Source organism: Furipterus horrens, unplaced genomic scaffold (genome assembly GCF_987537825.1).
Source record: "Furipterus horrens unplaced genomic scaffold, mFurHor1.1.pri manual_scaffold_10, whole genome shotgun sequence".
Classification (NCBI taxonomy): domain Eukaryota; kingdom Metazoa; phylum Chordata; class Mammalia; order Chiroptera; family Furipteridae; genus Furipterus; species Furipterus horrens.
The window spans coordinates 14,563,058-14,810,000 of NW_028327180.1; the positions used below are offsets into that span (position 1 = coordinate 14,563,058).

General features: G+C 41.3%; 3 protein-coding genes across 4 annotated transcripts; 2 read left to right on the forward strand and 1 right to left on the reverse strand.

Annotated features, from left to right (window-relative positions):
- Positions 1-5,086: 5,086 nt before the first annotated feature.
- Positions 5,087-17,698, forward strand: LSM6 (LSM6 homolog, U6 small nuclear RNA and mRNA degradation associated). Of its 2 annotated transcripts, XM_090288375.1 has the most exons (5): positions 5,087-5,177; positions 6,356-6,495; positions 12,062-12,177; positions 15,445-15,558; positions 17,415-17,698. In XM_090288375.1, the coding sequence occupies exons 3-5, from the start codon at positions 12,084-12,086 to the stop codon at positions 17,447-17,449; spliced, it is 243 nt and encodes an 80-aa protein (XP_090144501.1). In that variant the 5' UTR covers positions 5,087-5,177; positions 6,356-6,495; positions 12,062-12,083; the 3' UTR covers positions 17,450-17,698. The 2 variants fall into 2 exon arrangements, with proteins under 2 accessions (XP_090144501.1, XP_090144502.1); XM_090288376.1 differs by lacking the exon at positions 6,356-6,495.
- Positions 17,699-25,964: 8,266 nt separating this feature from the next.
- On the forward strand, positions 25,965-40,740 carry REELD1 (reeler domain containing 1). The gene is given in 9 exon segments (XM_090290156.1): positions 25,965-26,132; positions 27,536-27,746; positions 31,344-31,543; positions 31,545-31,573; positions 31,933-32,059; positions 35,627-35,772; positions 36,679-36,984; positions 38,218-38,246; positions 40,301-40,740. Coding segments are annotated over 9 exon segments (1,656 nt in total).
- Positions 40,741-58,284: 17,544 nt separating this feature from the next.
- On the reverse strand, positions 58,285-243,430 carry SLC10A7 (solute carrier family 10 member 7). The gene is made up of 12 exons (XM_090288902.1): positions 243,119-243,430; positions 236,064-236,146; positions 229,656-229,792; positions 224,335-224,410; positions 186,745-186,783; positions 108,459-108,494; positions 95,917-96,000; positions 90,447-90,612; positions 89,131-89,182; positions 82,796-82,869; positions 61,972-62,117; positions 58,285-59,878 (listed from the first exon to the last, which is right to left on the reverse strand). Exons 1-12 carry the CDS (start codon positions 243,216-243,218, stop codon positions 59,849-59,851), a joined length of 1,023 nt encoding a protein of 340 aa, XP_090145028.1. The 5' UTR covers positions 243,219-243,430; the 3' UTR covers positions 58,285-59,848.
- Between the last annotated feature and the right edge of the window lie 3,513 nt (positions 243,431-246,943).

The window sequence follows — 246,943 nt, forward strand, 5'->3', positions numbered from 1 at the left end:
AGTTTTAGGTAAGAACAAATGTGCTTCTTATGGCAACAACTGCAGAGACATCCATCTCTCCCCCCCGCCCCTCCCCCAATAAAAGGCCATCTACTTAAGAAAAGCAAAATTGAGATAAAAATGTTTATGTGAACACATTGGTAATTTCAGCCCCATTATGTTTACTAGTTCAGAATTGCTAAAAGTTACAGAGAAGTAGCATTTGGTCTTAAATGTTTGCATTCTCCTTAGATGAAGGCCTAAGATGCTGAAGTTGTTCTTGAACTTGACCCTGCTGGTTTAAACTATGTTTCATTTTTTACTACTCTACAGTACTTGCAAAAAGAAATCTTTACATCAAAAAAGCATATGCATTTGATATGTCCTAGAAAATCAAAGACATCTGGGTTTTTGTTTGTTTGTTTTTTCTGTAATATTTTTTTGAAATTGGCCTAATTCATTAATATTTTAGAATGAATATAGTTGTGCTATGTCATAGCAGAATGGATTGTGGGCCCTTTTTTGTAGTTTAAAAAAAGAAATTTTCACATTATTGGTTAAAACCATAGTAGAAACATTTTAAAAATTGAATGTTTTAAATAAATGTGGTAGCAGGTATTCTAGCAGAGAAAACCCTTGAAAGATATAGAAATGCATTGTTAAGAGTTAAAAGAACCACATCTTATTTGCCGATACCTAAAGTATTCCTAAATTTTTTATCTACTGTACTGTCTTTGTTTGAGCAGGCCATACAGTTTTAATGAGTTTCACGGCGGTAGAATTCTCTTCACTTAAGTGGGTGCACGTTCCATAGATTTCCAGCATAAACTATAATTCATAAAGGCCAACACCACTCTTCTCTTTGCAGCTGGGTAACCATTTATGTTTGAGGTGAAGAAGTTAATACGGAAATTTTGTGAGCTAGGAAACAGGACGAACGCTATCATTCTAATTTATGACCTTTCGTATGAGGCCAGATGTAAAGGCAACTCCAATTGTTTTATATCTCAGGGCCAGCACATAGCAGATGTATGAAATTTGGAGTGTTAGACATAAACTTTTATTACCAAATTATAAATAATTTCTCCCACTTATAATGTTCACCTTTCAAGTTCATCTTGATTAAAATACAAGGGCAGTGTCACACCGATTTCGCTGAATTTTACAGCTGAGGGAGGTTCTCTGGAGTTCCGGTGGAACATAAAGCATCCCAGCATCTGAAAGACTCTGTACAAAGGAGCTCAGATGCGGAGCCCATCACCTGTGAAATGCAGGTTACACCAAAAATGATGGCCAATGAAGTCTGAGTCTTTATTCAGACATCTCAAACATTATATCTGAAACCAAGTGCCCATGATGTATAGAATATGACCCACCTTGTGGTAAAAATAAAAGGCATGCTGACTTTCTTGAGAAATTTGTCCATCAGTCAATAAGCTTATATTACTTCTCAGAAGATATTACAGTACACATGTCAGGTAATATAGACATCTGCCCTGAGCTCACACACAGAGCACACATGAGGGAGGAAACAAACACACACACACACACACACACACACACACACACACTCAGAGTTATTTAATTGCGGTGTTCACAAGTGGTACAAAGGAGAAGTATAGTGTACTATGATCATGAACAAGAGGAGGACCATCTAGTCTGAGGGATTATCAAAGTTTCTCTCTAAGGAATCTATGTTTGAGCTAAGACCTAAAGCATAACTAGGAGCTGGCCTGGTTGTAGAGAAGGGGATTGGGCTCCAACTGATGAGACCGGTTTTTGGGTTAGCTCAGAAAGCGTCAAGGTTTGAATTGGATCAGGAGAAATAAGAATGGGAGTGACAGTGTTAATACCCATGAATACAATAGACAAGGTATTGGCTCCATTTTGGTGTAGAGAGTTGGAACTGAGACTGTGCATAGAAATGGGATGATTGAAAGGCTACGCTGTAAAAAAGAAAGAGGAGATATTCAACAACAATAGGGTATTTTTCACATCCCATGACAAAAGGTAGATAATAGTGGTCCAAAATAAGGATGTAACAAGTTAGATGTTTATATTGTCCAGTCTGATGGTACAGGAAAAATCCAAGCGCATGCCAGCACTTTACACCAGTAATGCACCATTGGACCAAGACCAACCAGTGTTCTTAGAACTATTACACTGATTTAGATATAAAAATCTGCTTTGGAGACTATTGGCTGATCCAATTCCATGTTTGTAACCATCATCTTCAGCATCAACATAGTATGATTACTGACATGTCCACAAGGCTGTAGGATGCTTTTAAAAATAAGCTAGACATAATACTTTTTCCTATGAGCATGAAACACTGAAGAACATAGTTTTTGAAAGGAATAGGACTATAGACATTTGGAACAAATAATGAAACAGCAGGAGTTCACCCTAGTATTTTTATGCTAGCATTGCCTATTTTAAGAATAATTGGTTCAAGAAAATGAGACGATAAGCCACAGACTGGAAGAAAATATTTGCTAAAGGCATATCTGATAAAAGGCTGTTATCCATAAATATACAATGAACCCTTAAAACTCAACAATAAAGACAAGCCATATTAAAAAAATGGGCAAAAGATCAGAAAAGACACCTCACCAAAGGGGACACATAGATAGCAAATAAGCATATGAAAAAAGGCTCCACAGCAGATGTCATTAGGGGGACGCAAACTGAAACTGCAGAGGTATTCCATTACACACCTGTTATAACGGCCAAGGTCCAAAACACTGGAAACAATTTCATTAATTGCCGATGGGCACGCGAAATGGTATAGCTCCTGTGGAAGACAGTTTGGCCATTTCTTAACAAAACTAAACATTCTCTCATTGTATAATTCAGCAACTTCACTCCCTGGTCGATACCCAAAGAGTTGAAAATTGATGTCCACACCAAAACTTGCACACAGATGTTTATAGCACGTTATTCGGGACTGCCAAAACTTAGGTGTTACCGAGATGTCCTTCAGTAAGTGAATTAATAAGTAAACTGTGGTGCATCCAGACAATGGACTATTATCCAGCATTAAAAAGAAATGAGTTATAAAGCCATGCAAAGTCATGGGAGAAACTTAAATGCATATTGCTAAGTGAAAGAAGCTGATCTGAAAAGACTCCATGCTGTATGATGACAACTTTATGATATTCTGGAAAAGGCGAAACCATGGATACAGTAAAAAGATCAGTGGTCACCAGGGATTAGTGGGAAGAAAGGGATGAATAGGAAGAATACAGAGGATTTTTAGGGCAGTGCAAATACTATGTATAATACTATAATAATAGATACATGTTAGCATATGTTTGTCAAAACCCATAGAATGTACAACACCAAGAGGGAACCCTAATGTAAACTATGGAGTTTGGGTGATGACGAATGTGTCAATGTGGGTTCATCAATTTTAAAAGTTAAACTAAACCATGTAAGCAAAACTAAATCTTGTCAAATTATTTTTAGGACATGATAATTATTTTTATGACCTTAATAAATTAATGTTTTTGTTCATGGGTTTGGAGGTGAATTCTTAGTGGATTAGTACTCAGAAAAATCTTGTCTATTCTTTGTAAAATTACAGATGCTAAAAAAACCTGTGAAATATGGAGAGTTGCTTTGTGAGTTGGTGAAAGCCGAGTATAAGCTGCTGAAAGGGTTCTGGATAAAAACATTTATAATACATAAACTTGTTGGCTCATGAAGTAATTCATGGTGCCCAGCCCTTTTGCCTAGTTGGGCCCTTATAGGTCCATGCTTCTCAGAAAGGGTTGCTGCTGCCTCTGCAGATGAATCATGCCCCTAAAACTCCTCATCGTCCCCTGCCCACTACACCAGTCTTAATGACTCCATTCGTCAGGGCTCTGTGGCAAAGGGAAAGAGGCCATGAATCAAAACACTCTTTTTTTTAAAAAAAATAATTGAAACAAGCAGTGGGGAATATAGTACAATCTGATGTCTCCTGTAAAGAAAGTTTTTAGGGACAGGGCTTTATATCTTATTATATATGTTCTTTGCAGCTAATTATTTTATTTAAATAATGCTTTAAGTTTTTTGTTTGCATTATATTATATACTACAAGAACTTCAAATGCAGCCTTTCAATAAATCCATACTGCTTGGTCTTTATCCCAAGTGAGCTTTTATAGAGGGGTACAATGAAGTCTCTCTTTTCTACCAAACCACGCCCAGTTGTTCTCCATCCTTCATATCAATCAAAGGTTCATCTCTTTGGCTGAGAGGCTTACAAGAGGGGGAACTCATTTTTGCCTTACAAAAAATTTCTGCATCTTAGAATCTATAAAACTTAGGGTTAAGAATCTGTTTAAAGATATTATCACTGTTTATAGTGTTACAAATTATATGGATTTAAAGTATATGTTTTAAATTGATGGGGCCATGTAAGTAGAAAAAGGAATCAAGCCTTGGTATGAGAGTTCTCGTATGTACTTCTCCTTTTCCATTAATAGCGAGAATATTGAGAACTCCTGCAAAATTCCAAACCAAGTTCCCATAGCAGCACTTAATGTCTGCACACCATTTCCAATTAGAACTAGTTTGTAATGTGAGGCAATTCATTCCATTATAATACAGAGTTACTTCAGTGATCGTAATTCTTTTTGTGCCAGTTAACGCTGCCACGGAAACAATCTCTTGCTAATAATGACTTCATCTTCACACACTTAATCAAAATACAAAGGTGGATTGAAGATTTGAGGCCGCTTCTTTTATTTATTTGTATTAAATTATTCAAGGATACTTCCGGGTATGTGTAGTCATTACTTTAGCAGTGAATTCCAGTTTCCTATGACTTCAAGATATTTCTTACAACTCTGCCTAAAAGAAATCCAGGCTAAAATTTCACTTCCTGTTTTTGTTTTTAATGGGCTTTTTTTTTTTTTTTTTTTTTTGGTGGGGGGTGGTCGGGGGTTGCTTTTTGTTAAAGGACAGCCGGCACTTCCCACTTAGCCCCACCGCAGCGCCGACTTGCTCCTGGGCGTCTGGGGTTTGCGCGCGCCGGCGAGGCGGGCTCTTTTGGTCCGGCGGGTCGCCGTAGCGTCGGAAGCAGTGATTGGCTGAGACGGAAAAGCGGTGCAGGCTCCGCGATTGCGGTTTCAGTTTCAGTTTCATCCCATTGTCGGCGGAGGCCGGGCTCGTGGGGCGCCTAGAGCGGGGAATCGGGGTCCCAGTCTCGAGGTGAGCCCGGGAACGCACGGCCATTTTTATGCCCAGAGTTCCGTCGCCCCCGCCGTGTGGGGAGCAGCAGCGGAGCCTGCGGGTGGCCGGTCCCCGCGACTACCGCGCGGGGCGCCTGGAATGGCCGGGAGTCCCGTGGTGGTCGGCGCCGGGATCGCTGAGCTGGTCCCCGAGAGGCCCTCCCGGAGGGGCGCCTAGACCGCGCGGTGTGGGATGGCACCCGCGGGGCCCCACGTATGTGGCTGCCGAGTACTCTCCTGGCTGTCGAAGTTCCGCAGGGAACCCCGACATGAGCCTGGGGATTCGGCGGGAAAGCGGACTCCGAGCTCGCCCAGGCTTCGCCGGGGTGTCAGGGCTGCAGGGTTCGGGGTGCTTGCACTTGACCCTCAGGGAATTAGAGCTGGACCCGCCCACCGTACCAGGTTGGGGCTTCTTCCCACGCTCAGCTGTACGGCTTTAAGGCCCATCGGCGGGGCTTTTGTGCGTAGGGGTGCGCGCGCGTCCTAGCAGGGCTTTTCGTTTTTGTTCGGGGTGTCTGGGATGAGCGTGGTGCAGGTCAGGGTGACCGTGATTTAGTGTGCCCCCCGTTAGTAGTACAGGGCTATTGTAGAAAAACGGAAAATACTGAAGGGCTTAGTGAAAAAAATCATTCACTGAAGCCTTCCAGTGTCTTCCCATAGTTCACTCTTGCGTGTGATGGTTTCTCCTTGAGCTAACACGCCCTGTTTTATCACTTCTCAGGACGGTCAGCATTCCAGTTTCGCTTAAAAATTCCTCCTGGCTACCTGTTCCATCATTGTGTAGGTCCCGTAAATTACTCAGCCGTCCGACTGTGGCGCAGTTAGGGTGCGGTATTTGTGAACTCTGGCTTCATTGTAGCATCCCAGATTCTACTGTGATAAACGTTGTTTTGTCTTGTGTCTTTTGGTAGCTGTACTTTACGTTATTTACTTGGACTAGATTCTGAGAAGTGACATTATTACAATAGGTGCTGGGTTGTAACAAGGTCTTTTTAGCTCTTCATACACATCGCCAAACTGTTTTAACAAAACAGTAGTTTACGTCATTCACGTAGGACTGTGCCTAGTTCACCAAAAGCATGACAGCTCATGATACATTTCTCATATACCAGCCAACGAAGTTAAGCCTTTCTTTGGATTTTTAATTTTTTTTTATAGTGCTGTCTGGCAGTTCCACTTCCTTGAATTTTGCGAAGGAATCTCAAGAGATTACGTTTGTGTGTATCACCGGAGTCACTGCACAGGCTGACCGACTGCTGGCGCTTCAGTTACTCCGGCATCGCTGCCTTATTTTGCAGGTGAGGAACCTGAGGCCTTGAAAGGTGGAATGAGTTATCCAAGGCACACAGTTAATTAAGTAGCAGAGCTGGGATTCGAGCTCAGGTGTCCTGCCTCCCACGGGAGTAGTCTTGCTGCTGCATTGGGTGGTCTCATTAAACTGCCCTACTTGGTATTAGAATTGAAAAAGATGTTTACATCACTTAGATCAATCTCTCCTTTTACAATTGCACCAAGTAACGAGATGGGGTCATCCGAGGGGATCTGTGATGCTGAAAAATGGGAATGTGACGGTTTTCATGGCCAGGACTAGAAATCCATTATTTAGAAGGGCAACCCCTTCAAGATTTTTTGACAGTTGTTTTTTCTGACCCTCTATAAATGTAAAATAGTAAGTTATCATTTATACTCTGTCGTCTGGTTGGAACTTGGCTGTTCTTATTTGTTATACCTTGAAGTTTTGTTTTGTTTTTGTTTTTAAACTCCTTGTTGCTTTAAGACTGGAGAACCGTGCTTTTTTAAAAATTTAGGCCTTATAGCAGTTTCTCACCCGCAGTTGACATTTTGGGCTGGATAATTTTTGTTGCGGAGGGCGATCTTATCCTTTGTAGAAGGATAAGCAATACCCTGGGCCTCTACCTGCTAGATAGCAGTACCACCACCTCCTCATTCAGGACAATCCAAAATGTCTCCAGACATTTTCAAGTGTCCCTGAGGATAGGGGGCAGACTCTCCTGGTCAAGAACCACTTGCTTATAGGGATTATTTGGGGCGTTTCATGTAAATCCCAATGCACCTTGCCGAGACAGGCTGAGTATGGGAAGGCTTCAGGAATCTGCTTTTTAGTGAGCATCTTTGTTGATTTGGATGTGGCTGCTTCTTGGACAACATGGAAGCATTTCCGCTGTCTCCATCTTTTATTTGATGGTCAATAATAGAGCTGTTCCTGTGTTACAGCTGCTTAGGTGCATGGATGATACTGTATTAGTCACTATGCTGTAGTTGGAGTAGGAGAGGGGCAGGGATTTCTTGACACTGCCCTTAACATGCCTCTTCCACAGGCTTGGGCAGCGTGCTTAGGGACCAGAGATACCAGATGGGGACGACCTTTTGCCTGTTCCCGAGAAGCTTAGAACCCACTGTGGGAGACGGTGAGCTGGAGAGAGATTTAGATGTTTAGAGAGTGTTCCTAGTGCCTGATGTCCTCTTGGACACTGAGGTATTCTGCTGAAGTGCGCTTACTTGGGTTGTAATTTTACGGTTCATAACAGATGTTTGCTTTTCAATTTCTTCACCCTAAACTGTAAATACTCTTAGGAGTAGGTGGAAGTTGACAGGTAAACATGGCCATGAAACAAGAATTTGCATGTTTTCTGCTCAGTGATAGAGCTCAAAATCACGTTAGAGCATATTTCTTTCCATTTGACCATCGTAATTCTTCTCAGGCTGATGGACAGTGATTGAGGGCTTTGTGCCCCAGAGCTGTGGCTTGGTCCCCTGCTGTCTCTGGCTGTCCCCAGGGATGAAATCTTAGTTCTGCCCACCGCCTCACCAGGTGACTGTGTGGATTGCTCGTGACTAAGGCCTGGCACACAGTTAGATGAATAACATTTGATTCTTTTCCCCATGTTTTTTCCTGAAGAAAATCTCTGCAGGGCCCTTGTCAGGTGTTCTCATACTTAGACCTCTCAGAAACTTCTGGCAGAACATAAACTGCCTTTGACTTAATCATCATGTGTGAAAATAGGGAATTTAAACCAAGCCTGACTTGGAGTCAGGGGAGGGAGGAGAGGCAGAGGGGGTGACTGTGGCTTTAATTGTGAAGGGAGCAGTTTTATCAAGGTGACCTGGCTGCTCTAGAGGAGAGGCCTTTATCCTCATACCTCTGTGGTTCAGGAGGCTTTTCTCTTGCTTCAGGAGTGGTGTGGACTGCTCCTTCTGCCTTATCCAATTTAAAAGATGAAAACTTAAAATTACGTGAGCCAAGTGATGGGAAAAATTGTGATGTCGGGACCAATTTACTCATACAAAATGGATTTATGGGCAAGTCATTAAGTAACAGGGAGTACCCGGGAAGCCTAATGAAGACAAATGTAATAGATACGGCCTCCTAAAGTGATGGGTAAAATGTGTTTGAAGCAACATCCTCTTTCCAAGTAACTCTTAAAATATTTTTTTCAAGAGCTTTAGCGGAATATAGATTCTCTGGAGAATAGAAGAGGCGCTTGCTATTAGTCTCTCCTTTCATGTGGCTCACAGTCTTTTGAGGAAGAATAGACTTGTGTGAAAAAACGTAAACCATGTAAGATAGTAATTGGTGACAGGTTACATCAAATACAGCCAAACGTGAAGCTCAGTGATGCCGGAGCAAAGTGGGGGGCGCATTCCCCCCTCCGTCTCAGGCGGTCAGCGGTCCTCGTGGGCGCCTCTGCTTCTAACCCGCTACGTCCCCTGCCACCGACACAGTGTCTCCCACACTCGCCAGGGCATGGGAGGCCCCCAGGCCTGTGCAAACAGATTCCTGCGTCCTGCCCTTGCTCTGCTGAATCAGAATCTCCAAGTGGCCCAGAGGGCTCCGGTTTGGGAAATAGCCTGCCTGCCACACCCTCCTGCGCCTCATCCTCCGCCTTTGGGTCTGCCACGCTGGCCGGTGCCTCTGCTCAGCTTGCCGTCCTTTCAGCTGGTGGGCCCTTTCCTTCACGCTCCGCGCAGGGGTCACTGCCAGAAATCCTTTATTTGCCCAGACTGGGCTGAGTGAGTCTCCTCTGTGTGCTGTCCTCTGCATAATTCTACCCAAGTACACACAACTTAAAACAATTGTCCCTTTACACGTTTGTTGGTGGTGTTGCGTGCCCTGCTTTGGAGTGTGACCCATAGGCCAGGTCCTATGGGTTTACGTCCTCACCCAGCCTGGGCCTGGCCCTTGGGTGCTGATGAGAGTTTAAAGTGTGCAATGCCTGCAGAAAGGATGACATGTTGATTGGGGTAAGGATGAGGTTTCATGGGAGAGGAGTCATCTTTGATGAGCTTGGAAGAAGAATGTATCTGCTTTTTTAAAAGGTGAGGGAAGATAATAATAATTTAAAGATAACTAACACCACTTAAACAACTAATAGTCTAGGTTTGTGTTCTTTTTTTTGTCATTAACTGGGTAAGGTAGTTAATAATATCCCTGTGAACTAGATTTTCACATCACGATGCATGTTAGTGGTTTTTTAACACAAAATAAACGGCTGGTTTGATCTCAGTCTTGTGTGTGAAGAAACTGGCATAATGGGATTTAGCAGCTGATCAGGGCACATCAGAGAAGGAAAACTCTGACTCCAAAAAAACCTCCGCTGCCTTGCGGCATACCTCTTCAGGGGAAAGGCTAAGGGAGTAAACCCTGACAGAAAATCCGGAGCCGGAGTCCCTAAGGCGGTTTGACGTTGTAGTCAATACCGGCAACTCCTGCGGCGCACCTGAAGCCAAGCTGTATTGACTCCGTCTTTCCCTTGGATCCTTCAGCGGCGAAGAGAGGGGGGGTCTGCTGCATGGGCAACAGCAGACCCTCCATATCACCCTGCCCAGGCTCTGTAGCTTCAGCTTCACTGGAGAGGACACTCCAGCGTCACCGCAAGATGTCGATTCAACACGGGAGGAGACAGATACCGTGTCACTCCCGAGTCGGACTGCACAGCCATTCTTGGCGGTGCAGATAGACTCTTAAGAAGCTACACCATCGTCTCTCGAGACAGACGGCTGCCGACGACTAAAGTGGCCTGAATGGAGGAAATGAACCTAAGACTCCTGAGTTGAGTCACTATCAGGCCTTCAGGGTTGTCTCTCTAGATCCATTCAGCTATAAAACAGCAGGTGTTCAGGATATAAATAAGGCAGTTTATAGATGAATGGGAAGATTTGTTTTTTACTAAACTCATTAAAAGGTACTGAACCTGTTAAAGTATTTACTTTGTATTTATTTTACCTTGTGTTCAAAACAGCATAAATAACATTGTATGGTCTGAGTCCTGAACAAAGAGTGGTTGTCCAGAATAGTGGTGATTTCAGTTATGTGTTGAGATTGTGTAGCAAAAAAAATAAAGTGGCAATTCAGTTGAAAAGTTGAATTAAAATACAAGTTTCTGTTACTTAACTTAGGATGCTGACTTTTCTTGGTTAAAGAAAATTACTTTAAATTGTGAGCACCTCTGAGCATCCATGCCCTTTAAACCAGTTTTCTTCTTCTAGATCCTGCGTTCTCTCAGGCCAGAACCTGTGTGGATGACATGCACAAATGAAAAGCCAATAACCCCACATCCTAACTTAGCCAAACAGCTGAGCCTGCAAGGGTTCTCTCTGAGAAAATCTCCAAGCAGTGTTCTTAACACCTGAATTCGGGCTATTGAGTGGATGGCCTTGGATTGAAAACAGACAAAAAATAACTTGAATTCTTAAAGAGAATTCTTGTAATACTATATCCACACTAATTTTTAAGTGTCATGCTGGATAATAATGATGCTGGAACGAAAAAATTAATTTCCAAAGTCTTCGTATTCTCATTTTTTGCTTAATAACTACAGTTGCGTTACATTTGTTTACCAAAATATTTTGAGAGAACAAGATGAGTTTTAAAAGGAGTGATGGGCAATTCTGTATGTCTTATGCAATTGATTGGGTGTGTAATGCTCTTTCTGTGTTTCAGACTCCTATTCTTAAATTTTAAAACTACTTTTCCTGGTTATATAGAGTCTATGCTATAATTATAATAGAATAAAAGTCATTAGCTGCATTAGCAACTTCCAGGAGGCTGTATAAGCTTGTGATTTTGGTCATCACTTACTAGCTGTGTGATCTTGGGCTTGATCTTTAACCCTTTCTGTGTCTACTTCCTCTGTAAAACGAGGATAAAAACAATATCTGCTTCATCGGGTAGCGTGGTTTCAGTGGACTAACACGTTAAGTGCTTAGGTAAGTGCTGGCATGGAGTATATTCAAGTAGTCACTCTCAATTATGATTATAATTATTTTCAGAGATAATATTTTGGCATCAGTACCTTGTAAATACATCTACATTATATAACATAGACTTTAAAATATGGCTAATTTGAGTTTGACTGTTGCTTCCATTGCTTTGGGGGAAAATTATTCCACCTTCCTGTGTGCCTTTATTTTCATTAGCAAAACCGGGATATTAAGACCACCTTCCCAGGGTTCTTATAAAGACTAAACTTAGTAGTATTTAAAAGGACCTTGGCAGAGTGCTCAGCGTGAACAAAATAAAATAAGCATTTAGTAAATGGGTGGGTGGAAGTGGTTGCCGTGGGTGCACAGAAGTGCGTGGGAGACGGTGACAAGGGGTTAAGCGTGGCCCTTCTGTGGTGAAGACGTGTCAGGGGGCTGGCGTGAGAGCGCGTGGGAGCGCGGGAGACGCTCGGCGTGGGGTCTGGCTCCCAGCAGGTCCTGGGAACATGTTGGCTGTTGTGCGGCGTGCCGGCCTGTTGAGGCTCCACGTGTGCTCCTCTGACACTTGGTTTTCCGGAAGAGCTTCGGGGCTTTTCAGTTGAATAGCTCGCTTTTGCCCTTACCTTTCCTGCTCCTTTTCAGCTTGGTGGCCAGGATTGCTAAAATGAGCCTGCGGAAGCAAACCCCCAGTGACTTCTTAAAGCAAATCATTGGACGGCCCGTCGTGGTGAAATTGAATTCTGGAGTGGATTATCGAGGTAATATTTTTCTGCTTCATTCTCACTGGCATAATTAAATAAGCAAATATGACTTACTGATTTTTATTAATCTCTTAAATGTCCCCGGTGGACCAAAAAAAGCCTTGGTTGTCAACAGTTATTATGCCCACTTCTTTTTCTGCCTCTGAGGCCGTTCCTTTTAAAGACACCACCCTGGCGCCACTGTGTGCTTCTGACCTCCCGGGGGGCGTGTGGCTCCTGTCTCCCGTCTCTGCTCTGAGGTCGTGTCTGCCACCTCAGGCATGCACGGCCCGGGGTCGCTGAGGAGCCCGTGGCATGGCAGCGTGTGTTCTTGCAGAAGGATTTAGGACCGGCAGCAGCTACTTAGTGTCGTTTTACAGCGTGATCTTCCCACTCACGGTGCAGGCGGGTTCTCCAAAGACACCTTTCTGTTCTCTTACAGATGGCACTTTTTAAGGCTGTGACACACTGAAGGTACCTTTGTGGGAGAAATGGTACCAAATTCCATTTTTTAAAGTTACTAGATTCCTCATCTTCCGACAGTAAGATAGGCTGAATTACCTGGAATATTTTACAGTTACAGAAAACTAATTCATTAGCAGAGTTTTATGACCTTCTTAGTTTCTTGTTTGAATAATTCTAGGTCTCTTCTGAATAATGACAGTAATCTCTTGAACTTTTTTTCTCTTTTCACACGTGCAAGCTTAGTTTTATCGAGAGCTTGTGTGGGTTCAGGGTGTGCTAATCACTGATTTTCATTTTATGTTCACCGACGTCCTTGATGATCACCTAGGAAGGAGGGAACTGGGCCTCAAACTCAAGCTTGACTCAAGTGCCTTGTTAGGAAATCACTACTGTTTATGTGGCGTTTTGGTTTCTTAATGTTAATAACATATCTCCAGTTTAGTTTGACTTTATAGTGAAATTACTGGATTTATACTGACTAGTGAGTTATTGTAAAGTCTCTGTGTACTGCTTCTCACCCTTGAACTTTTGATGCACCTCAAAGAGTGTGTAGTATTGTTTTAGAGATCTGAGTATATTCAGCAGTTGATGAGGGTGGAGACATTGTGTTCAGTGTCGTCTTAGTACCCACTTCATTGAGGACATCAACAGACACCCGACTTTTCTGTCTCTGCTCTTTAGGGAAAATTTTTCTGTTTATAAAGGTAGTATATGTTGTGTTCTTTTTCTTCTTTTCTCTTCTTTTCTTTCTCTTTCAAGGCAAATAATGGAGAATATATACTCCAGAAGAAAGCAAAATCTCCCCAAATTCTGCTATCCAGAAATAATCAGCCTTACTGGTTTGGACCTCTCTCCATATAAGCATAGTTTTACATGAATGGCCTCAGCTGTACATGCACCCTGATTTTTTTACATGAAAAAAAAAACATCTTTAGGCTCTGACGCTAAAGTGTTTAATGACCACGTGGGAGACCCTGTGTGGCCGTACCAGTTTTGCATTTGTTTTTAGCCAATTCCCTATGAGGGGACATTTAGGTGCTGCGCAGTTTTTGCTGTTGTAAACAACTCTGCTCCTTTGCAGATGTTGAGCATTTGTTCAGGTGTTTCTCTGGAATAAACTCCCTGAGCCAAAGAGCATGTCAGACGGGCCTCCACTGGGGCAGAGGGTTCATCCTTCTCTAGGTTCCCGCCCGCCCTCGTGTTAGCTTTTGTGCTCCGCTTTTCCTTCTAATCGGCAACAAGTAATAGCTCATTTTATTTCTATTTCTCTGTTTACTAGTGAGGCTAATCAGCCTTTCCCATGGGTAGTAATCATAATTTTTTTCCTTTTATGAATGTGTCTGTTCCTGGCTTTTATACTACGAATACTCTCATTTTGTGGTTAAATAAAAGCAAACCCCTCCCCCCAACAAAATCCCCAGTGCTCTATAGCCATTTTTCTTTAAGTGTGACAAAAACTTTGCATTTCCTCTTATTCATAGTAGTTTATCTCTTATAGAAAGGAAGGGGTTACAATTATAACCTTCCTGAACCTTTTTCTTACAGAAAACCTTTGCTATGAGAACAGATGTTTTTATTAGAAGTGAACATTTCATTTTGAAATGCTTCTGATACATTTTCAAACAGATTTGCATATTCTGTCTCAAAAGTTTCTTGCTCTTTTATGGTAATTGTTTAATTATAAAATTAATACATCAGGAAATAAACTATAGAGTTAAATCTTAACCTTTCTTTTGACAGGAAGTAATTATTAATGCTCACAATCCATTCTGATTCTTTGAAAGTTTACAGGTTTTAGCAGAATTCTGTGAGGTTAATGTCTTGTGCTCTCATTACACACAGTTCTGAAAAGAAAGTTTTGTTTAGAGGATAATGGGGGCAGAAGCAGAGAGTGAGGAGCATGTTAATGAAGTTGAGACTTAATGGAGCTATCGACTTGGTTAATTGAATCAAATTTATCATATTTGCTCTCACTTAAAACTTTTTCTCCAGAAAATATCACTTTTAGAGAAGTGAGAGGCTTTTATATATTTTGTCATCTTTTGAAAAAAATCACCTGGTCAGATTTGGCAAAATTAAACCATCTTAGCACAACTAGAAAATTCACCCAGTTTCCTTGAAAGCTCCCCAGAATCACTTAGCCATCTTTCTGTATTAGCCTGGATTTGAGAATATTGTAACTGGAACAAAACAGAAGAGGGTGGGCCATAATGCAGCATGTTCCTGGGGGTCTCAGCTGCCCTTCACTGTGAGTCACAGCCTTGAGATGTTCTTTCAGGAGCGCCTGCTGTCCCCTCCTCTATTATTTTAACAGATTGTGGAGACTTCCTCTTAACCCTGGAGTACATTCATTTGCGCCAGTAGATGTTGTGAAAGAATGAAATAAATCAGCCAGACCCGTGTTTCACTTAGTGGCTAAAATAAGAAATGCTGCTGGAAGTGAGGAGTCTTAGCTAATGGTCATTTGCTCCCACATAATTGACCACTCCCTCTTTTGGTTTTCAAAGAAGGGTGTTTTATTATTAGGCTACTTCTGTGAAGGCTTTAAAAGGTGCTGTTATCACAGATACCATGAAAAAAGGGACAGTTCGTTGTTTTTCCTGCTTTCACACTGTAGGCTTCTTAGCCTTTATTCAGATGGGCATAAAGTAAAGGCATTTTTCTGTGCTCCTGTCTACTGAGTTTCAGTTACACTGTGAATTTTTATACTAAGCATGTAGGAGCTAAAGAATAAAGGGTCTGTCAGCTCTAAGGTATGCCCTATAATTTTCGATTCTTATTTGCTTTGTATGTTTTCTCTTTGCCTCAAACTGCCTCCAGGGGTCCTGGCTTGCCTGGACGGCTACATGAATATAGCCTTGGAGCAGACGGAAGAGTATGTAAATGGACAGCTGAAGAACAAGTACGGGGACGCATTTATCCGGGGAAACAATGGTAATATTCCTTTCCCCTGTAGCTGTACAATGTCTGAAATACGCCTTGTGTTCATAATCAGAATCCCCAGCGGGCTTTCCAGATAACTCAGTTTTAGTTTTGCTTCATTTACTTTTAAATTCTTATATCTCAAATCTCCAGTGTGACCGTTTTTTAGTAGCTTCATGGAATTTCGGGACTGGGAATTCTCCCCTCCCTTTACCGAGGAGGAATTGAGGAGCACTGGTGTGCTGTCGCGTACAGTTGATTTTGTCCCCACAGCACCGCCTCTTGCACGGGAAGCCGGCGCTGTGAGACTTGGCAGCATTTCCCTGCTGTCTTCGCTCGGCACCATTTGGCGGTTAGCTGGTGCTCCTTGTCCTCTTCTGTCAGGTCATTCAGATGCTCTTTGGAGAGTCTGTCCTTTAGTTTAACAGAAATGACAAAGTAGGCAACATAGTTCTAAAGTTAGCTTTTTAACAGCTAATATATTGCTCTGATTATTACGTGGTTTTTTTTTTTTTAAGTACCTTGTTTAAAAACACATTATCTCTAAAGTTGTATTTGAATTTTTCAGGGGGACGGGGAAGACATCAAAACTGTGGGAATTATCCCTTGACCCTTCCCCACTTTTTGGTCCCACTCCCAGGATAGAACTTGAGTTTGGATTTTTTATGGATGGGCATTCTCTAGTTGTTGGATAACTTCTTCAGCCCCCTTAAAAGTTGGGTCTCTTCGCTGTGAACTAAACATCCTGACTTGTTATAGTTCTTACTGGACCGTATGTCTTCTGTTTGCTTTTTAGTTCTTCTAACATGTAAAATTTCTCTTCCCATTTTTCATATTGTTCCTATTTGACATTTTACATTTACTAAGAAACGTTATGATTGTTCTCCATCTCAAGACAATTGATAGCCTCAGTCAGTTGCAGGTTCTGTGAGTAGTGACGAGGTAGATCCTGTCCCATGAACGTGACATCTAGAACATGTCCAGTTTCCCAGGGATGTTTTTACTGTCACTGTGATGCTTCCCTTCATCCAGCTTTTTCCACGATGTAATAGTCAGTGGTCATTGTTTTTAGATTCTCAGATTCACATTCTTGACGTCTTAAAGAGGGCCTTGGCCTGCTTGATTGATCTGTGCTATGTTCTTTGATCGATATCTCTGAATATTCCCTTTGAACAGATCTGTCAGGATCTGAGTAGGCACTGGGGGGTCAGGGGGTACACCTCTGGTGAAAGGTGACCCGAGTGACCCAGCCAGCATCACACTCTGTCCCACTTCTCCTGAAGCGCTTGGCCTGGGTCGTCACAGGAGGACTAGCAGAGCAATACTTTGGGTAACACCGGAGGTTGATGTGAACACCAGGGAGCTCAGAATAAGGACTTGGGGTTTTTTGCTTGTTTGTTTGTTTGTTTTAATAACAAACTCTTCAGCTCTTGTTTATCCTATTGCAATTAAAAAATTAAACAGCAAATCTAGAGTTTCTTTTGGGGAGATGGATGAAAAACTGGTGTTTATTTGTAATCTGAAGTCTAGCCTGATAAGATTTATTGATTTACTTTCCTACAAGCATAATTAATTTACCCGCAATTACAAAACATTCTTAGGTTCTAGTAACTTCCACATATATTTTGTTTTATCCTCCTGGTCACAAGTCAGCCAGATGTTTAGCTAAGACTAGGACGCAGCCCTATGAGACATCAAACCCAGGTCTAACTTCATCAGACTGGTCTTGTGGCAGTTCTAGATTTTATCGTGCAGCATGAAAGTCCCCTTTAAGTTTGCAGGTGTCGGGCCAAAACCTGTTTGCCTTTAGAACTTGCTGTTGCGGTGCTGCAGGACAGTTTCTCAGTTCATTTCTTTTTCCTTTTCAGTGTTATACATAAGCACACAGAAGAGAAGGATGTGAAGACTTCAGGAGGACAGTATTTTTCATACTTGGATATATTTTTTTATGAGATCTTTTCATTTTTTTTAAATATACAATTTGTTGTATTTCAAAAGAGTTGGTGATTTTTCACTGATGTGTGAGTAAGTAAATGTATAAAATTGTGGATTTCATTGTAAAGAATTCTTTCATATTTAAGTTTCAGTCATTTTCTTTTACCTCTATGTCAGTGTGCAGAATGTGAAAAAGAATTAAAAAAATGAAAGAAAATCTTTGTTTCTCCCTACGTGACTTTAAAAAAGATTTTAGTTGTTTATTTTTAAAGAGCGGGGAAGGGAGGGAGAGAGAGAGGGAGAGAAGCGTCCATGTGACGATCCAGTTGATCGATTGGTTGCCTCTTGTATGCGCCTCCTCTAAGGGCCAAACCCACAGCCCAGGCATGTGCTACCCTGATGGGAGTCAAACCAGGGACTCTCGCTTTGCAGGACAACACCCAGCCCACCGAGCCATAACAATGAGGGCCCTGCATGACTTTTAACTTAAGTTCCCAGCAATGTCATTTGGTTTGATTGCTTTAGTTACTTAGCTGAGTAAAATGATGCACGTGATGGTGATTCAGACATAGAGAGATCCTCCTTTATTCCATCCTCTTCTACTTCCCATACACAGTCCTTCAGTGAAAATGTTCTGCAAAGGCATCCAGTGGCAGCCCGAGGGTTAGAGGGGTCTGTGCGGTCAGAAGTTCAGCCTCCGATGCGGTCACCTATGTAGACAGTAGAATCAGGGATCCGTCAGCGGCACTGCCACAGGAGTGGGAATCCGAATGGACTCGGGGGAGCAATTTGAAAGGTCCCCACTACGCCAGTTAGGTGAAAGTGTTCCAGGTAAGCCAAGCCTGTCCTCTGTCCTCCAGTATCTGCTCGGGTGCAGCCAGACCCGTTAGGTTTTCTTGCTCCCTTTGGGGAGCCCTGGTATCCATGGCACTCGCTCGTTTTAGGAACACAGCAGGGGGGGAGCGATTCCTGCTCACCTGCCTGGCAGACCTGTAGAATTAAGGCAAAGCTTAGAGTTTGTAAACTTGTTCAGGTTTCCGTTGCTAAGCTGATAGGGGAGGACTTTCTCCTCACTGTTGCCTAAGGAGGGGCACTGGGGGAACTTCCTCTCGGAGGGCAGCTGTGTGTGAGCGTGACGCTGTCCAGGAGCTGAGCCGGGGACTTCGCCACGCTTGGCACAAGGTGGGCCCCTCTGTGTTACGGGACTCTTGTTGAGAGGATTTTCACAATTTATTAATGAGATTTCCACAACCCGGCTTTATTCCCCGAACAGTTCATTCTGTCTCCAGGGACAGCAAATGTATCTGGGCACTGATTGAATGAACACCAGACAATTGTGTGAACGTTGTATTGGCCTTCCTCCTCCCGCCCTCCCCGATCTAAACAATTGCCTGGTTGAAGGATGTGGGGGCAGGATCGGAAAGGAGAGGGAGGGGGTGGTGCTGGTTCTGGAGCGGAATGTGTGGTACTCTGTCTTGTTATGTTTGAAAGATCACAGAGTAAGTGGAAACAATTATTTTTTAATTAATAACTCGGGGAAGGTGAACAGAATCATTTTGCAGGGTTTGACTGTGTGTACACCAAAAATAAAACACTATGCTATGCTTCAATAATTTATCATTTCTTGACAGGGGCTTGAAAAGGGTCCAGTCTGTAAGTACAAATCACCAATTTGCTCTTTTATAAATGACTTCTTTTAGGGAGAAAATGGATGTCCCTCCGAGTGCAACATACATGTTCTCATTTGTTTTCTAGAATCGGTGGGGCTGCCAGCTTACCTTGTCCCTTGATTCACTTACACCAGCTGCTTCTAAAAGCCATTCCGTTCTTCTCTCCCGCCGATCGGTAGCATCCTATTTGTGCTCCCTTCTCCCCTGACCTCCTTTTCGGTATAGGTCTTTATTTTCCCCTTGCCGTCTCTCCTTTTCTTAATAGCTCTACGGTGGGTAGTGTTTCCAACTGTGGAACTACTTTTAATCAAGATCGAAAATGCTACTGTTTTTATGGTAATAGGGACCGTATTATGCACTGTACCCAACGCAAGTTGTCCCCACATATACCTTCCCATAGTAGAACTGAAACAGAGCGTAAATACTAAAAGTACTTTTAACTGTAGTTTCCTAAAGGTCAGTGAATAATTTCCAGTTACATTGTAGCAAAGACATCTGTTCTAAGTTGAAGCATTTTCCGCTTGAGTAAGTACATATTCCCTGTCTCTCTGCCCCCAAACCCTGGCTGCCGCGCGCTTCCTCCTGGGCTGACAAAACAGTGTTTAGTGAGAGACGGAAATGGTGCTTGATTCTTCAGACTATTTGACTTCATGTTCTGTTTTGGTCTTCCCAGATATTCCTTGGCTAATCTTCCAACAAGTTGAGTTGATTCTGACTTCAAAACTGTTTATCCCAAAACAGAGCTGTTGACAAGTACAAATACAGATGGCAGACATGTGGTATGATTTCCCTGTTCTTCTCTCAGCATCCAGTGAGGGAATGTTGTTGAGAGACGGACTGCATCTCCCCCTTTTTTATTCAGGGCACTGTGGGGGGCTTCATTATGTGGCAGACAGTAACAGCGTTAAAGGGATTTCCTTAGGGTCGAAAATCTCAGTTGCATGGGTTTGCTGTGTGTGGTTTACCGCCTTGGAGAATAGCAACAACCTCTGGGGGCTAAAATCGTCTGATAATCACACTGACTCACGAGGGACCCCGGTACAGCACTGCAGGCAGAAGGGCTCGTCTGTTCCCTTAGTGTGGACGACACTGACCTTTGTCCTCAGAGCAAACGATCCTCAGAGTCCTGGCTAGCTCTTCTATTCAGAGGCAAATTCCAGCCCATTCTGTGGCCAAGGCTATTCTTTACAGCCAAACTGCATTAACCGTTCTCCTCACAAAAAGAAATTGTTGGGGAGAGGAAGTAACAGTTTTTTATCCGCGGTGACCCTGTTTCTGGAGGCCCTGGGCACGACAGCATGGCTAAGACTGGCCTGATCGTTGCTGCGCTAGCCTCCGCTCTGGGCTCTGAATATCCAGCAACCACCTTGGTTCCAATGGCGGCTGCTTGTTGGACCAGTACACGGCAGCGCAGCCCCGAGGGCCCGCACGCCTAACGGACCAGCTTCGACTCGCCAGGTGGAGTCCAGTTGGCCAACGTGGGGGCGAGCCTGCAGAAGTGGACAGGCAGGAGCGGCACTTGCCCAGTGACAGGACAGCGGAGGCAACACTAACTGGCGTCTACTCCGCTCCCCTCGCAGCCTGCTCCCCTCGCCTGGGAGATGGAGGAGGTGGCCACGCAGTGGGGATTTGACAAAGTGGCAACAGAAGTCAATTTAGCATTTATTGAATGACAGCTGTGGGCAGGGTGCTGCGCTAGACCTTGTGGGACATTGAAGTAAACACAGCCCTGTTCGTTCTCTCCGTACTGAGCTTGTGAGTCTGGGTGTTGTGGGAGAAAGTGGTGCTGCCCATGCTTTTTCTTCTAATTGGACGAAAATTTTGAGAATTCTTTTAAAAATCTGAATGCTTTAGATGGATTTGATAATCTCAACCATATGTTCATGTCTTGAAATTCCAGATAACCTCAGGACTAGATAATGCTGAAGTATGATTATCTCCATCTGTTTATCTTGGTTCCCCGCAGGCCCATGTGGCTCAGCCTCCCATCGTCATACTTGTTTTTTCCCATCTAGCAAAAGCCAGATTTTCTCTTTTGATTCATCTGTCTTATGAAAGATTTTCTTTTCTTAGGAGTATTTTGAGAGTAACAGTAACAGAAGGTGGACGTAATGTCCAGAAAGCATCCATCCATGAAATATGACAAAGAGACATTTATTGAAGAAGATGTAAGAAACATTGTATACAGGACAGTGACGCCTCAGTCCCCTTCAAAGTAGGCACCTTGAGACCTCACACAGTTCTCCCAATCACCATCAGCTGCCTCCTCATACTTTCCTGAATCTCATTGACAGTCTTAAATCTTCCCTGTCAAAGGTGATTAGTTTTGGGAAAAGCCAGAAGTTGCAGGGCACCAAATATGGGCTGTAAGGGGGCTGCATCACCTGGGTGATTTGATATTTCACCAAAAAACTCTGCATGAGACGTGATGCATGAGCAGGTGCATTGTAATGAAGCTGCCAGTCACCAGTTGCCCATAGCTGCAGCCTTCTGAATCATCCAAATACTTTCCACAAGGGATGTTCAAGGTTAACACAAAGTGTAATGCAGGCACTTGTCAGTCATTTTGAATGTGACAGCCACACAGTACACATGCTCACTCAATGGCGTCTACTGCCCCATTGACTAGTACAGTGAAGTCGTCATTGTTCACACATGCGCATTCCAGTCCACTCCTTGGCAGCCAGTTTACATAGATGTCACACAAATCATTCTCGTTATATTGATGGCTGGAATTTTTCCGGACAGACCTCATATTCTAGGATTTTCATGAAAGTATAAAACACTTGAGGAGTTGGGATAGACTAGTTTTTGAGGTATTGCTTACAAAATGTTCAAATCCACATGGACTATTTATTCCAAGTTTTATAATGAAATGGATGCTGGTGGGTTTGGCAAAATACTGTGGATTAAAGGAGAGCCGGTTCATAAGTTTACATAAAATCATTTTTGATGACTTTCTACTATCATGTGCACATGGTATTCATAATCACTTTTTAGTGTTTTTATCAAATAGAACTTCTGAAATTGCAATAATGAACCAAAAAAGGTGTTTTAGGAAGTCATTTGAGTTCATTTGAAGAAGGCGTGTAGAGACCACATAACATTTAATTCGTACAGTTTCTGGATTACGAAACTAGAAGAATACAATTGTAACCTCATTGTTGTCACCATCACTGCCATTCTGGCTTACGGTATTGAGCAGTTTCCATGGCACTGCCTAAAGCACTAGCGTCTGTCTTCTCATTTCGTCCTCAGAACCAACCAGTCATGGTCTCCCTTGGTCTTAATGCACTGAACAAAATTTCTTAACTTTGTGGACAAAAAGAAAACAGGCTAATTTTTAATATGATTGCAGGATGCATAACCGTCTTGAAGAAAAAAAGATTTAAGTGTGTATATACACATAGCTTGGTGAACAACTATACTTAAAATGTGTTAACAATTTTCCTTGTATGCAATTTAATGTTTTCATCACTCAGGTAAAGGAATAAAAGCTTTTTTAGATAATATAGTAGGCACAAATAAGACCAAGAATAAAAAAGCTCAATAAACTAGGATGAGAGAATAAAGCAATAAACTGGAAACAGAAAGCACTTCAATTTAGGGGTTGTGTTTTTTTTTTTTAAGCTATGTAACAGTTTGGGGAGACCTAGAATTATTGAATCTCATTGTTGCAAGCAATTTTCGATCCCTCTGTGCTCTAACCTCTGGGGGCCTGGCTTTCATTTCCCTTCTGATGATAGTTCTCATTTACTGCTGCGCGTCCCTCTGCTGGTACATCCAGTCCTTGCAACAAGCTTGTGAGAAATCTAAGTCTCCCATTTCACAGGTGGGAAAAGTGAGGCTCACCAACATTAAGTCAGTTGCTCAAGGTCACACATCTAACTTTCTGTCTTCTGAGCTCTTCCTTCATATCTTGCTTGTCACCCCAAGTAAAATGTCAACTCCTAGAGAGAAGAGATCCCACTGATACTTCTTGCATCAACCAATTGTCTTAAGTATTGCTTTGCAAATAATAAGCATTCAAACACCAATGAGTTTTAACATCCTGTTGTCTGTATCATTCTTTAGCAGGGAGAATGGAGAAGAGGATAATTGGATGGAGAAAGAGCACTAAACCATTTTTTTAAATGGAAGAAAGTGCACAGTAGCATAAAGAATGAAGCAAAAGTTAACTTGCCTCCTGCATGTACAATACATAAATGTCCATTGATTTCCCATTTTTTAAGAACACTAAAGTTGAGTTTGAGAATTTTTCTGTTTTCGACACAGAGGCTCCCCCCAGTGCTCGAGAAATCTGTAGGTTTTAAAATTTTTTATCTAGGTAAATTTTAAGATGCTCACCACAATAACAATACCAGGGTGGCTGGTGTCGGTGTCAAGCAGAGGGGGAGGGGAGTGCAGGGAGGTAGAAGAGGGTAAAGGGGGTCCAACATATGGTGATGGAAGGAGACTTGACTGGGTGGTGAGCACACAGTGCAAGATGATGTGTTACGCAATGTACACTTGAAACTTACATAATCTTATTAACCAACGTCATCCCAATAAATTTAATTAAATTTAAAAACCACTGGTCAATTTCGACAGTGAGAAATGGTTGTTAATGAGTTGCCAAAGGGATCTCTGGTTCCTTTCTTCCCCCCTGAATGTGGTTCGACCTCCTCACTGATACATTCCAATGCAAATCTCTTCAGAGTTTGGTTTCTGCAACCGTTTTCGGTCTTGCTTTCCTCCTCCCTCAAAGCCTTCTTTCCAGGTGGGTCTCACACATGCCAGGCCCTTTTCAGGACTCCACGGTCAAGTTTCATAGGTGGGGAAACAGAAACAAGCGCGTGCGCGCACACACACACACTCACACACACACACACTCCAATCAAGGAGAAGGAATGATGAGAGAGCTCTTGGAAATGAAATTCGGTTTCAGCTTGCTGTGTCACCCAGTTCCCTCTAGGTTTCCTTCACCTTTTAGCTCAAACGATCTGTGTTTCTTGGGAAGTCCAGAGACTCTAGTCTGCCTGATTGGTTGCTACCCCATCAATGAATGGGTTGAGGTGTTGGGGAAACTGGCTGCCTTTATAACCAACCAGTCTTGGCGAGAGGGGGGGGTCGTCACAGGTAGGCAGGGACTGTTCCCGGGGCTGAGATGTGGGGAGATGCTCTAGAGAGGTCAGCCAGGCCTTCATGTGCATAGGAACCCCCTGGGAAGCTTGTTCAAATGCAGGAAACAACTCCATGGGTCGGCAGCGGGGCCTGAGAGTCTGCACTTCTAATGAGCTCCCGGTGGTGTGGGTGCTGCTCGCCCGTGGCCCACATTTTGAACAGTGAGACCAAAGTCGTGGTCAGGGCATGGACTACAGAATATTCAGTACCTTCTTATTCTAGGACGTTCCCAGTTTTTTTTATTGACAGGAAAGACTCGGCTCACTGTTTAAGATGCAGTTCAAATGTAACCTCTGTGAACTTTTTGGGGTTTTCATCGAGTTCACCTCATATAACTCCTTTTAAAAAAATCCCACTTACCATTTGCCCAATAGTCACTTATGTCTCTGTCAGCTCCAAGTTTTTTGTTGGTTTGTTTATTCTACTTTTTTACACAAGGTTTTTATTTACGTGAAGTTCTGGTGCATAGTTGTGAATTTTACCAAGCTCATACAGTTGTGTGAGGACCACCATCGATTCAGAACGGTTCCATCATCCCCCAAATGCTGCCTCTCTGCGCCCCCAGCCCCTGGCCCCTGCTGACCTGTTTCTGTTCCTGTAACTTTGCCTTTTCCAGAATGTTCCATAAATAGAATCACACGCCATGTAGCCTTTTGAATCTCCTCCATTTTCTTGTGTATCGTTACGAATCTGGATAATGTCATTTACCTTTGTTTTCTGTCCAAATAAATGCCTGGCACACATTTGGTGCTCAGACACTCATTTCAATAACTTTTATTGTAATCGGTCAAATGTCCTTTGTGAAGCCCAGCATCTTTATCAATAAATCCCAGACGGGATGGGGCCTCCAGAGCCTTGGAGGTTTTACAAACTGACTTTGTGCTGATTCTTCAACTCCGTGTTTTCCTAACTTGCTTGGTCAAAAGCATCTCCTGGACTGTGTAATAAAAAGACAGATTTCCAGTACCTTCTCTGGCAGATTTTGATTTCTCGGGTCTGGAAAGAAGCCTGGGAAATCTATACCAGTGCTACTCAAATCTCGCATGTGCCAGAAGCAAGATTTAACCCCGAAGGCTTGCTAAGCCACAGGTTGCTGCTAGATCCCGCCCCTACCGTTGCTGACTCAGTAGGTCTGGAGTAGGGTCCAGACCCTGCTGTGAGAACCACTGCCCTGCAGGCTCTGTGTGCGGATCAAGAGCCTCAGGTGATTGGTATCTGTCCAAATTTGTGAAACCTGACTTGGGTGCAATCGAGAGGGGAAGGAGTGTGCTGTGGAGTTTCCTGTATGAAACTTGGCTGTCTGGCATCAATCCCACCCGTCCAGGGATGAAGTCCTCAGCTCATATTGCCTCGGGAGTAGAGAGCGCTGAGTTTGGTCGATTTCTTCCTTCTCCCCTGGGCCGGGGGACCAAGATGAAGTCATCTGGCTCCTGCTGAGGATGCCAGTGCCAGTCATGGAAAAAGCCCGTTCCCCTTCTGTTGGGTTCTTCACATGGGCCTGAATGGTGTTGGTGTGGAAACTCTGTATGCGTATGTGGTCTTAGAGCAAAGTAATGCAATTAAGGCTGGATTTGGGGGCGGAGGTGCAATTCCTACGGATGCCGGGATTAAGGTAACAGCTGTGTTCCTGTCCATTAGAGGAGAAACCAAATGGAGAAGAAAAGACTTGTTCAAGCAGGTGCCTTTGCAATTCCATCAACCCTGAAGGAGCGTGTACTCTTTGGTAAGCGCGTGCTGGAGGAGAACAGAAATCGCAAGATCTCAGAAGGGAAGGGTGGGATCGCGGCTGCAGACGTGGGCACTCACCCACCTTTCTCTGTAGGCAGCTTGGCTCGATCGGCCTTTGGGAGAGGAGACCACCTTCTGCCATCAACAGGGGCGAAGGGGCATTTTCTCTGGCATTTCTGAAATCAGGCAGGGCCCTAGGTCCCCTCCACTGAGAATACTCTTCTATGACTCATTGTTCATTATTTCTCAATGTGGTGGGAAGCCGTAGGAGCGGTGCCTTGTGGTCTAGAGGTTTCTGCCTCCTGGACAGCAAACCTAGCAGAGAAAGGGGCTGTCTGAAGGACTCCTAAGACAAGTCTAAGCGATTGGATCTATAGATCACGCTCCAGCTCTCGGGTCTGGTCGAGCAGAGGCTGGTGGTGCTGATGGCAGGTGAAGGGAAGATGGGACTAGATGATGTTTGATCATTTGGTTGAATGGATGACCTCTTTAATCTTCTGCTTTTATAACTAGTTTCACTAAATTTTTACATTTTATTTTTTCCTTTTAAAACCAACTTATTCGGGAGGAGGGCAGTCGTTGCTTTGCATTGCTCCTTAAATCAAAGTATTAGCAGAACTTTTAAAATACCTGTGCATAGGACTATAGAAACAAATACCTAATTAAAAAAATGCCTGTCAGTGTTGCTTTTTACCTGTCTTAGTTGCTACCTCTCACTTTATTTTCACCCGTGAACTTCTTTTACACAGTCGACTTTTAATTCTTTCTGTTGATGGTCATTCAAGGTGGCAAACAAAAATGAAATTTACTCTGTAAATGTTCTTTTATCCAATCACTTTATTCCATTCCTGAGCCAGTTCTTTTTTGTCACTATTTAACAAGGTAGAGAATGGATTGGTTTGGTTGTAACTTTCCTTGCTCATTTATTCTGCAAAAAAAGTAGTGAAATAGCTAAAAGCAGTCAACAGGAGGAAGGACAAGGAACTAGCAAAGCTTTGTGAATGTAGCAATCACTTCTAAATAATAGTTGGCAGAATTTTGTAGCATTTAACTCTGTAATTTCATTAAGATGTTAATCCAGGCCACCATATGCCCTGCTGCCTGACCATATTGGAATACTGGGAGTCTCATTTTAGCAATAATGTATTATAGCTCACACTGACCTTGGCTATCAGACAGCTTGTAAGGAGTTTATATTAAGATACAATTATTTTATTGTCTTATTTGTCTCATTTAAATATTAAAGCCTCTCTTTAAAATGAAGCAGTCTTGTATTTTGAGAAAATTAAAAGAAAGGTTTTTTTAAACATGTATAGAAATGAAATACTCCCTATAGCTTGGCATGTCTTTTTGATCTTGACCTTGAGCATTTGCCATCTGGGAGGCAGCATTAAAGGCATCTTGGGTTTAAAAGCAGTGTGGGATTCAGGTCGGTCACATTGTCATAGACTCAAATAGCATCTGGACGGAAGCTGTTGTTTCTGGTGACACAGGAAAGGGCAGGACGTGGGGCCCCGTGGCCCTTGCCGGCCGGGTTTGTGCTGCCCTCTGCCTGCTTGTCCGCCTTTTCCCACGATGCCAGCTTGGTAGCCTCTGAGGACATGTATCCCAAGCACATCCAAGCGCAGCCTCAGAGCCCCAAGACCCACCACATCCCCATTCACATCAGAAGGTCTTCCTACTCGCCAGGTGACACAGTGCCAAGTGCCTATGGGAGAGGCTTTGAGACACTGGGAGCCCCAGTGCCCTAGTGACAAACTCCAAATTGTGTTTGTCCCACCAGGACTTTCCTGGGCTGAAGTATGACTTAATCCTAAGAAGCAATTATGTAGCCAAAGATAGGCATGACATATTTGTTATCCTGAAAACCACATAGCTAATCTCTATATTGATATTCTTCTTTATAAGAGAAAGGGCACAAATAGCATTATCCTAAAACATTAGTCTGTCCTTATGAGATATAAATGGAGTTACCCTGAACAAACTTTTTGTATCCTCTGTATCTGTATGTGTAAAATAGGCATTTTTTTCTCATTATTTAAAACTAAAATTATTTGGGGAGTGAAAAGAACATTTCCTGCTATTTTAGTTCAGGAGCCTGCAAGAGCAGAGAAGGGACTTAAGTGCAGGTGGTTTATTTGGGAAGAGATCTCAGGAAGCACACGTGAGGAAGAGAGGAAAGGAAGGCAGGGAAGAGAGGGTCACCAACTGGGCAGCTGGGGCTTGGTCCCAAGGGGACCGCTGAGACCCCACATGAAACTCCCCAGGCGTTTCCATCAGCCCCTAGCCCCCACCCCTGGCCACACACTCTTCAGAGTCACACCTGCCTCCTTGGACCATGCTCCCAAGATGCCAGGTAGAAAAAGAGAAGAACGCTGCAGGTCCTGAAGGTGGCAGCTAAGCGGAGACAGAAAAGGGTCAACGCAGCAACAGGTGAACTCAAACCCATCAGCAGCGTTTGCTCTACTCCTCTGATTTTTGCTAATTGTTCAATGGGGGTTAGAAATGATAAGTGAAAATGCAATGTACTCGCCACGTATTGTTTTATCTCATCATTTTGTTCTATTCGTAAAGGTGGAGGTGGGGAAAGGTATGCAGGTAAGATAATAGGCACCCCCCGGCAACATACACCTATAACCGAAATTCGGGCTATTCTCTGTTTCGCAAATGTCACATCATGGCACAGCTAGAACATGGTAACATGTGGGCAACATGCTAGGGTAGATGCAGGAGGCTGCCCAAGGACGGTGGCTTCTCCGAGCCCAGACGTCCCCACATTGCGGGATCCACATGTTGGCACCCAGTGTTCTGTGGCTAGGGGAATGAAAATGGGAAGAATCAATGCACTGTATTGGGGGGAAGATTGTCAACACCAAATTCTTCTAAGAGGTGAGCTCGAGGAAGCATAACTGGGTGGTGGTCGGAACAAAGACAATGTGTGTGATAAAGGGCCGACAGGAGGGCCCAGTGGATTCAGTGAGAGTCAGTTTTTACTTGTCATGTCTCAATCGCTGTTTCTTTGCTGGGATCCCACCCTAATCGTGAGCTCCTTGAAGGTGAGGACTGTGTGATCCTGCTCAAAGGTGTGCACTCCAGGCCAGCACAGTGCCTGCTGTTAAATAATAACTAAATATTGTTCAAAGGTTTATCATTAAAAGTTCAAATGCATGGAAAATAAAATGACCACAGACACAAAGCTGAGTTTAGTAAGCCCTAGAAGTTATTACCCTGATTTTAGTCACTATTTAATTAAAAATGAGTGGCTAATTTTTAAAAAATTTATAAATAGCTTAAAGGTATTATTATATGTTTTTAAAAATACAAAAACAATATAAATGGTGGAAAATAAAAGGCAAAAGTTCCCTTTTCCTTATTCTGGACAATTAGGTTGATTCCTTAGCAGTTAACCATTGTTGTTTCTTGTACATTTTTCCAGAAAACTTCCATGCATGTAAGCATATGTAAGTGTGATAGCTCAAATGAATGTAACCTATGAAGACACAAATTAAAGCATTCTGTTCAATGTCTATATTTTTCGTCTAGCAATCATGTTGGCATCTTTTATTGTATACATAAGCTCATTTTCAATGATTTCATGACAGTTGTCTAGACATCATGTGATGGATTTAACTAGTTTGCTATTGCTGGATATTTACTTTTTCTTATTTTTGGCATTATAAACACTATTTTTGGACATCCTTATACTTTCACTGAATGTATGAGCCAGGATTCTTTTAGTTGCAAGTGCCAGAAAAGCCGATTAACAGAAAGTTGACAAATAAAAACAGACATTTGATTTTCTCATGGAGTCTGTCCATGGAATTTCTGTGTTTGGGGAAGCCACTCACTGATGTCACGACTCGAAGGTGTTTCTGTTTTCCTGCTTGGCCACCCTCAGCGAGCTGGGTGTCATCCTCTGTCATTGCCCAGGCTCAGGAGGGCTGCCGGAGTTGTAGGTCTTGCACTGGTACTGAAACTGGAATAAAGTTTCTGGGCGGAAAAGTTTATTTTCAGGAGTGACCAGCCCTCTCAGATGACATGCTGTCCTTGGCCAAACCTGGTCACAGGTGAAGATGGACTTGTAGCACCAGTTTTAGTCTGAGGACAGGGAGAAGCCTAACTGTTTTGAAGACGGGAGGTCTCCACATGCCATGTGAACATGACATCTGGGTTCTGTTGGCAGAAAATAAGTGAAGCAAGGCTATTGGATAGTGAACCTCAGGGTCTGCCACATTGATTTACGCAGGTACGTCAACTGCTAGATCAGAGGGTAACTAAGGGTAACTGCATGGTGTGTGTGTGTGTGTGTGGTTTTTATACATAACAAAAACTTCACCATTTTTAAGTATACAATTCAGTGGCATTCAGTCCATTCACAATGGTGTACAACCATCACCACTATCCACCACCGGAACTCCTTCATTATCCTAAACAGAAGCTCTATCCCCATTAAACAATCACTCTCCATCTGTCTGCCCTTCCAGCTCCTGGTAATCTCAACTCCTTCTGTCTATGAATTTGCCTGTGCTAGGTACCACATGTAAGTGGAATCATACAGTATTTACCATTTTGGGCCTGGCTTATTTCACTTACTATGTTTTCTAGGCCCATCCATGTAGTAGCATGTAACAGAGGTAACTGCATTTTAAGTATGGAAAATATTATCAGGTTCCCCCCTTGAAGAGCTGCCTGATTTAGAGTTACAGCATTAGTGAGTAAGCGCTCTCCTCTTCCTATAGACCAATCAAAACCGGTTACAACTGCACATTTTAAAATTTGTTTATATGACAGGCATAAAATAGTACCTCATTTATAATTATTTTAAAAATTATGCTTGAGTTTGTTTTATTTTCTGTAGTGTCCTTTCACAATTTTGGGTTATCTCTTTAGGGATTCACTATAACTCTTTGTATATTTGTCTGTTTTGTATCTTACAAATACTTTCTCAGTTTATCATGTTTTTTAAAAATTTCTTCCATGTTCAGAATTAAAAAAAAAATCTTTACCTTTATGGCTACTGGGTTTTGCTTAGAAGGACGTTCCTAACCCCAATATTTAAGGAAAAACAAAACAAAACGTTGTTTTGAATTCTTTTGCATTCCGTTTTCAGGTATCTCTGATCCAAATGGAAATGATCCGTGGCGTAAAACAGCACACTGACCTCTTTCTTTCCCTAACGAATCGTTCATTTGCTGGGAGCTGGTCTCGAGCCTCAGGCTTTCGGTTTTACAGATGCCACCGAAGCTCAGCTTGGGGCCCTACACCGTGGGCGTCCCTTCGCGTGGGCATTCTCTGCTGCAGCGACTGTGAGGAGCAGCCCTGACTTCTCAGAGTTTCCACTTCAGGCTCGAAGATCATCTGATCATCAAACAGCCAGCACTTCCTTTCTTCTTCCTCCTCCTTCCACACTGAGGGCTTGTTTGGAAGAGGCCAACAGAGTCACCCACCCAGACAAGTCCCGGAAGAGAAATCTGTCCTTTGTGTGGAAGCCCCCCCCCCAAACCCCCGCCCGTGGGGAACCACAGATTCCTGTAAGAGAGCGAAGTTCTGCTTCTTAGTAACCAGCTTCCACTTTGAAAAGAGGGGGGCTTCCCCTCTGCCCCCTACCTCTCTGGCGGCCTTATAACAGGGACAGGGTCCTCCGGGCTGCCCCCCCCCCCCCACAGGGCCTCTGCGGAGGGTCCCTAAGGAACATTCGCCCCCATCTCCCCTCCTTGCCATCATCCGTGGTCCAGAGTGTGTGATTTACCCTCCGTCCTGGGCGCAGATGGTCAGCCTCTCCACGGAACTCCCACTGAAGCACCAGAGAGCTGCTGCCGGGAGGGTAGAGGGAGAGCCCAGAAGGACAGAGGGAGGCAGACAGACAGGTGGACACCTTCCTGGGCCCCAGGAAGCCACTGAGGTCTCTGCCCTCGGCTAGTCGGCTGTCCAGTGGGTATAACAATGGCAGCGCCACCTTCTCGGTGTGGGCGAGCGTGGCCCGGGGCTCCGAACAGTGCCCGGTCACAGAGCGCACGGTGCGGGCATTCCCATTACTCAGAGCGAGACGCTCACATTTGCCAAGAAGGAGAACTTTACCGTTGTGTTTAGGGAAAGTGTGTTTCTCTTCTTCCTCAGTGGCTTTTCCCCACTCGTTCATAGATACAAGAGGGAGGCCGAACCTAAGGGTGGCGGCATCCAGACCCCAGGCTTCATTTTCAAGCTTCCCCTCCCGGCGCCCCTTCCTGGGAACAGGAGGGGTTTCTTCGCCATCCTGGAGCCCTAACGCAGCAGGCAGGGCAGCGCGGAGGAGAACCCCGTGCCATGACGATGCCCCCCGGGCTGCGGGTGTGACCCAGCTGCTGCCACGCCTTTGGCTCTGGTCCAGTGCAGGCGTGCGCGGTTCGTGAAGTCCTGAAGGCTGTGGAGTTACTTTTATTTCTCAAAGCGCTTTATTTCTTTTCTGAGCTTTACCATCATAGCAGCCACGTGGCGCTACACAAGAAGTAGTTTGACGCCATGCTCTCCATTTGGCAGAAAAAGGGGCTAAGTCACTCGATCAGAAGCCTCTCCCAAAGTCACCCACGCGCCCTCACCTGGGACCCTTTCCCACGATAACGTTCACGTGTGGAGGCCTGAACTGGGACGTTTTGCCGGAACCTTAACTCTCTGGATGGCCTCAGGTAATGAGTCATGTCTCTTTAACTGCTTTCTGAATACTTACAGTGAGAAAAATAATATTTTCCAATAATCTCCACCTTGATGAAATTTTGGAGAAATGAGATAATGTTGATGAAAGTGATTTTTTACCGAAGAAAGGCATTCTGTATTAAAAATATTACTTATAGAGTATTTAGTAACGATTTACCTCTAATTTTCAGTAGAATCTGCGATTACAATAGAATTGTACAATTGTACAAAAGAATGATAAAGTTTCAGCTGATGGTATGATTCAATTAACAATATACTGGTAGTAGCTAATAATAAAGTCAAAGATAAAACCCAAAGTCTAAATAGTTAAAGAAGCTACCCTTTAGGCAAAATTAGATTTTAAAAATTTTTCATTTATTTATTTTTAGAGAGGGGGGAAGGAAGGGAGAAAGAGAGGGAGAGAAACATCAACGTGTGGTTGCCACTTGCACGCCCCCAACTGGGGACCTGGCCTGCAACCCAGGCATGTGCCCTGACTGGGAATTGAACCAGCAACCTTTTGGTTCACAGGCCAGTGCTCAATCCACTGAGCCACACCAGCCAGGGCCAAAATGAGATTTTTATTGACTATATTTCTTGATTTGTGCTTGACCTCTCCTATTTACATTATTTGCTGCTATTGAGTTTTTGTTTTTAAAAAGAGTGAAGTCACTGAAGGGGTAATGTAATCATTTCTCTCTGGTTCTTCAATTAATTTAGACTTTTGTTCTGCTTTATCTTTTTGTTCATTCTCTTTTCTAGTAGGATGACCCGTGGTATTATTTAAGGAAAACTGAACCCTCAACCACTTTGCTTTCTTCTTCCACAGTCTATCAGCCGCCCAGTCATATTTCACTTTTTGGGCAAGGACTGAATCACACACACAGCACAGCCCAGTCTGACGGCTGCGTGGAACCTGGCTCACTGATGCCAACTTGACATGTGGAGCCGAGCTTCCTGATGCCTACCCCTGGACAGAGGCCGGAGGGTATTGAAGGACCTGCCCCGGTACAGCTTGCCGCTGTGTGCGGTCGCCGGTGTGCCATCATTATTTTTAGAGTTATCCACTTTCACTTCAGTTACTAGTTTCCAGTTTCCGCAACACAAGGAATCAGCACCCTCCTTGGCAGACTGTGAAGCGGCTCTTGGGGATGTGGTGGCACAGCCGTGAGCAGGCGGGCACACGTGCAGGGGCTGTGCTTGCTGCAACAAGCACTCCTGGTCCGCTCCGCCCCGCAAATCGAGCTGAGCTCTGGAGTGGAGAGTTAGAAGAGTGCTCCGAAACCGAAAACTAGCACCCACCTTCCCCCACCCCCACCTTCACCAGTCATCACAAACCCTGAAGCTACACAGGGAGCTCAAGAAGGAAATGACTTCTTCTACTTTTAACTAAAAACTCCTCCAGGTTTCGCTGTGACTTTCCACGGTAGGTAGATGACTCTCTGCAGCCTGGGTCGGCAAAGAGCGTCAGGAGTGAGAGACTGTTTTGATAACAACGGATTTTTTTTTTTCCCCTCTGGTTCACCATGGGACTTTAGACCCCATTGGCTTCTGAACTTCTGAAACTAATAAACAAAACCAAAAAACTAAAACATTAACCAGCTAGAGAACGCTTGACCTACCTGAGAATTGCTGGTGCTATGGATTCATTTTCATTAGTTATTTCTAGTTAAGTGCTCTGAACAGATACACTCATAAAGGCATCCAATCACTTGCACAGAAAATCTAGTCTTTATTCCACTCAGTGCCACTCTCTTTTATTCTTCCCTCCATTCTTGGCTAACATGGTACACCCAGGATCCATTTGAATCGCTGACTCTGCTCAGTCTGGCAAACCCAAGCCCAGGGCGACCCCTTTGCCCCAGACCCCATCTTCTCCCCAGCGGCCAGCACTCCTCCTCCTGCCTCTCCACTGGGATATCCCTAAAAGCAGAGAAGACATCTCAGAGTGGCCTGAAGACGACCCTGCAAGCCCACCACGTGTCTGAAGTCTCATGGTTTATTTTATGTCATGCAAATGTTGCTTTCTAATCCCAAGCGTGCTGCTTTTAATATGAATATGAATAAAAGTGAGGTTTCAGGAAGGGGCTGCTGAGGGTCCTGCCCCCTCTCTGATGGTTGACCCTGCTGGGAACCTTGTCCTCCAGGGGGTTGAAAACTCCAGGCTGAGCAGCTACAGGGGAAACTCCTTATTATGCTGCTGACATTCCTCCCCTTCTGGCCCCAGCCTGCTTTCCTGCGTCTTCCTCTTCACAAAGCCTAATGGCTCCCTAAGGAGAAAGGACTGAGTGTGTGTGTGTGTGTGTGTGTGTGTGTGTGTGTGTGTGTGTGTTTCCGTGTGTCTTTGTGTCAGGGGAGGCATCATTCATCTAACAAAGTGCAATAGATTAGTTAACTGTAAAGACCTCAGTAGGCCAATGGGAATTAGGAATTTTCACAATGGTGAGACAGCATATTGTATTTCTCAAACATTTCCCAAGAGACCCTTGTGACACTTTGGAACCCCACCTGACCTCATCAGACATGACCTACTTTTATGTGTCCATGTTTTGCCTTCTGACATTTCCTCAGACTAGACATCTATACATCTTCCAAGGTGCAGCTCAGATATCTCTTTTGTGAAACTTTCCCCCATACTTCTTGGTAGGCAGATACAATTGCCTCCTTATTTTCGGTATTAAAGGTATTGGCACACTGTAATTGATGAGGCTGGGCATCTAAGAGTCTCTCCTAGATTTCAGTTCAGACATGAATCACTAACCTCACCTGCAGCGATGCCCAGCACACAGTGGGTCTGCTGATGTCCGAACGCATTTAGAGTTCAGGCGGAACCGTTGGAATTTTTGCCACATTCTGTGCGTCTGTGTTAGGCTTCTTCATTTTTCACTTGTTCTCGGTGTTTTTGAGTGATGAAGGCATTGGGACAAAGTAGCACCCCCCGTCCCCCCAAAAGATTCAACCCAACCCAGTTGGAGTCCTGGGCAGAGAAACTTCTGCCAACACTGTTTGTGAACACCATCCCCGTCACCCTAATCATCGACGCGGTGGACCCTCAGCACGGGTCTGTGCCAGGAAGGCTTCGTGTTTCTCCTTCAGCGACTCCGTTTCACCCCCTCAACAACTGTGTGCTGCAGGTGCTGCCGCTGGTCTCATTTTGCAGATAAGGAAAGTGACGCTCCGGGAGAACTTGCCTAAAGCCTCCAGGAATTAGCAGAGTGGAGAACAGAACCCAGACAGTAGTTTGGCTGCAAAACCTGCACTCCTCGCTGCACTGTGTGTGGCTGTTTCTAAAGCTGGGCTGTCATGTCAGCCGGTCACAAAGGGGAAATGAGGTGTGGGAGGCAGTACAGGGCAGCTCTCCACGTAGAGGCTCAAGACATCACCACCTGGGAAACTTCTTTTATTGTTGTTATTTTTTAAATCCTCACTTGAGGATATGGAGAGAGAGAGAAACATCAATCAGTTGACTCCCACATGCGCCCTGACCTGGGATCGAACCCACAACCTTTTGGAGTTTGGGACAATGCTCCAACCAACTGAGCCACTCGGCCGGAGCATCTGGGAAACTTTTAGTGTTACTAATATGACAAGAAAGACCAGGGACTTTTAAAAAGTTTTGATTTGTGAGATTCCATTTTTTCTTTTTTCTGGCTAGGAGCAGTTTGTAGCAGAGGTGAGAAAAAAATGCAGTGGTCTCTGTATTCCCTGGTTGGTGCCTGTTAGGAATGCACAAGCCCAGAAGTCTAGGGACTTACTCTAAGAAGACCTAAGAAATGGAGAGCTTTGCTGCTTGGTCAAGGCTGTGTTACTGGCCAGATCATTTTTATGTTGACACTTTTGAGTGGCTCGCACTTAATGGTCTGTCCTCAAGGCACATAAAACTCTCTAGTATAGTTGGTGCTAATCAATACCAAGAAAATGCTCTCAGTCTCTCTGTGGTGTCTCTGGGCCCCTGTTCTGCTCCTAGTCTCCCCACCAATCTTCTGCAGCAGTGCACAGATAACCCTGCTGTTACCCTCGCCAGGGCTGTAGTGGAGGACAGCGTAGATCCTCTTCCTGCCAGTACTGGGGAGTCAGAGCTTCCTGGGGATGCAGAGACTGTGTTCCAACCATCACCACACATAGCTACCACCAGCAGCAATGACAAACCACCCAGCAGGGACAGCAACCCAATTCTAGAACCCTCCCTAGATGTCTGTGGGCTGGAGAGGCTCATGGTCCTCAGGAGCTTGTTCACTGAGGGCTTTGCTTCTGGCCCCAGCATGCACCGCAGGTAATGGGCCAGGAGGTGGGCCAGTCTGTCAGGTGATGGGATGAAGCCAAGCACAAGGGTGCTGAGGAACTATAAACTTCTTGGAGTCTGATAGAAAGAGATCTCAACCATATATTTTTTTAACGTATATTTTATTGATTATGTTGTTACAGTAGTTCCAGTTTTTTCCCCTTTGCTCCCCTCTGCCCAGTACCCTCTTTCCTCCAGCAACCCCTCCCCCCTTAATTCATGTCCATGGGTCACCCTTTCCTATATTATTCTTAACATCCCCCTGTCTATTTCGTACCAACTGATTATGCTTCTTAATCCCTGTGCCATTTCCCCATTTCTCCCCCTCCCCACTGATAACCCTCCAAATGATCCCCATACCTATGATTCTGTTCCTATTCTGGTTTGCTTAGTTTGTTTTCGTTTTTATTTTTTAGATTCAGCTGTTGATAGTTGTGAGTTTGTTGTCATTTCAGTGTTCATAGTTTTGATCTTCTTTTTCTTAAATAAGTCCCTTTGACATTTCATATAATAATGGCTTGGTGATGATGAACTCATTTATCTTGTCTGGGAAGCACTTCATCCGCCCTTCCATTCCAAATGGTAGCTTTGCTGGATAGAGTAATTTTGGTTGCAGGTTGCCTTTTATCACATTGAATACTGCTTGCCAGTCCCTGCCTGCCTGCAAAGTGTCCTCTGAGAAATCAGCTGGTTGTCCTATAGGGAACCCCCTGTAGGCAACTCTCTGCCTCTCGCTTGCTGCCCCCAGGAGTCTCTCTTTATCTTTCACCTTTGGCATCTCAGTCATGATGCGTCCTGGTGTGGTTCCCTCTGGGTCCAGCTCGCCCGGGGCCCTCTGTGCTTCCTGGACCTGTATGTCCATCTCCTTCGCAAAATTTGGGAAGTTTTCCCCATTTTTCTCAATTCTTGCTTCCTCATTCTGCACTGGTTGACTGTTTTTTTCTTCTTTATGTTCCAAATCATTGATTTGAACCCCGGTTTCCTTCCCTTCACCACTGGTTTTGTGTGGATTTTCCTTCATTTTACTTAGCATAGCCTTCACTTCTTCTCTTATGCATTTGTCGTACTCAAGCATATCTGTCAAGCCTGAGAGCATCTTTGTCACCAGTGTTTTGAATTCTGTGTCTGTTAGGTTGTCTATCTCCTCGTTGCTTAGTTCTCCAACTGGAACCTTGATCTGTTCCCCCTTTTGGGCCATACTTCTCTTTATCCTCATCTTGACAGGCTCTCGTGTTTGTTCGCCTGTGTCTCAGGTAGAGCTGTCGCTCCTGTTACGTTGTAAGAGGCGGAGCCTTAGGGATTCATCAGTACAGGGCAACCTGTTTCACCAGGTTGTGGCACTGTATGTGGCCCTTTTCCAGGCACCTCTCCCACTTCCGCACCAGACTGGCGCCCCTCTAGCTGCTGCCCTGGCCGTTGTTCCCAGAGTGGGTGGGCCTGTGGATGTTCTAAGGCCGTGGGGGCCCTTTAAACAAGTGGATTCTGCTGAGAGACCAGCAGTTTCTATTTCCACCCCAACCCCCACTGGTCTACTCAGTCAGAAGCAATGAGGTTTGATTTTCCCTGGTGCTGGGACAGTGAGCTGCGAGGTCTGGTGAGGAGCTGGGAATGCTCTCCAGGTGTTCCTCTTGACTTTTTAAAATGTGTGACTGTGCTTTCCACCGGCCTGCTGCTGCCGCCACCACACTGTGTCCACTCTGCCCCGGGTCTGCCCCTCCTACCTGTCTGCATGAGCATTTCTTCTTTATATCTTTGTTTGTTGGACTTCCATGCAGTTTGATTTTCTAGAACTTCTGGTTGTTTCTAGTTTTGAAGTAGTTGTATTCCTTCTTAGTTGTGGAGGAAGATGCAGCGTATCTGTCTACGCCTCCATCTTGGCCGGAAGTTCAACAAGTACTTTAACCATATTTATTCTCAAGTGTATGAGTAACCCTGGTTGTAGAAGGGCTACTGGTCAAAAGGGCTGGGTATGATAATCACCTGGGGAAGTGTACTCTCTTGGACAGGGTGAGGTCTCCAACATGTTGCTATAAGTAAAACAATATATATTTATATTTTAGATATAGTTATTTATAATACATAAATGTACATTTATATAAAATAATACATAAAAGCATTCTGTGAGTTCTTTGCTGCCATCCTCACACGCCTCTCCCCCATACCCCACCTCCAGCCTCAAACTCCAAACCTGGGCATCTTTCAAGGAAATATGATTTTATCAACATACACAGCAGTGACAGAAAAAGTTGCTTTTTGATCCAAATATTTAGTGACCTCCACTCAACGCTTCTATTCTTTTCTTTAGGACTCGGGGTGATCCAAGCTTTGCTCCATTGAAAACTTGTCTGCTGTCAGATAGGAATGAACAGGTAACAGCCTAAGTTATGCAAGGGGGGCGGGGTGAGGTTGGTATTTTGAACTCATAGTGGGAAGTTCCAAACTGGGAAATCAGAGCTATTAGACAAGTAACAAAGCAAGAGAGAAGGAAGCAATTGTTCTACTAATCAATACCAGCCTTTGTCTCTGAAGTTATTGGCAATTGTAGAAATTGATGGTTTTAGTGATTTGTTTTCCCACTCAGCCTTGGTGAATAATTCCTCTCTTCTCCCTGCCCCCAAACCCTTCTTCATAGCATTGACCTCATCAGATCATGTGTGGTCCCAGAGGTTAGATCAATGGCAATATAAAATATACATACCCACTGATTTACTATTCCTTTGAAGTCTTAAAAGGGACACAGAATAAAACACGCTATAATGTTCTTACTCAAATTTATCAGAACCATCATCAAGATTAAATAGTCCCTCTTGCATGGACGTTAGCATGAAAAAGACACACAAAGCTTCCAGCCATTGGAAATGACAATCACCCGTATGGTCTGGAAGCCCTAAGTTTGTTCTTGCAACTGGCCTTCAAGTGTCCTGTGGGGTTTCCATTAGCCACCCTCTCCCCATCAATAACAAATGCATATTTATCTACTCAGGCTTTTCATTCTGAGCTCTTTTAGGAGCAGGTGCAAGGCTGGGTTTTCAGCTGCTGCCTGGAATTCTTTAAAGAACACAGCATGGCTGCAAAGTTCAGTGGCACCTTGGGTGAAGACCAGCCCCTTTGACGTTTTCCCCTTTGCTTTTCTAGGACAAGGTAGAGGCTTCTAACAGGGCCGTGGTGAAGCCTTGTCTGGACAGTCTCCCTCTGCCTCTCCTCAGCACCTCTGGCCTTCTGAATCACTGAATGGGGCTGGGGCTGGGGCTGGCATGGCCCCCAACACCCGTGTTCCACACCTCGGCCTCTCCGGGGCCACCCACAGCTGCTGGCTGGTCAGAAGCACCCGGGCCCTCTGCCGGCTTCTTGCCTCAGTCAAAGCACAAGCTGCCCAGAGTGAAGGAGGGAAATGGAGAGGGAAGAGTGGGCTACCCCAGGAAGGCCCACCCAAGGCCTGAGGCAGGGCAAGAGGGAGCCAGTGCCCCTTTGGGGATCCAGCTCAGGACTTCCCAACTGGGAATCCTGCTTTGCCTTTTGGCCACCGTGGGCATGGTTTTGGCTGCTGGCCTTTGCTACCCACACACCCAGTGTTGCCACAGGCAGGCGAAGGTGTCCTTCAGGGAGCCTGCCCGAGATGCTGTTGCCAGGAGCGATGGCGGTGAGACTAGGCATGCCAGGCAGATCCGGGAGAACACCTGTGGTTCGGTCGAAGTGGAATACAACTGGTTCCCTCCCTCTGTGGGTAGCAGGAAAACAGTCCTCTGAGAAGCCTGTCGTCCCAGGCCTCTCTGTGGCCTCCTTAGACCCTGTAGAGTGTCTCAACCAGAGCAGAGCTAATGAGAAGAGCTGACAAGCTCCGGGTTGCTGTCAGCGCGCGGTTAATGCAGGAAGCGGCGCAAGGACGCTTTCATCCAGGGTCCTTCCCGAGCTTTGTTGTCTTCGCATCTGCATTTAGCCGCTTTTTTTTCTTTTCGCAATTAGATGTTCTGTTTGAAGAGTTAAACTCAACACAATGAATATTGTATAACCTGCTCATTAACTAGACTCCTGTGGCCTCTTGAGCTTCCTCTGTTGCCTTAAGGAACCCGCAGAAATAAACACGGTGTCCCGCTCCCGCGTGTCAGCCTCATCTCCGCGAACTCTTTGAAAAAAAAAGGGATGTTGGGGATGTGTCTCTTGCAAGAGAAAGAACTGTCTCCCTTGCTCCGCCTCTCCAAACCACCCCAAAGAAGTTTTGTTTTTTAAGCCTGGAGTTCGGAACTGGCTCTGATTACTGCACGGGTATTCAGTCTTCCTTGGAATTCAGACTCTGGCAAATCTGCCAAGGACAGGGATCGAAGTAAAGAGAATTTGAGAGAGCTGGATCAAAGACATTGGTGGAAAAACATACATACGCATCCTAGGCCGTGAATGAAAGTGGGGCAAGTAAGCCTCTTCTTCAGGTGTAAATGGATCTGAGATCTCCCTTCCGTGTGCACTTGATGAGAGGTTCACGTAGTGTGCAGACATGTGACCTTTTTGGGCCAAAGGTCATGCTGGAAAGCAACGCCAGCCCCGTTCAGAGAACGGCATCTGCTTGTCTTTCCAGAGTATGTCAGGCAGACCAGAACGGAGACGACCCACCTGCGCCGTGACTTGATGAAGATCATTTGGTTTAGCGACAGTCCCACAGATATTATGGAGGGTCAAAATGACAGGTTTGAATATAAATCTTGAATATGCTCATCTCGTATGACACGTAATTAGCTGCTTCTTCAGAAGTAGGCTTATGAGAGTCATGGTCCGTTTGAATGCGGAAACAAAACCGCTATGAGTTCAGAAAGGGTATTTATTTATTGAGCACCTAAATCCTACAGGTACAGCACTGAGAACTTTATGTATATTTTCACTTTTAAGCCTCACAATAACTTAATGAGGATTAGGGTCAGTAACTTGCCCAAGAGAGGTATTCATGACATGGCAATTCAACAAGAAAGGTACTCCTTTTAAACTGGGAGTGTAGGAAAGAGAGGCCCCTGTGGTTTCCCAGCCCCGTTAGCTCACTGGCATCGATTCCAACACACTCTCCTCAGAATTCTTGGCCAGGCACCTCCTCAAGCAAGGGCCTCATTGGGCACGTGGAGACCTAGCTGTGCACAAATGATGGTGTTCTAGAAAGACTCCATGGGGCCGCAGGCATTGCTACTACACACCCAACCCTCCTCAGAGCTCACAAGGTGCAAACGAGGGGCCTTCTAGAGGACGGTTCTCACTTGACCACATCGCATCAGAGCCAGGTGTGTCACACACGAATGCAACACCGTCCAGATCTTTCCTGTCCTTGAGAATAGACTGTTTCGTTTATCCATTGTTGTGAAGCAAACTACCCCACAGCTCAGTGGTTTAAAACAATCAGTCCCACCCCCATTTAATATCTTTCATGCTGCTGGGGTTGCCCGGGATCCACTGGACAGTTCTTCCGCTTCACGTGTTGCTGAATGGGCCAGCATATCCCAGATGACTCACATCGCTGGTCGCTGGCGCTGGGTGTTGGTTCTCCTCCTCATGGCGTCTTACAGCACAGACTGGGTGCACAGGCAGCGCTCTGAGCAGGCACTGGGCATCTTTCAGGGCCCAACCTTGGGGGTTCCAGAGTTTCACTTCTGCCACTTCCCAGTGATCACGGCAAGAAGCAGGGCCAGTCCTCATCCTCCAAAGGGCAGGGCAATCGATTCCACTTTGTGATGGGAGAAGTGGCAAAGGAGGTGGCGCTATTCCCATTTGCTGCCTCTCTGGTTGGATGGCTGACCTGCCACGGGGCTTACCGGAGAGCAGGAGAGGATGTTCATCCCAGGAGACACCCTGGGTCGCCCTCCCTGCAAATCATCAAAGTGGGTGAGAGAAAGCTCGGGGCTTCAGGATTAGGTAGGTATTTCCCCTCCTCCAGCTGGGAATTCCAGCTCTGGCAAAAGAGTGAAATGATGCAGCAGAGTGGGCCGGACCTCAGAGCCTCAGCATCCTCATCAGAGGAAACCGGACCACAAAACTACTTACCTCTTTCAGCTGCTGTGAAGGAGAAACACCTGTTCCACACTTAGCCGGTCTACACTAAGTAGTCAGCTGACACACTATTGTTAATGACGTCATCCCGCAGCTGTGACGCTATCTCTATGTCTAGTCCATTTAGAGAAATTCTGTGACCACCAAAGACACACTATTCCTTTTCCATGACAACCTCAATCCCTGTGGTCCCTCCCTTCTTCCCTAGCCCAGCAAATGAAGGCTGAGTCACCATGGTAGCCACTGGCAACAGTTCCCGCTGGGGTCAGACATTTCTGCTGAGACTTTCTGAGCCAACTCTTTTTTGGCAAGGGCAGCTGGAGTCCGGAGACATAAAACCCCTCTGTTACTGTGATCCTGAAGGTCCTCTCAGCTTGACCTCAGAGAGGCCCCAGAAGGGAGCCAGTAGGAAGCGTTAACTTAACCTGAAGGCGCTTACTAAAGCACAAAGCCATTAAAAGTTTTTAAAAGGCAAAGGACTCCTGATGCAACATCTTAAAATAGCTTTTTTGTTTTGTAGGAACAGCTACAGAATTGTTCAGCTAACCACTTCTTTGCAGCAGAAAGAGGTTTGGGGCTAAACATACATTTAAGGGAAAATAACAGAAAAACAATTGTTGAAACTCTTTATATTCTAAACAAATGTTTTTGCATCTGTCATGTTCATTTAATAGCCACAAATTGGGAGAAGGGGTGGGCCTTAACCTTTTACATTCAGAGCCTATTCCTGATATTTCTAATTAATTTCTCCCCTTGGATACTATAATCTTGCTAAATCATGACTTAATGCCTAACCGGAGCCTGGCTGAGCTAGCTCACTGTCGAAGCTGTCTGGATTAATTTCCTGTTACAATGTTTGTTTTCTTTTGAAAAAAATTCTAATTAACAACAACAAAAAAAATGGGTCAACAAGCCAGTAAATATTTAAACAAGTGTCGCTTTTTATTTGCAGAGTTGTGTGGGAAGGGCTGGCAACTGAGGAACAAATTACAGAGAGGTACCCTCTCCCAGTCTTGAACTTGCCGTATTAATTTGTGATCCCAGCCTTTCTGAGATGTAGGCTCTGTGATTTGGTTCCCTTTCACCCCAGCCTATCCCTGTTTTCTGAAAGTGGTGTGTGGCAAGGAGTTTCTTTTATTCAAGAGAAATGAATTTGCATTAATTTGTTTGATTAAACTTGAGAATGTCTTCCTAGTCTTAGGATATTCTGAACTCCGCTCCATCCGGCCACAGGAGGTTCCAACACCAGCCCTAGTGATCTCTGGTTTAGAATATCAGGAGGGCCTTTATGGGACAAAGAAAGAGGATATTTTGTCTGTTTATTCTCTTCTTCAAGTGCAAAAAAAAAAAAAAAAAAGAGAGACCAGAACAGTTTGAAACTTTGCTCCACTCAAGCAGCCAGGACAACCAAAACCTGCCAGATGTATTTTGGTGTTTTTTGTTTGTTTGTTTGTTTGTTTCTGTCTTTTTGCTTTTGAACCATAATCCATTCATGCCACACAGTCTCTGAACTCTCTAATGGCTTTCTATTTCTCAGAATAAAATATGAACAACTCATGTGGCTGACCTGGTCCTGTGAGACCCAGCCCTTGGACCACCTCCGTGACTCTCCAACGTCCCCAGCACCGCATGGGCACTGAGCAGCTCCATTTGGCTCACTTGCTCCAGCTGTTTTTGTCTGGAACCCCAACCCCTCAGAGATCCACAGACCTTCCTGACTTCATTCCAGTGTCGCCTCCTCCGAGAAGCTTCTCCTGGCCATCGCAACCTCTTCCCTTCTCATGCCCCTGCCCACTTTGTAATATTCAGAGCACTCCTTACCTCCCGAATTTTAAGCATTAACTTGTATTTTTGATTCTGTTCTGCCTCCCCCTGACTAGGATGCTGCATAAAGGCAGAGACTTTGTTCATTGCTGTATCCCCAGCAGCTAGAGCTGTTCCTGCTGTTCCAGGTACATAGTCAGTGATCAGTAACTATTTGCTCACCGAATGAATGGAAAGTCAACATCTGCGTTACTAGTACCAGCTCTTGATCTAGATTGAAGCAGACTGTAACATCTTGGGCAGCTCCAGGGCACCTGGGTATCAGGCAATGCGAGTTCCTCTCCCTTCTCAAAGGTGAACTGAAGAGTCCTGCTGGGGCCACTGTCCCCAGGGCTGGAATGTTCTGTCTCAGATCCAAGGCCCAGGGGAGTTCTGCAGAGAGGAGCTGAGAAGAGATTTAACCTCTCAGGTTGAGCTGGGCAGAAGGAAAGCTGAATGAGCCCTTCTCTATTCAGACGCTCACCTGTGAGCCCACTGTCTTTCCCGGCACAGGGTTTCTCAGCCTGTACACTGTCAACATCGGGGACTAGACCATTCTTTGTTGTGGGGGTCTGTCCTGTAACTGTAGGATGTTTAGCTGTGTCTCCAGTCTCTACTCACTAGAAGCCAGTAGCTCCCTCCTCCCCTGTTGTAACAACAACCAACAAGGTCTCCAGACAGTGCTACTTCTGTTTGGGAACCACAGTCTGGTAACTAAGAGATGCAATTACAGGCCCCGAGACGAAGCAGCATTTTCCAAATCATTCCAGATTCAGCCATGGAATGGGCGGTACTGAGACAGAGAACTATAGGATTTACAAATTCGAAATGGCTTTACAGATCCTCTGACTCAGTGGGTGTTGAGTTTCTGATTTTGCCTCTTAGGTACAATAGTAAAAGCTGACCGCTCTGGTTGACCTTTGAGGCTTTCTTCCTGTCCCCCTTCTCTACCCCACTCACCCTCCCACCTCACCTGGAGGCACTGCCTCAAGAATCGGGCTCCAACAAACACAGATGGGAAACCATCAACACCTGCTCTGCGCAGCTGAGGAGAAGGAGGCCACCAAGAGGTCACACTCAAACAAGAAGGAAGTCTAGGGCAGTCCTCAGATTCCTTCCTCCCATCTGGACTTCCAGCCCGCTTTTTTTCCCACCACATTTGGCAGATCACTTAGTTTCTCAGAGTATTTTGGGTGCTGTAAATACCTCAATGGATCCACAGAGAGCTGGGAATCAAGCAGAAAAATGGCCTGAGAAGATCCATCTACAGCTGCCATTAGAACAAAGGCGAGGATGGGACTTTGGGGACTGGCCACTCAGGGTGGGCCAGGCCAAGGCATGACCTAGCTGTGACAGGGCCCTGGGTCATGGGCTGCGGGGACACCGTATAACAAGGTGGAAGGAACCAATAGGTCCAGATGGGGAAGGTGCTGGCTGTCATTGTCCATGACCCAGAGCCACCACCACCAGAAGAGGTTGTTTTGTTTCATTTTGTTTTTGCTTTCTTGTTTACAGCCACCAACTTGAACTTGCTGTCTCCCTTCCTCTGGGCCCTGCCTTTCCCTTCCTTAAAATAGCACCTTGGGAGAATCTTCTCCCATCAGCAGATGATAGACGGTTTCTGCAAAGTGTTAATAGAGCCAAGAGGCTGTCTGGAAATCCATTCCATTGGATATTAAGAAATGTATTTTCCTGATTTATTGTCAGGCTAGGCAGGGTTGTCTGAGAGGCGAGGAACCAATGGGGATATCCATTTTGACTAATGATTAATTATTACATCTAAAGTGATGTTTTCCTATCAACTGATAGGCTGGAAGAATAGACTCCAGTTTGCTAGGTTAGCACCATGGGTCACAGATGTCGCCTCTGCATTTTCAGATTGTATTATCCATTACAGACAGCACCTTCTCATTGAAAAAACATAATTTGTTGTTCTCGGAGACAAAAAAGAAACAAAAACCCTGACATTTCCCATGCAAGCCAAAGATCAACATCACTGCCCACGGCCGCATATGGAAGTACATTAGGAACCAGTGCCCTGAACCAAGGCCACCAGCCGGCTGGTGCCCAGAGAGATGTAGGAGGCAGTGACTTCTGATCTTTATTATGCAAATGTACAGCCCCAGGAGCCAGGCTGTTTAACCTCATCAGAGGAAATGTCACTGATCATTTCAAGCTCCAATTGTAGCACAAGCATTAGTACTATTATGTTATTATTATTATTATTTGTAGGGCATATGTAAGCCGGGGCCCTCTGATTAAGCAGTCCCTACTTGCTCAGACCCTTTGGGATGGAAAATTGGTTCCTTTTGATAATAAAAAAGAAACAAACAAGCAAAAGGTCTCTTGTCTCTTTCTAGTGTTGATGAGTGGGGCACTTTCCAGCCTGGTATCCAGCAGGCCTGGCTGAAAACCACCAGTGGGGGTGCCACAGCTGTTCACCTCCAGACACACAAGGACAGGCTGCCTTCTCTCTCCTCCAGGTCTTGTGCCCCAGCGGCTGCTAATGGAAGCCCAGTGTGGAAATCAACCAGAGCACAGCTCCTCCAGCTCGCTTCGCTCTCTTTTCCTGGGGCCTCTGGCCCCACTTCCCTGAAGTCCTGGGCAGCTGGGAATGCAGGTTGAACACCACTGCTCCCAGTAACCTGTTTTTCTCTAGATCTGGGTTGTTTAGTTGGCGCCAGATCAATAATCCCACCAAGGTGACCCCGGTGTCTTCCTTTGTTTGCCTGGGAAAGCTGGGGGACCCCAGGCCTTTCAGGGGAGGGGAGGCTCACACCCTCAGGCTGCCCTCTATAGGCAGCCCATGGGGGCGGAGGTGGGGGTTGTTATCTCTCTCCACCAGCCCTGGAGGAATAGTCAAGGGTCACTGCTGGACTTCTGGTGGCCTTTTCTTCCTTCCTGCTCTGCTCAGGGTCAGTGATGAGTTTTGCATACGTGGAGGGTGACCTTTTCCCACAGTCAGGAGACCTGTCTCTTTGGCTGCTGGATGAGAGGTACCTCACGAAGGGAAACTGAGGAGGAACACTGGGTGCGGGCTTAGATCTGAGTTGGTTTGGTGCAGAAGCAGCTGGTCAGCATCACTTCCGGCCAAGGGATTCTGAAATTGACCGCCCTCTCTGTGGACCCCTGCCAAGAGCGGGTGAAGCAACACACTTGATCGTGAGTGTAACCAGCGTGCTGGGTTGGTCCCTCCTGTACTCTGAGACAGAGGAGCAGCAGTGAGTGTACTGTTAACCCGCTTGAGACAGAGCAGCGTGCCTCTGAGAAACCTCCAAGCTGAGAGAGATTTCAAAGAAAAAAAATTATTTAGGAGTACATTTAGTTTAATTCAAACCTTGACAGTGCTACCAATGAACTCGGACATAATTTACTTGACAGATGTGTTGTGAGCAGTAAATCTCAGGGCTCTATTTGAAATCCTGAGCTCTTCGGAGGCACAGACCGCATTTTCTTCATCTTTGCATTCTCAAGTCCCAATGCAGTATAGGTGCTTAGGTGTAACGTTCTCGGAGGGGTCTTCCCCAACACTTCATCTAGGCAGGCATCCCCTTGTTATTCAGTATACTCTGCTAGTTTCCGCCATAGCCTCAAAATCATACCTTTGCTTGTACATTGTCTATCTCCATGCTAGAATGCAATTTCCACGAGATCAGAGCCTTGTCTGTCCAGACAAGTGGTCAGTCCAGAACAGTGCCTGGTACCAATCAGGTAATCCAAAGACATTTGTTGAAGGCCGAAATAAATGAATGACAGCTGTTTTATGACTACTCATTAACGTAGTGGCAGTGTTTACAAGATGATTTGGAATCCAACTCGTGTCAGATGATCTTTGATCATTTTGGGGAAGCTCACCTAAAAGAGGGAGGGTGGTCAGAAGTCCCCTGACTTGCCTGGTCCCAGAATTCTGCCCGGGGGGCCTTTACTCAGACCTGATGATTTCCTCCCGCCTCCTCCGCTAGGGGGCCCTTCATGCTGAGCTGAGCAGAGTGGACGGGGTTTTACGACGTGGACGAGGGTGGCCTTGGAGTCTGAACTGGGATCCTTTAGCGGGGAGCATGGTGGGGCCACACCCTCCCCCCTGGGCTCTGCGCCTCTGAAAGGCTCCAGACGGGTCAGGCTCTGCGCCAAGCCGCTCGGTTCCAGTGGGAAAGCTGACCTTGGCCAGGAAGAACCAGGAAGAGGCACAAATGACTCATTGTCCCACATCCTCCAAGGTAAAAACCCTGCAGTGTGTGTGGCCTTTGGGGCTGGACATTGTTGCAGCCTTGGCTCCCTCTGCAGCCAAAATAAAAGCCCTGGGCCAGAAGCACAGTCTCGGCTGAGCTATACAATCAATGAATCTCTTCCATCGTCCCATTCCGCACGCTTCCCTGCGTTTGGTTTCAAAATACCGTACATGTAACATTATGATGTCCAGTTCCAAAAGTAGAGCGCGATTTCCTTTTAAAGACTCAAGGCAGCCTTCATCGCCAATCAAGGCAATGTGACATTTTATGGACTTGTGGAAGAAATCTGATATGTGTTCAGATCACGTGGGAAGGAGGTCTCCCTGGAACGTGCTTTCTTTTTACTCAGAAGTTTGGGATCCAAGTCACTATCTGTGAGCCGTGCTACTTCCTTCGGATATCCACTAGAGGGCACTCTTGGAAAATATTTATAAATACATATTTTATTGCTCTGTCTAGGAAATGCTGCTTTTAAAATGAACGTGGAAAAAAAAAGAAAAGAAAAGAAAACCAGTCCGTCCAAATTTCAGGGCAAGCCCTTTGCTTTCACTTGGAACTATTCCGAATTGTTCCAGAAGAGCAGCTAGAGAGGAAGCTGGAGCGCACACAGGCAGCTGCTTCCCTCATCCCCTGTCCTTTTGTCCACATGGGATGCAGCTGGCCAAGCTGTGACACTGGCCCACTGGCCACAGCCCAAGGCCCCTCTGCTCCTCGGGGCGCCAGCCCTGCACACAGGAGGACCACCTGGGAAAGGGGCTGCAAGATGCTGAATTTGGAGGCCTCTGGTTTGAGTTCAGCCTTTGCTGAGATCCCCTCAAAAAATTCTCGTCTTCTGCCCTTTCCTCCCAAGCGACCAGTGGCCGGAAATCCTCAGAAAAGTGCCAGGAAGGGTCAGAGGGGCAGCTGGGGCGGCGAACAATTAAAAATAGGGCTTCCGGGCAGGCAGCCATGGAGATCTCGCTCGATATGTAAATAAGTGTAAATAAGACCCAGTCCTGGAGCTGGGAGGATTCCGTGAGCAGCATTTTTGTGTAGCCAGGGCTGTCCAGGGCGGTGAGCGGCCTCACAGCCCAATTTAGAAAAACCACCTTTTTTTCCACCCAAGAAGAAAATAGTTCTATTGAGTTCCATTGGTGGCGGCGGCGGCGGTGGTGGTGTGTGCGGGGCAGGGTGGGGGGAAGGGGGGTGTCGTCTTACGACTTAGATTTCTTGTTCAATGAATAGAAGACTGCCCATGGATAAATCAGAACTGCTCTTTAACCACTAAAACCTTAATTCTAAGGCATATTTGACACAAAGTACTCAATTCTTCCATCCCTGATGTTTGTAGCACCATGTAGAGTTGACATCATCCACTCTTCGTCACTGACCTCATTTCATCCTGGAAGCAGCTCCGTAAGGTGGGTGTCCCCCTCGTCGTCATCCCATTTCAGAGGGGCACGCCTGCTGCAGTGGCGGGGCCAGGGTAGGTCATTTTCTTCCTTAATGTTTCATGGAACACCTGCCAGGTACCAGGCTGAGCGCCAGGTGCGTATGGGAGGCTGCTTTTTGCCCTTCCTCACAAACAGCCTCTCTACACGTCAAGACAAGCAAGCCCTTTCCTTCACTCGGGCCCGTTCTCCCAGAAACACGTCAGAGAGGCAGCCCCTTCCTCTTGTTCACACTCTGCTTGGGCTGGGCCAGCAGGGGGCGCCCTTTCCCCGGGCGCCCCACTTGCTGGAAGATCAGGGCTAGTCCCGACGCCCTGGGCCACAGGTTGCTTCATTCAGATTCCTCCTGACATCTGGGTGCCATTCCCCTCTGCTGACCTTGACCCTTCTGTGCACTCCCCCATGTGGGCAGCCGGGCTGGCCTCGGAGGGCGTCTGTGTCCAGGGGGTGTGCACTACAGGCCTCTTGTTCTCTATTTCATAACCATACACACAGGTGCACATGTGCATCTGTGCACAGGGACATGGCTTTGAACCCAGCTCCTGTGTGTCAGCGAGGGTGACACTGTATGCCATCACAGCGACTGTGCCTGTGGACAGAGCCCCTCCTCCATCCCCAAATCCAGATGCAGTGCGGACTCTGCATTAAACAGCAGCAGATACAGTCTGGGTTGTCTCTATTAAACACCAGCGTGCCTAACAGAGTGGGAGCAGGAAGAAAAATGCAAATTGGGAATTTGGGGGCTTCTTTCTGCTTCAGGAAATTCTGAGGCGGGGAGGTGAGAGGATTGGGGAAGCAAGAAAGTCAGGAGCAAAGGCTTTGGCTTGATGCAAGCAGCCCTGAGTGCTGGGCCTCTCCTGTCGCTCCAGTCTCTTCTCTCCAATTCTACCAAACAAAGAGCGAGACTGAGCTCAGGGTTGGGGGTCCTGCTCCCGTCTGAGCTGTGCTGGAGGGACACAGAGAAAGGAGGAGGAGGCAGGTTTACCGGGGATGGAAATGTTGTGGCAGAGGGCTCTCTGGTTTTTGCTCCTAGACATGGCTCAGAAGGTCCCTCCATACCCCTTGGCCAGGTTCCCAGAAGCCAGGTGAACTCTGGCGTCATGGGACTTGTTTCTGATATCCTAGAGGGCCGGCCATCTAGACTAATTGTAATTTGACTGATTCCAGGAACAGAAGGGACTATGCTGTCTGCCCCCTGCTGGCCTAGGGAATCCGCAGACAGCAAACTCTCTGGGATGGACCCACACAGACAAGTGGGCTGGTTCTGTCCATCCAGAGCCGTTGAGTCTTGGGAGAACTGGGTGCTTCTTAAATGACTCAGAAGGGAGGACTCTGCAGCCATCCCCAGCAGGAGTCAAAAAGAGGGCACTTCTTTTTTTTAAATTTTAATTTTTAGATTTTATTAATTTATTTTTAGAGGTGGGGAAGGGAGGGAGAGAAACATCAATGTGTGGTTGCCTCTCACACACCCCCAACTGGGGACCCTGCCCACAACCCAGGCGTGTGTCCTGACTGGGAATTGAACTGGTGAGTACAGGCTGGCACTCAGTTCCCGGAGCTACGCCAGCCAGAGCAAGAAGGGCGCCTTTGCCGATGAAGCTCTCCAATCTCCATGGGGCCAGGCTGCAGGTGCACAGTGCTGTCAGGTTTTGTGGCCCCTCTGCATTTGCCAGAACAATCCTGGGTGGGGTGGATGAGGAAAACCCGGTTTGTGGGTGTTCGGTAGACACTTTCTGAGGGCTTGCGTAGACACTTCCTTTCTGTGCACAGGAAGGAATGACAGATCTTTCTAAGCTTCGAATGGTTCTAAGAGGGAAGAAGTGCGATAGTAATAAAACACTCCAGAGGGAATTGTCCCCCAGCGCCCATCACCCAGAGAGCTTGGGAAAGTTGCTGTGCCTGCCTGCCCTGCCCAGAGGTCCCACACCTCCCACTGGACAGACGCAGCAGCCAGGCCCTGCCCTACCCAACCCAGCTCTGCCTATGGAAAAAAAACAACACATGTTTTTCTGTTGTGATTTTCGCCACTCTTCTTTTGGTAAAATCAGATTTTACTTTCCCTTCCAGTGTTCCGTCATTTCAAACTCCTGGTTAAACGATGTCTTCAGAGAAAAAAACCAAACCACCATACTGATAAAGTTCTCTGAAAGGGGTGAGAGGAGGGAGCTGTCAGGCCTCGTGCAGTGATGCTGAATGCAGGCTGGGCCTGACCTCTGGGACTTGGGCCACTGTCGCCTGACTTCTCCTCGGTTTCTGCGGAGTCGAAAGCTGCTTAGTGCCAAGTATGATGTGGACACTGCCTGCTGGATGGAGACAGAAACTCATTTTCCATCTCTCAGGCAGCCTGACACAGACCTCATAATGATTTTCTGTCAGGCAAGGCCTGGCTGGACTTGAACCAGTGACCTAGAGGTAAAAGGCCCTGATGGAGGGCTCTCTTTACAATAACTGGCCTGCTTGGGCCTCATGACGCCTGGCCCAGCCTTCTCTCCCTTGGATCTGCCCATGTGTTTTCCTCAGCCAGGTGAGTTTTGGTTGGATCCTAACTTAGCATTTGGAACTGAGCGGTTTATGTTCTAGAACTTGTGTCCTGGGGGAACGGAAACAAGAAGACAGGTAAAAGGCCTGTTTGACTAGTCTGGGTCTGAAAGGCATGTGCTCCTCCCAGGCTGGGTGCCTGATCCTGACCTCAGGACCTTTGCATATACATATAGGCCAAAGAGATGGCTCCCAAGGTGAAGGCCACAACAGAGATGTGCATCTGGAGGGGCACTGAGGTCTAGGGCTTTGGGTCTCAACTACTCTGGCATCAAAATTGTCATCATTATTTTTACTGATTGTTTCCATGAAAAAAAAGTCCCTTCAGGAGCATCCATAGATTAATATGATGATTCCCATTCATTGAATGATATTTAAGAGTCACATGCCACTTTCTAGAAGTAGTGTTTCAGAATCTGAAGACATCTGTCCTCCAAAATCAGAAAAAGCAACCTGGAGGCCCTTAAGGATGAAGCCATTGTTCAATAAACATTTATGAAGGTTCCTACTTGGAGGCAAGCATTCTGCCAGTTATCAGGGTTACAGAGATTAAACAAAATGGGTCCCCACTGAAGAAACTGATCACTTGCAGGGGAGGGGCATGTGGATAGTGATAATTTGGTACAATCTGTTAAGTGATAAGTTAGCAAGAGAAGGCATCCATTATACAATTGAAAACCAAGGACTGTGTCTCATAAGCTGGGGGCGGGGGGTGGGGAGGGAAGAGGGCAATGCGGCAAGAGTCCGCAGTGCCGAGGAGGAGGGAAGCCCAGGTGCTAGCAGAGTCATCATTGAGGTGGAAATCCAGACTTTGCCACTTAGAAGCTCTGGCACCTGGAACTTGGTCTCTTGGAGCCTCCATTTTCTCATCTGTAAAATGGGAATAATTACAGCCATGTCCAAAATGGTCATAAGTATTAAATGGGATAATTTATGTAAAGCATTTAGGAGAGTGTCCAGCCCGTGGCAGGTGAATGATAGATGTCAGCTAAGGGCTTCCTGGATTGAAGAAAAGCGTTTCTGGAGGGAAAGAAACACTAAGGAAGTGGAATACCTCTTAAGACAGTGGCAGTGGGATGAAGAAGGTAGGAATTAAGGAGAAGTTCTGCAGATAGAATTTGCTGACTAACTGAACATCCAAAGTGAACTGTGATGGCTGAGGGGTGGGGGGAACACTAGGCCTGGTTGCTATGCCAACATAGGAAGCAGGTTGGGGAGGTTGCTATGCCAACAGAAGAAGCTGATTTGGGGAGAACTTAGGGTAGGGAAAGAAAGAGGTTATTGACTTTTCCTCTAGGACATGTCAGTTATGGGGACCTTGAGGAGCCTCAGGCAGGAATGTCCAAATGAAATTGCAAATGTGAGCTGGAGCCACAGCTCTGGGAGTCCTTGCTGGTTTACAGAAGGTGGCTGACACCATGGGAGTGGCTCCCAAGTTCCCACCACTGGTGAGAAGGAAGACAGAAGACCAGAATTCCTGGAAATGTGAACATTAAAGGGGTGATGGGAAGGAGGGTGTCTGTAAAGGGGAGAGCCAGCTACTCCAGGGCCATGGTCACACTCAAAGTGGAAAGGGAGCATTTCAGCCTGGACACGGTCAGGACTCAAGGAACGGCCCTCCCCGAGGGCCAGAATGTCCACTCCAGGAGCAGCCCCAGAGCCCGACTCATCTCTGACAGACGTTGGTAAATCAGAATCGATATGGGGGCAGCTCAGCCCGTCAGCTGCATTCTCAGTTCTCAGCCGGGCTCAGGGCTTTGGGGAAAGTTGGGCAAAATTGCTGCATGGAGTCCTTTGGAGTAAGCAGAAAAGTGCAGACCCAGGCAGCAGGGGTGGGCCAGGAAAACCTTTCAATCCATAGTGGAAGTCAGGGCATGCTGCAACCATCTTAAAATTCAAAATCAGGTGTCTTCATTAACTGATGAAGTAGACTCCTGCCCTGGTCGCTTCCTGACCTGATTAGTGACATGTAACAAACTTCATAATAGGTCTTTCGCATAGATTAGAAAGCGTGCAGAACAGACCCTGACACCTGACTCCTCGTGTCTGACACCCACGTGCGTGCGCCATGGTTTACCCAGGTCCCATCCGTGCTGAACAGTAATAGTGGCTGCCACTTCCTGAGTTATTACCAGGTGCCAGGCACTGTGACAAATTGTTTGCGGGATTCTTCCATTCGATCCTAATAACAAACCTATGATGCTACGCAATTCTCACTTTGGCTTTGTGAGCAGAGAAGCGAAGTGGACACATGATATTTTGCTCCGTCTTCAATGTACGCAGGAATTCTTAGGGTATGGAGCTGGGGTACCGCTGAGGGGGAGGGGCATTGTCAGACTGTACCGCACAGGAGACGATAATGGCAGTGGGTCCCAGGGCAGGAGGTCATCGTAAACGTTTAGTGGTGGGAAAGATGCGGGATGCGTTCTAGCCATGTTGGCGAAGCCGGCCCAGGACACACCACGCCGCTGACACACAGAACCAGACTCCAGAACTTCCGGCACACATGGACGGGGCTGCAGGGATTTCAAGTCTGCAATAGCGAGTACCGGGGACACGACCACACCCCAGGGCTGAGGCCGGGACCTGTTTGCTCGGCCTGTTGTCTTGCTCTCCAGTGGGTTCCGAGGCCGGGTGTGTGTCTAGGTTCCTTCCTTCCTTTTGTCTGGAATTTCTGAGATGGGGGGGCTTTTGATTCGTTCCACATAAAGAGAAAAAACGTCCTTGATCAAAACCTCGGTTGCAGAAACCAGAGTTCAGAATCATTGCTCATGTCCATAATTTTAGAATACGACAACACGCGGCTCTAGGGTTATGGAGGAGTCTACTTACGGGCTAGTCATGTGGGCTCCGGCATCAAGAAAATCTCAGCTCAAATCCCAACGGCACCACTTCGAAGTAGTGAGGCTTGTACTCACTGTTAGCCTTTCTAGCCTTAGCTTCCTTACCTACACAATGGGGATAATAACGGTACATCTCCTCCGAAGGTTTTGAAAGAGTCAAATGAAAATCTGGGTAAAGAACCTAGTACGACCTCTAGCATAGAGAGACTCGCTGGGTTTGGCAGGTGTCATCTCGCGAGAGCCTGTCTGGGTCGGGTTGGTGTCATCTCGCGAGAGCCTGTCTGGGAATCCGGCTGGTATCATCTCGCGAGAGCTGGTCCTGAGCTTCCCTGCCCACCACCACCCTTAGGAACAGCTTGTTTACACCACCGAGCACTGAATATCAGCTACTGGGGCTGCAGGCCGCCAGTCCGTCTGCGTACGTGTTAATTTAGATTTGGATGTAATGGTGTAAGAATGAATCCTACGTTCCGTGGGAAGCAGCCTCCCACCCCGGTTTCTGGGAGCTTCCATTCTTCTGATCATCTCCTGCACAGAATTCCCACTTACAACTTGGTGTCTTCATTACTAGAATGTTTCATTTTCTCTCCCCTGTGTCACCTATTGGTGGAGGTTGAACCTTTTATTTCACTCCCCCACCCCACCCCGCCTTAGGAAGCTCTGGTGTCAAGCAGATTTTTACTAAAGGCTTTTGGGCGGGCGTGTTGTAGAAAGAACCACAATGGAAAACAGTATGGGGGTTCCTCAAGAAATTAAAAATAGAACAACCATATAATCCAGCAATCTCACTTTTGGTATCTTTATAATAAGAGCTCTCAAAAGCTTGAAGGTTCATGTCCTACCTATTAAGATAATTCGGAAAATAAATTGCATTTTGGGGGCACTGCCCTTTGCCAGGCACTGTGTTAGGCACAGTAGGAAAGCAGAGATGAGGACGGCGCTGGAGGAGAGACACGTAAAGGGACAACCAGACAATGCAAAGGTCTCAGGAGACTGAAGACACCTCCTAAGGGCACAACACAGGGGGCCGGCCGGGCCCTGGCTGGAAGCAGGAAGCCACTTCCAGGGAGACCAGGGCTGCTGAGCCCCGACAGCCAAACGAGCACACGAAGCTGGAGTTCCAACGAAGCAACTTGCTCATCAACGCTGGGTTTGGAAAAGGCTTTCTAAGGTTTCCTCTTTTCTATCCCTCAAGAGACTGACAAAGGCAACTAAAACTCAGATCACCTAAAATCTGCCTCTTCTCTTAGCTTTGTTTCTCTTTTGGTCTTCAACTCTGATGCTGAGAGCACATATTTCTAACAAAGAAAGCAAGGGCTGTTTTTTGGATTTTAAAATTATGATGTGGTGAAGGTATCAAGATGGATGCTTGGGAAGACCATGTATCTGTTTAACAACAAATGATATAATAGTATTTGGGTGGATCCAGATAAACCTATAGATACTTGGAAGGCACTGTGAGTGTATCTGGAATCAGGTTAAAAATAAGACACAGGTTCTCTTGTGATTTCTGAAACATCTCCTTGTTTAATCATAGAATTCTTTTCATCTTCCATTCAGTATAAATAATCCACTTCATTACTTTACCAATCCTTTTGAAAATATTTGGTATTTAGCATAAACAAACACTTAACATTAGCCAGAGGTGTGTTAGTTTTAAACAGAATAGGAAAGAATTTTTAAAAAACTCCCCACAAAATTTTAAAACTCAGAAAAGAACATATGAATAGATTAACATTATCACCCTCTAAAAAAAAAAAAATCAAATTTAATAACAGCCATTAAAAAATCTGGTGGAAAAATGGGTAAACATAAATATAATTCTAATGTACTTCTTTCATAAATACATTTAGACAAAAAATGCATAAAACAGCTTGACAGTGCATAAACATAAGAAAGTATTTTAAGACACAAATAATTACGTCCTGATAAACATGAATTAAAAATAAATTTTGATTTTGTTTTTTGTTCTTTATGGAAAAATATGCCACAGCATTTGTGTAAAATAAAAAATTGACATAAAATGTCACTTGAGTCAATAAAATTCACCATGTAAAAATTATCTGAAAACAAAACACATTTTTTTAAAAGCAAAGATTTTATAGTATTTTCAGTTGAATTTTATACCATAATCACACACCTACTATAGGTGTTTGATAGTAGAGGTAGATAAGTCGGGGAGGATCAGCATTCTAATGATAGCTTTTATGGAAACTCAGACAGACAGACTTTCACTCTGAAATTTGAAAGGAATTTATAGGAACAAAACATGAAAACCTTTCTATGCTCCATATGTAAGCATCCAAAGTATCAAGCAAAATTATTGTAGTTTCAGACACAAGTGAAAGTCTCGACAACAGAAATTCTCGACAAACGGCCTGTTTAGCATAGTTGTTTTTTGCAGAGTCTGGCACTAGCTTTGAAATGGACACTAAGGATAATTCTTCTGAAATTTATGAAATTCAATGATATTGAAATGATTCAGAAGAACCACAAGATGCGACCTGGTGTAAATTTATACTATTGACAAATTCGGTAGGTTTCTAAGGAATGATTTTTATTCTGTTGACAAAACCACACTCTGCTGGGGACAGTGTGGCCTCAGTGAGACCCTGGATGCCAATGTCGTCTGTCAAATCAAGAAGGGAGGTGTGGAGAAGATGTGACAGAACGGTGTGCAGGAAACGGAGGAAGAGTGTTCCTTTAATTCTACATGTTGCTTTATTCTCTATTTAGGTCCCATGAAAGCTCCTCCAGCCAGAGCAGAAGCAAATATTGGATACTCTTGAAAGCTGAAGCCCAACTGGGAACTAAATTCACTTGCTGTTTCGGTTAGTGAATGGTTTTGCATTTTCTGTGCCCATTTTTCTTTCCATTTGGCTAGAAAACACGTGTATCTGTAACATTCGTTTGCATCTATGACCTTTATATTTCCATTTATTCATGAGAGCGATGTGACTTAATTTTTTAAAAAATGTTGCAAACATTTTTCAAATCTGCCAAAGAAATTCTCATTAATAACTTGTCTCAAATGCCTTAAGTGGGCTTAATTCAAGGATGTAACAGGCCACTTCTGGCTAAAAGGGGCAATTTGTGCTCGGCACATCTGTGTAACAGGAAAAAATTTTATTCTCAGTTGTGGAATGTGACAATAATCCCTCATTAAGTTGCTGCTCTCAAACCGATTACAACACTTTCGTGTCTCATATTTGGCTGTTTATGAGTCTGCGCATGTGTTGGAAAACAGGAAAGAAATTATGGAAGAAAAAGAAAAGAACATATGAAGGGTGATTTTAAAAATCCTGAAAACCAAGTCCTGTAGTTTACCTCAACACCTCACTTAATTTACTCCTAACTCAAACATCAGGCCTTTTCTTTGAAGCAGCTTATAATAAATTTAAGACATAAAATATCACCATCTCTTATCATGGAACAGAGGGATTTCTGTGTGGAAACTATTTGAAGGAATGTCTACAAAAATGATGTCAAGAAATGCAGATAACTTAGGCTTTTCAGCATCTATTCAGTCTATGACCCCTGCTGAGTTGATAAGGGACATGTCACAGTTGTAGAAAAAAATGTCGCAGTAAATCAAAGTATTTGTGACTCTCAGACTTTGGAAATTTTCACTCTCATCAGAAGAGCATTTTTCTGATGGCATGACCTCATTTCGAGCAGTACAGTAACTATTTTAGAGTTGTATTGCACAGAGGTGGGGCTTTTGTCACTTACGATGACTGTTCCCTGTTTTAGGAAGAAAAGATTAAACAACTCCAAAATACTGTACCACTCCTGGCAGGAACCAAAGAAGTAGGTTTTGGAAAGAACGCTCTTGTCAAAATACATTTTTAAGGCACTTCAACAGTTATATCTTTTTTTGTGTGTAAAAAAATAAAATATGCATTGAAGCAACATTCACAAGTACAAGTCTTCAGATCTGTTTGTACATCCTGTACATATGTACATCGCTGCAGAACGAGCACTTCCTTCATTACACTGTTGGCCTCGTCAACATGACTCCCTACAAGAGGAAAACACACAGCTTAGAGTTGGACAATATCCATCAGCCCGTGAAAGCGTCAGGTAACACCGGATCATTTATGCTACTGGAAGGAGAAGAGGTCCACCCAGATGGTATTACATAACCACTGATCCAAACCTCTGGGGACAAACAGATCAGCTGCCCACCTGGCCGGCCAGCAGACTGTCATCTCCCCCAGCCTGGCCTGGCTGGGCACTAGATGGTCGCCGTGGGTCTCCATTAGTATTGTTTGCAAAGGGATAGCGGAGACCCTTATGATGGATACTTTGTGTTTATTTTTGTGCTCAAATGGGAAGGATAACATTCGAAGCCTTCTGGATTATTTTAAATTAGACAGTGGCCTCCTGGTTTGGAGTGGTTTCCGTGCAAAGGGAAAATGAACAGCATCGTCCAATCTAGTTTCCCCTTTGGAAATGCTTCTGTTACTCTGTAGAATAAATCACAGCATTTAAAAATATTTAGAAGAAAGTTTCACTCTGATTAATTTGCTGTTCACTATGACTGCATATTATTGCTAGGGTATTGGGATTTTCAAATAACTTTCTTCATTTTTTGTCAAAATTTACATGTACAAATTCTGGTCGATAATGCACACACACATTGATCCATATAAGCAAACATAGAAATGAAAGTTTTCAAAATGGATAAATAGTAAAGAAAAAGGCACTGAAGTGCTCCTCTACCAGCTCTGAGTGGAGGACCAGAGCCCGGAGTCATACCCTGCACTGAATAATAATCACTAACATTTTGTTAAATAACTGAACGAGTGACAGTGTTGGATGCGTTACCCTTTCCAGGTAGGACCCTGGGGCCCTAGGATGCTCCTTTGAAAAGTAATGTCGCATTTCCTTCCGGATGTCCTCAGGGCGTAGGGGAGGGATGTGGGGCCAAAGAACCCAGGGTCAGCCCTAACCCCAGCACTGACTGAAGCGCCCACACCCCGTGGGCAGACTGCTCGGCTCTGAGCCCGTTCCCCAGCCTGTACAACGGGGGTAGCAGAGCTGGCTACAAACAGCATTGCAGCTACTAACGAACAAGAGTGACAGTAACGACAATCTCAGCAGCTAGTGTTCATCAAACACCGGCCACATGCCCTTCCACAACTCCAAACAGTAGATATTATCATTAGTCTTTGAGGGGCAGCAACGGGGGGGACAGAGAAGTGATGTGCCCAAGGCCACCAGTGAGAGGGAGGCGGAGCCAGTCCACACTCTCGACCAGGGAAAGGCTGGGACGTGCTTTGCACCCAGACTCAACAGGGGGTAGCATGGCTGTCCTGTTTGCAGGACACTGAGGACACAGCACGGGGCATCCTGTCATTGGTGTCTCTCCTTCCTACTCATGTCCCGATAACGGTCACAACAGTGTCCAAAAAAAACGGGGTCTTGTGAAGTCCGAGCCCTGGGAAGGAGCCAGCTCTGTGGGTGCGTTTGTGGTACACGCAGCGTCGCAACTTCTCGTGAATCAACCAGCTTGTTTTACTTGGACATCGGATCCACAAATACCAAATCGGTTAACGGACTCGGAGCTAAGCGTGGTGGAACTCATACTGTGTGGGCTCCTCTGCTTTGGACATTATTCCTTTTTAAAATGCCAAACAAAGTTTTGCTGTGTGAAGACGTTATTATGTGTACAGAAAATTAAAAATAAAGTGGGCATCCTAATTAAAGCCAGGAGCTAACCTATGTAGAACGGCAGCAGGTCACAAGTGAGAGGTCAAGCGAGACAAGGGCGCGGTGCGCCGAAGGGGAGGGGAACGTGTGTTTTGAGTGAATTTCCTGAGCCTTTACCCCACTGCAGTCTGCCCTTCAATATGAGCAAATAAAAAAGATCTTTATAAACTGCATTTTAAGTGTAATTGTACCTTTTTAGCAATACAAAATATTTAACCGTCAACCTTCCTGTTCAAATTGAAATGGATCAAAGCATTATCCTTATTAGATTTAGTTACAAAAATATGTACTTTGAGAATGAGAATATGCTAGCAAAGATGAAAGGGTATGAACACCTAAGATGCAGAAACAGCATTTCAATCTGATTTGGATTCAAATAAGACCTTCCTAGAGTCTCACCTTCTGCCTTGACACCATCCAAGACTTTATGGTTGGCACCAGCACACTCCCCAGAAGGATCTGGACTGGGTGGTAGATGAGCAGAGGTACAGATATTAAGGAGAGGTGCTCATGGCCTGCAAACACTATCTTCAGCATTGGAATTCCTGATGAACAAAGAAGACAGGAAATTGAGAGGCACAGACAGTCTGTCATCAAATTCAACACATTCTCCATCAAAACGGGAACTTCGGAATAGGTCCTGGCCGCGTTCCCCTACAGGTATGCACAGAACTGAAAAGGGAAGGTCTCAAAGGAGTCACCAAATTTGCCAGTCTTTTTTTTCACTACATAAAGCTCTAAGCCCTACCTAGACCTGATGAAAGCTAAAAAGGTGGCCCGTATACGAGGGCACCAGTAACTCTCGCTGCCCATTAGCAGCCTGTCTAACAAGCAGAGAAGAGAAGACAGTGTGGAACAGAGTGGCTTCGAGGAGGCTGAAAAATACCAGAGGGGATGAAGTTCAAAGTGAATCTTTTCTTGCTTAGTCACAAAACAGTGTTGGTCTTGAGGGAGGCCTGCCTGGCACCATTTCAAAGTCCCGAAGTTCACTGTTGAGAGTCGGAAGGATATGGTCAGATACTGTATGGTACATACTGCCGTAAGTAGGAGTGCACTTTAGCCAAGTGGATGTTTATAAAGGCTTTGCCTGTTCTCACCTGGCCAAGGGTCTCAAAGAGCTATAAGCAACATTGCAAACGGCAGGTGACCTGTACGATTAGTGCTCAGCGTTTAAACCCCACGTTGAAGTTCACTGGAAGGCGGACAAGGGACTACTACTTCCTGAGGGGACCGCTCTGTCACGCCAAGGGCATGGCGCGCGCGTTCTGTAAGCACCTGACGACAGTGGGTGCCTATTAAGCTTCCATAACACAACTCAGACACTGGCAGCTTAACTGTTATTACCAATTGTTTTTATGTGGCCCAGTTGGCAGAACTGCTGTGCACGGGTGTCAGCTTTTTTCAACTAAAAAGCTCTAATAGCTGAGCTTTCTTCTTGTTTCTTTGAGAACAGCCCCTGAAAAGGACCCAAGCTGCTAAATGTGCCCGACGATGGCACATATAACTTTTTTATTATAACCCAGTGAGGGGAAGCTCTGCTTTTTCAATTATTTTTGCCTTCTAATAAATTTCAAACCTTTATGCAAAAATGTATTTCGTGGCCCGCTTCCTCTCTCATAGCCTCACACTTCACTGCTGTAAACTGAAAACACCTCACTCTTCCCAAACTATGTGTCTCTCAGAGCTTCAAAAGTACACCCTTAGATTTCTACACAGTTTCTGTCTTCTCACTGATATAAAAAAACAAAGGCTTTACTTAAAAAAATAAAACAACCAAAACAGTATGCTTAATCTGTTTATCATTGAGAAGCAGCACCTGATACTCTAGTCCTGGAAAGTTGTTATGATGAGAAAATAAGAAGACATGAATGAACTCCTGTTTCCAGGGAAGATTACTTGGTCCAAAGGGATGATGCTGAGGGACTGGGAGGTGGGCGTGGGGGTAGGGGGAAGGAGGTGAAATAAAAGTGGGGCTACAGGGAACAAATGATAGAAATATGGGAATATTTGTCTCTAAAAATGATCAGAGCAGGGGTTTCTGACCAAAAATTCGAGGACCATGGCTGCCTGGCTAAAACACCTGTGGTATCCTTTCTTGGCTAAGACTCGGGCTCTTTCACTCAGTTGATGCGGGCACAGAGGGGAAGTCGGGGGACAGTCACAGGGCTGCTGCTACCCATAAGTAAACAAGAAACTGACCGCAAGATATACAAGGTGTCTTACTGTGAGCGACAGCAGAAATCCACCTGAACGTGGTCAGACAGCAATAATAATGGTAATAACGGTTAGGGTGTCGTGAGTGCTTACCTGACGTCACGTGTTGTCTGTCACGTGCCTTCCCACATTAACTAAAGTAAGCCCCACAATAACCCCGGGAGGGGATGAACACTACTGTGTGCACCACTTCCTCATGAGGAAATGGAGACTCCCAGGCGGCGAAGTCAGTACTACAACGCAGACAGCTTAGGTCTCCAGCTCTCTGCATGCGGTTAGACGTCCAAGGCCTTCAGCTCAAGACGCGATGGGGCCTGCCGCTCCGGGAGGCAGAGCAGGGCCTGGTGTGCAAGATGCTTTCTAGGCCAGAAGTCCTTGTGGGACTGACTCACTGTCCTCGGAGGTGATCCAGTGACTTCACATGGGTGAGGAGCCAGGAACTGCGAGGATAACCGCAGCGGTGGCCAGGAAAGAGACTGAAAGACGAGCCAAGGCTGTACCCTCGAGAAGCTCCCAGTGTCCGAGTGACCCTCTACCTGCTTTGCACCCTAATACTATAATCGGGAGGAGGGCCTCTCCTGGCCCGGGCTGGCTCTTCAGCTCTGGGTTCTCATCTTCAAACACAGCCTTCTGCACACGGCTCAACAAAGGGCTGGGATTGCAGACATCCTTCCTCCGCGTCAGCCAGCTCCCTCGAAGGCTCTGCCGATGGCGGCCCCAGAGGAGGGCTACAGAAGGGCCGGGCCTGGGTGCCTGCCACCCCCAGCACCTTCAAGGGAGTGGCAGGAGTCAGCTCCAGCAAGACCCGCTCGAGCTCGGGGCCTCCATTGCCTCCTCCAAGCTTCTAGGTTTGGAGAACCCCAACTTCTTCCTTCTGCCCCTTCCCACCCCCAGCTCTGGCTACTTCCCACAGCTATTACTCCTTCATTTCCTGACTGACCCCAGTCCCCCGCTTCAGTGTTCCGCACCGTCTGCTCCTCCCTCTGTGGAAGGGTGGATTCTGTTTTCTGCCGGTCCCTGGTGACACAGCCCTCTCCTCGCTGGGCCGTGCCCTCCGGCCATGCTTGAGGAAGAGGAGGGCTCTGTGGCTGCTGTGGACATCTGCTGAATTGCACAGAGATTTCTCCTTACCCCTTCCCGCACCTCCTCGTTAGCTGTCAATCTAATTCTCTTACCACCACCCCTCCGAGTGACTAATGGTAAAAATGCGATGGAAATAGTAAGAGGAAAAAAACACACTTTAGCTCTCCAGAGCCTGGGACCCACTTCCCTTTGATGTGTCCTTGCTCGTCACTGTTATAAGGTGGATTCACAAGTCAATCACTTGGCTGGGGCGGGGGGAGTCTGGTGATTCAAGTCCCATGTTATTTGTTTGGGGGACCTTTATTTTCCCAGTCTTAAAATCCACCTTACTTTTCAATCATTCGATTAGCTACTTTTCTTTTCAAATATTGGAGTTCCGTCTCAATCTCCTATTTACTTCAACCTTTGCTTCCCTTCAGACCCCCCTACCCCCCGCCCCAACGCCCCCTCCCTGCCCCCACGCTCCTTGGCGATCCTATGGAAGCAGCAGGCTTAACCTGTCCATTCTAGGGCATCTTAGCCGTGGGTCCAGCACTATCAGGATGACAGTTGCAGAGGTCAGGCCCCTGCACTCACCACTGCACTCACCACACCATGATTTCTGACACGTGGTCACAACTGTGGCAAAATCTGATCTTCAAGTCAAATCAGAAAAAATCTGCTGTAGTTCTTGTTCCGGAAATCTGTCATGCACCGCCCTTCCATCCTCTTCACTCACACGTTGAACAGCTCACTCAATCGCTCCTTTATTCATTCGTTCATTCATTCATTCAGATGAACCTCTCTGCATTTCCCACACTACCTCCAAACAGGCTCCTCCTGGCCACGCCATTTCCTACTCTGCAACCAGAGTGACAGGTCTTGAGCACAGGTCTGATTAGGTCAAATCACACAGGAGTTAACCATGCAGCACAAGGACCTTCATGCCCTGGCCCCCATCCCTCTGTGTCTCACCATCCCCCCTCGCTTCTGCCTCTGGGCTCCAGCCAGGAAGAGAATCTGTGCTTCCTTCCTCTCCCAGCCTGGCCCGTGTGCCACACCCTCACTCCATCCCGCCTCTAGGCCTTTGCACTGGGGCTCCTTTTGCCTAGAAGACCCATCACCCACTTCTTGGCCAGCTCAATCTTTTAGTCCTTAGTTCTTAGGCAGTCTCCTCTGGGAAGTCATCCTCAAAGTCCCCAGGCTGGCCTATCCTCAAAGTCCCCAGGCTGGCCTTGAGATCTTCCTACTCTCTGTTCACCTAACCTGGGGCGATCCCAGCCCACTGTCCCGGCACTGGGTGTCAATGTCGGAGGCCTGTGTGTTTTCTGCACTAAGCGTGAAGTTTCTCAGAGTCAGAGACTATTTCTTCTTCATCTCTGAGCATTCAGTAGGTGCTCAAAGGTGAGTGTTGAATGAATGGGTTTGTATTTTTCCAGCCATCATAAAGTTACTATGCTATGACTTCAATTTTATTACATTTATTAATTAGAAAAAAAAAAGCAATGATTTAAAGAAGAAACCAAACAAACTTGCTAGGAAGAGTTTTCTTTTAAAAGTAAAATTTAGATATAGAACTCTTTTCATCTTGCTATCACTGCAGTAATATAAATGAAGGAAATTAATTTTAATGCTCCTAGGTACTGATTCTGTGTCACCGTGGTTGACAGGATCCAACTAGGCTTTATGAGATGGCATTTGACTTTATGGAAGTGAACACTAGGCATGCATTTACAATTTTACAGGGACTTTAAGCTGTCATGCTGAAAAATGTTTATAAAACATTAATCAAAAAAATGCCTCTTTAATACAATGCATTGTCTGAAAGATGTTAGAAGGCGCATATTGTAAATGGATTCCTTTTCTGACTAAAGTAATTTCCACCAGAAGCATTTCCCTACTGCTCCACCAGTACACTGTGTGGGTAGATAAAGAGCACTTGCCCAGCACATTACCGCCGGGTCCAAACACTTGGGAAATCACTAATGTACGGCGTGCCATATTTCCATGTCACACGCGACACATTCGTCTCAAATCATCCAACAGAGTTTGACACCGTGGCGGCTTCCGTAAGCACGGCTTTCAACTGACATCTGCCCGGTAGGAACTTCAAGCGCCAGCTTTCCTCTTCTAACAAGCAAGTAAGCGATTTCTTTTATCCTTGGCTTTTATTCTTTTTTCCCAGGATGGAAAGGATAAAACAATATGTACCAGAACAGTCTTACACCCCCCCATCCCGCCCTGTTTTAAATATGTTTATTTTATGTTCTCTGAATTAGAATATTCCCTTTGAGTTGCAAGTTACTACTTTCTAATGGAGGAACTGTTTTGTTTTGTTTTTTCCTTGAGAAACAGACATTCTTCTTCCTAGATTAAATATGGACCTTTATATAATTCCTACTGAAGGTTGATGTATTGTTCACAATGTAAAAATTATTGACTTTATATGATTTCAGAGTTTAATTTGCTTGTAGGTGCACAATGCTCTATCATCTATCTGTCTATCCACCTATCCATTCATTCATTTATTCATCCATCCAAAGAATACTTTTTGGGGCCTCTCCTGTGAGTTGTCGTTCTCGTGCTCTAGACATAAGGAGAAGAACATAGACAAGGTCCCTGCCTTCTTGGGGCCCTGACTACCTCAACTTTCCTCCAACTAAGGGATGAGAGTAACCCCTCCTGTCACTGGCTTACCAGTTTCTACAGTTTAAGTTTGGGGGATCATCTTTGAGCAATCCCATTAATCTTCCCACCTCTCTAGGAAATCACCAGGTTCTGTAGATTCTTTCCTCTGCCTACCATTCCCCTTCCCTCTCAGTTCTCACTGCCACCTTCCTGATTCAGTCCCTCATAAAACCAAGCCAAGATGACTCTTACAGCCTACTGACATAGCCCGTATTCGGGCTCTTCCCTTCCTCAATCTACAAATCACGGTCAGATTAATCTTCCTAAAACCTACATTAATTAAAGTCAATTCCCTGCTTAAGAATTACAATGACTTTCCAGGGCCCATTCATCAAATCCTCTACCTATTCGACTTCAGTGGAAAATGACTGTTACTCCCATTTTGTAAGTGCTGACTGTGTGCGAGGGCTTTGTCTGCATCACCTTGTTTAAGCCTTCACCAGCCCTGTGGTGGGAATTTTCCCATTTAAAGAGGAGGCACCTGAGGGCTGGAGCAGTTAAGTGACTTGTCTCCTATCATACATCCGGCAGGTGGTAGAGGCAGAATTAGACCCCAGTCTATTTACTTTTCATCACTAAGCCATGTTAACGCCATGAAACCAAACTTTCAGCTGCCAATTGCTGCCACTGGGTCAGGCCTAGCCCTTTCCTGTCTTTGTAGAAGTGCAACCCCACCTGGATCTTGTCCTTGCTCTCTAAGTGCCTACATTCTATGGGTTCGTTTGGGCTAAGCTTTATATTTTCCACCACCATGAAGGTGACCTCCCTACAGATTCCTTTTGAAAGATGAAGGCTCTCTTCCTAGTTGCATTACATAATTTAGGATTTGCTTATGTTGCCATTATTTTCTTTTGTGAGGCTTTTGTTTTCCCCTGAACATAGGCAAAGTATTATATTTTTTTCTTTTCATCTCCTGCAGTATTTAAGCACAGGACTGGTATTCAATACATAAATAATTGATTATTTAAGAATAGGTGCTAAAGTAATGTTTCCTATTGAAAAAGACAGGATATGGAACAAATACTAGTTGCTTTACTAGACTGTAAAGAGAATTGTTCACATACCCCTCGGGGAGAGGCCTGTATTTTATAGGATAAAAACAAATTTGATACGACAGGAAGGTACTGAGCTGACCTTGGAACACAAAATTTGAAATGATGATGGAACTGTGGAGTAGGAGAGGAAATATATTGAAAAACACCCTTTGTGTCTTTTGAAGTTTAATATTACACTTACTTTCTCACTTAGCTAAGAGATAGTACCCTCCAATCACCTGGACCGTTTCCCGTCTTTCAAAGATTCATGCACCTGAATTCACAGGACTTGGTTCCCATTTAACCATCTCAGACTTTTCACCGAGTTCTAGAGACAGCTGCTGGTGAATCTGTAATCTAGTTGCTTCTCTCTTTCGTTGTCATGGTGATTTCCCACTTTTGTTTAGTTTGTTCTTAGTTAGAAACGTCCATAACTTGACTACCCAAATGTCCTACACAGTGTTATTTGAACTCTCTCTCTTCGTCATTAGTGAATCTCTCAGACAAGCCCATGTTTGCCTTTAAAAGTCATTGGGATAAGCCCTGGCTGGTCTGACTCACTGGATTGAGTGCCTGCCTGTGAACCAAAAGTCATGGGGATGGATGGTCTCCCCAATCAAAATGTAACCTAGGAAGGCAGCCCGTGTCTGAGAAACATGGACACTCTTTTCTGGTGTGACTAAATGCCAATCTGTGTGTCCTCCTCTTTCCCAAAACACATACACACACACACACACACACACACACACACACACACACACACATACACACGCACACAGTTTCTCTCAGGGATAAACAGCTGCAGAAAGTCAAATTCACTGGCCAGTAGCCGGCACGGGGCTGCCCAGTGCAGCGGAAAAGCAGCCAGTACACGAGCCAGAAAGCCCTGGGCTGGAATCCCATGTCCATCATTCACCTCCTGGGTGACCTTCACGGGCAAGTCACTTAGCCTCAGTTTTCATATCTGTAAAATATATCTACTTTGCAGGTTTTTTAAAAAAGGGATAAGGGAAATAATACACAATGTCTGGAAAGCAGTTAGTCTTTATCCCCGTGAGCCAGACACTGTTGCAGGTGCAGTGAACAAATGGGCAGACGCCCCCGTCGCCATGGAGCGCGTGGTCTTACTCGTTTAACAGGGAGGGAAGACAGAGAGCACAGAGCCAGCGCCAGGCAAAGAGCCACGTCCCCCAACCACAAAATCGTGGCACAGGGCAGTGGGTGAGAAGACGCAGTGCTGCTGCCTGGAAAGAAGTCCTTAGGCAAAATGAATCCAGCAAACCCTTGTGTTATCCTAATTCTTAAGAGTGGCTAAAAGGAAAGGCCACCTGCTTCCAGGCTAACGGCATGGCTTGGCTTGCTGTCCATCAGAGAGGCCTGCTGATCAGTCCGGAGCTGCCCACGCTGTGGCCTTTTGGGGCAGGTGGTGTTCAGTCTGCACGGCCCTCAGAAGTGCATTCTGCTCGTCATCCTGGGTATTCCGGGACTTCCCCAAACCCATTCTGGAGCGGTCTGAAGACTGACAGACAAGTCAACTTCCTGCCGATTCCCTTATGAAGGGGGACAGGATGTCATAGACCAGGTGACTTGCTCTCATTCAGGCCCATCTAAATAACTGGTCTTTTGCTCCAATTCTGCACACTGCCTTACCCTTGCCACCGATCTGCATTCCACGCACTCCCGTTTCTATTGTATCTTTTCATCTTTAACTAAAAACTGCTGCTGTATTATCTTTAGCAGGACTCCGCCACAGCATCAGAACCTGATTTACTTCATGAGACACAGAAACCATTTTTGCCCTTTTTAAAAAAAGAATCATCCCAAATGAGATCCAACTAAATCATATATGCAAAGCAGAGCTCTCCTGTAGCTTTTCTCAGTGACCTAGTGATGGGTTCTGGGAACCGGAGCATTTCCAAATGGTGAACACAGAGGCCTCAGCAGCCCCTCCCAATGTCGAACAACCCCCTAGGCTAGACCTCTGGCGGAGGAACAGGATTATCTGTTATTTATCCTTAACAGATCCCTACAAATGGAATTTTAATTTCCAGCCTCTGGAGCCTGAAATATGTCCTATTCTCGTCTCCGTTAACAGCGCAGGAGAGCGAAAGCTTCCAAAGCCACACGGGTGATGTCAGCTACTGTGCTGCACAAACTGGACATTCTCTCTGCTTTCCCTGGGGGGCGCGCACACACTCCCGCCAGCCTCCCCCCACCCCAGTAGGTGGGAAGGTTTTAAAGCTTAATTTCCTCTCCGGGGTAGTCAGAGGCTTTTTAGTTATATGAAATAGATGTTTATGTAAAACTTCCTTGAGAGATGTACCCTTCCTTCATAATTGCAGAACCAGAACTCAAAAATACCCCTTTATCCAAAAGGGAGAATTAGGCCCGGAAGAGCAGGAAAATGAACAAATATAAGGGTCTAAGGCCATAATTAAGAGAAAACAATAATCTTTCCTGTAATCGTGAGCTTTAGACAACAGAAAGCAGCATTCAGGCTGCAGCCTCTGGGCCCTCACACCCACCCAAGGCTTCCGAAGCCTCGGCTACCTGTGTGTAGGGAAGGCAGAACGAGCACAGAGAATAATTACGCAGGGCTTGCTGGGCGCCAGGCACCGTTGTGAGAGCGTGCAAACATCGACTCGTTCGCTCAGATCTACAATGTGAGTAAAGCTGCCATGATTATCTCCATTTTCCAGATAAGGAAACTGAGGCAGTGCATGATAACAAACTTCCCCAAGGCCCACGCAGCTCGGGACAGGCTGTGAATGGAGACACTGGCTCTGTGCCTGCAATGCCTGAGTGACGCTTTGCCAGAGTCCTTAGGAACCCTAGAGAGAAGAGATGCTTGATAACACTAGCGTAGAATAATAGAAGGTGAAAACCTAAGAATAATATTTATGCGAGAAACGTCTGAAAGGAAGAGAGGCACTCCTTTCTACAAAGGTACCTACGTGGCTGACTTTTGACTCGCTGGGAATAGAAGTTGGTTGATGGCCATTTTGGGCCCATTAGGAAAATTAAGGACCGTGTTTTTGTCTTCAGTTACCTGGGCTATAATCGCACCACTTTGCTGAAAGTTTTCTGTAAATAAAGATGCAAAATAGACCCAAATGAGCAGCTGGTGTTACTTCTGTTTTGAAACATCCAAGGTCTGATTGGAAAGGATGTTTAATGAATGGCCTGCGCTGGCTCACCAGATGCTGAAATGAAACATTTAACTCTACCAATTGAAGGTTTCTGCCTCGGAAGATTAGGTACACCCTCACCTGTCGGAAAGCATTGTAGGAGTAATTAGCAAACGGGGAATTCGAGAATGGATTAAAGATGAGCCAGGAGCCTTCATTCACATGCTTCTGTGTCTTCCAGGAGGACTGGCCACATTTAGGGAGACAAAAGCTGGGCAGGAAGTACAGAGATTACTGTCTTCGCTTCTCTCGCCTGTGAATGAAGAGCTGTTTGTCTTCTTAAAGAGAAAATCTGGCTTCTATTCACACCCGAGGATGTGAGAACATGAAAAATAGGAATGAGAATTTCATATGACAAAAATAAAGCAAAGTCACCAGAAGATATGTGGCGTGGCCATCAGCACAGACCTGGCCTCTCTGCTCAGCTCTGTGAAGCCTTGCTTAATGTTACAGAATTTCTTATGTGTTTTTACACAAATGAAGGAAAGCACTTGAACATGTTGAGTCCGTCAAAGAGCAGCTGATGGGCATGAGAGGCACGTTCACTGATTCTACCACCACCCTGAACTTAGTTTTCCTGAAAATTCTGCATTCATAATCCTCCTAACAGTGGACAGGGAAACTTCCAGAAGGTTTCAAAAATCTTAGTTAAGTGGTAAACGTGAGTCAGCTGTGACCCAAATGAACATTAATTACTTTTAATACACTTTTTTTTTTTTTTTTCTTTTTTAGCAACATGGCCAGTAATCACTCTATCAGGAGTTCTCTTCTTGATGGTACCATGTTTATGATGAACATGAACCTCAGAAAAGATGCCTTCTGAACTAAAAAAATAAGGCAGGTCTGATTTGGGGATTAGAAATCAGTTCTTTGTCCTTAAACCCATTTCTCTTAAGAAGGCTGACTCAGGTTTCCATGGTGTAAGCTGACTCAATGATATCCTGCTAACTAACCTGCTCCTGCCCTTTTTTATTTCTCAATGGTACAAAAATCAGGGAGTTGAGACCTCACGTAGAAGACTTTTAGGCAGAGGAAGACATTAAGAAAACCCTGGGAGCCATTTCTGGAAATAATAGTGTTTTCCTAATTTCCTCAGTTCTCCTTTCCCTCCGAATACTTAACGTATCTAATCATAACACAGAGAATTGTCGATTTCTCAAATTAGTACAAACAGATGGCCAACGGTATTAACAAACAAGTAGGTATCATCTTACCTTGTGTTTTTGCTGGGACACAGTAGGAGGTAAATGTGTGCACAGAACGTAGTCTAACCCAGTGGCCATCAGCCCCAGCTGCACGTTAGAGTCACCTGGGTGGCTTTTTAAAACCAGGACATCTGGACCTATCCTGAGAGACCCCGAGTTCATGAGGGGTCCTGGTGTCTCTGTTATTGGACAGCTCCCAGGAGATGCCAATGTGGGCCAGGTTGAGAAGCTGGGTTTGGTAATGAGGGGAGCAAGAGGACACCGGAAGCTTCTGGAAGCAGACAGATGAGCCACTGTGTGCTAGCTCTGCCATTTACTCACCATGCGAACGGGGGTGGGGGGGTGGGGGGGTGGGCAGAGTGCTTGGGTCTCTCTGAGGCTCTGTTTTTTAGTTTGGGCTGTAACAGCCGTTGTGCAGGGTTGCGGTGAGGACTAAGTAAGATGACAAGGCGGGTTATGTGCCTTACACAGTGCCTTTGGATGTCTCTGTGCATGGTTGATTTAGAATTTCATATCATTTTATTATCAAAATAACTTCACATCCTCTCTCACCTCTGGAACACCTCAGGGTTCAGTCTCGGAGCTCTTTGCCCCCTACTACCCACTTTTTAATGATGTCATCCAGTCTGATACACTGAAACACTGATACACTGAAACACTGATACACTGATACACTGAAAACTCCAGCCTGGACCAGATTCTGAACTTATAAAGCCAACTCTCCACGAGATGTTGGAAAGACATCTCCAACCTAACCTGTCTAAAACAGACCTCTTGATCTGCCCCCACATCCCCAGCCTGCTCCTCTGCAATCTTCCCCAGTCCAGGAAAGGGCAACTCTTGTCTCCTAGCCCCTCAGGCCAAATACCTAGGAATGTCTTTAGTTCTTTTTTCTCTTACACACACATCCAATTGGTTAGCAAATCCTATTAGCTCTGCAATCAAAATATATCCAGAATCCCAAGTATCTCACCATTCCACCAAAACTACTTTTGTCTGGATTAAAGACTCTTATTGGTCTTCCTGTTTCTCCCTGCAGCACCCCTTCACCCATCCAAACCACCTTTATTTAACACAGCGACCATAGAGGTCCTTTCAAAGTGAGAGCTGCATCTCGTTACCTCTCTACTTAAAAGTGTCCAATGGCCTCCCCGCTCCATGGCCAACAAGGTCTTACACAATGTTACTCGCTTCCTCTTCCGTTACTTTTTACTGCGTATCCTAAACTCTCTTCCTCCCTCATCCGGCCCCCTTGTTCTCCCTCCAGCTTGCCAAGCACATGGCTGCCTCAGGCCCCTTGCCCTCGCTGTTCCCTTTGGGTGGAATCTCCTTCCCATAAATACCCACATGGCTTGCTCCCTCTTTGCTTCAGGTCTTGGACCCAATGTCGCCTTGAAGCCTGAAACCTTCTCACCTCCACCCTGGCACTCCTGATTCTCCTTTCTGCTTTTATTTTTTTCCACAGCACTTACCACTCTCAGCCATGCCATATGCGTACGAGTTTGTCTGTTTAACTCCACTGGAAAGGAAGCGAGATAAGTTGGGAATGTTTTTGTGTTTTGTTCATTGCTGTGCCCTGTAGGGTCAAAACAGGGCCGGGCACATAGTAGGCACTAAATGAACACGTGTTGAATGAATGAATGAATCAAGTAAGTTATTTTTTTAAAGCATCTTTCATTGACACTATTGCTTCCTGCGCATTTCTACACTTGCTCTCAGTTGCAGAGCGGTTTTGTTTTTTATTAATTAATTTGTAGAAAGTTGGCTTTAGCAGTACTCAAGTACTAGTACCAGAGTAGAGTAGTACAGTAGTACTAGTACTCAAGTACTAGTGCAGAGAGCAAACCTGCAGCAAAGGCAGCTCTGGAAAGCGCCACTACTACAGCATCATCAGTGTGCTCAGCTTCAGGACAGGTGACATTCCAAAGGAGCTGGCTTCCTGGTACCCAGGAAGTCTTTTGAGTTGTGCCCAATTTTACATCTCCTGTCTCCAGGGTAACTTTTCAAAACCTAATGAGCACTTGTTGGCTTTACAAATCGGGCAGCTCACTTTATTTTCTGGTTGGAGTTATTCGGATGGGGCTCTTGATGGGGACAAGGAAGTGGTGTCACCCTCGTTCTGCAGCCACAGGTCCATCTATTCACTTAATCGCCATGAGATACATGCAAACTGGCTGATAGTGTCTGCTTCCATTACGGGAACTTCTGGGAAGAGACAGGAGCAAATAAAGAATTGGCGTGCTCCAATTCTGAAATGACAGTTGTCATTTGTCCCTCTCTGCGGCGATCTCCCAATCACAGTAAACACATGTTGTTCCAGGATGCACATTTTAGTGCCACTGGAGGCCAATGGTCTAATATGAATCATGAGCACGAAAAACAAAGTCCCCTGTGGCTGACAGCCAGGGCAGAGATGAACAGCAAGCGCTGGGAAAGGGCTGCTGTCGTCTCCTGAATGTGGCAGCGGCCTCTTCAGAAAGGACAAGCCCCAGAATGACAGAATGTGTTCCCCTCGCTTCCGGTGGCATTGCCCTTTCAGAAGTATGATCATTAATCTCTTTAGAACCACTTCTAACTAAGACAAGGTGGTTTTTACTTTGAAGCATACATGAAACCATGGAATTAAAAGTTTGCAGTGGGAGGTGCCACTGAACACCATGTGGGACGTTCCTGTCTCATTGCCCGTGAGCTGCAGGAGAACCCCCACAAGTGGGGTTCAGAGGCCATGGAACTGATGCATGTGGTGGCCCCCTCTCGCTCCTGCTCAGTCTCTGAGACCGAGCGGGCAGCACGTGGATGATGCGCCTCTTCTAGGAATTTCTAGAGGACTGCGTGCGTGATGCAAAGGACTTGAATTTGACACCAGCGACTTGGGTTTAAATCCTGACTATGCCACCTGCTGCTATGGGATCAGGTGATCTGACCCTAATGAGCTCAGTTTCCAACCTCTGTTGAAAACGAGGCTGCAATAAATATTTCAGACAGTGGTTGGAGGTTTCAGTGAGACCGTGCACACGAAGTCCCTAGTACAGTGCCATGCCTAGAGTCAGCACCCCCAAAATCATGGCTCTTCTTTCTTCTTCTTCCTTGTTTTTTTCTTCTTCTTCTCCTCCTCTTCCTTATTATTATTGTTATTATTATTAGAACCAGCATTATGAAACAGCGCTGTGGGGCTCAAACGTAGTAGTCTACAGGACAGGACAGAGTTCGGAGGGTCACCCTTAAAGAAACGCTGACCTTAGGAGGTCCCTCTGAATGACTCAAGATTCCAAAGTGAAATATTTAAGTCTTTCGAAATCAGAGAATCATTGAATGTGAGAGCTTGGAAGGCCCAAGAGATAGTCCAGTCCAAATGTTTTGTAGTTAGGAGACCACAGGGACTGATTGACACCGGTGGCCAGGCCACGGCACCAGACTTGGGGCACACTCTGAGCGTCGCAGCTCAGAGCGGTGCTGTGTCAGGCCTGGCTCGAGCCCCTGCTCCGCCACTGAGGATCCCGTGACTTGGGAAGCCTGGTTATCACTTGAGAACCTCACTTGCCTAATCTGGGGTATAACGGGGGAGCTTCTCAAAAACTTCCCTTCTCCTCCATAAAAGCATCCTCTCCTTTGTTTTAGTGGACTCACAGGTGGCCTGCCACAATCACACGTTCCGGATCGCAGATCTTTGTGCTTCCCGGATAAAACCATTTTGCTGAAGAACTACCTGGCTGACTTGCTCTTTGGGGTCAACCGGGGTGACTGTGGGAATGCCGTGAGCTGGTGCAGGTTAAGGACCTACAGGCTGGTCGTATGTAAGTTCTAGATTCTCTCTAGTGGAAAGTGCATGTGGCCAAAGAATTTTCAGTTAGGTGAGCGTTAGCGACGCGCCCACAACCTTCCTGGCAGGTTGTAAGCTGCCACACACACAGGTATTTTTTAACTCAACGTGCATTAGCAGCCAAGCACAAAAACAGTTTAGGCAACCTACCCCGTGAGCTCAAAGGCCCAGCTCTGGCCTCCCGTGTGCTCTCCCTGGCACCTTGCCCGAGCGGGTCTCTCCACGGAGGCGCAGCTCCGTGCTGCAGCGGGATCTGGGACCTGGCAGTGGGCCTCGGGCAGCCACTGGTCCTCCTCACAGCAGCTGGGCACAACCCCGGGCAGGAAGCTACCGCCCTGCACAGCCCGGAGGGTTCCTGGGCCGACGACGGAACTGCCTAGATTCTCTTCGCTAGAAGAAATGTCTCCCAAGTTCTCAAGCAGTCTATGTATTAATGAGTCCATTTATTCCATGTGTCATGGAAAGTAACGAGTAAGTTCATCAATAAAATCTATTTCTGAATTCATTATGTTAACCTGTGGGGTTGGTGGAGATAAAGATAAGAAGAGCATTTGTTGTAGCTGCTCTGGGATATTTCCTTACTGATAAAATAGTAGTTGGACGCCCCAGTGAGAATTTTCCATTTGAGCAGCTGTCTGTCTCTGGTGGTGAAGTCTAAACTAACTAGTACAATCACACACCACACTGTCAACACAACAGTATTTCCAAGTAAATTACATCATATAATAAGCACTTGGCACAGTGTTTGTCTATTAAGTACTCAATTAATGTTAGTTGTTACTAGTCTTACTGTTGAAAAACGTAATGAATAGAGAATTTTAAAAACAAATCAATAAAAGGTATAGAAACTCTGTGACAGAAGCTGAATTAGTAAAATCTAAATGGAGGTGATCTTTTACCACAAATCAAGAATTACCCTGAGTTAATTTCTCTCTGGTTCCTACGTGATATCAGAAATCTGGGTTAAAGTCCAGTGAAAAGGCAGTAGCAGAAGCCCAGGCCCACACAGTAGCTGTTTGAGGAAGAGGGTAAAATCTGGCCTAGGAAACGTGGATGAGAAGTGTGGGGTGCTTGGGCCACTGGGCGTCCAGGAGAACATCTCCTAACACATCGCCAAGGTGATGGGTACTAGAGGGTCAGCCTGGGGATCCCCCAGAGAGGTGTGATTCTCTTTGATTACGCACTTGCTGCCTGGAACCAGGGCACTTCCTAAAGTTTTATCACAAAGTCTAGACGTACTAGCGGTGATTTTCAGACACCAAATTCTGAATCAAAATTCAAAACAATACAGTCCAGAGACCTCAGAGGAACCAACGTGTATCACTTTGTCAAGAACTTACACCTCTCTTTATGTGGATCAGTGAACAGCACCACACGACGGCCACTCCCACCTTTCTTGAGCATGGCAGTGCAGTCTCCTGGGTCCTTTATTCCAGGGGCATCTTTAAGAATCTGTGAAATGGCAGGTGCCCCCAAACTGCCATTCCTTCCAGAACTGTAACTCTGGGGCGAACTGCAGGACAGAAACATTCACGGCCCTGCCCCAGAGACAAACGTCTGTCTTCTGTCCTTGCTCTGCATTTCTGTTTCCACTTTAACAGTTCGCTGTCAAACAGCTAGCTCTTAGTTTGCAGGAATGGTGCACGGAAGGTGCTGCCTCACAAAAGGTGATGGCTGGCTCATTGGGACACAGCTTTTTGTTAATAAAGACAGTGAAAGGGGTGAGTGCCCGTTTGTGCCTGGGCCACGTGGAAATCGATGTTTAGGGAAAAATTCTAGATGTTAAGTACTTTAAAATCACCTTATAACCAGCGGTGCAATCAGAAGTAATTTTCTTTCTTAAACAACTGATAAAACAATTCAAACCCACGCTGAGACTGCACAATTATGTATAATACTTGGAATCAGTGGAGCAATTTTGGGTCTTCTATGTGCTTTTGTATCCTATTATCTGATGCAGTGGTAGAAGTTCGCCAGGCCAGAAGCCAGTCTCTACATGACCTGGGATAAGTGCTTAATTTTTTCCTATGCTTTCATTTCTCTGTATGCAAAATAAGATAATTACTGACTTGATAGTATTCTACCTGGTTCAGGTAACATGACTTAATGGGTTAAGTGCTGTTAAAAAGTGCTTCCCAACTGTAGGAAGGGTAGTTTTATTAAGATAATAGTCTTTAGGCGCCAAGTGGAATTACAGATAAGCCTTAGGAAAAAAGAAAAACAGAAAGGCAAACTTCCGGTTTTTCATTCCATTTGCTCTTGAGAAAATAACCTAAATGGTATTAAATGATGCTTTCAGCCCAAGTTGCAGGTAATTGTTTAGCACTCTTGAAAAGCTTCCAAGTAAAACTGAACACAAGAACCTTTTCAGATTTTGTTTCTCCTATGAAAACCTTTGGAGAGTGTGATGATAATTTTTAATCTCTTTAGAAAGACGCAACAGCCCTATTTCCTTTTGTGCAATATTGCAACATTATTTACAGAACTGTTCCTTTTAAGAACGTGTTTCCTTTCCGGGTATGGCAGGGAGGCTGTTGTTGTCTTACAGAGGAAGTGTCAGCCACTGGGCACATTACAGCTGAGGAAAGGAAGGCCAATGGCAGTGAAGTGATGTGCTCCAACTTTTGGGAAGAGAACTGAAACTTGACTCCTGACGAGAATCAGGTCTGTGTTCTCTCTACTCTTTCCAGAATCTGATGTCTATGAAAAAGCTATATTCTTTTTGCATAATGCATAGTTTCTTGTCAGAGTTCAGCCACAGACTCGAAATGAAGTATAAATGTCGTGAGGAATAGCCGCTTGGTTCGCCTTTGCACAGAAGAGTCTTATGAGTGGAGAGGCACATAGTGGGCTTCTAATAAACGCCGATCATGACACTCTATTTAAAATTTAAATAGCTGGCTTTCAACTGAGAAATGGTTTTGGAAATGAGAAACAAGCGGGAGTCTCACAAGTGACTTCCCAACAGTCAGCTGACATGTTCTTAGGGCACATGCTTTCATTTTGCGATTTGAAAACACTAAAAACTAATATAAAGATACACTTAAGGATATAAAACATCCTGAAACATTCTCTTTCCAGGTAGAGTAAGACAGTTTTCTACTTCTATTAGAACTCTAGATAAGCAAAATGATTCGAATACTCAAGAGAAAAAGATGAATAAAATAAAAACGAAGCACTAATTCCACAGGGTGTCTTGGGTCGAATTTCTTTCTTGATGAGATCTATTGACCGACTGTGCACTGAGCCATTGTTAACTGAGGTACAAGCTGTTCTGCATTCAATCTCTGCTATGTACACTGTCTTCTCATTACCATACAAATATCAGCATCAAGCTAGAGATGGCTGTGGGAGAGTGCATGGCTTTTGCGGCACCCCACAGCAAGGGATGCTGTTCTGACAAAATGTGAAATTATGTCCAGCCCTGAGCTGAAACTGTAGGAGCATGGCCACCAAGCCCAACAGTGTTGTTTTAGATGCAGCGCGGTGATAGCGCTGTCCTTCCTCAGGCCTCCTCTTTCTTCCTGAATGAACTCCAGGGAATGGCATCATGTCAGGCTTTCCAGATGGATTATGTGAAGCCATAGCTCAATGTCATTTTCAATAGGAAGCCTCATAATTAAAGGTCAAATAGTCACTTCATCTGCAATCAATCAATAGAAAAAGTACTAATACAAAGAACTAATCAATCAATGGCAAAGGCACTAATAAAAGCAATGAATCAAATCCAGCATGTGTGTAGGTGCAAGTACATGGAAGAGATCGAGACGGGGCAAAAGCAAGAACAATAAAATAAACTGAAAGTGTATTAACAAGAGAATATTCAGAAGGCTTCTCAAGCAAGAGTTTTCGCCTTTGGTTCTGTGGTTACATGGGTATCAGTTGACCTGCAATGGTTATTCTTAAAATACAAAGAATGGATGTAATAGTGAATGGAGTTTCTTAAGTATTCTATTTGAGATGTGTGTGTGTGTGTGTGTGTGTGTGTGTGTGTAAAACCTATAGAAGAATACTATGATACTGATTGCAAAAGAGATAGATATATTTTCTAAATACCAAGTAGGTATAATATAGTTCATCTATGTCTGACAGGTGAGAGAAAGTACAACTCCAGATAAAATTACTTGAAATTTCCTCCTTTCTGAAATATGTATTCATCACACTTAGTGTGATGTTCTTTCATTGCCATGCATATTTGAAGTTGCATTAGGATATTCTTACCCATGCAGATAAGAATTTGCATTAGGTCAGTGCAGGATGCATCCTCTGTACCAGTAATGTCAGGTCACCACGAGACAGAAACATGGACTGGATCTCGTGAAAACTGATACAGTAAACTTGCAGGGATGAACACGGCCATTCCAGCAGTAGGATCCAAACCCCCCTTGTTCTATGTGAAACTAAGGGCGCTCCTGGGACAGGGGTGATCATGTCACCTCTCCGAGACAGGCGAAGCAGCAAAGAGGCCCTAATTATAAATGCTATGGCCAGGAGACTGCAGGAGGGAAGCCAGGTATGTTCAAAGCATGATAAAGTAGTCAAGTTGTAACTAAAAGTCCCTAGTCTAAGAGCTAAGGAAATGAGACCTGGGGAGGTATCAGAGGAAGAGTCAGGATGGCTATTTAAATTTTATAGTTTCAAGAGAGATTAAATCTGTCATATTATAGAAGTAACTAAGGATTTATACTACATGGTTACTTACATAATTACCCTAGTATCATATGAGTAAACACTACAAAGGCAAACAAGATCCAAGTCGACCCAACCCTTTTAAACAAAACAGCTACATCTGATTGGCTTTTGAGCACCTGTTAGTCTGAAACTTAGTCTTCAGAAGCATCAGGTACAGAAGAGTATGGCTTTGGGATTAAGAAAAAAGAAGAGACAAAAAGAAAGAGTGAGTATGTGTTTGGCTTACAGAAAAGAAGACCACTAATAGTGCAGGAGTACGCTTTTGGGTAGAGCTCTTTGTTTGGCACAGCTAGCTCCAGCACAGGACATCAAGAAGAAACCAGAGTCAATTTTGATGTTCCTGACAAAAGCAACCCCTTAGTGGTGGGTTGGGTTCAAAGCCTAAGGCCCAAATGCTCAAGTGCACGAGCTGCGGCCATGGCTCAGCCACCTGCCCGAGGACCAGGCTCATTTGATCCCTGAGTTGGGATGTCTGAGGAATCTGGTGGCACCTGCCTCTGGACTTGCTACCTTCATAACAGCCCCTTACTTTTTAGGAGACCTGGAAGGACATCCAGACATCACATCACAATAACCACATGGGGGAAAACGTGTAAGATGATTTCTTTGAGGTCAACGATGAAAACTGCACCTGTTACATGAAAATCTACAAAACAGGAGACTGGAACCCTGGACCTGGTAACAGAGTCATAAATACTACCGTCAGAAAATAACTAATACCAAGAGCTACCACTCAAAGAGTCTCTGCTGTGTGCCAGCAGCGCGCCTCACTCTCTCAGGGGGTCATCTCATTTAATTCACAGCAACTTACATGCATTCTGGCATGGACCGATCACCAATTATGCATAAGTACTGTGCTAGGTACTTAACATATTTTATTTTCAATCTTCATAAATGCCTCACATAGTGAGGATTATACTTCCCCATTTTACAGATGAGAAAGCTAAGGTTCAGGGAAGTTAGATAATTTGTCCAGGGTCACAAAATCAGGACTGGAATGTGGCTTTCAAAGCTCCTTCAACTTCAATTTGATGATGATTATAAAGAAAACCTACCAAACATACTGCAATGTGTGAACATTCTACATCGAAAACCTTTTATGAGAAATGAAAAGGTTTTTTAGGCCCCCGAAAATTGGTTCAATCATAGAAGGGTTTTTCAAAGCAATGAATGACCCGTTCTCACTTTGCTGGTGTTCTTTAACAGAGTGGACAATACCCCCTTCCATTTAATTTGAAGAGTTGCTTTAATTTCACCATCGTAAGATGTAACTGTCTGAGGGTCATATGAAATTAGTTTGTAAGTCTGTGGATCACTTACCCAGCGTGAGAGATTTGTGTGTCGAACAGAACATGATGGCCACAGTGTCTGCTGGTGTGAAGCCCGAATTATTCCTAGGGGCAAAAAAGAAAGAAAGAAGGAAAAAAAGTGCTTTATGGATACTTTTATGAAAAGCCTATTTAACGTACCCTAAATCAAAGGTAGTACCTACCTTCATATGAACATCCCTGTAATCAGTCCTGGTGACTGAAGGGATTCTATGCCCAAAATGTACAGAAGTGTCTGAATTTCTTTTTCTTTTTTCTTTTTTTGGGGGGAATCATTTCTGAGTCATTTGTCCTTAAAAAGGAGACAGTTTTAAAATTGTGTGGTAGAAGCCTCGTAAGATCACACCTGTAATCAGCCCACGGTGCAGGACTTGATGAAAATCATGCAGCAAGGTCTCTGTGTGCTAAGACTCCAGGCTGCCACTGGACATCAGCCTCGTGGCTGGAAAGAGTCAATGTATCTCCAAAACTCCTCATGCAGGAGCAACATATCCTTTTGGTAGCAAACACACCCTTTTGAGAAGTACATCGTGTGTTTTAGTAGAAAGAAAAGTATCCTTTTCAGCATTTACCATAGATCAAGTGCTCTGCATGTAAAAATAGCAATTCCATAAGATAAGCATCTCAAGGAACAGACATCCCTACTTAGAGCTGAGAAAACTGAGGCATGTAGAGGCCATGTAAGTTACCCAGGGCCCCAGAGCTAGTAGCGACAGAGCCAGGATTTCAGTCAAGTCTGGCTACCATGCCTACGCTCTTAACTGCTATTTTCTACTCTTATTATATAATATGTTCAGCATAAAAAAAAACTCACTTAGTGAAAAGTCATTAAATGTTATGGGGGTCACGGTGCATATCATATTCAGATTTCCTGGTTTAGATTACAAAGATTTAGAGCACCAGGACAAAGGTTAGAAATGTAGTTACAGTTATTGTGTCCTTGGTGGGTTAGAAATGATTCCTGCCTCAGCATCAGGGGTTGAGGACACAGCGGATCTATTCATTCCCTGCCCTGAATGCAGACAGAAGTCAGCAAACGGAACGATGCCCCAGAACCTGGCTGCGTGTATATACCTGCAGACATAACAATCCATCCAGCTTTTGAGATCCCAGCATTTCCCTTAGTATCCTCCTTCTCATATATAACTTTCACTGGGAAAAAGTTTTTCCCTACACGGGTCCTCACATCCTGTTTTCTTCGTTATATACTCACTGCAGGGGAGAAGGGCCCCCTCCTCACCCCTGTACATATGTTAACAGAAGAGTTAACTGGTCTTCGGTCTCCTCCCCCCTGAAAAGTCACACACACTCATGCTTCCTAAACAGTCTCGCCTCCGGCTCAATTGTTATCAAATCTGATGACAATTTCCAAACTGCGTTTCTGGTGTCTCACCTCAGTGGAGAATCCTCCATGGATATACGTCACTTGGGTATAACAAGGTTGCCTTACTGCCCCCTATTTCATTCTCATCTTTATGTTGTGATACCACTCTTATTTTTTAAACTTTGTATGATATGGCCAATATATTCCCTGACCCCTTTATTCATCACGTGATGTAGGCCTGATATGGAAGGAACTATGTGTGGTTCTGTAAACGCATGGAGCAGAGGAAGCCAGATACCATGCTTAACTGTCCTCTGTTTCAGGTAAGGAGACCGAAGCCAGGCCCACACTGGGAGGTTGTTGGTCCTATAGTTCTATTGAGACAGTCTGTCAGTCAAGAGGAGGGATCAGTAAATAAAAATGAAATATTTAAGGTTAAAAAGAGTCTTCCCCTGAAACAGGGCCGATTTATGCTCTATTTATAAAGTAACAGACCACTTCAGGTCATGGATCTTGGAGAAACCCACAGAGTAGCAGACGCGCACTCAGCCCTCCCTTCATGAAGAGGATGATGCCGATGGGGCTGAAAAACCGCAGCAGGGGCATCAATTGTTTTCTAAGCACTTTGCTGCCCATCCGGCTTCCTTCTCTGCAGTCCTATTGCGTTGCTTTTTCCACAAAGGGAACTGGAAGCATAAGAGGGTTAAACAATTCCCTTCAAGTCACGGAACTAGTAAGGAGGCTGCCCCAAATCTTAGAGATAAGCTGCCTTTGAGAAGGAAATTATTAAAAAACAAACAAACACACACCCCAAACAAAAACCACCACAAAACCTGGTGGATGAGAGCAGCTGTCTTGTTCAGTGACCTTCCCTCGGCCGTACTCTGGAGGGATGGCTTCACAGTAAAGTCAAGACAAGACGCAGAGAACTGAGAGTGCTGGCCGTTGTAATGGAATAGTAATGACTATGATCACTTTCAGTGATTAGCATCTCTATTGTGTCTGCGCACATTTTCGAAAAGAATCACATTACTATTTATTTTCCAATTCTATTTTATCTCTTTTTAATCCTGATTTTCTTTTTACCCTGGTTTTATAACTCTTTTGATCACATTGGCTTCCCCTGAGATGTTTATTTCCTTTCCTTTCCAACCGGTCTTTTTATTCTCTCTTACAAAGCTTTCCATCAGTGTTTCCCACATGGAATTTATTTTGCCTTCCTTTGCGGGACCCGCCAAGGGAGACTTGTCAGAAGGGTTTACTGGTAGACCCTCAGAATGCGGAGCAAGCAAGCTCCTCTGAGGTCTAAGCGCGCTGCGTTTAGAGGAAGAGACTTCCTTTATTCACCTCTGGACCTGCCTTTCGTCTTCGCTCATTTCAGGAGATGACCTCCTGTGTCATTAGCTGAATGGCACTAAAAAAAAATTGCCCTTACCATTAATAGCAATGTCTCTTCCTCCTCTCCTTCCCTTCCTTCCTCCCTTACCCTCCTCCCTCCCAAGGCTAAGGTAAGAGGCCCAGTGAGACTTGGGATTGAGAATGTACTGATACGGATTAAAAGGCCTACACAAATATTTGAATATTTGTTTTCTTCCTCTTCCCTTGTTAATGGTTTCTGTTGTCACTCTAGTGACATTCTAGATTTCTATGACTCTGTTATCTGCTTATCAAACTGTCTTTTATATATTTTTAAAAGGCTCTCAATGACTGCCTTCTTTTTCTAAGCTTTTTCAACTTTATTATTTTTTTTAACTTTGACAGCTTCTCAAAGTTGTAGAAAGCTTAGGTCACTGCGGATGGCTGGCTCTTGGTTTGATGAATCAACTCTCATTTCCTAGCAACTGTGACACAGAAACGTCAAAAAGGTTTCACAAAGCTAGAAATGCTAATAGGTACGACGACTGTCTCCATTTTAGAAATGAGGAAAGTGACAAAAGTTACAAAGTTATTAAACAGGATGGAAACTCAAGTCCGTGGGGCTTCAGAGTTGGAATGTATACTGTGAACATGCTCCGGAGCTAGAGTAATGAGAACACAGAATGAGAACTCTCAAATGTATTTTAAACACTTAGAGTAGAAGAGGTTCACATGCCAGACACCAGAATGACAACATGTCAGTCAGTCAATCTAAGAACTGTTAACCAGGTTAAGTAGAGTGCTGTAGGAAAGTTGAATTTTCTAGGTTGGGTCTCTCCTCGTTTATACTAACTTCCATCATCGGAGGTCAGTGGGCACGCTCTACAAAAAAGGCTGAGTTCCATGCTGAGATTTTTGTGTCTTGATATTTGGATTGGTTTTAAATGCACTGAGTTGGTAACAAAAAAGTGAAAGAAACCCACAGGCCAATGTCACCAATTTTAAGCAGGAAGGAACAAAAAGTAGGAAGAGAAAATTAAATTCAACTATTGGTATATCTGATTAATTTGTTTGTATTTCTGTGTGAACTTGAAGAATCCGGTTAAACATTCTCTGTAAATCCCCTAAGTAAAACAAGTATTATGAATGTTAAAGGTAATTGAGGTAGTTTAGTGCAGTAGGAAAAGCATGGGTGAATGCTTTCGGAAATATCAAATGGAAGTGGATTTCAATTCTAGATATACCATTTGCCATCTGACTTCGGGTAAGTTACCAAACTACTGAAATCTGATTTCAGGCAAGTTCCTGAATGCAACTGCTCTAAGCGTGGGTCCTCATCTGCAAAAGAGCAACATGCATAGTATCACAGTCTTTGCTGTCAGACTCACAACAGATAGCATGTGCATGATCCCTGGCATGATCCCTGGCACAGAGCAGGTTCAATAAATGTTGGCAATTTCACGCCTGCAATAAAATCCCCTGGTGCTATAAGGTCTCTCAGTATGAAAAAAAAAAAAAAAAGTGAAAACCATCTTCCAAATTTTGTTCATTTGAAAAATCCCCAAATTTTAACGGACTATTTTGTGGCTCCACACTCATTAAAGGAGCATGATTACAGCCACTCCATCTTCTGGTGTTTATCAAAGAACATGCATGTCTGACATTGAGCCAGGCAAGTGCAAAACACAACAGGACTTCAGTGAAGGCTGAATGAGGCGGAACGAAAGGGTCTCGAAAACCAAAGTCCAGTCTTCTTTGGGCTAGAAAGTCTCAATTTTAATTCAGCTACTTGTGATCCCGCTTTCCTCCGTCAGTGGCTGGGCTGTGTTTGTCAAGAATTTTTCAGTCACGGACAGGAATTGTATCTGACTAATCTGACCAGGATAGGACGAGTGGTCAGGTTATCACTCGGCCACGAGAACCAGCAAACAAACAGCCAGTGAAAGGCAAATGTCTTTTTCTAAGGTGACCTAAGAAGCCATCTACAAAAAAACAAACAAAACCAAAAAACTTTTAAAATAGCTCCTACTCTCAGACTTACCCAAATAAGTCACATTTTCTCTGTAACTCAGTGGCTCTAGGCTTTACTCTTACTCAAAAATCATAATCATGGTAAGAATGCTTCAAATTACACCAATCAACGAGTTTTTATTGATCAGGCTCCTGCTACGCCAACTGCCATATGGGCCAACTGCCTAATGTGAGGCCCTGGCCCTCGCTGTCCTGACAATACGGCCTCATAAACGACCCAGGCCCTCTCCCTTGTGGCACCTCGTTGCCATCACCTGGCATTCAAGGGCCTCGCAGCCTGTCCGAAGCTTACCTTTCCAGGTACTATTATTATTTTTAATCTTCCTCTGCTCTTACTGTCCCAGCATCCGTGTGTGTGTGTGTGTGTGTGTGTGTGTGCGTGCGCACGCATGCCCACATTGGCAGTTGTTTCTTCTCCCACCAAGAACCCCTTCTTTGTTTGTCTGTTTGCAGAATCATTAGCCATTCTTTATGACTCATGTGAAACCCCATCTCTTCCATGAAACCTTGCTCTACCACTTTCTTTGGGAAGTGCTTCCTTCTTTGAATCAGTGACAGGTTGGCTTCCTGTACCACTACGAGGACACTTAGTTATCAATGAGTATATCTTGTCTATAAACTCATGCAGGATTGAAATTACCTCTCGTTTCTGGCACTCGCTATGGTAACTTTCTTATACCAAAGGCTCAAGTAATATCTGTTGAGTATATAATACCGGTGGAAGAAGCTGCATTAGAGGTGAGCTTTTAAGACTGGGAAAGATGAACTAGGATAGTGGAGACCAGTTTTGACATGGGGATAGCCTTAGCAAAGGACAGAAATGAGAACGCAGGTTCTTTCAGGGGACGGCAAAGATTTTACCTCAACCTAAAGCTTAGACAGCACGATGGCTAGTAGTGGTTCACGAGGGTGGCCTTGTCCTCAGCCACCAAAGTGAACTTCATTCTGCAGACACTGGATAGCCAACCAAGGTCTCTCTACAGGAGCGCTATCCTCAAACTCTGAGTCATTGGAAGCAGCATGACTTGCATTAAAAAGTTAGGCCTCGAAGTGAAAATACCAGTGAGATATCTGTTGCAATAGTCTCAAGCAAGATGAGGCTTTGAAGCACAAAAAATATTACAGAGGTAGGACCAAGAGATTTTTAAAAAATAGCGATGTGAAGGGTTCCAGTCTGAGTAACTCTATGGAGGGTGGTTCCACTAACAGTAAGTAAACAAATGAGAGAAAGAGAAAGTGTTAGAGAAAAAGATTAACTCCTTTCTGAATATCGTGAGTGTGGGGTCTGATGAAGACAGTCAGAAACCTAAATGGTGAGTGATAACGTGGCATGTCACGCAGGAACTCAGGGCTGGGCTTGCCAATCATCCGCTGACAGCGGCAGCTCATGCCAGCAGAATGCAGGAGCTGCCTAAGCACATGATGTGCCCAGCTGAGCCCAGGGCCAAGGGCAGACCCCCTGCAGAATGGCTCCAGCTTGAGGGTGTCAGGAGCGAGGTGGAACAGCCAGGCAGGCAGGAGAAAGACGAGAACAGGGTGGTGCCGTAGAGGGCAAGTCAAGGGCATGTGTCCTCACTTAGAAAGCCAAGTGCAACAAGAAATACCAAATCACTTACCTTGTTGAAAAGATGAAGGTTAAAAGCATAAAACTCAGCTGAATAGAAAATACTGGAAAAGAAAAAGATGGAATCTAAATTAGCACTATAAAAGCAGTATCTGTAGCATACTTATGGGTATGCTTCATTTGATCTGAAACTTATGAGAACTCAAATAAAAAAAAACAAACAAATGAATAAATAAGCATAAATTGCTGAAGTGATACAATCATTTAAATTAGTGGGACTCAACCTGTTCCTATCGATGAATCCCCAGATAAAAGCTATGAGTTCTACTACTCAGAACAAATCTAAAGCTCTTCTTAAGCTTTAGTATCTAATTTGCTCAATTTAGATAGAGCTGGTTTATACTGAGTATTTAAAGCAAATAGCATAAATGTAGTAGGCTATAATAAATATTTTAGAATAACTCATCTTGATTTTAATAACATAAGATTATTTAGTACTGCAATAACCAAAAGTTGTCTTCGATATCACAGGATAAATAGAACAAAAGATTTCTTTTCTTTTCTTCTTTTTTCCTTTTTTTCTTTTTTTGTTAACAACCAGTGTTTTAATTACTTATTACATTTTAAAATATTATTCTGAGCTTTGCCTGTAGCTTGACAGAGACTGAGAAGCCGGAAGTGAATGACTTATAGATCCAGAATGACCTCTTCTGGGGTTGCTGCTGTCTACCAGGAACACCCACTCTCTTCCTGCCATCTCTATTCTGGAGTGGAAGTCAGCAAAGTTTCCTTAAAGGGCCACATAAAAAAAATTTTAGGCTGGAGGGCCATATGGTCTCTATGGCAACTATTCAGTTCTACCTTCTAATTGAAAGCAGCCATGGATAATGCATTAACAAATTTTTGAGCTGGTACTTGCATTTCATAGTCTCCTACGTCTTACAATAAAATTATATTACTTTGAGCATATTTTAATAGAAAGATGATGTAAATATTCACATTTTAACCAACTGTTATAAAATAATAGTATCATATAGTAGAAATCCTACTTTTCACTCATGATAAAGAATAAGATAAGCTTAAGTTATAATAATATAAATTGGCAAAAAAAGCTCCATTTAACATTTGAATTGGACAGATATTATGGCGTCTTTCGGCTGGCCTCAACTATTGTAAATCAGGTATAAAAAGACAAAGGACATTAGTCATGTCTTTTTGAGAAACAGGTGCACATGATAAAGTCACTGAGTACATCTAAGAGTATGAAACGCTGTATTCTTCTCTAACCAAATCAACATTCGAAATGAATGTAGGAAACACAAGTTGCTAGGCTTTGCTGTTGAGGAGGCGGAGGGCACAGCAACTTACTTATGAATAGTATGACAACCAGACTGAACTTGTCCAGGTCGATATTGGGGTTCGAGAATGTGCCACAGAATGTTGTGTAGATGATCATGAGGAGCACGCTGCTGCTGACAGCACCAAACGGAGGCTTCGTTCTCTCGAGCCAGTCCTTGATGTACCTTCGGACAATCTGGAATACACAGATCAACAGGTTGCCTCTTTTCAGAGACGCCAGGATGGGATCGGGCATCTCAAAGCCATTCTGACAGCAGGAAGACATAAAGGGAAGAGAATGACTGGGGCGATGGCCACAGTGGATTTCAAAGCCTCGCTGCCACGCCACTCTTCTTCTGGGGAATTTCACATTTGTAATGCAACTTCCACTGGTGTCCGTAATGAGAGTATATTTTCAAGTGCATTCAAATCCATCCTTAATCATCCCAAATGCTCTTTGCTAGCTGTCACTGAGACATGCCCATTAAGCCTCCCCAAAGTTTATCTCCTCTGCTCATCCTAATGGATGTGTGTAATTATCACAGTCCCCTTGGCCTCAACAGACAATTCCAAGTGCAACTGTGGGAATCTTAAAAATCTGACATCTTCAAGAATTTCAAGACAGTAGATAATCGGAAGTGATCCATGGAAGATATTAATATTTAAAATGCAAGCAATGCACCAGAAGTTTTTAATTAAATTATAACTCATGCTTGAAAAGCAAAAGTGCATGTGTTGTGGGAGCTTAAATAATTCAAACTCCGAATATCGAGAGTTTTTTTGTGAATCCAAAGACAAATGCCATTTGCATGCTTTTAGAATTCCAGAATTAACACTTAAAAACCAATCAACCTGTCCTAGATTTTCTACACAAGGACTGGCAAAATATATAGTTACACTGCAATCTTCTTGTATTTTAAAACCAAACCAGATATTTAAAATCAGGACAGTCTTACCAATATTAGTGGTAACTTTTATTTGGATGTAAGAGTGAACCACTTTATTTAAAGCCCTGTGATGGGGACCACAGTGGAGACACATGAAGTTTTGAGCCACTCATTCTCCTGCATAATTGAACATGAGATTTCACAACAGGCGGAATTACCATGATCCATTAGCAATAATGAGGTCAGGGAACTTCAGACAAGGCTGATGGGGTTCTGTCACCTTCTCCTCTGTCACTAAAAAGGCTTAATTTGCAATGGAGCATACCTTCACAGAAACTCAGGAACAAAATAAACTACTCTCATGAGAACCCTTGACCAAACGGCTGTTGAATCAACTTTGTCCATTCTTAAAGAGTAAGTAAAATGCCTGTTAGTAAAAGGGGTTCCTGGCAGAAAGCTGACCAGTTGGTCCAAGAAAGGTAAGGGACAACGCTTTGCAGCTCAGGTGGGGTAGAATGAAGGGGAAAGAGTATCATATAGGTACAGATAAATAGTGGTTAAGTTATTCTTTTTTAAAGTCGATCTTGTAATTACAGTTGAATTTATTTTAAAAAAATGAGGGCTTTTTCGGGATAAGTGATCCCAAACCATAGTAATTTATCTAGGGTTCATTTCTCTCTTTAAAGTTAAAGTGTAGTGAAGTACAGAGAAATAAGAGCTCCTGTCACATGGTGTTACACACGGATGCATTAGGACGTTATAAACGTTGGATAATAGCACTCAAAGTACCCAGACGGCCCCCTGTTTTCATACGTCACAGTGGGGGGAGCTGCTTATTCGAAGGCTACCTAGCGACTTCATTTAAAAGGTCATTTCATAGTCTATTGTGTTTGGTGGCATAAACCTGGCAGTTGCCCAAATTTAATACAACTCAACTCATTTAGGAAGTATGATAAACTCAATGGAAATTACATGCAGTTATTGAAATTGGTGTGGTCTTCCAATCTTGTTTTAATGCAAAATGGTTAAAAACACAAGATCTTCTCTCCGTAATAGGTTATAGAATGCATGGCTCTAATTCCAAAGTAAAAGGGTCTTTCTCTCCTCTGACAATCGCCCCCTCTGACAAAATGAACGAGTACATGTAAATGAGGTGTAACTTGAAATTCAACGCCATGTTCAAAACCAAGGCAAATCTCTAATCATCAACTTTATAAGCAGCCCCTGACGTCTTTAATATAATCATCTCTCTCTTCTTTATAAACACACAGAGGATCATAGTATGGGGCTCTTTTAACATGGCAAGTGAAGGGGGCTCCCGAGTCCTGCATCCTCTTTGCTACAATGCTTTTCTTCTAAACATATCCATGCCTTAATCTGGACAATTAATCTTGATAAAGAACACAACTAGAAAGCTGGGAATTGGATAGACTGACAAGTGAAACAATAACCCTAGAGGAAAACAAATCGTCTTTCACTGGTTTTAGTCTTATAGTGGTATTTATCTGTGTTTTCTAAGTAAATCATTTTATACCTTGCCAGGCTCTATAGAGCTTTTCCATCTTCCTTTAAAATTAAATTCGCAAAGCAGCGGGGTTTGCTCTGCATAGCAAGAAAACTGTTCAAGTGTTTCATAAATGACTGGCTGAAGTAGAGCTGAGCTGCAGATATCAACTCCAGGAAACCGCATCTTCTCTTAGCTCAGCGACTGACACTTCCCCTACAATCATTCTCCATTTGTCAAGAGTCCATGTCATCGTTTAACGGTCTAAACTTCTTTGTCTTATAGAAAAGCTGAAAATCTTACAGAAAACAAGACTCTGCTCCAGATAGATCAACACAACTGAACTGATGCCTCAGAATTCCCTCTCGAGGGAAAAATAAACGGTTAAGACGAGGGGGAAAGGATGTAACTGGGGAGGTGGCCAGTGTCTCCGCCTTCAGAATCTATACCCATTCATTCACTCAGAGAAGTGGAGGCATTCAAAATTAAGCGGCAAATTCTCATTAACTTGTTAGCTTTTTCCTAGGGAGATAGAAGGAAAAAAAAAAATCTTCTACAGCTTTTTATTTTATTGTCTCACCGTCTACATGCTGATTTTCTTTATTTTAAATTAAGCACCAGTAAAGGTTAAAGGGAGACTTCAATCCTTGTGCTTCTAACAAGCTGAGACACATATCAATTACTTCATAGCCCGCAAGATGGAAATTTGGGAAACTAACACATCGTAGGTGACGGATGTCCACATACCAAGATGACTGAGAAATGCAATGTCTATCATTCTCATTTCTGTTTTTTTTTTTTTTTTCAGGGCACTTTCTTGCCTTCCCCCCTACTCTGTCTTTATATTTATAAACTGATTTTTTGAGTGGGTATATATGGTAAGTAATTTTTCATGTTAAGTCTGAATTTTAAAATTTATTTTTCTTCAAGTTGGCTTCAGATTGTTTCTTCAGTTTTTATCCTCAATTCCACTGAATCCATAAGTTCACATAAAGTGTTTTGTTTCTTCATTAATATTCTGTTGAAATGTAGAGTCAGGGATATAAAATCAAATCCAATTTATAAAACATTTTTCTTTGAAAATATTTTGTATTAAATATTGACTAGACTCAAAATAATAGTCTACTTTGTAAAAAAGTATAAACAGTCACCATAACTGGGTACGGTAAGCACCCACCATCTACTTCACACTTTGAACATCCTTTCCCACTACAACTCTGTCTTGTGCTCATGAGAAATGTCACACACGTTATTCCCCTGCTCAGTTTACAGCGGAAAACACACAAGTTACGTAAAAGGTTAAAATGCTGGTTAGCTGGACGAGCAAGAATAGGACTCTCCTTTCCTGAGGTGTCCCTGCTCTCACGGAGCTGCCCTAGTTAGAGGAGGACCTAAGTAAAACACAAAACAACAAACAAACACAAAGCAGATAATGATCCTATTTAGTAGAAGTTTAACTGGAGGGAGTGACAGTGTGTGTCCCGGAGGAGGGGTGAGCAGGGGGAGGGGAGGAGGTGTTCGGAGCACAGGAACCCACCGGTGCAGTCTCTCAGGTGGGGTCAAGGCCGGCAGGTTTGAGGGCAGAGCAGAGGCAGGGAGCCCCGAAGGTGACGGCCAGCTGGCGAGAGTCGGGGAGGTAAAAGGGACCCGACAACACGGGACAGGGTGGAGCAGCCTTATAAGGAAGTAGAGTGAGGTTTCTAGGAAGCGTTGTAGACCATTTTAAGTTTGGGCTCATGGATGAAAAACAAGGGGAGACCCATTGTGCATTTCTTTCTCTCTTGCAAAGCTGCAGCTCTCGGGGAAATGGCTGCTCTCACAGGGAGTGGGAGGGAGGGCAGGAGCAGAAAGGCAGGCACCCTGGCCTTGGGCAGGACAAGCCTGAGGGGTGTCCCCAGAGTCAGGCCCTGCTCTGGGGTGCGCTGAGGCCATCTCAGGACTGCATCATAGTCACCTCCTCCCTCATCCCTGGCCTGTCTTCAATCTCCCAAAAGTGTGGGGCCCAAGCACACTCCCCAGTGAACCTCCCGCGGGAAACCTTGGTCTCGGAGTCTACTTCCCAGGCACCCCAACCTAAGACAGCATGTAAATATTGTACATCGTTTTTATAGTTAATATGTCAGAGAGTTGCCTTCTGTTCAGTATGTGTAGGGCATTTGATAACGATGGGGATGATCACCTGCGTCAGGCTCTCTAATGACAAAACCTTCCTCTGCATCCATATCTTATCAATCCTCACAACAAGCTTTTCGGATGGGCATTATTATTATACAACTTAATACATTAAGGAGATCCAATGATTTTCCAAAGGTCACATGAGAAATTAAAGGTAGAACTAAGTCTAGAATCGAGTTGCTCTAAAACCCATGTCTATGTCCTTAATCATCCAAATATTCTGTGTCCTGAGACTCACTCATTTAGTGGTACGTTAAAGTCTTTACTTCTTTACTGTGGCTACCTATGAGTAAAAACAAACAAACAAACAAACAAACAAAACTCATCTTGCTTTAAAATTTGTATGCTGATAATTAAATTACATGCTTATGATTACCTTGTGATAAGAAATTGAAATATAAGAATTTATTCTATTATCCAATTCAACAAGAATGATAAAGGAAACTAAAGTTTCCAAGATCCAGTTTAAGAGCTAATAGGATTAAGTGTTCATTTTATCAATTACGTGACTACAAATGTGATAACTGAGGCCGGAGGAGCCTATGAAGCAGCCAGCCGAGGACAGATGCTCAGCCCCAGCAATGGCGGTGAACGCTGAGACCGCACTAGGAGTTGCAGAGGCAGGTAACGGTTGGCTAAATGCTTTCAAGCTAGCTGCACAGCTCTAAAGAAGGGATAATAAATGCAAAAAAATCAAGATTCTGTGCAGGTGTCTCTCTCTAGAGCTATGTGTGAAGCACGTTGTTATTAACTAAAAAAATGAAAATAAAATAAAGAGATGAGACTGTCGTGATTAATAAAACTTGCGTTTCGGAATCATATATTTTCATTTAACTGTCTCTTTCTTCATCTCTTTCCTTAACGGTCCCGACATTTCATAGGAATTTACAATGTGACCTGTAAAGAAAGGAGCGGATAGAGCTGGAGACCTTACCTGTCCGATAATGAGAGGAACCACAACAGTCATAAAGAGCTGAGAGAAAATAGATGTAAAAGGCACAGAAGAGGATGAGCCAAGCTGTAAAACAAGAACATAAGGAGTTAGAGTTGCCTGGAATTAATTAGCAAACATTGCTGTTAATTAAATCATGCACTAAAGGAATTCTCTCACATGCACCCAAAATTTGGTAGCTGGATACAAAAAGCAAATGAAGTTATTTTTAATTTTCTAAATTTAACGCAAAATAGCTTGTGAAGCAGTTTAATATATACTTTTTATTGGGACAATCAGATGGAAGAAAATGATAACTATATTGTTTTATAATTAACTTAAAGTGCTTATTATTAAATGCATAATAGTTCACTTATCATCACGGTTTATGTGATTGCTGTTTCACTTATCACCTACCTAAAATGGACAAGTACATTTTACTATTCTCTCATCAAGAGGAAAATGAAATATTTTCTAACTTTCCTACTCCTTCAAAACATAGGCAATGAATTTCATATTCTTTAAATTTTTTCTTTTCTTAATTTATTGTTTATTGTTGTTCTATTACAGCTATCCCAATTTTTCCCCTGATAAGTTTTTTTTCTTACACAAAGTCTCGCATATGGGAAATCCTGAAACACGACACATGCAACTTAAAATCTCAGTATACCTCTCCTAAATGTGCGTGTCCTAACACTGTTCATAATTCCCATTTTTCGTTCTTTCTTTGCTAATCCCTGCAATCTCAGCTTCAGAAAGGTCTGAGTGGCAGCGGCGGCAAGCACAGTTGCACACCCACATCAGCCTCGACCACCGAAAACGGCTGTCTTCCGAAGAGCTCCTTTTGGTTTTCAGCCCTGACAAACACTGGCCTGTCCCATGGGTGTTTATGTTTTTTATGGGCTCCCTTTGGCAACCACGTTCTCTCCAACCACCACTAAGGAGCTCCCTGGCCCCTGGTACTTCCTTCCGCCCTTCAGACCTCCATGTTCCTATTTACCTAAGTTTCATTAAACTTGCAAATGCCTTTTGGACAATAATTTTTGGACAAAGCGTTGAGGCAGTGATGATTGCGAGCATACAATGTAAAATCCAACAAATCAAATTTTAGATAAATGAAGTCAATAGCTCAGGATGAAATGATGTGGGATCATTGGTGGTTTCACTGATTTCCGCATGAAATGGCTTTTACCAAAATCTCTTCTACACCCCGGAACATTTTTATAGCCTCAGTCCAATCTAGGCGCACTCAGAATGCCAGAGTCCATGCCCTGCCCTTCAGGGACCGGAGTGCATTGAATGCCGCCTTCAACACTGACCACTGGTTGTCAGTTTAACCCACAACCGTAGCCTTTTCCTCCATGACCGAGACACACTGGAGAAATGAGGAGAGTGAAGCAGGAAACGTGGAACCGGTGAGGAACAGAGAGATCCCTGGTGTATCGAATGCTACATGGCTGTTAGGTTTTTTATTTTTTATTTTTTATGCAAAGCTGAAGTAGTAAAAACTAATAATTTCAGCCTCTTTTGGAGCAACTATGTCCTTGAGGCACAAGGTACTTAACAAATATGTCCTCTTCACAAATATTAATTCCAAGGATGTCCCTGGGGCAAGGGCTGAAATAAAGAAAAATATATTTTACAGGAAATTGAAGCACTGGATGAAAATACGGTTTAAAGAACAAAGGTTTTAAGTCCAGAAACATCCAGCTCAATGCTCTATCCATAAGGTTTACAATGTGTGGAGAGAGGCAGTAGGATTCTGGGTAAAGACCTTCTGTTAAAAAGAGACAATTCTTTTTCATTTAAAAAAACATTTTATTTATTTATTTTTAGAGCGAGGGGAAAGGAGGGAGAAAGGGAGAGAGAGAAACATCAATGTGTGGTTGCCTCTCATGCGCCCCCAACTGGGGACTTGGCCCACAACCCAGGCATGGGCTCTGACTGGGAATCAAACCAATGACCCTTGGGTTCACAGGCTAGCACTCAATCTACTGAGCCACACCAGCCAGGGCAGAATACCATGTATTTCAATTACCATCCATCATTTGCATGTTCAGTGTTTGGAAGCCTCATGTTCCTAGAAGGCAGTGGACAGGGCTGTGGGGTGAAGAGGAAGTTGCCCACTGTCCCCCCAGTCCCTTTTCCTCTGAAATGCCCATGATCTTTGCTCCACTAGGTGAGGAACACTGGTTGGAGCATCCCTCCTCGGAGACTTTATCAGATCAGAGGCGAGAGCAAGCCAGCCAGGGATGTAATTAACCAGGTCATACAAAGCCAGACTAGGTATGGTGGCGGTGCTGGGAGGGAGTCCCGCAAGACGCCTCCCTTAGAAGTGGCTCAGGAAGGAAGGAAACCCCAGCCCTGGGGTCTCATTTGGCATAAGTCCTTTCTTTTGAATTGGCCCCCAGGCCCATCGCCTGGGTCAGTGTGAAGATGCAGAGGTGCCCTGGGGGGAGCTTCTGACACTGTGAAGCCTGCCCTGGCATCCAGAAGAAAGAAGAGCAAGCATCTGGCACAGGGCAGCTTCTGGAACATAACGAGGGAAGTCTGAGACCCAGTCATTCTGAACACAGAGTAGATCTTAACTGAAGCAGAAGGAAACACACTGTCACATTTTAATGAGGAACCCATCATAGTTTCTGCTGTAAAGACCAATGTGGTTATGAAGCAACCATAGTTTGCCCATTTCGACAACCCTGCAGGTTCAGGAAAACGTTGTACCAAGCAAGTGCCCTGGGCCTCGCTGAGCGGCGCAGGTAGATTCAGCAGTAACGTGTCTCCCACTGCCAACCGATGCCTTAAGACACAGCACGTTCAATAGGCCAGCCATTGGCTAATTTCCTTTGGGAGTATGGTGCTCAGAGCAGAAAACTCACTACTAGGCTTGTTTGGTTTATTATCTTATGCTGAAAAGAAGTGATTCAGAGAAAATTAAATATGGGGAGATTTAGGGCCTTGTGTTCAATCACTCACACAGTTACTGGAGTCTCCTGTGAACCGGGGAAGCTTAGACGCTGGGGACCCAACAGTGAACTAAACACAACCCTCCCGGCCCCAGAATTGATTGGTGAGAGTTGAGTTCTGTGTGCCGGTCTGCCTGGCACCAGTGCACACACGCTCCTTCCCGTGAGTGTCTTCTCCCTCCCCACTTGGAGCTAGAAAAGTTCCAGTCTTTTTCTACGACTTAGCTCAACCATGGCTTCTTCAGGGAGTCCTGGCAACCCCCCTCCCAGAATGCAGACCTGGTCCCACCTCCCTAGTGTCTGTGTCTCCACGCCACGGCACCTCTCAGAACTCTTTGTTGCTCATGTTTACAGATCTGTCTCTCCCAGTACTCTGCATGCTCCTGAAGGTCAGGGGCAGGGTCTCATTCATGTGTGTATCCCCTGGTGGCCAGCACTGACCACGCTTTCCATCTGGGGCAGTGGCTCTTACACTTTAGTGCATCAGAAGTCCCCATAGGGTTTGTTAAAACACAGATTGCTGCCCCCTTCAGAGTTTCTTATTCAGAACGTCTGGGGGTGGAGGGCAGTGAGAACCTGCATTCCTAATAAGGCCCCGGCTGAGATGGTGCTACAGAGCTGCGGTTCACACTTTGAGAACCACCAACCAGGTATGTAGTAGGTGCTCAATAAATGTGTGTTCAGTTAATGAATGACCACAACACACATAGGTAGGAAAAGAGGCCTGCTGATGTTTTCTTTCTATCCTTCCAACTTGAGGGGAGTTACAACTCACAGACTCGATTCACAGACCCAAGAAAGGATCAGTAGCCTGGCTTCCGACATAATTGTCTCATAATTATATTAATGGCGACTTGATTGTGCACTTTCTTTGTGCCAGACACTACTCTAAATACTTAATGCGTGTTGAAAAATTAAATACAGACCCCCTTGAGGGAGGTCTTCCCAGTATCCCGATTTTCTTATGAGGTAAAAGTGGCATAGGCCAGTTAAACCACATGGTCAAGGTCACTGCAGCTACAAGGTGACAGAGCCAGGATCTAAGCCCCGAAAGGCCACTCCACAGTCCTTACACTTCGTCCGCACACTCTACTGCATATTAGCTACAGAAGGGAGAGAGCAGTGAAATGGGGAAGGGGGCAGGGGTGGGCTCCCTCTTCTTGTCCACCTGAGAGAAGGAGGGGAAGTGCGTTTGCATGTGGGGGATGGGGAAGGGGCTGCGTGGAGAGGGGGAACCAAGGAGGACAGGCAGAACCAAGGAGAGGAGGAAGAGAAAGGAAGACAAAACGCTGTGTGTGGCGGCTCGATTGGCAGTGGTAGACGGGGCAGCCTTTGGCAACTGGGGTTCTGCAGGTCAACCCCAGCACCCAGAAAATTTTTTAAGTGACCATTTTCTCAACTCTGTCACGGATGGTACAAAATTAGTTCCAGGGTGGATTCATCAGCAGTTAATCCATTACGTACAATGGATGCTTTAGGGCACTGGGACTCAATTCTCTAACTTGACAAAGGCTGAGTGGAAGCAGGGTTGGCTGCTATCAATCCATTCCAATCAGAAACAATCTGATTTGGAAAGAATCTGGGGGTCCGGTCAGTGAAAATATTATGGGGCCAAATGAACAAGACTCAGAAAGACATAAAGCAGCAGGTCCTGAGGAAGGGGTGTTGACTGTCTGCAAAATCACGGTTACCAACCCCCTGTTAGAAACAGATGGTGCGTTTTAAATCCCTCCCGAAAGTGAGCTGACCTGTAAATTGTCATTAATGCACCAGGTCTTCCCTTGCTCTGCTGTGTAATCGGCCTTTCATCTCCTACCAGGGAAATCCATTAACCACAGGCATCTTCCCTATTTGTGTCTCCTCTCAGCTATTAAAACATTATTGTATTAAATAATTCACCCTTGGCGATTGGTCTTTGCTTTCATTAGCACCCCGTTCAGGGAAAAATAAGATGGGATATTTACAGCCTGTTCTGCGGAAGGATGGACGGCAGATCTCTGGTGCCAGACACGAGGCAGAGGACAGGGTTTGCTCACTTCCTGCCCAAGCTGTGGCCCAGAGCCCAGCCCTGGGGGAAGCGAGAGAAGGAAGGGACTGCTTGCTTCCTCCTGCCTCCCCCCTCTGGTGCCCACACACAGACACTCTCTTTCACACCCGTCCCCTGCCCTTCACACAGAAGAGCCCTTGGAAGGAGAGTGTCCCCCTTCTAGATGTCCCTCTCTCCCCAGAACCTCCAGGTGAGCCTTCACCCCTCCTGCTCCTTCTCGCACAGAGACGTGCAACGACACTGGTTCCTCACACAACGTGGGTCAGGTACGTGCACCCCAGGGACAGGTTCCACGCAAAAATGACTAGAATTCTTATCAAAGTTAAGAATAGGATTGTTTAGGTGCATATATCAAACTAAAATTGGGTTACGCATGGAAAGTACATATTTGGCAGAGGAAGGGATCCTTTTTGCATCTAGATGCGCGGTGTGTTTCTTTCTCTCAGAAGTACAGAGCAAAGCAGGCTTCAAGTGATTTTTGAAGATTAAAAAATATGGAAAACATTTCTTTTGTTATATGCTAATTTAACGCCTAAGATGAAAAGATCACCTTGCAATAACGGACGGAACCTATGTTCCCCTGTAGGCTCTGGTTACTCAAACCACACAGAAAGTTTAGTGAAATGTGCCCACGTGAACGGTAGGTACACTGGCTTGTCATAGCCCACAGAAGAAAGCGGTGAGGAGGCGGGCTCTCAGGACAGGGAGGGCTGAAGGCAGAGGTACTCAGAAGCATCTAGAAACAAACGGGACTTCTAATCCCCTGACCACAGGATTTGGTTTTGTCATTATGAGTTTGGATCAGGAACCAAAGCGCCTGCTGTTGCTAACTGAATAGTGCCTTAAGCAGAGTAAACTAAGTTTAAGCTCCTCCAAAAGAGAGCTCTAAGCTCGGGGCCAAGCGGCCAGGGTGGCACAAGGGAGCAGCGCCCTTCTCACCCTGCCCAGCCCCCACCTGCTCAGGAGCACCAGCAGCAGCTGGTGTTGGCAGGGAGCCCAGGGGCGAGGGTGAAGCCGGGAAGACAGAGCTGTGCCCGCCTCACCCAGTGCCGCTGCCTCCCGTCGGTAACATCTGAGCGGTCCAAGACCAGCAGCGGAGTTGGCCTCCCTGGACTCCGGTCCTCACAGTGGAAGGGAGTTTATCAAGGTCACCTTGAGAGCATTTGGAGATGGCGTGCCTGCTGCTCCCCCTAGCCCTTTATGGTCCAAATGGGCTGGGGGGAGCCCGACATGGGCATTTACCAAAGATGCCAGACTTTCTTGCTTCACCAAGTGCTCTCCGTGTAAGAAGTATCTCTGTGCAATTTACATTCACAGGCGGAAGAGAGGCTACTCTCAGGTTCAAGAGAAGACTGATTTTCACTTGCTTTACAAACAAATACTCCTTGGCACAAGGGGGAGAGACTGGCTCAGTGTGAAACAGTTGGGGCAATCAAATGGATAGCTTCTCTTTAAGTGTTTCGTTTTATACATGGCACATGGGATCATCAACTATGCAATCATCATTGGGAACACTACAGAAATAGAGAGTTGTATATGACAGTAATGGCTGTTTCACTGTTCCTCTTCATACAGGTGGGATCAAACATTGATGCACTTTATCACAGGTAGCCAATTACTAGGAAAACTAATAACAACCGTAGCCTCAAAGGCCGCCAGGGATCTCCCTCCCTGACCCAGACCTCTCTTGTCTATGAGCGCCTATGAAACTCACTCTGAATAACGTAGGTGAGCAGTTAATTCTCCCTCGAAATTTCTTCATTATTCTTTATTTTTGTTTACCTAAGTAAGCTTTAAGTTTCTTCAAGGCACTAATTATGCCTTATTCTTTTCTGTCTTTCCTATGCTACCTAGAATATAAATATCAAGAAGTAGTAACTGAGTGCTGATAATGTCTTAAAACCGCCTGTCTCCCAGGCGGCATGCTTTGTAATCATAATCTGGAAGGAATCTTCAAGGGAAGGCAGACTCCAGCTAAATATGCCCTGTGCTCTTTACTGGATCTGCTGTCTCCAATGAGTTATGAAAACTCTTTGAACCTAAATTTTCTCATATAACGCGAGGATAATACCTACCACTAAAGGTAGTCATGCTCATCACGTGGGATTATCTAATAAGTACCCATTGCATCTGCTCAATAAAAATTATTCTACCTCTCCCCTCCCATTACTATGAATCAACTCTGTGCTTAGGAAGCCATACCATCCCTTTATGAACTAGAACTCACCCCCTTTCTCCTACTCAAGGACACAGATCCATGAATTTCTGTATGAATTTCTCCTTCTCTAACTGGATTAATTTATCAATACAAATAAGCTAATAATTTTCACAACTTGGTTGCTGCCTCATTTTCTGCACTCTTTAGAGCAAATGCCCTCAAAAGAGTTATCGATTCCCACTGTCTTTATCTCTTCTTCCTTCATTCATTCTTGAACCGACTTCTATCAAGCTTTCACCTCCACAACTCAGTTGAAATAGCTCTTGTGAAGGTCCTTACTGACCTCCATCTTGTTAAAACCAGTGGTCAATTTTCAGACTTCGTTGCATCTGAACTATGACCAGCATTTAAAGTGGCTGACCACTCTCCCCTTTTTGAAATACATTCTCTGCTAGGTTTCTAGGACATCCAAATCTCTGGGTGTTCCTCCTAAAAATAGTGCACATTCCTTGGTCTTCTTTGATGACTACTGATATCTTTCCTTCTGTATTCTCACTCTCTTGGTGAACTCATCCAGTCTAACTTAAAATCCCTTTCTATGCTGCCCAATTATGAACTTCTACTCCAGACATCCCCCCTGAATTGCAGACTCATAGAGTCAATTGTTTCCTTGATGTCTTTACTTGGATGTCTAACAGGCATCTTAACCCAAACATGTCCCGTACTGAACTCTTTATGAGTTCCTTCAACCTGCTCCACCCTACACTCTTCTGTATCTTAGTAAATGCCAATACCATCCTTCCAGTTGTACAGGGTTGAGTCATCCTTGACTCGGATCTTTCCCTCATCTCCTTCATTTAGTCTCTCGGTTCTTGCAAAGTCTACACCCAGCTACTTCCCACCACTTACTCAACCACCTCATCAAGGTAACAGCATCTCTTGGCATGACATTGCACCAGCTTTCTAACTGGACCTCCTGTCTCCACCACGATCCCCTTACAACCTTCTCTCAACCCAGCATCCAGAGTCATCCCTTTAAAAAATGTGTCAGAACATGCCATTCCCTTGATCAAAACTCTTTTCATGGTTTCCTGTCTCTCTCAAATTCAAGTTCGAAGTCCTTACAAAGGGACTTTAAGGTCCTACGTCATTTTCTCCGACCTCCTCTCCATCTGCTTTCCCTCTTGCTCACTCCATTCCAGGCACGCCTGCTGGTCCTGAACAACCCCAGGTGCACTCTCAGGACCTCTGTACTTGCCGATCCTTCCACCCAGAACACTCTGCCTCCAGAAGGTTCACTCCTTTATCTCCTCCAGGCATTTGATCCAACATAATTTTCTCCCGTAAGCCCCACCTTGGCCACCTTATTTACAATAGCAATCTCTGAATCTGGCTTTTCTTGTTCCCTTTCCTTAATTTAGTTTTCCCTTTAGCATGTATCACCCATCTTATACACTATATATTTTAATTATTTGTTGGTTGTAATTTTTTGCCCACTAATATATAACCTCCATTAGAGCAAAGATGTTTCTGCGTTGCTATAACCTTGGCATCCAGGACAGTGCCTGGAAGAAAGAAGTCAATACATACTACTATATGAAGGATGAACAAGTTTCAAATAACTTTTTGAAAAATTTTGCTATAAAAGAGAGAGCAGAAATGGAGAATGGGTAGGATAAGGTGAGATTTAATGTTTAAGATATGTAATATTACAGAATACTTATATGCTAATAGAAATGGTCCAGCAGAGATAGGAAATTTGATAATATAGGAGAAAGAGGGAAATCTGTGTGACTCATACTGTTAAGTAAGCAGTAAGAGTAGCACCACTGGAGGGACTGGCCTTAGGTGTGAGTAAGGATGGGTTATCTATAGAAACAGGGGAGGAGATGAAGAATGTAGATGCAGGTGGGTGGGATCTTGTAAAATTTCTCTGATTGCCCCTAATTTCCTCATTAGCTAAATTCCTTTCTGCATCAGTTGAGATGAAAGGAGAAGCACTGGAGATTTGAGAGGCAAGGAGAAAGTGGGAAATAATTTTGTGGAAAGTGGGAATGTGAACTAACTAGGGGAAGGTACTAGGATTTGTGTGGCCCACTTACAGTTAGGTGTCATGAGTTTCATATGAGACCAATCAGCATGACAGGATATGCTCCAGCATATTCAGGTACATACATGGAAAGTTGTGGAGTTGAACTTAAGCAGGCTTGGAATTTTGCAGGCCAATATGAAGCAGTAAGAGATGAGGCGGTTGCTTGGTGATGGTGCTTGCAATAAAATAATTATAATGATAGACCATGAGATCTAGGCTAGGTAAGATGGGGTGTGAGGGTAAGGGGGTGAAGGCAGGGTGGGTTACTTAGAGGCATTGTTAAGGTGATAAGGTAAATACATTGGTCATTCTAGCAAGTTCGAAGAACTTTTAATTTGGGAAATAAGTCACAAAGATAGAAGGTACTGGTAAGAGAAGACATTTGAAAATAGGACTATGGAAGGATGCAGTTACTAGCAGTAATAAGGTCAAGGGTCTGAGCATAGTGGTGGGTGGCGGAAATGAATTGGAGGGCAATCTCATCGGAGAAGTCAAGAATCTAGAGGCCAGGTTACTAGGAGGATCAGCTGTGTGAATATTGAAAACACTAAGAGTTAGGGTACTGTTGAAAAGAAGACAATGGATGCTAACATTTTCTGAACTCAGAGAGAGTGACCTAGGGTTCTACTGATAGTTACAACAAGGAACAGAGGCAGGGGACTGAGGTGTATTGGCAATAACCTTCAAATGAATTGGGGGATTTTATGGGGAAGTCATGGAAAATGATCTGGAATTGGTAATGAGGTGCAAGACAGACACCTCTCTCCATTTGAAGGCTCAGTGATAGGAAAGACGCCTGCAGTAGAAACATGAATCAGAAGATGGGCTTCAGTTGGAGCAAGGCAGTGAAGGGGACCAAGAGTCCATCAACAAAATGGCCTTTACTAGCTACTGCCACTAAATGTCCAGAAATTTCCCTTTTCATGATATGATTTAAAAAAAGACAATTCAATTTTCAGGTGCTGTTTTCGTTTCTTTGACTTCTGTAATATTATAACACCACCAACGTGGTGGCTTAAAACAGCAGAAGTATATTGTTTCACAGGCCTGGAAGCTATTAAGTCTGAAATCAATAAGAACATGCTCCCTATGAAATCTGTAGTGGAGAATCCTTCCTCATCTCATGTAGCTTCTGAGGTTTCCCAGCAATCCTTGGAGTTCCTAGACTTGTAGACACACCACTCTCTTCTCTGATTATATCTGCAATGGGCCTATTTTCAAATAAGGTCACATTCTACAGTACTTGGGGTTAGAGCTTCAGCTTATCTTTTTGAGGGACACAACTCAACCCACAACCGGGGTGTTGATTAAAAAGAAACACATCTTTTATGGTATGTGTTTATATTTTAAGTTGTTTGCGTTTCTGTCCTGCTCAGTAAATGAGGCCTGGTAACCCAAATATTTCAGCAAAGCCCGTTGTTTGTAAAATACATGACAATATAAAAGGGCAAGAAGTGCTATACACTGTGCATGCCATTTAAAGTCGTATAACATAAAAGTATTTATTAATGTTGTGCGATGATGCCACCGAACCTATTGGGAGTACTCAGTTGGCCCAGAGGGAAGCCTTAAACTTTTAATTTGAGGGTCTTGGGGTCTCTTTCATTATTCCTGTTGCTCTATCATTTAAAAATGTTGACCCAACCAAAGCTCACAAGCCTATGGGTCCTAGAGTGGGCAAAAATTTGCCAGAATATGATGTCAAAATATTAATCAGCTGAGAAAACCTCTGTGGCACGGAGGTGGGAAGGAGAGGGGGAAAAGCACTCATCCAGTTTTTTAGTCATGAGCCAAAACGGGGTCCCAGAGAGCCAGCCTCTGGGATACTTGCAGGAGCTACCCTGGGTCTTGGCCCTTTTGTTGTGGCCCTGAGGTCTCTGATTTTCTTTTAGCCTCTACAGCCATTTACTGTATAATTTCTAGATACCTGGCTCTGTCTGGTCCTCTGACCCTCTGCAGTGGGGACCTCAGACTGGCCTGCATCCCATGCGTGTGGAGTGCTGCTCCTGGGAAACTGTGAACCCAGGTCTCAGAAACAACACCCAGGGATGATCCCAGTTCCTCACATCTAGTGAGCAGGTAGGTACAGGCCAAGTCTTGTGTTTCACATGAATGCAAATCCACATTCACTTTAGTTTCAAGTGGACTCCTTGCAAATTCTGAATTGGTGAATTCCAAATGAATGACGTTTGTTACGTTGAGGGAAATCATCTGATTGTTTGACTCTTGTTACCTTGCCAGAATGAAGCTAGCATTTCAGAAGGGAAGGGAAGGCTGAGGCTTTGTACTTAAAGGTAATGTCTTTCATGAATGATGCAGACTCCAACTGTTCAGTAGTATGTCTCTCCCTCTCCGCTTCCTACACAGCTTGTAAGAAATGAAGTCCCTCTCACTCTATTACTCTAATTGAATTCCAACTTGGGTAATTACACCATAATTAAATAAATTTTCCCCATAGTTTTAATTCACTGACAAATAGTGCTACTTAAACAGCTACATTTCACTCCCAGAAACGCATCCCCACTCCATTTCAGTGATGAGTGGAGTGATTTATATTTGGGAGATGTGTGTACGAAAAATGCACAGTTCATAAAATATTTTAGGTATCATTCATGATTACATATGCTTTTCTCAGCATGTGATAGCATTAATTTCTATTATAATTTTTCAACTATTTTCTCATATGCTTAGGACCCAAAGAAATAAGGCAGTTAATTAGCATTTCTTATTTTCTGAACAACATTTTGTTTAGTTAACCAGGAGCTTGTATTTTTATTTCTAAAGCACATTTCAATGTCCCTGGGAGGCAGATGGGGGTAGGTGGTATTGCTTCCCATTCTGCAGATGGAGAAATTGAGGCAGTTTCCATCAAGGTGAGGAAGCCAGTCATTTTCAGTCTTGGAACCTAAGCTCCCTCTGGTTCTCAGGCTCTTTCTATCAAATACTGGGTCACTAGCAATCACTTTAATTTTACTAATGAGAAAATAAAGAGCAGCACATTTGTGACCTAAGTCACAGGTCACTAATTTCTAACAGCAATGATTTAGCCAGGAGCTGGAGGCTTACTAATGGGGTCCTGATGCTGGCCTTGGCTCATGAGACTACCGAGATCCTTTTGGTCCACATGTTATCAGTAGGTACAGTTCAACTGGAAGAATAGTCAAAATGTGATGCAAAGTTATACAAAGGATTCAAATTTCAATTTTACTTTAATGGCCCTTTCTTCGAGAGTTGTAGATGGCTTTTAATAAAAGATATGAAAGACAACAAGAAAATACTCACAAACAGCAGCAGAAGGAGCGGTGTTACAATGATGCCCTGAAAGAAATAAAGGGGATGATGGTTATTTATCAGCATGGAAATTAGGACACTTTCTTTGCTATTTTAAACTCTGATGCATGGAAATGCTTATCCTTTTCACTTCTGTTTAAATACAACCTGGGAGATAAAGGAGAGGGAGCCCCAATCTTGGCTCTCCCCGCCATAATGCCTTAGCATCTCTATTACAATTATTCGTATGTGGCGTCTGTCTTTAAAACTACAACCACCAATCTTCCTTAAACTCTTCTTTCCATTGTGAAACTTCAGTAGCCTTCTGCATTGCATATGTGTCACTGGGGTGGAAGCTGGCAAGCTTTCTGACTGTAAGGCTTTCCACCCTAACTTGGATAAAGTGCCTCTTTTCAAGGGAAGACAGGTGGTTTAGTCCCAGTTGGGGTCCTCTCCTGAGCAAAGACCACGTCAGTTGTGATGAATGAGATGTCGTGATTTTTTAATGTGAACTGATCTCCCCTAGGAAATGAGCTGGGATCTCAAAACTCATTTCACTTGATTAGACTCCATGTCTCCATGGTGGAAGGCAAGTCTTTCATCTAATTCAGCCACATAGGACCACCTCAGTCCCTCTGCCTCCCCTAGGCAGGAAGGAGCAAAAGATTTGTTTTCTGAGATGACAAGGAACAGTTTGAGGCTGTTGTTGATGAGGCAGGATACAAACTTTTAGGTTTCTGGAAGGTAAATCTTTTAAACTTGGTGCTTGAGTTGGGAGTTGACAGGTTTCAGTGGAGAGCAGGACACGATGATGTGCCTCTTAGTTCTTCCTTTCTCTCTACACACTTTATTATGATTTACACAAGAACAAACATTTCCTATTTTTATTAATGAATTCTACTAGGGACTTTAAAATTCCAATGAGTCTCTGTGTGTGTGTGTGTGTGTGTGTGAGAGAGAGAGAGAGAGACAGCGAAAGGTAGACAGACAGACAGAGAGTAGACTCTGCCCAGGATCTATGTATGGTACCATTTCATTACTTTTGGGGAAAATAGTCCTTTAGGAAGTCCTTTGTCATTGCAGTTACTAAATTCTTTTGGATGTGGCCCAAGAGGGACTGGCTTACCTTATATATAAGCATTACTCTTATGACTGTCTTAGGAATATACTTGTTTGGATATTCATACACAGGCCTGTTTTATTGTTAAATAATCGAATAAATGCTTCTCTGTTGTGCAAACTTATGCAATGGACAACAGGAATTCCACATTTTAATTTGTGCTATATATTTAATATATTTATTAAAACATGTATTGTGGCTTATCAACTCCACTGGTGTCTATGGCACAGGTTCTCATCAGCACATTTAGGACAGCCAGAATAACTTAGAAGGGGTTACTGTCTTTTAATGACATGGAATATATTCAGACTTTAGCAGGAATTCCAAATTTACAAGGCCACGTGGGAACAAAGCTATCTGGCTGTTTCAGTCTATGTGGGAGCCAACTGGTTTCAGGCACTGGTCCATTAATTACACAAACTAATGGAAACTGACCCAGAAGAAAGGGGGTAGAGCTATTCCAGGAAGAGGGAAGGGCAGCCACAAAACTAGAAAAAGTTGAGCAGGGTGGGAAGTCAAGAAAAAAATGGAGGATTCAGAGACCAGATCACTAAAGGCCTTGCAGGCCAGGAGAGGGAGGTTGGGGTTGATCTTGTCAACAATGGCAAACTACGGAAGAACATACAGCGAGGGCGTAATGAGTTGGTAAATAACTTAGTATTTGGAAGATGGATTTGACTTAGTTTATAACCTAACTAGTTATACCTTTGTTATCTATCAACTCACCTAAATTCAGATTAAAAAACAGAAACTTACTTTAATGTTAATTTTGGAATATCAATAACATTAATAACACATAATATCTGTGATAGGATCAGGATTTTCACCCAGGAAGAAGGCTGAGTCTTATCACCACTCTGGGGACATTTATCTTGTATTTGAGGAGTCAAAGCCACACTGGTTTCACATATAGTACATAGGAACCCATGTTCTTCCTGGTCCCCATTTATTTTCCTTTGTAAGAGCGGCACAGTGATAGCAACAATACCAGTACTGTCAACGGTATTTTGTTTCAGCACTTTTATGTGCATTCTGAAATTTGACCCTCTCCCCCTTTAAGGAGTTAGGTGATAACATAGCCACATTTTACAGATGAGGAAATTGGGGTTCAGAAAAGCCAGGCAATCAGCCCAAAGTTACACCGAAAATAAATAGCAAAGCCTGGGCTCAAGCCTGCTTTGCCCGACTGCAAATCCAGAACTGACTCCGCCAAACCCCTGGTCCTGGAGAGCAGATCTCAGCAGCCGGTGCAGTTTTCTACAGAGTTCTACTTAGGCACATACGTAGTGATTAGTTGCTGCATGACCTTGGTCTCAAGTTGACAACCAATTCTTAGAGAGAACCTTATGCTGGAAGGTTCATTGTGAGCCGTAGGTTTTCCTGTCTGAATATTTCAAGTGTATAGTCACCAACACACAGCAGTTTCTTTGCAGTTCTCCCAAGGACTTAGCATAGTTTCCCCCAAATACTAAAAACTTCCTAGCCAATAGGATGCATTTTCTAATTCCGGATTCCAGATTCTTCATTATTTTCTCAAAAATGGCTGTTCAAGTTCATTAACTAAGAATGAATTGTTACATAATGCTGAAACCTGCTTTTCAGTTGTGTTAGGAAATGAGTCAGCCACCGTGCCATTAATCCAGACAAGAGCTCCATAATTAAGTTTTGGTGAAGTCATTAGACTTAATACTAAAATAATAACAGCTAATATTTATGGAGTGCTTATGTCAGATGATGTGCTGAGGACTTATCACATGTTATTACCGTATATAATCGTCACAACGACCCTACGAGCTAGGTACTATTATTTCTCCAGCTGCCAGAGAAGGAAACAGACTCAGAGATGCTCAGTAAAATAAAAAGAGACAATCCTGGAAATCCCACTTCTAGCTTCCTGACTCCAGAGCCTGGGGTCCTGATGGTATAAATAAACTCTTTTCAATCTTACCCTGTTTCCTCAGGGTTGTATTTTAAGAGTAAACCTGAAAGGAGCTTTAAACTCAGTATATCTTTTTGACAACATGAAACAAGTTGAGAAATAACCCTTTGCATGACATGGCTGATACATTTTTTTTTAATCCAGGTTTTTGCAAATATCAATAATAAAAAGGGTGACCTAAAAATTTAAGCTGTAACAGCAACAATCATTGGAAGATGGAAAGTCAAATAAACATGTTATTTCCCCCCAGGTGCTAAAGGTTCCATTTGATTCCTTCTTTTCTTTCCGAAGCACATTCTATACAAATGGCTAAAGCCAAGAGGTGGTGGATGAGCACTTCTAGCAAAACATATTATCCCCCTCCTTGCAGATTCAAGGTCAAGACACAGTTTTAGCATCCTTGCAACTGGGACAGTGTGGTGAGCTTTCTGATTGCAACACCTGAGAAAGTCAAGTCACAAAGTGATGGGCTTTGATCGTCTCTTAAAAAAAACCTTCAGAAAATCCATTTACACCTCTGATGTGAATGACTGGGTGAATATATTTCAATGACTTTAGTGGAGAGGGGGGAAAATGTGTCAAACCGGAGACACTGAGATTTAGTCACATTAAAATACGCTCCCCCCCATAACAACAAAAACAACAAAACTGTGAATGCACTTCTCTCAACAGCAGGACTTGTACAAAAAAGGCAAAACTGAAGTGAATTCTAACTTTCTTTTAAGTAGAAAAATGTTACCAAAAGGCTTTGCTGCAGCAACTATTGGGATGACTCAGATACTGAAACTGACTTCTTAGGCTTCCGTTTCTAGGATATTGAATGTTAAGCCTTGGCAAAGGTGCTTTTGAGTTTTTAATGTACTCCGATTTTCCAGAACAACAGCATCTCAGTTTTGCAAGGCATCTCTGACCACCCTGGTCCAGACCTCACGTGACGTGCGGCACCTTCTGCCCGCCTCCCTCCTGTGCTCTGTGTGGGTGTGATGGCTGTGCCTTTGCAGAGGTTCCCCGAGGAGACAAGGTTCTTGCTTGCTCTGCCTGCGCACACTGTCACCCCCAACCCCTCCCACCCCCGCTGAAGCCCTCTGACGAGGAGGAAGCCCTTTCTTACACAGATGCCAAATCCTTTCCACGGCTGCCCTGTCTTACCCCCTCCTTCCTTGTGATGGCTTTTCTTATAAAATTTTATTTTTCAATTGCAGTTGACTTTCGATATCATTCTGTATTTGTTTCAGGTGCACCGCATAGTGCGGGGACAAAGTGATCTTCCTGCTAACTCAAGTGCTCGCCTGGTGCCACACATGGTTATACAGAGTAGGACTCTCAGTTTGTACTTGTCGATCGATCCCCTCACGTGTTTCCCCCAGCCCCACCCCAGCCCCCTTTCTGGCAACCATCCGTCTGATCTCTGTATCTGCGAGTCTGCTTTTCTGTTTTGTTTTTTTCGTTTATTCTGTTCTTTAGGTGGCCTTTTAACTGCTGCTTTTGAATGGTGTAAATAAAATCTCTGCACTCTAAAACTGTAATATATCTTTCAGGGCTATATTTAAGAATAATGGTGAAGTGAGCCCTGGGGTCCCCACACTAAGTCTTCCCCAAGCTAAAAGTCCCAGCCACCCCCACCCCAAATTGCTCCTTAGACATTATTATGCTGTCCAGCACTCACTTCATAAAAACCGACCGCAATTTGGAAATAAGGCCAAAACGGGACTGCATGTCCTTTCAATGCCACCCTGGAGTATGGGCTAAGAGGCCAGCCCAAGGATTATTTAATTACCTAGAGGGAGATACATGTGTTTGACTTCTATTTACTATTGATTGGGACCCAGTCTGTGAAATCCATGTTAACTTAAGGGCTGCCCATGGTTCCCAACCAGTTTTTCAAGGATAGTTGTATAGTGAACAGCCTTGAAAGACAGAAATAGCATCTCCCTCTAGAGCCAAGGGCAGGCCTGCTTTCTGCCCATTATAAACGATTTGGGTTCCCTAACCTCCCTATTTCCTTCCTGTGGAGCAGCCCACCATACATGCAGCATCTGGGCCTAACATACAGGAATATTTCTATCCCTACTGGGATAGAAATAATTTCTGTTTAGTAGAAAAAGCAACCACAGAAGCCACAGTTTTGTTATTCTGTAGGTCAGACTTATTTGGTATGTTTTTGTGGTGGACTAGATAACCCCATTTCTATCATGCCCTTGAAACCAGCTTTACTTTACCCTCTTGCTGGTTCCATGATTATTCAGTTAAACAAATGATTGACATGTGTTCATTCTATATTTGTAAGAAAGTCATGTTTTCAACTTTCAAAAACTATAATTTGACAATTTCTTTCCTGTGAACCTTGTATTTATATTCAATGCTAAGGTCTCTTTGAAAAAAGAAGAAAAAGAAGATTCATGCTAACTAAAATTCCTAGGTTGTCTTCACATTTTGTCCTGTGGTCTGTATATAGTGATATCTTAAGTTAGAGAAAAGTTTACTCCTCCAGAATGAAATTATGTCCAACTAATATGCAATGAGTGAGGTTGTCTGCACAGCCTGAACAGTAAATTGTAAATGGTGGTATGATATTTTGGAGACACCTAAAATGAAACAAAATGATCAGGGTATGTGGTCCTCAGAGAATATGACCTGTAAACATGGATGTCCAAAAATACAGTTGAGTAAACTTTATGGAAGAAAGAAGGAGGCAGTTGGAAAGAAAGCGGAGGTTGATTGGCAGGTGAGGGCTTCTTGCCCTTCTTGTGTCTGTATGTCCCTCTTTTAAAACCAGACCTTCACAGAGTAAGTCCCCTGACAACCCCAAATGAAGCATTTGTCAGTACGATCATGGCTCTCCTAGGGGCAGAGAAACGGACATGCGCATTCTGGTTTATTTACCGGGTACAGCGCACTATAATAAAAACAGTGCATTAGACTATAGGAGCTAGGTAACACCCTCCACTGCAAACGTCCTATTCATTCTCTCTAGTCTTAGACTGTGCTTGCCAAGAAAATGCTGAATGATAATTTCATTTTCCAAGTAGGGTTTCTGATAGGAAAAGAACACCCTGACTAGCTGACACCAATTTCCCAGAACATAATCGCACTGGGGTTGCTAATGACAGTGGGTCTCTGAACGTGCAAAGCTAGCAATCTATTCCTGGATTGTGGTGGCCCCATTGCAGGAATGGAAACTGGCCTCTGTCAATCACGTACGTTGACTTAGACAAGCATTTATTGAGTGTCAACTATGTATCAGACATCATGGGTGTCAAGGGGAAAAGAATTCTAAAGTCTCCTAAACACATGAAACTTCAGAAAAGTTTCTGTGAAGTCCTGGAGTTGTCTTGGAAAACTGTACTGCTGTTTGTTGGCTTTGTTTTAAAAGGAGAACCTTGAGGACTTTAAAAGTTCATAGAAAGGAGCCAAGAGGGGGCAGGAAGATAAAGATTTTGTAAAGGGAAGAGATTGTACCTGCTACCCCCTGGGGACGCAGGAGGAAGGAGTTCCAGGGCACAGCCGAGGGTGTGAGGCCTCTTCGTTGAACAAGGACAGAAAATGATAGATTAGGCAGAGATGCGGATAGACTCATATGCTTGATGTCAGAAAGTAGAAGGAACGTTTATTTAAGAGCTTCCACTTTCCATATTAAATACAAAGTGAGGAGTTGTACTAAAACGAGGGGCTGACAGTTTCAGAGAAAGCGGAAAGCCAGTGATTGGAAACCTGTGCTGTGACTATTGGGAGAGGCTCTCTCAAATTGCGAAGGTGCTGAGGTTTTCCCATGGAAGTGGAAGAACACACGAGACTCCTGGGTCAGAGGACTTTACGACTCATAGCAGAGCACACAGCCTCAGCATGATGCCGGTCTCAGGGGGCCTTGCCCTGGGTGGGGTGGCGCAGATGGGCCCAGATGTCTGCAGTATGGTGGGCTGCACCACAGGAAGGGAATAGGGAGGTTAGGGAGCCCAAATCTTTTATAATGGGCAGAAAGCAGGCCTGCCTTTGGCTCTAGAGGGAGATGCTATTTCTGTCTTTCAAGGCTGTTCACTATACAACCATCCTTGAAATAATGATTGGGAACCATGGGCAGTCAGTGCCTGTTCACAAGATGTACAGAACTGTGAGAGACACATGGAGAATTGTCCTCTAACAGAGGAAATGTCCAGCAGATGGGCCCTGTTGTTAGCGCTCATCTAAACATTTGAGTTATCAAGTTCATTATTAGTCCCTTCAAATATCATCACTGAGCCAATGTCCTTATACAAGAAAATGATAATTAGATAATAAATTTTAAATGACCCAGAAAACCTCTTTCCAAGAGGACAATGATCCTCTAACAGTCCTTGGACACTGTAGTTCAAATAAGAGTCTAACCAATTAAACTGATTTCCAACTCATAATTCTCTTTCTCTCGCTTTTTAAATGGTGGGACCTGGTGTACACATGCCTTTTTGCAATCCAGGTCCTTGTTACGTTGCACTGTGTTTGTGCACCAGCAGCAACTGGCCTCACCTGGAAGCTTGTCAGGAATTGTTGAGTGTCACATTGCACCCAGACCTACTGTGCCATCATCTGCACTTTTAACAAGATTTCCAGGTAATTTGTAGGCTCATTAAAGTTCAAAAAGAACTGATTCAGACTCTCAAGCAGGGGCAGGCAGTCCTGCTCTGTACAGGGCTGGGCACTCATTCCAGGCTTTGCCGGCTACACAACCCACTGCAGTTACCCACTTCTGCTGTCAAGGCCAAAAGCAGCCGAAGACAAGAAGTAAACAAATGCTCTTGGTCAAATGCAGACTGCGGGCTGCTGTTTGGACCTGGCTCTAAAGTATTGTTTTGGACTGGCAATTATATTTAAATAAGAAATGTTAGCCTCACAAACTTTTATTTTTAGTGACTTGGTTTGTAGTGAATGCTTGCTGTTTTCTCAGCATCTGTCTGTTCCTTTGTAACTGCTTACAATACAACTTCTTCATTACCCATTTTTTTGTTTTTCTCTAGACCGAAAACAAATGACCGGTTAACAGTGTGTAAAGTCTACTTTCTTCCTCTTTTTGATATTTGCAGTAACATTTGCACATGCCTGGCTGCTGATTCTACTCCTTTCCTTTACGAATTATCAGAGACAGCCATTCAGCAACCTCAAAAGTTAGTTTTCTCAGGACCCTGCGAGGTAATTTGTCTGGGCCCATGGACAGAGCCTGCGAGCTTGAGCCTCTTTTCATTTTGCCAATATTTACTATTTCAAATCTGAAGATGGTTCTCTATGCCAAAGATGATGGAAGCAAAGGCACGCACCAGTGGGGAGGGAACATTACGGATGCTGAACAGCAGGCAGAATGTGGAGAACTCAGGCTCCTAATATCCAGAACGAGGTAAGAGAAAGGGACAAACTCAAGCCCATGAAAGAGGAATACCCTGCACGCTGCTAATCGGAGCTAATATGGTGACATGTTAAAGCTGGAAAACGGTGTTGAAATTCATGATTGCTCTCACTGCTTTTTAACAGAAAAAGTGAATCTTTTCAGACTATGTAAACTCATAGACCTATAGACCTGTTTTAAAATGATTAATAATTAACTTATTTTTTTTTTCTATCCAGACTCAGAGTGATAAGAACAATTTGAAATTCGATGAAAGCCCAACGCAAGACCGATAGGGGATTTTTCTGTATTTTCTAAGAATCTTTCACATAAATGTCTTCTAAGTTTGTAGATTTAACATGCAATAAGTAATTTTCCAAAGAAGCTTCTTAAGAATATTTATCCGTAGAGTACTTATGAGACCAAAGAGGCAGCAAAAGGAATTAAGGCAAAATTTCCTTTTTGGTGACATAGCTTTTATGGCTGAGGAAATATTTCCCAGGGCTCATTTTGGCCAGCAGGTCTCCACGGTGGGCACATGGCTGCAAGCCGATATGTTGCAGTTTTATTTTCCCTGGGAATATTTGTGGCAGGCTATCAAGGATTATTAGTAGCACAACAAGCATTACACACAGGAAGCACAGCTCTCTTAAAATGTCAAGAGAATGGTTCCATCCAACCCAACGGCAGCCAAGATTCCCAGGGCCTGAATCTTATACACGAAAGCTTGTAGTATATCTTGCTTCAGAACCACTGCTTCAGTGACATCAAATACTGCTGTCCTCACAATAGCCAATATTTACTAAGGTCAATTATAGGAGGCCTGTCCAGAAAGTATCAAGCCATATACTACAAAATTTAGACATTTATTGAAGAAGATACAAGAAACATCATACAGAGGACAATGATGCCTCCGTCCCCTTCAAAGTAGGCACCTTGGGACCTCACACAGTTCTCCCAGTCACAACCAGCTTCCCTGACATATTTCCCTGTATCTCATTGATGGTAGGAAATCTCTTCCCTTTCAAAGGTGATTTTAGTTTTCGGAAAAACCAGAAGTCGCAGAGTGCCAAGTCTGGGCTGTAGTGGGGCTGAGTCACTTGGGTGATTTGATGTTTCACCAAAAATTCTGCACAAGATGTGATGCATGAGCGGGTGTGTTGTCATGATGAAGCTGCCAATCACCAGTTGCCCATAGCTGCAGCCTTCTGAATCATCGGAATAGTTTCCATGGAGAAAAGTTCAATCTTAGTGCAAAATCTGATGCCGTTCATTGCTCTACTCACTCAGTAATTTTGAATGTGACAGCCAAACAGTACATATGCTCCCTCCACGGCATCTACTGCCCCCACTGACTAGTACAGTGAAGTCGTCACTGTTCATGCATGCGCATTCCAGTCCACTCCTTGGCTGCCAGGTTACACTGATGTTGCACAAACTGGTCTCCTTATATTAACAATGGCAGGACTTTTTCCGAACAGACCTTTTATACTAGGAAATGTGCTAAATGCTTTGCACACACTATCTAATTTAAAATTCCAGTGTATAACTTTGTTATGCCAGTTTTACAGTTGAAAAAAGAGAGGCTTATAGAGACTTTGGCTAAGCTACAGGAAGTGCCAGGAGGCAGAGTCCCAGCTAAAGAAACAAAAACAAAATTTGAGATGTCGAGAGATAGTCCAAAGGGCAGAAGAGTTGTTAGGAAAACAAAAGAGCAAAGGAGGAAGTAGGAGTCTTAAAAAAGTACTTCAGAAACGGATTGTAGGAGATCGATACAAAATACATAATGTAAACTTAAAACAGGGTCAAAGATCACAAGACAATCTGCCAGTGGTGAAGAAATACGTGAAAAGGAAGCACCACGTAACTCGTTCAGGCCACTCGAGTATCACTGAATATTTATTACCTGCTGGCTAAAAGATTGAATGGGTACCGGCCTTTTTTTTTTTTTTTTCCATTGATGCCTGTACCAGGTTGGTCCCTGGCACACACTGGGCACTCAATAAATGTTTTGCTGCACAAATGAATGCATGAATGTGTGCCCACAAATATTTCCCTCGGGGCACAGCCTATCGCTTTGATGAGAAACCCATTTTCTGAAATGCTTTAAACCCTCGTGTTTGTAATAATGATGAGACTAGTTGACATTTGTTGAAATGCCTTCCCTGTTACTTGCTAGGGATTATTCTGTGCTCTTCGTCCTCTCAACAGACTTGGGAGAAAGGCGCCATTATGACTCCCATTTTACAGAGGAGAAAACTGAGGTGTGCAGGCAGAAGAATTACACAAAACCTCTGAGCTCCCAGGGGCAGGATGGGAAGCAGGCCGCGCTGCCTGGCTCTGGGATCCATGGGCTCTCTGCCAGCACGTGCGTGCACCGTGGCGAAGAGCTCTGAAGATACAGAGCTATCAGGGAGTCCCAGCTGCAAGGGCTATCAGGGACAGTTTGTTATCTCACTTCACAGACGGCAACGTTGAGGCCCAGGGAGGGGGCGTCTCCCGCACACGGCCTCAGAGGTGGCGGAAACACCAGCACCAGCACAGGGTCTCAAATTCCCTGCCTGGTTCTTCATTTCTGATCCCACACTGCCTCCCATAAACCAGACGAGGAGAGCAAAACGAACATATGAAGTCCTGGAAGCTATTATTCAGCTCAGTCACTTATCATATGGATAAAGCACAAAGAAAAAATTGACATAGATAATAACATTAGAACAGACTGTAGAAAGTTGTTTTGTCTTTTTTAAAAGAAAATCAAGTCATGAAACAGGTGCTCCCTTGCCCCTAGAAAGAAAGTCTCGGGAATTGTCAATAAGGCTATGGAAGAAAAGTTTTGCAAAATTCTGCAAAAGCAAGGGAGAGCTGTGGGAGATGGAGGGGAGGGGTAGCAGGAGGGTCACTGAGGACGGAGCAGAGAGGTGATGGAAAGTGGTTTGTGGGAGACTGGGGCAAGGGGTGTTTCATGCCGGCCTCTGGATGTTACATAAACTGCTGGGAAACTGTAAAAAGGTTTTCTCTGAAATAAGGCATTCAAAATAATGCTTTAACCCAAACTAGTGTTCAGACTCCTAACAGACCTTGACCGTTAACAAACAACAAACGAAAAAATCCTTACTGTGTCTACACATGGGAAGGGAATGGCGTTGGCCCAGCCGCTCCATTGCTTGCGGACGTGTCTAAATGACAGCACATGCTGCTGTTAGGCCTCGCTGTGACGATCAATACTGAGTATAAAGATGGACAAAATGAATGGAGACAGCTGCACTCCGCTTGCCTTGTCTCATATATCAACGGTTTGATTTCCTCTGGTTTTAATAATACTCCTTAGCCAGAGCCATTCCTACGGCTTCGAAAACGGGCCTTGAACTTTGTGACTCAGAGAGGTTTCAGTGGGGTAAAGGTCAGGGATTGACCAGTGGTCCTGAGAAAGGTCTGCTTCTCAGATGCGCCTCCTGGGTCGCCGTCACCTCCCGCCACCAGCCAGGCACACCAGGCAGAGGCCTGGGGAATCTCATATTCAGGCTAACCTCTGTGAGCCTTCTTTCCTGGCCACCCCCGCGCCCCCACCAATGTCTATTTGAAATAATGTCTCCATAGTAATGGATTTATTATTTTTAAATATCAGTGGGCCTCTCTAGGGCAGTGCTACCCAAAGCCTGACAACTCCTGGAGGCAGAAGGAAAAGCATTGATGCGGTGAGGAGGAACAATGTCTTCCCAGGTTCCTAGAACTGGGAAACAGACTTTGCTATTTTATAATCACGTGATTTTTTGGTATAAAAAGTTCATTAATTAATACAAGTAAAGCACTTTCACATAATCAAATTTTACCTTAAGGCCCAGAAAAATGCAAAGGAGCTAGCTAAAACAATTTTTAGTGCTTAGACTTTTATTCTAAAATTCCCACGATGAATTTCTAAACACAGTCCTCACTCATTTTTGGTTGTATGATTATATACAGCGAATTCCCTTTAATATTTCAGCAAAGACTCTTTCCTACACAGTTACTTCAGGATCTACACTATTGGGTGTTGACACTAAGAAGTTTTTCAGAAGGAATGGCCAGTGTTTCCACTCAGAAATGGCTGTAGATATATTCACATGGGATATTTATTTTTAAATGTACTCTGTTAACCACTTCAGTATCTTTGGAACTTAAAAGTGCCAGAGAGCCAGAAGTCATCACCTGGCACATCACATCAATGAATTTTACTAAGAGCCGGTAAGGAACCTGAAAACCTATGCCAGCATAATTTTTCTAGTTCCCCAGTAGAGGGCAACTTCTACACATTTTGACAGTCAAAGAAATAAATCTATGCCTAGCACAGCAGCAAGAAGCACTGTTTGTTTAAAATAAAACAATACAGTTTATGCCTATAAATGGATTTTCGTTAACAGGTAGCTATAAAATGTCATGAAATTTTTAATATGTAATTGGGAATTGAGTATATTTAATGAGTCATTTGAATTTTATGATTAATAAAAGTGATTGCAGGAACTTTAAAGTAGCAACCACTTAGGTCACTATGACAGAATTATCAGTAACTGAAATACAGAAGGTAAATGATGAGAGTACTGATCTTTAGGAAACATGCAGATAGAGTTGCATTATAACCAAGTCCCAAATGTAGCTAACCTGAATGCCTACAGTCTTATTAAGAATAGGCAAAAAAGGAGGGGCGATGATAACACAAACACCTCAAAGTATAATTAAATGCCTTTGTTATTATAAACTTGGAAATAATAATTATCAGTGTTCATGTTTTCAATGACATCAGGTATAAGAATGTAAATGTATATGCAAATAGGATAAAATTCTACCATAATACATCTCATTATTATACAGATCTGACACAATGTGATATGTTCTTATTCATTCACTCATTCGACACTTATTTACGGAGCATTTATGATGTACCAGGTACTATTCTATAAGTCAAGAATACGGTGTGACAAATCTGACAAAAATTCTCTCCCTTCTTGTAGCTTACGTACTTCAAATAAAAAATAATGTATCATAAAGCCTTCTGAAAAGATAAGCCTATAAAATAGATGCTTACCATGTTTCATACCGCTTGCTTCTATTTTATTTAAGAAATTAAGCTTTGTTATTAATACAGAGAACTATTACAAGGAAAATGAAATAGCTCATAATCTTAATGCGCAAAGAACCCTTGTTGACTTTAAAGTAATCCATTAATTTAATTAGAAAAATTGAATTGTATAGAAAACTAAAAATGAAAAGTGAAATTTTCTAGCACCTATCTCCAGAGACATTAGTAGTTCCTGTGACTCCTTCCAGAAAAGAAAATAATTTGCCAGTATCCATCCATTCCTTTATCCACCTGCCCACCCATCTAGTCTTCTAAAATTAGTCAAATTAACAGTTTTCTTAAGACAGTTATAGTATACACAGTAATTCTGCACATGGCTTTAATTTTTCTCACTTCACTATATTTCTTGGAGCACTTTTCATTAAAAAATACATAAGTGCACCTCATTCTTTTATTTGACTCATTTTATTTTTAATGTATAAATATTTTATAACATTTCACCTCTAGATACCTTAAAATTCTAGTTTTAAAAGTGTTTATACAATTTTGTCTGAAATTAATAAGAGCTGTGGTATGTGGTGTTAATAAGTGTAGTTTAATCTATAAAAAGTGGGAATTCATGGACTTCAAAAAGAAGTCTGGACAAATGACATTTAAATTATTATAAAGCAGCAAATAAAAATGTAAAAGGAATGAGCATCTGTTTTTTTTCTTCTTTTTGCATAAAAAACCTACCAATAACTTCAATAGATTATATACAATGTAACTATTTTATAAAGAGTGTCTTTGGTCGTGAATTTAAAATATTAGAAATTTTTATTAGTAAATTTTTATAATCGCTCTGTTATGTAATTGACATTTTTTTGAGTTCCACTTAAAATTTTCAATTAAACCTGTAAGAATTACTTTATCTCATTCTATTGATATTTGTCATACTGCTTAAACCATCTATTTATTTTTGTACCATATATGATATCAAAATGTGATCAGAATTTTTTAATTTACAGAAATATTATGCAAAATAAAATACAAGTCACTAGGTGGTGCTGTGGGACCTTCCACATACACCAACGGGGAAAGCTCTGCACTTGATGAATTAGTTGTGTGGCTGATTCTGTATATTTAGATGTACATTAAATATTTTTTCTAGATAAACCACTGCCTTATTAATAATAAAAGTAACAATGCAAAAGCAAAGTGTTTATAGATGTCCTGTTTCAGGAATACCTGGTCTCATTTCATAATTACATACCCTAATTCCTATGTTAAGTTATTAAAAACATCTTTATATAATGAATGTCATTTTTGAGACATGTTTCTCAATAAAGTGTTATTTTTTACTTATCTTTAAAGTTATTTTTCATATGTCCAAGAATAAAAAGAATCAGCAATTATATCTTCTTGTTAAATAATTTTTGATTAGGCAATTTCTAATGTCACAGTATATATTATAATCATCTTGGGTTCTAGTTTTTTCTAATTATCTATTCTCCCATGATGTAGAGCCGTTAATCCAAATGCTGACAGTGGCCAAATGGACAAGGTAAATATATGAGAAGGTACATGGAAGCCACGTGTGTGGATAATAGGGAGTAGGGTTACTAAGAAGAATCAGAGTGTCTGCATTCAAATTCAGATTAAAAGCAAAATGTAAACACACACGCGCACCCACACAAAACACCACTGCAGGCCAAAGAAAACACATCTGTGGACTGCATGTGGCCCGTGGGCCACTCACTTGTGACCTCTGACCAAGCCCAACATGTCCCAAACCATTTACTATGAGTGACACTATCTTAAAAGAAACCCAATAATTTCAGTTCAAATGAAGAAATGCAAATGATCGTTCAGCTGTCTTTAAAAAAATTTTTTTTATCACATATGTGTGTCCCTCCTTAAGACAGAAATTACTAATGACTCAGGAGATAAACTGCAGTCGTCAGTAGCATTAAAGTCTCCATGATGAGTTACTGGTCTGAAGAAAAGCATAGATTTAGCAGCTTTTTACCATCTTCACGGTCTTTCTCTCCCTACAGGTACTTTTATGATGGTGAGAGGAGCGGAGATGAAGTATGTAATAGGGAATAAAGAGAAATATATGATTAATATAAATGAAAAAAAGGGCAGAATTCATTCTCACTGAGAGTTATGGTAGAACTTACATTACAGGTACAAGGTATGTGGAAAGTGAACTCCTGACAAATGCAGCAAAACTCGTCTAAAGGAATGTTGTTCTTCAAGTCTGTCATTGAGAGAAGCCAGATTTATTTTTTTATCCTCCCCCGAGGACATGCCCATTGACTTTAGAGAGAGGGGAAGGGAGGGAGAGAGAGAGAGGGAGAGAAACACCCACGTCAGAAAGAAACATCGATCGGTTGTCTTTCGTACACGCCCCAGTAGGGGACCAAACCCGCAACCCAGGTATGTGCCCTGACTGGGAATCAAACCTGTGACCTTTCGGTTCACAGGACAATGCTCCAACCAACAGAGCCACACTGGCCAGGGCAAAAAAAGCCAAACTCATTGTTAAATGAGGCATCATTCCCACATTTTTTAGCTGTCTTCAGAAAGAGCTTGTGTGCCACATAAGAAAATAATATAAAATCACGTCATTTCTGAACGGGAAGAGACCACAGAGATAACTAAACCTCTTGTTACTTCAGCTCCACCTCACAAACCAGTTCTATTGAAAGATAAACACGGGGAAGCCACAGTCTCTAGGTGAGGCTGGGTCACAGAAGCGAAGCCACCTGACGCTCACAGGATCCTGTGTGAGAATCACTGTTTTCTCTGAATGCGGAAGGAGCCTTACGCCAGTGACCAAGGCGAAAATACCACGTTTCAGGAATTTCGGACACCATCTCAACATCCCCAGACGTCTCTGCTGAAAGTCGTTTGGACTTTTTAGAGGACTTGATGGGTTCAAACATAGGGTGTATGGAAGAAGGGAGGAGAAGGAGGAGTAGATGAGAGCCACGCTACCTGAATTCTTCCCCCTTTTTAGTCAGCCTGAAATACCATTTCAGAGGGGAGTTTTATGACTTAATAAGCATCTCATTTTTTAAATTCATGTCATCTTTGAGAGCAGCAGTTCTCACAGTGTGGCCTGGGACCTGGGGGGTCCCTAAGACTCTTTGGGGGGCTGGCAAGATAAAAACTACTTTTATGATAACACTAAGACACACTCATTCTCTCAGAGAGGTACAGGGGTTTTCCAGAGGCTACACGACACGTGACCTGAAAGATCTAAACAGGAACAGACAGGGGACTCCAGCTTCCCTGCATTCATCCAGACACTGAAGGGATTTGCAAAATGTAAAATGAAGATATTCATTCGGTTTTAGAGAATGTAATTATTTTTCACAAAAACATGCATGTTTACATCTCACAGAGTTTGTGTTATTTTTAAAAGAATGATTTCCCAGCTTTCACTTCAACCATGGTCAATACAGGTAGATATAACTTACATAAATAAAAGCTTTCTGTGGCCCTCAACATATTTTAAGAACGTAAAGGGGCCCCGAAAGTTCGAGAACGCTGTTGCTGAGGTAAGCTGCTCACCTCGCAGTCGGAATCAGTTCTGTCAGTGCGCTTCACATGCATCTAAAACTTCCGTCACAACGAGACTTCGTTAGGAGCACTTTGGAGCAGGAAGCTCTTACACAGACAAGGTGGGCCGACTACCTTGATGCAGAGCGGTCTATGGTGTCCTGGGGGCTGTGGGCTGGGGTGACATGGCCCAGGTCGGACAGGAATTGAGAGGGAGCCAAGGGGGTGCAGTGGCAAATGCTCTGAGTTAAAAATGTAGCCTGGGAGCAATGTGACAATGACAAATTTTCAGCCGTGTTCACTCCTTAACTAACCCAGGTTTTATTTATATTAACCTGGTCATTTGAAATTACAAATTAGTCTCATGATTCTTTCAATGCAAAATATCACTGTAATCCAAATCTATTTTTTTCTGTTATCACGCCATTCTTAAGAATATATATCATGATAAGAAAAACAATATAAAAATTTAGGAATACTACGAATTCTAACAATTTATCATCTAAAAATCTAACAATTTGCAATCATCATGTTTCTGTTCAGTTTTGTATTCTTGGTGTCTTTGTAGTTTCATTCAGTAAATAATTACGGGATCGCTACTCGACGTCAGGAATATCCTAGAGGCTGGGAAGCCATGGGACAGGTGGTCGGGCCTCTGCCTTAACAGATATTACTGTCTAGTCGGGGCACAGTAAAATGGCAAAGGCCACACACTGGAGTGAGGAAAGGCCGCTTACCTCACCTCACCCTTCACCGAACGAGGGGATCCTAAGGGGCGTCATGTAAACTGAGGCCAGAATGATGAGGAGAAATGGGTGGAGGCGAAGAGGACCTAAAGGGTCTGTGAAGGAGGAAAACGGGATGGGCAAAGGCCTAAAGGCGAGAAAGCATGTTCGTGGTGTTCAAGGGACAACAGAGAGACAGGCGCAGTCAATGGGACGTAACAAACGCTCCCCCCATGGCAACAACCTCACAGATTCCTCCTGAAAAGATAACCAGTTGGATCTGCCAGCCTTCTCATCTTCTAGCAAAGCAAAGACATAGGAAGGGAAATCAGAGTAAGGGATAACTCAAAAAGCGCCATTTGGAATTGGACTTTCCTCAGCACTAAACTTAAAAAATATATATTATTACCAAAACGTCAGCAAAACCAAACACTGCCAGTGCTGCGAAGTTGAGAGGTGGAGGGAGTGGGGGACTGGGCCACAAGGCGAGGACCTGACGACAGTCTGCATCTTCTGTTGCTGGCAAATGCTTTGTTCTCCGAAGGATGTTTATTGCTATAGCAAACTTACTCCTTCTGGAATTTTTGTTATTTAGCAAGGAGTTATTTCTATTCAGAAATGGAGAATTCAGAGACCTAAAAGCCCCGGCTGTACGGTAATCTATATGGCTTGTGTGCTGGCGCTGTCTCCGGCCCCAACCCATCAATTATGTATAGAAATGCACAGCTCCAGCCGAGGCCAGGGCTGTGGGCCTGTCAGGGGTTTCTTAAGAAGAACAAAAACATTTGATGGTGTCTTCTTTTAGAAAACACAGATTAGAGGAAGAGCTTTAAAAGGAAAAATGAGTAATCCTCAATACATCTATTGACTTCTTATAATAAATGACAAATGAGTTTTTTTTGAAGTCCTTAAAATGATACCAGAAGTATAACTAAGGAAAAAAGCCACAGGAATAGATACAAGAAAGGCTGACCTCAGTTCATCAACACCACACACTTTAGAATACAAATTCACTCCTTATATATTTGAGGAAAAATAACTAATGGGGGTCACCAAACTCCAACCTCTCTGAACCAAATTCAGTACATTCAGTGCTTACAACAAGGAGTAATCACATTATGTGAAATAAAATGTCTTGTAATCCCCAAACCTGGCTGGCTTCTGAGGTGTGAGTTTTTCTTCTAAATGAGTGACGCATGTTCACAGACTGACCGGGGAGCGCATGCACTATGAAGATTACCACGAACAAAATGCAATCTAAGGTATCTTATGGAATTTTCCCTATTATACCAAGCACAACAAAAGCTTTCACTGGGATTTCAATAAATTTAGTTCTGCACATTGCTGCGGAAATTTAGTTATTCTCCCTTTCTCTCGTGGGTAGCTGGGGTAGCAGCTGGTGTGTTTTGTATTTAAAACGGGAAAAAGAACTCTCGTTCTCTCTCAGTGCCTACATGAATGCGCTTGAGAAAATTTGAAAAAATGATTTACTTTAAGTAAATGACTTTATTTCCTTTCCTGTAAAGTATTTGGTACATTTTTTTTTTTTTAAGAGTAAGAGTTGTTTTTGAAAAGCATACAGATTTCTTCTGGAGGAAACTAAGTGCATAAAAGCATATCATTTAAATTTATGTAAATTTCAACACAGATGCTCGAAAGTATGTCCTCATTCTTCAATACTTTCTGGGTAGAATTTTTAATGCCTGGTTTTTTATTAAATAATTTAGGTGACATGTAAATCCTGTAAAGTAGCCAGACAAAGATAGCATAATTTTATATTACTTTAAAGAGTGTGTAACAGTCTCATTCTCTCATTTCTATACAGGTTAGAGCACATATCATATCATTCAGTCAAATTCTGTAAGAATGAAAGCATAATTAAAAAGCGGAGTAAACATTAGGGAATACCTGAAACTGATGAAAATCAAATCAACTTCCTTATTTCTTAGATTTAAAATGAAAATGATTTTCTGATCATTCATAAAAACTGTAAGTTAGCAAATTAGATCCCCGTGAATGCTGAAGTATTTGATGTTCTCAGCTCCTAGTTTTTAAACAAATGATTTCTTCCAGTTAGAATGTTAAAAATTCCAACATATTTAAGCACATTGCAATTCACATGACACATGACTCAAAACACCGGACATACATCAAATTAGTTACTTGTTACAAACATAGTCTGTTAAAAAAGACAGAGCTCCAGTTCCACAACTATTACAGTGTAACTTATTGGCTTCTATATTTTGGCTTATATACACTGTTAACTGAACACTTTGCAAATTCAGTGAGAAATTGAATTGCGACTCTTTAAAATTATCTTTCATTATTAATTTTTAAATTCATATTTTATTACACACACGACATGTGAAGGGAATCTTCGGACATCTGTCTACTATGTGATAAGTGCTTTACATAAATGATCTCCCTTAATCCTGAGAAATGTATTTTTGACTATTGCTCCAAGAAGGTAAATAACTCATCCAGGGGTCACATGGCTGCTCAAAACTCCTCATGGGACTCCATCACCAATAGCACGTGATTTCCTCCTTCCTGAAACATTGTAGTCCTTTGGCTTCTGGAATATTACACGCTTCTCTTTTAGCTTCTCCTAGATCTTCCCTCCTCACTAAATTCAGGTCTCTCATAAGACCTTCCCTGACCAACCTCTCTACAACACACACACACACGCACACACACACACACACACACACACACACACACACTATCTTCCCTCCTCAACCACTTTCTATTCCTTTATCTTGCATTATTTTTGTTCGCAAAACTTCTCACCACGTGACATTGTATTTCGTTACTTGTTGACTGTCTGTCTCCCCTGCTGTTCACCCCTCCCTGCTCCAACAAAACTGCACAATGTGGGGGTCCACAAGGCTCGGTCTGGTTCATCTCTTTCCCCCTGTCGTCTCAGTACCTGCCACACAGCCTGGCACAGAGTAAGCCCTCCATAGGTGTGTTCAGTAAAAGAATTGCTGGAAGTTGTGGAGCTGGGATTTGAACTCAGGTCTTTCTAACTCTGGGCCTATGCTTATTTTACCACATCTGGTTTAATTTCAAGACTGGCACCCCTTTATTAAAAGTTTCCAAATAGTAAACCCACACTCTTTACGATGAGCCTTAGAGCCCTGCCCTCCCTTCTCTACACAAAACCTGTAACTGAAGAAGGCTGCTTCACAAAAAGAAAGGGAGTGAGAGGTAACGCAGTCCGGGAACAAGGAACAGCTAACATTTATTGTGCAGTTACTTTGTTCTGAGTAATATATGTACTACACACACACACACACACACACACACACACACACACACATGTATATTTGCATGTGTCTATTTCTGTATATGTATTATTCCTTTCTATTTTACCCTCATGGAGATAATATAGAGCAGGTGATATTTATCTCCTACTTTTAGATGTGGACACAGAGGTTCCCAGAGTTATTCTCAGTTGCCCAGGAAGTCCCAATAGTCTTTGTGCATGGGAATGTGTGTGTACATGATAAAACCTATATTTATGAATCTTGCCTTCTCTACCTGAAATAGTTTTTTTCAGAATGCTGAAAAAAAAAAATTGCACAGTATTTAACATTCCAGAATGGTTCTTTTCATTCTTAATAACTAGCAAAGGAGGTGGAGCAGATACAATGAATACCTCTCTTTTGGGCCGGAACCATTCATTTGCCCTCTAGCGTAAAACAATAATTATGTTCTCCCATAGGTTCGTCATCCATATTCAAGCTATGCAGGAAAGGCAGAAGCCAAGACTTGTAAAGCAACTTCTTTGTAGCTATCTGCTTCCCTCTTCATGATGGTTCCCACCCAAGGTCTGTGAGGGGAGCATCAGAGAACCACGTGGAGAACGTGTCCCCTGCAGCCTGGGTGATGGCAAAAGGGACACTGGTGAGCAGGGCCTGGTTCCCTCCCAGGGAAGCCTGAAGCTGAGAGGCTGAAAAGGACGAGAGGCGGCAATGGAAGCAAACTGCAGGTTCTCCGCTGGCCAGGCGAAGACGTGCCAATTTCTCTATGGGTCAAGTGATCCAAGGAAGAGAACTGAACTTGAGTTATTCTGGCAAGGAGATCACTAAAAGTCAAGAGCTGTGGCTGGAGTTGTAAGAGGATCATTGTCCCTGTCAGGCAATGTTGTATTCGAATGTTCCTAGTGAAGCAGAATCACTAAAAATCTCACAGATACAGTAACGGAAGAAGATTTGACTTCTTCTGGGTGGTGGGTACACAATGTAATGTACACATGATGTATCATAGAACTCTACACTTGGAACCTATATAATCTTATTAACCTGTCAGCTCAATAAAATTAATTTAAAAAAAATAGAAGGCCCTGGCCAGCATGGTGTGAGCATTGTCAGGTAACCGAAAGGTTGCAGTTTTGATTCTCAGTCAGGGCACATGCTTAGGTCGTGGGTTCAGTCCCCGGTCCTGGCACATACAATCCCCGGTCGGACACGTACAGGAGGCAACCAATAGATGCTTCTCTCTCACATTGATGTCTCTCTCCCTCCCTTCCTTCCTCCCCAGAAGCAATGGAAAAAAACCCACAGGAGCAGCCCCACAAGAGAAAGAGCTGGCTAGCCTTGGTAGACGTGGCACACTACAAGTCTTCAACGCCACACGACCACCCAGGACACACTAGCCCTTTCTGTTCCATTCTTCTCTGACCTTTCCTCCCCAGTGTGCCTGCTCCTAGAGGAGATAACAGAATGGCTCAAGGTGGGAGAGGAGGTGCATGTGCACCAGGGATGAGAAGAAACCTAACAAGTCGCCTTCCCTACTGCAGATTACTGAGCATGGGCTGCCAGGGAGAGTGCAAAACGGGAAAGCTTTCAACTGCATGAGGCTGAAGTTCTGACATTAGACTAGACTAAGCCTTTTCTTTGTTTCCCGAAGCACTTGAACCATTTTCCATTCCCATTGACGATGCAGGAGCATTTCAGTTACTACACACCTGCCCCAACACTTGATATTGACAATCTTTAACAATGTTAGCCACTCTGAGGCATTGTGTGGCGGCAACTCCATTTTCCTCATCAAGAATGAGGTTGGGTCTTTTTCCCTACGTTTATTGAAGATTTGTATATCATTTTTTAATGAAATCTTTCTCTTAAATCTTTGCCTTTTTTTTTTTTTTAATTCCGTCACCTATATATTTTTGATTTGTATAAGCTGGTTACATAGTTCGAATATAAGTCTTTTGCTCGATATGTAACAAACGTTTGTGTATTCTAATTATCTTCCCTGACTCTGGAGCTCATCTTTTACCCTCTTAATGTTGGATTCTGTCAAACAGATGTTTTAATTTCAATGAAGCCCAACTAATCAATAATTTCATATATAGTTATTTTTTTGTGACTTAAAAAGATGTGCTCTTGTTTTTTCTTCTAGTGGATTGAACTTTTTAATATGTTAAAGTGACTGGAAAAACTATGGGTTCCTCCTGAAATTTCACCCAAAAGGGGGAAAGAAAGATTTCACCGAGTGTGTGTAAAAGGGTGTTAATGGGTGACAGCAATATCGCTCTCTGCTTGCACCTGATAGAGCCTCGCTCACTTAATAAGTCTGTTATCCTTGGTTTGTCTGTGAAGATGCATTTGAGAAGTATATCATGTCTTTTGTTTTAATGGACCATCCTGGTGAGTGTAAGAGACACTCCTGATTTATTAGCTAAGTTTATTATAGATATGACATAGTTATACAGAACCAGAAGACTTTCCATCATTGAATATATATCAAGTGCCCCAGGGCAATCCACACAGAGATGTGCCTCTCTTATAATTTGATTTTCTTAGAAATGGTATTTGCTATTGGAGTTTGTGCGATGTACTGAAAAGATGCTGGGCAGGAATTTGAAAGGGTTCCCAGCCTACTTGGTCGCTGACTCTCTAGCGATAGCTTATCCATACCCACAGTTGATTTTCCATAACTTACAAGGTTGGATTTGGATTTTGAATCGGTCTTTCTGTACCCACCCAATGTTCCAAAGCTAGAAATCTAGGAAACATCCTTAATTCCTCTTCTCCTCAACTGCTACATCGACAGTCATTGAGGACTCTCTATTCTACTTCTCAAAAAACTTTCCGATGTCCATTTGCTTCTCAACGTCCCCACTGCCACTACTTGACTCCTCTAGGCCACCACACCAGCCCCCTAATTAGTCCCCACACCTCTAGTCTAGCCCTGCTCCAATCCATTTTCCACACGCAATGAAGGTGGCCCCTCTAAGTTAATAATAACTAAGTTTTTTACAGCACTTCCTCTGTGCTTGGTTCTTTATAATCATGATCTCATTTAATATTTACAACAACCTTAAGAGGGTGGTACTCTTTCTCTCTCTCTTTTTACATGGAGTCATTGCAGCTTAAAAAGAAAAGCAATGTGCCCAAGGTCGTTAAGGAAAGACTCTCTAAATCTGATCAGGTCACTCACCCTGCTTGCCTATAAGTGCATCATATGAACCAGGTTTTCTCTGTGCTGGGTGTCTGTGCATGCTGTTCCCTCTGCCTGGAAGCCCCCCCCCCCCGACCGACACCACCCCCTTCAGGCATCAGCACTCCCGAGGTCCCCAGAACGGGTTCACATCTCTACCATATATGCCCACAGCTCCCTGTCCTCTCCTATAACAGCCTTCATCACATTTTATTTTAATAGTTGTTTAATTGTCTTCTCCACCAGATACAAATTCTGTGTGTGGGAGGGTTCTGTCTTGATTATTGATGTTCCCATGGCACCACAAAATGCTTGACTTTTAGCAGGCACTCAGTAAACATTAGCTTAAAAAGATGTTGGCTTTCCCTGTTACTGTCCAGTGCAGCGCTGCCAACAGAACTTTCTGCAGTTATGGAAATGTCCCATAATAGGCGCTGCCCAACACGACAGCCCATAGTCTCATGGAGCTATCAGGCACCTGAAGTGTGGCTAAGGCCCTACATTTTAAATTTTATGTAATTTTCTAATCAATTTGATTTTAAATTTAATTAGCCACATGTGGTTAGTTACTCAGGTATTAGATGATGCAGGTCCACAAAACTCTAGTTTATGCGGTCCTTTTCAATGGAGACATTGAAGGCCACTTCTATGTTAACATTATTTGTGATGTTATCCGTACGATGAAATCTGGGAGCTCTTTTCTACAACATGACTTGAAAAGAATCACTGACAATCACATTTCCAGGGCCTCCGTGAATGGCACTTTCTGCTTCCCTGTGCTATGCTGTTGGTGGCTGGCTAAGGAATCCATTGCCTTCTCCCACATCTGTGCTTAGCTGTACCCTCTAGTTCATCTGACTGTTCTATCCACCCTACGTTACCCATTATGTCTCATAACTAAATATCCCCGAAGTGGCTTCAGGCAGAGAAACACTAAAAACAAAAACAAACAACCACCAAACAACACATAGTCAATAACAAATGGGCCTTCAATCAAAGAACCGTGGCGAGTGACAAAAGCCAATTAAAAATCTATCACAGTTTAAAAAAAAAACAAAAAACCCTCTAAGTTTCACCTCAGCACACTCACCTTATTGCTCAGTATTAAAAGTCTTTACCCAATTTTTGGAAGCATCCAGAAAGCTCGGTTTCAGCGCTCCTTATACTGCGGCTCACAATTAACACTGTCAGACTGCCTTTAATTAACTATTCGCTGATGCCTAGCATTTCTTTGGCGCCCCTCACCTCAGTATCACAACGCTCTAAGAGATGACACATGCCTGTGTACTTTTCCACCTAAAAGGCAGGCTTTAAGCAGGTTTTAACACCGAAGGAGAACAGGGGCAAGAGAAGAGAGATCAGCCCTTTTAGTAAAAGCCGAGCTTCCGGCCAGCTGCAGGCAGCGCGCAGCGTGAGCGGTGGCGGGTCCGGAACGCACCCGTGGTGACAGCTGACTGAGAGTCTGAAGGCTTCACGGTGCAGGTGTTCTGTTGATGGCAGGTTACAGAGCGCTTTACCTAACAGACCTGCCAGAGATCTCCAAAGCCGGTGACAACCAATGATGCGAAATTAATTTTCTCTAGGCTTTGACATCAAATTAGCAAGTGACTGTTTTTACACAGGTAGTGACCCTGCACTGACGGGATTAACTGAAAGAACGGGGATCATTTTGTCCAGCCCAAAGGAGTAACACTTAAAAGACCATAAAAGAATACAACTGGTGCCCCTTCCTCCCTCCTTGAATAATTATGCCCCCTAGATATTAAAATTGGTATTGTGTGACATTTTTACAAAATGTAAATTCAATTCATGACACAGGTTAGAGATCTACAAATAGAAAGTTTCCCCCAAGTATGAATATTTGAAATTATGTGGGAGGAAATCAGAATCAGTAAGAGAGAACACCCACCAGCATGTAGAATCAAATGTGAAAATAAAGATACTCCAGTTTGTGAAATCACTTCCAGAATTAACCTCGGTGTTTTGAAATTTTACTTTTCCTAGGAATCTCAGTTTTAAGGTACTTTGAAAGCTGCCCAGCATACAATGTCCTGGGTCTTTTCTTGAAAACCTCCAGCATCTATCAGGAGGCGCTTCCTCTGCTATTTAGTAGTCTGCCTTTTATAATACTCAATTCAATTTTTGGAAAGAAGATCGCATCAGAAAATTGAGAAAGCAAGGCCCCTTGGACAGCGCCTACATCTCTGACAGGCATAGTCCTCCAGCAGGTGTGTTCTATTAGGTAGAAGAGAGGCCCTGGGTCCAGACATCCTGGGTTCAAATCCTGCTCTTTCAGTTACTGTGTGACCTCAGTCAAGCTGTTTAACCTCTCTGGGCCTCAGTTTCCTCAACAAAAGAGATAACCACAGTACTGGTGTATGTTAGTGTTACTGTGAGGATTAAATAAATTCATACATGCTAAATGCATAGTATAGTTCCTAGCACTTAGCAGGCATTCAAAAAACAGTTGGTTAACTAAATTATTATTATTAGTTTTTTTTAACAAACAGGGTTTAAAAATAACAAAACAGCTTCACATTTAAACATCAGCTATCAAGGTAAATAGAAGAAAGCTAATAAATAAAATGAGGTCATAGTCTGTTGAATATATCTTTCCTGGTAATAATGACAAGTAAATTCTACCATCATACATGATGTTTTATGACTATTCACCTTGTGATTTGTATAACATGAGGGCTCCACAGCAGAGAAATGAGGCTTATTCCTAAGGCCTGATTACTGATAGAACACAAAATGAGTAATGTTTGAGGCATTATCTTTGTTATTACAGTGAATGATTTGTTCTATAACACAGCTCTGGAATTCTAATATTAACATATGTCACAGCAATCAATCATCCTAATTTTGACTTTCAAATCTTTTTGAAACATCAAATGATACTGCTAAGCATATAGCTTAATTGTATATACTGCTGATGCGGACAATAACACTATTAGTGGCCCAAAAAGCTAAATCAGCAGGATCAAGTCTAAAAAATAAAAGAGGCTGGAATTCTGATGAAAAATAGTTAACCCACCAATTTGAACAAGATAAAACCAGTAAAAGGAATTTGCAAAACAATTTTCCTCATGCATTTAATAAACATATGTCAGAATAAATAAAAATCACAGAAGCTGAAAGTAAAAAAAAAAAAAAATCAATTAAAATAAAGTCACAGGGCATGGTAGAGAATTATTTCTGGCAGTTATTTGATATAATATGGTTAATATTTCTAGTCAGTCAAATTAACACAATTTTGCTACTGTAGATTTACAGTCACAAAATGCATACTTTCCAGAGACTTGTTCTAAGAATCTGAGTCAAATAATTCTTTTAGGCATAGAACAACCTGACCATTTTCTTCTGAACATAATAAGGAAAGGGATGCCATCCCTTAGAAAAAAATTAATTTGCTACACATTCACATTTGGCCATCTTTTTCCCTCCTTGATTTCCCCTTCAAAGTCCTTGCATAGAAACCAGTCCATTTATCGCTCCATTTATATCAACAGATAGGCTTTTATTTCTTATCGGTCTGCCTATTCGTATCATGTGTACCCCGCCATGTTATTGATTGAAAGAAGCTCAGGCAAGGTGGTGTCAACTTATACGCCTAAAGGGAGGCCCCTGAGCAGACTGGTGAGGCACTTAAGGTCCAGTCAGAATGGTCTGTTGCTGTGTTAAAACGGCAGGGCACAAAGAGGAGAAAAGTGTAGAGTTCTCGAGCATGCAAAACAAATTTCAGCATTCACCCTTTCCCGTTTTTATCTCCCCTCCCATCCTCTCAGAGATCAGAGGTATTTTTCATGAAAAAAAAAAAAAAAAAATCTTGGCTTTGTAAAAAACAATTATTTATAACCATTTTTACTTTCCATGCTTTCTTCTTCTTTTCATTCATCTTTATGTATTTTTTCCAATGGTTACTTCAAAAATAGAGAAATCATAAGGCAAATAAAGTCACTAAATCACAGCATGGTCAGAGAAATAGGACCTAGAAACTCCCTTAGGAGATTAATTTGGCATTTTCCTGATGGCTAGTGAGGCAATCTGTATACTTCAAAGAAGGAGAAAGTAAAGTTAAGCATATTTGCCAATTTTTATGCTCAGCAACATAAAAATTCCCCAGATCTGCTTTATTGGAAGAACCTCAAAATCTATTTGTAAAATACTTTCCAGGACACATATTACGTGCACAGCACTTTTCCCGGATCCAGGGTCTCAAGATGGATCTAATATGCCTGTCCTCGGGGAATTCACAATCCATTATAGGACAGTGTGGTATGTGCTGTGCTATGACACGAACAACACGTCAAAAGACAGAACAACATGTTAAGGCACAAAGACCTCGGGAGTTAGACTGGGGTTCAAATCTGTCTTTCTCCACACATCGGTGATTTTGGGAGAAGGCACCCATGTTCTTGAACTTCATTTTAACCGCATATAACATAGACATAGTTTCCTAACACAGTGCCCTTGGGGGGCAGTTAATAAATATTAGTTTGCTTTTCTCCTTGTATACAAAGTCAAGAACAATTCACTCGGTGTAAAGGCAGCAAAGATGCCAAGAGAAGGAGCCAAAGAAAGAGCCAAGTTGAGACCTGGCTTTGTAGCGCAAGTAGGATTTCAATGGAGAAGATAGGAAATAAGGGATCCTTAGTAAAGGGAGCATCTTGATGAAAAATGGAGTTGTGAATGGTACATGGTTAAAAAAAAAAAAAAAAAAGCACATGTCCATTTAAAGACAGCAGAGCAGAGTTGTTAAGAGTGGGAATTATGGGGTCAGCTGAGATCATGTTGCTTACTTGGGGTGACCTGGGGAAAATAACTTACCTGATCAGCTCTCCACTTTCCTCATGCTTTGCCCACATAATAACAGCACATAAGTCATAGGGAGATTCAGAATTCAATGGGTCTTATGTACAAGTACATGCTATTGCTGCTTTGTCAGAGCTATTATTACTAGACCCCTATTACTGGTGATGGCTGAAGTCTGATGGTGGGGAGGGCTCAAGCCTAAGGGCAATGGAAGACGGGTAGGCTATCAGAGTGGTATTGCTCATTCTGCCTTTTGACTCTCAGCGAAATTGATTGTTTAGTACTCTTAAAGCTGTATTTTACCTCAAATAGGTGGATGGCTTACTTCTTCCCATTGTTAAATCTACTCTGGTTCAGTGGTCTGTCCTTGCTGTGCATCAGAATCCTCTTGGGATCTGATAAAAAACAGAGACTCTTGGCTGTAGACCTAAAGATTCTTCTTCAATAAATGTAAGGTGGAGCTGAGAAACCTTCGTTTCTAAAAGACTCCCATGGTGATTCTGGTGAACAGCCAAATCTGGAGACTTTCGCTATAGTCTGCCCAGAGGCCAGGTCAATATGTTTTACTTTTATTGCCCACTGAATAAAATAGCATCTAGCCTCTCTAACAGAAACACATTCCTAAAAGCACTAGCTTCCTTTTTATTTTTAATCTTACAAAGACACTTGGATTCATTTCAGGAAGGCATTAATGAGATGTTAACTTCTTCATTGTTTACTGAAGGCTTCTGCAAAGATGATGACATCAAAGAGCAAGGAATGAAAGGGAGGCAAGTTAACTTAAAAAAAAAAACATTTTCTTATATTAAATATCACGACACCACCAAAATTAGTTGTTTCACTGTTATTTACTCTATCTCTGTTACATTTAGCAACGTAAATTATGAAATGAGAAATCCAAGTAATTCATCCTGGTTTCAGCATCATTACTTGGAAGATCAAAATCCTGGAATGCCAGTCTGTTTGCTCTTTCAGTGGGTCTGCAAGAACAGGAATCAGCCACATCAGACAGCCCTCATTGCTTCACAAAAGAAGTATTTATTTTATTAAAGTCATTTAAGAGTTTCTTAGTGCCCCTAAGGATTTGTTGATCATTCTTTGACAGGAAGTCCTACAGGAAGAAAATGCTGATTAGAAATACAAATATACATCCCTAAAGTTATAATATGAAAACAAGTTTGCGTGATTTATGAATAAATTCAGGGCAGAGCAAGATACAAAGTCTGGCAAGGTAAGCCCAGGGACCAGGCCAAGAAGTGCCATACTAAAAGTTCAAATTTTATCCTGAGAGGAAGAAGGAGCTACTTACTGGGGAATTGTAACAGTAAAATTTACATTATAGAAGGGTCTAATATAGTAGCTTTCAACCCCAAATACATATTAAAATCACTCAGGAACTTAAAAAAAAAAATCAATGTCTAAACTCCCCTACACCAGGGTCCTAATTTAACCTATCTAGAGTGGGGCCCACACAACAGCAATTTTTTCAAAAACCACCTATTTGAATAAACAGCCAGGGCTGAGAACTGCTGCTCAGACTCAAAGCCAAGAGATCAGCATGGCTATCATAGATGATGCTGAACTAGGACCCTGGTGTCGGAGCTGGGGCAACATGAATACATTTACGAGATATTCAGTTATAAAATCAGCAGGATGCGTTGACTGGTTATGTGTGAGAAGTGAGGCAAATGCATGAAGCAAATATCATCACAAGGTTCGTCCTGGGAAAACAGGCAGACTGTAGTGCTATTCACTGGCCTTGAATTCACACAGACCTGGATTTGGATCTGGATTCTACATTTTCTCTTTTGAGTCTTTGGGCAAATTATATAACCTCTTGGAGCCCCACACAAAATGGAGACAATAACACTGACTTCAAAGAAGTATTGTAGAGACATACGAGACAATATATGTAAAGGGCAGTTACCCTAGTCACATAATAGGTGCTCAATACATGGTTCCCTTTCCATCTTATTATAACACAGCTACTCTGGGTGTAGCTATTATGAAAAGCAAGGTGTGCTCATTTAATTCCCTAAGAGAATGAAATTTGTCTCAATACTTAAAATTATTTTGATATAGTATTTAACAAATATGATTTCTCCTTCTCAGAAGATGCACTACATTTTTAAAAGGATGTCTTGCATGTTGGAAAATAGCGTACTATCATTTCTAGAAACAGATCAATAAGAGAAACCACCTGCTTCTAGTATTGCTATTTCAAAAATGCACAGGATAGGCAGGAGCTTGATACTGAAAGACTGATCTAAGGAAAAGAATTCTAGCTTCAGGTGGTAAGAACGGGGTTGCTGAATACGTGGAAGGAGGCTGTCACCTGTGCGCCTTTGCGTTCGCTGTTTCCTTTGCCTTCATTCCTTGGTATGTCCTCGTCCAGAAACCTCCATGACTGATCCCTTTGTGGCTCTCAAGCTTCTGTTCCTCCCAAACAAGGCCAAGTTGGTCATCTACTTTAATCGCAACCTCCCAACGCTGCCCCAGCACTTCTGGCTCTCTGTAACCTAGCTAACTCATCTTTTCTTTCTTTTTCCTTAGCATCTATCTCTTTGTAACAAATTGTGTGATTTACTTACTTATTTTATTTCTTATTGTCTGTCTCTTCCTTTTAAGGTGTAAATTCCATGAGGACAGAGGTCCACGACTTTTTATTAATTTGTTATTATTATGCAAGTTCCTAGAACAGTGCCTAGCACACAGTATGAAATGAGTAACTGTTGAATAATAAGATTTTAAAATTGCAGAAAAAATTCAAAATTCATAGATATATATTGAAGCAAATAATATATATTGTAAGTAAGCATGCTATGACTACAAAGCAAGTCATCAAAACTAATTTTTTAAAAAGGAGAGGTGAAGGGGTTGTTGAAATCAAATATACTTCTTCACTGTTATTAATCAATATTCTCTCTATTCTTAGAGCATCCGTGTAAGGACTAGAGGAACAGAAAGTGTATGTGTTTTAGGGGGAAAGGCTGGCTTTGGAAACAGTAGTTTGGGTGTGAGGCATGATCTAGTGAGGAGAATGAAGATCAGGATTTAAGAGTCTGCCATTTTGCTTTTAAGCACGTAGGGATGCTTTCTTATGCCAAAGAAGGGCATGCAAATGCTTATCAACAATATATCAGGGATACTACTTGCCTGACCATAGAGAAGATTATAATAATTTATTTCTGGCCGAAATATCATTTGTGTTCTTTTCTCTCTCCCCAACTCCTTCTGTCTGTCCGTTTTTCTCTTTGTTTCAGAAAAAATGGGAGAATGATGATCATTTACTGGCCTTTGATAAAAACAGAATTCACAATCCAACCTGGTTTCCTAATCTACGGAAACTGTGACTCACAGAGGTAAACCAATCTTTCTTTTGACTGAACCACAGCTGCCATGAGGGCACAGTCAGGAAAGATGACCAGGACTCCAAGGACAGCCTAGGCTGGAATGGCTTCATGAATTTCCAAAGAAGAAATTAAATTACATTATAATGCTATACCTACGTTATAGGGAATGTGGGGAAAAAAGGTATTTTAGTAATTCCATTTTCCATGATATGTTTTTTTCTAAAGATTTCTAGGAGATAAGACTAAAATAAATGGGTTTTAGGCAACTCTGGAGAATACAGATTAAGATCAAGAAAATGCCAAACCAAATAAGCCTGGAGTCATTGAACAAAGCAGTGCCTGTTGATTGATTTACATGTGGCTTCATGATGGGACTGCACACAGAGACCACCGTGCCTAACTTCCCCCGCTTCGCGGTTAGCCCCAGCCTTGGCAACTGAAAGCCCAATGGGAAGGCTGATGATAGAAGATCAGATAATCTGCAAAACAGATAATCTGCTTCTTACAATTGAGTATTAGAACAGTCTAGTAGGCCACCTGAGCCCCCATAATATGCCTGTTCTCGGCCCACTAACAGAGCCATTCAGGTTACTGATCCGAGCCCAGAGGCATCATGGAGGCTCACAATTAAAAGGCTCTGACCCAACTTTTGACCTCAATGTCCGCTTCCTGTGGAGAGTGTCTGAACTGGACTAACAGAGCTGCAGACTTAGGAAGCTGCCCAAATTACTTTCCTTCTACCTTATGGCTCACAATAGCATCAGGATCCTGTTTGTTCAGATATATGCTTGTCCAACAGCTCCCAACAGTTCCCACTAGTCTTTGTTACACAGATGGCGACGATGTTCTCAACAATTACTTACCCCCTACTCACATCAGAAGTGACATGTGTATTTGCAGCTTCAGCTATATGCTTTAATGGATTAATACAACATCTTTTATTGACGCAGATTTATCAGAAACTTCAGCAAGATCATCAACACAAGGCTCTGAGAAGCATGACCTCCAATTAAAAAGTTACTGGTTACCTAAATATTGTAATTGCGTTGCTGGTAGAATAAATATGTATTCAAAACTAGAACAGCTGGTCTACAATGAAACAAATATTTTATCTCATTTAATTGCCTGTGAAACTGCCTAAACAGCTGAGAAGGTCAGAAAAGTGAAAACACGCATCTTCAGAAATGAAAACCCCAATCCTGAGAAATCCTTAGTCATAAGAAAAAACTTTAAAATTTTGATACTAGCAATTAAGTACTTTGTTGTAAATCAGTGTATTCCTTTTATAGATTTTATTCTTGCCAATGAGTATGGTAGTAAGAGACTACTCTTTCACTGAGTATTTCTAGACCATCCCAGCAGTGAGTATCAATCAGATACGTTACTCCTAGCTGAGAGATGTAAAATTCCTGATTGCTTGAAGGACGGCCCTAACTCTTGATGAATTATTCAGTTCAGAGTTAATTCAGTGATTCATACTACACAGATATCTGCTTGCCAAATAGCTGTCTATGTGTATGTGTTGTGTGTGTGTGTATAAGAATATGAGTGGATAAAGAAGGGAGAGCTAACCTCCTTCTGTGTCTTAGAAAGCAGTAGGAGCAAAATTTGATATTCATTGGGAAGAAAACTATTCAAAGAATTTAAGTTTCAGATACAAATAAGCAACTGGTCAAATAAAACTTTGTCTAAACCCACTTATACTATATTAGTTGTAGTTCCTCCAGGTCACCTACAACCCTATCAAAATCAGGAAAACGAAATCTGCAACAATAATAAAAAGTAAGTAAAAAGCCCCCAGATCTTTCAAGCATATGTGAATTTTCAGGCAAGGCACATAGGAGGCCTGAGTTAACCATGTACTCATTAATCAAGTTATAATGATGTAGCAGGTTTCTGATATCATGTTAATCGTACTTGCCAAAGAATGATTGTGTAATTTCTTGGAAAGCAGAGAGTTTTGCTCCATAAAAGTTACTTGCTATCAATGTGCAAACCACTATAGCACTAAGGTTGTTTTATTTTTTTTCAAACCAGATTCTGCTAGCATTTCTTTTTAGTTTTAAAGCATTCAATTCAATTCAACAAATACATTTTGACCACCTACTATGTATGGGGCACTAAATTAGGTAGGTATTGCTAAAGGTCCAGAGTTGAATTTTATCACAATTCAGAATATAGGAAATGTGTGAGTCTTTTTAAAACTAATCCATTTAAATCTTTTTTTAATGATTATTGCACTAGTACACAGAATATATATGTATATATATATCAACTTGTATGCTGTTATATCATACACATTTTTCTATTTTCCCTTTTTAACATTAGTAACACTATATTTAGAAAATAATCACTATACTCACAAAAACATGTAATTAGTTAGTACCTTGCTCATCTCACTTTCCAGAATTTCAAAAACTAGATAGCTTAGAAGAGGCATATATAGATCTAAGTGTTTATTAAATTTGAATAGTTCCAGAATCCCCCAAGAATGAATGCTGGCCTCATTTTGGAGAACTTTTCAGTTTATGCCAGATCACTCATTTATACAAACTGGAATTTTATTGGCAGGGACAGATCCAGGTTTTGTGGGACCTGAAGCCTATATAATTTGGGGGCTCTTCTTTAAGGAAGGAATATGCAAAATTAGATCCAGGGTCTTGGAAGAGGTCCACAAAAGTGAGAGACCCACAGGCTGAAGTTTCATTAGCTTCTGAGCAAATCGGTCTCTGGTTTTCAGCCATCAATGATGAGCCTTCCTTAATGAATGATGTAAAACAGAGCAACAAGTGTCTGAAATTAAAGTTGGGGCGGAAACATATTTCTCTGCAATGTAATTATAGGAGCTATGTAGACTTTTGTGGCAATGAGGTCCTAAGACACCCCAGAATTCTACTCCCACATTACCATGCACAGCCTCAGGAGGAGGCTCAGGGGTAATCGCTCGTTTCCCTTTTCAATCTGTCTCAATTACTGCTATGGGATGCTTCAATTAGTCATTCTCATTCTCTCCAGGGAGAGGGAGAGCCTGCAGATAACTCATCCCAAATAGACTTCACCATTTGAATCCCTCCACCCCGCTAAAGACAAATCTTCACTGGAGACAAGCCTGATTTGCGATCAGCCACCCTGTACTCCATCAATGCCGCTCTTGCATCCGACAAAGAGAAGCCATAAGTCGTCCCGGATGAGAGGCCTTCTTTTCCCTTCCCCCCAAGGAGCAAGTTCTGTGTCTACACACACTCAGCCAAGACGGCCCTAGGCAATTGTTCTTAAAACTACCCGTGGACGGCCCTTTCCAGAAGCTAGCCCCTGAAACAAACGAGCGTATTATCAATCACCTAGACAGCAGGGATACCTTTCCCTCTGCCTGCTCTCCACGTGCCATAAGAAGACTGCTTAGTCCTAGAGTCTAACGTCTACAAAAGGAAACACTAATGACTCTTTTAGAAGCATGTACAGAAGACAACATAGAAAACTAACAATTTCTAAACCTAGAAAGAGGAATGCCTCCTGTCTGAGAAGGCATTCAGTCTCTCAACTCACGGGATGAGATAAAATTCTAAGCCAACGGAAGCTTTGTTAGAGAGGTTGTGTTTTTACCTCTGCCCAAAATCTAAGTAGTCTGAGTTCTGTGATCCCGATATGGAGATTACAGACTTCATCTAGTTACAGCATTAGTACAGAATGACACCTATGGGTGGATAAAGATTTCTGGTCCTCTTGGCATCTCGGTACCGCTTCTTCTCCCGAAGAAGAGTTAAATTTGCTCGAGTCCTGTGTGTAGCGGTCTTTTTCTGACCTGTTATTCCCTCCTTTGCGCCGTCCCTGGTTTGTGCGATCACAGCATTTACATCCTGTGGCAACTGCTTGTTCTCCTGACTGGTTCACGCAACAGACTGTAAACTCCCGGGGGCTGGCGGGTGGAGGGGGCAGTGGTGGGGCTATTTTCAGCTTTGTGAATTTAGTGGTGAGTAGAGAGAGGGCTGACCCCTAGTAGGCACCCAATGAGCAAACTTACTGAAGGAGGGTCACGGAACGGATAATATGAAACGGTGAGATCTATATATTTAAAAATTGACTTTCAATTGTGCTCAATTAAATGTGAACAGCAGGGAGCTCAATCGTTCAAGAATTAACGTGGCATGTTGAAAAGCAAATAACAAAGCTACTTTATAAAGAGCTGGAGAAAAGATGTTCTCAATGGAACCAAACAGTCCTAAGTATGAAGCAATTTTTAATATATAGGAATGTCTCCTTCCAGAAAAAAAACATTTTTTTCAGAACCAAGCAATGAAATATATATTCCAGATGTGTTTAAAATTATACCATTTATTTCAAAGTTCTTACGATTGTCACCTTATGTCTTCACTTTTGTTTGAATAATCTTGCTAGTTTTGTACCTGAGAAAAATACAAAACTCAGTCTTGACTGACAAAACTTTATTATGAACCCAGGCTATCTCAAGACAAAATGACATCAGTGCTGGGGAGAGGAAGAGAAGAGGATTAAATCTAATAAATATTCATGGAGGTTTCCGTGGTCCCTTCGACGTCCTTCTGGCACCCCCGCCCCCTGGCACAGCCCCCGCATTTTCTCTTTGCTCACGGCCCTCTGAAGCAACTGGCTGCTCAGTCTGGGTCCTTGTCTGCTCTGCTCTGCTCCCTCACCACACGGTACAAGTGCGCGTTTGTGACTGTTTCAGTGACCACTCGAGACTGAATTTAGGACCTTGACTCCAGATGGGGATGGGAAGCACTAGGCAAGATTAATCCGCTCAAGCCGATAGGAGTCTGAGTGATTCTATAACAAAAGTAGTAAATAGTTGCATAGTGATTATCTTCATATAGATGCTGCTCCAAGTGCTTTGCATATTTTTTTTTTTCTTTTCAAAAAAGAAAACTATTCCTCTCAACTCCTTATAAGATAGATTCCATTATCGTCCCCTGACATAGTTGAGAAACTCGAGGCTCGGAAAGGAGAAAACCTGACTGCTGACGTCACTGAGATCTGATCTCAGCCTGGCTCCAGAATCGGCGTTCTTTGTGGATAATGATGGCACTGATGTTACTGATGACAGCAGCAAAGCAGTAAAAGCTAATGTTTAGGGACCACGTGCAGGTGCCAGGCATGTTAAAAGGAGTTGACGTGTACTCTCTCCTTGTTTGAAGTTAAATTTCTCTGACTCCTAATAGACTGAACAGATTTTTGTTTATTTACTGACTATTCTGATATTCTCCTGTAGCATTTCTAGTCATATGTTTTGCCCACTTTTTAAAAACTAGGTAAGTCTGTCCTTTGTTTGTTGATTTTAAGAATTTATTACGTATTTTTATTTTTGCCCCTTGACTTAAAAAAAATTACAAACCTTCAGAAAAGTTGCCAAGAATAGCAAAATGAACACCCTTCGCCTGTATTCACTAATTACCAATTTTAACACTTTCTCACTTTCTGTCCACCCTTCACCCTCCGAGTTCTCCCCTCCTTGCAGACTTCGTGACATTTTGACACTTCTCATCTCAATACTCCAGCACACGTCTGTGCCTCTTTATTCTGTCCGCTGTCCTGGCCCTTCACAGGTTCTTTCTCTAGCATACTGACTTCGCACCGCTCTGTGTATTGTGCATTTACTGTTTCCTCTCCTTGGAATGTGCTTCTGCTGTTTTCCACGTGTACAAATCTTATGCGTACTTCAAGGCCCAACTCAAATGCCCTTTACATCAGGAAGTCTTCCCCTCTCAATTCTCCTTCTGTCGTATGCGCCTCTTTTTATGCCACCATTGCTTTTCTCCTGGCACCACCGCAGTTATTTATGTGTGAAACACATGCAAAATTAAGGGCCTTTTTTTTTTTTTTTTTAGGGGTTCTGGTGATGAGCTAGGTCATTTTAGTTCTGCTTTTATAACTGGCAATTCCACCAAAATCCCTCAGATGGGAATCTGTGAATTCCCTGTAAAACACTTGGTATTGCCTTGGGGAAAGCTCAGGCCAGGAGTACAGTGTCAGGCCCTTCATTATGAAACAAGGATCTGGCTCCCAGCTCTCACAGGTCTGAGAGTCAGTGGGTCAAGCACAGCCTTTCTGGCACCAGGACTGTGGAACCTGAAGTGAGTGAGCTATAATTTCAGTTCTCTTAAAGTCTGCTGCCTAAGTCACTGACAGGCTTTGCTCTTAAATGAAAACAGGAAAAAAAAAAAAAAAGGCTTTGCTCTTAAATGAAAACAGGAAAAAAAAAAAGTGCATAGAAAAATTTTACTCCAAGTTCACTTCCCTGAATTATATAAACATTCTCCCAGACCACTGCTGTGTTTTAGTTTTGAACATATACTTTTTAATGAGGCTATTAACTCTTTTAAAAGCAGCAGGTAGTGCCAAGGTAAGTAATAGACCAATCCCCCCAACCCCCTAAAGACCTTCAGTCTCCATGGTCCAATCCCAGTGTCTTTATGGCCAAGGCTGGGGAATCAGATGCTGATATAATGGGAGGCGGGGGTGGTTGTTGTATAGATGCAAACTCCAGATTTGAAATTAGGTTACAACGCCTGGTGGGTTGGTGGTGGGTTAGCCTCCTGGTTACAAGACCCTGAGAAATCACTCACTTAGCATCTGTGATCCTCAGTGTTCTCAGCTATGAAATGCAGATGACCATTCCTCCACAGGCAGCTGTTAGACCTTGCCAGATAATGGATGTGAAACCACTTAGCACAGTTATCTACCTTAATAAATGCAATAAATGTTAGCTGAATGCAACCTATGGGAACTGAAAACATATTCTTTAGTGAGTATGACAATAAAAGTGTAATAGTATATGACATTACTAAAGTGTGAGTGTTTGAGTTGCAATTTTTTTTTAATCCTCACCTGAGGATATTTTTTCATTGTTTTTATAGAGGGGGAGAAAAAGAAAGAGGGGGGGAGAGAGAGAGAGAGAGAGAGAGAGAGAGAGAGAGAGAGAGAGAGAGAGAGAGAGAGAGAGAAAGAGACATCAATTGGTTGCTTTCTTGTAAGCACCTCGACAGTGGATTGAACTTGCAACCTGGGTATGTGCCCTGACCGGGAATCGAACCCACAACTCTTTGGCCTATCCTTATGGGATGATGCTCCAGCCAACTGAGCCACACCAGCAAGGGCAAGTTGTAATCTTTTAGTAGTAAAATTTGTCAAAGACATCCTAGACTCTGCTATTTTGAAGGATTGTTTTTACTCATATTTTATACCTTACCCAGAAGAATCAATCTATAAATGTGTGTTTATTGACTGAATAAATGAGTACATGACTGAAAATGGGATTTTTGGTTATAAACATAACCGTTCACAAGAAACTGTATTGAAATTGGCAAAGGCAATTTTAGTGTTTTATGGTTTCAATTACTGGTTGTAGTGCTCCTAAAGCTAATAGTTATTAAGGACTCCAAGTATGCTAGGCATTGGGGAGTTGTGGGGAGAAAGATACAGAATATGTAAAAGATAGTTATTTAAATCAGAATCCTAGAACTGGGAAGGTTCCAGGCAGGAGTGAAGAAAACATGAACTATTTCCTACTTCAGCAGTTATATTACTTGTAAGTCATTGAAATTTACTGAATTTAAACTTGCCTGCACTGCAAATACTTTTCGTTTTAAATTCCAACTTCAGATTTAGCACACATAAAGACAGAAAATTCAAAACGGAAAAAACGAGTTGTAAAGAGAGAATATGAAAGCAAGAGGGGCTTTAGGGGGAACGAATGCTCAGAGCAACTTGAAAGGGAAAAAGAAACAGAAAAATACACAAACCTTGATTTGTTTTATTGTAAGTACAGAGATACTGAAGGTAGCAAGGGCACGACCACCCTGCTAGTTAAATGTTGATGTGTAACTGAAATTCCTAATTGTTTACAAAATGATGACACATACGTAATATGTCAACTTGACTCGTAAAGAGAATCTCTGCTTTTCTCACAAAAGGACATGCAGACCATTTAAACTCATGCCCTTAGTACAATGATAAGTAATGCTCTCTCTTTTACCTTTATTAATAAAGTACACTTTATTATTACAGTATACCAGAACTTATAAATATTGCTCCCCTCACCCAAGTTTGAACACTGCAAATGTGTTAAGAGGAAAACAATGTCAGGTATGCATTTGTGACTGTGCAAATCGATGTCTCTGAAAAGAGCGGTCTGGACTATGGGTTATTCTTGTTACCAAAAAGAAAAACAGCCTGTGTGACCATCACCAAGGACAAAAAAAGGCATACGGTAAAAACAGTGCTAAAAGCAAACAGAACTGTTGAACGCTTTGACCTAATCTGAGTTGAGAAGTGAAGAGTACCTGAGCCCCTCGGTTCCCAGGCCACCCCGATACTGGCGGCTGTGGAGATGGATTTCTTTGCATAGCTGGTCAGTGGTGAAGGACAGAGCTACACAGAAGGCAGTTGAAGTCCCCTCTTCTGAAAGTCAATACGTCTTCTCTAAGGTCCCCAAACATCCTGAACCCTAATCAGTACTTGTCATTAGGAATGCTCAGTATGTGAAGTACATGTAATTAGAGCATGTTGCCCTCACAGGGTGAACTGTGCTGAGCAGGGCTGGAAGGGCTCATAAATTAGTGCCAGTTCACTCTCCCTCCGTCTACCACGCACGTTGCTGGGAGAGAGAAAAATCGTATTCATACGCATTATGGCAAAAGCCCACTGGCCCCTACAAAATTAGCCTAAACACTAATTGTGGTTATTTGAGCGACTCCTTATTTCGTATGCGTCTCAGAAATAAAAGAGAGAAAGTTTGCTGCCATCAATAACCCTGAATGTATCTGCTAAATCCCACAGATTCCAAGACATTAATAATTCAAAATCTTGTGGGAATTTTGTCATGGTGGAGATACGACCTGTCTGCAAACGGAGCTTGGGGGGTGCTCAGTATGATCTATTCTTGTATATACACGTAACTGCTGCATTCATCATGACACAGGGAACAACACAGGAGTCTTTTCTATCTCAACAACCTCTGAAATTTTGGAATCTACGTTATAAAGGCGTTATGCATAACACAATCCATTTCCAGTCTCATGTGAAGAGTAATCATCTTGATGTGTCATTATACCTTATAGATTAAAGGCATTGGTAAATATGTTTTCTTTCCCTCATCTTTTAAACATATATGCTGTAACTCAAAAAACACTGATATTGAATGGTCCGAGGCAGGAACTAGGAGAAAAAACCATGTTGGATTCTCTTGCTCTTGGGATACAGAATGTGAGTGTATGGGTACATATGTATATATGGATATATACATGTGTGCATATTTAAAAATGTATATACACATGTACATATACACAAATACATTCGCAGTGTGTTTATATATTTGTGTATATATGCGTATTTGTACGCACACGTGCACACACTCGCTTACATACTTATGATCCCCAGATCACTGAAGAACTAGGAATTGACAATGTCAGTTATGACATTGACTTTTTCTAGGGACCAACACCCAAGAAGGTGATATTAGCAAAAACATCCCCCAATATTTTCCCCAAGAGGTCTCTTTAGAGACAAGCCAGACCCTCAATTCTTGATGAAAGATTTTGAACCATTCTCAATACTAAAGCCAGGACAATCTTTGTAAAACTCAAATCTAATTATGTCATTCCCTTGTGGAAAGTCTTCCCATTGCCCTCAGACTAAAGCCCTAAATCCTCCTTAACAAGGCCCACGAGACCCTGTGTTATCTGGCTGCCCCAGCCTTCCTCAGCCTCATCGCAAGCAATTCTCCTCCTCATTTTCTGAGCTCCAGGCACAACGGCCTTTTTTGAAAATATGATGAGTAATCCTGCCTTAGGGCTCTGAACATGGTGTTCTCTCTTATAAGATGTCCCCACTTAGCAAACTTCTACCATTGTTCAGATCTTAGCTTATAAGTCAATTGCTCAGGGAAGCCTTCCCTGACCCTTCACCCTCATCCCCTCAAAAAACAAAAACAACAAAAAACAAAAAACAACACTAATACATAATAATTACTAAATATTACTATGAGTTAGGCACTGTGCCCAACTTTGTACATGTATTTTTTCATTTAGTTTTACACCAGACCCATAAAGTGAGTGCTATTATCTCCATTTAAAGATATGAAAATGAGTCCCAGAAAGATGAAGAAATATATGTAAGACCACAAAACTTGTAAATGATGGAAGAGGAACGCACTGACATCGTACCCTGATATGTTCTCTCCATACTCTATCCTCTTTGGGCAACATGACACAATGTAACCCTCATAAAGGCAGAAAGCGCGTCTACCTTGGTCACCAAGGTGCTGTGCCGGTGCTGGGAACAGAGGTGAATGAAAGTGGAGTGAATGAGTGCCTGATACTCTAAGTCATTTCTAACACAAAGAAAAAGGCTAACTAAAAATGCTCATGATAAGTTGCTACCTATTGAATTCAAGTGCTGACTTTGGAGAGCTGAAATAGGCAAAACTTATTATAAATTACTATATGAAGTCCAGTTGAGTCTATAGTAAATCTAATCTGAACAGGAAACGTATGAAGCAAGTCTTTAGGGAAGGCAGTGCGTGTGTACAACGAACTCTATACTGAAGCCTATCAGTAAGAGCAATTTACTCAGAGCACTTTTTGAAAATTCAGCTCTCTATTGCATTCAGAGTAGGCTTGACAGCTCTCTACTCCAATTTCAACGTATAAACACATTTAAAATCATGTTGAAAATTATGTGTAATTAAGGTAAAATTGTTTCAAAGACCCACAGAAGATGGGTCTAATTCTTGCATCTATACAGGCAATATTACTCCGTATTATATCAGGAAATCTAATCAAATGATTGTAAATTGTCTTGAACCTCATAAGTAAGACCATTTCCACTGACGCTGGGGACTGGTCAAGGTCAGCCCTAAATTTTAACTTCTCATAATCCATGGTTATAACATGAATGGAAACCTTATTTAAGTCTTTACTTCAACACCCTACTTCATTAAGTCTTTTATACTGCAACCGAAGAACAAAATAAATGGGTCTTGTTCCATAGTCTCCCTCTATTCCTTTCTATCGCGAAGTGGTCAATGAGTACTGACATGGCCAAAGGTATGGGGCAGCTTGCCAAGAAAATTTTTCAAGGAGTACAAATATCATACTTTAAGTAATGAATTATGAAGGCCAATTATACTAGATGGCATTTATGTGAAGATAACAAGACAAAAGTCTGTAGCCTTATCTTTAGCAAAATATCTATTTAGAAAGCTTACAGAGTCCACCATGTATACACATAATAAATATGAACCATTTGGACAAATGGAAATATGGAAGACCTGGGGAAGATTCAAAGAAATCTTCCTTCTGACTCTCTTTTCTTATTGATGGGATCATATTCTTCCATATTTTCATTTATGCAAGTATAAAATGAATATTTTTCAAAACCCATTACTTATTAGACACACATGGACTTTGCTCAGCTATCATAAATGTTAGAAGAGGGTACTGGTCTGTGAGCAATATCTCTTACTTCTATGAAGACTTTGCTCATCATTTCCATCCACCCCCGAAATCACCAGGCTCTCCCTCCATGTTACCACGTCGGCTGTCCCTGTTACATGTTTCCCTGTTAAAGCACAAAATTCCTGCTAACTTGTATTTAATATATTTATAGGTACATGTCTCCCTTTTAAAGTAGAAGCTTGTTCAAGGCAGGTTCTTCATCTGATTAAATTCTGCCTCCAACACCAGCACTTTTTATAATGGATGTACATAATAGAATAATTCACTTCTCGAATAAATACATATGGCTGTCTGTGAGTGGAGTAAAGTCAGGTGCTAATACATATGTGCTCCTAACATATACTAGCATCAGACATACTCTTTAGTGCTAAAATGTAATAACGTAAGTGAAAAACGAAAACAAGTGCATTTACATTGCACAGCATGAATACCTTGCTAGGAGAGCTACTACTTTGGCTATTCAATATTTCAATGTCATTTTTCTCTCCTGAGGTCCCCAGCCCCAGCCTGTGCTTGAAGATAACCATATAAGTCATTTGTTTATCTTTGCTACGTTAGGACCATATAGAACTAAAAGTTCATAAAAACCATTAAGATGCGCTCCTATTAGTCAGCCAGGCTGGCTCTTGAATGTGAGGCACCGAATGTTTTCCTCTGTGCTCTGCATCATGGATTATTCTCATTAGAGGTCAACCTGCAAGGTTTTCTCTCTCCACATCCTTTCAATATTAGTTTATTTCTTCTTTTCTCTGACCCAGATCAAGTATCATCAGGTTGCTTACTCATGTCTGCCAACAGAGAATTGATAAGGAAACTAGAATGATATCATTGGCCATGTTGCTCCCCAGTTTAATCATCCTCCTTTGTCTAACTCTTGACCCCAAAGGAGGATCATTATGCTAATGTTTAAATAAAGAACTAACTAATTAAACGAAAGTAATTCAAAGGGCTTACAATATTAAAAAACACACGGATACTAGCAGAAAAGCTAATTTCAATGGAAGGAGAATATTTAAATAAAAATGTTCTTTCTAGTGATGGACATTTTACCAAAAGCTTTAAATAAAATGTATATTTTCATGCATTATGGTAGGAAAGTCAAAAACTCATGAAAGTGGAAAGGGTTGATAGTTTTAGATTACATTACTCTAAATAAAGAGAGAATTGTTGCTGACATCATCTTAAATATACTGCATATTGACATGTGTTTGAGGGAATTAGAGTTATGTGGCACAAGTCAAAATCAAATTTAGTTCAATCAGCTGCAGCATAGTTTTAAAAAATACAAATGTATTAGGATATGAATATATGAAAAGGTCTTTATCAACCTTGCTCTTTATGTACCAAATTTTAAAATCTCTACTTATTTGCAAGCAAAAAATATGTATGTTGGTGAAATTATGAGATTCTGTTTATATTCATTTTGCTCACACACAGAAATTCCTGTGCATGACCTCCTCAAAAGTTCGCTGAAAAAAAGCAGGGAAGGACCTGCTCCTTTAGAAATTCAGTCCTAAATGTTTAAACCCATAAAAAGCCAAGTCACCAAGATTTAAACATAAATAACAGGGGAGGGAAAAAAAGGGGAAAAGCAACAAGAGAATTCAGTCAAACACTCTGTAAACTGAATTCATACTTTAGGGTTTTAGAGGGCATTAATCTAATAGATGCCAAATTAGATTTTCAAATTCCATAATATTTGATTTCTTTTCTAAAACTGGTTTACTCTCAATCCCAGAAGTTTTTCTTTCAAAGATAAACTACAATTCTAAGTGAGATTTCTATTCAACTCGGAGCTCTGTTATTGTTTTTAAAGTATTTATGAACCATATTTGCGATTTTTACCCTCCCTAAACATTACTTTTGACTTTAATAAAGTTAAGACTGATGTAAGAACTAAAAGATGGTTTAATGTGACTTGAATAATACTCATTTAAAAACAGAGTCACTTGCACACTATTTGTCAACTAAAATAATGTCACAAAAATTTTCAGACATCTGGGACCTACATACAACAACTATAAGCAATAAAAAGTCATCCAGAAATTTCAGGATAAGATAGGTCTGTTTTTGAAACACAACTCCCCAAATATATACCATCCCTCACAGGTAACTTCACTCTCTTAGCTTGACAAAACCATGACTATGTTCTAGTCGATACCAGGAAGAATATTCTCAGCAGCCTAGGATTTTCAGCAATTAGCTTGACCTTTCCTTCACACTTGGCTTAATGGGGCTTCTCATAAAACTACCCTGGACTTCAGGTTGCAGAGTGAGATCACGCAACAGAAGTCCCTCGGTATGGCCAGTCCACTCATGCTGAAGCGGCATTGAAGTGTAAGTCCGTGGGTTGTTCAAGAGCAAATGAAAGATTGCAGCAGAAGCCCACGTATGCAATCATTATACAAACAGCAGGTCTGAGGTAGCTTCAAAACAGGAGAACAGAAGAAACACCTTTAAGAATCCTCTGAAGTATGATTTAACGATACAAAACAAGAGTGGAAACTAAAGCAGAAAGAAAAACACCATCAGGATAAAGCAATAACAAAAGAAGTTATTTGTTTTGGGCAGAGACTCTGGGGACCAGAGTTGAAGAGGTGGATTTGTAAAGCACAGTTAGCTCTTCAGGCAGTGCAGACGGATATAATGTCACAAGCGTTCCAAGTGTTACCCACAGAGCTGGTGTTTTCTGCAACATCATGTCAGCAAAATACAGTAACTCTTAGAAGCACAGTAGAGATTTCTGGAAGCATATGAATATGTCTATGCATGAGCAAATGCCAGTAAGTGAATAGAAGCCCTTTTCTCCTGGACTCTCCTAACTAAAAAAAGATTCTATTTTGTATTGAAAAAAAAAAATATATATATATAGATACATTTCTTTATATAAATGAGTATCCTACGATTTGATATTTATTCTGGCAATGAAATATCATTAGGATATAAAGAAGAGCCATGTGAACATGGTAATAGTTACATACAGTTATACACAGACACACAGTAAATGTGTGGCATCCATTAAAGATTAAATATGTGGTTATCTTTCTGGTTCAAGATATAGTGAGAGGGAAGTATCAAAAAGATTCATCCCAAAAGAGGTCAGAGAAGGCAAACTCAGATCAAGAAAAGCAGCAACTCCAGAGGAGAAACTACAGGAGAGGACAGTGTCCTAACACCAGTGGCACGTTCGGTGGAAGTAGACGAGCCTTGGGCCAGTGGTCAGGAAGCCCTTTAATGTGATAGAATTAGACAGGCCTCAGCATGCTGGCACCACTCTCCTTCAGAGAAGAATCTCTGGGTGGCGTCAAAAGCCAAGAAGGAGGAAATGTGGCTTAGAGATGGAAAAAAAAGACAAGTCCGCCCTGAAGAAGGAGAAAAGAAGGGAGAAAGAAAATAGCCAAGGTGGGAAAAGCTAAACCCTGCATGCGAACAGGTATCACAGACCACTAGTGATCAGACTCGCAAACCCCCAGGCTTTTGGTTCTAGCTGGGTCCCGGAAAATGGTTCATTTACTCTATCGCTCGGGAGCACACACTGGGTGCCAGGCGCTAGGTAAGCACAGGGGGATTGGAGGGGAAAAGGGAGACAAGGACCCTGCTCTCAGAGCTTACAGCCGAGTGGGGACTGGCACAACAGATAAGCGAGCAAGGGATTTGAGAATGATAACGGACTTTGGGTAAAATAAAACAGGTTGATGTGGTAGAAAGTACGGGGTGGGGGGCTCAAGAAAGGCCATGGAGGAGGTGCCATCTGAGCTGACACCAGAGTGACAAGGAACCAATTCAATGAATACCCGAGGAAAGAATGTTCCAGAAAGAGGTGATGGCTCATGCAAAGTCCCTGAGGTAAAAACAGGCTTGGTGAATTTGTGTTGAAGCGTGCTGAGTATGGGGTCTGGTATAAGAAGGGCCCAAGAGGGAGGCGGGGCTAGGTAACTGAAATTTACTGGTTGGGATAAGGAATCTAGAATTTTATCTTAAGGGCAACAAAAGACACCAGAGGTTTAAAAATGGGAGTTCAGAGAGAGTACGGTGATACAATGTGAGGTGTATATTCTAAAAAGATTACCTTAGTGATGTGGGAAGTCAGAATTTTAGGGGGATCAGAGAAGCGGGGGCACCAGTTGGGGGTAGTTGTGGCATAGCAGTCAAGAGCGGGTGGCATCTTGGAGTTGGGTAGTGACAGTGAAGATGAAGCAAAGTTGGTGAACTCAAGATACCTTTTGAAGGTCGATCCAACAGGTTTTGACCACGCGTTATATTCGGGGAGGGGGAGATGGTGGAAAGATAAATCAAGAAACATTCTTCACCATAAATAACAGAGCCATTCACTGGACTGAGAAAGACTGAGGGAGAAACAGTGTGAGGATGGGGGGATCGAGAATTCTCTTTTGCATCTGGGAAGCTTGAGATGCCTGTCAGAGATCCAAGAGGAGACAGGAAGTAGGCATTCTGAGATATGAGTCAGGCATTTCGGGGAGAAATCAGAACTGAAGGTATCAGTTGACTGCAGACACATTTTGATGCTACCTAAGACCACGGGATTGGATGAACTTTTCTAGGGAATTATCGTGGACAGAGAAAAGACCAGGACCCATCACCGAGCCCAGAGACACTCTAACATTTAGAAGTTGAGCAGAGAACCCACACAGGAAATTGAGAAGGAGCAGTTGGTGAAGTAATTGGAAACCCCGGGAGCAGGAGGTATTATGAATGGAGCTCCTAATCCCCACACACAGACAACACTTATGCGTCTGGCCTTGCAGATGTGTAAAAAAAAGAACACAAAAGAAGTACAAATGAACTAACATGTATTAAAGATTGCATAACATGTATGTTGACATTTGGAGACTATATACTTATATATAAAAGTGGAAAGAAGGTTAGCAATAAGAAAAACACCCAAAATATTAATAGAACAAAGAAAAAATGAAGCTTTCAATGAAAGGAAAGAAACTGCAAACACTGAATGACCCTAAGACTCGAAACAGCGACAGTCTGCTGAGTAAGGAGTCAGAGAGGAGCATCAGACAGTCGTTCTGCCATGGTCAGTTTTTCTTAGAGAGCATGAGCTACTTTAACAGCAGACGATAACTGTCTCCAGGTTGGAAAGACCTACTCTATATCACCCTCTGGACTTAACACTGGCTACTGGTCCCCTAGTAACCCCCGGTGCTCTGGCAAGCCTGCATCCTCTGTGCTCCAAACCGTCCTCCCTCGGAATTGTGATCACTGGCTGGCTTGGTTCATCTAGATGATGACGGATGACTTAATTACAGAAATAAAAGTAAGACTTGGATACAGGATGGAGGCCAAATAGGAACCCAAGGGCAGGGACACAGCCCTTTTCCTGTGGTCCTGAAATAAATTCACCCAAAGCTTACAAAATTACTTTTCTTTCCTGGTTAAGTAGCTCTCCTTTTTATTTTTCAAGAGAGTTTCAAGAGTACCCTTTTACTTTTCTGTTTCCAGGTCTGTCGCCTTGGCCGATGCTTCCCTCACTGGGCCATTTGTGATTCGATAGATTTCTACTTTCCAGGCCAGAGAGTCCTAATCTTTCACTTTGTCCTCATGTGCCAATTCCTCTTCCCTCCCTCCTACTCCTCTGATCATTTTATAATGAATTGGTAACCACAATAATGAAATTTACTGAGAAAACTAAATTTTGAGATGCTGCCATAAATAATGAAGTCAGAGAAATGATGAAAAGGGCTTTAATGAGGTTTGAGATATGGTTGGAATATTACAGATAGAAAATCAATTTGAAAAATGCTGTCAGCTTCATCCACAGGGGGAAATTATGTAAACACACATCTAAAGGAAAGGAGTAACTTTGAAGGCAATGAAGAACTGAGAACTGTTTTATAATACAGAAAAATTGTTCTTTTGATTTACCTCTCTTGCTCTATCACTGTTTTGCTATGATTAAAAGTTTAACTAGGTAAATATCCAAATACTTTGGGTATTCGAATTCTGGGTGGACTAGTAAATATTAAGCATTTGACTATTATACTGCTTAACCCTTAGTTCTCTATAATCTTGGACACAGAAGGAGAATGTTACAGTTCTTTTGCAATACCACTTACAAAAACAAGGCATAATTTTGGTCATCCCATACAGTAATATGCTATCTTCCTCAAGAGGAAAATTGAATTTTGTGGATTTGAGACTAAAGAATATTTTGAAGAAAAGTGTACATTTTCCATAAAGCCAATTATGCCGTATACTGGACATACTGTAAAGCATCTTATCGTCGGCAGCCGTCCGTCTCGAGAGACGATGGTGTAGCTTCTTAAGAGTCTATCTGCACCGCCGAGAATGGCTGTGCAGTCCGACTCGGGAGTGACACCTTATACATCAAAGGAAAATCACTGTTTAAACAGATCATCAGGCCATAGAACAATCAGAAGTGGCAGTTCTCTTAAAATAACTCTACTGACACCTGGAACACTGCTTCAAGTCTGGTTATTTAAATATTCAACAGATTTTCTGTCCTTAACCTATTTTTTCCCCTTAATTTTTAAAAATTAGATGGAAGCTATGGACCTTCTCTCTATAAAAATCCACACAAAATTACAGAATAAATTTTAAATATAAATTTCAGAATTTACTAGGATTCTAAGCCTCTAGACTGAAGAACATTTGCTCTAGGAGAAATTTTGTTTTTAAGAATCACTAAATACCTAATGTATAAATTAATCTCCTGGTTCTACCTGAGACACTCCGTCTATTGATTCTGGAGTATGGAAAGGTTATAATTTCACATCTTCACCCACAAGCTCTTCACAATGCTTTGCGGAGTAAAACCCTGTCCGTCCCTAAAACTCACTACTGATGCAGCTACCACCTAATCTCCACTGTCTGCTATGGACAAGTCCCAGGGACCATCCTGATGGACTATCCAGGATGCTAGACTCTTGGCAATTTGACATATAAGAAGGCAAACTACCACCCATCTACTCAATGCTCAATGCCTGATTTCTAGGATCCTTCCTCATGAGTTTACTATAAACTCATATATGTACCGATTCACTGTGGTGATGGATCATTTCCTGCCACTCATTTTCCCTTTACAAACTCCCAGATAACTCAATGTATGCAGAAGTCAGCCTATCTGAAGTGAGGATGAAAATATACCTGAAAAAAAAAAAATCAACTCTTCATTTCTAAGCCTCTTTCATGGTATATAATGATTTCACTATTAAAGGGGGAAAAAGTGAATTCTGAGAATTTATGCAAATCCAAATACAGCATAGTTCAAGATCAAATATAATTTATTGAACAGCTACTCTACTAAACTCTGTGAATTGCCTACCTACCAGCTATTCTCATTTTCTCATATGCTAACAGAACCCTGTTTACTTTGGGGCAACAATATGTCCAATCTATGATATGACTCCTGACCAGTCTAAACTAGTCATTTCTAAATAACATGAGTCTCAACTGTACCATAGAAAGCCAAGAGATTGATTCCCCCTGAACCCTCGAGACAGAAGGGCAGGGCCTGGAGCAGCAGGAGGCTTCTGTTTACCCCCGAGATGTACAATAATTGTCATCATTTCCTATGCGAGCCACGGGGAGAAGGGAAGAAGCATGGGTCAAACCAAATCCTGTTTCCTTTGATACTCAACCTTCCTCCTTTCCTGGCAGCAACCCTGGGACTGAGTTCTGGCCAATGAAATATTAGGGCAAGTCTGCTGAGAGCCTCTTGGGAATGCTTGTCCTTACTCACTGAGAGGGAAGCCTTCTAGTAATGTCTTTCCCCTCGCAGCCTACCTTGAGCAAGGACACGATGTCTGAGGCCGCAGTAGCAGTGCTGTTACCACGAGGCAGTAAACCACGAGATAAAAGATCAGCAGCAACGTGGAGCAGAGCAGAGATGGAAGGAGCCTTGGACTTGGCTGTGTGGTGGAACATCAGAACCAAGATCAGCAAATGTCTCCTTCCCATCTTCTTATCAACGGGAATTAAAAATGTCTATATTACTTAAAGCTGACTGATGCGCACAAGTGAATGAGAGATTTTTGAGTCATTTTTTTTTTTCTGAAGCATCCTATAGTTCTCAGCTTTGTAGGAGTATCTGCCCTCCTGGTCCTCCCAGCTTATCTAATGCCTTATTATCTCTTAATGCCTTCACCGCTCTGAGCCTTACTAGGATGGTATCAGCTGTAATGCTACGAATTTCTCTTGTGTGCTTCACAGCTCAGAACTTAAAGTCTTCCAGAAATTTTAATACATTATGGTGGTACTGTGTAATTCTGCAGCTCTCTGGAAATTCCTACAGCCATTGCAAATTCTTACATTTTGGGTGAATTAGTACACTCAAGCTGGCATAACAAAATATCACAGACCGGATGGCTTGAACAACAGAAACGTATTGTCTACATTTTGGAAACTAGAAGTCCGAGATCAACTTGCCAGAATGGTTGGTTTCTGCCCAGGCCTCTCTCCTGGGGCTGCAGGGGGCCGCCTTCTCTCTGGGTCTTCCCGTGGCCTTTCCTCTGTGCAGCACAGGCCGCTGGCATCTCTTCCTCCTCGTGTAAGGACACCAGTCCTGCAGGATTGGGGCCCTACCCTTACGCCCTCATTTAACCTTAATTACCTCCTTAAAGGCCCTGTCTCCAAGTACAGTCACACGGGGCATTAGGACTTGAACATATAACTGTGGCAGTGGGAAAACAACTCATTCCAGAACACTGTGCTTGGGTTAGGTTGTTTTTAAAAAGTTAAGAAATGAAAAATCTCTGAAGTGAAAGCTTGGGGGAAAATATATTTTCATACATTCTGAGAGATAACTTAACAATTTAAAAAAATATATGCGCAGAGAGAGGAGCTTTTAAATGGGTATGGACAGGCAAAGACTCAGAAATATTTAGGTACTCTCAGCCTGTCTATATATACGAGACAAAACATCAACCAATGTTTTCCAATAAATGAAAACCACACTCCAAAAATGGAATTTGGGACATCTGTTTCAAAAAATAAATGCAATAACATTTTTGTTTTTAAAATTTTAAAAAATGGTGTTTAAAAATGGTACATTAACAAAAATGCCACATTTGTCAAACTCAAAGCACTACATAATGTACAATTCAACGTATGCAGTGTTCTGGAAAAGTCAGAATTATAGGGACAGAAAAAAGCAGTTACCAGGGGCTGGGAGGGTGGCTGGAAGCAATGCCTCCAAAGGGGTACAAGAGAATTTTAGGGGTGATGGCCTACAAGGCCCACTGCTTCATATTTAATCTTACAATAATAGCCAACAATAGCTATTATTATTATCCCCATTCTACACTTCAAGAAATTTGAATCAAAAGATGCTAATTTAGTTGCTAGAGTCATATTTCTTATAAGGGGTGGATGGAAACAGGATTCTAGTCCAGGTCTGTTGGAGGGTGAAGCCGTTTGTCTTCTTAGGAGCCAAAAGAAAAATAGTGGAAATCTACACATTTGCACTGAGTCAAAATTTCAGTAGTTCCAAAACTCTGAATCTCAACAAAGTAATAAGTAAGCAAGTAAATACATTAAGTGAATGAATGAATGAATGAATGACTCTTGTTCAGAGCTTCTTCACCATAAAATGAGGACTAGCTGTTTTCTTGCTAGAAAGACGTAGAACTTCTTTGGGTAGCCCGAAGTGATCCAGTTCACCAAAAGCAGGTGTTTCTTTCAATACTAGTGGCACCTGAAGGTACCAGGGCAGAGCCCCGTGGGAAGGCCAACCAGCCCTTGAGACAAAAAAGCAAAACGAGCCAAAATAAAAGGAGAAATAATTCCAGGAATTGTGACGTGCCCCTTACATTGTAACTCTGCTTTAAAATTACATATGAAATGTTTTGAAAAATCTCAGTTATACCTTTAAAAAATTACAACTCTTAATTATAAGATTATAGAAGGAATACCCCCTCCCCCCAAATCTTCGTATACAGCACAAAATAATGCACAGGCAGGCACCTGAGGACTATCTAATGATGAGGGCGGCGGTGATGGCAATGAGATAGCCACTTTCACGTTTATTTGTCTTTAGCGACTTTCATTATAACAAGAGTGAGGAAGAAAAATCATTTCTAGTTTCTACTGCTTTATAGGGCCACTTAAATGTGAGAGTTCTCAGTTCCTAGATACACTGTTTTATTTTTTTCATACAGAGATGTAAGTCATTCATTCACTTACTGGAATGAAACTTACAAAACGAAGCTTGTTTTGCTTGTCAAGTACAGATAAGAGGAAGAAGGGGAAGAAACGGTTTAAATGTAAAAGACACCTTTTCCTGAACTCTTGCACTAGTTCACACAATAGAATGAATAATTTAACTCCCTGAAACTTCACATGTGCAGAGCGCTGCATGCAGACCAGTGGCATTTTCACTTCAAATTTGTACAGTCTTTAGTCAACACACCTCATCTGCATTTCTAACACCTGCTTCAGCCAGCTGTGAAGTGGGTGCTTATCTCTACATCTTTTATCTGTACTCTGTCCATCTAACAAAAAACATTGCATGATAGAATATATTACTTGGCCTAAAAGAGATAGGGAGTAATTCGCATGATCTTCCAAATGGTATTTTCCTTTATCTCATCCAAAGGTAGATTTAAAATGAGTTACTAATTAAAGTTGTTATTCTTTACTGTATACATCTCTTGCAAACATTAATATTAATTTTGTACAGCAAAAATAACAGTGCCTACACTTCTCTGCACTGACTATCTGCTTTAGGTACAAAGGAAAGTAAAATTAAATGCAGTGATTGACACCATTTGTAAAGCACACAAATATCTCTTTTAAGCCTGTTATTAGGATGCTGTTATTAAAAGGATGCTTATCTAGCTTCGCCTGCCTCACACGACCTATGTTAAAGTTTTCTGTATATCCATGTAAACATCAGCCCAGTTTTGCGTGTCGGCCAATCTGCCTACTGTCAGTGACTCCCATGACTTGCCCTGCATTAAACAACTTCATTAAGAGCGCTGAGGTTCTCTGAAAAATTACCCTAGGAGAGGAGGAGGAATGGGGAGTGGCTGGGAAAAGAACTGGGATAAAAACGAACGGGAATCAAATTTCTGGTTACCATCATTTTGCTCATTTCCTTTATAACATTTAATTACAATGTAATTATTGTATCTGTTGTCCATCTCCCTGTTTGAATGTAAACTCCATCTGGGCAAGGATTATGACTGAATTCTTCAGCACTCTATTCTTAGTGTCTAGCTTAGTTCCAGGCACACAGTAAACAATCAGTAAATATTTTTTAAACATGTGAATTTAAAAATTTTCTGCCAGATTGATTTGGAAGGGATTCTGCAGAATCACTTAAACTTCTTTATTTCCTTAAAATTCATATGCAAGAAAATAAACCTCATTTATCCAAGTCATTATAGAACAACATTTTCTACATAAGCTATTTTTCTCAGATAGCTAGAGATGATCATTTTAAGATACCAAGACATTTTAATTCCAAGCATTTTAAATGCGAGTCATTCAAGCATATCATTATTTTTCTACTTTTTTTTTTTTTTTTGAAAAAGTAGGTCTCACAAAATTTAATCATTTTTGGATGCTTTACAAGCAAAATGATATATTAAAATCCTTTGTCATATAATATAGTGGTCCCCTCAGATATTAGTGAAGTTGGTAAGGCTATGTGTCCTTAAAAAATGAAACTCTTAATCTGCAATAAGAATTTAAAGACTTTTAAAAATCTTTTTCTGTCTCAAAGATGCTGAGAATCTCTTTCAAGGTCCTTGTCTCTCTAGGAACTCAGATAAACCTAACTTGACTGCCAAAACTGGATAACAACTTTAATGCTATAAACTATGTTCACCCTGCTCTGGGTGACAAACACAACACTACCCAAGGTTGGTGCGTTGCCATGCCCAGGGCCTGCAGGCACCGTGATGGACACACACCCGGGCAGTCTGATTCCACAACTAGTCTCATTGGAGACCTGAGGCTCACGATACTGCCACAGGAGCACTGTGGCACTTGCCTGAGAAAACACATAGGAAAGAGCTTTGAAACTCTTAAGACACTATAGGCACAGAAGCAATCCCGGGAACAGCCTGCGGGCTGCCCTGAGGCTGTCATGAGCTTGGCTCAGGAGCTACTATCCCTGCTTAGCCGGTAGCACCTCCTGGTTGAACCAGGGCAACCATTTCCTAAACTGTCCCCGCTCCTGCGCTGAGTCCTACTGCCCATTCTCAACAGAGTGGTCATCAAGTGAGACCAGGTTACTGCTCACCTCAAAGGTCTTCGTGTCTGCTATGGACTGATCTGTATCTCCCCAAAATTCATATATTGGAGCTCTAACCCCTACGGGGACCGTATGCAAAGATAGGGCCTTTTGTAGGTAATAAGTTTAAATGAGGTCACAGGATGGGGCCCTAATCCAAAGAATTGGTGCCTTATCATAGGAGAGGAAGAGACCCAGGTATCTTATCCCTCTTCCCATTTCCCAATTTCTTTCCCCTGTGAGGAAACAGCAAGAAGGTCACTGTCTACAAGGAAGAGATATCTCACCAGGAAACAAATTGGCTGGTACCTTAATATTGGACTTTTCAGCCTCCAGAGCAAGGAGGAATCAATTTCTGCTGTTTCAGCCACCCAGCCTCTGGCATTTTGTTATGGCAGCTCAAGTTGAAAAATACAGCCTCTTATTCAGTTTTAACCCCAAGGTCCACGAGGCCCTACCTGTATAATGTGGCCCCTTGCTACAATACATCCCTGAACCTGTCTCTGTCACGCAGCCTGTTCTGGCCCTCCTCCTGCTTCAGTACCTCTGCACTTCGGTTCGCTTTATACTGAACACTATTCCCCCAAATATCTTCATGGCTTGTTCCCTTCCCTGCTTCAAGCCTCTGCTCAAACATTCTAAGTGAGATCATCACCTAGAATCTTTTTAAAAGTCGCAACCTCTCTAGCTTCCTCCCTATCCAGCTTCATTTTTCTCTATTCCCCCCCATCTGCTACATGTATTTGATATATGTTACATATATTTTAATTAGAAATCTATACATTGTAGTTGTTATGTCCCCTTACACGAATGCAAGCGCCAGTGGGTTGTTGTCTGTTTCATGCATTTTTGTAGGAGCTCAATGAAGTGTTCGTTGAATGAATGAACTGGAGAAACTCAAGTGTGCTGACAGGGCCGCTGCCTTGTGGGGGAGCGGGACGCAGCAGGGCGGCAGCTGGAGGGGAAGGCAAGGGATCGGCCCTGCAGGACCTTACAGGCCACATACAAGGGATTTGGTATGTATCCCAACAAACATTGAAGAATTTTAATTAGGAAAATGACAGGATCAATTTATGTCTTTCAAGGTCATTTTCACTGCTAAATGGAGAATGGGATGGGATGGGCCAAAAAAAAAGAGAGATGAAGAAATCCAGGGCAACTTCCATCTCTGGGGTTAATGTCCATTTTGGTGTCTCTCTATGTAAGGATTTTATAACATACATTGATGTAAAATAGGTCACTGCTCACTTTATCACAATTCTATTTGCAAAGTTCCAAATACTATCTCTCAGAAGGGAAATGTTTCTTTGTTAAATCTTTTCCTTCTGAATAAGCCCTGAAATGAAAATGTACTTACATAATTACTTTCAGCAAATTCTAATTACTCAGATCCTAATATACAGGTCTGTCAGGAAAAAGTCCTGCCATTGTTAATATAACAAGAATGGTTTGCACGACATCGATGTAACCTGGCAGCCAAGGAGAGTGGACTGGAATGCACATGCATGAACAGTGACGACTTCACTGTACTAGTCCGTGGGGGTGGTAGATACCTTTGAGTGAGCATGTGTACTGTGTGGCCGTCGCATTCAAAATGACTGAGCGAGTGGAGCAACAGATCTGCATCACATTTTGCGCCAAGCTTGAACATTCCCCTGTGGAAACTACTTGGATGATTCAGAAGGCCGCAGCTATGGGCAACTGGTGATTGCCAACTTCATCAGAACGATGCGTCCACTCATGCATCACATCTCATGCAGAGTTTTTTGGTTGAAACATCAAATCACCCAAGTGACTCGGCCCCCCTATAGCCCAGAATGGGCACCCTGCAACTTCTGGCTTTTCCCAAAACTAAAATTTCCTTTGATAGGGAAGAGATTTCAGACCATTGATGAGAGTCAGGAAAATACAACAGGACGGCTGATGGCAATTGGGAGAACTGTGTGAGGTCCCAAGGTGCCTACTTTGAAAGGGACTGAGGCGTCATTATCCTATGTACAATGTTTCTTGTGTCCTGTATCTTTTTCAATCAATGCCTTTTTTTAATGTTACATGGCTGGATACTTTATGGACAGCCCTCATATGATGTAGTCAGTACTTGGAGGTTGCACAAAACATATCTTTGAATAAGGTTCATGAAGGTTACGAGTAGCCTCATTTTCTGAGATCCTTTTTGCTATAAATTTGGCTAAGAGCTTTGGTAGCATGAGAAAGAAGATAAGTGTGAGAGAAACACTAGTGATTTAACCTCCAGTGTTCCCTTAAGGACAAACATTTGTCACCTTGACAGCAAGGTGAAAGGTTTGCAGTGAGTGTGCTTATAACAGGACTCTTCCCCCCTCTCTCCTCCCCAGGGACCTGTGATTTCTGAAAAGGCATTATCTGAACAGATGATGATGATGATGATGAGCTGCAGAAAGGACTAGGGGAGGGAAAGAGGTTGAGACCCACCTAACTCAGAGCCTCAAACTGAAATGCTGCTCCAGGGACCGTCGCAGAGAGTTACCATTTGCTACGCTCCTTACTAAGGTTCCACTTGAGGCTGGAGTAATCAACCCTATAAATTATCACAAAACATTCAAACGGTGCCCAATGTTAACGGCATGGATCCCACTGCTAATAATTATGAGTGTCTCATAAAACTGAAGTAGCTCCGAGCCATACATATCTCCACTTCTTAAATAAATCTCTGATTTTTTTTTAGGATTTATAATTCAAATGTGAAGGTCTGCAGGAGGCTTCAATCAAGTACTAAAACGAGCATGAATTTTGCACTAGATGAATACACATAACCCAAAATAGCATTAATGTGATGGCATCCACGCATCAGGAAGAATACTAGGGTCTCTGTTTTGGCCTAGAAGCTAAATTGTTTACCCTCTTATCAAAAGTGAAATGGAAAGGGATTTTTTGAAAGGTAAGAATTTTTGGTCTTAATTTAATTTCAGGAATCAGTGCCATTTATTTATATGCTCCTTTGATAAATGGAACTTCATCTATGATACTACTTATGGAATGATATATTCCTTGAAAACTCTTCAGTAATGCCTTTCCTTTTTGGTAGCAAGTTCAAGTTAAGCCTCCCATTCAAGCCTCTGTGTAATACTGCCTAATGTAATTTCCACAAACCAACCAGAATTGGCTTTCTCTAGTAAATATCCCTTGTTTCACCATCTCTGGCCTGTAAGTGCCCATTCATTCATTTAATCATTACATATCAATCATCTACCATGTACCAGGCACTGTATTTGCCATTACATCTCCAAATACAGAGAGATATCAATGAGCACTACAGGCATGGCCCCTGCCCTTGTTGCGTCATGTCCACTCTCAAGTTGACTTTCTCCACTCAGGCTGCTCTCAGTTTTCAGGATCTCACATTTAACATCTTCCAGGAATCCTTGCCTGGACACCTGACTCTGTTTTGCTCTCCCCTTTCTTAATTGATGTTACCACACATTTAAGTACTTGATTATATATTTTCCTTTTTATCCCCAAGTGTTGTATTCTTGCATGGCTCATATCCTCAATTTCACTAGGTCTCTAAAACAGAAATTGTGCCTTATACTCCTCTTCATCACTCACCCTAATGTAACTCAATTGAATGCAATGATATGTATACAGCATGTCCTTAAACAGCTTTTGGTATTGAAAAGAGTTTAGAATACTAAGTGAAACTAACAAAAGGCCAAGATCTAACTTATCTTTGAAGACAGAGATACCAAAATCTCTAAGGAAGGACTAGGTATACAAAAGATACAGTTATATAAATGGAGAGAGAACTGGGAACAAAAGGGAAAATTTCTCCTGTGTGGTATAAATGTCTCCCAATCAGGTATATAATATTTTATAAGTTCTGTAAAACATCAGTATATTTCTTGAATTCTTATATTTTGTAGAACATAATTCAGAGACCATACCATAGGCCAAAATTAATAGTGCTCTGCTAAGATGTCAATAATATTGATAAAAGTAAATGAAATCTTTACTTAGTTAAGTTTTTAAAAAGAAAAACTATTTTTCAACAGACACAAAGATTAATTATATATACATATATATACACATACTTTTTACATTTACCTTAAAAAATTACTAGAGTTTAATCATCTGTAAAAATTTAACCAAAAAGTCTAAAAATGAATTGGCAGGCTTTTCATGGTAAATATCAGACCAGGTCTCCTTCTATGTATTTTTGGATTATTATTTTGGATTATATCAGATCTTGTTTACAAGACTCTAACATCATAATTCATCATAAACTAAGCCTACCAGACAGACTTTTGCACAGAGTCAGTGATAGTGAGATTCCCCCTTAGCCTTAGTTTGAAATAAACATCACTGTTTCCCCAAATGTTACCCATCCTGTTGCTATTCTCTTACATGTGCTTTGGTATGTATTTAAGAACTACAGCGGAAGCTCTGTGCCTGAAGGCATCTCGGCAGTGCTCTCAGCAGCTACACTGAACCCATTACTCAGTAACAAGTGACCTTTTCTAATGATGAGAAGATTTGCACATAAGGATATGGATGAATAAATATATACCTGAGTATATATATAAATGCACTCCAAGGAATTCTTTTACAAGCCTACCAAGTATATAAAAATTCCACAAGTAAAATTAAATACATATATATTTTTAAAGGTACCTTAGGAAACGTATTTTTCTAAACAACACATTTTTTTCCCAAAAATTCGAAGTTCTTGACAAATGGGTTACATTATCCAAATAGTCTCCAAATAGACTTTTCTTTAAAAGTGAATTCTTATGTCAACTTAACAAGTTATTTTGTCTTTATTCCTTTGTTTTTAAGCTTCCTCTGGTTCTGAAAGAGATATCCATTTTGTCTTAGTCCCTACAGAGTAGAACTTGGACAAACTTAACTAAGAGTATTAGTTAGACAAATGAAAATTTAGTTAACAGTTGGCATGGTTAAGGCTGTAAAATAACTTTTTGATAAATAACTTACCAAATGTTCTCACTGGCTCAATTGTATTATAGGATTTCCTTGAATGGAGACAGTCCTGGCTTACCTAATAGCACAGACTTTAAATCAAAATCGCAATTCAAACAACCAAATAGAGTTGTGAAAAGGTCAATGAAGAAGGAGAAACCAACAAACAGAAGATGGTAATTTCAACAGTGAAGAGCTTGAGCTTGGGATTAGTCAAAAGCTCTAAAGGGGAAAAAAAAAAAAAAAAAAACCCAAAAACCTCTAAAGGAAAAAATGGAAAAAATAATAACAATGTAGTATGACTATCAACAAAGCTAAATTTATTCAAGGATGTCTGAAATACACCCTTTGGGGTTTCATGACACGAGATGGTAATACATAGTAGTTAGCCAAGTAAAAACTTAAAAACATTAGGTACTCCTCAAAATTTCTTTTCAAATTTTATTGATCAATGATATCAAAATGTTAGAAAATCACTGACCTAGTCAAACTACTGTGTGAGAAAGACCAAATTTACTAAATATCTCATCTTTCAAATGTGAAGGGGATTAAAGCTGATTTTAAAAAAATAATAGTCCCATGAGAACAGTTGTTAAAGGCAGAAGAAGGCACTCAAGTTAAAAATAAAATCATATTCAGACTCTGACAATGAACTGACTTTCAGGCACTTCTAGCTAGGACGTTATACTGTTTTCTTAAGAACATCTCTTATACATAAATGGTTGCATTTATTTTCCTGGCACTGTCAGCATTTCTGAAGGAGTGTTGCTAATGTATCAAAATAGCACAATGTCAGGAAGAAAAAAAATCTATTATGAGACATCAAAACCATGAAAATTATAATATAACCATTAAAAAAAGTGTGGCTGTATAGTAGAGTGTTTTCTAATACTCCAAAGTAAATAAACAGTTCTCTCAGAATTGCAAATGAAATTTATGAACACTTTTTAAGAAGCAAAATGCTTAAGTGCTGGACACTTAACCAACTAGTATTTGAACAACAGTAAAATCCCTGCCCAGCTGAGCATGTGCATATGATTGACTTCAAATTCACCAAAGAAGATTGGAATACTAAGTTTAGGGCTATTATCTGCAATATACAAAAATCAAGACATACAAAAATATTAGACACTAAATTATATTAAAGTAGATAACTGCAAAATAGTTTGTCAATTGAACATCTTTCTTCAGTGCCGTCCAACAGAATTTTCTCCAATGATGAAAATGCTCAACATTCGGCACTGTGATTATTGAATACCTAAAATGTGGTCAGTGTGACTGAGAAACTGTTTAATTTTATTTAATTTTAATTAAAGTTTAAACAGCCACATGGGACTTGTAGCTACCATATTGGTCAGATCAGCTATATAATACAAAATAAAAATACAATATATCTCCCTGTCTCTGAGCTTGGAAATTAAGGAAATGCAAAAATCACTTTAAAATATTAGAAAGGTTGCAATATCAGTATAACTTCAACTGTAAGGTGTGATAGTCAATAAGAGGGAAAACCAGTCAGCAATGGATGCCGTGAGAAAGTACCTAAGAGCAACTATTAAAAACACCTATCTAATCATCTAGGAAAGAAGATCCCAGGTCCAGGTCCAAATGATGGACCTGTCTGTTTCCAAGGGCAGCATGCCCTCGCTGTGGAGCCAGACACATTTACTTACAACACCCGATAGAATCAAACTTGGAAATTATCTCTCTCCCTCTCTCCTTCCTCTGATTCCATTCCCACCAAATAAACTTCTTATTAAAATGTCTTCTCATGTGAATTTAGCATGAGAAGAGAATGCATCAACCCAAGTATCTAAGAGTTCCTCAAAATTACTTCCCCACTGTCAATTAAAAAATTGATCATTTTCTTTATGTATCATTAGCTATGAGTATGACTAATGTTTCTGAAACAGCAAGTAGTAAACTTACAGAGTATATGCCACCTATATCACTGTCAATGAGGACGTTGATGACTTAAAAATGGATGATTCAAATAGACACAGAAAAAAAAAACCCAAGTAATATTACTGGAAATGACATCACGCCAAGAAAAGAGGTCTCAGAGCTTCAAGATATCAAGAGTGATTTTCAGCAGAGAAAGAAAAACTTCATCAAAAACTGTGTGACACCCAACAACTCCTTTAAGAAGAAAAACTTCCCCTTCTACTTTGTATTTTAAAAAACACATATTAAACTGCATACGTCAGGTGACTCACTACTTACAGTTCCGATACAGAAATGAAAGGTCAGCAACATCTAGGAAAACTAATAGAGAGATGGCCAATGCTATTTGAGATTTTTATTAGTTTATAATATTTTTGTCACTAGAAAACCCTTAGTGATTATGGTCCCAGGTTATAGAATCTGAAGAAAAAGACAGACATGATGGAAGATTTGTTTCAAGACTAAGGATTGTCAGTCAAGATGGAGGTGTAGGTAAACATGGCTTGCCTCTTAACGCAACCACAGCAAAAATCACAACTAGACTATAAAACAACTACCATCCAGAAATATCAGAAAATCGAGCTGCATGGAAGTCCAACAACCAAAAAATTAAAGAAGTCATATTCATCCAGATCGGAGGGTCAGAGACACGTGTAGATGTGTGGAGACGTGGAATAGGCGGTTGGACACCTATATGTGGCAGATAAAAATCAGGAGGACTACTTTGGGAATGAGGGATCCCAGCCCCACACCAGACCACCCAGCCCAGGCCACTGAGCCACTCCCAGGAAGATAAGTCCCCATAATTTCTGCATGTAAAAATCACTGGGGGTTGGGGCAGTGGAAGAAACTGCGGGATTCTCAGGCATCATGTCTTAAAGGGCGTGCGACAACTTAGGATTTATGCAGACTCACTCCCTCTGGGCTCCAGCACCGGGGCAGCAGCTGGAAGGGCACCGGGGCGTATGGAAAGAAACTGAAGTGTCTGACATCAGCACAAGTGCTAGGGGACAGCTTCCTCTTGGAAAAAACTCCAGATGTCAGGCAGTGGCACTGTCTCTTTTCTGAACTCTCCCGCACACAGAGTCAAAGAGTGGTAAAACCATATTGGAGACTCCATCAACCTGGTTCACATGAGTTGCCCCACCCTGGAGATTGCGTAAGACTCCACCCCATCCAACTTCACAGTGCGCTTTTCTACAGTTGGCCACATTACTAAGACAGGGAGTCAAAGCAGCTCTACCTAATACATAGAAACAAACACAGGGAGGCTGCCAGAATGGGGAGACAAAGAAATATGGCCCAAATAAAAGAAGAGAACAAAACTCCAGAAAAAGAACTAAATGAAATGGAGGTAAGCAATCTATCAGATGCAGAGTTCAAAACATTGGTTATTAGGATGCTCAAGGAACTCACTGGGTACTTCAACATCACAAAAAAGACCCAGGCAGGAATGAAGGTTACACTAAGTGAATAAAGAAAAATTTACAGGGAATCAGCAGTGGAGGGTATGAAGTTGAGAATCAAATCAATGATTTAGAACATAAGGAAGACGAGAACACTCAATCAGAATGGCAAGAAGAAAAAAGAACCAAAAACAAAACAAAACAAGGACAGGTTAAGGAGCCTCTGGGACGACTTCAAATGTACCAACATTTAAATCATGGGGTGCTCGAAGGAGAAGAGAAAGAACAAGAAATTGAAAACTTATTTTAAAAAAATAATGAAAGAAAACTTCCCTAATTTGATGAAGGAAATAGATACAAAACCAGGAAACACAGAGAGTCCCAAACAAGAAGAACACAAAGAGGACCACACCGAGACACATCATAATTAAAATGGCAAAGTCTAAAGATAAAGAGAGAATATTAAAAGCAGCCAGAGAAAAGCAAAGAGTTACCTACAAAGGAGTTCCCATAGAACTGTCAGCTGATACCTCAAAAGAAACTTTGTAGGCTAGAAGGGACTTGCAAGAAGTATTCAAAGTCATGAAAAGCAAGGACTTACAACCAAGATTACTTTATCCAGCAAAGCTATCATTTAGAATGGAAGGGCAGATAGAGTGCTTCCCAGCCAAGGTAAAGCTAAAGGAGTTCATCATCACCAAGCCATTATTATATGAAATGTTAAAGGTATTTATTTAAGAAATAGAAGATCAAAACTATGAACTTTAAAATGGCAATAAATTCACAACTATCAACAATGGGACCTAAAAACAAACTAAGCAAACAAGCAGAACAGAAACAGAATCATAGTTACGAAGATCATTTGGAGGGTTATCAGTTGGGAGGGGGAAGGGGAAAGGTACAGGGATTAAGAAGTACAAATTGGTAGGTACAGAATAGACAGGGGACATTAAGAATAGTAAAGTAAACAAAGAAGCCAAGAACTTACACACACAACCCATGGACATGAACTAAGGGGGTGGGGTGATTGCCAGAGGGAATGGGGGGTGCCGGGTAGAGGAGGGCAAAGGGGGAAAATTGGGACAACTGTACTAGCATAATCAATACAATGGATTTTTTAAAAAGACTAAGGATTGTTTGCTGAGATTGCTCCTAGGGAGATGTTGGTGTTCTTTTTCAGCTATATATTGAAAAATTTGTACAAAAGAGCAATTGCATTCTGTTACGAGAGGAAGTATTCTTCCAAATCTAGATATTTTCTACTGGTACACACTTAAACACTTTTTTAACCACTTGTCTGTGTTAGTGGTAGTTTTCATTCATTTTCTCTTTTAGAGATGAAAATTTAACATTTGGACTTCAACAATTGTTTGGCTTAAAACTAAATTAGATATGGATCCAAAATTCTATAGACATTTAGTGATATGGAAACAGGATTCAACTATCTTCGGGGGAAAATGCCTGTGAATTAAAGGGGAAAAGACAGGAAGCCTTTACACATCTCAAACGTTTTTATGATCATTACTCATTTTTTCCTTTTCAGTTTAAAGAGGTAGAAGTAAATGAAGAAAAGAGGAAAGAGTACCATGTAAATCTACTTTTGGGGAGTAAGCAAGAAATAACCTTTCCTATTGCTGATTTTAATTAATAAAAAGATTAAAAAGCTGCCCTTCTCCAAAATGTATATGTTTCAGCAGCTACTGATCAGGATTTTTGAATGGATTATTAGGTTGCCATGACAAATAGAGATAGCGCAGATGTATTTTTTAGGTTATCATAAGAAAATGGAACCAACTTTCCCCTTAAGAAATCATGTCTGATAACACATCCTTTCTTTCAGTATCTTAAAACTCTGTCTCCTTTTCTTCACTACAGTAGTCCCTCTCTATATCGCGGGATTTTGCGGTACTGTATACATATGTTGTTAAAGTTACATAGGTTTAAGAGTGTAGAATATGTTTAGGAACATAGTAGTGTTTATAAAAGTGTGGAGAAGGTTAATAAGGGACTGGGAACAGTTTATAAGTGTGTGGGAAGGGTTTCTAAAGCCTTTATATATATATATATGTATATATATATATATATATACATATATATATATATTAAAATAAATGTAAGGTTCCTACTTCGCATATTTTCACCTACTGCGGGGTGGGGGGTGGGGGGTGGGAGGTGGGGGTGGGGTGGGGTGTCTAGAACGTAATACCTGAGATAAATGAGGGAATACTGTATTTAGAGATACATGTCGCTCTCCAAAGCTCCTCTAGCCCAAGTCACACCTTTATTATTTTCTTTACCTCGTTTAACAAATTTTAACCTCTGACAAGATGATAGGACCAAAATCAAAGCAATATTGTGAATTATAAACGACCAAACTCAAGCACAGAGGGCTGTAACATGATGCTTCTGAAGAAGGAACTGTGTTAGCTTTCACGTACTGTCATATCACATTGCAAGTTCAAGTTCTCTGCTTCCTTGTTATCACCTTGGCTCTTTTCCTTTTATTTTTTCTTTCTTTTTTGGTCATTTCGATTTCATAAGTACTTCTAATGCCTCTCAGATATTAATTTGAACTACTTTTTATAAACCATTGAATTGGTTCCTCTATTTTTACCTCTTGTATTTTGACCTCTTCTGTAAGATATGGTACAATTTCTTTTTCACCATTGCTTAGATTTCAACTCTCATTTAAAGATCCTCAGTTCTTTAAGTATATGTAAAAATCACTCTTGTATCATTTTTTCATGGAAAACTTTCTGATATATAAAGTCAAGTATTTCAGTGATAACAGTATATGGGGTGATAGCCTATTTCATAGGGATAATCTGCCCTCATTTATTCATAAGGGTTTATTATAAGAAGAAAACCTCACAATTCAGCTGATATTAAAGTTAGATGTGGGAATGAGTTTCCACGCCTCTTCTAAATCTATGCTATGACTATAAAGTAATATAAATTTCTTATGGCCATAGCATATGTTTTGTTGAGAGTAAAAGCTTACAATTTAAGAACACTTTAACATAAGCAAGAAAACTTTGGTGGATACTCATGAAAGGGACACTGCAATTGCGAAACTAATTCAATATATAATTGTAATAATCAGCATGCATTTTAAGAGCATATTACTTGCACGACATTTTAAAATAACACTCATTGAATGAATTTTATTTATTCATTTAACAAACATATTTTGAGTGCTTACCACGTGCTAGATACAATAAGTGCTGTGCATGGAGCAGTGAACCAAACCAAACAAACGAATGCTTGCCTTCTTGGAACTTGTATTTAAATAGGGGGAAACAGACAATAAACATAATAAATAAATAAATAAAATTCTAGAAGACAAATATTCTAGAAAAAACCAGAGCAAGACGACAAGCTGTGCTGGAGATGGGAGAGGTCAGAATTTTAAACTAACTCGCTTACAATCCAGATGGAAAGTCATCGCAAGAGCCTAACAGCCATAAAAGGAAAAGCCAGAGAAATTGCCTCAAGGGGCAGACAGGCTTATGAGCAACTGATAGAATGAGGAAAGGATGGGAACAGTTCCAGCCAAGAGGTGGGAGCAGGAAAGGGCTACAGGTGTTGGAGGAGGAGGAGGAGAGTGGACCAAGAATGAACGAGGGAATGAAGAAAAACATAAAGAGAGAGAAGGTGGGGCTGCTGTGGGAGGGTCCCTGAGTGCCAATTACCAGTGGGCAATTAAGAGGCACTGAAGGCACTGGGCACAGGAGTGACATATAGAAGAAGTACGTGAAGACAGTTTATCTCACTACAACGTACAGGATAGTGGTAAAGAAGATAGGATGCGTTGCCTTGGCTCTTGGAAATTATCAAGAGCAAAATAATGTTAACAAACATTATCCCTCTAAATGAATAGATAAAAAGAATAACATAAGCTTTCAAGTGAAAACCTAGAAACATTTTAGAAAATAACTACTTAGAACTGTCTGAATGATAACACACACACACACACACACACACAAATATCAACCACTAGACCCTGTCCTCTATTATCTGAAACTGTTATTAAGAGAGCTATTCACCTTGCTCCATAATCCTCAAAATACACATTTTACTACTAAATTGTGTGAATATTTACAAATTAAATGGATAGAGATCAAACGAGGTTTCTATAATTTTCAATTACTATTCCATGTACATCTCCATTTTACACTTCAAACAAATAATTTTGTCTTGAGTAATTGTATTAATGTCATGTGTAATATCCTAAGATAGAAAAACAATTTTTAACATTCATGAATACTGATCTAATTATTTCAGGAGCAAGCATATATGACACTACGTAGCTATAAGAGTAACACTACAAAGCTGGACTTCCATGGAAAAAAAAGAACACCCAGCAGGGACAGCAAAACAGAAACTGGCTTCTGTAACAAATGAATTTGTAATCAGGTAAAGTGCTTTCAAACTGTGATATGCATTAATTGAACCCCCATATAATAGGCTTTGCTTTTAAAAAATATATTAGATATGCATTTTAACTATAAGACTAAATGACAGTATATGTGAAATTTTATCTGACATCATGATAAGGAAGGACTATAAGTATAAAGGTTATGAAAAAAATTCCATATGGAAGAAAGGTAGATGCATATGAGAGACATAAAGCTTTAAAGTTTTAGAAGAATATGCAAAGTAATGAATATTTGCATAATACCATATGCAAACATTAACTCAAAATAGATGACAGACCTTAAACTAAAAACAAAAACTATAAAAATTCTAGAAGAAAACAGAGAAGAACAATCTTTATGACTTTGGGTTAAATGAGGATTTCTTAGAACACAAAACGCATGAACCATAAAAGAAAAAAATAGATGTTAATAAAAATGGAAAACTTCTGCTCTTTGAAAGATATTATTAAGCAAGTGGGAGGAAACACTTGCAAAATACATATCTGAAAAATGACCGGTATCTAAAATATACTTAAAAATTAACAATTCAACTCTAAGAAAACAACCCAATTTAAAAAATGGGTGGGAGATTTGAACATACTCCCACAAGAAGATAGAGAGATGGCAAATAAGCACTAAAAAGATACCCAACATCAGTAGACACTTAGGGAAATATAAATTAAAGATATGATGACATACTACTTTATATCTATTAAAATGACTAAAAAAATACTGCTAATACCAAGGGCTGGCCAGGCTTAGGAGCAGCTGAGTTCCTCATACGTTCCTGGTGAGAATGTAAAATGGTACAAACACTTTGGAAAACGGTTTGGTGGTTTTGCATAGCGTTAAATACATACTTACATTTGACTCAGCAATCCCACTCCTAGGTATTTCCCCAAGAGAATATAAACATGTCTACATAAAAACTTATACACAAAACGCATAGCAGTTTTATTCATAATCATCAAACACAGGAAACAAGCCGAAGTTCATCAACTGGTAACCTGGCAATGTAGTATATTTAGCACGAGGAAGGAATGAGGAACAACACTGACGAATCATAAAACACATGCTATGTGAAATAATCCAGACTCAAAAGGCTACATACTATGGATTCTGTTCTTATGACCTTCTAGAAAAGGAAAAAGTATAAGGGCAGGAAAAAAACCCCTCAGTGATGGCCGAGGGCTTGAGTGGGGGGAGTGGACAGATTACAGGAAGGCACTTTTTGAGGTGATGGGAATATTCTTTATCCAAGGGAGGCGGTCATTAAGTGACTGTAAACATTTGTCAGATTCAGAGAACTGGACATCTAAAATTGGTGAATTTTTCTGTATATAATTGTAGCTCAATAAAACTGACAAGGAAATTTTAAAGTTCTGTCAGTCAAAAATCATCTCTCACTCACACACACTCAAAATTTAAAAGGTTAAAAGATGAACAGGAAAAAATATTTGCAATATATGTAATAGAGTATTTATATTCTCAACATATAAAGACCTCTTTGAAACCCAAATTAGCATCCTAATAAGAAAAGTGAGCAAAACATATGAACAAATAAGTTATAAGGAGAACCTCAAATGGTCAATAAATAAATAATAAAAGATCAACTTCTCAATAAAAAATTATAATTAAAATATTAATTGAAAACGTAAAAAAAATAGCTAGAGTTGGTGAGAAGAAAGGAAAATAAATATGTCTGTACACTCTTGTTAGAATGATAATTTGGTTCAGTATCTCAGGAGGGCAATTTAGCACTATCAAGGATCTTTTAAAAGTTTGTAGAATGTTGCCCAGTTAGTCCTCTTTCAGGAATTTTTTTTCTAAAAAGGATAAATAAAAAGGAGAACCACAGATATTTATGCACAAAAATGTTGTGGCAGTTTTTTTTTTTTTTAATAATACCAAACCAATATAAACAATGTAACTGCCTACCAATGGGGAAATAACTAAATAAATAGCAAGGGTCCATCCCAGAGAATATTAAGTACGATATCCAAAATCAGGGTAGAAATAAGAATATGAGGAAATGCTCACATATGTTATTTTAAGGGGAAAAAAGTAGAAAATAAAATTGTTTATACAAAGCATAGACACAAAGTATAAGTGCATTTATAACAATATGCACTAAATAACTAAATGCAAATAGTAGTTATATGTAGTTCTATCAGTGTTTTCCAAAACTTCTATAATAAACTTATACATCAATTGTAATAGATTTTTAAAAGTTAATTTTTAACACAACGTTTCTACACAATGTTATATATAGTAAGGCACTTTTATAAGTCAGCTCTTGATATACTTAAAAACTAAATACAGTATCTGATAAACAGCTTTTTAAAAACATCCAGGTTGGCAGACACGCAGGCTTAAATAAAATCCAGTCTTCTTTGGAGGTGCAATAAAAATGGGAGAGTTTTCAAAAAATAAATTGGAGATGATAATCGACTATTTGACTTGAAATTTTATAGTTAAAATAATTGGCTCTCAAACTTTGTTGGACCAAATCACCCATCACTGGACGGAAATGAAGAATCAGCCTGTCTGGTGAATCACACTGAAAAATGCCATCTAAATCCAGGATGGTGAGAATCCTTCATCATTCTTTTGCTTGCTCCTTTGTTTTAGTTCTAGAAACTAGCAGAAGTCCACAAATGTTTCATTAATGAAATCAACATAAGGTCAAACTACAATACCCAGTGAATCAGAGCCAAAAAATATTTTGATGTTTGATTTTTAAATTTCAGTCAAACTAAACCTGCCATTACCAACAGCACAAACCATTGCTTTTAGAAGCACTAAGCGTTAACTTGGAAACCTGAGCCTATGGCGGAGTCTGGGTGTCTCACATTGCTTTGATCATAAAGACCAGTAATTAAAGGGAAGGTGCTTTTTTGGTTGGTGGAATCCACACGTGTGCACAGTTTATGCAGCCTCAGATGCCTTCCTGCTTTTTTCCACAAGTCCAGATTTATTTTGGAATGGCAGTGAGGCCTGAATCAATGAGGTGGATATATTAGTAATGGGGAAATTATTACCTCCTCCCTCACTCCACCCTCTGCCATATGACTTGATATTCTCACCTTAAGAATTGGTAATGTAGATGAAGACAGGACATTTAATTGTTTGGCTCACCTCACTATTATCCCCAGACCCTCCATATTTTAGCTTAATAATAATAGATGAATCATGGTACATTTTTGGTGGAGAGAAATAGAAGCAGGGAAATGAGAATTATCTCCCACATTACTATCAGTTGGCAGTGACTGGGTATCTCCCACACAAGGCCACACACTAAGCAGTTCTGTAGTACACTGGATTCAAATTCAGAAAATGTAGTCTTGGTTTTAACCAACTACTAGGATCATGTTTCTTAGGAGGCCCTTTACAAAGATCCTGCTCTCCCCACCCCTCTGTTTATATTTCTTTTATTTTTTTATTGTGTTTTTTGTCCCTTCCCATTTAGTCCCCTTATACGCCCCACCCCCTCTCAGTCCATGTCTATGAGTCCTTTTTCCTTTTACCTAAATGGGTGCAGGAGCGAGTGCTTTTCCAGTTTGAGAATGATGACATTTTAAAAATTGATAAAAATGAAAATGAAAGTACATGGCATTTGTTAAAGGGTAATAAAACAACTTCAGTCAATTGGCTAGTTCTAAACCAGTAGATTTCTTTAAATAGTAATGAAATCACTGCTTTTAAAAAAAATCCATCATTATTAAAATTAAAAAAAAAAAAAAGTTGCCTCAGCCTCCACCAAAATTAGATTTGTAAGTTGCTGGTCATTCCTATAATTAAATCTATGTCACAAATTTGCAAGAAAAATGGTCACTGTGACTAATGCATTTACTTGCTACCCAACTCCTGTCAGACGGCATAGAGCATTATGCTGCTAAAATGGAGTAGGTAAGGATTCTATACATTTTTATTAAGTAACAAAGGCCATTTTTTATTTACAACGACTGTACTTGAGATCGGAGTTTGTTTTTAGAATCAAATCCACATGCAGCCGTAACAGGGTTTTTCTCCTACAAGCAATAGAGCAGCGCATTCTCAACTGGACAAACACGCGTGGCACACACGCACACTGCTCTTCCGGGCACGTGCTTGTAGGAAACGCTGCAAGGAAAGAAACGCAAACACGTCCAGGTTGCCAGGGTCCTTCATTCTGGGGGTTTCCTCATCGGGCCTCTCCCAGTGGTTTTAATGCTCCCTTTGCATGAAGAGACTGAGAACGATCTCAGGGACCAGCGCTGCCCCGAGTGAAAGTCAAAGCAAGGACACATGGACAGAGAATTAGAGACTAAATTTACTTCTTCTCTAGAGAAGTCAGACTGTGGGCAGGAACAGTTCTTGGTTTGGTGTTTGTTCTAACTTTGCTTTTCATCAAGAGACTCAGAGCCTTGGGCAGGCAGCTGAGCTCAGCTCTAAATTAATAGGAGCTTTTCTCCATTTGCTTTAATTTCAGTAAGCTTCTATTCATGACAAGATTTTTTTTTATTCATAGTGTTGATGCAAAGTTTTGCTTGAAAATAAATTTAAATTTAAAAAGTGAGTTTTATTTCACCTAACAGTACAAATAGCATTTGGGTTGGTTAAGATTTTATGCGAGTTAAAGGAAAGTATCAGCACAGTTTTCAGTATTGCACAAAATGGATATTTCATAAAGAAGCTAAATTAAAACTTGACATCCTAGACTTAGGCGAAAGGAAAATCAAATTAACAACCAAGTCATATCTGGTAATATCCTTGATGGTCTATGTTAATAATTGAGATTGTTGTCCTGATTTTTAAAGCACAGTGCTGCCCAGCCATCAATGCACTTCCTCTCTGCCCATTCTAAGTGGGCTGAGCATATTTTTGTACAAGAAAGAAAGACTAAAAGAAGTTACTAACCATATAGCTCAAATTATTAAAAAATACCATTTGTGTTTGGGATTTCTTTCTTTCAGCAACTACAATAGCATCAGTTAACTCTTCAAATCTTTCTGCAGAGCTGGGGAGTACTGGTAGCCCAGCCAAAGCAAAGAGGAAAGACAGGACAATCAGGTAAGGGAAGAAAAATACATGCTGGCAAGTCTTTCAGCCCAAGACAAGCGGTTCCTTGAACACCTGGTGTCTCACATGAAAAGAAACAAAATTATTCATTTCGGAATACAATAACTTCTTCTGGTTGCAGCAATGATTATTTTAAGAGAAGACTTATGTAAAAAAACCCCACACCATTTCTTAATCCCTCAAATGAAGTTATGTAGAAAGTAAAGTGACTCACAGATCTTTTTTAGACTTAGTGTTATTACATTCACTAAAATGACTTAACTGTGTTTACAATTCTTTGCAGCTGTTACAGAAATCCTTACATTTATGTTGCCATGAATCACATTAGTTATTAGAAACTCAATTCAGCATGATCAACTTCATTACTCGGTAGGGTTTTCCTCTAAGATCAGGAGTTATCAAAACCAATACACTAGCCAAGGAGTCTAAAAAGAAAAAAGTTCTTCCTTTTCCTTTTAAATTTTAACCTATAATCTTGAAGAAATGGAAGTACCAAATTCAGCCTCCCAAAAATGCTACAGGTCTAACAAATCATGTGACTAAAGTTTTTTTCAATAGAGTTGAATCTTTTCAAATTAAAGGATTTTTCAGTTGGAATTTTAAAAAATTTTGCTAATATCTATTTTTTAAACCCTTCCTTTGATGAGGAAACAACACATGAGGTGTTTGAACTTGAAATACTAGTTTTACATAGAAAAAATATACAATTTTGATAATATTTTAGTTATTCAGGGTGGTTGACTATCAGATTGTATTAAAATCTCATCAAGGGAAATCTCGAAACACTTACTATGCTCCACAATTATTGTAAACCAAACAATTTAAATAAGAGGAGGAGATAATGACATTAACTTCTTAACTTTAAGCAATCCTCTGTGGCATGATTTTAAAGTATTCTCTTGGTCTGAAATTAATGTAAATTGAACTCATCTATCATTGGTTATTACCAGCCTAGCTACATTAAAAAAACAAAACAGTTTTCTCTAACAATTAGTTCTTAAAAACACTGTGTTTTAATTATACCTGTGACAGTATTAAACTAGCTTTAAATAACATGTACACTATTTTATTTGGTAACCTCAGAAGTCTGAAACTCAACAAGAATGCCCTCAGAGTTCTTTCTTCAAAAATTCTTCTAATAAAAGCCTTTCATTCAAAGTTTCAATATAATCTGAAGTAAATACTCTTTTCAGATACCATTATGTAAATACAAAAGAAATGGTCACTCATAACCAGACAATAATCATGCACTCAGTGTATGTTAACACTTAAGAGAAGTGAAGTCGGAGATAACCAATGCATGTGTGTGTGTGTGTGTGTGTGTGTGTCCATGGTCACACACAAAAATCATGGCAGAGCTTGGACAAAACCTAGACCAGTTATTTCTACCACACAATACAAGCATCTTATCTCATTTAATCCTCACCACAGTGGATCAGTTTAGATACTACCATTACCTCATTTTACATATAGGAAGGTTATATGGTTAGGCTAGTATTCAGCCAAGTAAGGACTGAAACCCAGACAAGTCTGACTCCAGAAACCATACTACCGCCCATCATCCTAAATTTTAAGAGTAGGTAGATATTTTCCACTTATGAAGAAAACTCCCCCCCAAAAACTCTAACAAGTACCACTCTTTAAGAATAACAAAATGACACTTGATGGTTATAATTTGAAATTAAAATAAGTCCTTCTCCGAAACCCAATTCAAGCACCAACTTCTCCCTGAAGATTTCTCCTATCATTCAACTGAGATTAATCTCTTTCTTCAAACTCTTGACAACTGCTGTCTAGTGTCCATGTGCAGAACATGCTCGCTGCCTCTTAAGACCCATTCTCTTCTTCCTCAGTAACAGAAATCCAAATGTTGGCTCTTCACAAAGCGGCACATGTCCCAGCCCTTCCCGTGGCTAGGTATGACCATATGACGAAGTTCTACAAGAAAATATTACTAAGTATGCTGCTGAAATTCTAGGGATGCTGCTTTCCAGACTTAGCTTTTAGGGCAGCTCTTTGTCCTTTTCCACTTTACCTTGCTATCCAGGTATCTTTCTGGCGGGAGTGCCAGCAGCTCTCCTGGGTCATAAGGCAGCCCCGGGGCAGGAAGCTGCATGCTGGGCAGGGTGGAGGAGGAAGAGAGGCATCTAGTCCACAGTGAGACCATGGAGCCACTGTATCGTACTTGCACAGCCTCCTCCGAGTTTTACCTAACAGAGAAATAAGCCTCTATCTTGTATAAGCTGCTATTATTTTTAAAAAATAAGCTGAACCCAATTCTAACTGATTTAATTCAGACTCATACATATTTCATAATCCAAAGTTTATTGTAACTATGATGGAGAAGGAGGAAAAAAGAAATAGAATTATTTCTTTTATAACACTTGAGCAAAACATCTCCGATCATAATTTTCATTCTCAAACTCTTTCTGGTAATTTTCAACTTCGGGGGAAAAAAAGCAGGGACAGGAAATGTAAGGAAAAATGAAAACACACACACACACACACACACACACACATGTGCTTCTCTGGTATTTCTCGGCCATTTCCTCTCTTCTCTTCTGAACTAGCTAAGTCCTAACACACTTTAAGGCCCAGCTCAGCGACACTGTTTCTGTTTGACCTTGGAATTCAGAGTGCATATTCCCTCTGCCATTTGAAAGAATTATATCATACAGTAGCATCTTTTGTTTGACTTCTTAACTTTTACATCATATTTCTTTTTGTATATGTCAATTTCACAACATGGAGGGAGCCCCACCATATTTCTTTGCAGCCCCTACGGTCACTAGACAACCACCTCTGAGGGGCAGGACATCAATAAATATTTTTGATTGATTAATTGAATTCAGATCAGCTAGAAGATGAAGAGAGGAAAAAGAGCAGAAGACTAAGAAGTAAGAACACGCACATTTTTAGAAGTGAAAAAGCATAATAAAAACCCTGAAGATTCCCCAGGACAAGTTTTACCTCACTGAAACTTATCAAAGAATTATGCCTTGTAGAACAAATATCTTGATATGTTTGTTGTTCATCGTGTCAATGCAAAGCTTAAACTATACCAAGTGAGCTTGTTTTCCAAATACAGGATAAAGTATTTTGCTTAAGTTACTCAGACAATTGCCTCAACCTATTTTCTTAATTACCTTAGACATTTAAAAGAGTAAGAGATGCAGCTTAGGAAACCATGCTTTGATAGTGAATATATATGGTTCCAAACCACATAAAAACTTGGCTTCTCAGAAAATAATTCTTGCACACATGCAATAGTGACTTAAAATATTATTGAGTCTAACAGAAGTAGGTCGAGAGATCATTTTCATTAGACTATTATCTCTTTTCTGAAACCTAATAATAATACAGCTTCAGGAATAACATCACTGCTTCTTTAAAAATAAGACATATTCTAAACATATTTTGCAGAAATTATGTAAGTAAAAGTTTTGTAACACTGAAACATTAAAATCTATATACAAGGATGTAGAATTAACACTGTAACAATACGTTTAAAAGCTTTAACTACATTTAAATAATTTAAATAATAAGTGACATAAGCACATTTTATACAGAAATTGATATTTTTGCTTAGACTCATGAACCAGTTTATATGCACTGATTCTAGTCTCAATTATTTGTATACGTATATCTACTAATATGTTATGTATCAAAAATGCAGTATTCTAATTTATTTTTGTGAATTTAGCAAAGTTTCAGGGAAGATAAAAATAAAAATATCCAATTAATATAAAATTCAGCTTCTTTCACATTCATTCATAATACAAACCAAGCCTTTTGTTTCATCATCTATTTTAAAAACAATGATTAAAATGCTAAAATAGTATTATCCTTATAATTACAATGTATTGGTTCTATGTATGAAAAATGAACTATTTAAAAATTTTTACATATAATTTACAGTTTACCTATCAAAAAATATTGCATTGTCTTGCAAATCGCTCTTTAGCGATTTCCTCATTTCAAATTTTTTTCACATAGATTTCTCAGAAGAAGACAGTAGCTTCTTTGACAATGAAATGTACAAAATAAATGACATGTCAACAAGTAAATTAGCATTCCCTTTCTGAGCAGCTGGGTCATGTTTCCTTTTCAAAATCCTCAGTCCCATGACACAAAATAATAATAATCTAAAAGACCTCATTAAATGATCAATATATTGACATAACCTCTGTAAAGAGACATAGTGTTTTAATTGATTCCATGAATCCATTAAATGGAATATTAAACCTAAGTCTACATATTATATTGCAAGAGAAAATTTTCTTTCTTTATTAACTATTTTTCTCCAGGATAATGGAGCATAAAAGATTCAAATACTCTTATATTTAAAAGAATATAGTAAAAGAAGTCCAATATCACTAAATCTTTCATGTAAACAATATCACAACAAAAGTTATAATAGACAAGTTAAACCATGTTTACTTACCAAAAAACTTCCAAAGGCTGAATTAAATATTGCTGCTGCCTATAGAGAAAATAAAATGGGGGAAAAACTTGCTGAAGGTGAATAGGAAAAGAAAGAGCAAAATTATCATTGTCCCATCCCCCACTATGCAAAAATCTTAAAACATTGACTCTATAAGGCAAAGTTAGTCACTGCTTACAAAAATTGCCAGTGGCCTATAGTTTACTGAGACAAATGAGCTGCAGCTTAGGAATCCATAAATAATGGGTCTCAAAAGCAAGCAGAAAAGGCTTGCCATGAGATGCTCTGAACCTATGTGACAGTACCAAAGAATTGTGACCAATAATAAACTGAAGCCTTGTTGTTATTGATTTTGTCACTAGAGTTAAAACAATCAGAGGGTGATTTATTCAAAAAAATTTTCATATTACTGAGAAAAGGAAACACAGAATCGTTAAGAAATCATTAACTATCAGAGAGCCTGAGTCCTAGGAGATCCCCACAAAGTGAGATCAGTGGTTTCTGTACAGCACACATTAAAATTATCAACAATGTTTTAAGACCGTGGAAGTTATCACTACTCTGTTAATTCTACAGTAGAAATAAACAAGAAAAACTTCTATTGGGTGTTCACAGTGCAAAGAAGAAATATTTGACTTTGCTTACCTAAATATCCAGGAAATACATAGAAGTAATACAGCTCTTAACTTTAAATCAATCATTGTATTCCATGAAGCTACACTTGAATCCTAAAAGCATCTTGTATTATTCAAAAAGGATAGGAACTTGTATAACATCCAATTTGATGAAAGAAAAGAGAAAGAAAGAAAAAAACAATAAAAGGCAAGCGGAGGGGCAGAGAAACCCTCTTGACATTGCCTGCAGATCCAGAGCAGAATTAAGTTAATCATCATGGACAGTAGCAGCCACATCGTAGTAAGAAGACGATGTCAGTTTAGCAAGTTTGAACCAAGTCCAAAGCCAAGCTAAGAGCTGTAGCTGCAAAAGCCTTCTGCTCCAGAAGAGGATGCAGTGAGAGTAATGAGATCCTTGGCTCCAGAGAGCTTAGCTCTCCTGTTCAAGTTCATAATTAATTCAAAGCTTTGATAATTTCATTAGATTTCTCCTTTGCTGGCCCCATCAATAAAAGATGGCACCGGACCACACCTCCTCTGTGGCATAAGCGCAGGCACAGACCAGGGGAACCTTTGCTTCCTGACAGAGGTGATGGCATATGGTGTTCCATGTTGTGCAGGGAGCAGTGAAAAAAATAAATAAATAAAGATCTGCCTGAGTAAAACATTGCAGATGACAACTGTAAATAAACTACAGCAACATAAACATACCTTCCTGGAGTTCTAGGACAGATGACTCAGGAAAAAAGTTTTATACGAGGAGAAAAATAAGTAAAACAGTATAAATAAATGAGTGGTGCCAGATCAATGGGGAACACTGCCTTCCTTTCTACAAAAATGCACCTTCCCCATAAACAACGCTTATTTCCTGATCTTATTTTGTGCTTAAAATAGACTGATCTCTAGTTCTAGTAAAGGAATAAAGTCTTCCACTTTGAGTTCTTCTCTTCCAAACTTGCTTCTTTCCAGTGCCTTTCACCAACTTTATACTAGATAGCTAACAGTTTTGCTTAGCATTAAAAAAAAATAATAATAATGGTTAGAAATAAAAAGGCTTAGAAGTCAAGTAAAATGAATATCAATTACTACTCATCAGACCAAATCACCACACTTGCACTCCACCAAGTTCTCTTCTTAAACCCAAACACAAGAAATATGTTTCATATGATTGGCTCTGTTACTGCACTTTATAAAATGACAGTGATATCTTAGGTATCCAAAGATGCTGCAGGCCAACTTATTCTAAGTTGTTTTTCTGACGGAGGTGATGGATGTGAACTCACTCACTTACCCTACATTACACTCAGTCCTTCTAGGCAGTGTGATCAGGCAGTCATTGGTGAAAAGATTTGGGTACTCTGAAGAGTCACATGACATCAGACACTAAACCAAGAATCTAGGACTTAATGTCAATAGATAATTAAGCTACTAGTTGGCTCAATTCTGCATTTGTAGCATATTGCACTAAACCAAGAATCTAGGACTTAATGTTAATAGATAATTAAGCTACTAGTTGGCTCAATCCTGCATTTGTAGCATATTGAAGGAATTATGTTTTGCAGACTTCCAGAGAGTGAAGATAAATATTCATAGGGTATTTAACAGATATATCAGGGACATGGGTGTCTTTTGACTTAATGAGGAATTCCCAACTGCTTAGCATGATATACAAGGCTCCCCATAAACAGGCCTCTGTCTGGAGAGAGGCCTCATGTCCTGCCTCAAATTTTATTCTGACAATTCCCCAAGCTCATCGTGCTGCTTCTTGCTTCTTGCTTCCCTGGCCTGGAGTGCCCGTCTCTACCGTTCTTCCTCTCCCACTGACGTCAGCATCTCAGCTTGAGTTTTGTCCTTCTAAGAAGGTTTCAGTCACCTCCTCCACACACACACACACACACACACACACACACACACACACACACACACACAGCAACACTGCTGGGTGGACTCCATGCCCCTACACCTGCTGCCACAGCAGCAGCACACCTTGGCCATGGCACTGGTCACACGATGGAAGGGACCCATCTGTGTGGCTACCTGTCCCACTGCAGACTGACCTCACCTACTCAGTTCCTGTGTGTCCGGCAGAATCCGGGGACTGGGAGACACAGAGGACTGACCTGACCAAACCGCAACCAAGCGGCAGCAATAACAGATTTAGACTTCAGTCTCCCACCTGATAGAAGCATCTCTGACATCTTGTTTTACTTCCTGTAACCTTCCGATGATGATACAGTGACAATATGCTTAACATAATGTTTTAAAATTTACCACTACTATAAAGTGACAGTTAAGTCAAATCTAGAATTACCAAGGCATGCAATGCAGCCTTAGAAAGAGGATGACTTGCCTATACTGATATGAAAGCACACTGATCTTTAAAGTGAAAAAAGCAAGTTTCAAAACAGTGTGTATAATTCTTTCAATATGTTTGGTTTCCACAACAAGCAAGTCTCAGGCATCTGCTGGGTGCACTACAATTCAACTCCATTGTGCGACCATCTACCTGAAACAAGTGTCAAATCCTGCAAGTTAAGGGCTCAGTCCCTAAGGCTGTCCCCCCATTTCGGATGGCAATCACAAGTCCAAGGTGACACCTATGCTCCCGGCCAACTGGCTATAAACTGAAGGTTCCCACAACCCCCTCCTTGAGGTTGATTCATTTGCTGGAGCAGCTCACAGGACGCAGGATACAGGTTTACTCGCTAGATTCCTGCTTTGTTCTAAAAGTATATAACCCAAGGGCAGAGAGATGACAGAGGTGCACAGGACAGGACATGGGGAAGGGAATGGAGCTCTCCTGTCCTAGGTGCACCAAATACATATTTCTTATTATAAATCACAATATCACATCCTGACTGTGCAAATATTTATACACATACACACATATACACGGGTATGTATAAGAAAAGACTATTTTTTCTAAAAGTGATCACAAAAAAATCTCCTAACTATGGTTAAATTTGTTGAATGGGATTTGGGTGAGGGTTATTTTTTATTTTTAATTTTGTTCTCTGTCTGTCCTGTTTGGCTTTTGTTTTTAACATGTTCAGCCATTTATTGTTTGCATTTTAAATTCTTTTAAATTCTTCTTAAAAACGAAATTAAGATTCCAACCCCTACTTCCTGCATTAGTGGTATCTTGCTGGCTGCCTGACCAGCTGGAGGGGCTCACCCTTCTGGCACATGTCGCTGGGCTGGGGATGAGAAGCCACAGGACGGACCGAGGGAATCTCCCAGGAGTAGCTCTAGGGTGTGAATGTTTGGCTTTGAGAATAAAGCAAAAATCCACTATTTATTTCGTATTAAAACAAACATGGCTAAAGAGAACACAAACCTTATGGACTGACATCAAACATGAACCACCAAAGATACTGTGTTCCGAAAGTAGAACCCTAAGGTCATAAAGCAGACTCTCTCAGGGCATGAGTTTCCTCTCCTCTGCCTACTAGAAGCCATACCTCAGGCAGGTCACTGATTTTTAGATATAGTTTCTTATTTTTCTCTTTTTCCAGAAACAATGTAATTACCCGTTCCCTGACTAGAATGCTCCATTCTATAAGAATGGTCCATTAGAGCAAGAATTCTGTCTAAATTGCACAAGATGTTATACTCAGAGCCTAGAAGAGTACCCGGCTCATTGCAGACCCTCAACAAACATTAATAAATAAATGAATGAATACTTTTGTGCTAACTGAATGTCCTACACAGCAATGTTTTCATTAATGAACTCACGAAACCCATCTGAAAAATGCATGATTTGGTGTAATCACATTTGAAGGATAATTAGATCAATGCTAACTGAAAAAAAAAAAAAGAGTTCATACTGAGATGATTTTTTAATACTGTGTAGATTGGCTTCCTTTATATTACAAAGTTTTAGATAATATATTGCTTTTAGTATCAGCCCAATTTTACTCAATATATAGTATTTTACTGATGTTTCATTATATACTATACAGCTTGTCTTTATTAAATTATTTTGAAAAATTAAGCAAGTTCAATAACAAATTAATTTCTTCATAACTTTGGAATTATTTGAAATAAAAAGGTAAATTTAAAAACAAACAAACAAAAAAAACCCTGAAAACAACGGGGACAGAGAGTCCTCTTACTCATAAAAGCGAGTTTTCCCATCGCCGAATGCTTTTAACTGTTATGGAGCTCTACCTTGCAGTAAGCCCCAGACCTTCACCTTCCTCAACCGCCATGCACTGACCACATCCCCCGCTCTGGAGTTCTGTAAATCTGCGACCCCCTTTTTAAATAACTGCACTTCAAATATGTGAACACGGCTGGGTCCTACCCGAGTCTTCTCTTACAGCGTGACATCTAAAACTTTCACAATCCTGGCACAACCCCCCTCTACTTCCTTCCCCCAGTAGAGCGCTAAATAAAAAAATGAGATCCACTGTTTATAGTGAGTGTAAATAATCGATTGCAAGGTAATTTATGAAACATCCAGTTTTCACTGTTGTATACTCTGCTTCCCCCGTCAACGTGTAAAGAAATGTTTACCAAAATGTTAAAATGAGACATTTGTGGTTGTTTCAGAACTCCTGATAAATGCGTCAAGCTGAGAACAGGTGGCAAGTGTCTATTCTAGAGCAAGATATATATCTGTGTAGTACGTATTAAAAGGCACGAAAACTAGGCCGGGGACCATGTCACATGCAGGCTAGATAATAACAAACTAGAAATTCTAGGGGAGATTAATGAAAGAAAATGTCCAGGAGTGGAGGGTCTTCTAACTTTTTTCTCCTCCTCTAGGAGAGGAAGTTCACTGCCAATGACACCTCCCAAGTTGGGGGAGGGGACAAGATCTTCAAAAGAACCTAGAGTGGGGATAGGAGAAAGTGTGAGGAAGCAAGAATAGCACCGCTGTCTTGTGCTGGATGCTTACTGAGGGAAGAAAGGACTTGCAAGGCTGCCAAGGAGCCGAGCACGCTCCCTGGGACTTCTGGGAAACATCATGGTGCATTTATTCCCTAGAATTGCATAGGGGGTGGGTTTGGACTATGTATAAGAGTACCAAAGACAGGTGGGGAGGCTGCCTAGAAGGGACCACAATGGTGGGGCCAGGAGTGGGTAAACTATTGGGCCCAGTGTACTTCAATTCTGTGATGGGGTCAGGTTCTGTCAATTCCACATGGGCCAGGTAGATGCCTCAGTGGACTGCCACCAAACTTGATTCATCTGGAGAGACCCAAAATAGCAGCATTCCAGGGAAAGAGAATCCAGCAATAAGAGGCTGAAGGGACATATTTGGGGGCAAGGGGTGGAGGTCTATGCTAAAGAACTCTCTCCGCTAACCTGTGCAGCAAACAGAATAAGCCTGTGGACACCTCTATGACAGAGGGCACTGAGGGTCAGACTACAGCAGCACCAATTAGAAAAGAGCGCCCCACTGTCTCTACTACAACTGTCCTTACCGTCACCCTGACTCTAAAGAGACCAGAGAAGGGAGGGTGAGAAGGTAAAAGAGTAGTAGAACCGTCAACACCCTCTTCCCCAATGACCCTGCTGACCCCATTTTATATTTTTATACCTCATTCTCAATGGGCAAAAAGTATAAGCATTCCCCTTAAGACCAGGAACAGAACGAGGATATCCGCTTTACCACTCCTATTCAACACGGTACTAGAAGTCCTAGCCACAGCAATCAGACAAGAAGAAGAAATAAAAGACATCCAAATTGAAAAAGGAGGAAGTAAAACTGTCATTATTTGCAGATTACATAATAATGTACATAGGGAACCCTAAAGATTCCATCAAGAAACTACTAGAACTGATCAATGATTTCAGTAAAGTAGCAGGATATAAAATTAATACCCAGAAATCAGTTGCATTTTTATATGCCAGTAGTGAACTATCAGAAAGAGAAATTAAGAAAATAATCCCATTCACAATTGTTATCATATATGTATATATTCATTAAGAAAAAAGTATAATTTTCTGTGTTTAAAAAAAATACATGTTAAGCCTATGACAGGAAAGCAGGGAATTTGGAGTTTTAAACTAGATTGACCTGGATTATTTAATACCAAAAAGCTAATCCTCATTACTAAGTATGACTGTGTTTGTAACTAAAAGTGACTACAAAACCAGGAGATCTGGCAGAGATGCTGTCAAAGGAGAGCGGGGGGAGGTTGGGGAATCAAGTTCGTGAGATGGCATTTCTTGTAATATATCATCTTCAAATTCACAGCATTCAATGAAGAGATTAGAATAGCACAATATTTTAAATGCAGAATTGAGCTAAAAAAAGGAAGGAAGAAAGAGAGACAAAAAGAAAGATGAAAGAAAGAAAGAAAGAAAGAAAGAAAGAAAGAAAGAAAGAAAGAAAGAAAGAAAGAAAGAAAGAAAGAAAGAAAGAGAAAGAAGGAAGGAAGGAAGGAAGGAAGGAAGGAAGGAAGGAAGGAAGGAAGGAAAGAAGGAAGGAAAGAGAAAAAGAAAGAAAGAAAAGAGAAAAAGAAAGAAAGAAAAGAAAGAAAGAAAAAAAGAAAGAAAGAAAGAAAGAAAGAGAGAGAGAGAGAGAGAGAGAGAGAAAGAAAGAAAAGAAAGAAAGAAAGAAAGAAAGAAAAAGAAAAGTGGGTACGAGACATAGAAGCTAGCCAAAACCAGAGAGGCCGGGCGCTGCACTGTCCTGGGAACCCTGACTCGGGAGCAAGGAGGACACGGGGTGAGTCCTGCAGAGTGGGAGACAGACAGGAGGCCTGTAGCGGGTGGAGGACACTGGGAAGGACTGCTCCACCTACAGAAGAGCAGCCAGAAATATCCACTGGCAAACTCAGGAAAGCAAGACAAGGGCTGCATCTCGGGTGGGCATGGGGCTGAAGTTACATTACCCAAGTGATTCAAGAATTCCAAACTCACAATTAACTCAAAGAAAAGAGAAGATGAATCAAAGACCAGTGGAACTCCCAAGGCCTAGAAAGACTCAAACGGAAAACATCTTCAAGGTCACACTTTGATAATCCAGGCCACAGCGGATTCCCAGATAAAACAACCCCCACTGACAGGAGTTTACAATAAAAATTCACCGACTGTGAGAGAAAGCTGTATATGACAACAGTGCCCTAAAGCAGTTGGGAAAGGAGGAGAAACTAGGTTTTTCACAACATACTAAGGAAGAAATTATTAGATAAATTAAAAACCTACGTTTGGAAGGCAAAGCCTTAAAACTTTTAGAACGAACTATGACACTACCTTTATGCCTTTAGAAAAGGAAACTTTTTTTTTTTTAAGTAAGACCCAAAAAGCTCACATGAAAAAGGAAAAGCTAGGGTTGCCAATGAGATATAAATCGATAACCACTTCATGGAGTGGGGGGAAGGGGAGGGAGGTTGGTTTTTGGAGCTGCCCTTCTTCCCTTCTTTCTGCCTAGAGCAGTGAAAGTTATTCTGTGGCCAGTAAAGAAAGACCCAAAGAACAGGACCAATGCCAGCTCCCCCTGCCTACAGGCATCTTGGTAAATGAGAAAACAAGTTATTGCTCGACTAAGCTACTTCTAGTCTGCTTTTCTATTCTTTGAAGCCTAACAGATACAATCATGTTCCTAAACAAGGTCGAGAATAAGAAGGAGCTAATCAGGCAATGCGTCCTGTAGGTGGGCAGAGTAAGCTTTATTTAGTACTCTCTCTTGTCCCCACGGCACGTGGCACGACACAAACAATAAAGAAAAGAAAACGGCCTGTTGGTGACAATCGTTGGAGATCAAAGCTGCACTGTCTTACCCTGGAAAAGATCCTCAATTATGTGAATTTATATCACTTCAGCCTCTGATTAACACGGAGAACTGTCCTTGATATTTGTTTCCTTTCTAAGCATAGGTTTAGTTTGAAAAATACCTAAAGACATCAAAGATTAAATTCCAATCCTTGGGCTTCCATTAAGTATAGAAACACAAAATATTTTCTTTTTACTTGTCAGGTATTTTACAAAGTGCCATAAAAGGCAATAAACAAACAAACAAACAAATAAATAAATAAGGGAAAAATGTATTGTTTGTTTTAAAAGCCAATTATAATGGATTTTTGATAAGCATCTTAGTTTTAATTTTAATATTGACTATTTAATTACCACAAGCTCACTGCATAAATCTCATAGCAAGTAAAATTGGAGTTATACATTTCTTTGTTACATTTAAGTCCTATTGAACCATAATACAGAAGTAAATATACAGGGCATCAATTAAAATGCGAGCTTATACATCCTGCGCAACATTAAAGGGACATTCTCCATTTGATTCTGTTATTTCTCATTGCATTTTTTAGATTTTATTTATTTATTTTTAGAGAGAGAGGAAGGGAGAGAGAAATAGAGGGAGAGAAACATTGATGTGCAAGAGAAACATCCATCAGTTGCCTTTCTCATGCTCCAAACCGGGGGCCTGGCCTGCAACTTAGGCATTTGCCCTGCCTGGGAATTGAACCAGTGGCCCTCTGTTCTGCAGGAAAATGCCCAACCCACTGAGCCACAGCAGACAGGGCTGTTACTGTATTTTTTTAAGCAGCAATGGCTAAGAAGTAAAATACTGTTTAGAAATCAATTTTGAATATTCCTTCTCAACCGTTAAATCTTTTAAGTGAAGAAGACTATATACTGCTACAAGGTATTCACCAATATAAAGAAGATTAATTTTAGAACATGTACCATTAAAATTCACCATTTTAATGATCACTTCAACTCTTTGTTTTAAAAACATTACAGAAATGAACAGAAGGTCATATATATGGCACCTAAGAGTAAACGACATCTAGCTGCTTTTCTGAGGGTAAGCTACATTTCTTGCCTATCTCTACAGGTCCATTTCTTGATACCAATGTTAAAAATTATTTAATACCTTTAATCTTGAAATGATCGGAGGATGGATATTCTTGTTTATGACTATTCATCTCAGTTCAGGCAAGGAGAAATATATTCAAGTTACTGTTTCTGGGTACTAAATTGAATCAGGTGTCTTCTCCTCTTAAGAAAATTAAGTTGCTTTTGTGCAAGAGTGTTTTAATGAGCACAGAGCCTGCCGACAGTGATGAATGGGAACGACACCGGAGAGAGCATGTAAGCAGGACAATATGTGCACGGAACAGTCTCACAGCCTATTTTTCACTGACTATTCTGAATGACTTCGCTGTTTCTTAAGGGGCCTATTAATCTCAAATTTAGTTATTACACAACGTTTATTTGAACATATATTCTGCGGATGATGACAGTTAATAAAGGAAATCTTTCACAAGCTGTATTTTTACATATTGTTCCAACTACAGCTCCCAGACATTTGAGGGTGTTGATGGAATAAGCTACATTGTGCTGAGGTTGTTTTTTTTTTTTTAAAGACACATATATTCAGATTCCTTTCTAAGCACACAGGGACCCTTAAATAACCATTAAAATGTGTACAGAAAATCTTACTATGAAATGGTAAAAGTAAGAGGACATCTTAACTGTTCAACAAAAATTGTTTAATGTGAAAACTGATCCTTCTAAGACAAACTAGATACCTTTGAATATTTTTTCAAGCTTTGGTGCATAATATGCAATACTTCTTGCATACCAATCTACATGTTCACAATATGCATGGAGAAGGGGAGGGAAGCCCAAATCAATTTTCTTGAGGCGCAAAAAGAATCAAGTAACATAGCTGCTTTGATTTTCTCCTTCGTGTGCCTTTTTTTTTTTTTTTTTTCAATAAAATATGTACTTAAAATAGTGGTGATCCTTTATTTCTTATTCTGGTAGCATATTTTAAGGCTTACAGGAATTATTTACACATTTTCCTAAAAACATATTTATCAACTCAAATAACTTCATCAATTCAGATTGTGGCTCTTGTTCCGGGAGAAATTTGTTACTTTCAATATAACTGGTTCATAATAAGAAAACCTATTAGCAGGAAATATTTATAGTAGTTCAAGATTTTAAAATCTGCCTCATAATTGAGATGAATACAGACTTAAACACATTCAATTTCATTCTCATGAAATCTTAGTCTTCAAAGGTATTCAATTTCAATGAAATCAGAATTTTCAAGTGAGAAGGGCCCTTAGATACTATGACAAGCCCTTTATAAATGAAGAAACAGAACTGTAGAGAGATGAAGGATTTTTCCCAAGGTCATACTGGCTAATGGCAAAGCCAGAAAGAGCTCATCTCTAGACATTCCCTGTACCTTCTCTGTTACACCCACATTGCCTATTTACATCTTATTTTTAAAAGTTATTTGTACATATCTAATACAGAAAGGCATATACCAAAATACTAATAGCAGTTATGTTGGGCTAATGAGATTATGGATATTTTTTCTTTGTGCTTTTCTTCATTTTCAAAGTTTTTGTAGTGATTATGCGTTTATTAGCAATATATATATATATATGTGTGTGTGTGTGTGTTTATATATATATATATATATATAAACACACACATACACAATAAATGTTATGTTAAGTAGCACCTAACATTTTAGAGGTTCCCTCTTTAATCTTCAGGCAAGTCTTGAACAATGCTGTGCACACAGATATTAGGTGCTCAGTCAGTGTCTGACTAAGAATTGAATGAAGTTGAGAATAAAGCCAACAAGAATCTATATAAATAGTCCTACCTGTTATATTAACACTGAATACTCAGAGGAACAATCTGTGGGTGTGGGTGTAACTCAGAATATCAATTATTAAATTGAAAATAAATATTATATATAGCAGATGAAGAACATAAATATGTGTAATGTAGCTGAATAAAACTTACTTAAACTTAAAATATCACCTACTACTTGACATTAGATCTTTTTTAAAACACCAACTTCTAATATTCCTGAAGTTTAATTGTCTTTCAATCTTTCGGGTTTCCTATCTCCTGTCAGAAAGGACTAAAATAAATACTCCTTTAATTATTCATTCATTCGTTCAACACAAATTTATTAAACAATTTATTAAGCCAAGCACCGAGAACATAAGAATGAGTACCACAGACTACTGCTCACAGTACAGGGCTAAAGGATAGACAACTTAATGGCTGTCATACAAGATCAATGGGATCAAAGTGTGATGGCGGCACAAAAATCAACTACTAAAATTTCCTTTAGAATGGCCTTTTTCAGTACCTTCTAGTGATATACAACGAGCACTTCTCTGATCAATTAATGGAAGCTCTATTTAATGTCAACACATCTGCTCAGCTCTCAGCACGCCAACGGAGAAACGGGCCAAGAATTCCCGTAACACTTGGTTTGGAAGGGCATCCATGAAACCTAAGTGACAACCTATGTCAAACCGTCTAATGTTTCCTGCAAATGTTAGACTCCAGCTACCTAACTCTGTTGTTTCTGCGCTCTTCCATCCATTAGGACTGGGAATCTCAGAGATTCTTAAGAGGGCAATGGATCAATCCCTCAGCAATAACTCTCACCAGCTTTTCATTAGCAATAAAATAGCCTTCCTACCATCTTCTGGGAAATAACTTACCACAGGTTCTGCGGCATCTCGCCACAGAACTGCCATGAACTTCTGCAGATCATCTGATCAAGGCACTTTTCCTCAAAAAGGACTACCCCGAAAGCGCTACCAAAGAGAACCAACCTATCCTATTCTTCATGATTTCAGGATCAGAGGCTACACAGTCTTTTCGAACTCTAGATTTAAAATTTATGTTTTAAATCACATTTTACATTACCAAGTCCCTTCCTTTTCTGAATTAACTTTTCATTGAGATCATCTTTTTATGTGAGGTCCCCTGAGAATATTTTTTAAAAAGCTGTGTTATTGCTGTTACAAGTCATATGCCGATACTGATAAATGTTTAACAACTAACTGGCTCTTGGGGTGAGGAGAGGACACCAGTTTTTAATATTTGCTGGTTTTTGTGCTGTAGATACTCCCACCATGGCCAGTTTTAAGCAGTAAACATGAACATCAAGATGGAAAGAAATTGCATAATTCCAAGGTGTATGAGCACAGAAAGGAAATAAAGATATGAGCAGAAACTAATAAAATCAAAACCAGAAAGACAACAGAGATTAAAGAAATCAAAAGCTGGTTCCTTGGTGTGGGGGGTTGGAATCAATAGAACTTATATACTTTTAGAACAGGGAGCGGTAAACCTTTTCTATAAAAGGTCAATGTTCCATTTCAACACAACTGGTCTACCACCAACTGAATACACTACAATCCAGTTCTGAAACGGAGCACCTGGCGTTGGCACACACCCCACGAGGGAAAGGCTCAGTCCTCCACAAAACTGCTCTCATTTCAGACCATAGGTGCACTTCAAGAGTCGCCAGGTGACCAATAGGTCACAAATTTGGGGGTTCCCATGATCTGCTTCAATAGTTCAAAAGAACAACTCACAGAATTCACTGAAAATGCTATGCTTACATCTACAGTCCTATGATAAGGAAAGCACATCAGGGGAGGTCTAGGAGCTTCCAGGCCCTGTCCTGTGAAGTCAGAACACATTGTTCTCCTAGCACATCACTGTTCACTAACCGGGAAGTATCCCTGAGCTTCAGGGTCCAGAGTTTTTAATTGGGGTTGCATTATGTAGGTATAATTGATGAAATCACTGACCATGTGATTGAACTCAATATCCAGCCCCATCTCTTTCCCTGGAGGTTGAGTGGCTGAAAGTCCCAACCCTCTGATGACGTGCCTGGGCTTTCTGATGACTAGTTCCCATACTGAAGTTGCCAAGACACATCACAAGTTACCTCATTAGTACAACAAAGACACTATTAGCAGTCAGGAAGTTCCAAGGGTTTTTAAGCTCCTTGACAAAAAACGGGGACGGAGACTACAGATATTTTTTATTATACTACAGCAACATAGTAAATATTTTAGGCTTTTTAGCCCATCTGGTCATTAGCCCAATTGGTCACAAATTTTTAACTCTGCTATTGTGGCACAAAAGCAGCCATAGATACTATATAAACTAATGCGTGTGGTTGTGTTCCAATAAAACTTTATTTATGGATACTAAATTTTGATTTTCATTTAATGTTTACAGAGCATGAAATTTTATTCTTCTTCCGATTTTTTTTCTAACCATTAGAAAAATGTACAAACCATTCTTACTTAACTCACTTACTATATAAAACCATGCAGCATGCCAGATTTAGCCTGCAAGCCATATTCTATCTATCTCTGCCCTAGGAGAAAGAGAGGAGATAGAGATGACCAATATCAGGAATGAAAGATGTGACATCCCGAGGTTTTCTCAGATATTTAAAAAATGAGAATATTGTGAACAACATTATGCTCCAAAATTTGACAACTTAGATAAAATGGATAAATTCCTTCAAAGACACAAACTATGAAGTAAGAAGTAAAACTGTCATTTGCGGATGACATGATACTATATACAGAAAACCCCCAAAGTTCCATGAAAAAACGACTAGAACTGATATATGAATTCAGTAAAGTAGTAGGATACAAAATAAATATCCAGAAATTAGTCACATTTTTATACACCAATAATGAACTATCAGAAAGGGAAACTAAGAAAAAATGCAATTTACAATTGCATCAAAAAATACCTAGGAATAAATTTAACCAAGGCTAAAAAGACCTATACTTGGGAAATTATAAGATAGTGAAGAAAGAAACTGAAGAGGATACAAATAAATGGAAGCATATACCAGGTTCATAGATAGGAAGACTTAACGTCATTAAAATGTTCATGCTACCCAAAGCAATCTATAGATTCAATGCAATTTCAGTCAAGATACCAATGGTGAATTTCACAGAAGTAGAATATTCCAAAAATGTATATAGAACCATAGAAGACCCCAAATAGACTTGGAAATCTTGAGAAAGAAGAACAAAATTAGAGGGATCATACAACCTGATATGAAACAATACTTTAAGGCCATAGTAATCAAAACAGCATGGTACTGACATAAAAACAGACATATATATCAGTGGAACAGAATAGAGAGCCCAGAAATGAACCCATGCCTTTATGGTCAATTAATATTTGAAAAAGGAGTCAAGGACATATAATGGGATAGAGATAATCTAGTCAATAAATGCTGTTGGGAAAAGTGGACAGTTATGTGCAAAAAAAACAAAAAAAAAAACTAGACCACCTTCTTATACCATGCACAAGAATAAACTCAAAATGGATTTAAAAAATAAATGTAAGATTTAAAACCATAAAAATCCTAAAAGAAAACACAGGCAGTAAAATCTCAGACATTTCTTGTAGCAGTATTTATATATATATATATCTTGTCAGGAAAGGGAAACAAAAGAAAAAATAAACAAATGGGACTACATCAAACTAAAAAGTTTTTGCACAGCAAAGGAAACCATTAACAAAACTAAAAGACAACCCACAGAATGGGAGAACATATTGACCAATGATACATTGGTTAAGGGATTAATATCTAAAATTTATAAACAACTTATAAAACTCAACACCAAAAGAACAATCCAATTAAAAAATGGGCAAAGGACCTGAATAGACACTCTCCACAGGGAAAATACAGATGGCCAATAGACATATGAAAAGATGCTCAACATCACTAATCATCAAAGAGATGCAAATTAAAACCACAATGAGATACCACTTCACACCTGTCAGAGAGCTATCATCAATAAATCCTTATGATTTTTTAAATAACATTTTGTTCCCTCTAGCTTACTTTATTGTAAGAATATAGTATATAATACACAAAATGTATGTTGATTGTTTATGTTACTGGTAAGGCTTCCTTCCAGTTAACAGTGGGCTAACAGTAATTAAATTTTCAGGGAGTCAAAAGTTATATGTGAATTTTCAACTGCATGGCGCGGGGTGGGGGGTAGGGTCTGTGCCCCTAATACCCACATTGTTCAAGGGTCAACTGTACAACTATTCATTCTCCAAGTCCCTGAAGAACTTAGGTTGTACATAAAAACAAAAGACATCATAGGAGGAGAAGGTTCACTAATGAACTAATCATTTCTAAAATGATTCCCAAGAAAAACATATTCCCTTCCCATACTCACAAGCCAACTATTTCACAATAGTATCTATCTCTGTACTTCAGCTTTGGTTGGTTGACTCTTACAAACTGTACAGTGATAATACATCACAAATACAATGAAAATAAGTTGTTAAATATAATTGTAAGTCCTACAGAAGATGCAGGATTTCATTAAATCAATGAAATCAGAACAAAGACAAGTAAAAAAGAATTGACAAGATAGGTGCTTGAGAAGAGAATAATTAGAATATATTTTTAAATGAGAGCACTTGTGAAAATTGATGATACCTAAATTCTTTTTGCATTTGTATCTTTATGACTGTTTTGCAAAAATAAGGAGGGAGAGTTGCAAAATCATGTCATCATACAATTTTCTTGGGAAAACCACAGAGACATGTTCACCCTCCAAAATAATAATTGAGTCTTTCTTCATTCACACCAAGAATTGGTGAATAGTTATAATATAACCAGAATTTTATTGACTGAATTATAAAATAAGCTTATTTTCATAACTTAGTTTCATTTTTTAAAATAAAATAAAATATATTTTTCAGTAATTACTACTACATACTAATTCTCTTTTTAAAGTTAATTGATTTTAAGTGAGCTTTCTACTCTATTATTTATCATTAAATAATGTGGATTTTCTCCTTTTTAAATTCTAGTCATTCAAATTTTTCTAGGAGGCCAAATAGAGCAATTCTTTTTATTTTCTCTAAAAGCATAGCTGAGGTTTTAAAAAAAATTACAATATGTTACATGCATCAGAATATAATTTAATTTTCTACAAATAATAGAGTAACACAGGAAGAAATATTAGAGACCATGTCCCCAGTTCCCTGATTTTACAAACACCAACTGGACAGAAGTTCAGCATGGGAAGCGACTTTTGCTCGCCACCATACTGATCCTGGCAGTGGCTGAGTCAGGATTACAAGAAAAAGCTCCCAAACACTCTTTCTGCTCTAGGCCATTAATCTTTATTGGAATCTAATATACTATGTAAATAAGATACATGTGAATATCAAAAATACATGGAATGGAAATTGTGTAGACACACTAAAACGTAATGTAACACTAGTCAGCAAGCAGTGAAGCACTAAATCGACTTCAAATTTTTATTAAGGTTATCCTTCTGTTAGTGACTGAAGGGATATTAGCTTAGAGGTCCATGCAGTAGCCGTACCACCACAACTAATGGGCTGCCAGGAGATGATTTAATAAACAGGCCCAGCTGAACCACGGTGTGTAAGTAACTCTGACAACCTGGGGCTCTCTTCTGGTCAAATGTTTTATATCTATAAATGACTTTCTCTGAAAAAAGATTACCTGAGAAGACACCCTCAGAAGGTTTCACTGTAATAACAGTAGCCCAAACACTCTTATATAAGTTGTCCAAGATTTTAAGATGTGATTTAAAAAAGGCTTAAAGGTCTTGTCCTCAGATCCTTTTACAGGCCCCATTTATAACACAGTTAGAGATCTAGTTAAAGAACGGATTCAGCAACCGCAGGGTGTAGTTCTTGGGGTGGAAGTAAAATAAAAAAATAGAGCAGTTTTTTAAATATTTCCCTCTAGGTTTCAGTCTCAATATGAGCAACGGAAATTGGGGATGAGGACATGAAATAAAAATGTTTATTAAATATGCATTTCTATAAAATATTATGTGGATTCCTCATCTTTACACCAGGGACCAACCTGAACTGAGAACACAGAAGTAGTGTGGGAGGGAAATGAACAAATGAGCAAAAGTTTTCTTAAATAATAATAATACCTATGATTGATGAGAGTTCTGAGAAAATGTCCTGGTACACCCTTCATAGCCTGGCTGGAAGTGTCGCAGTAAAGAGCAAAACCCTAAAAATGTCCATACTCACCCTTTGGCCCAATTCCACTTTAAAAAATCTATTTAGGAAAATAATACAGATCCAAGAAAAGATTTAGCTATAGGAATTTTCATCATAGCATTATTTTTTAATTGCAAACTTATTCAGGGCTGAAATAAATCATTGCACATCCATACATGAAATTAGGAAGCATTTGAAAAGAATGTTGCAGAACACCACAGAGACATGTATACAATGTATTGGTAATAGGACAAATAGGGATACAAAACAGTATGTAATAGGTGATTTCATCTTATTAAACATATGTTTAGATAAAAAGGTCTCGAAGATACTCTTAAAATATCTCACTTGTCTCTCAACCCAGTCACTCATCGTTCCTCCAACTCTAGCCTTTCTAGTGGGATTATAGTATTTTCTTTGTTTTGTCTCTTTTTCTTTGTTTCTATAGTTTCTAGATTATTCACAAGAAAGTACATACAGCTTTTATAACAAGAAATGTAAGTTATTAATAAAGGTTTTAGACAGTACAAGAACAAAATTATATAGTCATTCTAGAATATTGCTGTGACTAGCAGGTGACTGAGGAATAAGCCCTTCCCTTGATATGACATTGGCCAAAAATTATGTTTATGTGATAATGTGAACCTAACCCCACCTAAAAAGTCATTTCATCAAGAATGACAATTTCATGTTATTAGAAAAAGAACCCAAGACATTCATTATCAAGTAGTCATTTTAGGGAAATTAAATTTAAAATAAATAAAGACAATTAAATGTGGAATAATTTTAGGTTTTGGGCAAAAGGAACAAGAGTTTAAATATTTAGAGCCACAGGTGACATCTTAGGTAAAAACAGAACTTTTATTTTCTTTAAAAGAGAGTTTATTATTTACCCTTGGCCACTACTTACAACGGTAGAGAAAAAGTTGAAGGATCTATTTCACATGTAAAGTCAGATTCATGATTCTTTCTTACAGGAATTTCGATTTCATATGAAGCAAAAACAGGGCTTCCCACCTGAATTTTCCATGAAATATTTCTATTAAGAGAACATCTGAAAAGACTTTGAAATTTCTTTTTTTTTTTTAAATTATCTGTTTATAAAGTCCAATAAAATATTGGGCAGCCAGTGTGTATAACTAACAATATACATGTGCACCCAATCTAAAGTGGTTTGTGCATCACATTTATGGTATGACACATTCAAAATAGGTTATGAAATAAATATTTTCTTCTTCTAGACACATCTGAAAATAAAGAAATGACCTAAAATAAAAATAATGCCTTTGCATTTGAAACTGTCTTTAGATCATCTTCGAACGAATTGATCTAAAACACGTGCCTAGGAAAATTTAACAATAAAATGTTTCCATAGAAAAACACTGCTTAAATGTGAATGGTCTATACTCCAAGTGCTTATTACATCTAATTATTCACAAAACACCCTCTTGGCCAGAATATTCTAAGATTGAAGCATCAGATAACAGTTGGATTGAAAGACCTCTGTTGCCACTTGCTCTGCAATGATTCTCTGCAGTTCTTGAAGATCTCAGTAGAACTGAATTCTTTATTAGACACCAAGTGAGCTAACATGCACTTAAAAACTCTTTAAGAATATAAATGAGAAAGTTACTTCAACCAGCCTTTCTTTTTAAAACTGCAATTAGTTTATATTCAAGATCCAAATTGTGAACATAGTTTAAAAATTTTTCTAACATGTCCTTTAACCTGCTTTGTCCCCTTGTCTTCTGTATTTCCCTTATCTTTCTAATCTTAAAGTTAAAAAAAGGTTTACTTTTTTTTTTTTTTTAGAAAAAACATGATTGCTTTTTAGAAATCTATTCCCTTAACTACTCCTTACATCTACTTTCTAATCCCCAACTCACTTAATTAAATTCAGGGTGAATTTAAATTATAATTAACATCTTTTGAGGGATTACATGTTCTAATCACAGTTATGCAGTGAATATTTGAAACACATACATTTTGTTATATTATCTGAAATGCAAATTAGAGTCCAAAAAAAGATGTTTAATAAAAATGTATAGTACTGAAGACTTTATTATGGAACCCGAGGGACTAGAAATGAGATTAAAAAGAGTAAAAGCATTGATACAAGTACAAAAACAAATTGCTTCACCTCCAAAACTGTCAGAAATGGCCCCACTTGGCTCCCATTTAACCTAGCTTCAACACAGTTTAAAAACTGCCTTCCAAATCCTTTCATGTTTCTCCCTAGATCAGGAGCCCACAGGGTCTTAAATGAGAGATAATGCATAAAATTCTCCAAGAGCAAGAGACAGAACCTGTTTCCCTGACCCAGGAATTTATAATGAAAATGACTTAACTTCTTTACTTTTCCTTCAAAATATCATTTCATAAGCAGAAGAAAAAAAGCTAACATTTATTAAGCATCTTCTGTATGTCGAACAATAAATGTTACTTCACTTAATTCTCAAAATTACCCTGTGGGGTATGGAAAATAAGGCCCATAGACGTTCAGTGCTTGAGAGAAACAAGTGAAAGGAATCATTGGTGAAAGTGGGACTCAGTCCCAGCCTCTTCTTGTAAAAGGACAATGTCATAAATGTGGGACCTTAGGAGGGACCTCTAGGGCAGAACAGCTACTTTCAATTGTCCATTCTCACAATATAATCTTCTCAAACAAGCCGTTGGGATTTCCAGGGCCAGAAGACACCTTCATCTCCAGTGGTACACTCGGATAGAAAACCTCGAGAAATGTCATTCTTGGGGATCGCAGGGCTCTTTCTGCAAAATCCAGGAGCTTGCTGAAAGCGGGGCTTATTTCACCAGGCTGAAAGCAGCCGGCATACGCTTTATCATGAAGTAAAAATCTGATTTATTAATGTACGCCCAATTTCCTTTAGGTAACTTTTCTCTTTTACCTTCAGGGTCCTTTTCTGCACTTTGCAGGCCGTTAGCTCTAAGATTAGGTATTCCTTTATGGAAACTAATGCAAATTCAAGTTCTGCCTTTTATTCCCTTCCATTGTCAGCTTTCTGGTAACTATTCACTATTCACACAACTTTTGCAGCCAAGTGTTACTAGTAGTTAGACTAGTTCTTAGAGATCATCAGTATGAGATAATACCAGGTTGCTAAGCTACCTAGCCAGTCAACCCTAAAAGGCAGGGTTTAAAAAAAAAAAAAGGTTAGAATGGTTTTTTTTTCTCATCTATCTACGATTCATTCTTATAGCTCTGTGGGATAGAATTATGCCTAATGAGATACAACTTTCTGCACAAAAATGATATGGACATGGGCCAAAGATTGGAGGGAAACTGTGGGAGAAGAGCGCTATGTTTCAGTACGTAATTTTCCACGTAAAATAGCCACATGTAGCCATGCCCTAGAGGGCACTAGACTTAGCTGACCTAGATCTGAATCCAGCTCCATAGCTAAAGGACCTCCAACAAGTTTAATTTAACCATTTCAAGCCTCTGTGTAATATTAGTATGTAATTGTAAGAATGAAATGAGACAAATCCAAAGCTACTTTAAAGAAAACCAAGCAATGGACACACGTTTATTTAAATCAAATAGACTATGTAGATTTTCTTCAAAGTGGACTTCTTTTAAATGATAGCCTTGCTGGGTAAAGTCGTCTTGGTTGTAGGTCCTTGTTTTTCATCACTTTGAATATTTCATGCCAATCCCTCTGGCCTGAAATGTTTCTGTTGAGAAGTTAACTGACAGTATTATAGGAGCTCCCTCGTAGGTGATGTACTGTTTTACTCTGGCTGCTTTTAAGATCCTCTTTGTCTTAAAGCTTTGCCATTCTAATTATGATGTGTCATGATGTGGGCCTCTTTGGGTTCATCTTGTTTGGGACTCTCTGTACTTCTTGGATTTGTGTGTCTTTTTCCTTCACCAGGTTAGGAAAGTTTTCGGTCATTATTCCTTCAAAAAGTTCTCAATCCCTTGCTTTCTCTCTTCTCCTTCTGGCATCCCTGTTACGCAGATGTTGTTATGCTTCATGAAGTTCCTCCTTTTAAATCTGCAAGGCATTAGTCACTCATGCTGGTCTGCTGTCACAGACTTGCAGGACACTTAACAATGACCAGCACTTCCCAGTCCCCCCACGTGCACCAGGCCCTGCACACACAGCATCACACGTCATCTCGTGCAGTAGACGCAGTGCTGACTAAGTAATGACCACAGAGAGCTATTTAAAATGGTCCCCAGTCATATAGCACCATTTTAAGTTAGTTTGAATAAACAAATATATTAAAAACAGTTACACAGACAGAAATATTTAGAAACTTCCTAAATTTAGGTATATATTAAAGCATCACCTGAAGCTAGGTAGAACACTGACCCAACTAGATTTTCTTTTCTATTCCATTTTCTTTTAGCATTTGAAGTGTGGCTTATTGTTTAAGAATATATCCTAGCACTAACCCTTTCAAGTTTAATAATATCTAACTGAATATTTTTGTCTGAAATTTTGACGGAAGGTAAAATCACTCCAATTTGGTGAGTCTTGGTGAGAAAATAGGTAGACAGATAATCTGAAGAAAAAGATAAAAATCTTCGATCTGAAATCCATTTAAAATGTTTATAGCCATACATATTAAAATAACGATCTAATAACTAAAAATTATAACTGTTATTTATTAAGCCAATTAAGTATCATTATTATGGTAAGCATTTATGAATGAGTACTTCCTTACTCTATATCGGACTAAGTGAATTATATTCATTATTCTTTCACTTGAAATTTATAATACATCTATTTTACAGGTGAGGAGCAGAAGCAGAAAAGTAACTTATCTAAAATTAGATAGCTAATAAGTAGTAGAACCAGGATTTGTAAAACAAACAAACAACAACAACAAAAAAACACAACCCATACTCTTCTTACTATGTTACGGTGGCAACATTAAAAACCTCAAGTGAAAACAAAACACTACTGAAATTTGAGCCACCGTTCATACCACATTCAGAAACCCCCCAAAATACCCTTCTACTCCAGCCAACCATTTCGTCACCCCTACCCCCTCCCAAAAGATAGGTTTACTCGGTTTAAGCCGCACCAAAAATAAAGAGCAATAAAAGTGATAAATCCTTCAGCATCTTAAAAAATATATCATTTTTTATAAAAAAAAATATAGTGGAATAACTGAGGGATGAATATTAAGGAGCAATGAAGGTGCAAAAAACCTGTACTCCGGAAAGGCAAGCACCTTCCCTGGGTACCAATGTGGTTAGAGCATCTTAGCTGAAAACAAATCAACCTGAATGCCTGTCTTAGAAACCTCTACCATGTACTACTGTACACCAGTGTTAGGAAGAAAAGCGTGTCCAGAAAGTAATTAAGAAATTAGTGGTTTTACAGTATGCTATGAGAAAAAAAGACTTTCTAATCAACTTTCTCTCTCTGCTAAGAGTGAAATTTTCCTACAGATTTCCTTCCCTCATTTACATATCTGTGCAGGCCTATTCTTTTTTTTTTCTTCTTCTTCCAAGCCCCTTTGCCCTTTCAATCATGAAGCATATTACTCCACTGTCAGTGCAAAGCAGTTCCTAACAACAGGGAACCCAGCTGGGATAGGAAGAGGGCAGCAGGCTCATGCATTAACATAATAATCCAACTGTGTTCCCATAGGCCCTTAGGGCAGACAGCATATTAGGTAGGCCTCCTGTGCAGACCCCGGTGGAAGCTGCCTGATCACCTGCCTATCAACCTGTGGCAGCTACAGCCGGCTCAATAGCACCAGTTCCTGCCAAGCAGTGGTGCCCAATTACCTTACTACAAAAGACAGAAATCCATTTTTCTATGTCTGTTTAAAGTACTCAATGCATTTTCGTATTTACAATTTGAATCTAGGTTTCTGCATTGTTTCCAGGGGACCGACTGATTGCCTTTTAACTTCTGAAAGTCTTGTGTAAAGGCCCGATAGCCGCAGTAGGCTGGAATGAGACTGAAAACCAAATTTCATACAAAAGCCCAGGTTAATCAAGCTAACTGCCTGGTCACCAGTTGTCTCAAGATTCATCGCCCATATGGGGGACTAGAGATGTGGGGAAGACCTGGATGGCAACCAGCACTACTTCCTCAAGGGGACAAACATCGGGGGAAATCCTACACCAATGTCTTCTGGAAGTGTAGTTTTTAAAATTCTAACCCAAGCATACTGTAAGGTTCCCACAAAGGCTACCTTTGTGTACCGTGATCCCCTCAGACGGAAAGTACATGGACCACTACAAATGGCTGAAGGAGGAGAGAATCACAAGAGAGATAACCAAATTACTTTTTTAAATCTCAAGTTATTATTGAAGTCTTTTTTTTTTTAAATAAAAAAGCTGGCCCATTGTATGCTTTTTACTGTTTGCATGTATGAAATGCATGTTTTATTTTAATGCTACTCAGCTGTGTGATGTTCTTTGCATGCCATAATACCTATCAAATAAGGAAAAGCCAAGGGCTATATTCCACTAAAAAGATAGTACTTATATGTTACACAAGATCATCTTTAAAACATCATAGCTAGATGTTTGAAATTATAATTCCTTTCAGTGAATTAAACAATAGTCTCATTCCATAAAATTTCCCCTTATAAAGATGGCAAAGAAGGTATGTAAGTTGACATTTAGGGGAAAAAATACTTCCAGAAGTATTCCAAATAATGCTGTTTAAAAGAGCATGGCTGGGAAAACATTTTCAGCTGATCAAATATTTCTTAAAAAGAAAAAAAAAGTTTGTAGAAATGCTATGTTTTGTTTTTTTTTAATGGCTATTTTAATAAAAAACGAATCCTCTAGTCAAAAGAGCATTTATCTAACACTTCTATGAATTTTAAATGTTAGGGAACTAATACTATTATTTAAGCCAACGAACCTGATATGCTATATGTGCATTCTAATCATTAAGTAAAACTTAAGTATAAACGGCCATATCTGCACATGGCACCAATTTTCACTGTCAAGGTTACATCTGTTACCTAAGCATTACTAGTTTGTGTGTTCATTAATAGATCATGGTGACCATTCAGCAGTCTGTCAGTTCTGTGGATTACCTCCATAACATACCCGACAGGTTTTTATATAAGGTAAATGCCCTCACTATGAACAAATTTGTTCACTCTTTACCATACAACCTGGAGAAAATTCAAATGAAAGAGAAACAACTTACTAAAATTTTCTTTCTTCTTCTATAAGTAAATCCTGAACTATTGAACAGTCTCTATAAACAACACACTATATAATACAGTATATGTCGATGGAAGCATAAATACAAAATATTAAACTCAGTAATAAATATTAATGCTTATATATGTATTAAACAGCAAAATTATATACAGCCCATTCTTGATTTTGGGGGGATTCCAAAGACTCTTTATTCTTCATATGCTCTTAGGTATTGACAAAATGTAATGGCATCTTCCAAGTCATTAAATACAGAAATTTGATTTTTGATTAAACAAAAATTAACTGCAGCTCTGTGGTGACAGAATAAATGGTAAGACTTGACCATTTTAATTCCTTCAAAGGATATATTTCCACTCTAGGGTAAACAGAGAAAGGCATTTATATGAAACAGAAATCTAGCTATTCCATTAATAAGAACTTGATTTTAAATTAAACCATAACTGATGCAGCCAGAAAAAATTGATCTCTAAAGATGGTACATAAGGAAATAAAGGACAGAACTGTGCTATCATTTCTAGCGTGAGCTATTGGATTTTGGATGAGTTTAAAACAAAAACTAAACATAAATGAAGAGAAGTGTTATTTCAAATTTAAATGGGAGTAAGTAGAAATAGAAAATGATGTGGAAGAAACCGTATGGGTGTCTAAGGATGACACGCCAATTTTAAAACCTGCCCCCAAACCCCACAGTAGTTTCTTCAGGCTATATTTTCTTATATTTGAAATACATCACATCTTCATTTGGATTCTACTGGAGCATTCCCTTCCTTCAGAGAATTACCTAGAAAGGACCTCCTTCTCCCCAAGGAAAACAATTTGATTCTCAAGGACATTATGTACCCAGTTCAATCTGGTAGTGTAGATATAGCTTCAGAGATGGTTTCCAGCAGGTATATTTTGACATTCCTGCCAAGGATGAGATTAAGAATGAAATACCGAAATTACACGTTAAAATAGATGCCATTTTACTTTGTTTCTTCCTGAATAGCCCTTCAGCTCTTGAGGCACACACATTTTTCCCCAGGCAAAATCCCCAGGCTAAAATAACTAAGCCTCATATCTTCAGGAAACCCAGCTTCCCAAACATTATTCTGAGGTATCTGATTATCTATCGCTATAGTTTCATTTCATAATCATGTAAATCTTACTTGAAAAAGGATAAATACTACACTTATCTATCAGTTTTGCCTAGACCGGAAGCAGTCAATAACAATACGTAATTTTCTATAACTTCTTTTTAAAATATTGCTCACTGTTTAAGCAATAGAATTAGAGGTAACAAGAATTCAAGAACTGATCCTTTTTATACTCAAAACATAATTTTCCTTTTAGGACTGCCCTCTCGACCAGCACACTAGCCCACATCATCCCTGGGGGAAGTCCCTCCCATCTACCAAGATCTAATCCTATCACTTTGCAATCTTAGACTCTCAGGCAATTTAGAGTCCAAGACCACCATTGTAAACAGTAATAGATGTTCCAAGGCGATCACCCCAAACCTCAGATGACAACAGATACGAATTTAGATGAAAACTAAAGAAACTTATCAAACCAGTAAAAAGATAAATAAATAAGTAGCTCTTAAAATGTTTCCAACCATCATAGTTTTTTTTTTAAGTTTAAGATTGTACACTTAACCGTAAAGCTTTTAAAATTAAGAGAAATTAAAATGCATATTGAATCATCACATTCTAACAAAGCCAACTTGATCTAAATTGCAAGCATTTTTATTTATCACATAATTCTATGACAAAAAAGTTTATAGATTACTACCCCAACACCCACTCGAAGTACTAAATCATTATACATTAAGTCATTAAAAAGAGCTCTTAAGTGCCTGTTAACACTTAGTTTTTATTTCAGATCAGAACCCATCCTGGAAAGCTGTCGGCAGAATGCTGAAACAGAATTAGGATCTAAAGGACAGAAAAGAGGAACAAGATACGACAGGGTAGAGGAGGAGATGCCGTACAAAGAAATCTATGAGTAAGGAAGCCAGAGTGAATAAATAAATAGCAGAAAGTAGAGGACTAACGCTCACCTCCTCAAATTTGATAATATGTGTTTTTTTTAAAAGACACAATCACTTCCCGGTACATAGTATCGTGGGAGAGATGCCCCACAAAGAGACGACAGGCACAGTAATGGGCGGGCAGGTGAACAGGAGGTGGGGAGAAGAGGGGGAGAAAAGGGGGAGGGGCAGGGGGGAGAGAATGCTGATAGCCAACGGAGCAACCCAGGACGAGGACATTCCCAGGTTAGTGCCCAGCAACACCGACAACTTCTGAAAGATGCGAAGAGGAATTACCTGCTGGTCTTCTCCTTATTATGTGTGTACATGAGGTGTGTGTCTTGGGAGTGAGGGGGGAAGGCGAAGCACACGAGGCGTTCCGTAAAAGGAGAACAAGAATCCAGCGGATGCTACCTGCACCGCTGGCCTGAGTCCCGAATGGGCGCTCTCTTTCCTTCAGATCAGGAACTGACGGTAATATTGGAGTTCTGGGAGGCGTTTTGTTACTCTAAATACAACTGGCTTAGAGTGAGCCATTAACTGGGGCTTAGAAATAGGTACGGTACAGTGGTCGTAATGGACTCAACTTGCCCTCAAAGGAGACAACAGACACCCTTGTTCGCAATGGGGTAGCCAGTAACAGGAACACTGATCACCTTTCGTCACCGAAGTGACAACAAATTCTGCTCTGGAAAAAGAAAGAAATCAGTTGCCTCTCCAGTTGTTTGTGCAGAAGCCAGTTTTATTCTTGCTTCAGTACTGAATCTAGAAACAAAACGATAAATCCATTAATCCTTATAAAGGGCTGTGAGGAGCCTCATTTTCCTGAAGGAGTTAAAGGAGGCCTTGACCACTATACAAAGAATATGAAATCTCGGCGCTCTGTTGCTAACACATATCTCCAATTAGGTTTAGAAACGTTTTTACAGCTTTTATGCCAAGTGCATATTACTAGATGTGAAAGAATGTGTTGTAGCACTTAGCACTACAGCTGGCTAATCGTGCTCTTGATAACAATGCTTTATGATTATATCCCAAGGAAAGCAGGAATACAACTTGAACCCAATTTTGTCGTTACATGATGATGTGGAACAGAAACAAAAACAAGTGGCAAAGCCGACCAAAATCTTTTGTGCTCTCTTTTGATTCTCATCTAGAGGTTAAGCCATCGAGAGTTAGAATCAGATTTTTTATACATCCTTTGGCATAAATTCAGCTAAAAGCTCTTAAGAGACTTTAGAATGAAGGCTAACTCAAAATAGCAAACATATTCATATTTTCCAAATGTCTATATGAGTGAACAATGTAAAACTGAACCTAGAAAGCAAACAGGTAAAGGATAGCAAGAATTTTTAATTAGCATTTCATTATAATACCAGTGTGAAAAGAAAGAAGTCAACTATTAATAAGGTACAGATTTCCCACCACTGGGATTTATTCTGAATTCATTTTAAGACCAAGTACCTGTAAAGCTAAAAACCTCCCCTCTAAAGCAGTTAAAAGTTAAATACCACGACTTGAAAAGTAAGGACTAGAGCTTTAAGAAACAGCACACATACACCACGCACACACTGATTTGTAATTTTGACTTAGAACGCGCATGCCCACTTATTTCATGATAACTGATTACACACTGGATAGAATATCTATTTTGGATACGAATAACAGCTTAGAGATTTCTATCAAGCATATGAGCTCTGTTCATATTTCTTTTTTGGTATGTGCACTTCTCAAAGCCACACACACAAAAACATATCAAAAAAGAAATACACTCACTAAAATTTAAGGTTACTCCAACAAAAGGGTTAATTGGGGAAACAAATTTTCTCAGACTGTTAATAATAGGAACGACACATACTATGTGCCCATAAGTAATTCTCAGGTATCTTTGATCTTCAGCCCCATGCGGTTTCTGTTGCCTACCATACCCTGGCCTCTGGGACTCCCTCGGAACCAGACATCTGGCTACTTTGTTGTTTTAGACTAATCTCCTCCCAGGAGAGCTCAAGAAATGACACCAGGCAAGGAGGGTCCTGGCAAGGGAAAAAAACATTACAGTATTAGCAGATTTCTTTTCCAGTGGATGGGAGTATCAAGATTGTCTTCAAATTTCTATAGGGCTCTGAGGAGCTCTTCTGTTCTGTGGTTTTACTCCAGCATAATTTAAATGGAATGTGTATCTTATATCTTTAAGGCCCATCAATCATCTTTAAAAATTCACCGAATGTTAATCAGAGAGTATTACAATGTGGAGGAGAAAGTTGTGGGGAAAAATACAAATCAGATTAATGCTTCACCCATCTGTTAGGGCTGGGTGATGGCTGATAAAAACAAAGGTTTTAATTGTTAGCTGAAGGCTTACACAAAAATTGTGGGATAAGGGCTAAGACTCGCAAATACAGCTGCATGCCTCCCATTACCCCAATTCCCTGTGCTGCTTATTTTAACTGTGATTTTTTTTTTTTAAAGAATCTTAGCTACCAATTTACCAGAAAGGTTTTATTAACATGTGCTTCTGCAAAGTGCCTCTGAGGAAACCAAGTGGGATCAAGAAGAAGTGATATAAGCTTTAAAACACACAGTTATGGTCAGGACAAAATATTATTTTTGAAGTGACAAAGATCCTAAATATATTTCCCAAGGCAACAAATACATCAACATCTTAATACCTTGTTAGGGACTATTGTTCAATCCCCCAAATCTATACATTCCAAGAAAAGATAATTTACATTTTGTTACACAGATAGAATATAAGCCAAGTAGGATAACTGCTTCATCTGTGAACTTTAATATTTTACCCTAAAATCACATTTTATCTATTTCTAATACATTCAGATAATATATTAAATCAGATGTTACAGTACAATGTAATATTTATATTCTTATACAGGATAGAAACTTCACCAGATTGCTAAAACACCTAATGCACATTTCTCATATTACTGTTAAAAGGAAGCCTTTGTTTTATGTTTCAATTGTCTGTATAATATTAAAAACACAGAACTATAGTGACTTCTACCTGGTACTGTATTTCATACGTTAATAATCCCAATACCTATTTTGTCATAACACCATATACACTGTTAATATCCATTATAACTTCCACTGAAGATAAGAATTGTCAGAATGTAAGAAAGGCAATCTTAGGCAATAATAATTCATTTGTGATCATATAATTTCCCAAGTAAAGACTTCCCCAGCAAAAGAATTATGTTGCAGAAAGAAGCCAGTCACAAAACGACAAACAGTGTATGCTTTCACTTCTGTGAGGTTTGTAGAGTGGTCAAATTCGTAGACAGAAAATAAGAAAGTTGGCCGCAAGGGGCTGGTGGGGAGGGAAGAACGGAGAGTTATTATGTAACGGGTAGGGAGTTTTACTCGGGGAAGAGGAAGTTCTGGAGGTGGATAGTGATGATAACTGCACAACAATGTAATATACTTAATGCGGCTAAACTATACAGTAAGCTACAGCAAGGGCTCAGCATACGTTTTCAGATGAATGAATGAAGTGAGTGAATGATGCACTTAGAAGATCAAATTCTAGGGAATGCAATGATCATGACTCAGAGAGGCGGGTGATTTCATCAGTGACAAGCCTCTGTGATGATGATAACGCTGATGCTTGCTTGGTATATTGCCTCTCAACTTACAAGGACTTCTGCACATGATTGCATGAGATTCTTGTAAGCAATTCTATGAAACAAGGATGCAAATATTACTGTTTTGATGTTCCGATGAGGAAACTGATGAGGAAACCAATGTTCAGAGATATCTGGGGTTTACCTGGTGACCACGGACGGCTGCTGACGACGACAACGACTCAGACTACCAGGTGAGTAATGGTAAGAGTAGACAGCAGCTGCCTGCTTTGATGCTTTGGCAAGTGTGATCCTTTGCTAAAGGTCAGGCAGCCTAGCAGCCAAGGTGATGATATCATGCCACAGGGCCATAAGCTGGCATTGTTTAAGTACTGCTCATCCAAGCTCTGGACCGGTCCTTATATCTGTGGCAGAGTTGGACCCGAAGGTGGGGGTCAAATGATTTCAACTCTAGAGAGAAGGACTGGGAAAACAGAAGTCTGGCAATGCTAAACATGATGTTTCGGGTCAGGTCCTAGGGAGGCGCTCCCCTTGGGGTGGGAAAGCAGTCAGATGAGAGGGAAGGGAGTGATGAGAGATGTAGCAAGAAAATTGGGGGAGAAGCATTAGGGAAGCAGAAGGGCATTGGAGGCTTCCCAGCCGCGGTGTCAAAGGCTACAGTTAGGTCCCGGAGGATGAGAACTGAGAATTGACCACTTGATTTGATGAACAGAAACCACTGCCAAGCATTCAGAAGACCCTCTTGGTTAAAGTGGTGGAAATGGAAGACAATTGGAGAGGCATTCAGGGATTAAACGAAAGACTTCTAAATTAGCACACAAAAATCCTGGGAAATCTAGGCGTACTTCACACAGGTTTTATAGCAGCTGAAAACAAACACACTCAGCTCTTTCCAGTAACCCTAAGAATGCTCAATTCAGAAGATGAAACTGAAGTTAAGAGGCAGGCATGGAAGAAGAGAAGGGACAGGGAATGTCTTGCTGCTGTTACGATTACTTCTGTTCTTTCACCTGTCAAAGAGAAAAAGACTTTTCCCAGACGGCACAGGGGCCTGGAGGGCAAACAGCGCACATCTGCCAGTCAGCTTGCAAGAGGGATCAATGCTGCCAGCTTGTTTCAGATATAAGATTCCTCCAAGGCACCATTCAACTCCCATTGCAAGCGAAAGCGGGACAGCGGGACCTGCCCCATTTCACAGAGGAGAAAGGCAAGGCCGGAGAGACCAAATGATTGCCGAAGCTGAGATGGGTGACTGACAGATCAGACAACCATCTCTTGTCCAGTTCTCTCTCTGTTGATCAGATCTCCTCTAAATGTCATTATAAATGTTTCAATGAATCTTATCTTCATGCATTGGATTAGCAAGATCAACTCCCCACTGATAATGCAAAATAACCCTGAAATGTTTCGGGCCTCCCTGATAAGCCAGGAATGGAACTTTCTGTCTCCTTTTGGGCTGTGATGATCTTGATCTTTCACCTCCAGCCAAAACCCTCTCACAGCTGTAACTTGAAAGTGAGTAATGAGTGCTTCATTTGCTTTCCAAGCAGACAGGAAGCCTTTTTTAAATACACTCACATTGCCATGACCTTCATCTAGGACTTAAAGAGTTCACCACATGTACTAATTTTCTTTGCTCAGGAGACATTCTTAAATAGTTTCTGAAGATATTTGGGCGCTAACCCCACTGATGAAATTCACACACACACACACACACACACACACACACCATACCTTTTAACTTGCTACCTTTCCACGACACCTGAAATCAAACCTTTCCCTAAAATGTTTTTGGAATTCTACACGACTATCAAAGGGTTCTAAAATCCTTCAACCTGTTAAGTAAAATGTAATCAAAATGCCAGTGAAATGTGTTCCCACTGAAAGAAGCACAGTGTCCTTGCCCTGGACTAGGCAAGAGGACAGCAGAGCCCGCAGGAAGCAAACACAGTCCAAGTCCCTAAGCTGAAGTTCCAGCTGTCCCGCACTGCCACATGGGACAGAACTCACTTGAGGTGCATTTTGGTTCTTTCTGCACTAAAGGAAAACAATAATTTTGTGATATTGGCTCCCTGAAATAAAAATATCTGAGTTAGAAAAACAAAAATTATTGTATAACTTTAAAAAATGTAATAAGGCTATTTCTCACCAAAGGACAAGACCTGAGCTTAAAGGAGGCAATGACTTTCCATCCATGACAAAACCTTTCTTGGTAACCAACAGTTTTATGGAAAAAGCCTTTAAAATGAAAGGTATATTAGTAACAGAAAACTTATCTTCCTATGTTATATAACAACTTTGGAAAATAAAACTAAGAGAATCATCTCAAATGACACTATTATAGCTGCAAAAACCCCTCCAATCTTTATGTACAAATATGCTGCATGATCACAGATGTTCTTTTATACCTGAGGGCAGACACTAAACATGTGTATATACATTAAAGATGTACACAGAAATACATGAGAGCATAAACTAAATGTTTAGAAGTTTAATAACACAAGTCTGGAAGAAAAACAATGTTTCTTACATGTCATAAATACTGCAAAGAATAGTCAGTTTGAAAGGACACGGAAATGCACCCCAGCAATTTTTCTACCATGTTGAAACCCATGTGGGAATAAAGCCACTGAATACCAGACAGAACAGAGCATCTCAGAGAAGCAGACTCAAAACCACCCAATGGCACCGGACACAGGAGTCAGCTTTTGGACCCTGTTATTTACACGCACCAATAAATTAACTTTCTGTCTGTAGACTAGGTTAATCTTCCCTTAAATTTGCTTCAGCGAAAGCTTATATTCAGTTACCTTATAACATTATTTTAGAAAAAGATTAAACTTAAAATTATCTGATATTTTTACTTGCAGATCATTTCCTTCCATACTCTGCCATAAGTATAGCACAGTATATTCATTTCACATCAGAAGATATGACCAAACTGGACTTGGCAAGCGTCATTTCTGAAGCACAATTTTCAATATTTATGAAAAACTGAGTCTTACTCCCCAATGCTTGGTAGGGATGAAGGCACACCATATAAACATTTAAAGAGCTAGACCAATGATATTACAAAACAAAGGAGATGCCTGTAAACTCAGTATTAACATACAACAATAATGTAAACAATTTAACTATCGACTGGGGAAAGAACATGTAAATACACTTTTTAGTTCTATAGGTTAATGTCATAAAAATGAGTGAACTTTGAACTTCTGCCAAAAGTCGTTTGAGAACAAAAAGGTTTTTGGCCTTAAGTCTCTTAAGGGAATCACATTAGAAAGAAAAAGATAAATGACATCTTTAAATCAATTAACAATGGTCTCAGAAATACCAAAAGAGACCCTTTCCTCAAGATTGTTTCAAGGCAATGGAAAATCCTAGCAGGCACTAGTGCAAGACTCCTGCAACTCCTCTATCTCACTCATTAGGTAGCAACTGAAAGAATCAGGTGGCATAATGAAACAGCAGGTAAATCCAACTATCTGTAGCTTCTAGTCCTACACCAAGAAACTAAATGTGGCTAAGAAAAAACACACAACCATGATGCCTGGCTTCACTTTAAATGAATGCCTAAATCTCAGCTGAGTCCTTCATGCTGCCAGGCAATGCTACTATCCTCTCCCGCTCATTCATTCTCCTCGTCTGGATGGCAATGGTACATTTCTCCTCTCATCTCAAACGTTCATAGCACCGACCCTCTCATGACTCTCAGCTGCTGAGAAAAAAATAAAAACCATCAGAAGAGAACTCCCAAGTGCACCTCTTCTATCCATCCACATGGATCTACATGCACACACTCTGCCTCCCCTCCTGTTATTACGAATAAATGATCCAAGTCCTACTGAAGCTCATATCCAAGTCCTGCTGAAGCTCATATCCAAGTCCTGCTGAAGCTCATATCCAAGTCCTGCTGAAGCTCATACAACCCAAGACCATTCTCTCCCACTTGCCCAAACACATTAATTACTCCAGCACTCTCTCGTAAATCAACAGCTCCCTCTCCACTGTACAGTTCACATCATGATAGAAACATGTGGTCATTTCCGCACTAAAAACAAATCTTGACCCCACATCCCCCTAGAAATATAGCCCCATTTCTCTATTGCTTTTTATCATGAAGGACCTCAAAATAGATGTCTATACTATTGTCTCTAATTCCTCTCTTCCTGTTTCCCCTTGAACGTGCCCTGAACAAGCACTTGCCCCTACACTCCACCACAACCTCTCTGGCCAAGGTTACCAGTAACCTCCACATGGTTTAATTCAAGGGTCAAGTCTCAGAATTCATCTTACACAAATTATGTCAGCAGAATTTGACATAGCTGATCCTTCGTCATCCTTCAAATACTTTCATCACCCGGCTTCCAGGATAACATGCTTTCTTAGTTTTCTTTCTGTTTCAATAATTATGTTTTCTATATTGCCTTCACTAGTTAGTCCTCATTGTTGGAGGGCCCCAGACCTCAGTCCTTGAACCTCTTTTCTTTTCTATCTATGCTCTCTCCCCCAAGTAATCTCATCCCATCTTGGCGGGAAATACAGTTTTTCATTGATGGCTTCCCAATTTGTATCTCCAGTTTCAACCTCAACCTCAACTCTGTATCTGATTTCTTTCTGACATATCCACTTGAATATGGAACAGGCATCTTAACACAATGAAAACACAAACCCTTGATCCTTACCCATATGGGTGACGTTCCAAGTGTTCACTGGTATCCAGTTCCCTTCTCCTTCAGGGCACATCAATGGCAACACACGGTAAAGCCACATGACTTGTTCTAACCAATTTAATGTGAGCAGAAGTGCCACGTATCACTTCTAGCCTAGACAGTGAAAAGCTATTTGTGACTCTCCAATCTCTCTCTTTCCTGCTGTGGCAACGGAAAGTGTTTTGTGATGTGGCCAAATGGTGTACCTTCAAGATGTGGGGCCTCCATGAATAAGGCTTCCTTAGTGATGACAAAGACCTTCCAACTGACCCATGCAGGACGTGTATCATGAGCAAGAAATACACCTATATGTTTAGCCATTAAAATTTGGCATTCTTGGTAATCACCCAGACTGACGCCCCCCAAACCTACTCTCACGTAGTACTCATCCCCCTGTCAGCAACTCCATCCTTTCGGCTGCTCAGTCAAAAGCCTTGAAGTCATTCTTCATGCCTCTTTCTCTCACACCCATATCCGATTCATCAGCATATCCTGTGCCTTCAAAGGACATAAGGAATCCAGCCACATTTCAGTGCCTCTACGACCATCCTGCTCTTCAGAAAGACACTGGTAAGAAATTGAAAAAATAAGCCACACGCTGGGAGAAAAAACTTAAAAAGCATTTATCTGATGAAGGAGACTTGTATCCAGAATATATAAAATGCTCAAACCTCATCAATAGGAAAACAAAACGCTCAATTAAAAAAAAAAAAAACCCACGAAAAATTTAATAGATATTTTATCAAAAAAAGACATGGACAGCAATAAGCACATGGGAAGATCATAATGCTCACCCTTACTAGTCACTGGGGCATGCAAATTAAATTAAAGCCACAACGAGATACGGCTGCACACATATTAGAATGGCTAACACTAAGAAGACCGACAGTACCAAGAGCTGGTAAGATGCGGAGCGCTGGGTCTCTCACACACCGCTGCTTGAAATGTAAAACTGTACAACCCCTTTAGGAAAGACTTTCTTTAAAAGTTAAACATGCACTTGTGGTAACAAGGAAAGTGTGCGTACAGTAATAGAAACGGTTCACTTCACAAGCTATTTATTGATGATTTCTAACTATTTATTTGTGATTCTTCCCTTGGTTGAATCTGCTAAAACATACCCCTACTAGATGATCCAGCCATTCTGCTGCTAAGTATTCTCAAGAGAATTGAAAGTATCGGTTCACTTAAAGATTTGTACGCTAATGTTCATAGTCCCAAAGTCAAAACTGCCCAAATGTCTATCAACAAAGGAATGGATCCTAGTCCGGGCAGAGAATTGGAAGGTTGCTGGTTTGACTCCTGGGCAGGGTACATGGCTGGGTTGCAGGCCAGGTACCTGGTTGGGGGCATGCAAGAGGCAACCACACATTGATGTTTCTCTCTCTCTTTCTCCCTCCCTTCCCCTCTCTCTAAAAATAAATAAATAAAATATATTTTTTTAAATGAAGCCAGCCTTTAAAAAAAAAAAAGGGAATGAATAAAGAGATTGTGGCACATCCATACAAAATAATACAACTCAGCAATAAAAAGGAATGAATTATGATACACACAAGATAGATGAATCTCAAAATAAGTATATGGAGTAAAAAGACAGGAAAAAAAGAGTATACATCGTATGATTTCATAACATAAACGTCTAGAAAATGCAAACTAATCCACAATGACGGGAAACAGACCAGTGGTTGCCGGGAGAAGAGACGTGCTAAGAAAGACAGGCGGCAGGGGTTACCAGCGTACAAGGGAACCTTTGAGGGTGACAGACACATTCACAGTCTTCACTGCAGTGATGGTTTCACATATATATATATATATATATATATACCTATGTCAAAACATTAAGTTGTTTAAATTCGTGCAGCGTATTGTATGTCAATAATACTTGAATAAACCTGTTGTGAAAAAGAATGTCACAGGTGATCAAGAAATATTTTGGGAATGAATAAAGTGGATGAAAATAAAAATAGATGCTGAGAAACCAAAATCCTAAGAATGAATGGAAGGGGCGACCCATGAAGTCTTCCCTTATTCAACAGTCTCCTTTTCCGAATGACGGCGTACAAGTGGAAAAGGAAGAAGAAGCCATTACAGAGCGAAATCCCTTGGTAAAAGCTGTAGGCCTTTCAACCCAGAAGAACCACCCGTAAATAGCTCCTGAAAGGGACAACTGCTGTGCCAATATACAAGCACTCTTCTCATGCCACCGTCCCTGACAGCTGGATAATTTCTTTGGACTTACCTTAAAAATCTGGCCTCATTTCTCCTTTGTATATCATCTTCACTAACCATTAAACCTATACTGACCCTTTTTCCTTGAATTTAATGTTACAATTATTTTTAAGAACTGAGGAATGGCTGGAGCGAGGGTCCTCAGTTCACGAGTCTTGGATGAGAAGTCCCTCTCCTTGGATCCCATGTCCTGTCTCCCAGTTCCCACTAAGGTAAAAAATCACCACGCCTACTTCATTCACCTCTTTTGCTCTGCTCTTTGAAATCCCAAATTCTACTCATCATTATCAATTTTAGCATCATCCTACTATACAAATGCACTTGCTTCCGTCATAAGCGGCTATGGTTATGTGTCTTCCGTGACATGACCCCTGTGTCATAAACTGTCATATGAAAAGAAAAGCACGGCACCCATTTCTATTTAAATAAAGTTTGCCCCGTGACTCACCTCATTTCCACCAACTGCCTTGGTTAAAATCACTGCAGAAGACACAGGGGGAGGCATGCAACCTACAGTCTGCAAACTGAAAAATAAGAGAAGATGCAATTATAGTTTTTTTTTCCCATCATAAATAGTTTTCACTACATTCATTCTAAAATAGCAGAACTGAGTAAAAGAAAATAGGAGAGTGATTATTCAGGCACCTGCTCTGTTGAGTTCAGACAATTCTACACGAGGCCACATGGCTTAGAAGAAGCTGCAAATGCATGGGGAAGCTGTCATTCCATCCATAGGCCTGAGTGATTGAACTTTTTAAATAATTTAAGTTCTTAGTATATAATTTGAAAAAAAAAAACCCAGTCAAGTATAGTAAGTAGTCAATGAAAGGTAAACAAAATGGTTAATTATTTGGTAAGTGTATATCATTTGTCCTGAGATTACTTTTCAGGTTATCTTTTCTGTGTATTTTTTGTAGAAAGTCTTCTGGCAGAAATTTAAACTTTAAAACCACTTCCAAAGTTCAAAAATATTTAACAAAACACAAGCTACATCTGCTTATTTCTTTTTATAAAACAGCAATTCTCAAACTTGCATCTCATGAAAGGCATTTTCATGTTGTTATAATACCATTATAGAAATAGGCATGACAAAATCATGTACTTCCTGGATTCAGACTGACATAAATTCTAGTGTCTGTTCTAAATTTTGATTTTAATACTCAGATCATGACAATAAGTCCACTCTCTTAGTTTAGGACAGAAAAAACATTGCATGACCAGCAAATGAAGTTACGCGTAGTAAATATAAGAGCTGAAGATAAAGAACATTGCTCAGCATTCAGTGAGTAGCTGGCCTGACTAAAGTAGAAAGTTTAGGAAGGAATTAAAGGACACAGAGGATCTGACTAATATTTTGAATGTAAGCCTACAAATGATTTTTATTCACTTTTGTAACAATGCATTGTTTAAACTTTATGCAATGAATTTACATTAGCTCTGATATTTAAAAAATAAAAATAAGTTTTTATTCATTTTGACAGAAAACACCTTTTATGGAATTTCCAGCTCAATTCAATTCAACAAGGTCTCCTTCTAAGGCCTATTTTCCCAAGTGATGCTAACATAGTCTATTCCATGATAAATTCCCAATCACTGAGCCTTCTTTATGATCATCGCCATCTTATCACTAATAGAAATACTTACTAAGCATTTATCATTTGTAGTAGATACTGCTCTAGACATTTCACTCATTTATTCCTCACAAGTATTTAAAATAAGTGCTATTATCATTTTACTGAAAACTGAAATTAAGAAGAAAGTTAAATAACTTGCCTTAATTCACAAAGCTGCCTGTCTAGGGTTAAACTTTTATTCTGGAATCCAGGGTCAAAGCCCTACCTTGCCTCCAGCCTCTCTGCCTTCTACCACCACTACTTGGAATAGGTTCTCTCAGGTATTTTCAATTTTTCTAGCTTTTTAAAATATTTCCCTCTCTTCTGGCCCCTTCCCTTCTATATACAAAGAAGCAGAGTTCTCCCTACTTTAAAAAGAAAATTCTTAAACTATTTATTGAATACTTATGCCATCTATAGGTAGGATACTACACAAGGGTATAAAAAAGCACAAGGTATTGATCATTTCTACCTTCAACATATAAATTCAGAAGATTCAACACATAAATATAGATAATTAAGCCCAAATTAGTACCTTTACCTCCTCAAGATGTAATTCTACTTATTTCATTGTGACTCACTATTGACCTTCTTTAAAGGGCACTCCACCTCCACGACCCAAAAGCCCACTCTCTCTTTACTCCCCTGGAATCTGACTTATGCCCTTTCTACTAGTAAAAGTAGAACCTTAAAAGTAACCAATCATCTCCAATCCACCAAATCCAACATCATGTTCCCCATATTCATTGTTCTTACTTTCTTGTTTCTCAAAGCACTCTGTTCTCTTGGTTACCATAGTACCTCATCAATCTAATTTACCTCCTATCTTTGAAATCAGCCCATTTTAGTGTTTTGCTGTCTTTCCTTCCTTCTTCAAATTCTTATGTTCATAGTTGAATCTGTAGGAATACTTTCAAATTTACATTTCTACTCCTAACTTCTATTCTCAAATTTGTAGCAGCCTATAATTGCTACCTTAAACTAAACACGTCTAATGTTAAATTTATGTATTTGTAAATTTTTAAATTGATTTTAGGGAGGGGAGGGAAGGAGGGAGAGAGGGAGAAAGAGAGAAACATCAGTTTGTTGTTCCACTTATTTATGTATTCATTGGTTGATTCTTGTATGTGCCCTGACTGGGGATCGAACTCACAGCCTTGGTGTGTTGGGATGACACTCTAACCAACTGAGCTACCCAGCCAGGATCAAATTTATGTGTTTTCTAAAAAAAAAAAAAAATTAATTTTCCTCTTAATTGACCAATTTCTGTCAATGGGATAGTATTTTCCTAATGGTCCAGTTTGAAACTGAAGTTATGTGTGGTTCTACACACTCCTCATCAATCAATTAATCAATCACCACAACCACCTGTCCATTCTTTTACATGTCTCTTGCCATCACGCCCCTTCAGATGATTTTCACCCAAGTCTGAACATTTCCAAATGTCTACTGAATGCTCTCTCTACCTTCACTCTTTCCCTTTAACAGAGCAAAGTAAGGAGTATGTGCTCAGAAGATATTTATTTCAATGACTTAAACAGGATCCTGACATAGGAGTCCTCAAATCCTGAAAGTCAACATACTAAGTATACACTCTCAGACTGGGGAGGGAAAGGGGAAAGAAGTGAGTTAAGTGGCGCACTCCCAAATTAAGTTAGGCTAAGTTCGCACTCCCTGCAGCTCTGTGTCCTGAGGTGAGAACTGTGGGCTTGTTTTGTTCAGCACAGTGAGATGGCAAGCCCTACTCTACTCCACCTCCATACTCAGTTCAATGCCATCAGAGCAGTCCTCCTTAACGACCACTTACTAGCACCTTATTCTCTCGTTTAGCACAGTTACAAACTCTCCATCATCTACAGATTCAGGAGTTCTGGTCTTCTGCCGGGTGGCCTTAATGAAACTTTTATCTTTTCTCCCACTAATGGCTCATATTTGAATTCTGTGCTTTAGGGTACACAACCCTTGCTGACCCTCTTACCCTTTATCTGATTATACCATCCATCTGACGAATCATTTGCTGTCCCATTTTGGTGGGGTACTATTTTATATTTATGTCCTACAAATCTAACTAAATTGGAAGTTCTTGAATACAAGCAAAACGAGTTAATAACTGCGTATTTCTTAAGTGCTCTATACATGGCAGATACTCAACTCAGTAACTGTTGGTTCTTAATACACATGCTACCGGGGTGAGCAAAAGTAAGTTTACAATTGTGAGTACATGAGACAGTTTGTCTTGCATTATTATTTACTAATTACAGTATTCCCTCACTTATCGCGGTTATTACATTCCAGAACCCCCTGGGAAGTAGGAAACTTACGTTTATTCTACACTCTTAAACCTACGTAACTTTAACAAGATACGTGTACAGTACCGCAAAATCCCACGATATAGTGAAAAATCCGCGATAAATAATTAAATATAATATTTTTTAAAATCCCGCGATATAGTGAGGCCGCAATAAGTGAACCGCGATAGAGCGGGGGGGGACTACTGTATTGTATCATTCATTTGCACGCCAACTGTAAATCTACTTTTGCCCACACCGTACATTTTGCTCTAATATGATGTCATCACATTTGTGGCATTTTATGCTTTTCATTAAAAATTTATGTTCATCCTCTCAAACTCAATCTGGCCAAACAGCACTGTTGACTCTCCCCTCTTGTCCAGACTTATTTCTCTCCAGCTAAGTAAAGAATGTCACCAGTTACCCCGTGGCTCCTCCCTAAAATCCGGAAGTCCTCCTTCATTCCTCCCTGTCCTCCCTCCCTCTCCTATCCACCCACGGCTTCTGAGAACGCTGACTTTAAACCCCAGCCTTCGCACGCCCATTTCTCCCTCCTGCGCTGCAGCCCCACGCTAGCCTCTGAGCTGGTCTCGGGGCGTTCTCGCAGGCCCTCATCTGTTCTCCACAGAGTGGACAAGAGAATCGTTTTCAAATAGCAATCAGACACCACCACTTCCTCACTGCACTCCCTGCAGCAGTTTTCTGCAGCACTCAGAATAAAACCTCCCGCTTTACCAGCGCCCGCAACGCCCCAGTGACGGGCTCCTGCCTGCCTTTCCAACTCCAGCTCATGTCATTCACCCTCCCTAACACCAGGCTGTGGGTACTGTCCTGGCCCTAGAACACACCAGGCCTGTTCCTGCCTCAGAGCCCTTGCCCTTTCTGCCTCCTCTGCCAAGAACACTCTGCCCCTAGCACAGGACACCCTAAATGAATCACCAGCCTGCGTACCCAACAACTTTCAACCCTATCAAGGATTTCACTGCGCATCACTTTGATCATCTAGTTACTTGTCTACTGACAATCATACACAGAGTCTCTCCAGTGTGCAAAACTAAGGGGCTCTTGGCCAATTCTGTTCACTGTTGGTTTTCCAACACCTATACTTCAGGAGCTAAAGAAATGACTTAATTGATATCCCCAACACTGTTGTTAAGCAGACAGTATGATTATCTTCATTTTATAAACCGGGAAACTGAGTTTCAAAACTACTAAATGTCTTTCTTCAAAATCACATAGCAAGTTAGGGAGGGACAAGGTCAGAGTACAATCTTTGAGCCATACAGTCAGTTTTAAACCAATTCAAATAATTTTTTAAAATCATTAAATTCTTTTATTAAGCATGGCCACATTTTTAATGGGAGAAAAGATTCTAATAAAAATCTATTGTTAATTCAACTATTCAATCAAACCTAAAACAGAACAAGTAGAAAATTAAATATTTGTCTCCTGTACATATTTTTTCTTTCCCATACATTTTAAAAGCACATTATACCCAGTCGTAATCTGCATAGGTTTGGTAAGATACATTTCAAAAGTTAAAGCAGCCAGTTGTCAACCTACATTTACACATACATCCTCCAGTCCCCTTCCATTTTTCTCCCAACACAATTCTTTTAAATTCCCAGTAAAGTGTTCCTATAGAAACTTACAGTTAAGCATATGGGTGTCATTTCAAGATTCTGTTATAAAATTCTATGGTGGACCTCCTTGATGAAAGTATATTAACGTTAAAAGTGCTTTTATTTTCTTTATAAGAAAGGAAATATCACACATAAGTCCTTTTCTATATAGTTGCTACAGAAACCATACTGTCACTAAAGATGTCCCATTAAAAGTGGACTCTTCAAGATATTTGAACATACCCTTTTAAAAGCCATTCATTGATCGGTGTGATTGATAAGAGCTGAAGAAAAAGCCATATTATTGCTGGGAAGAATGCAAGTGTGAAGATCTGAATAAAAAGATGCAGTCTTATATGCACCAAAGCGCCAGTCAGCTCCTGCAAAGACAGACACAAAATTTTAAAAGTCAGAACACTACTTCTGAAGAGAGACTGCTACTAAAATAACATCACATAAATTAGTGTGTTTTGGGGGGAGATATAATTGATATATAACATTATATTAGTTCCAGGTGTATAACATGATGATTCCATATTCATATATATTGCAAAATGCTCACCACAATAAGTCTAGTTATATCCATCAATTTGGAGTTATTTCACAGCTAAAATGTCTGTCTATAAGCATATGCATAAGAGCCAAGCTTTAAGAAAAAGTTATTGATGATGGTTATGAAGTTATTTGTGAAGACTGTGATTTTTATATGAAATTCCTAAAATATTCTCCTATATACGACAGCAATTCAGATTTGTGCAATTCTGGACCAGGACTAAGCTAACTGCCTTTTTACTAGTATATTTGAGAATTGTTGCTACTGTAAACAAACATGTATGATTCACCACCTAAAAAAATAAATCTTGTTTAAAAACTTCAGCAGGACCTATCACACTTTAATTAAATATAATAATTAACTTCTATCAATTACACCAGACCTAGAAAGGACTCGATTTGGCAAGAAGTTACTAAATCTACACATAAGTCATAGTTTTTAAGAATGTTCTCCCCAACAACATTCTAGAATTCAAAATGGCTTTTTCCACAAAATCTACTCACGAGATTTCTTTATTAACATTTGCTGAGTAGTAGTCATATGCCATTCTCTGAGCCTGCCACTTTATGTGTGGTGTCTCCTTGAATCCTCATAATAACCCCATTAGGTGGATATTATTATCCCTACGTTACTGACAAGGAAATTGAGGTTAAGAGCTACTGCACAGTGAAGCTCAGAATCCAACCCAATAAACTCATGCCTGCTTCTCCCACTGTGTCATACTGATGGCCAGGAGGGAAAACAATCTTAGAAAACATGACAGATCAGGCAGTGTCATGAGTCTCACAGCTAAAAAAGGACACTCAGTTAAATTTGGGGGTTTAAATATATACTAATTAACAAGTGTTTGCATTTGAATTTCTTTGAGTTATGTGGTTATTCAGTGGAAGTAAAACAAATTCAGAAAGTAGTAGAAAACTTGAATAAAACATTCAGGCAGTCATCATAGCATATTCAGAGATGCCAGAAAGTCATGGTAATAAGCATAGCATCGTGATAATGTCCCTACCATCTCCAGTTCAAGAAAGATATTCAGAAGACCCTCAGCTTCAGAGGCATTAGCCAAAGTGTATAGCTTAATAAATAGTAGGTCAAGGTAGCCTCATTCACTGATCACCACTTTAGGATCTGTCTCCTCGGTTCCCACGATTTATCTCCCTGTGTGAAGACACACAGCAGTTCCATTTCAGTCACAAGATGTCCTCAGTGACGTCTAAGGAACTCTGGCAATCTGGGACTAATGCAGGGCAACCGGGACACACTGGACAGACCAGAAGCGATACTATGTCCATGGATCAGCGCTTAGAGGAAGGGAGCGTCTTTACACAGAATCAGAAGTTTCAGCCCAGAGCACCCGAGCACCAACAGTTCCAAGGGTCTCAGCAGTCTTGAAACTGAATCTCACCTGGATATACTCAGAAGCATTTACTAAATAACAAATAAATATTAGTGTTTCTATTGTTTAAATTGTAATAAAATGATTAGCCAGAATGTAGTAATTAAGACATTTGCATATACTTCTCATAGAAAGATAAAATGGTATAACTTTTCTGAAAAGTAGTTTGGGAATATATATCAAGGATTATAGTACAGTTTATGTTATTTTTGGATCCCAAAATTTTATGTTCAGGCATTTATCCCAACAGTATAAAAAATGGTTAAAAGCATTTATACACAAAACTGATCCTCAGAGCAGTATCCATTATAGTAAAACCTGGAAACAACTTAAATGTCCAAAGATAAGAGAATAGCTAAATAACTTAAAAATTAAACCGTGTCACTCTCGCTGGTGTGGCTCAGAGGACTGAGTGCTGGTCTGTGAACCGAAGGGTCACCGGTTCGATTCCCAGTCAGGGCACATGCCTGGGTTGTGGGCCAGGTCCCCCATTGGGGGTGTGCAAGAGGCAACCGATTGCTGTATCTCTCAAACAATGATATTTCTCTCCCTCTCTTTCTTCCTCCCTGCCTCTCTCTCTGAAAGTAAATAAATAAAATCTTTAAAAAAAAAAAAAAAAGAATTAAACCATGTTAAAACTGCCAACAAGGATGTAAAAGTACAGGGTCTCTCCCCATTTAACCAGCATGTAAACTGGCACAACCTATGGGCAGCAATCTGGCAACTCATTTCTTCATTTGACAAATACTGAGCACCTGCCACCATTCTAGGTACTTAGACATTTTAGATAGTTAGACATTCTAGGTACTTGGACTATCTACACAACTTCAACTGCACATATCACTTGACCTAGGAATTAACCCTTCACATATGCTCCCAAATATGGGAAATGACATATTTTTAGGTTATCCTTTGCAGCGTGTTTGTAAGAGCAAAACCTTGTATATTTCTTAACTGCCCACCAACAGGGGCTCAAGACAATATATCATGACACATTCACAAAATGGAATACTTTACAACATACAAAAAGAAGTAGGAAGTTCTTTTTATGTTGACATAAAATAGTCTCCAAGAAAAGATTTTTGAGTTAAATAAGGTAAGGTGAGAAATGGCGTAAAATACCACAGTTTAAAGGGAGATTCACATACATGTGTTTTCCATTGAGTATTCTGGAAAGGTACACAGAAACTGTTAATGTTGGTTGTGTCCAGAGCAGAGAACTGGACAGACATCTGGTAGAGGGTGAAAAGAGGATTTCTCATCATATATATTTTGGTACCTTTTGATTTAGGTACACAAAGGTAAACAAAATGTAAGTTATCTTACTTTTAAATATATAAGTGGAAAAAATTAAAAACTATTAAAGTACATGAAAAACTATTATTATACAACATCACAGAAAAAATAAGATTATATATGTATGTATATGTGGGTATATGTATGCAACTATGTGTATACCTAAATACATACTTAAATATGTATGTACAATTTTAAAAAATATTTTATTTAAAAATATTCTATATGTTTAAGGAAAAAAATCTTAAAAACACACAGATGTTATAACAGTTATTTTTACTCTTTCTAATCTTTCTACAATGGGGAAATACCACCTCTGTAATCAGAAAAGAGTTATGAAAAATAAAATTCAGTTACAGAATGCTGGCTGATCTAATAAATGACAATTAGAAACAACTAATACCACATCAGAATAATGGAATAGTAAAGAGCCCAGTGAATGAATGACAAGGACCCACCCTGCTGGGTCATAAGAGGCCTCTTAACAACAGGGAGATAAGAGACTTGAAGCGTTCCTAAGGAAGATTTTCAAGGCTGTCACAAAAACCCAGCGTTATGTATTTTCTGGATTTTCATACAACGTTAAAGAGGAAATAAGGTAACACTGGAAAAGGAAAAGCAAGTAACACCATAAAATCCAAAATAGCATTATTCCATATATATATTCATGTAGAATTTAGGGCCACCTACTCAAAATAAATGCCATCCTGAATAATTGAAAAGTTGATTCTGCATGACATTTTGTTTATTCACATGTAATACAGATCAAATTCTATTAAAATAAACTTTAAGGAGATACTCCACACACCGATTATGCTGGAGTCGCACCGACAGCATCAAGAATGGCTTAACATCAGCGACTCTGACTGAGATGGAGAAATATTTTCATTACACACCAATTTCCCTTCTAACCCTCACGTGACCTTTATTGGATTTCTGAGGGTCAGCCTCGCAGCTCTGGGATGGAAACAAGCAGCGTGAGCCTAAAGTTTGGGATTTGCTATATTCTCCTCTGAGCAAATGGGATTTTAATAAATAATTTGCTTAAAAAAATAAGGAAAAACCTGTATAGTCTGCTCTACAGAGGACACTTTTCAGGCCCTGAGCTTCCTGCTCACCTTTGTTTCTATCCCAGCACCAAGCACAGTGCCTTGTCGTCAGAGACACTTGATACGTTATTTGTTTAAATGAGTTGGTCCTGCCACAGTCGAAGTGACAAACCCTCTGAAGCTGTAGGTTTGAAGTTAGCTATACATAAAATACACATCTATTTCAGATGTGACCTTATTACGCTTCAGTACAATAAAATTTCAGAAACCATTTCAACAGGTATTTCAAAAGCTAGAAATCAACAGTTATAAAACTGATTTAGCATTAAATCTTTTTAGCCTGAAGTGTTAACACAGAGTTCTTTATAATTTTAATAAACAAATTTTAGAATACACACTGTTACATCAGTGTATGAGTAATACTTCATGAAATGTTCAATATGAATCAAACTTGAATGGAACCTGTAAATGCTTTCAAATAAACTCAAGTAAATAATAACTCACTGTCTCCTATGTGCAAAAAATGCATGACTCAAAGACCTAATAGGAGACAAAAATAGTTGTCCCAGCTGAAATTAAGATTATTAACTAGAAAACAACTAACAACAAGATTGTGACCTTCTACCTTACAGCTCTCTGGTTGCCCAGGAAATCAGCAGAGCTTAGAGACGGTTTAACATTACACAATGATGCAATCAATCTAGGGCATCTTAAGTTTAAATGGATCTTGAAAATGAACTAATGTATTAGTTTCAAAAGGATCTTTTATAGAGCAAATGGCTTTGATGGCTACTTAGATACCACGAGACTGCACAGGGATCAAGCCATTCCATCCTTAGATCCAAAATAGCTGGATGACTTTGAAGGTTTCTTAGACACTTATAGAAGAACTTGGTCCTTAGAGGAATGCTGATAACTGTGACCTTCCTTCTTCAACTCCTGCATCCCACAAAATTGGCTGCTTTACAGAATAGCAATAAGCAAGAAGCTAAGGAGAGAATCCAGTCTCTTGCCAGGTTTCCCATGGCATAAATAACAGCCATGGCCATTAAGCAGTCATTGGGGGGTGGGGGGGTATAGTTAGAGCAACGTCCAAAGTAGAGGACCTGGGTAAGGCAGCTGCTTCTCAAAGAGCACCCGCCAAGACCAGCAGGGAGACCTCCAGGGGATATCAGATCAGCACCACAGGAGCGGCAAATATCTTCCTGGACCATTGCATCCCATATTTGAGGACCAACAGAACTCTAGTGTGGACAGAAAAAAAAGCCTGTGCCCTCTAAGTACTAATCATAGTCCTTTCATATCAATAGAATTTACAAAAACTGGAATTGGACTTATTTAGGAACTCCCATCCATGTCAGCTCTTTTCAGAAGCCCAGCAATCAGTAAGAGTATTTAGCATTCTTGAGACACAATGTCTACCAACCTGCTAACTACAGAATACATAAATTTAGGAAAACCATATTTTTATCTATGTTACTACTAGAATGATCAAAAGGAGGTAAGTAAATCTGATCTTCATTCAAATCACACTTATAAAAACTTTACGTAGAGGGAAGATATGATGCACAAACAGAATTTTAAGTTTTAAAGTCATTTCCAATATATATATATATATTTTTTTCTTACATAGTAAGATTTCCCTGTCTACATAGGACTAAGCATCTTAGAATGACAACTTTTAAAACTCTTATGTGATTTCTTCAAAAGCAAATGGTTATTTCTCCAATTTTTTTCTTCCATTATAAGTCAAAAGGGAATGACAAATCCTACTCATTCCTATCTTGGGTATAAATGTCTGGATTTCTTTAATTCCAAGGAATCCTATGTTCAGTCACATCTGGATCAGTAAGTAGTATCACCTTTATGTCTTCATGATAGAGTGTGACTTTGGATGAAACAATACCAATATGTCCTTAAAACATCTACTAACATTTAATAGACACATGAGCAAAGAATATCCTTCTAAAAAATTCAAATTAGTTAAAAATCATTACAAGGATCACTTGAGCAGCATCAGTCCTGGGAACAAAAGATAAGCCACAAAGTCATGGAAACCCAAAAAACACCAACAGCCTAAAGCTGCCAGGAGGCACCTGCAGGAAGAACTGAAGGAGATGCTTCACTTCAGTGGCCACATGATAAACACACCAATTATAACCACATCCTCAGGGTCCATAGTTTCTAGACTATGCAGGAACAAAACACAAGTCCTATGCCGAAATCCAAGTAATCTTCTGTTAGAGTGAAGCCTTCAGGCTGCACACAAATTTACAAAAAGACTCTGAAATTTCAAAATATGAAGTACAAGTTAAATTTTGCTCCCTGCTTTTCATGTGCCCCATAGGTGACAGTACCTCTGTTTTTAATGACAGTCCACTGTTAAAGAATATTGTTGCAACAGCAATGTAGGAGACAGTGATTTCTGGCTTCAGGGGTCCTAAAGAGAGAGAAATGAGTTACTGTTAGATAAGAATTTCCAGTCTTCTAGTATGAAAGACAAATCCACTGGAGAAGGACAAATGGCACTTGAAACCTTTGTGTTGACGCTGGGATACTGCTGTCCTGACAGAGTTAAGCGTTTGCTGTGACGCAGTCTAATTACAGAGAGGAGTTTCCAGAACACAAGGACCATGGCTGTCCAGTTCAGCACAGTATCCTTAGGCCAGAAAAATAAAAATAAACTCAAAAATAAACTCTGCCCCACAGAGGAGAGCAGATAGTCAACATCCTTCAATATAGGCCCTACTAGTATCTACCACAGGGCCAGTGCTTATATAACAATTAAAATTTCCTAAACCAAAAGGAGAGAATCAATGGAAGCAGTTACATTCTCTTTAGCAGGTATTATTTTATTTTTTCTAGGATGCCAGAAATAAAGGTTTGTCTTCATGCCTACATTCAGTTCTCCCCAAGAGTGTTCCATCTACAAATACTTAGTGGGCATTCACTGCGTGGCTGAGATAATGCAGAGAGATAATGCATGTTGTTAAGATTGTAATTATTATGAAATTGTGCCTGGCCCTGGGCATACTGTAGTGAATGAGACAGGCCTGATCTTTGCCCTCCAGAACAATCCTCTCTGAAGTTGGGTGGGCGTCACCCCTGATGCACTAACATTGTGAGTACAATAGGGGCAGCCCTAATCTTTGTTCATTTTCATGGCCTGTACACAAGTGACTTAAAGACCTAATGTGCTAACCAATGGACAGCGTTCTTTTAAAAGACATAGTCTGAGAAAATACCACTTTATACCTGTATATGAGTGATCCTACCAACATTTGGCAACATTTAGCAATGTCTTGGTTGATTTAACTCAGGAACTAAGAGGTGTGACTGGCATCTCATAGACAGAGGTCAGGAATTCTGCTAAACATCATGGGAAGCCCAGGGAAGCCCTCCCCATGACGGTAGTCCCAAGGTCGAGAAACCCTGGCATGTACCAACAGTTTAAAATCTGAGATCATCTCATAGTTGACATTCTATTCGGCCCTCTTGTGCTGGGTTGAATAGTGTCCCCTCCAAAATTTGTATCTACCCAGAATCTGTGAATGTGACCTTATTTGGAAATAGGGTCTTTGCAGATATAATCAAATTAAGATGAGGTCTTATCTGATGAGGGTGGGCCTTAATCCAATGACTGGTATTCTTCTGAAAGAGGGAAACTTGGACTCTGTCACACACAAAGAAATGGCCATATGAAGACACAGGCAGAGCCTGGAGTCATATTACCAAGGAGCACTGATAGCTGGCAACCACCACAAGCTGGAACACACAACGAAAGGTTCTTCTCTAGAGCCTTCAGTGGAAGGATGGCCCAGCTGACATCTTGATCAGGCCTGAGCCTCCAGAACTGTGATTAAATAAATTTCTGTTGTTCTAAGCCATGCTGTTTGTGGTAATTAGTTGTGACAGTCCTAAAAAATGAGTATACCGTCAAGTAAAACATCATGGCTTCTCCATTCCCATTGTACCTACAGAGACTGATCAGAGTTCCAAGCTCAGGAATAATCACCATTCATTCCGTCAACAAATATTTACTGAGCAACTACTATATTTTAGGCATTTGTAGTACATCAGTGAACAAAAGACAACAAAAATCTCCTTAAACACTGCCATAAATTCTTTTATGTGCCTGGCATTTACAGATCATTTTGCTGAGATCTGAGAAAAGGGAGCGAAAGGGAGGAAGCGAGTGCAGAGGGCATCACATATCAGGGCAGTAAAGGCTGCTCACAAACTTCAAAGGAGGTGCGTTATCGTTCTATTTGTGAGTGAATATATCTCAGTAGCTCATACTTAGAAATGAGATTTCCTCAACAACTGAGGAAGGTGATTCAGAAGCAGAATGTAAAGTTGAGGAGTCCGGCTTGCTTTGAAAATAGATGCCTCCCAAGAATTTTAAATGCTGTTTCTAAAAACACATATCATTTTTATTTTCCTCCAATCTCCTGTGTATTTTTTATTATTTTTTATCAGACCTCATTCTTGTTCTGCCCACAGTGGTTCCTCTAGAATTTCCATATAGGTTGGGTCAGAGTGAGCAATGTGATCACAAGTGACATCAAGGGGACATGTCCAAAGATGCATCCCCATAGCAAGCCCATGGCCTTTGCTTAGATTCCATGTTTCTCTGGGGCAGCTAAAGCATCTACCTTAGTTGGCCAACAACTGGATTTTTAAAGAACTCTTCCCACCATTCACATATATACATGTAAATATGTGGGATAACTATTGACTAAATGGTATAATTCATTGGAATGATTCTTGACTTCCAATGTTATAAACTGTACAGACAGGTTATACTGTTTTGTTCTGTTTTTTAATTAGATGCTTCTCTAAATGACTTTACACCATGAAAGGACATGGTGAGTATATTCCAGGGCTACGTTCCAGGCACCTTTTAAAAGGGAAGGAGGACATTGTTCTGATCTAGAGGAACTTTTGAGGCACAATCACTGGGATGCCAACAGAGAGGTTTACTTTTGAATGAGGAACTAGAAGTCACCCAGAGCTGCAATAAAAGCTTGGTAAATATTTGCACAGAGGTGAGAATTGAAACTCCTATTTAAAAATGATATCTGGCCCTCTCCGAGGTAATGATTATATCCTCCAGGTCACCAAAATAACCAGATCCAGATCTTAAGATGGCTATAAAGCTAAAGTTTTATATTTTTAACTTTTCCTCTAAACAAAAGCAAAAAGTGTTTATCAGTGAAAATAAAATGAGGTAACAAAATCAAAAGAAAAATTGGCCATAAAAAAATGAAGCAATTTTTGGGCTTCAGAGCTCATGCTTTTTAATGGGGGGAAAAGAAAATTATTTGAAATGCTTAAGAATACAATGAGCCCTGGCTGGTGTGGCTCAGTGGATTAAGCACTGGCCTGTGAACGAAAAGGTTGCCGGTTCGATTCCCAGTCAGAGCACATGTCTGGGTTGCGGACCAGGTCCCTGGTTAGGCACCTGCAAGAGTCAATCAACCGACGTCTCTCTCACACATTGATGTTTATCTCCCTCTCTTTCTCCTTCCCTCCCCCACTCTGAAAATAAATAAAATCTTAAAAAAAAAAGAATGCAATGAACAATTATCATTTCATAAAATCTACTCATCACCAAAGTAAACTTCACTTCTAAACCTAAGATATTCATGCCAATATACTTAAGCTTATGGCATGTTTCTGGTTGTTTTTTTAATGGAAAAATGAAGCAGTTTCCTTTTCAGGGTTTATATATTACTAATGTCAACAATTTAAGTTAGATGCAGGTAGAAATAAGAAAGTTACTCTACTTCCAAAGAAGTAAAACTTTCTCTTACCAAAAAGAAATAGCACAGTGTTGAGAACTAGTCAACTCTAAGGTGTGCCTAGCTCCGGGCTTCCCTGGGCTCAATGGAAGAGGTTAATGAGATTAATGACACCTCAGAATGTATATACATTTACATTTACCATGGCTCTTCCAACCTTCTTCTGTTTATTTAAAAGTGAAATGTAATTGAATAAAAAGAAAAGTAAACTAAGAATTAAATTACCTAGGCTAGGATCTATTATATTATAGTCCTTCCCCATTTGGAAAGTCATTCAGTGTCTCCAATTTCAGGGTTCCCACATCTATAAATTTCCTGCCATCCACAATTCACCAACTGGCTAGGAAAATTTTTTTTAATGGGAGGTCAGCTCATAGTTGTGATACTTTAAGTGTAGAAGTGTTACACTTAAAAAGAGTGTGGTCACTAAGGTGCTGATTCAGGTAAGGGTGAAGTGAGCTTCTTAACAAGTTGAAGACTATCAAAAGTTTTCCTATTTAAGGGGTGGGCTGGGTTGGGGGAGGAACAATGGGGGAAAAAGTGGGACAACTGTAACAGAAAAACAAATAAATCAAAAATTAAAAAAAAAAAACACCTTTCCTATTTAAAAGAATGTATAGAAAATTGTTAGCCCTGGCTCGTTTGGCTCAGTGGATTGAGCGTCGGCCTGCGAGCTAAGTGTCGCTGGTTCGATCTTCCAGTCAGGGCACATCAGAGAAGGAAAACTCTGACTCCAAAAAACCTCCGCTGCCTTGCGGCATACCTCTTCAGGGGAAAGGCTAAGGGAGTAAACCCCGACAGAAAATCCGGAGCCGGAGTCCCTAAGGCGGTTTGACGTTGTAGTCAACACCGGCAACTCCTGCGGCGCACCTGAAGCCAAGCTGTATTGACTCCGTCTTTCCCTTGGACCCTTCAGCTGCGAAGAGAGGGGGGTCTGCTGCATGGGCAACAGCAGACCCTCCATATCACCCTGCCCAGGCTCTGTAGCTTCAGCTTCACTGGAGAGGACACTCCAGCGTCATCGCAAGATGTCGATTCAACACGGGAGGAGACAGATACCGTGTCACTCCCGAGTCGGACTGCACAGCCATTCTCGGCGGTGCAGATAGACTCTTAAGAAGCTACACCATCATCTCTCGAGATGGACGGCTGCCGACCATAGAAAATTGTCCTACTGAAATTTGGTCAGGCATTGCGAATGTACTAAAAATCACAATCCCAGGGCACAAGAGCTCATAAGCGGAAACTTTCCCTACAAGTCAGGAGCAAACAAAAAGGTGCTTTAGACCATGCGAAGGAGCAGAACAGGACAGAGATATTTTCAGCACCGTTCCTTTCTTGTTCCTAGACTTTTGTTGCATTAACTAGTAGAGCGAAAGTGTTACTTGGCAATATTTGGAGGTTTGTTTTTATTTAAGAGGTTTTAAGGACAATTCGAAGCGCAACCCAAGTATCCAGAACTTAGCCCGACAGTCTACATAAGAAATCCCAAAGAACTGATTTTACTACTGTCTAATATTAGCGGATTCTGCTCTGCTCCTTTGGGCTAAAAATCAGGGGAGAGAAAATGTCTACTACAGAGAGCCCTTCTTGATAATAGCTATTCATTTTTAATGATTTTTCACCAATTAAATGTGTATGGATTTTGGAACTGGTATGAAATAAGGGGGAGTCCTGATCCCCAGTCCTTCCTCTCCCTAACTTCCCTAGCTAACTTAACCGAGGGTCAGTCACCTGACATCAGGTCTGAGTACCTGCAGCTAGCTGTAAATGAGGCCTGTCAGTTGAAAATACTGTTTAAAAATCCCTTTTCACCCTTAACATTCTACTCTTTTAAAAATTAAACAAAGAAATGAATTACCCTTGATTAATAGCATGAGGGCTAGTGAAAATGGGAAACGATAGTTTAAGGTACAATAATACACCAAAGCTTCAAGAAGCAGAGTCCAAGGGAAGAAATAAGATTACAGAATACATCTCACACATGCCACTGGAAGCCCTAGGAAAATGACCCAAGACCCAACAACTCTTCTTCTCACAGAGCACCCTGGAAAAGTAATGTAAAAGGTATTTTAACAAACGTAGGCCCTGCAGACCTCAACAAAAGATTACATATCACCTGTAACTTCACCTTATCATGGAGCAAATAAAAGATCTAACACCAGAAGCTATAAAGTGTACTAGAGAAGCTAGTGAAGTGTACGTTCCACATCAACACAAACACACTCTAACTTGATTCTCACTTTCCAGCTGGCTTGGGGTGGGGGTGGGGGGCTCATTTGACAGAGCCTGAAATACCAACATTCACATCTTCCCCAAAGCTCACAGAGAAGCTTTGCCAAAGAAGAAACAGGTGCCTTCGGAGCAACAACCACAAATACCAGCTTTATTCTCAGTTATATACCCTACACATTTTGTACTAAGATGAACACAGAAAAATAAATAAAATAAATAAACAAAACAAGGTGGAATTCCCACCATCTTTGTTCAACTAATTCCATTTTCAAATGTTCCCTGAAGCAACTTCTCAATGGAGGTATTGAAGGGAGAGGGTAGAGGAACCACTGTCCTCCTGAGAAGTCGTTTTATTCACTCCCATTATGTTTTAACAACAAGGCACGAGTAACTTCAGATATCCTCCCTAGTGCTTCCCAACATAAAAGGATCGCCTGTGCTCACTTCTCTCCTTTATTTGTCCCTGTTGTATGACGGATGTGTTAAACCTGTCAATAAGCGTGGACAGTGACAAACAAGGTCAAAAAGACAATACATCAAAGAAATTCAATGAATGTTTATGAAAAGAAGGACATGACTGTCTGGGGGAGGGGGCCATTTCCAGCCCTTTCCACCAATGCTCATCCCCACATGACAAGGCTCCCACTATTCAGGGTTCGAGTACGATTTTAGTCCGCCTACATTTCCTCGCCAAAGTACACACCGCACAGGGTCTAACACCGCCTGTATCTGTTAAGACTACTGCCAAGTGCAGCCACTGAGTCCCGGCAGCACACGGAAGTACTGTCCTGTAATGAGAACGTGCAACGTGTCAGTCAGCTTGGGAGTTTCTGGAGCAAAGCAGCAAACGTTGCAAATCATCCCTCTCCAACACGAGGGCCAGCCACAAAATCTGAGCTGGAGGAGGAAGGGGTGTCTCTTGTTCTTTTTCTCACCCAACTTTTTCTTAAACGCGGGGTTGGCGGGGGCAGGGGAGCTGTTGGAAATGGAGAAGTTAATGGTGTTCACTCGAAGACAGATAAGGAACTCCTGGCCACCTAGCATCCTGTGGGGTAGGAGGCTACTTCGGAAGGGGAGAGAAGTAAGTTTCATTTCACTCTCAGTAACCCCACTCCTTGACACTAAGGTTGCTCACTGGCTGTTCTCGGAAGAGGTAACCTGCGTTCAAAGTCGCTTGCCCCTTTCCTAATTACTCACCCCGTCTGGGGTTGGCAAATTAAAACATCATCGAAAGGGCCAGAGGACACCATGGGCTGGTGAGTGTCCCCGAGAGAGGCAGACACCTCCCAGATACTGTCTCCCCTCCTTTCCAAGACTCGTGAATTAGTTCTCGAGTGGGAATTGGGGTGGAGCGTGCGGAGGCGCAGACTTACCCCCATTCACCCCTATGGACGGCTCCAGCTTAGCTCCGGCGATCACCAGCACTATTCCAATCATGAACCATTCTTTCCTCATTCTCTCCAGCAGCCTCATGTTTGTTAGGGTGGGTGGGTTTTGTTTATTTGTTTGGCTTTTTTTCTTTTTAAGCTGGGATCGCTTAATCCCCGGGGCGTCTCCACACTTCCCACGGTCCCTCTTGACATGCAGCAGAGCAAGTCAAATTGCTACTCGTAAACGAAAGACCTGGGGGTTGCTCCGGCGGCTTCTAGGAGGGTTGGGAGTAGTAGTATCCAGTGACAGGAAAGCCTCACTGAGCGCCGCCATCACTACCATGCGCCTCCTAATAGACGCGCAGAATCAGAGGCACTCTGGCTGCCGCTTCCAAGCACAAACGCTCTGAACAGACAATTAATTGGGCCAGGATGGCCAGCGCAGGCGGACGAGAAAAGGAGGCTAGCCGCCGGGTGGGGCTGACAGACTTGCCACTGCCAAGCCCTGGGGAACCTTAGGAATGGCAGCTGTGGGGAGAGAAGGGAGGCGCCACAGCCATCTAGCCTTATTAAGGGTCCCTCTCCAACAAACCTTTAAGCGCAGACGCCCGCGCCCCTGGAGCACATTTACGGACAGGTTCTATTTTGCGTCGCCACGGGACTGAGAGAAGGTGTAGCCGTAAGCTTGGTCGGAAATTTGTCTACAGCTGCGGCGGGATGCAGGGGGTTTTTTTTGTGGGCGCGTTTCTTCGTAGCTTTACTACGCTTCCAAGACGCCGGCGGTGACGTGTGCGCGGGGGAGGAGGGGGAGGCCAAGCTTAGTCTCTTAGTTCCCGGCCGGAGCAGCTGGAGTTACACATGCTCCCAAATTCGCCAAAAAAAAAAAAAACAACACAAAAAACCGGTTCCCTCCTTGTGGGGACGGGATGCGCGTAGCCCCGGGGATGGGTTGAAAACTGGACGCCGATCCGATTCCCAAGTCCAAGTCCGCCGGACCCCTGCCTTCCAGCGTGCGCTGCAGCTCGCTAGGCGGTCGCCTGCGGTGGGCGCTCTGCCCGGAGCCCCCTTGCCTACACCTGCCGGGATTGGGAGGGATTGCAAGAGGTGGGGACCAGATCTTATCCTGGGGCAGCAGGACAACTAGCGAAAGGGGTCAGGGACCCCAAGGCAAAAGTGGTGAGGGGCCGGCCTCACAGAGGGGGTCCCCTGCCTCCCACTGCCCCACCTGCAAGGGACGATCCGCCCCCCAGTTTCTCCCTCCAAGTGTTTTTTGGCAACCAAGGGACACCAATAGGTTCATGAACCATGAAAGGACTTCCCACCCATAGTGCCTGCAGGATCATCAACGCCTCCGCATTATTAACCCAAATAAATAAAACACTCTGTGATATTCTGGAAGTAGTCTGGTCTCTAACAATAGTTCAATGGTTAACTATGGATGGAACTTAAAGGTTGGAAGGGACTTCCGGAATCGTTCAGGGATGCCAGACTTTAATTCTGAATTTATTCAAAGTTCGAATGAGATTATCCTGTATTTTCCTCTATTAATTTAGCTTTATCTTGATGACATGACTTGTGCAGAAACTAATCCGGCTTATGCGTTGTGTGCTACCAGTTGAAGGTTACACAGTACACAGTGTTGTCTATGCATCAGGGAGAATAACAAAAGGTGACTCTCAAGATAAAAAGAGCTTAATAGGAAAACACAGATGACATGAAATAACGTAAAGAGAGAAGGCACACGAGGTGTGATAAAATATGATGTTAATTATGGGGCAGTCACAAGATAAGTGGAGATACATGAAATGATAGTTTACAACACAATTCATTTCTTAACTTCTTACTAGGTTAAAGAGTCATAAATCTCAGTGATAGAAGGCATGCCCTTGTATTAAAAGGTCATTAAACATTATGCTTACAGAAATTGAGCCAGTTTAACTTTATGAGTGTTCACAAGTTCTTATGTACCAACAACTCTTTGATCTGTTTAGAGCAGAATCTTAACTCGTGGAAAGTGTGTTTGTTTGGTTTTTAATGGTACTTAAAAGAAAACAATACAGTGCACTGTGAATCCTGTTAATGATAAGACTTGTATTGCTTTCCCATGGATCCTGTAACAAATACCTTTCTACTTAACATAACAAATGTATTCTCTCATAGTTCTGAAAGCCACAAGTCCAAAGTCAAGATGTCAGCAGGGCCTCACTTCCTCTGGAGACTCTAGGAAGGAAATCCTTTCTTGCCTCTTCCAGCTTCTTGTTATCAGCGTAACTTGATTTCCTTGGCTTATGACCACATCACTCCAACCTCTGTCTGTCTTCATATTGCCTCCTCTCCTGTCTGTCTGTGTCTTCTCCTTTTCCGTATGCGTCTCATAAAGACATTTGTCATTGGATTTAGGGCCCAGCCAGATAGTCCAGAATCATCTCATTTTAAAAGATCCTTAATTTATCTGCAAACATCCTTCTTCCAAATTAGGTGACTGTAGTGTATTGACTATAGTTCCCCAAATAGTTATGTCTACCTGGAACCTCAGAATGTGACCTTACTTGGAAATCAAGTCATGCAGATGTAATTAGTTAAGATGAATCATACTGGATGAAGATGGACCCTAAATCCAATGATTGGTATCCGTATAAGAAGGTCATGTAAAGATTCACAAAAGAGGCAGAAGAGGAGAAAGCCATGTGACACTGGAAGCAGTGATTGGAGTGGTGTGTCTATAAGCCAAAGTACTCCACGGATTCAACTTGGAAACAACCACCAGGAGCCGGGAGAGAGGCATGGAACAGCTTCTCCCTCAGGGCCTCCAAAAGGAGCCAGCATTGCTGACACCTTGATTTCAGAATTTTGGGATAATAAATTTCTGTTGTTTGAAGCCATCCAGTTTGCAGTACTTTGTAAAGGCAACCCCAGGAGACTTAGACAATACCATTCATGGATTCCAGAGATTTGATGTGGACCTATCGTTGGTGTGGCCACCATTCAACCCACTACAAGGCCCTTCCTGCCTTCTCCTTTTTCCATTACTCTCTTTCTTTAATAATCCTGTCACTTCTCTCGCACTTATTTTTTCCCGTCATTTTGACCTTTCCCTTGCCTCTTCACCTCAAATTTTCCCTTTGTTACTCATGCCACTGCACCCGACACCATCCCAACCAAGCTGTATAAAGCATGCTTCTCTAAAAGACACAGGATACACATTCTTTATTTAATAAATATTATATTTGTCTATTGAACAGATATTTAATATGCCTCCACTGTGTGCCAGTCATGTCTCAGTGCTGCTCATTCAGTTGTGAACAAAGACAGACACAAAACCTTGCCCTCGGGAGCTTATAATCTTGTAGAGGAGACAGATGTAAACAAGTACGTGGTTACAAATTGACATAGGAAAACAACAGGGTGTTGCAAATAATCTAGATTCTGGATGGTCTTTCTAAGATGTAAAGGATGACAGGCAGGTGCGAGAAAGTTAGTGCTCAGCAAGGAAAAGCTTGACGCCATGGAATTCAAAGACCAGGCAGCTAGACTTGTCAGTGAAGGGACAGTGACGTGGGAAGGGAGGATACCTAGGCAGGGCACAGATTGTGTGTCACCTTTCATGTTGTGGTAAAGGGCTTAGATGACTGCAGGATGCCCCTGAAGGATTTTAAACCAGCTAGTGATGACATGCCTTGTTTTTCTGGAGAGGTTACTTCAGAAGCAGTGGGACAAATAGTCCAGGAAGAAGGAGCAGGAAAGGCAAGGACTGTTAAACAGGAAGAACTCAAAATAAATGAGTCATCTTTAGGGTAGTGGTGAAGCAGCCCGACATGACTCCCAGAA

Coding starts and splice junctions, on each gene's coding strand:
- LSM6 (XM_090288375.1), top strand. CDS start 12,084: ATGAGCCTGCGGAAGCAAACCCCCAGTGACTTCTTAAAGCAAATCATT. Junction 12,178..15,444: donor TTCTGGAGTGGATTATCGAG/GTAATATTTTTC, acceptor AACTGCCTCCAG/GGGTCCTGGCTTGCCTGGAC. Junction 15,559..17,414: donor ATTTATCCGGGGAAACAATG/GTAATATTCCTT, acceptor TTTCCTTTTCAG/TGTTATACATAAGCACACAG.
- SLC10A7 (XM_090288902.1), bottom strand. CDS start 243,218: ATGAGGCTGCTGGAGAGAATGAGGAAAGAATGGTTCATGATTGGAATA. Junction 96,001..108,458: donor CGCTCCTTCTGCTGCTGTTT/GTGAGTATTTTC, acceptor CTTGTTTTACAG/CTTGGCTCATCCTCTTCTGT. Junction 59,879..61,971: donor GGATGGTGTCAAGGCAGAAG/GTGAGACTCTAG, acceptor TTCCTCTTGTAG/GGAGTCATGTTGACGAGGCC.